The sequence below is a fragment of the Aptenodytes patagonicus genome, chromosome 21 (assembly GCF_965638725.1).
Source record: "Aptenodytes patagonicus chromosome 21, bAptPat1.pri.cur, whole genome shotgun sequence".
NCBI classification, from domain to species: domain Eukaryota; kingdom Metazoa; phylum Chordata; class Aves; order Sphenisciformes; family Spheniscidae; genus Aptenodytes; species Aptenodytes patagonicus.
In genome coordinates, this window is record NC_134969.1 from 6,247,994 (window position 1) to 6,533,815 (window position 285,822).

Sequence of the window (285,822 nt, forward strand, 5' to 3'; positions counted from 1 at the left end):
CGTAATGCATTAAGCATTTCTCTTCAGATAAATAACTGAAGAAGATGTGTTTCCATTATTTGTGCATGCCCTCATACAGAAATGGCAGAAGGCCTAGGAGAGGATTACATTGTTTTTTAATTCAATAAACAAACGTATAATGACATCTTCTGGGAACCATCCTGCAGAAAAGAGCAGAGATTTGCCTCCCTGCTCCTAAACCCCAATGCTGGTAAAAAACACCCAGAAAAAGGCTCTTTGTCCAGGCTTCAAGGCAAGAAGAGAGCTTTATCCTCACTCTCCTCCTGAACAGCAGCTCTGGGTTAAGCCCAGCAGTCCCACTGATCTGGGATCCTCCATTTGGGTTCAAAAGCCGTTGCTCCAAGGACAGAGCAGAAGGTCCCCATTTGAATTTGGTCCCCCACCAGCTCTGGGCAGGCTGTCTTTACAGCAGAGCAGTCCATGGTTAGGATCATGAAGAGGCAGTAGGGGCTGATTCCTTCACCAGGAGAATTTAATTAAGCCTGCTGCTTAAATACGCAACTCTAAACACTCTAAATATAGGTTGTGTTTTATGGAGGGAGAAGAGGCAGAGAGATCCTTTATTGAGATACAAAGCAGAGATTTCAGCAGCAGAGCCTCTGAAGCAGCAGTACATCCAGCTGCCAGAGGCATCTCTTAAACCAACTGCTTCTTGGTGGGAGAGAATAACACAGTCACTGCTATCGTCTTCCTTGTGTCCAGTTATATTCATGAGCATCTGTCCCTCGTCACTGCAGGAAAAGGCCTGGCTGGTCTCAGGAAGGAAGGGAAAACCCTGTTCGCGATGCTCACATGGGAAATTGTGTGAAATTTCAGTTTAAACCTCATGTTCTTGGGGCCTCCTGGAGAAAAGCCACACATCGTGCTCTTGGTCTGCCCTTTCCTGTTTCATACAGGAGCTGCTGGTGAAACGGCCTTGAGGGGACTGCTGAGACCCTGCCTGCCTCTGCCTGCAACAGCAAGGGGTGCTTGTGACCCCCACAGTGCTGCCTGCAAAGCACTTACAGCTGAATGACAAAGGTAAGGGAATTGCAATCTCTGGGGGGCTTCCCACATGCTTTCAAATCCTGCCAAAGATAAGAGCAGCAGCATTGCCACCACTTTGAAATCCCTCCTCTCTCATCCCAGTGCACCAGGGGCAGAGGGATGACAGTATTGCAGACAGGAAGAGAGCACTGGACTCAGCAGATTGGCTCTTCTATAGCAAACCCCCTTTTTTTTCCTTTATTATTTTTCACCATAATAAAGTAACTCAATTCAACAGAAAACTAATTCATAGAAATTCACCAGCATTGGTGAAAATGCTTAGCTGGGCACAGGGCATTACATCCATGGGATGATAACTGGCCATCAAGCCCATCTGTGTTAAAACAAGGTCCGTACACTTGATACACTCAGCAAAAATGTAAACTATTTAGAGAAGTGCTCCAGGAATTTACAGCTCAAATTTACGGATGTAATTAGGTGTCTGGTACCTGGCTGAAGGGAGCTGTGAGTCTAAGCTGTTTAGTTGATTCACAAGCCCTTTGGCTGGAGCCGTGCCATCACCCTCAGGTGCCAACCAAGAACTCAACTGGGCAGCGGTTGAGGTCATCACCTTATCTGAGGTCATCAGGAAAGTCTGTGGCAGAGCACGAGCTTTTGACCATGTTAACCTACTACGAAGGTTTGTGCTTTCATGCAAGCAGGCTGTCTCTGAGCACAGCTGCAGCCTTCACCAATAGCTCATTTAGGAGCAGTAATTTTCCCAGTGAACAACAGACAGATGTATTTTCCTTGCTGTTACGATCACACTTGTAGGTGACGGTAATAAAACAGCCATAGCTGTATTTCAGCTGGCTGAGAATCAGGAGAAAGTACCTGAAACGAAGCATTTCTGCCTCCTGTGCAAGCCTTCTAGAGAGATGCTCCAGGTAAGACAACAGCTAATTCCCCCATCTGGCAGAGCCTTTGCTGACAGACAGGCTGGCCCTTTCCAAAACACCCCATGAACAAGAAAAACTCATTGCAGTGGTAAACCAGGGGCCGTGGCAGAGTGATGGGTTTCAGTGCATGTACAGTTTCTTCAGACTGTTGTGCTGAAGCTAGACAAACCAGTGGCATCATCAACTTGATAGAAATTAATTTTATACAAAACCTTAGCATTTCTCTCACAGTGATGACGGCAGCGAGGATGAAAGCTGGAGCTGTGCTACCTGGGTTGTATTAGGATTAGCAAACTGTGGAACAGCAATAACCCATGGCAGCAGAAAAGAAAACTCCTTAGCACACTGCTGAGATGCTGAGTGATGGCAAAGCCAACCTTCACACTCCTTGCAGCACATCAAAACAGGCTCAAGGTCCCCGTCCTTACCTCCCAGGCAATCCGGGTTGCAAACGCCTAAAAGACCAGCTAACATCTGGGATGATGAATGTGGCTGACAGATGAACTCCTTGGCACCACCAGTAAAGGTTGAGCTTATCTGAGAGGGAAACAAGCTTTCTCAGTGGAAGATAGGCTGAAAATTAAGCTCTGTCAACATGGGACCAATGCAGACTGCCCTCAACCCCAATCCAAGGGCAAGAGACATTTACCCAACACACCTTCTATACCCTAAAGGTATTGCAACCACTACAGCTCAAATAAGCAGCACAAAAAGCAACTCATAAAAAATGAAATAAAACTTTAAAATGCCTGGAGAACAGCTCTGGAGAGACTTTACATGGTCCTCACCAGGGAAAAGATGAGGAAACTTCTTATGGCACTGAAGTTGTCTCTTTTTTTTTGCCTCTCACAAATAATAAATCCTGCAAAGGAATGAATTTGGGAGAGAAGCGGTGTCCTGGTTTCGGCAGGGATAGAGTTAATTTCCTTTCTAGTAGCTGGTACCGTGTTTTGGATTTAGGATGAGAACAAAGTTGATAACACACTGATGTTTTAGTTGTTGCTAAGCAGTGCTTACACTAGCCAAGGACTTTTTAGTTTTCCATGCTCTACCGACTGAGAAGGCTGGAGGTGCACAAGAAGCTGGGAGGGGGCACAGCCAAACTGGCCAAAGGGACATTCCATACCATGGGACGTCATGCTCAGTACATAAACTGGGGAAAGCTGGCCGGGGGGGCCACTGCTTGGGGACTGGCTGGGCATCGGTTGGCGGGTGGTGAGCAATTGTACTGTGCATCACTTGCTTTGTGTATTATTATTATTATCATATTATTATTATTATTATTATCATTTTATTTCAATTATTAAACTGTTTTTTATCTCAACCCACGAATTTTTTCTCACTTGTGCTCTTCCAATTCTCTCCCCCATCCCACCGGGTGGGGGGAGTGAGCGAGCGGCTGCGTGGTGCTCAGTTGCCGACTGAGATTAAACCACGACAAGCGGTTTCCCTAAAGTTTGGAGTTTTTCACTGAACAATGGTGTCGTTTCCAAAACTGGAAGTGGTAAATGGAGAAATAGAGCAAAAATCTGTGAAGCTGCAACCATGTCCTGGCAGGGCAGGAAAAGCCACATGGTTGGGGCTTAGGGCTACAGTGGATCTTGTCCACCATCACCAAGGACAGGCCACCCTTCCCACAGTGCACCCTCATGACCAAAGTAGTTATAAAGCAGCTGAAACAGTGACAGCTTTCAAAAGGGGGGAAGGAAACCCTCCCTGTAATCCTCCAGCTAAGCTGTTGCATCCAACTATTTTAGCAAATAAATAGTCCATGCCATCTGCTAGACTGCAGCTAAATCTGTGCCCCAAACATGCTCCTTTACTTAGTCCTCAGGGAGGATTCAGGAACTAGCAGAGGACTGAGAGGAAAAACACATTTCTGGTGCAAACCTGCAACCTTTCACCTTACCCCTAATGATGCTTGACAATATTTTAAAATAGATTTATCTGTGAAACCAGGCACATCCAGAGCAACATCTCAGGCAGAACGGACTCTTTATTTCTCTTTCTCAACCCTTTTTCTCTGCTGGCTAATGCTGCAGACAGATCTGAGCGAGCTCTGGTTGCTTCCTCCCTTTCTCAGGCTCTTATCCCATTCATAAGAGAGATTCAGTCTGTCTCCAGAGAACAACTCACCCGAAGAAAAGCCAGTGGCAGTGGCAGCCGGGCCACACCTCCCTCCACCTGCCAAAGCCTGCATAGAAAATCTGTGTAGCAAAATACAAGATGGGAGTCAGGAGAACTGTTCCTAGAGGAGCATCACTGTGCTTTAAGAGTGGTTTTACTCTGATGTAAGTTTTAGGGGGAAAAAAACCCAAACAAACCAGAAAAGAAGAGCAGGGATGCCTCAGTCCTGAACAAGGCAGGTCTCAGCACCCAAAGGGATCAATAATCCTCAAAGCAGGACCTGCTTAGGATGGAGGATCCAAGGAGGTTAAAAAAGCTCAGGGCTTGTGGCTTTTGTCTGCTTGTCTTTCCTTCCCAAGCTTTGCCTCGTTTGACTCGTGGGATATTGCACCAGTGACAGCCCAGACCCCGGTGCAAAGACCCAGTCCAGTGCCATGCTCACAGGCTATGCCTTGGTCTGGATTATCATTAAAAGCATGTTAAGTTTAAGTCAAAACTTATCCTAGTTTTCCAAGCAGCTGTGTGTCACTAATGACATCACACAATCAGAGAAGCATCTCCACTTTAACGGGAGCAACAGGAACGTTTTAAAGGTCATCTCCCCAGTTCATCATGTGCTAAAGGTTTTGGGTTGGAAACTGAAAAATTCGGTTCTCTGTATTTGACTTTATATCAATCTCACACATATTACCCATACTTAATGTCATCTATCAGCACAGGGTCATCAAACTCATAACAGCCTCAATATTACTGTGCAATTTCCCTCTCCTGCTGCAAGTTCTCCCTGTGAATCCCAGAGAAGATATGAACAGTACATTTAGGCTGAAGGATAGGGTTTTCCAGCCAAAGCTTAATCTCAGTGCAGGACGTATAAGAAATAATATCAATAAAAGCACTTTTTCCCCCCTTTCTCCATTATTGAAACAGTAGAGATCATGTTATCAAAATCAACATGACAACTCTGGTCATAAAGTTGAGACAGGGAGAGAGGAGAAGGAGATTAGAAGGGAGAAAATCTGGAAGTATTTCTGCTGAATTTGCTGTAAAAGATGCATCAAAGTAAATTGCGATGAGCCCACATCTTCAGCACCTTTCAAATTCCACAAGGTCGTAGCCACCTAGACAGCCAGAAGCCAAACGGACACGAAAGATTTCATTATAAAGCACAAAACTGCTTCTTAGAAAGTCTGGTTTTGCTCCTGAAGTGAACCTGGATTATGCAATTAGTTTTATCAAGCTGAACTCCTTCTGCCTGTGTCACATCAGGTGCTGATGAGTTCTCTGACCTGAGTCCTTGTCATGGGGTAGATAGTGCCTTGGAGGAGCTCTGAAATTACTGCTTGATAACTTCATGGCTAAAGGTACTTGCCCATGTACCCACAATCAGAGGAACAAAACTTCCCTGTCTTTGGACAAATCCTCTTTTTTGTATGCTTTCACCATTTGTTCTTTCAGTTGCTTAATCTTTTACAGAAGAGGTTTCCCTGAATCACTCATCTCCTCTCTCCAGATTCTCAGCCTTTGTTTGAATTTTCTTGGACGTGATGGCCAGAGCTGGACACCATTTGGAGCAGCTGCTTTCACTCACTGCAATGTATTTCCAGTGTTTCCCTCCCTCGCAGAGCAGAACATGCTACGGGGCATTGCTAAGAGAGAGGTCCCTGAATACCTCTGTCCTGTTTACTCCTCCCTAGGGATCCACTGCAGGATATATGCATGTGTCTGACTTAGTATGGATCATCTTAGGTTATGTTAGGTCAAGAAAACCATGAGGCAGAAAGGGAAGGCTATCAACAAGTAGGATGTCTCCTGTGGAAGGCAAAGGGCTCTATATCCCACTGCTTCATACCTCGTATAGCCATTTGCTCTCCTTGGAAAGCAAATGCAAAATGCTGCCATTGCACAAGCAGTTGAACCAGCCGCAGGCTTGAAGAAGGCTCAGGCATCCCCATGTAATGAACTGTGGGGTTCTCAGACCAGTTCTCTGCAGGACGGGAAGACCTCAAACCCACTGTGAACACCTACCATCATGAGTTGGCCTCCTTGGAAAGAGCCCCAGCCCTGACCCAATGTATTGTGGCACGCTGATCTCAGTCAACAACAGCTATCCCTGTCTAGAGCAGGGGACAAGACCCCATTGCTGAAGGCAATGGTTGCAACTTCTGCTACTGCTTGCTTGAGTGATTGCAGGACTGCCATCCCAGGACACATCCCAGGGAGGGCACCGCTGCAGACCAGGCAAGGAGTGGGGATTTTGGGGCTGCTGCCGAATTCTGGCACTAACAACAGAGAACAGATCTCAGCACGAGCATCCATGCAGCATTTCAAGGGCAGTGCTGCAGAAGGCTTCCAAAAGCACAGCTGACGCAAGACATCAGGCAGACGGCGGGCCCTGCCCGCACCATCTGTGTGCTCCCTGCCTCCCTGGGCCCGGCAGCTTAGGCAGGAGAAACAACCCATCTTCTGCCGACTGGCACCTCAGGGTGCCAAAAGCACGGCAAGAGGCAACTGCGCACTGAGCAAAGCTGGCAACAGCCTGTGCTTCTGGTCCAGCCGTGTGCATGGAGAACAGGGGAGCCTCCCATCCCTCAGCCTCCACTGAGCTGATTTGTCAGAGGCATTTATAAACTTAATCTGTCTCCACCATGGGGGAAGAGATGTCCAAGACAGAGTGAATTGATCTGGACATGGAAACATTGCTTTAATTGTATCTGCAGAGGGAGCTGAAAGGCCACTAATGGTCAGCCCTGGTTCAAGCAGTTCTCCTGCACTTCAAGAGCGTGTGTTCAGTGCTTCCAGGATTTGCTAAGTCAAGGACATGTCCTAAACCCAGTGACATCAGTAGGTGTCTTCTCCAGCACACCTCAGACTGAGGAATCCCATTGGCTCCCACTGATTTCCATGCTGAAATCCTATCGGGCTGGGGCTTGACCTGGGATCTGCAGCATTTTCCAGTTAAGTCAAGAAGCCCGGTGTCCTGTAAGGGAGATGGGAGTGGGAGAGCAAGAGTGTGGTGTGGAAACTTGCCTGGGCTACACAGTACGTCTGCAGCATGGCCAGGGATGGATCCTGGCATGGATGGACTTGCCCTTTCTTTGGCATCTGCTTGTGACTGTTGCTGGAGACACAGCACGGGGCTGGATGGGCTTCTGATCCAGTATGGTTGCTTTAATAGTACATTTTGTGCAGTTAAAGCAGCACGTGTAAGAGGGACCCAGAGGTCAAAATACATTCAAAGGGCAGCAGAATTTGGACCTGACATCCACCTGCCTTTCCCTAAAGAGTTCAACCAACCAGACCCCTACTGACCCCTATGCAGGGGCTTGGTAACCCCAACCAGCATTAGCCTTATATAGGGTATATGCCTGACAGGCCCCTGGAGCCACTGGTTCAGTTTACAAGCCAGAAACATTACTGTGGGATGCTTCACCCGTCCCACTTGGCCCCAGCTTGATCATCATCACCAGCAGCACAAAATCCTCTCCGCGTCATGCCCACAGCAGGAGTTGTGCTCTGCCAAGTGCTCTCAAGGAAACGTAAGGCAGAAAGCCCCTGATTTCTTTTTCTCCCCTGCTCCAGACTGGACAGATTTGTGTCACACCAAAATCCAATTAAGTCAGCCAGCATCGCTAAACCCTCCAAGCTGAACTACTGGATGTCACCATTTCACTGAGCAATCCATCAGCTCTCCTCTGTGGTTTCTCCACGGAGGCCTGCTCCGTGGGGTAGGAGAGGGCTGCCATCAAAACCCACGGCCCGCTTTCCTCCTCTGCTCAGGGGAAATACAGCCAAGGATGTGCACCATCATGGGGACATTGTCAGCGGCACTGACCCTGAGACCCCTGAAAAAATGTTTGAAGTGGGTAATTAGCTTTGATTAAAAGCCTTTTGCTGTGGCAGAGGCTCCTGTAATTTGCCTAGAGGGGACAGAAAAAGAGCAGAAGGAGCAGATGTTTGGATTTGCTCCTCACAGACGGGGTGGGATTTCATCTGCTTTTGACTGCCTCGTCCTTCTCCCGGCTCCCAAGGCAACGATGCCACAGCATTGCTCGCCTGCATCCTCTCCTCATCCCTCTGCAAAGGGCTGCAAGGAGAGGCAGGCAATTGCAAATGAAGCTGAAAGGGGCACCAATTCCTGTGAGATAAATACTCCCACCCTGCCTATGGTATTAATGCTGCATGCATTGATAAGGGTCAATAATAGACCAAAGAGGCCATAGAGCTATCGCAGATGTGCCGGAGCATCCATGGACAGAGCACAGGGTGGGTCTGAGCGATGAGTCCTCATCCTCCTCTGCTGCTGCCTGCAACAGCAGGAGGGAAACTGAGGCAACATCTCTGTGGCTCCATGCCACCAAATTTGAGGTAACATTGGCAAGTAGCTTGTTTGTAAGGCAAAGAAAACCAACCTCATGAAATACTTCAATATCTACAGTTGAAAAGAGCTATTATTTTTATTATTCCCATATGCTTCCCTTGTGAGGTGCAGCCATTGGAGTCCTCAATATATTTCCCCAAAATACAGACAATAAAACAGTAACTGTAAAAGTTAACAACAAATCCAATTCTGTGGTGCTGCTGGGACCATCCCTATGAGAGGAGATAATTCAGTCATTTCCCCATTCTTGCTCCCAAATTAAAATGAATTGATTCCTCCAATGTCTACTTGTTTATCATGTCTGCAGGCTGTCAATACACGGCAAGTTCCTCAGGTCCTATGGGTTCCTCCTACTTCAAAAACTCGATCTATCTTTGAGACAGCCTCATTACAATGGCTAAAATAATCCCCCTCCACAATGTATATATTCAAATCCATCTTTGCCCGTGCATCCCAAAACCCAACACTCCTGGAGGCTTTCTGACCTGACTCCCAACCAGGTCCCAGCAAGGGACCAGGGCATCCCCCAGGGAACACAGCAAGCCAAAAAACCATCAGTTTATTGTGGTAAGGACCAATGGAGTGGTCAGGAAGGGGGAGAGAGAGGGGAAGAGCATGAGGTGGAGAAAGATGTGCTCTGCACCACAATTAGGAATAAAACACTTCAAAAGGTTTTTGGGCTCATCCAGAGGCAGAACAGACCCAGGACAGTAGCACACTAAATTAAAGTATAACTGATAAATATGACCGCTGAGCAAATTTGGAAGGGCACGTGATAGCCAGACTCCTGCTGAACTCGGTGGGAGTTGCCGTCTCTCGCTGTGTATTTAGCTTCTGTTTTGGGAAGGAAATGTTTGGCGCAATGCTCTGAGTGGGCTGTTTATCCCTATCCTTTAGTCTAGGAAAAATGCTTCTCAGTACCACGAAGTTGCCTGCAACATAGCCTGTTCCTGGAAATTGAGGAAAGAGCAAACCCTGCAATTTTCCCGAATGACGTTTTAAATGAAGTTTAGAATGGGGAAAAAAAAAAAGACCTCAGTTTAAAAACCCGATCTTCTTGAGAGCTACAAGCTGCTTACTCTGCCTGAAAAAAACACTTCAGTCTTTTTCAGCCACTCTGAATTTTCATGAAAACAGAAAAAAAATCCTTTATATTAATTTAGTAGATTTTTGGTAAAAATTTCTCCATCTTCCCATGGTTATAACTCCTCAAAGGGTAAATAATTCAGGTCCCCTGTGCTGTCAGGCCTGCAAGCCTTGTCCTCAAAAGCAAGTCTTCTTCCTGCCCACTACTGGTATAGGAGCTTTTCTCCTCCGTGACGACTTGCTAGCTAGAAATGCTCCTCTAAAGCTACATTTTCCTTTTTCTCTCCACTAATCAGTAAGAAACCACCCACAGCTAGACTCCTCTGGGCAAGAGACATGCCTCTGCAGGAGCATTGGAAGAGGCCATCACCCCTTGCACCGGCAATTTGGTCTGACAGAGACCGTCCCTGGCTGTCTTGTCCCATCTCCCTCAGCAGACAGCAAACCCAGGCATGCACAACCAGATCTCCCTGCAGATCCCATCCCTGCTGCAATGCCAAACCCGCCATGGGCACCCTCTCAGCTTCACCACCCGGGTCTGCCTGCAGCCGGGCTTCCACCGCTGCCCAGGACCCGCACACAACCTCCGCACCCCATCTGCCTGCCTGGCAGCAGCAGGCATGGCTGCTCCGTGGCTGTCAGTGCAGAGATCACTGCTGCGAAAGCCACGGTAAGGATACTAGGAAAGACCCCAGCGGTCGCTTTTCGGATGCTCTGGCCAGTGTATCCTCGAGGGGTGGCTCACCCATGGGGATAAAGCCCACAGGGTCGAGCCCACAGAAAGCATCTTTATTACATGAGGAAAGAGACCTCGTTCCCTGTTTAAAAGTGGCTCTCTGCGCAGTAATTAAATGCAGATCTAATCGCTAACAGGAAATGCCGATGTGCCAGGCTTCACCATTAATAAGAGCTGCCAAGAGGCTGAGGCTCCCTGTTAATAACGACAACCATGGGACAGGTGCAACACCCCCAGAGTTCCCAGAGCAGGTCCCCAGCAGGACCCCCGGGATGATCGGTGCCCAGGGTTTATTAACCCCATGCTGTGTCCCTATTTAAGAAGCACCAGCAGAAAGCTCTCCCTCCACGAATAATCACTGTCTCAGGGCATCCAGGAAATACTTCAAACACCTGCCCTGATTCAGACTTGTCTGCCAGCAAAACCTTTATTTACAGGTCCCTATTTCCATATTCCACCGGGAAGCTGCCCTTGGGCGCATCACGGCTTTGTCTTTGTTTGACTTGCGTACTCTTGGCCTAAAGATTAAGAATCTCCTTTTATCTTCTCTCCCATGATACCCATCCAAGGTTTATGAGATACAGTAGCCCCCAGTCTTCCAATTACACCTAGTATTCCTGCCCAGCCTCCCTTCACCCCAATGAAAAACAGCCAGGACTCTTTGCATAGACATACATTTTGCACATCAAGGAGACCAGCAACCTGGTCAAGGCAGCTCTATTAAAATGCAAATATCCAGGCAAGGACGTGGGCATGAGGGAATCACTCTTGGGAGAAAGGGACTCAAAGCAGCATCTGGAAACAGCTGGCAGAAAAAGACAGCTGCTGATGGGAGCAACCCAGCTGGATCTGGATGCCAGTACCAGGGCATTGGGTTAGACCCGTGATCCATCTGGCCTGATCCTGGTTCTCAGAGTCACCCAGCAGTGTATAAACAGGTCAATTAGGCAGTGATGCTCCTCTTCCAGAATAATTTCAACCCCCAGCACGTGAGAGAGACTTTTTAAGGCAGAAGCAGTGTTTCTGTGTTTGAGTCCTTGAGGCTTTTCCCCCAGCACCTTATGTGACTGGTTTTGAACTCAAAGAAATTTTCAGCCTCTGCAATATCCTGCGGCGAGGAGTTCCACTGGATAAGCACTTCTCGCACGAGTAACAGCCTCCTGTTGTTGATCTGAACTTACTTCTTGTACTGGGAATGGACCGTGAACAACAGTCCCTTGTTCAGCTTCCCCCATACTGTGTCCCCTGCCCCGGCTCCTTTTCAATGCACACTGCATGGCAATGCCAGAAAAGAGGGTCACGAAGTCCCGTGCCAACATCCCCCATCTCAGAGCGAAATCCCATCCAGGACAATGCATTGTTGATTAGGAAAGGGGAGAGGTGGTGATATTCAAACCGCACGGCCCTGCAGCGCTTACAAAATGTCCTGGTTTCAGCTGGGATAATTTTCTTCCCAGTAGCTGGTACAGTGCTGTGTTTTGGATTTAGGATGAGAATAATGTTGATAACACACCGATGTTTTAGTTGTTGCCAAGCAGTGCTTACACTAGCCAAGGACTTTTCAGCTTCCCATGCCCTGCCAGTGAGAAGCTGGGAGGGGGCACGGCCAGGACAGCTGACCCAAACTGGCCGAAGGGATGTTCCATACCATGGGACATCATGCTCAGTACATAAACTGGGGAAAGCTGGCCGGGGGGGGCCGCTGCTCGGGGACTGGCTGGGCATCGGTCGGCGGGTGGTGAGCATTTGCATCGTGCATCAATTGCTTTGTATATTCTTTTATTATTATTGTTGGTTTTATTATTATTACTATTATTTTACTTTATTTTATTTCAATTATTAAACTGTTCTTATCTCAACCCACAAGTTTTCTCACTTTTACTCTTCCAATTCTCTCCCCCATCCCACAGGGGGAGGGAAGTGAGTGAGCTGCTGTGTGGTGCTCAGTTGCCAGCTGGGGTTAAACCATGACACAAAACCACCCGCAGCTGCCAAGGTTTCCATTTTCCCCGAGGTACCCGCTCCGCCTCCGGTTGCTTCCCCAGCAGCAAGTACAACGGCCGAGGCTGCAGGATGGAAAAGCAGCAAAAGGTCAAGTTCTGGGTTGTGCTGCACAAGCCCAGCTGGCAGCGCCCATCCTCAGCTGCAAGGCTGCTTGCTCAAGCTCTGAGTTGTTCATTCAGCTGGCTGAAAGGCTATTAAGGCTTTAGCAAAGCTTAGAAATGAATCTGCCAAGCTCTTGATCCAAAAGTTCCACATACAGCAGTATAAAAGGGTTAATTAAGCATTGGTGGCCATGAATAAACAGATACCTGGTGGCTGTAGAACTCACTGGGGCAACAGGATTTTTCTAAACAGGATTTTTCTAAACATGAATCCGCACCAGTTACTCAGAAAAAAATTCTCTCTCTTTTGTCCTGCCAGAAAATGTTTCCAATGAGCAGAGAACTGGAGGGCTCAGGGGATCACTGCACCAAGTGCTTCTTACCACAGGGATGAACAAGACTCTGCAAAACCACTGAGGTTTTTTGCTCTGGCCCAGCACACACAAACTGAGGCTGCGGATGCAAAGGCAAAATTGTTTTCCATGCTTATTCTTCTGCTGTAAGTCAAGCTTGCACGAGACAGCAACGCACCAACAGATCCAGGGTCACGTCAGGCTATTCAGAGCATGTCAAATGAGGCATTAAGATGATGGTGTGGGGTTCAGGAGCCTGAGCTTGCTGACCCTTCCTCCAGCCACCTGTGGTCCCCAAACAGCCTCACTTCCTTCCCAGTTTTGTCTCTGAGCCCTGGGGACAGGAGCGGAGGGATGCCTGCCATGTGCCCAAGGCTCACGGCATGACTTGCATCTCCTCTGTGTCCACAGGCTATCGAGCCCCAGGGGCAAGGGCAATTTCTGCCCCTTGGGACACCATGTTTCTTGACATTGAGTTCTTTGGGGAGGAAAAAAAAACAACGTTTTTTAACTTTTCATATGTAGATAATTCCAGATAGTTCAGCAACATCGGAGTGATTCATTGAAGCCTCACAACAGACGTACCACGGAAGTTATGTGAGTCATGGATGAGTGTATTTGCATATGTCCATAATAGAAGGATTTTAAAAGAATCAAGACAAAGTGATTGATGGTTGAAACAAATATTTCCATGTTATCAAAAGGAAATGTCTTGAGCAAGCCTGATCTTTTTCCTCTCAAAGTTTTCGGGAAAGTTGTGCTTCCTCTGAAAACCTCAGTGCAAACCTGGAAAGTTCCTAAGCTTTTTTTGACCAGCTCATTTGACACCTTGAAAAGGCAAGTCCTTAGACTAATGGGGGAAATCTCATTAGTGCATGGAGAGGTTTGGGTACACAGGACACTGCTCCTGCCACGAAGCCTCATGTGTCACCCCCTAAATCAGCTCGACCAGTCCCACCCCACAGCCCTCGGCTGCAGCGCCCGTGTATCCCTGACACCCAGCACTGGCTTTCTGCAAGATGAGGAGGTGGCTATCGGCGGCAGGAGGTGCCTGGCTCACCAGGCTGCTGGTTTTTCCGCACAGCAGATGGCTGCGAAGCATGGATGAGGTTTGGAAAAATAACCCAAGGCTAGATGGATCTCCAGAGAAACTTATTCCTCAGCACTTCATTATAAAACTGATAAATAAAAGTAATTGTCGCACAATTAGATTTCCCATCTCCTCCAACTTCTTAATCACATCAAGATTAATTATCAGTGCTCTTATTGTTTTGCTTTATGGGTTTCAGTTGTTTGTCTGTTCTTTTGGAGCTGCTCTGAGATGAGAAAAGGCTTTGAAGCAGCTCAAATGTGAAGATCTAGGCAGCAGTTTTGTTAAAGTTGCTTCCTCTTAACAGTCAGCTTCATTTTCTCATCGGAGCTCGATGTTCTGAAGTCATTTAATTGCAATTTAATCTTCCTACTTTCTCCTCTAATATATTTCAGTGCAGTTCACCGGGTTATATTTGCCAATTCATTAACAGCCTCTCTGATATTTGACATTTCGCTTTAGGGAAATGCAGGTATGCGATCTTTAATATTTTGAGGATTTCTTAATGAGATTTAGGGGCTATGGGCTGGGAATTCTGATTTTTTTAATTTAAAAGTTTACTTCAGGGCAACTTTGGGGCATTTTTCTTGAATTTTCTGACGATGTTAAGACCTGGGAGGCGGGGGAATCAATGGAAAACAGCAGCAACATTTGTAAAAGGAGTAACATGTAGCTCCCTCTTGCCTCCTGAGCACACAAGGATAAAAAATCAGGAAAGTTTCCTGGTTCAAAATCCCAAGCCTTTTTCCAGGATTTTTTTTTTTTCTCAGGAAACATCCTGGGCGTTGTCTGTGCTCTGCTGTCGGAGTTTCTCTGCCAGCCGGTTTTGCTGCTATCACACCCAGTAGACAGGGAAGGCACCTGAAAGAGCCTGCCCACACATGGCACGTTGCATCCCTTTGTTAACACAAATCGCCTCCCTGAAAGCCTTGGCAAAGGCCAGGTTGGGATGCGGCTCCCACCATTTGGCTTTTACTCCAAAAGCAACGTAACATTTGCCATGAGTGTAGCTGAGGGATGGATAATTGCCTTTTAATGATGGCTCACCCCTCTCAGCATAACGATGCTGAAATGAACTCCAGTCTTTTCCTGCTTTCACTTTACCGTTTTGCCTTGAGCTCACTACTTCATCTCTTTTCACCTTGCCTAAAAGGAAATCATAAAGATCCAAAATGCACGTATATGCAAGTAACCACAAAACCAGACTTTTAAAGACACTTAAAAAAAACCCCAAACCACCTAAAAGCACTTGAGACTTTCTTTTTAATACCCAGGCCTCCTAGCTCTCAAGGATCAGCACTCGGTGCAGAAAGCCTACAGCCTGCACAGACAAAACCCATCAGATCCCAAAGGGAAAGAGCATTAAAACACTGGTGACACTTGGCACCAGCTTCAGCTCCATTTCATGCCTCATTCTCTCTTTGGACAGTACAGACAGCATTGCAGAGAGCTATTGGGGCATGAGTTATTGCACACATGCAGCAGCCCATATTAAGTGATCATTTTTAGAAATACAGAGTCAAATACGCAAAAGTTTGGAAATACCAGAAATTAAGACTGCCTTTACCTCCCTAATTAGGCCCCTGGTGAGCATGCATCGACTCCCAGCATTAATCACTTCCCTACAACACTCCAGCCTCCGTTGCTATTGCAGCATTTTTTTAAATTACAAAATATTTATTTTCCTGTTAACCTTTTGCAAAACACACATCCCCTTCCCACACAGCAATACTTGCATGTGCCTCTTTCACGACAGAAAAAGGCCTGTGAGATACCAATGTGCTGCTTTGGGCAGGAGCCAGCTGATGAATCAAAACAGCCACTAAATGCCATCAGCACAACTGGCACCTGGAAGAGTATTTTGTCTGGCAGGAGGGCTGTTGCATTTATTTGTTCCAAAGCTGTCTCCAGATAAAGAATGTTTAATTTTGCTGTCTATTCTCGCAAGCAGCATAGAGTAGAGGCTCCCCATATTCCCCAGCTGTGCCCTCTGCCCCCAGACCATGCCATGCAGCTCAGCGCAGCTCCCCAAGCACCCACAGAACCAAGCATCCAACCCCCATGAAGTTGCTGTTAGGGTGACTTGTGGCTCCGCCAGTGTTTTTTGGACTGGAGAAACACTTGCAGATCCCACAGGTCCCAATAAGGGCCCATTAAATAGAAGCAAACTTCCCAGTGTCCTGGTTTTGCTTGCTGGCTATGGCTCACCCTGCTTAAGCCAAAGAGAGAAAAAAAGCTGGCAAGATGCAACTGTCGTGACTTTGTTTCTTGAGGGGCTGTCAGCAGTGGGAATTTGCCTTTGGGCAGGATTGCAATGAGGTTTATTTGTTTATTAGCTTGAGGGATGAAAGGCAGAGCTGTTCTTGCAAGGACAGTTAAACTCTTCCATGCAAATCCAGCCACACAGCAAAAGCAGGTTATGCTAAACTGTGCACACTGACTTTAGCTGTATAAGCCTGGCAGGGAGTATTGTCTCGTGGTTAGACTGAGGGATCCGGATCCTTTCATCAACTCTATTCACAACGCTTAGTTGTAGGAGACCTATAAACCAGGCATCTTCTCTCTGCTTTAGTTTAAAGCAGTATAATTTTTTTTCTCCTTATGCATCAAGAGGTAGAATTAACTGATGGCTGCAAAGCACTCTAAAAGCCACAGAGAAATGTAGCTCCAAGTAATGTAATATTCAAACTGGCCAGCTAGTGAGGTTTATAACTGAATCAAACATGGCCGAGAGGTGATCTGCCACATGGATAGCTCAGATCCTGCAGTCTCTGAGTGGTAACCAGAAACTGCCCATGCTGGGGATGAGATGGAGACGGAGGGATGGGGGACAGCAGGAGGGTCAGCTCTCACCAGAGGGGCACCTGGGCACCATCAGCGATGACAAACTGCACCAGAGGGAGAAAACAGGAATATTTCTGCAGAAAGAAAATGCCACATCAAGGCTAATGAATCATTTCTAACTATAAATCCAGGCTCTGCGATCGTTTTGGTTCCCCACATACTCCCCCTCCTTAATAACAGTATATAGTGCTAGCCATATGCATTGGGTTATTGCCCCTTTGTCCTAGTTTTGGCTGGGATAGAGTTAATTTTTGTCCCAGTAGCTGGTACAGTGCTGTATTTTGGATTTAGCATGAGAATAATGTTGATAACACACCGATGTTTTAGTTGTTGCTGAGCAGTGTTTATACTAAGTCAAGGACTTTTCAGCTTCCCATGCTCTGCCAGCGAGGAGGTGCACAAGAAGCTGGGAGGGGGCACAGCCAGGACAGCTGACCCAAACTGGCCAAAGTGATATTCCATACCATGTGATGTCATGCTCAGTACATGATGTCATGCTCAGTACATAAACTGGGGGGAGTTGGCTGGGGGGCAGCGATCGTTGCTCAGGGACCGGCTGGGCATTGGTCGGCGGGTGGTGAGCGGTTACATCACTTGTTTTTCCTGGGTTTTGTTCCTCTCCCTGTTGTTGTTTTCTCTTTCATTACAAATTATTATTATTATTATTATTATTATTATTATTATTATTATTATTATTATTATTATTAATTTCAATTATTAAACTGTTCTTATCTAAACCCACAAGTTTTCTCACTTCTGCTCTTCCAATTCTCTCCCCCACTCCACCCGGGGGGGAGGGTGAGCGAGCGGCTGTGTGGTGCTTGGTTGCCGACTGGGGTTAAACCACGACACTCTGAAATGAAGCTTAACCTAATAACACTGTCAAAAGTGGAAACACTGTTTAGTCATTAATGGAATTCTAATAGCAAAGTCGTTAATTGAAACCCAATAACGCTTTTCCATCCCAGTGACTTACTGCAATTGTTTGTGCTAAAGGGGCCCAGACTTGCATCCGCATCTCCTTCCCACATTTGGCAGTGGCCGGGACCTGTACCTTTTATCATTTTGTACGCCTTTGGATCAGGGGCTTTTCTGCTTGTTATTCACTCTTAGGAAATTTAGCAAGTCTACACAGGCTCTTTAAAGCTAATGTTGCATGAAATACAGGGATAAACCAACGCAGACAGCTTCATAAGTACAAACATACTATCAAACTGCTCCCATCACCCAGTCTCTTCCTAATGGTTTTATTATGTAAAATGGTTTAGTCTGGAGAAAACTCACCACTGCCAACACAGCAGTGCCAAGCAGGTATTTAATTCGTTATTTAGATATGAAATTTAAATGAAATCACAGTGTATCCAAACAAACTCCTAACAAGACTTGTTACCACCTGGTTCCCAGGTTGAGGAAGTGATGAAAATTGCTATTTTTTATTACAAGAAAGATTAGTTTACTCCAGGGGTTTCTCACCAACAGGAACTAGTGCCAAGAGACCTGCCTGTGGATTAACCCATGGGGAACAGCCCTCTTTATCACCCTTGGAGAGGGGCTATTAGAGTTATTGCACATGAAAAGGCGTAGAGATGCTGCACCATTAGTCCAGGTCCAGAGACAACATTGGTACTTTGCATTCTCCCCATTTCAAAAAATTTTGTCAATGCAGAACAACAAATTTCAATGCCATGAAAGTCTCACCCAAACTGAATGAACATCTTCCAAACAGCTTCAATTTAAACTTCACCATCTTGAATTTAAAGTTGGTGAAGTGTCTGAAGTGTGTGACAACTCCTACTGTCACTGATTATCCAAACGCACTTGTTCTTTGGATTTTTTAATTTGTTTTAAGTCTCATTGCAAACTCGCATTTCATGTTTGTTAATAAAGCTGGCTGCTTGTGGCTGAAACCTTACCCTTCATCTCCTGCCTGCTGTTAGCTGTTATGTGCCTGGGTTACAGAAAGGGGAACCCCGGAGTGGTGCAAAGCACCAAGGTTTATCTAGCCTCATCTAGGGTGACAGAAATCTTCTCATGATCCTGATCATGTGCGGTTCCTCTTTTTTTTAAAAAACTTTCAGTGTGTAAAGAAAAAATAGCCACATTCATCACAGGCTGAAACTCAACTCTGGACTTTCTTAGCTCCTATTCTGAGCTCTCCTGCTCTGCTGTGTGATGATTGTTGGCCTGAGTCTTGCAATTTTTTTTTTTTAATAAAACAGAGCAGAAAAGTACACATCCATCCCCTCAGAGGAAGGGGATGGACTTGATCAATTTTAGTGAAGCATTACGAGGTCAAAGGTATATTACTGTTAATTCATCTACATATTGAAGAGATGTCCAGCATTTTCCAGAGGACCCAGAGCACGACACATTCAGCATTAAAAAGCCAAGGTGTGTGCTGTCACAGCCCGTGTCCTTTAATCTTTGATGTTACTGGGTAATTTCAGCCAAATTTGACAAAGGGGTAAAGGTCTCCAAACTATTAACATCTCACAGCTCGCTTCAGAAAAGGAGAGATCTGGGCACTAAAATAACAGATTCAATTTTACAACCCTAAAAATGGAGACACTTACAATTCTTTCCATATGGAAAAGTCATCTTGGCCCATAGATTTGTTTCATATAGCATAATACGTTGCATAAATCAACTAACATACCACATATATCTATAAATTTTATTGCCAAATGCATTGTGAAATGGGCCTGCTTGACCGGTATTTGAAGTTTGTTGTAGGACACAATATGCCCCAAATCTGTTTAAAAGACCGTGAAACTTTTAAAGTATGCACACATAACATTAACATGCCTTAGCACTCTGAGAAGCAGCTCAATAAACTCCCCTGAAGACTCAGCTGGTGCCTTGAAATATCAGGGGAATTTCCTTGCAGCTTTGTGCCCAGACTTGTTTTGGCTGAGAAAGTGTCAAAGATTGTCATGTCCTTGTCTTTATAGATTAGATGCTTTTGATCGCCTCTGCTTTCATAAACCGTTTCTTGAGCTGCTGGCAGAGATAGATCTTCTCAGACGCCCAGGGGATTATGATTAAATTAGAGGAGGTCGTTGTTGTCATCTTAAAGCCTAGAGCCTTTCCAACCCCCTGGCTCCTGCAGGAGCCCCTGTGCCCCCCATGACCCTGTAACTCACACTCCGAGCAGAGGAACTGCTGCAAGTCAGCTCCTTCCCATCCTTCTTCACACTTTTTGGCTGAAAATAGTAAAGAAATGAAGCCTCCCCATGCAATAAAATCATACTGCAGAGGAAATTGTCTACTGGATCAGAGCAGTGGTCCTTCCAGGCCAGCACCATTTCCAGCAGTAAGCGGGAGGTGGTGTCTAAGGAGGACATCACCCTAAACCATCACCAACACCCCCTTTGCACAGGACAAGCCTGGAGAGCGATGGAGGGCTGCTTTGCCTTAGCTCTTGCACCCTTCACGCCCATCGAGGTGGTAGATGTCAGAGCAGGAGCTCTGCACTGATGCTGAACAGCCATGAAGAGTGACAAATTATCTCCAATAAAGTCAGACAGCAAATCAAAGGAGGAGCAGATCCTCCCTTCCACTCTCCCGTACTTCATGGAACAGACCAGACTTCTGAAAATTAAGCAGACCTCAGGGGGTGGGATGGCTCCTGGAGCACACAGGGCACGGTCTGCTGGGTGATGGGGTGGCTGTCAGCAGGGCTGGGGCAGCAGGAGCACTAGAGGAAAGAGCTGTGTGTTTCCTAAACCAAATCCTAAAGATGCTGGGTTGCTTACAGGCAGGATCAACACCCCCATCCACACGAGAGGGCTGTTGTTCATCGTAACACCTCACTCATCAATGAGTCCCAGTTGCCAGCGGACACTGTTATGTGGAGGTTTATCTACACCTCCCCACCGCAGAGCCAGCTGCATGCCCGCATTACGGGAAGCTCTTCTCTCTGTGCTTTTAGTTCTATTTGGATACACAATGTTTTCCTAAATCTCACTTTGTTACTGACACACAGAAAAACAACCTTCCCTCCTCCCCACCTTCTCTGTGAATTTAACATCCAAGTGCTGTTATTAAGGCTCCATTACTTTTACAAAACGCGTGACAGATTATCTTGTGGTACTCTGTGAGGTACTATAAATAATTAAACTTCAACTAGACTTGTCAAAATAAATGAGCAGGGTAGACTCTGCTCTGTGGTGCCTTTGATTTTGTTTGTATGTGTTGCTCCTTTTATTTTCTTATCTGCTAAATTGCAAAAATGCAGTGATCAGAGCAAGGAGGCCCTGCCACCAACCTCGTTATTGTACCACAGGGATTAACTGCCCCGCATCCAGCCTGGCCAGGAGGTTTGGTGTCTTCTGCAATGCCCAGTCGTGGAGGGAGTTTGGTGGTCAGGTACCTTTTCCCAGCAGTATCACATCAGAGGAGGAAGCAGAGCTCCTTCTAGAAGGTACATGGCTCCTCCCCAGCCACTTTTGAATTATTCATTGGGAATTAATACATTTGACAAATCCAGGCTTCTCTGCATGAATTATCCAGAAAGTAGTGAGGATTATGCTTTTCCTCAAAATTTATTTTTTCATTTACAAATTGACCAGCAACTAAAATTAGCTCAGCGAGCCTGTGCAAGGACTTCATCCCAAGTCTGCACCAGGACCACACTCTGTGCATTGACTACGAGTTCAGACTTGGATCCCTCAGCCTGGCTGGGCAATGCACACTTGTGAGACATCAAACAGGGAGGACAAAGGGGGTGATACCAAAGCTACACCCCCAAAACACCATCTGGGTGCAGAATTAAATGGGGGGGACGGATCACTCTTGCTTAGGGCTGTGGCTTCCCCTTTGCCTGGCTCTGCAGCAGGCTGTGTTGGTGTGCATTCAGACGTGAGTCTCCCACCTGGTTTCAGAGCAAAGCTGTGCCCATGTGCAAACACAGTATCTTGGTTTCTGCTCCAACACGCTGCCGTAGAAGCTACCAGCCCAAACTTGCCCCTGCAGCACATCTCTTTCTCCCCATCATCCTCAGCCCCATCAGCAAGACTGTGTGCATGGGGACACCCTAAACCATCACACTCAGGTTTTAGGTACCTCTGTAGCCCATAGGATCTCAGCCAAGCCAGGCAAATTGTACAACTTTCTCTGATCCATTCATCATCCCCAAACATACCTGTGTAGCCCAGCATTAAGCTCAAAGCCACTACAGTTCCCAGACTGCCTCCTTAATGGCATTGACTTGAGCAGCTCAATGCCACCTCCACCCATCTCATTCTGACTCCTGTCTCCTTGCTCTGCAGTTCTTGGTCACACAAAATGATCCCAACAACCCCTTGGATCTCTCTTAGTCGAAGAAAACTGCTGTAAAGGAACAAGTTTGAGGCAGGGAATGAACTAGAGTATCCAGAAAAGGGGTTTTATCTGCTTAATAGCAGAAATAGGCTTTTACCATCCAGCAAGAGAGCAAAGGATTCTCGCTGTTAACAAAGCTATTAAAACGAAATCTGCTTTGCCAAGATATGAGCAAGAGATCTGGGTTCTCCTTTCCAATACATTGTACTGCAGCAAGCCATTCAATTCATTCAATATGGTGGTGCAATTCCTTGAACCCCCTGGAGGTTGTTCTTTCTCCTCCTAGAAGGCAGTGCTTTCAACCACTTTCTGTTCATGCACAATTCATAACCTGATGCACCATTGCCCTCCGCTGTCACCGTCTCTATCAGGGAGCGTGAATGCCTGTTCTCATCTCATAAGACCTCACATCCATTTCACACTGGCAGGAATGCTAATATACAGCATGGGATAATGTGACGCAGGTTTTACTTTCCCAAGGTGGGAGATGTTGGTGCAAAAGCCGCTAACCCCCCAAAGAAGCACACGTGCATTCCCCATGCCGTGTTCAGGGAGGAGAAGGCTCTGCTGAAAAGATCAGCCATTGTCTGTCTGTGCAGCACATGAATGGAGATCCCTGCATGAAAAACCTCCTCTCTGCCCCAAAATCTGCATCTGGTCCAGTGGATTGTGTATCCTGACAAAGGACCTTCATCTGTGGGTCTGCTGATCCTTCCTACCCTGCAAAAGTGGCAGATAGCTCTTGTTTAGGGCTGCCAATTGTAATACCTGCTGCTGCTGTTGCTGACTAATAAAACCGACGTGGAGCTGACTACAAGGGGTGTCCTTGGGAAAGGAAAGCAGCCTGCAGGTCACTGACCGGCAGAGGGCATTAAAAAGAGCATCCAGCTGGAAACCGTAATGACGCCGGCTCCTGTACGGTCTTGTGCACTGTCCTAAAGGACAGAGAAAAAGGGGGGAATTCTTAGATGGGACACAGGAGCTGCAGAATTTGCAATAGCAGCATCCCATGGACAGGGCTGCAGTTCGGAGGGGTCTTGGAGGCATCGGAGGGGCCTCAGGAAATTCAAGGCACTGCCAGTGGGTCACCTCTGACCAGCCTCAACCGAGCTGATGGGAGTGATGACACCTCTTATTCCTGTCCCTCTCCTCTCCGGGGAGCTTTTCCTCACCTGAGCTGTTTAAAATAATCCCCTCCTTTTACAGGGCTCAGGCATTCAGAGAGGGACTAAAAGGAAGATCCTAAACTTTCATAAAAATAGGATTTAAAGGAGAATGACTTGAATGCCTTCACCTTAAGAGGTAACTTGAGCCAATGCCAAGAAGCTGGATCTGCAGAAGGGGAGCGTGAAGAGCGGGGATGTAGCTCATAAGAGCAGACACACAAAGAGGAGATTCAGAACGAGAAGGGATTCAAAGTGATTCATCATTTTTAGGCAGCCTGAAGCACTTCAGTAAGCGACTGAGTTGTCAGAGATGCTGAAATTCCAGCAGCTCTCGCCCATCTCATGCTCTAGCCCTTGATCATGTCTGGTTTTGAGGTGAAACAGTGGCTCCATACCAGACGTAAGGAAATCTGCTCAAAACAAGTGAATTTTCCCAGCAATGGGAAATGCAGAGGTGCTCAGAGAGCAGTGCCCCACCTCCGGCTCCAAGTGCAAGATGAACTCCGCTTGGGAGATGAACTGTGCTCTGAATGTGAGGCAGCAAGGCAGGTTGTTACACGTTATTAGCATTAATTATCCCACCTCCCCTGCGCAGGCACCTCCACCAGTAATCATCACACATCAGCCAAAGGGCCACCCTTGCTTTTCTCTACCTCTAATTCCGTAATTGGAGGGGAGGAAAGAGGGAAGAAAAATCAGTGCTGAAGTGTAAATTGCTACGCTAATCTTCCTAGCACTAATTGTATGTTTATTTTGAAAGGAGGGATGGATGGTGGGCAGCCGTGGGTAATTACTCTCTATCAGTTCATCGGTGCAAGCAGCTCCTGGGAGGTTACCAGGAGAACTCGGCTGAGCCCCTGCTGCCTCCTGCAAGCAGGGTTAGTGCTCGCAGGTTGTGTTACTCACCCCACGTACACTCAGCCCCTCTCCTCCGATCGGCTCAAGCACGTGGGCATGGGCATAAGGGTCTGCTTGTGCAAGGAGCAGGTCAGGGACTTCAGAACTGCCCTGTGCTAGGAGAGCCCAGCCTGTCCCCCTTGGCCAGCCCTGCACAGAGTCAGTCCCATACACCAGGGAGAGGGAGGGAGAAGCAGAGTAAAGCGCAGAGAAAAGTCCCTTTGTGTCAACGCACTGGAGGAAAGGTTTGAATACACCAGCTGTATCAAAAGCTCCTTTTAGGATCCATCTCACTTAGCTGCCAGTTGTTTTTCAGTCCATTCACATTGCTCTCCTCCGAGCATCTCCCGGCTATCCCCGAGCAGGACAAAGCTGGAGACCTTCCTTGCCGGGGGGATTGCTGTCACTGGAGTTGGACCAGCAATGCCACATACGGCATCAGTAAGTCTGAGCACCCCACAGCGTAGAAAGCCAGACCCCCAGGAAAGGGGGGAAGCCGGGGAAAGGCAGGAGCCAGGATTTGCCCCCTGTAGCTTGTTTCAGTTCAGACAAACAAACAGACAGACATCACCAAGCCCCTTACATCCTTGAGTAGCTTCCCTACAATTTATTATATTTATTATCTGTCCCGCCTCCCTTCTCCTGCCTAGCATCTATGCATCCAGACTGCCTGTGCTATGACCCCAGCAGCCTAAGAGGGCACAGAAAATTTAGCATTTTTGCTAAGCAGCTCCGTCTCTGCTCTCAAGCATGCAGCCCAAAGGTCCAAACCACCCCCAGCACACAAACCCTCCCAGCTGCCTGGCACAGGGCTTCTCTTCCCCAGGGAGGGCCATGGCGTTGGCCAGGGGCGGGTCCCAGGGGATCACCAGGGTCCACCTCCAGGCAGAAGGTTCACTCTTGGACTTCACCAGGGGAAGGCAGCGAGGGTTATGGGAAACCCTTTCCCCCTCCCCCACAGTGTTTCTGTCCTTGCTTTAGGACTGTGCAAGGGGTGGATAAGCATCTGCTCCGTTTTTTCCTCCTCTCCATTTTCCTCTGTGGTTGCAGTGATGCTCGCTGAGCCTACAAATATTTTTAAGTTTCAATACTCTTGCTTGCTAGAGGCTTGTTTGTGCAGTTTGTTGTACCTCAGATTCAGGCATCCAGGTTTCTCTATGCCTATTTTATTCATGGTAATTCAATGCTATCAGCAACACATTCAGATTTTACCTTAAATCTCATATTCTAAACCGAAAGTCTGCAGGGGGAAGCACACACTTGACATGCTCTAAGCAAACAATATTCACACTTTGCAGTTACCCACCTAGAGGAACACGATCTCCTGAAGTACCCTGGCGAGATAAAGTAACCATTTTTCTGTGTGCTGGTGACCTGAACTCACATTTATTCAGCTTAAATGTGGTATCAAGCTCTACAGAGTGACTTTCATGCTAAAAATAATTGCAATTTTCCAAATGCATTACAGAATTTCTTAGAAGACGGAAGCCCAGGGAGGATTCCCAAAAACAGAATATAAGGCTAAAGAAATGAAAGAATAATTTAGAGCCTTAGAAATTGGGTCATTCGGGGTTTTTTTTAATATTGCAAAATTCATAAAATCAATGATTCATGGAAATATTTGCCCAGCCATCAAGTCAGCTTTGTAACAGGGTAAATAATTGAGATGCATTTATTACATTATTTATTTGAAAATTCACAACATAAATAATTCAAAATCAGCTAATTATCTGAAAACTAAAGGCTAAAGGGAGGCAACACAGTCCATTAACTATGGCCACCCGACGGAATTTAATTCCCCTTTACCAGGAGCAGGAGGCCAGTTCTGGAAAGCAGCAGGGACACACGCGTGCTGGTGAGCCAGCTCCGGGGCAGCCCTCCAGGCACGGCGCGACGTGACTCCTGCTGATGCCTGAAATGCTGGTGCTGGTCCCCAGCTGCCAGCCGGGGATCGTGAGCCAGGCGTAGGCTCCCGTCCCCAGGATCTCTTGGCTCAGCACCGTAGCTGCTGAACTGGTTGCAGGACAAGCCCTGCTGCCTGAGCCGGGTGATTTAATGCCCCCGTGGATCACTGATTTCTGCCTTTCTCCCTGCCTGGTGCAGCCACCATGCGTGGTCCAGGTTTTCACAGCATCTTTCCAGAGCACCTTTGAGTCATCGGATGCCTGGTGACACTTTTTCCCTTGGTTCGAGGGCTCCAAGCCTGTGGGAAATAAAGGGCTCAGCCCCACTTTTCCTGCAAAAACAGGTGTCGTGGGCTTCCCGAGTGGTTGCTGGGGCAGGAAAGCAGATGAGAAAGGATTTAACTGCAGTCAGCAGGAGAGGACGGGACAGACCAGAGTCTGCTGTCCTCTCCCAGCGTCAGCTCTGGCTTGTATCCACTGCAAACAGTCCTCCAGGCAGGGAGACCTGGCTTGGATCTCTCTCCCAGACCATTTATGTGCTTCCATCCATCATGCTTCCTTCCCGCCTCCAGGTCACAGAGGAGCAGCCCCTTTTCCACAGGGACTGTGCCCCCTGGTAGCTCACAACCACTTGCAACTTCATCAAAATAAAACATCCACAAACACACGCATTTTTCTTTATCAGGAAAAAAAAAGTGAAGTATGGGTATTTTCCACTTACTTCTGTCAAGACTTTTGCCGTCATTAGCTGAATGCATGTTGCAAAATGCATTTATCACTGTCTGGAAATGTTGACTATGTAAAAATACATTATAAACACAAGATTTTTTTTCTGCCTCTTCTGATGCTAATTTTTGAAATGCACAAGCTTCATTATTAAAAGTACAGCCTCTTCCCTTCCTCCCTCCCGTCTCCCCCCCTTTTCTAACCTATAAAAAAGTCAGCGGTCTGACAGATACATGGCTGCTGCTTTCAAACCCTGAACTTCATCAGGAATCCTGGAATAGGCAGCTTCCTCCTATCAGACCTGCTTTGCAGCTTAGGAAGAGGTTAGTGTCTGGGGCGCAGATGCAAACAAGAATTATAATACAAGATTATGCCTCTGTTTTGTAAAATACCACACAAGCAAATGAAGACTTATGCACCTACTTTATATAAAGCATGAATTTCTTATTATGCAGTGCTGCTGTTATAATTGTAGCAGCAACAGCAATTATTCTTAATACATGTTTCTTAGCGTGCAACGGTGACTAGAGATCTCACCTTAGAGGAAGCCCATGCTGTGCCACAGTGAAAACCCCGGGGTGGGGCCACTGGGGCTGGGACTGTCACCTCTGGGCAGTGCCTTGCACCAGGGGTCCCGGGCAGTGGTGAGACAAAACAAAATACGAACTGGACAGACACAGTGCAGGAGGAGGAAGAGGAGGCACAAAGGAGAGAGCTCAGGGGTGTGTTGAAGGCTGGAAGAGATACTAAAGTGGGTGCACATGCCTTACCCATTCAGCTGCATTTGCCCCATCAGCATCTTTCCCGTGGGTGCCTGCTTGGTTCAGGGCTGTTGGGAGATCCCCAGCTGTGGCTCTACCCTCTCCCAAACCCGCTTGTGGTCAGCAAATGGCTCTGCTGTTGGATTGCACTTGTGCTTTACAGGGGCTTCATCTAAAACAACAGTCCCACTAGTGCCCCCATCACCTCTGGGAGCTACAGGACTCCCTTGGGTGCCCTGGGCAGTGCGCTGCTGTGTCTGGCCACTCTTCGGGCACTGGCATTGCTTCTGCACCAGGGCAGGAAAATGCAGGAGCTGGAGGCACTGTGCAAAGGTGCAACATGCACAGAATCATAGAATCATAGAATCATTAAGGTTGGAAAAGACCTCTAAGATCATCGAGTCCAACCGTCGACCCAACACCACCATGCCCACTAAACCATGTCCCTAAGCACCTCATCTACATGTCTTTTAAATACTTCCAGGGATGGTGACTCAACCACTTCCCTGGGCAGCCTGTTCCAATGTTTAACCACTCTTTCAGTAAAGAATTTTTTCCTCATGTCCAATCTAAACCTCCCCTGGCACAACTTGAGGCCATTTCCTCTTGTCCTATCAAGTGCCATGGTGTGGCTTGTGCTTGGAAATCAGAAACACCTCCAGCTGTCCCCGCTCTGGACACGGGTTTCCCTGCTCTGCTCTTCTCACCCCTCCTGATGCTGAGCAGCACATGAGCTCCAGTTTAACCCACCCGTGATGAATTCAGTAGCTGTGTTTGCAGCATAAATAGCTCTGCCTGGGCTGCAAGGGTGGCTGAATCCCATCAGTTGGCTACACAGCTCCATCCAGCCATGAGGAAATTGCCTTTAGGTGGGACTGGGGGAATTTACAAGCAGCTCCTGAATGCTGAGGACTTACTCCTCTCTATGCAGGCTCTCACCTTGTTACAAGCAGATGTTCAAAATCCAGTTTTGCATTGATATTACACCGCAGGGACTCAGATCTGCCCCGCCCATGCTGGTGCCTGTGCCCTAGCCCACAGCCTGGCAGAGCTTCTGAGGACCACAGCAACACCAGCTCAGGACAACAAGCCCCAGAGGCCCGTTAGCTCCATCCCGTGCTCACCCATGACCACCCTAGGCACCCACAGACCAACTCCATCACCCGGGCCACTGGGTCCCATCAGTCACTGGGTCCCAACTTTTGCTTGCCTCTGCATGCAGGCACAGCACCTTTCTTGCAATACCTTGCTTGTTTCCCGGTGCATCCGGAGGGAAACAGCCCATTCCAGCAGCCCAGGGCATCTTGCCATGCCCAGTACAATGCTGCACGATGTCCCCTGCATCAAGGGGACCCCAGCTGGGCCGGACTGGAGGTGCTGGGGCCCCTGCGCAGAGCAGCCGGTGCTGCCCTGATCTGCATTCTGCCGCTGTACAGAGCCACCCACCACTGTGCAGGGGAGGGTGAAAGCTTTGGAGATATTTTCTCTTACAATACCTTTGAAATCTCTCCTCTGATCAGTATGCCGGGGTGTGCTCCATTCAGCACACATCCCCTTGTGCTGTCCTTTGCCAGAAGACTCATAGTTTCCTCCTCTCCTTGCACAGAGCTGCCTTTCAGCTCGAGTCCCGCTTTTGTTTCAGGCTTGCCTCTCCCCAGAGTAGTCATTAACTCCAAGTCGTGGCTGGTTTTGCCACCAGTAGCATAAGCCTGGTGTAATGGCCCCTCTTTGACCAGCGGGGAGTGCAGGTTCAGCCCTTAACTCTGCAGCAGTCTCTTTCAGTGACATTGGCTGTTGTTTTTACCTAAGCCAGTTATGTCCATAGCATGTCAGCCTTAGCAGTGCTTCCATCTGGATGCAATCTAGACCTTGTGTCACCCCTAGGAAGCTGAGAGGAAGCCACTGGTTCTGGCAAAGGAATAGCACAGTTATTCCGGACAGTTTGTCTGGGCTAAGCTGTGATGTTGTCCTCCTGGGAACTGTGAGAGTCAGATCCTGGCTCTTAACTTGTCCTGAAGCTCACTGAAGTCACTGCAGATGTAATATCTACCCATCCACCAGTGTGTGCATCTCACCACGGTGACAGCCCACACAGGATCTCTTTGCCTCTCACCTTTCAACCTTTGACTCAAAATGTGCCTTTGTCAGGCAGAGGGGCTCCCCAGTCCAGGGTGAGGGATGCAGCCAGGAGTAAAAAAACATGATGTGAAAGTCCCCGGGAGACAGCACCTGGGCAAAGGCATTTCTGCTCAAAAAGGCTTCTGGTCCTGTAGCACCCAAACAGCACATGGTGTCCCTGACCCAGTGGGAAGCATCTTTACAGAGAGCGTGGGCTGCAGAGATGCCATAGGGCTTAGCTATCAGCACACAGCGTCTGGAGAAGAGACTACCCTCTTCTCGGTCTGGGATCGGCTTGAGCACCCTCCTCAGTGCCTGCCTCTCATCCAAGGATGCTGGGATCTAGAAAGGTGCTGGGAAAGAAGAAGACAGCAGTTGTCCCTGCTGCTGTAATGCTGAAGACACAGCTGAAGAACTGGGTTGTAAATGGTTACTGACCTACCTGCTAACCTCCATCCATCCCATTAGGAGTCGCCTCTGCAGAGGTTACAAGAAGATAAAAGAAATAGTGACTGTGCAGCTCATTTTTATGGCTCTGCCTGCGCCAGAGCCGTCTGCCCACCCCGGCACAGGTCAGGCTCCTGCGGCAACCCAACCTGCCATGGGGAAAGACCACGTCCAGCTCTCTGCTCCTCACCGTGATCAGCAACTGGACATGCATCCTCTCCGTGCCCTGGTCTAGCCATTAATTCAGGCTGAGATTCCCTCCAGACCATGATCCCTCTCTGCCTCAGCAACCAGAGACACTTTCAGAGGAAACCCTTTTCTCCATGCAAGCCCACACTTCATCGCTACCCGCCACTCGCTTTCAAGAAGATCATAAATACACGTCAATTATCTCATGCAGGACACCCATCCTGGCCAGCAGTATTTTTAATAAACTGTAATGTTATGCGAATTGGACCTGATGTGTTTTTCTCCTTCTGCATCTCTGAGACATTTGTGCATAGCAGCAGATACAGCTCCCTCTTTGCTGTGACACTGGGGTTTATAAGTGTGATTTATTTGCCACTTGTAGTATCAGCCAAGCATGTCTCATGCCCAAGTTACCAAAGATGCTGCGAGGTTCCTTTTTTCCTTCTTCCAGCAGAAATTTGTAACAAAGAAACCTCCCTCTTCCAAAAGAAGCTTGTCAATAGTTGATGGGATTTTCAGCACAGAGGGAGATCTCTGCTGCAAGCTTGGGACCAGAATTGCTGATGACTTTTCCCTTCTGCTCTTCGCAGGCTTCATACCACACCCATTGTTACCAATGTCAAGGGATTTTCTAGAAAATTACTGTTTGCTCCTAAGCACTGGGAAACTAGCAATATTTCTGAGCCCCCACATCCTCATAAAGATGCCTTTCTCTTACATACCAACAAAGACGCTGAACTGAATTCTGTAGTTTTCCAGACACAAATCTCATCACATAATTTGTCTTAGAAGCAACATGACCAAAGACAAGTCATGGTTTACCAATTCATTAAAGGCAGCTTTAAGGTGCTTAATATCAGACCAAAAACATTGCAACTACATGATGCCAAGAACTGTATAAAACTCACTTGGCTGTTTCAAATGTGTTCAGAAATATTGATTAGTTTTAACTTTTGTGCCAGCAGCTTTCCTACCCACACAGGTATTATATGTCCACACAACTCTAACTTTATTCCAGATCAGCTATTGTCCATGCTCTACTGCTGGATTAAAATCACTAATATGGCAAAAAACTGATTAATTTAACTGAAATACCACCATGTGCCTACACGGGATCCAGAGCAAATCTCTACACCTGCATTAGCTAATGTGCTGGTCAGGTAGTACTGCAGCACCACAGACTCAAAACTTGTCACATCGTTTTAACTCATGACTGGCCCATCTGCTTGTGGAGTTCCCAGGAACCATCCAGGCTGGAAATGTTGATGGAGCAATTAAAGGAGGAGGAGAAAGATGGACTTTCAGGTGAGACATGGGGGTGTGATTTCCTCCCAGACAAGACAGACCATGTGCCTTTGGACCATTTTGTATGTCCCCAGCTGAAAAGGGTAAAAAGATGTTCCGGGCTGTAGAAAAACATGTCTCTGCATTTGAGAGCTCATGCCATATTCCCATCAGTACAACGCTGTCAGCCTCACCAAAGTTACTCTTGATCTGTCTGGGTACAAGTGAGAGAAGAATGAGACGCAACGGATTAAGAAGGATGGAGAAAGCAAATATTACCTGAATTTATCCCAAGACAATGCAGACATCAGACCTTCAGAGCACCCAGCCTGTAGCACTCACAGAGCAGGGGCTGCCTCCGTGTTTCTATTGCACTTGCTCTGCAGAGATCTGGATGTCAACATTTCTGACCAAAACACGACTGCATCTTAGAAAGCATCAGAGAAGGAGCTGGAGGAATTTGTTTCATACGTCACCTTACCGCAGGCGTCCCAAAGCATTTTCCTCACTGCTGAGGCGGAGAGGCTGCACACTGCGAAGGCGTCAGACTCAGCACGCTCATGCTCAGCAATTGTTTTCCTGGAGCTTGTAGAGCTGAGACCTGGCCAAGGGCTCAATCCAAAAAACACCCAAGATGATCTGTGAACTATTCCCAACATCAGACTAACTGGAAAAGGGATCTTTTTCTTATGCAATGACCCCATGTGGTAATGAATCCTCTCTGATCTTCATCGGGTAGGGAGGGATTGTTATGCTCCTTTCACCACAAATGGGGAAACTGAGGCACAGAACAAATCATTTGATGCAGCGAGTCAAAGACACAGCCTCTCCAACCTCTCTTTCCTGGAAAGCAATTCAGAGGGGAAAAAAAAGGACAACTGTGATTTATTATAAAAAAGAAAACAAGTTGAGCATCCCTCCTCAAATTTACAACCAAAACAGAGCTTCACCCAGAAATTGTATAAGCACAGTGTGACATTCTCCATAGAGTCAGAAATGTTTATTTAGCCAAAACCCAATGTGCCGAATGGTCTTGTCAGACATTTTTCAAACAGCCCTGATTTATACAAAGCCAGGGAGAGAGCTCAGCCTCCCTCACCCTTGCAAGAGGGATTTTTCTCCCCAGTACTGGATGTTTTAACTGCAGCAGTGCTGGGAGCCCTGCCCAGGGTCGAGGCGCTTCTGCGAGCACCAGAGCTCACTCAATTGAAAGGTCAAGGGATAGAAATGGAAACATGCCCTAAAAAAGAAGAATTCCCTGGAGTGGGCTCTGGGCAGCGGAGATTGTTTGTCTCCGGCTGTTTACACGAGGAAAAGCTGCTGAGGTTCACAAACAACCCTATCCAAGGCAGAGGCAGCGACTGGTTTTATAGCCTGTTCATTCAGTGACCTTCTGATTATTATTACCTGACCATTAGATTTAATGTCTCGGGGAGGCCTGGCTGATTTCCCCTCTCCCCACCACCCTGCTCACCCCTTTCCATCTCGTAATGGGCTGCATCTGCTGAGCAGATGCGGCAAAGCCACCGGGCGCTGGGGAGGCAGCGAGGGGGGATGCTGGCTGTGATCAGCAAGAGCCGGGGAGGTGGGAGGGAGAGGGCAGCATTTGCCTGAGATCCCACAGGCAGCCCAGGCTCCAGGAGGAGGAAATCCTGCCTCCAGCCAAGGACGAGCTGCCCCAGATGGGGTGAGTGCAAATCAAGTTGGGGGGATGGTGCCCAAAGAGGGGTCTCAGTGATTTGCTGTGATGCTTTGAAGCGACTCTGCCCTGTATCTTGCAGGGGAAGAGGTGGTCTGGCTCTCTTTGGATTCAGCCTGGCTCTGCAGTAGGACTTGCTCCACCTCCTGGGGTCCCTAAAGGCATCCCAGGCACAGCCCCCCCATCCCAGCATTGCTTGCACACACACTGTTTGCTTCAGATTTGCAAAATTCAGACTCAGAAAGCAACCAGGGTTTGCCAGCTCTCTTCCAAGGTCAGACCTGTCTGTGGGTGAAAAACAATGCTAATTCAGTTTCAGCTGAGCCAAAGGTCGAGCTCTGGAGTATCCACTGGGGAGCAAGGTTACAAAAGAGGAAAACAAAGCATTAAACCCCCATCATGCGGAACAAGGAGGTTCCCGTTTGGTTGTTGCAATCCCTCTCCCCTCAAATCCTTGAAAAACATTGAGCCCTTTGACACGGGATGACAACTCACATCCCAGCGGGTCTGTTTCCACTCAAGCCATGAGCAAACCTTCAATTTCAAAATGTGATTTAATTCACAAATGTACAATGGACTGCGGATCCTTCCCTGATGTGCTTCAGAGGATCCACAGGCTGGAAACCTCCCCTGGCTCAAAGTTTTTGCAGATGGTCTAAGGAGGTTGTGTGGGTCAAATCAAGATAACCAACTTCTGCATAACACGGAGCTACGGGAAACGAGGGCTATAGGGTTACCAGAGAAAATGGTTTTTCTCCTGCAGCATCCATGCTGGCGCAGGCTGGGGGCAACGCAGGCATGTGGTCACACATGGAGGCATTAATGGGGGTCAGAGCTGGCTCCAGCCACCTACACCCTGGTAGGAAACTTGCCCCGGTTTGGGGACCCCTGTGCAAATTTTCACTTGGACTTTTAACTCATTTCCCCCCCCCCCGCCGCCAATCTCCTCTGCAATGCTCCCATCCATGATGCTAATGGCTACGTTGCTTAGCTGGCCAAAATTTTGGGTTGTCCCCACCTAACCATGACCTGCAAAGCCCTGCAAAATCCTCTGCTGAAATGCAAAAGGAGCGTTGCTCGGGGAGAGGGGGAGAAAGTCTGCCTGAGCCGGTGCTTTGGTGACACAGACATTCAATAACTAGACACAGAAGAGGATGATGGCCCATGCTCAGGAAACAGTATCTCCCCTAATCCCCAAATTGTGTCTCCTGGGGATCGTTAACCAAATATCTTGTCCACAGCTTAATTGTAGCCAATTATGCCAGCGGGGAAAAGTGCACCTTCATTGTCTGGACACAAAGAAAAGCTGAGCAGGAGAGCTGGGATCAATCTACTCAGAGAAAATGTAACAAATGAGGCTTTGTGAATATCTTTCCGCGGGTTTTTTTTTTTTCTTTTTCTTTTTTTTTTCTTTTTTTGGCTTATTGCCAGGTTCAAAAAAACTGGGGCAAGGGGTGATGAGGGGGACTGAATTTAGGTCAATCAGAGAAAAAAGCACCAGGCAAATTAAAAAGGAATGGATTTTGTTCAGATTTTAAGTGTTCCTTTAAACTCCTTAAAAATGAAATGAAGAAAAGCCTTAACTGAAAAGGTCATGCTGAATCTAAAAAGAAAATAGCAGGGTCTTTTTTCATATGTTTTAGCTGGGGGAGGAGGAAGGTGTGCTGGGAGAATTTTGGTGTCTCAATCCGTACTTTTCACTGTGAGGGAAACACTGCACCCAGCTCCAGTGATGACAGAACAGCCTCCAAGCTTCCCACTGCCTTGCATCCCAATACATCCCAGTGCATCCCAGTACATCCCAGTGCACAGTGGCAGCTAGACCATCCCCTTCTGCATATGCCCTTGCCTGCATTTGCCAGGTAACTTTTCAACCTGTGGGGAGTTGATCCCAGTTTGGCCGATGCCCATCTCACCCACCCAGTGCAACAGTGCACCCGACTGCAGGCAGGAACCACGATTTTCTCAAGCCTCAGCCAGCCTTTTCCATCACTTTCAGGTGTCACCAGCTCCTGGCGGCTCTGAACTGGGTGGTGGCTCCAGGCACAGTGCCTGTAAGTCTCAGGCGCCACACTGGGACCACTGCTTGTGTGGGCAGGGTATCTCTCATCTGGGGATAAGAGCAGGAGTGGATTGTCCATGGTACATACTGCTAGAGGAGGAAGACCCTGGGTCTGATCCATCCAGCCTCTCCTCCTGGGAGAGGAACCAGGTCTCCTGAACCTACAGGATCTCATCCCAAAGCAGCAGGACACTGTGGGCATGCTGGTCACCAGGGCTTGCCCCAGGCACTCTTCGCTGGTTTTGCCAAGTGGCTGGGAACTGCTGGCATGACCTCAGACCTCCAGGCTGATTAAAGGGATGGAGGGGGAAATACAGAAGAAAGTTTATGTTACAGAATGAACAAGAGCAAAAGAAATACCAAAGCATGTTGCTAGAAAGAGGAAAAACAGACATGGGACCAGCACAGCTAGAGGCCAGGCCAGGCAAGGGAGCGGAGGAAGTGTCAAAGAGCGAATCTGTGTGTATTTTCTATTAAAGTGCTCTGAAAGGCAGACAATTCATTGTGTGTCTGCCTCATCTCCTACACCAATTAATTCAGTAATAGAAAAATCTCACACAGACTCATCAGCCACGCTCTTCCTTTCATGACTGCTTTCCATCAGCTTATACATATTTAAAATACCTCAAACCTCGATTTGCAGCGTGGCATGCAGCACTGAGAGAAACTCCTCTCTGAAAAAGTCTCAGACCAACAGAGCTCATCATTTAACACCATGACAAAGGACCATCAGCTGGTGACTTGCAGTATACAGGGCTGGGTTCACATCCAGCCCAGGCTGGTGGCAGCCAAGAATCACCACTTTCTTACAGTGTTTTTAACAGTTTTTCATACAAGAGTTGAGGAATAGGGTCAGATATTTTCATCACAAAAGTCACCATCACTGATGGACTGGTTGATGGTCCTACACTGAGTCTTGGACCACAACAGCCTGCTCAGACAGGCAACGGAGAGGAGTTTCTGCAGATCACAGCTGGGAGGTGATGCTAAGGGAGGACCTTGTGCCTGGCAGGACATGCACAACAGAGCAGCCCTCTTCCTCTGGGGCTGCCAGACTCCATGGATTTCCAATTAAAACAGCAAAGAAATGAAGCCACCCATCAGAATAGGAGCTTTTCGAGCCTGCGCAGGCAGCCCCATGTTGTGCAAGTCCTGAATCTGAATCTGTGCATGGCCAGGTCTTGGCCAGGGACCTTCACTGAAAATCCAGGGAGCTACAGGGAGGGGATGTCAGCAGGTGGTGCTCTTCACCTGAAATCAGTGCCCCAGTTTGTGGGATTAGGGGAAGCTCCTATCACTCAGGGCATCCTTCATAATGGTGAGATATAAAATGGAGGTCTTGACCACTCATGACTGTTAAACTGCTCAGAGAATTGACTGCAAAAATAGCATCTCCCTCAACAGCTCCATTCCCTCCGACACGTCCTAGCCATGAACGGAGGCTGTATTGCTTTAAATGCTTGCACAGAGAGGCTGCTAATACCTACACAGAGAGCTGGTGGGATGGATCCGGTGCCCTCCTGCACACTATCAGCAGAAACATTAATGGTCCTGTCCAGAGAGGGGGGGTTTGGTTGGCGCTAGCTTCCTGTCATCTTTCAGCTGGATGTGTTTCTTGAAGGCAATGGCATTTTGCAGGTCTCAGGGGTGGTGTGTGTTTGTCTGCAGGGAATTCAGCACAAGCAATGATGTAAGGAGTGGGATGCTCCCAGGGCAGCTGTCAGATCTCCGGTGTCAGGGGTATCAGTGATGCTGACAGCTGAGGACGGGGAAAAACCAACATTACAAACTGAGCCTAATTGGTCTGGAGCTCTTGGAGAGCAAACAGAGATGCTGGGATGCCCAAGTCTGCCAGTCGGAGTGGTGACATTTCCCTGGGAAGACCCCAGAGCTCTGCTCTCCGAGCACCCAGGGTGTTAACACTGATGCTCTGATCTCCCCAGCTGGTCTTTGCAAGAGTGTCCACTACAGCCCCAAGATCTAATTTTGATGTTTCTGCAGACAAATCCTCAGCCACTGCAGCTGAGTCTGAAACCATGTGAAATGTGCCTGCTTTTTGCCAGACTTCCTGACCAACTGATATTTCTGGCACACATTTTCAGCTCTTCTGGCCAGCTGACATCTTTCATTCTCGGGTAATGTTCAGATATTTCTTAGGTAATTTTTCCTCCATCACAGGGTCTGAACCTCCTCTCACCTGCCCTGTTATGAGGAGCTGATATTTGGGTAGAGCAAAGAATCCAATCTTGCCCTCCAAAATGCTCCTAAAGCCAGTCTGGTGATGCAAGGAGCAGGGCAAAAGGGTTTGGGTTAATAGCTAATATTTACAAAATATGTAATTTCTTAAGAAAGTCTTTGGAAAGCTCAAGTAATCCATTCAGGATGTGTGTGACAAGCATCCAGCCAAGAAATACAATATACCCTGGGTGCACAAGCCAGCAGACAGCACGATTTGTATGCACTGCCTGTCTTTGGCAAAACTGCTTTGCTATACAGACCTTTCTCAAAAGGAAGAACTGTTGGGTAGGTGTTTGTTAAAAGCACCGTGTTCACCCTCAGTAAGAAACTGGAGTCACTACATCTTCTTGGGGGAAAAGTGTGGTGCAGAGGGGTGGCACCAAGCACCTGAGGACATGCAGAAAGCCTCTGCCAGGAAAAAATAAGACCAGCGAGACTAGAGGACAAAATAAAAGCTCTGCTTTCTGCTTTAGAGAGTCAAGATGCCTTTTGTCTGCTCTCCCTCCACCCCCAAAATACTCTGTATGGACTGTACAGTGACTCCACTCAGCGAAAAAGAGGCAATTTCCACAAGTCTTTATTGCATTTATAATTAAAAGGCACCACTATTTCCTCCCAGCTGAATTGCCTTGGTAGATCAGGGTGTGAAAGGGGCTTACTTTGAAACAAGGACTATTACTGTTCAATTGGTTATTGATTATTAGCCCATTCTCATTCCTCAGTAAAAGCAGGCATTAAGACAGAAATGCTCAGCCTGAGATCTAAGACCTTGCAATGGCTCTTAGAAAAACGGGGATTATTTATTGAAGCACTGGTCCAGTAAAAGCAAATGTGATGGTATCTATTGATATTTGATTAGGATTTTGCCAAGGGGCCAGAAATACGTTATTAAATAAAACTACTACCTATTATATAAAAGAAAAAAATTACACTGCTGTCCCCTGCTGACCCATATAGCTCATGTGTCTGTCTCCATCTGTGGTTTCTCATTGCGCTTTTCAACTGTTCAGCTCTTTGTGGGGGAGAAACCATCTTTTTCATTATGAATGTCAGACATCCAGCACAACTGGGCCCAATCTTGGGCTGAGGTGTCTCAGTGTTACACTAATAATAATAAACACCAGTGACTGTGGTGAATTAGGCCATGTTGCAAACGCCAAGGGAGGACAGGAAAAAGACAAAGGCAACTGAAGAGATTAGGACAATGGGCAAGAAATCGGGGAGGAGGCTTGACTTGTGGATGAACACGCCTCTAATTGCGCAGTAGATGAGGTGGGGAGGAGAGGAACAGTCTTTATTTGAGGTGAAATCTGTCTCACTTCCCTTTATCCACCCAAAGTTAGGTGTCTAGTTTAAGGTCTCTTAATCAAATGGAGCAAACGCTACAGGTGTGATCTGGTTGCTTTAAAAAAAACAGGCATCTGTGTCTGTTAACATGTGTTAGAGCATCCAGGGCACCTCTGCAGAGCTCGCAGGGCTGACATGGGACCTTTGGGAAACCTTCCCTCTTCTGAACTGAAGAAGCTGAAGGCTGTGGGATCCTCCTGCACACCTGGAGACCCAAATCCTATCCATCTCATGGCAATTCGGCTGTGGAGAGGAGACTGACATGGCATGGGCCTTTCTGGGGAGGCCTGTTTAACTCCATGACTCTTGGGACACTTTGCTGGCCAGAACACACCTTACTTCAGATCGGTAGAGATAGATGGGATGAGCCCTGTCCTTCCAGATTTCATGGGAAAGCCATGGGATTTCATTGCTCCAGCTTTCAGTACACTGAAAACACAGACTTTGCCCCTTTTTCAGGTGTAGTTTTAGGGTTTCAGTCCACACTAAGCGAGGTGACAATGACAACATGAAGAAGAGCTGTCAGTAGCCCAGGAGACCCCTCAGCAAGGCAGAGCGCATTTCAGCACAGGGTTTCTCAAGGGAGGGGCTGCTGAAGGCATATGGTCAAAGGATAAAAACAATGGTTTGTTGGGAGAGGTTAAGGTAGCTCCCCATCTCCTTTCCCCCTCCTGGCACTTCCCCTTGTCCTTTGCCAGCCTGTTCTTCCCCCATATTATCTGAGTATAACCCAGCTAAACTCAGAGCTGTTGGTGTCTACCTGCCCTGGACATTGGAGGTTGCTGTTTCTGTTTTAGGTGGAAGAATAGCCCTAAAAACAGTCTGGCTTCTTCCCACTACATCTGCTGACTTACGGAAATCATGCCATTGTACTGGAAACCTTGCCTAGGATTTTCAAGCCAGAGAGATGTGCTTGTGTGCAGAGAAGCACAAACCCACAGGGAGCCCAGCTCTTCTTCATGTAAGCCATGGTGTCACTCTGGGCATGTGTGTGCTTGAGATGCCCTGAGATCTGGCAGCGGACAACTAGGTATGCCAGTGGAAAGAATACACACAACCCCCTGGGAAAGCCAACTTTGCTTAGCCAAAAATATCTGGAGAAAGCTGTAGCACTCCTCAAATGTCTACATCTGGCAGAGCAGAGGACATACTGCTAGGAATCAGTGTTGAAAGGCAGTAGGACGAGACAGTTCTGACCCAGCAGTAGCTGTGCAGCCCGGCTGGCAGGGGCAAGGAGCGGGCTGGAAGATTTCAGGCCCATCCCACCTCTTCAGTATTCATGGCTACCAATGAATATTTTACAAGGCTTGAAATATTTACGGTTGGAGTTGACCTTTTTTTGTTGCTGATACATCACGCATGGTTAGATGTGATCATTTCACGGTGACATTTACTGAGCCATGAAAAAGGCACAAACGCCACTGAAGCCACTCCCATGCTCAGCTCAAAAACAAGGAGGGACAACCCTGAACAGATCCAGCAGGTTGGTGCGTGTGTGTCTTCCCCCCTGCCCCCCCCCCCACCAGCAAGAGATCAGCACGTTGTTGGAGCTCACTCCAGGACTTGAGAAGTGCTCCAGCTGAGATGGGTTGACCCATTCAGTGCTCAGAGCTGTCCCTCTGCCCAAGACTTTTATGTGTGTTTTAAGTTTCAAGGATTTTAGCAGTCCCCAGTCTCTAGCAGGCACTGGGGCAGGACATCCTGAAGCATGGGGACAGGTCATGTCCAGAGAGGGAAGCAGAATCCCACATCACTTATGAAAATGCCTGAGAGGAGTCCTGGAAGGAGAAGAAGTGATGTAGACATTGCCAGTAAAGTCTTGGGACTATTTTTAGGAATGGTTGTATTTATAGCAATCTCTCAAAATCAGCTATTGGCCTGGCCGGTGCATTTTCTTTGTCCCAGTTCAACACTATGAACTGTCATCCTAAAACACAGTCAACACACGGTCAAGACACAGCAGTTTAACACACCACTGTGCATCAGCTGGGTCGCAAGATCTGCCCAACATGTAGGCTGGGACAGCAGGGGAAATGCCCCCTTCATCCAAAAAAGACAGAAGGGATGAAGATAAGGGGCTTGGATGCTCCCCCATGTCATGGGAACGGCCTCCTCCCCAGAGAAGAAGTGATGTAACCTACTGCAAGTAGTTAAAGACCTGTCACATGCCTCACTTTTGGGACAGACTTCAAGTGTCCAGACAGTGATGATACTCTGATCTCCACTTCTGCCCCTCTTTGTAGGTGTTCCAATGCCAACTGCCATCAGAAGGGGCTGTGGGAAGAGCCTGCCTTGATATATCTACTGTCCTGGGGTGGACCTAAGGAACGTTTCCATTGCACATTATGTTTTGCAGCTGAGCAACCTTCAGTGCCAGCCAAGCCCAAAGATAAAAGAGCCTCCTCCCGGGACCAAGAAAGGTTTGGAAGCCAGGAACAGGAGCCTGTCTGCCAGCAAAGCAGCTGATGTTGTGCTCCCCCAGCTTGCAGGAGAGCAAAGGGGCACCCCATCCCACCTCGGCCCCAATCTGTGCGTCCCCATCAAGGATGGGGTCCTAGGACCAGCTCCAGCCCAGCACAGCCCGGAGCAGCTCAGCCCATCACAGCTAGACCAAAACAGCTCTGCCTTTCCAAAGCTGCTCTCAGCTCTTCTCCCATCTGCTGCTCTCTGGCACAGAAGCAGCAGCAAGGCAAAGCCTTGGGTATCTGCCACCCAGGCCCACTTTGCATTCAAAGCCATCCCACATGTCTTGAGCTCCCACTCAGCCCAGAGCAGCTGCAATTCCTAAAAAAAATAAATGTGTCAGAAGATGCCACTTAAAGCAGCATTAAGCAGAAGTGATCAGGCCACGCACCAGCAAAGGCTCCCAGTTGTACCGTCCTCAGCTACTCTGCTACGATTTTGAGAAAGAAACTGCTAACCCTGAGCTGACTTTGAGCTCATTTAAATCAAATGTTAATAACTTCTCTTCAGTTTTCCCCTCTGATACTTTTTTGCCGCCTTCTCTCCTTTCCAGCTCATTTCTCCTTCTCCCTCTGTTTTCTCTTTCCCTTTCTCCCCTGCCCTTTCCCCTAAAGAAATGAACTAAAGATTAAAAGTATCTGTTTTCTGTTTGCTTTGTGACTATTATTACTGTTCCCCATGCCTCCACTGTCTGAATTCTGGAGACAGGGCGCAGTAAATGTGATGCTTAATCTTGCTGTCAGGGCCATATATCATTCCCCAAGTTCCTTCTGGGGTAACAAGAGCTGCTCAATTGACAAAACAAGCCAAAGAATGAATAAACCAACAGAAAACATTCAGCCCGTACTATTAATCCACCCAGAGCCAAAGGCAGGTGCAGGAAGGGAGAACCACACACCAGTGACTCCTGGTCACTATTGCTTCCTGGGAGAGTTTTGGCCAGGAGGAATGTGAGCTGCTCCAAGCACATGTGCCTTTCCCACAGCATCACCCCGCAAACGTGCTGGTCCATGAATCCCACTGGCTTGCAACAGCCATGGGAAGCAGCAGCACTTTCCCCTCCTCTCACGAGCCTAATTTCCAGGGTGAGATGGACTTAATTTGTGTCTCCTCCAGGGCAGGCGGTGGCTTCTGCTGTATCTCAAAAGTGCCTGATGTGTTATGAGGTGCTGCTGTCACCGGGAAGAAGGATTCATTAAGGTGATGGAGGGCTGAGTGGAAGTGGCAAGCAAGGGTTGCATTTTGGGAGCAGCCTTGCTCGGCATGACACCTGCGGTGTTTTGCTGCAAGCCTGCTGCACACCCAGCAAATCAGTCTGCTTATTGCGAGCGAAGGCATGCCTTTGGGTACCAGCGTGTCCCGGGTGGCAGCAGTTCACACGGACACTGGCAGGATATTTATCTCTGTGCTTTCAAGCTGAAAACAACCTGTCAAACTAAGCTCCTCTGTCAGGAGCTGAACATGATTTCTTCCTACGTCCCCTTCTGAAACAACCAGTAGTGACCATTTTTAAGACCTCCCACAGGGATGCTGAGGCCAATGCAAAGCCAAGAGGTCTCCAGGGTGGAGCCACCCAGCCCTGACACCATTCCCAGCCATGGAAACACCCCAAACACAGATCCAAACACCTCACCTGTCTCCAAGCCTCAGATACAGTCCTTTGAAGACCTTGGCTTGTCCACGGCAATGCCTTGTCCATGATGAGGCATAAAGAGATGGGCAGGAGGATGCTGGACTAGAAAGGATGGGCTGAAAGGCTTTTCCCACTTTCCTGGTGCCTAATATATTCTAGATGCAATAATCCAACAAAAATAGGAGCAGCAGTGATCGATCATGTGGTGTGCTCAAGGTCAAAGAGCCGGGCACTGATAGAGGTGTTTTGCCGTGAAATATTCAGCTGGGTATCAGCACATCTATGTGATAAATGTATGTTGCACGTAACATGCATCACACAGGACAGACTTGCTGCTGGGAGCAGGGTGGGGGAGCTACCTCCTGGCCCTCAGCCAGGCACGAAGGAGGGGGTGGGAAGTGCCGTGCTAACAGCAATGTTTTTTTGAGATTGCTGGACAGATTATTACTGATAGGAGAGGTCCCTGTATTCAGAAGAGGCTTTCCGTCCTCTCCGTGGGGGGAGGACAGGAGCATCTCCAGGAGGCACATGCCCTGTAGGCCATTACAGCATTCAGGATGATGAAGATGTTTGTTAATGGAGCTGAGGTAAAAGGCTAGACTCATCCAACTGCAAGAAGTTTCTGAAGATGCCCACCAGAATAATAATTGCAGCATTAAGCATTCGGAGGGCACTTAGCAATGCTATCGTATCAGGCAGGACTATCAGACAGCCAACAATGCATGCACACAGCCACCCAATCACAGAGGCGGTGGAGCAGTGGCAGGGGGAGGGAAGGGAGAGGGAATTTAAAGCATGTCTAACTGCTCAAGCCATGGGGGTGGGGGACAAGAGAAAGAGAGATTGTTTCAAAGGTGACTGGAAATGCTTTTAAGCATAAACAAATGAAGCATCTGAGATCCCAGATCATGACGGGAATGGATACCGAGATCAGCGTTATACCTCTGCGCATTTTAATGGAGAATATCTGCCAAGTCTGCGTGGCCGGTGGAGGACAGAGGCTTTCAGGGAATTGCTTTCTTTCACCTGCAGGACTTGAAAGACCTCATCCCAACTTGGCTTGGGCAACCCACATTCCCCTCCTGCCGGTCTCTCAGGTGCCCAAAGCCTGGCAGGAGCAGACAAATGGGGTCTGGGTGTAAGGAGAGCTCACGTCCACGTATGCACTGTCTGATGGGACGTCTCCAGCAGAGCCCACAAGAGCAATTTTCGATGGAAATCAGTTTTGCAGAAGAAGAAAGATTCACCTCACTGTGCACAAAGGCTTTGCTAACAGCTGGGAGGTTGTATCACCTGGGTGATTGCTATTTCGGCCCCATCTCTGTCAGTAAATTCATGACCGGTGACTTTAATACATTCACAGCAGTTCCTTCACTGTACCTCAGTTTCCCCTGCCTTGAAATGGCAATGCCACTTCTTGATATCTTTGACCAGACAGTTTGAGATGGGGGGGGGCAGCTCTGAATGGTGCAGAGCAGTGCAAAATTACGGTGCTAATCAAAGCTAATGGGTATTCACATATTTAAAGCTGCAGTGGACTGGACAGGGCACTCAGCACAGCAGGATGAAACCCTAAGGGTTTCAAGCACTCACTGCTATTCGTATTTATACGACCACTTGATCAACAGCCACTTACCTACTATAAGAGGTAGAGCGAGGAATGCAGGACATGGGGAAATTAGAGAGAAAACTTCTGTGTTTGGAGACATTATTTAGAAATGACATTCAGTTCACCAGGAACTGAAGCAGGAGCCCTGAGCTTGCTCTGCACAGTCATGGATTGGCATGGGGCCTGCAAGGTCAGCTCTACAGCGGTGTGGGATTCAAAAAAAAAAAAAAAAAAAAAGAAGTAAAGGAAACCATTAAAAATGCAGCCATTACTTCTCTTAAGAAGACATTCTGTCTGCATTGCCTTTCCCCACACCTATGCAAGCAGCAGCATGTTAGAACAGGACCATGGCACCCTCCCGAGCAAAGACTAATAATATAAAAAAAACCTGAAAAGCCAAACAAACAAAAAAACCCCACAACCTAGATAGGGATCTGCTGTCACTTTCAATCAAAACACTCATCAGCATCCTATTTTCCCCCAAACTGTCCCCAGTGCTCTAGTGCTACGGCTGCCCCCTCTCCACGCTCCCTGTTTGCAGCAGGGAGGTGAAGGATGTCAGCTCCTCCTCGGCAGGTTTCCCAGCGCTCGGACCCCACCACCAAGGACCCACCAGCTTTTGGTCCGGGCAAACTGGGCCAGCAAAACTGCCTTTCCGATGTGGGATCTTCTGCAGTCCAGGTTCCTGTTAGTCTTCTGCAGTCAAAGCTTGTTTAATTGTTAGCCTTCACATTGCTTCAAAAGCAACAACAAAAGAATGCCTGTAAAGTCCCAAAACCGAGCACTGAGGAAGGAGGAAGTGCCAAATTTTGCCACGTCTTCACCTAAAGCTGGCTGTAGGATGACACAACCAGCAAGGTCCCAGCAGCCTGGGGCTCCTGCTCCACTTCCTGGCCTCATCTGAATTGCACAAGGCAGATGGAAAGATTCCCTTAAATTCACCCCCCTGAGATATTGGGGGGGTTGAGGTGGCTCTGGCACCCTTCAGAGACACTTCCTCCATCCCAAAATACATCTCTGAAATAACTAGAATTATTCGCCTCTTCCTTCAGTGAGAGGACCCGGGATGAAACCCAACTTTGGTGGCTAGCATAGGAGCGATGAATCCCTGCCTAGTGTTGCTGGTCAGAAAATAAAGGGGAGAAAAAGTGACTCTGGATCCTAGTTAAATAGCAGCTGAACAAAACCAAAAGAGAGCCTGGGCTGGAAACATCCAACAACAGGGGTGTCCTAGAGCTAAGAAATTCACGGCACACAAGGTCTAACTCAAGACACTGCAAGGAAAAGAACTTTTCCTGGATTTTTTCCTTGCTCTGAAGAACCCTATCTCGCATGTTTGAAAGCCACTAGACAATCAGTCTGGATTAGCGAGACATCTGATTAAAACGAGCGCCAAGAACAATGGTTGCTGATGATGAGTAAGATTGGATTTAGGTCACATTAAAACACTGTGAATAAATCACCCCACTAAAGACCAATTACACCAGATTCTTTGATTGAAAATGGAAAGAACAAAAAATCTTCTGATGCATTTCTGATGATTTCTAGGCTGCCTTTTAACCATTCTCTGCCTAGAACTAAGCACAACACTTTTCCAACAAAAGGCTGTGAGCAACTTTCTTGCTCCCTGAGGCTTTTGAAAGACTGGTGTGGGACAGAGCAGAAACAGCCTCAAATGCACTTTTTCCAATTTAACCTAAAGCAAGTGAGATTGTGGCTGCAACCTGGTGGAGTAAGGACCAGATTGTCCCCTTGTGCAGGGAAGATTATCTGTCCCCTGACCCTCACTTTGTATAACTCGTCCTAGCTCCCCTTTTGAAAGTTCCCTCTTAAAACCCATGGCAGGTCTTTCCCCAAAATGTATAGGTACAGAACCTGCAAAAAGTAGCCTGGCTTGAGCCTTCTCCTGAAAGCTTCTCTGAGATCTTTTTCAGCTTGTGACTCTCCTTTTCCAGGATGCTTCAGTTCTTCCCCAGGCAGCTTTGCCTCTCATCCCTCCTCTGTCCCATCTTCTCCCTCTTAGTGATTCTGTTCCTCCATTTCCGACAACTATAACAACTTCTGTTTAAATTTCAGGAGGTAGAAACTGGCCCCACTGAAATCAAAGGTTAAACCACCACTTTTTTTTTAGCAAAGCCAGGATTTCATCTTAAATCATCCCTTAAAACAAAGAATAAATACAGGGATCTTTAAGCTGGGTAATACATGTTCATCCTAGCTTATTGTGCTAGATGTATAGCTTCCCATAGCCAACAACCTTTATCCATCTCATACATCTAGTGCCTTTTTATTCGCCACCAGTTATTGTTGCTTGATCTCTGTTCTCTGAGCTTTTAAATTATTATTTAAAAAAATAATGTCCCTATTGTCTCTCTTGAAGATACAGAGAACAATCCAGGAACAGAAGGAAATTCCCCCTCTTAATGGTTCATTGAGTTGGATACAAAGCTCAGCATGACAAAGCCCAAGTGGATTGCAGAGACTTCTACCTGCTCTAAGCAAATGGTTCATCCTAGACTTAACCAAATGCCCAACCTCCCAGCAGCCTCTCACCCACCACCGTCCAGAGCGCCGGCACCCTGAATCTCCTATTAACTGTGGCACCTTTGAAGGCACCCTCAAAATCCAGGCTTAGACAGTACAGAAACCCTTCTGCAAATGCACGTCCCTATGTGTGCACGTGTGCACACGCAGAAAGTGCTAAGGGCCATTGGGCAGCGACTCTCCTTTTGGAGCCTGGCCCTTGAGTCCTTGAGCTCTACAGAAATTTTCCTGGGTCCTTGTTTACCTTGGGAAGTCACAGCTAACCGTGCCCTCCATGGGGCGGGCACTGGCACAGCTATGCTGGTGGCTGGTTATTGGTAGCTTGTTTTAATGATCCCCCAGGCTGATGCAGAAAGGTTCCTCTTCTGTAATAAATATGCCTGGACTGCCCCCAAGGTGAAGGGGAAAGGATTAGTTACTAATCTTTTCTGATAGAGAAGACCAAGTTAACAAGTTTATTGATTTTGGTAAATAAAGCTCTTTATGTCGCTGCCTTGTTTATATAAACACAAACATATATTTAGATAAAGCGCATATCACCAACCCGGTGTGCTGTGACTCAGCAGCATCCCTGAAGCATGCTGGGCCAAGCCACCTTTGGAAGTTCTTGAATTCAGATCCCTTGCTCCCACCAAAAATATTGCTGGAATATGCCATATCTTTGCTAAATGCCTGTGAAGCACTTATTGGTTCTTATTTCATTTCCAGCAAAAAACGTGAGAAGCTGAGCAGAGCCCAAAGGGAGCTTGCTTTAACCTGCCTCGCCATGGGGGACGTGCTTGCTGGGAATCAATGGCATAATCCATTTTGTTCCGTCTTGCAATACACTCTTACATTTAATCCACGCGGGCAGTGTAGTTTTGGTGCCAAATTAGTGCTGGCACAGAATACGTGCATCACCTGCACCTGGGAAATCACCTTTCCAAATTCCTAACTGTATTGCGTTTGGCATCTTTTACAATACAGAGGTTACACAGAGTTTAGTTACAGCTTTGACATCAGTGCTGAAGCACCATGGGAATTTGGTTCACAGCCTGATATAAAACAGAAAACGACCTTCCTTCCTATAAAGATAAGAATTACAGTATATTTAAGTATATACTGCTAGCCACCATAACACAAGAATATGTATGATTAATCACATGATGGGTACATGCATATTCCTATATTTGTATGACAGCCCCAGTACAGTCTGAAGAGCCTGGCAAAATTCACATCCCGACATAAACATACCCTTGATTAACAATATTCTTTATTATCCGTATAATCAGTCAATCACTGATTTCAGTTTCATAAACTGGTGACCAGATAAGGTTAGGAAGAACTCAGCTTTTAAAAAAGTAAATAGGGGATAAAGATAAGTGAAAGGGAAATCAATAAAAAGATTAAGACATTTCTATGAGTCACCTACATGAGACGGCTACAAAGGAAAAAAAAAAAGTATTTGTCATTATAATATAAGCAAAAAGGTAGATGGTTTCATAAAGTATTTTTTATTCTTTTCCCAGATTCTGCCTACCTAAAATTCTTTGAACAATGAACTCACTAGAGGAGTCCAGACATTAAAGCCTCTCTCCCAATAGACCCATTAGAAGACCAGCAGGGCTTCCAGAAAAACTAGACTCAACTTTCCTGCTCATTCGAGAGCAACCGTCAAGCATAAACTAACACAAATATTTAAAAATCTTTCAGGGTTTCTTTATACATTGCAAAGAAATCACAGCATGACAGAATTCACTTTCTAAAAGACATCCTTTGAAGGTCACCTTAAAAAATCCCAGGAGAATGCAAAGCATGGAGCAAAGACCAAAATGCCTTAAAAGGAACTTTCTCAGCCATCAATTCAGCCCTTGCTGTTGCTGGCAGCCACATAATAAAACCTATTCATAAAGCTCCATTTTAAACTACGTGGGCTTCTTGCTGCCACCGCTCCTGCTGGAACCTGTTCCAGGACCTCACTCCTCCAAGCTTCAAGACCTTCTAGTTTCCAGACTCAGTTTATTGATGGCCATTTTGTAACTATTTGGTCACGGGCCAGCCTCGTTCCTTGGTTCTCCTCCCTGCATGGCACGTCCCCGCACTGTGCTGCTCTGCTTGAGGAGAGCCATCACGTCTGCTCCCGCGCTTCCCTGGGCAGACCAGAACAGGATTTGGGGAGTGCTCGCAGCAGAAGGTCCCCCCGTGGTCCCTCTGCAGTCGACGGGGTGAGAAGTGGCTTTTCCAGAGGGGGATTTGGAGCAGATACCTTGGCTTCTTGCTCTGAATCACCTGCTGAAGGAGCTGAAGGAGTCCTCTTTTCATCGGCAGGGCAGACTTTAAAGAAATTAGGCTGCCTAAGCTGAAGTAGCCTTTTATGAATAGCTGTCCCCCACTCTGCTTTTGAGTGTCCCCTTCCCCGATCATCCCAGGAACCCTTATCCCAGATCCAGCCTGAGTCCCCCTGTTCAGACAACTTGCAAAAGGGGCAGCAAACACCTCCATGTGTTCAATCAGTCACATAAAGCCACAAATTAACCTTGACATCAGGAAGGGAAAAAATTTCTCTGGTAGGCAGGCTCCAGGTTATACCAGTCTTCATACTGGTACTGCAATGCTGCACATCTTCCTGCCCTCAAAGGAGAGAAGGTCTCCTGAGATAATGAATAGAGCTAGCTGTCATGCAGGGAACCGGAGAGGAGACGAGACCTTGTAGGTTTTACCTGGATATATCTCCCTACCCAGGTTCTACATCAGGCGGAGGTGTACAGCCGGAGAGAACAGTATTCATCTCCTCCAGCAACATCAGAGCAAAATCTACATTTTACTGGTGTCCCGTAGGGTTTTACAGCAAGACAGGTACCTGGCAGCACAGGAGCTGACGGGCTCTACGACGTCTCCACGGCAGTGGTCTGAACAGCATTGTCAAAATCTCCAAGAGCAGGAAATAATTGAAGCGGAGACAAAGATCTTCAGGAAATTCTAGCAGCTTCAATAGCAATTCTTGTGTAAACAAAACTGAATTAATTTCATGTAAGAAAATGTATTTGATTTTCTTTTTAAATGGATTTTTTCGCCCCAGGATCATTTTAATTGTGTGTGGTTTTTCTTATGTTTCCAGTGTTTAATGACATGACTTCAGTGACAGTACATAATATGACATGCCACTCCATGTTAGTGGTGACAGAAAGAACATGATGCATTAGCTGCTACTCCTGCCATGCCATAGTGTGACAGAGTGTGTCATACTGGAAACGCAGGAACCAATACAGATTGTACTTTTATTTTAACCATTTCCCACTTTTTGAACAATTAAGCCAGTTTCTACTTGCTACTAATTGAGAGAAAATTTTCTAAGGAGTTGCCTGTTTGTTCTGTAATGAAAATTTGACACTTCAAACAAGAAAAGAAGACAAGTACTTAGCACACTAATTAGAGCAGAAACTATTTTCAATATCCGAGGAAGGTGATTCCAGTCTAACACTGAGCAACACTACAGCTGGCTACTGCCATAGAGCCCTGCATTCTCACCTCCATTTAAAGATCTCAAAGCCCTTTACAAACACTAATCAATTAAAATTGTTTTTTTTTTTCTATCTCCATTTCAAAGGCGGGTGTAAAAGGAGGGAGGAGAAGGATAGGGACAAAGTGACTACAACTGTGAAGGAGCTAAAATGGTTTTCCCAAGGTACCACATACATCCCTGAGCAGAACAGAACCTGTGGCTTCTGCCGTCTAAACCCCACTGCCGAATTCACCGGAGGCTAGAAACTGGGAAATGTCAGCAAAACCAATGAATGGCTGAAAAATAGAATATATTATCGAGAGCCCAGTGCACTGTACCCCGACCTCCCTCACCCTAATAACCTCTGATGTTCAAAAAAAGAACAACCTTCACAAATGCCCCGAATATTCCTCTCCTTTGGTCATTGCTAACTGCTCCATAAAATGCATGTTTATGCTACTTTTGGCGACAAATTTAGCCTACTAAGGAGTGGTTACATTGCTGTTTACTGAAGAAAGTCACTGTTGCCATTTTTGCAGCTCCCAGGCAGTATTTTAGGTGCCACAATATTTTTGTGTGTGTGTGCAGGGCAATTCTTTAGCACCTTGTGTGGCTGCAATTGTTTTATACATAGATCTGAGACCAATGCTCTCCCAGGCACAGTCGGAAATGGTAAAAGAGCTGTTAATAACAGGGATTTTTCCTGCATTCATGTGTCAAGAGCTTGTGGCTTTCCAGGCAGGAAAATCCAAGCTTCCCTTGAAATCCTGCATCTTCAGAAGGTGCTCGCTGACCATGACATGCAAGAAAGCCACAAGTAGGAAATCCCCGATTGCCATGGATACAGAACCGTATTCTTTTGAGAAAAAACAGGACAGTGAGAGGAAGTGCGTGCAAGGTCAGAGGAGCAGACGCAGCCCCAGCCTCCCCCGCCATGAATTGCCCTGACATTAGGGATGGAGCCTGGCTCTGTCCTCCCAGCAAACCCTGCAGTGTCCTGCGGATGCTGGTGTGAAAGCCATGTGTGCAGCTCTGACCCACAGCTCTTCCCTCGCTTTCCACCTCTTGGCTGGCAGGTCCCAAATTCTTCAGATCAATGTCCCATTTCCTACCCTGAAACTTCTAGAAGACCATCACAGATTCCTCTCATCCCACATTTGAATAGCAGGAGGGTACAACGTGCCGTCCAGCATGGCTCCATGAACAACCTTCAGGTCACTGTCTTCCACATTTCAGCAGGAACCACTTCTGTAGCTCTCAGGGCCTTGGGTGAATGCAGAAATTGTATTGGCATCATCAACGTGCTGCAACCCTCCTTCAAACCTCTAGATTACACCATTATAACCACAATGAGCAATTGCAGCACTCACCGCCAGGTTGGAGGGTTGAGCCTGTCTCCAGCGGCAGGTTCCCAGAGCAGTGACACCAGTCCTCTGCGTATGTCCCCCTTCCTTTTTCCTTCTCTAGGAAACTTCACAGCTCACCTCCACCCAGGACATGGCTCTGATCCATCACCGTGTTACTCCAGTTTTATGCACTATAATGCCACAGACTGGAGCCAGGAACCACGCCACATCATCTCTGTCCCGTTTACCCATGGCTGCATGCTGTGGGAATCCCTGGCTCCTGCCCTTTCACCTTTGGGGCTTTCATGGGGACACCCAAAATGCTCAGTATGAGGGAATTTGCTCCCAACAGCATCTGACCCTCAGCAGGTCCTTACGATGGCCAAAGACTTAGAGGTAAAGGCAGGTGTAAGCACAGGGCAGGCTGGCTCAATCTGAGAAGGTGCTTCTTGCCTTCTGTGTCACTCCAGAAAATGGTCTGATTTTCGCAGGTCTGGACTGTGTAGAGTGGGATCAAAGTGCTTCCCTCTCAGAAGGGCATCAGGCAGTAAGGACGTGAGAGCTGAGAAATCCTGGAGCTCATCTAAGTACCAGAGCCTGAGAGAGTTCTCCCTCTACATTGATTTCCTTTTATCTTTTCCCATAAATCAGTCTCTTCAACTCCTATATCCTTTTCTGTTGCTTTTCTCTTAACATGCTCCAATCCATCAACCTCTTCGCGATGCCAAATGACCACAACTGAATGTCCTGTGCCATTCCTAGCTCAACACAGCTGTTGAAGAAAAGGACTAAATTCCCCAGCAGATTTTGAGTTGGGTGACATTTCCGAACACCTGATAATGGAAAATCTCCAGTTCTGCCCGTATATATTCTGGGACTAAAACAAAGCCGATGGGGACTTTCAGTCTACAACAGGCAGATAAGACTCGACACACCAACACCTGCTCCATAAATCCAGACATCTCCAACATAATTTAAAAAAAACCCTTCATCCTAAATAATGCAATAGAACCCAGCACGGGTTCATGAGAGGCAGGTCCTGCTTGACCAACCTGATCTCCTTCTATGACCAGGTGACCCGCCTAGTGGATGAGGGAAAGGCTGTGGATGTGGTCTACCTGGACTTCAGCAAGGCCTTTGACACTGTCTCCCACAGCATTCTCCTAGAGAAGCTGGCGGCTCACGGCTTAGACAGGTGGACTCTGCGCTGGGTCAAAAACTGGCTGGACGGCCGGGCCCAGAGAGTTGTGGTGAATGGAGTTACCTCCAGTTGGCGGCTGGTCACGAGCGGTGTTCCCCAGGGCTCAGTACTGGGGCCGGTCTTGTTTAATATCTTTATTGATGATCTGGATGAGGGGATTGAGTGCACCCTCAGTAAGTTTGCAGACGACACCAAGTTGGGTGGGAGTGTTGATCTGCTCGAGGGTAGGAAGGCTCTGCAGAGGGACCTGGACAGGCTGGATCGATGGGCCCAGGCCAACTGTATGAGGTTCAACAAGGACAAGTGCCGGGTCCTGCACTTTGGCCACAACAACCCCATGCAGCGCTACAGGCTTGGGGAAGAGTGGCTGGAAAGCTGCCCAGCAGAGAAGGACCTGGGGGTGTTGGTCGACAGCCGGCTGAACATGAGCCGGCAGTGTGCCCAGGCGGCCAAGAAGGCCAATGGCATCCTGGCCTGTATCAGAAATAGTGTGGCCAGTAGGAGTAGGGAAGTGATCGTGCCCCTGTACTCGGCCCTGGTGAGGCAGCACCTCGAATACTGTGTTCAGTTTTGGGCCCCTCACTACAAGAAGGACGTCGAGGTGCTGGAGCGTGTCCAGAGAAGGGCAACGAGGCTGGTGAGGGGTCTGGAGAACAAGTCTGATGAGGAGCGGCTGAGGGAACTGGGGTTGTTCAGCCTGGAGAAAAGGAGGCTGAGGGGAGACCTCATCGCTCTCTACAACTCCCTGAAAGGAGGTTGTAGCGAGGTGGGTGTTGGTCTTTTCTCCGAAGTAACAAGTGATAGGACGAGAGGAAATGGCCTCAAGTTGCGGCAGGGGAGGTTTAGATTGGACGTGAGGAAAAATTTCTTTACTGAAAGAGTGGTGAAACATTGGAACAGGCTGCCCAGGGAAGTGGTGGAGTCCCCATCCCTGGAGGTTTTTAAAAGACGTGTAGATGAGGCGCTTAGGGACATGGTTTAGTGGGCATGGTGGTGTTGGGTTGACGGTTGGACTCGATGATCTTAGAGGTCTTTTCCAACCTCAATGATTCTATGATTCTATGATTCTATGTAAATGAGGACTGATGTGTTGATATATCAACATTTTATATAAACATCTCATCTACATATTTGCAGTCACAATAGATTCAAAAATTGATACTGATACCCAGTATAGTTTTATGATACCTATTAAATGTATTACCCTCTCCATCAGAAAGCTGTATGTGACAGCGTATTCTCTCCTGAACCAATACGAGTAGGGTTGGGAGTGGGAGAAGTCATTTAGAAAGAGTGCTCTAAATGTCAAGTCTGTCATCTATGTTATTAATATGTCATAAGTGGACTCTAGGTGATACTTGCTGTGAGATGAACATTATGAATGGAACAAGCTGCATGTACAATTAATATTCCTCTTCATATATCATTTGTAAGTGTTTTAGAGAGGTTGTAAACAGGAAAAGCTTGCTTAGAGATGAAGGAATTAAAGGGAAGGGAAATGAAGAAACAAAGAAAGGGGGAGGAAGGGACACATCTGATGATGTCCCATAGACCACCACTTGGAGCTGGGGCTCAGCATGGGGCAGGCAAGATGGACTGAACTGTTCCTTTCTTGGCTGCTGTACTTTTAGGTAGCTTAATTGCTGTCTTAGAAAACAGGTAATGATCCCAAGGAGCTCATTAAACCATGCAGTGAATTCCCATCCTCCTGATGCCACTATCTAACCCCATTTCCAGGCACAGTTCGAGGTGGACAATCCTCAAAGCCAGATCTGTGGAGGATGATCTTCCCCTTGGGGGAAATAATGAGAACTAGCAAGCAAAAAGAGAGGTGTGAAAACAGATGATGACTGAGATAATTAACCTGCTAATCATACCCCTGGTGTGATGGAAGCATTAAATCATCAGTCTGCGTGCCTTGGGAAAGGAAGGAGACTTCCCAGGTAACTTTTCTGAGATAGAGCCCGAGTTCAGCTGCCATTACAAAACCCGCAGTCCCCTTCCAGGGTCAGTCTGGGACTGGGTCACTCTAAGTCTCTAAGCCCATTCCCATCCCAGTACTTCATGGATGACGAACAGTTTGGTCTCACCAAAGAGCTGGTAACAAGCTGCACCCACCGCTTTAGTGGACTGTATCCAGTACATTTCTTAATGCAACACAAAATAAGGTTCAGCAGCTGGAGACATTGGATAATGATTGTGATTCTTCCATGGGGAAGAATGTCTACCCCTCAGCAAGTTTTGAGGCTGTCAGTAAGGCATGCAGTGGTTCACCAACCACAGCAGTGTTAGTCTCTTTTGAACAGGAGAGATCAAGAAATAATTTGGTGAAACAAAGACCCCTTCCTACCTGGTAAAGGGCAACAGGGAAAAAAATCTGAATTCGTAGTAAATTCGGCAAACTCAGTTCATCTTCCTGAGGCAAAAATATCACCTGGAGTCATGCAGTGACCCAGGATCCTCAGGTCTCAAGGGGCTTCACCTGCCTTGGGCCCCTTTCTGCTCAGCCACCAGGCACCACACTTGGTTAATAAGGGAGGTCTTAAAACCAAGCAGAGTAAATGAGCTGGTTCATCAGCTGCAGGGAAGGAAGAGGTGGTTCCCACTCAGCATCCTCGTGGGAACAGCCAGCATTGCTCCAGAGCTGACCGTTGCACCTTGTGTTGCTGGCTACACGCATTTTTTGTTTTCCTAAGAAAATAGCAGGGTGCCTGGGGTGCAATATCAGGACAGCCTGTCTGCTTCCTAGCAAACAAATGCCAGCAGCCTTTCTCTTCCTCAGACCTGCGAACTGTGCTGGCTTCACATCTCCTCTCTCAGGGCCAGGTAGGAGCAGGCAGAGAGAAGGAACGGCCAGCGGTGTCCTCTCCATCCACCAACCCCTCCAGGGCACAGGACTATGCACACAGCATGAGGAAGGGCTACAGGGAGGTCAAGTTGGAAACGTAACTCCTCAGCACTCATTTGGCCTCATTACTGCATGTTTTGCAGGCATCCTTGGGCTCCCCGCAACTCTAGCTGGGTAATGAGGAGATTGCAAACTTGACTGGTTATTATAGACATACGTCTAAAGTCCCTGGAGGGACCACTTTGCTGTGGGGACAGAGCTCTGCTGGCCACAGTCTAGATGGGGATTTCTGGCATGATGTTGGATCATAATAGTCTGCCAGATCTCCTTTCTGACCTTGCTTTTGAAGAAAGGGGCTTAGATGCTGTTATCTCCCTGGATATAACCTGGCAGCTCCTAAAACCCCGGTCAGGACAACTCAATGATACTTTGAAACATCCTGAAAGTGACAGAGAAGAAGTTAGTTAGAGCAAACCAGGTAACTTCTAAAATCACACTTCTGATCCTTATTTAGAGAAAACCTAGAAAAGTATATGTCTTGGGGATGAATGGAGACTGCAGAAAGATTGGGGTGAGGATGGAAAAGGCTGAATCCCACTGGGGGAAAACTTGAAGGATCGTTTTGGCCTGTCCCCTGGTGATAGGTGCTGTATAAAAATAAAACAGCAAGTCGACATGATCTAAATAAAAGATGAAAGGCAGACAGTGAATACAAAAGACAGCCAGCAAAGCACCCAGGTAACAATACCGTAATGAGCATAGTGCCTATTATATACAAGTAGTAATTCCAGCACATGAATGGCCTCGCCTCCATCTCATTTCCCAAGCATCCCCATAGAGGGACATCTGAAAGCTGATAGCATCTGTGCTGTGTCTGCCCTCTGGACAAATTGAAGACTGTAGTCGCCTTAGTTAACAGCCTGGCATCTCCCACCAGAGTAAATTCACACCAAATGCGACAGGAAAAACCAGCATGCAGTGTTTGTGCTTCGTATGAGTGACAAAACCACTCCTGACAGCCTGACTTTGCACTGCCTTTGTGCTTTTCAAGCACGCATCCCAGAGGATTTCTCTCTTGATAGGGTCTTCCACATGCTTTTAATAGAGGCTTGGATCAAAGAGGGACATGGAGGATCAGAGAACTAGAAGACCCCCCCGGTGCCTGGCATGAGTAGTATGGTCTCCAGTGAACTAGAGCAGGCTGCTCTGAAGGAAGACCATGCTTGTCTTCTTCATGCCTGGAACAGTCTGGCCCTGCATAAACCACACAAATTCAGTTTGTTCAATCTTGAGGAGGTGAATTCAAGCCCAGGTCAAGTTTTCAGAGCCAAAGGACTTAGGACAGTTGTGTCCCTTCTGCCTGTAGTGGAGGAGCTCAGATTTGAGTTGGTATCTCTCTTTTGGTTTGGGTTCCCCACCAGGAGAGCCAGCCCTTCAGCCTGCAGCTAGCCTGCAAGCCAGTGCCTAGGCAGTGTGCACCACTAAGGAGACTGGCTTGCCATGGGAAGCCCCATGATAGCATAAGTCATGGTCACAGTGAATTTATAAAGGCTGTACGAATTCTCAGTCACAGATATGCAGTAAAATACCCAGACATAGGAACTAGAAGGAGAAAGGACCATACAGCCCCCTTCCACCACCAGTTATCACAGAAAAGCTGGTAAATCCAGAAGATTCAAAGCATGTCTGTTTTGCATATCTCTAGGCTGTAGAGCTTGACACCCAGAGCACAACTAAGCCTGTAGCAAAATACTGAAAGCCGTAAATACAGTGTCACAGAAAGAGAAACCAGCAACGCCTCTCACGTGTGCCCTCCCCTTTTGCTACAGGAACATTCATGGATACGCTGGGAACTGTCTTGATCAACCTTTTTTTTTGAAAGAAACACACACACCAGAACATAAAGAGAAGAAAAAAGGCAGGCAAGAACCTGCAGAAGATCAAAAGCTCCTCTACTCTTTCAGTCCTCTCCAAGGAACAGCTCTGGGATCCTGCAGCGAGAGCCATCGCTGCCCGAAGTGCTCAGAGGCGCATGGCCAGCACCGTATTTGGATGCAAGATGGGACCAGATGAGTGGACTCCACACCACCAGCCCTTTCACTTAACGATGTATCAGGGGTCCTACAGAGTGTTATCAAACCTGATGCTTCTCACCTGCTTGCTGAGCCAAACGTCATTGTCCCACCGCGTAAAACACAGTACAGAATCTCTGGACAAATGAAGACAGAATTTCAGTTAGATAAACCAGTGATGCTCCTTTGACTTACACTAATGCTTCACTGATTTGCACATGCTGAAGATCTGCTCAGACAGTAGTGCTGGAGCTTTTCTGGAGAGGAGTCCCTTATAAAACAAGAGGGTTGTGACACAATCACATGGAAACAGGAGCCCCCATTTTACCCTCCATCTGATAGTGCAGCTGGGCACCCAACCTGAAAATTAACTTCATCCCAGCCAGATCCAGAACCATCTGAAAGTTGAGTAAACAGCTTGGAAAGCAGCATGTGCAGTGGTGGTGATGGGGGGAGAAAGCAGGACCCGCACCGCAGCTCCCAGCTGGCTCAGCTCTAGGGTGGCTGAGCACAGAAAAAGAGGGGAGGTCTGACTCTGACCTTCTGTTTTTCCCGGACCCAACAGCACAGCCGTAAGAAGCTGATGGAGGCTGGACCCTGTGACCGAGCAGGGAAAAGATGCTTTGGCCAAAACACTAATTGCTTTGTTCTGTGCAAGGAACAGGAGGGGGGAACAATTTCACCATACTGGAAAGCCAGATGAGATGGACTTACAGTCTCCAGGAAATCAGATGAGATGGACTAACAGCCTGAGGGTTATGAATCTAGGAAGAGACAAAATGCAGAGAAAACCTTCCCTTGATCTAAGCCACATTCCTGGCAAAGCGTGAAAAACAGCCCTCGCAGGCCTGGCTGGCTGCTCTCCTCTCCTTCCATTACGGGGAGCCTTCTGGGAGCCATTGCTGAGGCACGACTCTCATTTATTCCTCTCTTTACAGGGACTGGTCATTATTTACTGAAGATTCTCAATGCCTCAACAGCATTTGAAACAAGTAGGAAGTACTGCATTTGTAAAGAGATAGTCAGAGATGACAGAGAAGGCCCCCAGTAATTGCTCCTATCTATCATGCCGGCTTCTCTGCCTTGCTCTCACCAGGCTCTGCTGTTGTTAATGCAGGCTATGGGCACTCCCTGTGTGGAGTGGGGATGGGTTGTATGCTTCTGCCTTCCCTTAATTCATGCTTTGCAGCAACACGTGTTATTTCTTTCAAAGACAAGCAAGATGGAAGCAGAGCTCGATTAAGTCTGAAGACGGACTTTGCAGTGAGACGGGGTGGAAGTGAGAGGGCTGGTGGCAGGGAAGAGCACCAGGCTCACTGTCTGCACAAACACGTGCGGGAACGTGCACACACATGTACACACACGCTTTCTTCCAAAACTTGTGCTGTTGCTTGCCATGGTCCAGGCTCAGCGGCTCTCCATAAATCAAACCTGTTGCAAAGCCCTGCGCAATGCTGGGAGTTTTTCGATCAAGTTTGATGAACATTGGAGCTATTATTCAGGAGGGAGGTGGCTGTAGTGACTTCATACAAACGACTTCTTTGTGGCAATGCTAATGAGTCATGAAGCTTATACCGTTAATGATGCCGTTGCAAAACGCTCCCAGAAGGATGCAATTAAGAAAGGTTGGTGATAATGGGCACTGAAGAGACATTTTATCCCCTCTCTGTTGGGTGGTAAAAAGCTGCTCAAGCAGGCCTGTACCTGGGTACAGCTGCAAGGATCCCACATGTTCTCTTCCTCTGCATCACCTCTTGCCCCAGTCTTCTCTGGTCTGTGGTTTCTATGGTTGCCATTGTTAGCGCTTTCTGTGCAGTAACTCTCATGCCATGCAGGCTTCTCTTCAGCATCCAGAAGGCTCACCTTTTCCATCACTGGAGCCCTTGACTGTCAGACAGGCACTTTCAGAGACACTAGCTGTTTCCACTGACTCAGGACATGAGATGTTCTTGTTCTTGTTCTTCTTTTCACCAGTTCTTCTGCTGTTTCCTCACCTCGCAGCATTCCAGTAACACATTGCTGTTATTAAGGTAGTTGTGTGATTCATCCCAGCTGAATCCTGACCCTACCGAGATGTTTACACTCAAGGCAGTGCCTGCTGAGAAGAGCTTATCATCCTAAGGAGACAAGACCAGACAGTAGGAAAGGAAAAGGAAGTCCATAAAGAGGGAGTAACTAAACCAAAACCACACAGACAACCAGTAGCAGACTCAAATCTCTAAGGTGTATTTGTCCACCTCGGGGGTAGTTATTTTGGGCTCACTTCATACTCTCAGGAAACTTCATGGCTTACTTCAGCTGTGTTATTCCAGAAGTCTGCTTTAAGTTAAGATCAAGTATTCTGGAGTCCACTATTTGTCTCCAAAGACCATATAAGTCACTTAGAGGTCTGGATTAGATGGAGCCATCTAATTATGGTGAGATGGATCCCATCCCTGGTTTATCAGGGCAAAGTCTTAATTCCTCTGTCTGTACAAACTGGGCAAACTAGCATCTCCCATAAGAACAATATATTCATTAAACTGCAATAACTACCTGCTGCCTTATGTCCATCTTCCAGTGCCTTTGCTTATCAGACAGAGTCCTTAAGCTGAGCAGGTATTTCCTAATACAAATGCAATGGCCTCTTTGGTGCAGGGGGTTCAGGCTGTATACCACAAAGACACACACCGGACAAAATATCTGAATCTTTTAACATCAGAATAGGCCATGGCTGAACACATGACCCAAGACTAAAGCAGCACAGGACCAGGGAGAACATAAATTATTATATCCACCACACTATCCCTACAGCTGGTGATGAGGAAACCATCTGTGTTTATCTTCAGTTTGCCTTCACCTATGGCAAACAGTTTTTTCTTCAATTCTAATATGAACTACAGCTTTCCAAAATGTTTTCTTTAAAGTAGCTATTAAGAATGAAGGGTTAAAGTTGCCACTTGGTGTCTCTAACATGGTACAGTATAACCAGCAGCTAAATTACAGCAGGCCAGACAAAAGGGCAATGAGTCTCTGCTAGCCTTGCAAAAAATTGCTCAGGTGCACTAATGCATCTTCTTGAGCAATGTCTCCTCCAGTGAAATTCTGCTTGCTGAGGTGGTCCTTAATCAAAGAAGTAGCTATTATCTGTGACATGACCAGGAATTTGATGGGTTCCCTCATCATCAGCAGGGGAAGGAGAAATGCTTTACCAGAGTGGCTAAAAAAATCCTATAAACCCAAAGATCAAAGGCCTGTGAAAATAGCCCTGGAAGAGGGGACGTCTGAAGAAGTACCTGAAGAAAGGTGATCAGAAGAGGAGATATTCATGTAGAGCATTTTCCAGCAATTCCTTTTCAGGCAGCTCCCAGGCAGATCACTCTTAGCAGGGATGACCCCTTACAGAAGTCTTCCACCTCAACGAGCCTGTGATTATAATAGTGTTGAAAAGAGCTCGGCAACTCTTTAAGTGGTCATGGATTGTCTGTGGGATGAACCGGCCACAGATGCCCGTTCTCCTTCCATCCCCCCAGAAGGCCCACCTGGAGAAAGAACCTGGTGGATGCTGCGCAGCACTCAGGTAACGTGGGAATAAATGGTACGAGGGAGGAGTCGTGCAGTGGCAGTATGTATGTGCCACATATATATGAACACCTAAGGGACATCTTCTCTAGGGCTGCTACAACAGCAGTTGTAAGAAGAATTTAGACACACATGGTAATAAGCTACGGTGGATCCAACACATTCTTTTAATGGTCTTGATTTCAAAAAAAATCTGTTCTTTTGTATGGGCACCAGCAATCAGGATGAATTTGGTTTTTACTAGCTCTTCCTTCAGCATTCAATATATTCCTCGCCAGACCTCCTGTAGGCAGGCAGACACCGGGGACACGAGTGCCTGACGACACTATTTCAGAACTGGTGACCTATATACGAGCTGTGAGCAGTGGATGCCAGTCAGAGCTAACCGGAGAAACACGCCTCGGCTCGGTTGTAGAGACATTCACACATGAAGGATTTCTGCCTGGGTCATCAACCCTCATCGGCAGAGCTTGCTGATGCCTTGGTTTCATGACATGGAGGAGTACGTCAGCGTGTGCCAGCGATGAAGCTGAGATCTGGCAAGGTGCTATGGGTGGGATGGGGATCTGTCCCACGCTTGCCACCGCCAAGGCTGCGAGTATTTCAAATGCTGGAGAACAGCCTGTGTTAAAGAGGATGTAATCACGCACAGCTTGCTGACACCACAGTTAAGCAAATGGTGCCATTAGCAGATGAGTGGATTTTATTTGGAACTCCATATAAACCCTCCCCACTCAACAGTCCTTGCTTTAGCACCCCACGGACGGCTGCCCTTTACTGCTGCTGAGCTGCTCCCATAGGTCCTGGCAAGGAAGCGGAGCGGGATGTGCTCAAATCCTGCCCCTCCCACGGCAAGCACTACGTGCCTGCCGGTAATCTCTGCCAAACCCATCCTTCTTGAGACAGCCCACTGACAAGGACAAAGGCCCCCAGACTTCACTTTGGAAGGTATTTGATAGTTGGAAACACTGCTAACAGTATGATCCCCCTCCTGGGGTCTTCGCAGCCGGTCCCAAAACCCCACTGTGCCCTCCGTAAGGCAGGCACCCTCCCTGCCTTCCCCCCAGCCCAAGCCATGCAGATGCAATCACAGCAGAACAGGAAAAGCAATGTTATGTCCGGAGCCATGCTGGAAAGTAAGAGGTGCACATAAATCTCTGCTACGCTGAGCCAGGGGTAGACCCACGTCCCTCCACCTCCGTCAGACGAGCTCCTGACACTTGGATAAGTGGGGGTTCCCTGTCACTTTGCAGGGGGTCCTTCAGCCTGTCCATAGTCCACAGAAACACGCACCACGTTGCCTACAAAATCACACAGCTTCAGACAGATCTAATAAAAAATATGGGGGAAACAGAGAGGCTGCGATAAATATAACTTAGCAAAAGGTGATATTTCATAGTAGGCTCCAACCATACATGACGGGGGGGACCTGATAAAGATCAGGCTGCAATAGAAACATCACCTTTTGAACAAGATACTTTATCTGCTAAATCAGTTCCCTCTCTTGTCAAATTAAATCCATAGCCCATTTAATCAGGAAAGTCAAAGCCAGATCCAGTGTCTCGGGGGAAGTTTTATTGGAAGCAGGTTCTGTCTCTGTGGGAAGGAAGGTAATATATATTTGAGACTGCATACTAATGCTAAAGGATTTGTCAGGAGGAAAAAAAAAAAGGAAGGAGGGAACAGTTCAGTTTCCCCACAGAAAATTATCTAGATTGGGGAAATATGAACTGACCCAGTTTTCAAATATCTTTTTTAAGCAGAGAGAAGTAAACCTTGTTACCGATGTTTCTGACCTAACATATGAGCTTTGAAAGGCACACCAAAATTATGATGAACTTAAAACAAGAGGGAAACAGGCTAAGATGAGGAGTAGTATCCTGTGGTATCTATCTTGAGAGGAGGCTTCGAAAATTTGGGTCAATCCCTGAGAGAGGATGTCGTCTTGCCTTGATCCTTTCCAGCAGCACAGGCTGGAAGGGCGCTGGTGGGAAAACAGGAACGGCTCCCAGGTCCCACCTCTGGAATACGCTTTGAGCTCTTCTGGATGGATGAATCCTTTCATAGGAGAATAAATCCCAATATAATAAAATCCAAACAATGCTAATGAGGAGGTATGGCAGAGGGGGAAAACAAATAGAGGAATAAACTAGGACCAAAAAAAATCTGACCCACCAGAAGGAAATGAACAGGGAAAGATGCTTTGCTGCCTAAAAATCAAACCAGCCTCTGGGAAGGAAGCAGCTGAATTTAAAGCAACAATTTTGGAGATAAAGGCGATGCTAAAATTACTGTTGAACATTATCCAAAAAGGCAGATAATGCCTAGATTACATCTTCAAAGTTTTATCGCCTTAAGCTAAAGGAGAAAGAGAAGGGGGAGTGTAGGCTCACAGGGAGAGAGATTTGGTTTCCTAGGACTGTCATGAGCCACATTGACTTGGACTCCAATCTCCAGTATGTTTAATATGTAGATTGACTTAGACTTTCTCACTAAGTAATTTAAGAAAACAGCATCTGGAAAAAAGTCTTAAGTAATTTAAACTTGCTGCAAGCAAAGGCAGCAGAAGGTCAGGTTTTTTAACATAGGCAAAAAGTGATGACATAGTATCTGGACAAAGGCCAGACTTCTGCAGTGGAAGAGGATTTCCTGCTTGTATTCCCATCCACTGTAACTTGCTGCTTTCCTTTAAACGACATCTGCATGCGTGTGTGGAGATGCACATGCCCACAGCTGCGGCAGGCACCCTATGAGAGTTTTGAGCCTCCAAGGTTTTCTTCTCCTCCCCAGACATAGCTGGCTGATTAAGGAGGTACCCCAGGCTAACAGCAGCACCTACAAGAGAGGAAGTATCCCATCCAGCATGACAGAAGCGGCAACGTAATGATTCAAAGAGATGGATTCTCATTGCTGCCACTCCCAGGAGAAAACCAAAATCTCTCCTTCATCCCCTCTTTGTCTGACTTGTCTGCTTAGGGTCCAACTCAGCGAAGCATTTAAGTGAATGCCTAACTCCCATTGATTTCAAGGGGATTACACACACAGCCTGAAATTAAGCGTGCTTTTAAATGCTTTGCTGAACTAGGGCCTGAAAAATGTGTTTTGCAGTCGGAGAGGACTCTCCCTGTGTTTTTTCAGTGCCTGGCATAACGGGCCCCAAAGGAAGACAGAAACTATTTGGGAATAAAAACACTGAGGCTTTCCCCCTGCTTTTTGTGGAACTGCAGTGTGAGACTTCTGCCCCTTCATGTGCTGACAGCCGGCAGCTGATGGGCTGAGCAAACAGCTTTGCAGTGGTCTGCTTGTCACAGGGACACACGATTGCAAAGGCGATGACAAAACCATGCAACTAGAAACTAGATTAAATCAACTGGAATTGTGCAGCCAGGAGCAATTCCAGCTCCAGGTCCAGCTGCGTATCCAAACCTATGTCTGGGTGAGCTTGGAGCTGTGTCTGGATGAGCTCTGCACCTTCTCTGAGGAGGAAAGCAGGAGATATAGCAGCTCTGGCACCAATAAGGGCAACTGGGAAACCAAAGCCACAGAAGGTCAGGTTTAGTCAAGGCCTCACATAAAACTAACCTCAAGTCATCCCATCCAGAAGCCAAATCACAAGCCAGTGATTGCCTGAGATCAGCATCACCTTTTGAGCTACTTGGAACAGCAACACATTCACGGTGCAGGAACACGCAGAGCCTCCAAAACACTCAGCTGAGCATCCTCAGAGACTACTTTGACCAAATCTGGAGTTGTTTTCCAAGGTGCAACAAAAGGCACCTTCCTGTCCTCCAAATTAACTTCGCACGAGACACTGGGATCCTTCAGGTGTGTTTTTAAGAACTGAAAAACAGAAGGTCAGCATGGTGGCCTGACCCATTTTAAACTTTACTCCACAAAAGCTGAGCTGCTTTTCCTGAACATTTCCACCAGCATTCAACCTGAAGTAAAAACTGAGCCTGGGACATTTCAATCCAAAGATGAAACACTTGGCAAAATGATAAACAATTGAAATCAGAGGCTTACCATGGGGACTACTAGAGACTGCTGCAAAGGGGGGTGCTACCACTACCCACCCCATATAATCTCTTCTTCTATAGATTTCTTTGTGATCAGTCGTTGGCACTAAGTAACCACATTTTAGTATTAAAAATACTATTCGTTCCAAATGCAGTGGCTACAGGAATGCCACATCCTATTCTTAACAACCCCATGATGTGCTGACAGCAAGCCAAATCCTGTTCTCAATTACAGGAGTGTAAATTCACAGTAACTCAGTACATAGCCCTCTGTGAAGGGAGTTAGCAAATGCTCAGAGCTTTTGGAAATCACATTGCAAGGATTTGCATATGCAATGATAACCAAAAAAGCTGTCAATAGAGCACGGGGACTGTGTATAGTAGGCATTTTCCATCAGCTTGGCATTGGTGAAACCATCAGGTGTCACTGCCCATCTCTGGATGGCAGAGATTTGGCAAACCGAGCTCACCAGACAGCCCTTCTTTTCTTTTACGCTCCCACCCACATGCGAAGATACCATTTTACAGCAGTGTAAATCCAGGAGCGGGAATCAGAGCTCTCAGTGCTGTCCCTGCCACCATCCTGATGTCTGGGCTGGGGCAAGTCCCTTCCTCTTTGCATCCACAAGCGCTGAGCCATTGGCTGCTCCAGCTGGGCAACACACTGCTGAGCCCTAGCATCAAAAGCCAGCGACGGCAGCTGAACAGAGCCTGGCTGCGCTTGAAAGACAAAGTCCTTGAGAAAACATCCACCCCCCCCACCAGCAGCAAGCACGCCTGAGCCTCTGTACAGCAGCAGCACTTGCCCTGCCAGAGACTTCAAATGGAGACATCATGTCCCTTGCGTGACTTCCCCTTTCATGTGCCCGGATGCAGGCGAAACCCCTCACCAGCACGACAGTCTCTGGGTGAGGACGTGCTGGGGTTTTCCCGGCCGCCACAGAGCTCTCATTGTGGAGGGAATACAATGGAGTCACCACAGAGCACATGGCCAATGCGAGGGCTTGGGGAGAGCAGCCGCTTTGATCTGCCTGCAGAGGAGCTGACTGTGGGGTCGGTTAACCCTTGGGGCTCGGCCCAGCGCTGGCTTCTTCCCTTGGTCCCCCTGCAAAAGGGGCCTTTAACTAATTGATCCCATCTGACATGGGAGATCCTGAGGAGAGCTGGGAACCAAGTGTCAGGATGCTTGGGGTCCCCTTCAAGCACTGGGAGAGATACCCATCCTCCCCACCAGGTATTTTACAAGCTGCAGCATTTTTCTGCTGCTTTCCCATCCCTCTCCTGAACACTTCAAATGTTACACTTGAGAAAACCTGATTTCGTGAGCTCCCCTTATTTATCTTTATTCCAATGCCCAGAGGCAGACTGCTTTTGAGCTCCAGCTGTTGCACCCTTCACCTACCCACTACCCAAAGCCTTCTGTCCACCTGCACCAGCACCGATCCCTTTTATACCATCCCACAGGCCATAGACCTCACATTGGACCTCTCCAACTTCATGCAAAACACCCCATGATGTAAATGAGCCCTCATTATCTCCACGGAAAAGGAACGTGGTGCTGGGGGAGGAGGAACACAGGCTGTTCTAGATGATGGTTTTGATACTGCGAATTTTTCTTGTTGACCAGAGAAGGCTGCGCAAAGGGGGATTTCTAGGAGGGAGACAAGGCATGGTAGGATCTCATCAAATGCGTCCTCTCCCGCTGTCAGCATCTTCCCTCCTTGCAGAGTGCACACCATTAGTTAAATCAGTTTCTGGGGAAGGGAAATTGCACCTGGGCTGTGGTTCATCTGCCACTCTGACTCCAATATGTATGAAAGCACAAAGTGACTGTGAGGAGCTGGCAGACAGCTCCTTTGGGATTACAGGAGCAGACTCCAAAGCAAAGCCCTTTCCAAGGCTTGACATGCAAAAATGCAGTTTAGGGGCCTGATGTTAAAAGATATTTATTCTCCAGGATCCTGGCCAGCAATGAGAGGAACTGCACATGGGTGGCAGGGCTGAGCGTCAGGCCCTGAAGCCAAATGTCTGAGAAGATGCATCTCATTCTGAGCATCTTTATTCCAAGACTGTGCCAGAGTGCACTTGTTACTGTGGGTTAAATCCAGGCTTCACCCAACATCATCGCCATAAGCCCATCACTGCCATCCAAGTGGGCAGACCCTTTACTACTACATCTCCAGAGAAGCAGAGCAGACAGGAGTGTCTTGCAAGTTAGTTTTTAAGACAAAGCAGGATCAGCCATGGCTCGCTTTATTGCTCTTGTTTTACAAGCATCTGTTGTTTTGGAAACATCTGAAATGAGCACAATTCGACACAAGGCACCCTACACAAAGCATCCTCTGTCAAAGGCGGAAATCTCAGACACGTGTCTGAAAAAGACTTGAAAGCTTTTTGTTGTTGTGTTGCTGGTCGTAATTTTGTTTGGAAAAAAAAAAATTAAAGGAAGAGACTCCTTTTTTTCAAGAACTCACCCAGATGTTTGTGGTTTGGGATTTTTTTTTTTTTTTTAGTGCCTGGTTAGTCTCATGTATATTGAAACCTGCTCTGCTCACACAGAACAAGGGGGCTCTGACAACGTTCAAAGGAATCTGGAGAGCAGCAGTTTATACAAACTTTATGCTCTGCTTTCCTGCAAGAGAGGGAGGAGGGAGGGAATGGTGGGTAAGAGCTGTAAGGGCAGCTGTTCGCTGCAGTACCTTAGTCTGTGGAAACAAAATGCAGTGAAATAGAACTTTAAAGCAAGAAGTCCCACAGACACACTCGGGCATTTCTCCAGCATAACGTTCCCAAAGTCTTCAACAGCTTTCTGGGTGCAGGTAGAAAGTGCAGCCCATGTCCCAACACAGAAGAGTAAAGACCTTCTCCATGTGTCCCCCAAACATTAACTGACTCCTGCCTCCCATCAGGGCATGGTATGGCTGTCCCAGGTGTCACCTCTCTTCTGTAAATACTTATCATAGAGTTATACTTCTGTGTAAGGTGGAGTAGGTAAAGGCTTAGGACAACAGGGAGAAGAAGCCCGAGAAGCCCACTAGGCATCAGGATGAAATACAGTGCATTTAGGAACAGTCATGGTGCAATGGCAGGGGTAGCAGCCTGGAAAGATGCAGATTTTCAAACTACTTGAATTCCCCTCCCAGAATTCATGCCACCACATCCAAAAAGGCTTCATCTGTCTGATATATTGAACCGACACAGAAACCTGGGTTTGCTGCCTCTTTGTAGGGACGCCACAAGGACTTGGTCACTACTCAAGTGCCAAATGTTACTCCCGGGCACAGCGCTGTGAGGGTATGCACAGCCACCCAGCAGCCTTTAATGCTCCAGTTAGAGCTCACTGTTTTCCACCCTGAAATACCATTTGACCTGAGAGAGCATTTAATTGCAACATTTTCCACCAAGCCGGGAACTGTCAAACGGCAGATCAGAGCCGAGCACAAGCAGACACTATGCAGTCGCAAGACAGAAAAACAGCTAATTACCCCCAGATTATACAAATTGCAGGAACTGGTGCTGAGAGAGCTTAGCTATCAAGCGGGCCAGTGAATTGAGTCCTCTTGGCTCAGCAGTGTCAGCTCAGACAACGTGAACTTTGCTGCTGCCCTCCCAACATGTCCACCCACCTCATCCCCTTCCATTCCAAAGGACGTCAGCATCTGAAGATGCTGATCCAGGCAGCCAAGCTCAGGGGCTGGATGGCTCATAAATCTGGTGGGATTTCAGCAGGAGAAGATGCACAGCCTCTCAAAGGTAAATAAATAAAGTCTCTGGAACAGCATCCTCTAGCAGGGAATATGCAAGGCTGGGGCTGGAGAGAGGGAGGAGAAAAGCCTTCCCAGTCTCCACATCCATCACCGCTAGACATACCTGAAATGGATCCAGGCAGGATAGATGTCGCTAACTAGGTACATTTTTTACCAGGCTAACGACAAGATGTTTTAAATCTTAGCAAGGAGACCTAAATAATTCAACAAACAAGACTGGGGTAGGTGAGAGGACTGAAAGGAGTTGAGTTCACAGCTCTGAGAAAGCCCAGCAGTATCTGAACCATCACATTGGCTGCGATGACAGCCTCAAGGCACTTGACCGTGTAGGTTTGGGCCCCACAGGTGCTATTCATCAAGCAGTGGCCAGAGGTCCCATCCTGCTGTTATGGGACTAGTAGCAGAGCTAGGTTGAAGATACGGATCTGCAATGCCCTCGGGGCAAGGCAGCCACTCTATGAACCACTTTCAGGGTCCGGAGGACCTGACTCCTCCTCAAACCCTAGTCCTCACCTCTCTTTCCTGCCTTTTTTTTATATATATAGTAATTCCTAAACACTAAGAAAACATGGTGCTGATATTAGAGACCTCTGCTTTTTGCTGTGACTGTGATGCCCCAGGACAAGAAAAAAAGGTGGGGAACTGCCTTGTGATCACCGACGCAAAGGGCATTGCTCTTTCCCTGCATCCCTCCCTGGGTCGAGCTCCTGGGTCTCTCTTTCTGGTGCTGTCAGCTCAAAGAGCCCCACAGGTATGAGTTTACCTGCAGGGCACTTTCCTTCTACAAGGATGTGCCCCATCAGACCACCGCATGGCTGGATCTGGCCCTCAAGGCTGGAGGAAGAGTCTCATCCCATGCACTACTCTCCCCTATTTCCCTCTACCCTCGTCTTGCTCTCAGGACTGGATACCTGCCAACGAGCAGACAATTTAGCACTAAGTGTCTCACTACTGATGTTTCCATCAAGATGGGAAACACGAAAGGCTTCGCTGATTTACTGAGGCTCGCTGGTTTTGCGCCTTGACAAGAATTACAAAAGGAATCTCATTACAATCTCCTCGGTTCTCATCAGCCTGGCACGGAGACCGCTGGTGTGCCGTGTCGATCAAAGCCTCGCTCGTGAAAGCCCAAAGGGTGCCAGCAGAGCTGTTAGAAATATGATTTTTTTCTTCGTATCGTAGATGTGGCACTTGTGTGAACCCAGGGGGAAGGCTGGAGGATCAATCAGAGGATGCAACCACCTTGGGGGGAGTGGGACACAGAGCTAAACATGCACCCCTACCTGCCCTCCTCCAGCTGTCAGTGGGAAACTTCCAGCTCCAGTTGCAGCCAGCATCTGGAGAAGGCTGTGATCTGGGATCATGCAGGGTATCTGAGCCCCGAGAGACAACCATGTTTCTGCTATAGGTCCAATTATACAGGGCAAAGCAGAGGGATCAACATCCGTGAACAGGCTGGAAACCTATTTCCATGCAGGGAATGGGGGTCTGACCCCATGCTATGAGGTCAGCTCCAGGCCATGCTGGGGACCCGCTGGGGACCTGGGTGAAAGGTGACTTGTGCACAGTATTGTCATGCCTGATTTAGGCTTTCCTTCACAGCCCCTGGGAAGCATCGTGATACACCTGCACTTTACAGCGTGTTGGACTGTTGAAAGCCCGTGGCCATGGTTTGAGGAGCTCTGCCAGAGAAAGGTCTGTGATAAGCCACATGTTCACCAGCAGAAGCTGAAGATCTAGGGCACATTGTGGATAAAAATCTTAGCTAAAAGCCCAGGTTTGGCAGCAATGGATTGGGGATGGGATGCTTTAAATCCCTCTGTGGGGGCTGATCATGCAGGAGGGCTGTCACGGAGGTCTTCCAAACCCCAACAGACTGTATGGATGTCCAACTGCAGCACTCTCCACCTGGCAGCTTCTCCTATTAGCTCCGCTCCCTGGCTGTCACGGGCAAGAGCAAATGCTGCAGTCCCTGATGTATGCCGGAGTGACGCTTCTATTAGATTTCCCTCCTCAGCTGAATGGAGGCTTGGTTGGAAATAATTCAATGTTGATAGTGAGGGTTCAGCAGAGTTTCCTATTTTTTGGCCCATTCAGTTTGGAAAATCTAATTGGCTTTCCATTCCTCTCAGTAGCCTTTGAACCTGTCAATTAATTTCCAGCATATTTGATAAAGTGGGAAAAGTTTCAAATGTGTTACAGTCCTACAAACTGTGTGAAAATAGATGGCTGGGAGAGGAGATCCTGTTAATGTCTCACTGGATGGCTGCAGCAGGAATTCATCTGGGCTGTCAAGCACCAGCGAGCCCATGCTGGAAAGTGCTGTTGGGACTGTACCCAACCTCAGGAGAAGCTTTGGTCAGAAATTGCATTTCTCTAGGCACAGGAGCAAGGGAAAAGAAAAGGAAATCAAGTATCCCAATCCCAACTACTTGTGGGGCAACTTGTTTTAACCAGTGAAAACATTTCTCTCCTTGACTCTGAAGTTGCTCTAATAATCTGATATCTCAAATTAGGGCAAGAAACATGTTTGCTATTCATTATTAAATCAAGTAAGTATTGCAACATCATGGAAATGATATCTTTGATGTTAGACTGCACAAATGAGCTTTGATGGAGCATGGAATAAGGAATGGCAGTAGAAGTCCCTGCTGGGGATCCCCAGCACACAGGGTAGGTGCACGTCCCAGCGTCAGCACAATGTGATGGGGATTAAGTCACAAAACACCCTCTGAGAACTTGGATGCTGCAAACAAGGTGCTGCAAGGATTTCTTCTCACTTTTACACATGCGGCTTGTCAAAACAGCAGCATCCAGCTTGCTAATGTGTTTTATAACATTTACACAGCAGTTACTTTTCTAGTGGCCATTAAGACAATTCCACTTGACCGATTCCCCCTCACCTCCTATTTGCTGCCACAATAATCTGGCTCTGCGTGTTCTGGAAAACCAGTTGCATTTTATGAGGGCTTAAATCTGGAGTCATCCCCACAGGGCTTCCTTTAAATGTTTTCATCGTCCCCCCTTCCCCTACTCTGCAGACTCCAACACGGGGGAAATTTTTTCAAAAGCCGGGTTAACTTGCTGAGACGTCATTATAAATCCAAAGCAAATAGGCCTGAGATGTTCCTTGCGGGCCTTTTATTCAGTGAAATGGGTTCAGCAGCACAGCAGTTGCTTTGCAAATACACTGCAAAGCTTTGAGGTTTGCATCAAATCACGGGGTCTCTCTTTGCTGCCTGCTCCTTGGAGCTGGAGGAGGGACAGGAAGGTCACTGGATTATGTCTGCCAAGCAAATGTTTTCTCACGAGTGTTGGATAAGCCCCCTTTACAAGCTAAAAAAATGGTCTGCAGAACTGGGACCACTACTATATCTGTAGGGTCAACTCTTGGAAGACATTTGGCACCACCACTCACTTTACATCAACCTACTGCCTCCGTGAAAATGGATGAAAATTCCACAATCCCTGGTGGTGCCAGCTGCCCACAGAAACCACTCCCGGCAGATATGAGTAGTGCAGATGACTCACCGAAGTACGAGTTGCTCTACCAGGACATGCCTGTGAGAGCAGGTCTCCCCCTTCCTGCCTTTGGTAGACTCGACATGTTCTCCTACCACACACATCACCCCCAGCAATGACTTGGTCAAGCCCTGGGAGCTCTGGAGCACCATGAGTTCATCTCCACTGTGCACTTCACTGCTTGTAGGGAGCAAGAAAGACAGAGCAGTCCAACCGTTAGATGAAATGACTAATAGAATCATAGAACCATAGAATCATTGAGGTTGGAAAAGACCTCTAAGATCATTGAGTCCAACCATCGATCCAACACCACCATGCCAACTAAACCATGTCCCTAAGCACCTCATCTACTCGTCTTTTAAATACCTCCAGGGATGATGACTCAACCACTTCCCTGGGCAGCCTGTTCCAATGTTTAACCACTCTTTCAGTAAAGACATTTTTCCTCATGTCCAATCTAAACCTCCCCTGGCCATCAAGTCCCTCCCACAACTTGAGGCCATTTCCTCTCATCCTATCGCTTGTTACTCGGGAGAAGAGACCGACCCCCACCTCGCTACAACCTCCTTTCAGGGAGTTGTAGAGAGCGATGAGGTCTCCCCTCAGCCTCCTTTTCTCCAGGCTAAACAACCCCAGTTCCCTCAGCCGCTCCTCATCAGACTTGTTCTCCAGACCCCTCACCAGCCTCGTTGCCCTTCTCTGGACACGCTCCAGCACCTCGACGTCCTTCTTGTAGTGAGGGGCCCAAAACTGAACACAGTATTCGAGGTGCGGCCTCACCAGTGCCGAGTACAGGGGCACGATCACTTCCCTACTCCTGCTGGCCACACCATTTCTGATACAGGCCAGGATGCCATTGGCCTTCTTGGCCGCCTGGGCACACTGCCGGCTCATGTTCAGCCGGCTGTCGACCAACACCCCCAGGTCCTTTTCCGACAGGCAGCTTTCCAGCCACTCTTCCCCAAGCCTGTAGCGCTGCATGGGGTTGTTGTGGCCGAAATGCAGGACCCAGCACTTGGCCTTGTTGAACCTCATACAGTTGGCCTGGGCCCATCGATCCAGCCTGTCCAGGTCCCTCTGCAGAGCCTTCCTACCCTCGAGCAGATCAACACTCCCGCCCAGCTTGGTGTCGTCTGCAAACTTACTGAGGGTGCACTCAATCCCCTCGTCCAGATCATTGATAAAGATATTGAACAAGACCGGCCCCAAATAAGTAGTGGGCAGATCCAAACCAAGACCCGCGAGGGTTCATATAGCTGTCAGACTGGTTTCTGACAAACAGGGATGACCAGGAGCCCAGAGAGGTACCAGCACAGAAGCTGATCAGATGCACACAATTCACTTTCCATCATCATTGGCACCAGCAAGTGCCACCCCTGCTCCCATGGGCCCTCCCTATGTGATGTGTTGGTCCACCTTGGCCTGTGGCCTTGAAAATGGGGTGCAGGGAAGGACCCAGAGCTGGGTGATGCTGATGAATCAGTCCCTCTCTCCGTTATGTGCTTTGTCTCTGAAGAGTACGACTGCTGTAAGGCAAACGCTGGCTCCACTCTAGAGATCCTCTAGCTGTTAGCTAAGCACGAATAATACCTTTTGCATTTAGTCACACCTAATGCAGAGTAGATGGGAGGCAGTTCTGGGTGCTCCTTCAGCTGCTCTTAGAGGTGGTTCCTCTCCATTCAGCCAACTGCTATTGTGTCAAATATCCTTGCCCCGAGAGATATATATGAACACAGTTTGTTCAGTCTCTGATGAAGGTAGATGAAACCCTCACTCAATTTCTGAGATTCAATCGTGCTAGTATCTATCAATTAACTAAAGACATTGGAGCTTGCTAATGTCAGACTAATTAAGGCATGCTTCAAGCACTTCCTATTAGTTATTCTTGTGGTTATTAGGTGTGGAGGAGATGTGTATAAATACGCAGGAGCTCTCTGCTAAAGGAGGAAAAACTTGCAAAATTAGGCTCTGGTGGGGTGTTCTGAAATGAAGTTTGAGGGATATTGTTACTTAGCAAAAGAGGGATTTAATCTAAATATTAGCCATATGACAGGAGCATCTTGAAACCTCTCAAGGGATTAGGGTCTTCTTATATTAGGCACTGTATGAATAACTGTAGCTGTCTAAAATGGAAGGGTTTTCCCCAAGAGATAAGCAATGCCAGAGGACCGCTGAGCCCCTCCTATCTCAGACACACTCCTGAAATGCCCCTCTCTCTTCTCGGCAAAGGCGACTTCATAAAACAGACATCTAACATTTAAATAGCCAAAGCTTGGAGCGGTCTTAGCCCTAGTGAGCCTGTGAGGTTGTGTGTCCTTGATGCATTTCATGACAACACTGACTTCAGCCCATGGTTCCTGGAGTCCCTTGCCCTGACTTTGCCGGCTCCAGGCCCTACAGCCCAGATATCTCACCCCATCCAAAGCTGGTTTTCGAGACAAGGCTTGGAGGCATCTCAGCCATGCCCTCTGGGAGGAGGGAAATGAAGGTTTGCTTTGAGTGTCTTTCAAGCAGGAAGATAAATTAAACATGAGTTGGACCTGGGGCTACTGGAATTGGTCTCTGCCAAAAGCGTTGTCCATGCATGCGTTGAACTGAGTCTGGGACGTGAGAGCTGGAAGACCAGAGCACCCACTGAATCTTCACCCTGCTGGAAACAGGGTGCATGATCACACTAGCAGCTACTATTGCATCTGTCTGTCCTGAGCAACTTGCAAACCTGCTGGCTGACTTCAACACCATTTGACACAGGGTAAGAAGTCTCAGGGAAATAATTTCTCTACCGGTTTAGTGGAAATAGGTCATAAGAAAATTCTGAGGGAAAAGCTGCCATATAGATTTAGCCTTTATTAGACTCCTGACTATTCACACAGGAGGAAAAGGCTATAAAAGTCCCAGCCACAAGGAAATCTTCCTTTCTCTGGTTTGACCAGAGGATTGATCCATGAGATCTCTAGGAAAACGGAGGTCTTTATTTGTGCTCCTGCTGTGGGAAAACACAGCTAAAGTGCTCTGAGCCACCTGGCGAGGATGAAATTCTCACTCCAGTGGAGCAGAACGAAGCATTAGACCTGGAGAGATACCCAGAGACGACCTTTTCCATAAGAAGAGGATAAGGCTATGGTGATCAAATGATCCAGCCCGAACTCTTTGCTGAGGCCAGTTACACTGGTGGATTTTTATGAAATGGCAGCGGAGCCCCAGGGAGGAGGATTGTGAGCCGGCAGCTCTTTCTGACACACCACCCAAGGGGTCACCGGCACCGTGGGTCAGAGAAAGTCTCTGTTCCCCCTACCCATGCCCCTGACCCATTCAGCATCCTCGACAAGCTGCTCTTTAATCAGGCATCTGAAATGGCAAATAGAAGAGTCATCCAGGGAAGATGGCCCTGAAGTTAAAAAAGGAACTTACTATGGAGCCTGAAACCAAAGAGAACTCACCCATGAGTCTCCTCCTACAAGTTATTCTCTTCTCTATCCAGCAAAAACCTCAAGGGATCAACTCCCACTAAATTACCCTCTTCTCCACCAGCCAGAAACTTATACGCATCACCACCCACTAAATTACCTTCCTCTCTGGCCAGCCTGAAACCTCAGCAGCTCACCTCCCCTAGCACTCCCCTCTGCCAGCCACAATTAATCCTTTCAGTTGAATTTTCATTCCCAGGTTCTTCTCCAAGTGAAAGATGCGGGGCTCCTGTAAGGAAAAAAAGTCTGCAAGCTTCTAGAGATGTCCAAAGTGGCCTTGAGCAGCAGGCTCCTACCAAAGCCAGGCACGAGCCCCCAGACTTTGCTTTTGCTGCTCCTTAAAAGCTCCCTCAAAGGTAGCGGGAATCAAGAGTTTTCTCCCTTTTCTTGAAACAACTGCAGCGCTGGGGGATTATTTCCTCCTGTTCTCACAGGCTGCAGAGGAGAGGAGATGTAAAGCCTCGGTGGGCACCTGACGATGAATCCCACTGAAAACCAGTGTGTAAATTGGTGTTGCGATTTTCCTGTTCTCCATGTTCCTAACCCGCCTGGAAAGGAGCTTGGGGAAAGACCCCAGGCCCTGCTCTTCCAGGCCTGGCAGGTCTTGCACCATAGCATGACGCTACAGCTTGGCAAGTCCATCTCCCAGCTCTGTCCTGACCCCACAGTGGCCATCTCCAGGCCTCAGTGCTGTAAATATGGGATAACGTTACTTCCTGGACACCAAGACACAGTGGGATAATTTGCGTTTTAGCAAATAGGAATTACTCAGATATAATGTGAACCCCCGGCAAAACCTCAAATCTGCTGTGTATTCCCCTTCCCATCCTGGACACCTCTGCAGTTGCATTTCTGCTCTGTCCTCTCCTCAGCTCCCCCAGGAAGAACAAAGTCATGTCCCAGCACAGTCAAGGGGCTCTGAGATGTGCAAACTATGGTGGTGAGGAAGGAGAAGCATTAAACGTTTTTCTTTCCCCCCTAAATCTCTTTGTAAAGTATTTGATCTGGCAGCCTCTAGTACATTTACCATGGGAGATAATCTTTGCCGTTTGGGGCTAGTGATAAAGAAAAACTGTCTGTTATCATCTGGCGAGCTGGTCCCAGCAGCAGACATCTTATCTCGGGCACATCAAGGCAGATTTCATTACTAAAGAAGCTGTTTGTTTGCCCTGATCTATGGAGGAAAAAAAAGGCAATTTCTTTTGTTCTCCACAAGCAGCAAATCAGTGTTTCTGCTCTGTCTTCATTACCTGCTCGGTAATTGTCACTGCTGAGTGCCTGGTGAGACATGGTGAAGGATACTAAAAGCTTTCCTTTCCCTTTTTGCAGCACCATCTGCTTTTGTCTTCCTGAAGGCTGATGGAGGCAAGGAAATGTCCACTGCTTTTAAAGGGGCAGGGTGGTGTAAATGTAACCTCTGGCTTTATTTTTAATACGTTAAATAGTAAAAATCAAATGGCCTTTTGCCTATCCATCCATTGCCCTCACCATCTGCTGCAGGAGTTGATTTATTGGGAGCAACGTCCTTTGGCTGCGAAGGTGAGGGCTCCCAGGGACACCTCGGCTCCCTGCCCTTCACCTCACCCAGAATTAGCAAAACAAGGTGAAATCTGAGGTGTTTCAGAGGTGGTTGGGGAGCAGATATTTGCTTGCAATGCCCATTTCCCCCTTCGTTTCAGGACAGGACACAGCTTTGTCAGAGGTGTGCGGCAGCAGCTTTCCTACACAAATGCTGTAGAAATAGGGAAATTCAAACGAGAAAGAATCATTAAAAGTTCTCGAAAGGCTAAATGGTGGAGATCCCGTTACCATCCTAGGTAATCCAGCCTGTGCTCTGCTATCCCTACCTCTAGGATATTATTATTCCCTCTTACTGTAATTTAAACACATGACATCTTGTCTTCTTCACCACAGACATCAAAAATCAGATTTCATTTTCATCACACAATTAATATTCAACAAAACCAATACTTTTTAAGGGCAAATCTACTTCACTACCCTTCTTAATGTGAATATTTTAGAGTAATTTCTTAAAAATAGTTGAAATGGTGCGGTTTGCCATTTTCAAAGATGACACAAGAGAGTTTTCCCATTTTAAAATGACAAACCATTTTGAAATGCAAGCCAATTGCACACCACTTTCTTTCAGAGGCATCGTTTTAATCTGGGGTATTTCAGAATTACTAAAGCAAAATCTTCCCGTTGAACAGGGTGGGATTGTTTTTCTCCAGCTCTGCAGAAGTCACATGAAGACCCAATATGGAGATGTTTAGTCACGTTCCAAGGCAGTGAAAGCATCTCACATCTTTTATAATTTCTCACCCCGCAGCGCTCACCTGCAGAGGATGGAGGCCATAGCATCACAAAACAATCATGGTCGTCCCCCTTGACCTGGCTCTGGGTTTTGCCTCCCAGGTCCCTGTCAGAGGCTTCTCCAGCCCTCACTGCTTCGATTTTTAGGAAGCTTGTAATTTCTAGTTTAAATTTATTTATGCTAGTTTATACACACTTATTTCCTAATTATTGCCTTCAAGCTTAAATAGCTCTTCTCCCTCCCTAGCGCTAATCCTTTGGATGTTATTAGAAACAGAAGCTCCTGCTCAGCCTCTGTTTACAGGGTTAGACACAGGGTTTTGTGGTCTCTCAAAAAATGCTTGGGGCTCCCCAAACATCCCAAGAACATTTCTTGGCTCCTCTTCTAGTTTCTTGTTGTCTTTGCAAAGATGCAAATTGCACACACAGAGCAGCTTTTGGATCATGTCTCTTACACCTGCCTAGGTGCTTAGCCCAAGCTATTCTCAAGACTCAGGGCTGGGAGAGATGCAAACCACCACTGAAGGATGGCTGAATCGCCCTTCGGAGGAGCCGATCTCCTCCCTGACCAGAGATGGGCCTTGGGCTGACGTAGCCTCTCAGGTGGCTTTTAGAAGGGACAACCCATCCTTGACTGGGTGTGTTGTACCATGGGTAACAAATAAAAAGGCACACAAAACACCACAGCCCGGAGAGAAAAGATTTCCCTTCCTTCCCCAGTCAAAACCAATTCAAATGGTAATTTTTAGTTTGCTGCCTTGGCTATTAGTGCAGATGTATGCATCGAGATGAGTTTTCTGCTTCACAAGGCAGAGTCCCTCCAATGCAAGGGGAATCCAGGCTATAAGCCGTCGTCCCCACAGCCCCACCCCCGGCTGCAGCTCCTCGGTGCCCGGGCTTGGAGGGGAGCTGCCGTTTGCTTGGCCTCCCAAACATTTTTGCTTATTTGAACTCATAGTACAAAATGTTTCAGTGGATTATTCAGCACCTCCAGGAGCTCTTGAGGAGGCAGAAATAATGAAAAAATATTAATTAGGCTATTATTAATTTATTATAATTATTATCTGCTGACATTCTCCTCAGCACCAGGCTCAGCTCCAGCTGGTGGGACTGCAGTTGCAGATGGCAAGAGCCTGCCATGAGGAGAGAAGATCTTGTTATAGCCCTGCTCCACACCATGCCCTGAGGTGAGCATGAACGGGGGAATTAGGAGGAGGTAGAGAGGCTCTTTAGATGCCTCCAGAAAAAATAACAGCCCAGGATTTCCATATGTATTAAATTTCCTGCCCAAGCAGTATATACAGTCTATACTATCTTATAGAAGAGGTGGTAGCAGCGTAGAGAACAGTTTAAGGATGTGAGTGGTGTTTTATCAGAGCAGGAGCAGAAAGCCAGGTGAGATGGGAAGGCTGTGGTCCAAAATCTCCTTGGTGGAACAGGAGGACACAGAGCGCATGCTGTACATATCATTATCCCACACCAGACGGGATCAGGACTTTGTATGCATGTCCACATTGATGTGCAGTGCTCTCTCTACCTAAACCATCCTCCAACTTCTCATATCAACCCATGGAGACCTTATAACATCAAGTTTCAGAGACATCCCTTCCCAGGGCACCACTCTTCATGCAAAACACAGGCAAGAAGTGCCTAAAAACCAGCCTGCTTCTAGAGCTTTTTCCACAGATTTTAACTGTTGAATTCATTGCCTTGAGTTGTTTTGGATTCGAAGAGTGTTGGGCTATTACAAAGGGAAATGCCCTGGGGTATAATAATACGGATTCAGACTGAAACCCGAGCCCCAGACTGGGCACAAGACCTAATGTTTCTGAGCAGGAATTAACTCCTAACCGTTCACAGCCAGAAAGAAACTTTCAGCTCCAGTTCAGAGAGCAGGAGAAGGAATCATTTCAATCCCCAGTTGCATCCCTAGCTGACGCTATTAGAGAAAGTATTGGATTAGAGAGATAGGAGAGAAATCACTGCCTGTGCCTGAGTTTCCCTCCTATGTGGCTAAGAGGAAGCTAAAGAAACTATTCAGCCAAAAAGCCTAAAACTCAGAAACCCTCCTGGTTCAAGCAGGCTGACTATGATTTTAGGATCTCCTCTCCCCAACCCACCGCAGCTCCTCTGGGGACACTGCTGCCCTGCAGTTATCTGGAGAGCACCCCTGGGTGCCAGGGCACTTGTTATAGCCTCTGCTGTGACCCAGGTATGGAGACTTGCCACAGCCTTGGCTGATGAAAGCTTTGTCGTTATCCAATTACCTTGAAATCACTTTTAACTCAGGCCAAATTAAAGTAAAATGCAAATAAAGGTGTTAATTCCCAGCATCCAAAAATAGACAACAGAGCTAGAGATGTTTGTAGGAGACATAGGTGAGGGAATAAAGAAAAAACCACATTTCACATAGCCTCAGTAAGTTCAAATCAGAGCAGTCTCCCTCTGTAACCCTTCTTCTGTTGAAGACTTTTCCAGACAAGATGGTGGAGAGCCCCTGGCCCTCAGATTGCCTCTTTTGCTGGCAGTGAGATGGTGGGGACATGTCTGTCCCCTGCATGTTCCCAGGGGATGCTGCCCAGGGGGTCTTCAAGCAGCCACCACCCCCCCAGCTTTGTAATTTTTTCCAATTTACCCACCTCACGAAAAGCATGAAATGCAAAGCCACAACAACATTGCTTGCAAGAAATGTCCTACCCTATGGGGCAAATATCCTGCAAACTGTTTAATGCAATGATTTGCAGCTGTATGGATCATTTGCCTATAGAGACCACCTCTCACTTTTGTTAAATGAGCTCCTGTCCTGATATTTACAGGAAGAACGTTGTGTTAGGGGACGTGATCCAGCTGGATGGTGTGTGGTGGTTATGGGACCCAACTAATGGTCTTCTCAAGTATTTCCAAACTTCTGCAGCTTTGTTTTTTAAACAGAATGCTAATGTTTTCTGTGGTAGGATGCAAGCAGAATTGCCCAGCAGTTCCTCTTGCCAGGTAAGTTTACTTAGACCAGACCTGCAGGAAGGCTCCCCAACCTATGCTATAAGAGGGTGACCTCTACCTCTGACACAATCCTTTCCCCAAAATTCAAGTTGTGGAAGATGAAGACGCTTCCTGCAACTCAGTGGGCCGAGTCCAGAGAGAAATCCCATAGCCATGTCAGGAAACACTGTCCATAGTGGGAGGAGTGGGGCTGCTCGTGTTTTCCTCTGGAAGTCATTGACAGAGATGAAATTTGGTCTGAGTTTTATCAGAACCAGCTGTTCCAATTCTCCGTTTCCAATGACAGTGCTGATGAGACAGGATTACAAAAAATAATGAGAAAGGCAGAATCAGATTGGAATGTTTGGATTTTATCTAAATGGAACACTTAAATTGACTTAACCTTTATTATTATTATTGTTGTTGTTGTTGTTGTTTTGTAGCAGTAGCACAGGGTCCCTATTATTTTTAATTGGCTTTGCTCCTCGTTAGATTGAACACAGATTGTCAACCAGCAGAATTTCTCATTGAATGCAAATCCAGGCACCAAATGTCCAGGCTCCAGCAGTCCTGGACAAATGCTGATTTTTCTGAACCTTTCTACAGGGGGAAATATCCCACCAGGGAATTCTCTGTCCTCTCAGATACAGGACATAGGGCGAACTGTCCTGTCCACCCATCACAGGGATGGATGCAGCCTCAGGAAAAACAGTGCCTGGTTTGTGGAGGGGAGGAAATACCTCTGAGCAGGGCTGGGAGTAGGTGAGGGACACGTCCAAATCCCAAAGGTATGTTTATCAGCACAGATTCCAATTGTTTTGAAGCAGGTAAATAATGGGAAATGTTTGACTGCTGTATTAGCTGACTATTAATATCTGCTGATGCTCAGGAAATGTTGTCATGCAGAGCAGGAATAGGCTGCTCTTTGCCTCGAATCCTGTACAATAGACCAAAAATACTCTGAGGCGGCATTCTGGAGCCACTGGCGTCCGCCATGCCCAGATATCCATCACTCCCATCAGGCAGTCCTGTCTTGCAGACCAGGACAAGGAGTTTTGTCCGGCCGTTCTCTGCTGGGATTTTATTTTTATATAGGTTTTTTTTTTTTTTTTAAAGGACTTCCTGTCCTTGGAAAGCAAGGGAAAGAGTCCAGGAGCTACAAAAGGTGGAGGGAAACATAGGGAGGACATTTGGGTGAAGGGGATTTGTTGAGCTCCAGAGATGAGCTGGGTAGGAGGGACCCCAGAAGAAATGGGAAAAGATAGGAATGAGGATGTGGGGGTTATTTATTTACAGCAATGCAGAGGACTCTGAAATAGGACTTTGTGCATACAGGATCAGGCCTGCCAGGGAGCTGGGGGAAAGGGAGGCAGGAGATGACCCACCATGTCTGTGTACTGAGGTGGGAGTAGAGCAGCAGCTGCCTGGTCGCTGGGATGAGGCAGGACAGCCCATCGGTGCCTTCAGCAAAGCTGCCTTGGGAGCAGTAAGTCAGCATTAGTCAGAGCAGTTGGTAAATACTGTTTATTTGGAGTATGCAGAAAAGCTCAGAAAGGATTTGTAACCCTCTGAGGACCTAACACGGGGTGGCTCTGTCACTGCTGAAATGCAACCGGGGCTGGGGTGGTGCGATGTGAGTGTAAAACCATGAAGGCATTTGAGCCTGACCTCATTCTTCAATACCTGAATGTTTAGGTGGATTTATGGTCTTGGCAAATCCCAGGCAGCAGTACATATTCCTCCCTGCCCTGCTTCCCTTCCAGCGTGCCCCAGTGGCTCATGTAAGAGGTCCCCATCCAGCATGCAAGTCCCTGGCAACACCCTTCCATTGCACCCAAATATCCTATGGCATTTGGGCACCCTGGGGGGCCTGCTCAGGCTCTGGGGACTGCCAGGACATTCATACGTGGCATCCTGTGGTGCCAATGTCCCTGGAACCTGGCACCTGACTCCATCATACCTTTGAAATGCTGTCTTAGAGAAGCACATCTCCACGGCAGGCATGGGCAACAAAAAGCCAAATCCAGCCGACCCAGCAAGGGAGTTCATGCAGGTGTGCTGTGTTTCAGATATGCTAATGCATCTTTCATGGCTGTAAAAAAATAAAATAAAATAAAAAAGCCCCCTCTGTACCACTGTTGCCTTGGCTATATCCGTACAAGAAAGCAAGATGGCCCGGTGGCCTGATGCCCTGGTGAGGGGTGCTCAGAAGCCCTGAACCTATTTCCAGGCTTGAGGCACATCAGAAAGCAAGAGCCACCAGCGGGGTGGCTTTGGACGGTGGATGCCAAATGGGCTCTCCCTAAGCTGGATAGCAGCCACATCCTTGCAGCAGACACATCCTGGGGTCATGGGCAAGGACAGCTGGGACACCTCTGGGCTGGTGACTCACAGAGGACAGCACTCGTCTGCGGGTGCTGCCTTGGCCTGGGATGAAGTGCAGGCATGGACATGACACATGGAGCCACACTGTGGTGGTCTGCTGTGATTTTGCTAGCTCTGTATCGCAGAGGTGCACAGTACCTGGATTTGCATCTCAGTAAATGTTATCTCCCAAATTTCAGAATGCATTAAATTGCTTTGAAGAAAATATATCACCCCTGCTATGTTCAGCAAAGAAATAGGCAGGAAAAATTGCCTTCTCAAGGTTTCTGTATTCGATACTTGGATAGATCATGGTGAATTATCCTCTGGTGGTACTGATCTCTCCACTGATCATGGAGATGATTTTTTTTTTTTTTTATCATACCTTTCCAATTTATTAAGATCACTTGGAATTCCAGCCCTGTCCTCTGATGTACTCGCTGTCCCTTCCAGCAAGGTATTGTCTGCAAATTTAATAATCATCCATGTTATGCCATCATTCAACTGTTAATGAAAATATTGAATAAGCCTGCCCCCAGGAGAGACCCTGTCTGGATGCCCACTCAATCCATCTGTCCCTTTTGACAGTGAACTGCTAATAACCACTCCCCAGGTACCTTACAAACAGGTTTTTCACCCATCCTACAATAACTGCATGTAGATGAGGGTCCCCTGTGAGACAGCGACAAAACCTCACTGCCCTGACCATGTTTGACACCGACAGGTCCTCGTCTGTGCACAGAGCAACGTTCCTGGTCACAAAAGGACATTAGATTGATTTGACACATCAGTTCTTGACAAGTCTATCAAGACTGATGTCCTTGTCATCTTCAGGGTGCTTACAAGCAGTGTGACTATTTCATCCAATATTTTCTAGTTTATAAAGTAAAGCAGGAAGTTTAAAGCCCCTTGGTTTTTCTTTTCCCACCATTTTGGAAGTCCTTTCACAGGTCTTCAGTGGGAACTAATGCTTCCAGATGGCTCAGCCAGGTTTTTAAGATGTTTGTTTGGTCTGGGCTGTTTGAAAACATCTATCTCTGAACAGTTTGTTCATTCCTTAGCTCCTGATTTGGCTTCTCACCTGTACCTGTGCTTCTCTGTGAAGATTTGGTGAGACCTCAAGGCTGAGGCTTGCAACCTGTGGACATTGGCATCAGGTTTGACCTTGCTGCCTTTCTGCTTCACCATACATCACCTGAGCACAGGGACAGACACAAGGAGCTGTTTCATCTTCTCTAAACCACTCACTGCATTTATCTGGGACAAATTAGCCTTGATCTTTCAATTCCTTGATTGGCAAGCCAATCATGAGAGCCCCTGTCATCAAAGTGCCTAAAAAGCCAAGCCCAAGGTGAACCCTTTGGCTTGCTGCTGTTTAATCCATTCCTTTGGAGGCTAGGCAGAGCATTTTCTCACTCCATCTGAAGCCCATTAGTACTAATACAGGTAATTTCAGTGTTTTTAGAAATCTCCTAAAGCTGACTAGAAGGAAATGTTGCATTTCAGCTCAAGTGGTGGTTATTGCTTTAGGGTTATTCCTTCATATCCCAATTTCAAGGAGCAGTGGCACTGTGTATAAGCCTGGATCTCCTCTCCCCAAGCTTAGGTTAAGCTGGAGTCCTAGTTTTACCCCTAAAGTGGGCATCTTTTGCAATGCAACTTTTTAGAGCATAGGCACAATGGTTGCTCCAACTGTTGGCTCTTGAAGGCTTTGGGGACAGTTTACCCAGGACAGTGGTGGCAATCTTGTTTCCTTCCGTGCTCTTTTCAGCTCAGGGTTGGTACCTGAAGATCTTTCCCAGCTGTGTCTCCACGAGGTGGTCAGCACTGGACACTCAGGTGTGCATTGTGGTTGTTCTCGTAAAATTGCCTAAAAGCCCTTTGAACCAAGGGGGGATTAGTGCCTTTGGCCCGTTAATTTGCAAGGTAAAAACTCAATTACAGTGTTATTTTTGGATGCTCTACTCATGTCACAGATTTATAATGGGTGAGTCACAGGGAGCCCCTTTTGCCGCAAAAAAACCCCACTTGGACCATTTGGGTTTATCCTACCAAATCCTGGGGGTCTGCAATGGTGTTGTGGGAAGGGAACATTCCCAAAACAGCCATTGGGGGGGGGGGGGGGGGGGGAATACAAGAAATGGGGATGGGGATATAATTAGAGGCTGTTTCAAGCCTTCAGCCTGAATACCAACACCTCACTGCAAGCAGTTATTCACTTCACTTGTAACGGCAGCTGGCTGCGGCTGCTGCCAAGCATACGGGTAGTCTGACCACCAGCACAGTGAAACCATTATTGCTGGGGCTGGGGACAAGTTTGAAAACCTGAATGGGTGGCCCTGGTAAATCTGAGATGCTTCTGTAGGTGGCAAGAGCTGCTGCAGGGAGCGGTCCTGGGGGTGCATGGGGCTGGGAGCGATCAGGACCTGCCCGGCTCCCAGAGCTGATGTTTGGAGTAAAAAGGGAGGTGATTTGGGGCTCTATCTGCTACCACCATCAAGCAAGGTGTTTCTGAGTTGCCTGGCCTCAAAGGAAGGACAGGGTTTGTCCAGCGTAGCAGTCTGTGACCCTTGCTAAAGGCTGAGTGTTGGGTTATACAGAGCAGCAGCTTAACCATTTTTTAGTGGATGAAGCACTTAGTGACGGAGAGTGAGAACGTTTAGCCGGAGATTTATAAGGGAAGCAGGGTCCAGGCTGGTAATAAAAACCAGCAACACTTCAAAAAACATACCCCAAACCCAAACAAAGTGATGGTCCCTGAAATTCATGCCAGCAGCATGGCATCACCGGGGCTGGGTGCAGATTTGCTGGCACACAAAGTGGAGCAGGTCCAGCCCGTGGGGCTGGAGAAATACTGCTGGCAACGTCCTGGGGCATGGCACTTGCCCTTGGCTGTGGCCCACTCTCAAGACAGCATGAGGCCATGCAAACCATGCCTCCTGCTGCAAGTCGGGACGCATCCACAGAGGTCTGGCCTCTACAACGCAGGAGCCGGTTAAATACATCCAAGTATCTCCTTACGGAGGCCAACAGCATCGCTGCCAAATCTCTCACCACGTTCTCTTCCAGGAATCGCTTTGGAAAGGAGAGCTGGGGGAGCGGGACCCCAGGCCAACAGCCGAGGCTGCTTCCACCTCCCGCTTGGGGAGGGGATGGCTCTTACACCTTGGGCATCTTCTCCAGCTTGCTGGTGACGCTCACGGGATGTGGGGACATGGTGGCTCAGCCGAAATGCTCTGCAGCTCTTCATGCCATTAGACACACCTGTATCACTTGCAGCCCCCCCTGCATCCAAACCTCCCCATGGTCCAGCACAGGCGCAATTGGGCTGCGCTGGGGTGGTCCACGTTGCCACCGGCTCTCCAGCATCTCTGCAGAGTTGCCATGGAGACCATTAATTAACCACCATCCCTTGCCTGACGGTATCAAGCCCCAAGAACAAGTGAGATCTTCTCCCTTCACCTTCATCGCACGCCAGCACGACAAAAGCCCGGGGGCAGGCAGTCCGCAGCAAGAAAGCAGGCGAAGCCCTGGGCAGACAATGTTTAAATGACTTTATTTTTTTTTTCTCGTTTTATAAATGGGCACAGCACAGAAATAATTAAAAAAAATAGACAGTACCATTACAGTGCTAGATCCATTGGCAAAGATTATTTTTATAGTCTTTTTTATTATTTTTAAAGTTTTGGCCATTGAGTAAGAACAAAAACAATTAACAAACATTTTATTTTATTTTATTTTGTTTTTTAACAGACACTATGAAGCAATTTAAGTACTAAACTCTAGAAGAGTTATGTACATACAAAAAAAAGTTCTGTTTAAGATATGTTTCCTATTAAAAATATTTACATGCATTTTTTTTTTCCCTCCCATATTCATTGAAAGGTAAAACACTTGTAGTTTCTTCTATTGTTAAAGATTTTTCTTTCTCCTATTGGGAATTTAAATCAGCTCCAAAGAAAAAGTGAAGTGGGGCTCACTTGTTGGGCTTTTCTTTTTCTTTGAATTATTTAAATCTTCTGGAAAGGGGTATTTTTTTGGACGTATATCAATGGATTTTTTTTGTTTGTTGGTTTTTTTTTTTTTTTTTTTTTAATTTATACAAGAATGTTTCATGTTTATTTACAGAAGAACCAATGAGTGGCGATTTGTCCTGGAGACATGGTGGTGAGCGTTAGTGAGAGATAAGCATGTGATTTTAAAAAGTAGTTCTATCAAACTGCAATGGATATATATTTTTCTAAAGTCAGCAGTTCTGTCTGGTTTGATTGTCAGCTGTACTTTTATGACTTAGACCAGGGGGACCCAGAACAGGGGTAGCTTACGCACGTAAAGTCACTGGTACCCTTGAGGTCTTTGGAGATGCGGTGGATGAGCTGTCTGGAACGTGGGGTGAAAAAAAAACATCTGGGCATCACACGGGCGTCTCCTAGGGTGACTTTTTCCCAAAAATAAAAATAATAGTAAAAACCAAACCAACCAAACAAACAAAAGGTTGTACACTCCAGACTGAGACTTCTCTATATAGACTGGCTGTGGATACATCCGTGGAGCTGCAGGCACAAGGTACGTGGGACAAACCAGAGCAAACACGGAGCCTCGGAGGGGCTTTGGCCGCCTTGCCACCCCCCCCGGGCTTCACTTCGGCTCCGGCTGGGGATGCGGCAGTCGGCAAAAGGCTCCTTATCCCCAACCCTGGCAGACCCTGACCCAGCGCCGAGGCAGCCAGGATCAGGCCGTTGCTATGACAGGGCAAAGAGCGGGAGGGAAGGAAGGAGCCAGCAGCGCGGGGCCAAATCCTGCAGCCCGCAGCAGAGGACGGGGTCCGAGGGCTGCGGAGTCCAGCACGACACCGGCTGATAAAGCCCCCTCTTCCTCATTAGGTGCAGAGTTTGCATTGAACCTGTGCACGCGTGCATGCTTTGCACACACGCGTATATACATATATACATATATATTAATTACATACACATATATATACATACATACACGCACACCACACCCAACCCTGTCGCTGCAGCCTCCAGCCCGGCCGAGCAGCTGGCGAGGCACCCAGCGAGACGCCAGTTATTCTAATAAACCTTTCGGTGTTGAAAACTCAATGTCACTTTAGGAGCTGCCAGAGCCTCGCAGAAAATCTCCGAGACCAGAAACGCTTATAATCATAAAAAGGGTGGTTGAGGGGGAAAAAAAAATAAATTAAAAAAATCCATTCTTGTTTTTAGCTAACGGTTTTGTTCCCATTAAAGCCTCTGTGCTGGTGACTAATGGCAGGGGTCGGATAGCTCTGAATTATGAGTCTGGGGAGCAGGAGCCAAGGCTCACATGGAGCAAAGCAGCTCCTGCACAGGGACCTTCAGCACTCACCAGGCAAAATGGGGAGGGAATGGGAAATTGAGGCAAACCAGCACGCCATGGCACATATCCAGCCCAGCCCCCCCGCCTTCCCCGCAGCGGGATGCCCCCCGGCACAAAGTCCTGCTGCTTATTTTTGAAAGGTCCAAAATCAAAGAGATTTTTGGAGGAAAGGGGCAACTCATTCCCAGCCCTGCAAAACCTGGGTCCAACTCCATCTCCTGCCTTTCCCATCTTCCTGCTTCCAGCCCCTTGTTTGGGCTCTTGCACAGGTTTTCTGGTCCTCCCTTCCCTTTGACCCCCTCCCTCCTCCTGCCTCCTCCCTGTTTATGTGGCCCAGGAGTCACTGTCTACATTATCATTCTCCTCCGAGGCATCGGCTGCTGCAAATCACCGCAGAGAGAGAGAGAGAGACTGAAAACCAGCACAGCTGGGAGAGGAGCTGATGCCATCTTTCATGCCTTGCAACTGCGGCTTTCCTAAAATTATGAAATAGGCATGGCAAAGAGTCTTCCTTCAGCTCCAGTGTACCCCACGCACACACAAGCATGCAGAAAAGAAATGGAAAAGCAAGTGGAAAAGCCCTCCTCTACACCCACACGGCTGCTCACGTCCTCGGGGCACACAGCTGGAAGGATGAGCACATCTGGGCACTGCCCCAGCTGGGAGACTGCAGCCGTTCATGGATGATATCACTACAAGGGATACGCACAGGCTGGGTAAGGGGTTGAATTTGTGCAGAGGGGGATGATGCTAAATCTGGCAGGCTTTGGGAGGGAATGATGCAGGAGATGCTCAAGCTACCATTGGAGTTAATTTTCCTAAAAACTTGCTCTGCGGCCAAATCAACAGCTGAGAAAAGATGCTTTCATTCCTCCCCCGCCTGTGCTTTCTTGCCTCTTCCCCATCCGTCTTTGCACCAGGAATCCCTCAAAAGCCCCAGAGTGGGGCGAGACACGGGCCTGTGCAGAAGCACCTGCTGGAGGGAGCAGCTGTGCCCCGGTGCCCACCATCTGCCTCCGGCCGCCCTCGGCATGGCCACGGGCTCGGCACCGCTGCCCGGCACGGGGCCAGGAGCCGCAACACACCACATTCATGTGGTGCCATGCACAACTTCGGGGATGGCCACACTACAGCTCCCCCCCCCCCCCCCAACCCCCTTACAGACCCTGGTACTGTCACTCATCTGGGTTTCATTGGGGTTTTACCCATCCCCATTGCTCTGGTAATAGAGAGCTGATGGTATCTGCAATCTTGGAGCTGGGCTTTCCAAAAAAAAACCACAGCCCACATTCAGCTCCATCCCACCACCCCCTACCCTACAAGGGAGCCACAAGATCAGCCATCCTCCAGCAAGACAAGGCTTTTTTTCTTCCAAGCATCAACTCCAACAACTAACCCCATGCTCCTGGGGAGCTGAGGCGACAGGAAAGGCTCCGTCATGATTTACCACCAGAAAAAGGTGGGCTCCAAGCCCAAAACAGTCTCCTTGAGCTCACATCCCCTCTCCAGGCAGAGAGCAATACAGCAAACACATGGAAGCAGCAGACATAAAATGAATTAAGATTTTGGTCAATTCTGATTACCAGTTTAATTGCCTTCACCTTTTTTTGCATGTGGTCATCTCATACTTTTAATTACTGCAAGAGAAAGCGCTGCCCAGCCTCCTCTCACCCTCCCACTTCCAGCCTTCCTCACTTCTGAAACTGTAACGGATTTAAGTGCCGGGATTACAACTTAACACCAGCTGAGCGAACCGAGGTTAAGCTTGAGTGAATAAAAAAATTGTATTATAGAACTTCAGACTATTAAATGAGAAAAACATGGAATGAAGAAGATTAGGGAAGTAGCTACGAAAAGCAGCATTTAAAAGATTAAGCAGGGAGGGGGGTTTGTTTAATGCAAGCTCAAAAGATTAAGTCCACGTTTTTCCAAAAGATGGTGATTTCGGGTGGCCTTGATACTTGTCATGCCCAACTCATTAAATCGTGAAGAGGCTTGATTTCTGCCACTCCCCAACAGCTAGGGCCCTTTGTGTAGTCCCAACAGGACCAAAAAAACCAAAAACCATCAAACCCATGAGTTGAAACTCTCCCCTTCAAGCAGGTCAGAGAAAGTGGCTCTCGGAGCCAGGTTGGCACCAGCCTTCTTCAGACGTGTGGTCCTCCCTTCACAGCATCCTCATCCTCCGCAGCCGGGATTCACCCAAGAAATGGGCGCACACACACACACCATCCGCCTTTCAGCATCACCATCCAAGACATCCAACAGGACTGTCTTCTCCAAACTAAAAGAACCGAAACAATGATGATTTTGAGGCTGACATCTCTCAAAAGGGGATTTTAGAGCTGGCCTGTGTGCAAGGGCTCTGCTCCCTGCCCTGAAGTAAAACCAGGTTGGTGTTTTGGGTTACAGACCCTGCACTGCACACCCCAAGGGAATGTAGCCCAAACCTCACACCTTCACAACCACAAAATCCCATCCAGCCATCATATGCAGTGCAATGAAAATTTACAGGGATTTCATTTCATATATATATAACTGTGTATGTATGTGAGTATATATATATATATATATATAAAATATGCGCATTTGGCCTCTCAAATTCCTGACATAAAGAAGCACTGCTGTCTTGTAGGCTCCACCAGGGTCATAAATCCCTATATCCACTAACACCCTGAGGGGACAAAATGTCACTGTGTCTGTGCAGGTTAATTCCGATGCAACAGAGTCAAAGCAACCAATTTTTTTCCATTTCCCTGTTTAAAGTGCTCTAAGAGCAAAGCCAAGGTCTCCATGGGACACCATCGAGCTCACAACCATCATGAAAACACAGCTCCCTGACTGCATTGCAAACAGCGCTTCAGCTAATTAAAAGCCAACTCATTGAAATATCTAATTGACTTTTCTGTGCAGAGAGCTTGCTCCAAAAGATCTAGCCTTTCTAGAAGGCACAGTTGGGCTCTGGATCAGGCCCTGCTGTTCTGCACCTTAGGCAGCCTCAGAGGGGAAACCACTGTACTTGTGTGATGATGGCTTCCAGGATCTTTAGCTCTCAGGTTCCTGGGTGCCCGGAGCTGATCCGTGGCCCTGTGGGTTATACTGGAAATTAAGCAACAACAAAAGAAACACAAACCATCAATCCTGGGTCTTACAAAAGAGAAGTAGGAGCAGACCTGCCCTGGGGCTGACTGGTGGAAAGCCACCGCTCTGCCTCACCTTCTTCACCTTCTGGGTGCCAGTGGCCCAGTGGGGACCCCTGCCCAACCCCCGAGGGGACTGAGTATTGCCTCTGCTTTGCATTTCTTTTCTTACGCTGCGTCTCACACCTTGTAGAGCTTTGTTATCCCCTCTGGAGGAACTGGGGAGAGCATTTAGCTTCTCCATTTCCAACTCCTCTCCCTGCCAACTCCCCACCATGCAACATCCCGCTCCGTTTTAAAACCAGTGCTGTCAGTCATACTGCACAAGCTGAGTTTTATTGGTCACAGTGAAAACCCAGCAAAAGCAAGGTCCCTTCTCAACCAAACCCCTCAGCAGCCGGCGACACACCGTTTCTATAGATTTAAGGTCTCTGTCTGTGCACAGCGATGCAGTGAAGTGAGGTGGTGGCAGGAGGGGAGCAGCACGAGATACCCCAATGTGGCTTCTTACTGCTCCATGAACTCTCTGAAGAGGTGATCTAGAGATCATTTCCAGCGTACTGGCCATGTTTGTATTTATTTATTTTTCCCCACTCCAAGAGCAAACCCTGGGGCATCAGGTATTCCGGCCGCTTGTGCTTTTTTCAAGGTTTGAAGCGTATTTGAGAGTTGCGTCCTCTCTTCAAACAGAAGCAGGGAGCAAGGCAATTCCTGCAAAGCAACCAACCCCATTCAAAAAGAAAATAAAAAATAAAAAAAAAAAAGAGGGGGAAAGAAACCTCCCTCCTTTCCAAAGGGGAAAAAAAAAAAAAAGGAAGATAAATCCAAACCAACCCCCCTGCGCCCCAGGGCTGGTAGAAGGTGTCCGGATCCCAGAATCTGTTGTGTTGGTGGGAAAAGCCCAGTGACCTCCAGCCACCGTCAGCAGCCTGACCGCCCTGTCCCGTGCTCACCAGGGCACTCCCTGGGCAAGGGTTCCTTGGCGTTGGCTCCTTGCCCCATCCCTCCCGCTGCAGAAAGGCCAGCGGTACTCGGTCTGAACTTGGTGATGCTCTGGGCGCTTGATTTTTCATCATGCCGAAGATGTGTTTTCTCCTTTAGCTGTTGCAAGTTTTGCTTTTTAAATTCACAGTCTGATCCGAGAGAGAGAGAGAGAGAGAGAGAGAATGAAGTAGAGGAGGAGGGAGAGTTTGGAGTGGGGAGGGAGGGAGTGCGAGGCACGCCGGGCTCTCCTTCTATGCGTAAAACTCCTCCTGCTTGTCAGGCTTCTGGTATGTCACATTGGCTTGCTTGGGCTCCTCCAGCGTGTAACTGCCCTCGTCCTTCTTCTTCATCCGATAGATGAGCAGCATGACCAGGAAGGCAGCGAAGAGGGCTCCCACCACGCCGCCCACGATCACCGCTGCAACACAGAGAAGTGGCACGGCTGTCAGTGCTGCCCCGCAGCCCCAGCCTGGCTTTCAGCACAAATAATTTGGGGGGGGATCATTTTGGATTCCAGCTTGGTTTTGTGCTTGCAAGTTTGCGAGCAACTTTTTTCCTGAAATCTACGGTTAAGAAAACTGAAAACTGAAGGTGAGGGGCTAATGCAATCACATAATTCCAGGAGCTTCAACAAGCTCCCAAGTGCAGCGATGCTGAAGGGTGGGTAGGACCTGAAGGCGTCTACTCTACAGCTGCACGGTGGGCAATGGACTTGCACGAGGCAGCCCGGGCACAGAGAGGTCCCTGCACAGGCTGTAACCTCACGCAAAGAGGGTGCAGAAAGTCCCCCAAAGAGCTGCTCATTTCGGTGCCTGCTGGCATCCACTACGCTCAGCTGAAGACCACCAGAACAATAGCTGCTTTGCCGTGCCATCTCCTCCAGCTCCCTTTAGCTGGCGGTGGGACACTGACACCTCTGCGCCATCTCTGATGTCCCTCTGGCTGAGACAAGTGGCCCTCCCAGGGCACCTCTCTCCTCCCCTGCAGTCAGAGCTGGCCGGGTGGTATTCAGCCAGCACCATAGCACATCTTTCCACTAATATCCTATTTTTTTCCTGGAAACCCATTTTAGCAAAAGCAAATTGTGCACAGCTCTGCACTCTCCTGGCAAAGACGTAAAGGGCCCTGGGAACCTGCCCAGCACAGGCCCTGGAGCTATTTTGGCAGGTGAGTGTGGGTTATCCCAGGCTCGACACTACCCCAATGCCCTCCAAAGACCGACCCCTCTCCTGGGGTACGGACAGCCCAGCTGTCTGTCGCCCCCACAAACACACCAGCTCCTCCCCCGCAAGCCCATGGCCTCCGGTCTCACCTATCAACACTTCTTTCCTCTCCAGGATGTTTTTCTGGGGGAGCTGAGCGGCCGAGTTACCGGAGTCTATCGTGTTGTCAATCAGTCCTGGCTCTGTGTTCTTGCCCAGCCCAGGTCCCGACAGCGGCGTCACCACAGCCATCACCTCGTTACCGAGCTCGGGACGAGTCGTCTCTTCCTCCTCCCGGATCTCAAAGTCCCCGCTGGGGCCGCTGCTGACTGGGACCTCCAGCTCGTTGTCGAGGACTGTTGTCACCTCCCCTGGCTCCATCTGGGAGAAAGGACAAGATGGAGCAGGGGACAAGGACCAAAGAGTGGTTCCTGCCTCCAGCAGCTCTGATGTGTCCAGAGAAAGGACATCACAGTACTGATGACTGGGTGGCCCTCTCAGCAAGGAACGTGGGGTATAACATTGGGGTGTCCCTTCCCTGTGTGACTGAAGTGGACAGTTATATTGCAGCAAGCAACACAACCCCACATCTTGATGGTCACTAAAAGGCTGAGGCCACCATGGCTGAGCTGGACCATTCTTGTCTGTCCCCATCCCAGGTGCCCTCGAGATGCACAAACTCTCACCTGTTCCCTGTAGCTTCCCCCACATCCCAGACCCTCATTTGGGCTCTCTGTCCCCGCTGTAGACTGATGGCTGGCTGAACCATCTCACAGATGCCTCCTTGCTAGACATGAAGTGATGCAACCGTTTGTGCTACAGCAACATAGCCAGCGTAAGGATCGGATGCCATTGGATGAACCCCAGGGGGGTCCCTTCCCTCTCCCTTTTCTCCCTTCAACCCGCTCTTATGGTTGCAGCCCTGCGGCACAGGGCAGGAGCAGGACGATGGGTCCTTCTCACCCAGGACATGGAGCCAGCCCAGGTCCCTGCTGTGGTCCCTGACCAAGACCCTTGGCAAGGGGGCGAACCCAGCCTGGATAGCAATCATGGGCCGGGCAGATGAGCCTCTGCATCTGCCTCCAGCACAACCCTGACCTATTCATTGCCTCCTGCGCAGCCCCACACCTGCAGCTCCCTCAGGGCCAAATTCCCCCTGACCTTCCCCCTTGTCGTGGCAGCCTGACCTGCTAGTGTCCACATGCTGAGCTGGACTGCACTGAGCATCCCCGAGCAGAACCTCCCCGGGATCCCCCCTTTGCGGGGCAAACAGCTCCCTCCACAGCTGCCTCAGGACGTTACAAATCAGGATTAGCAAAGAGCTCGATGGGCCGAAGCCGGCGCGGGCAAGTAGGAGCCCGCTCCATGTCACGCAGCCCCCAGCGCGAGCGCATGGCTCACTGCTTCCCACAAGCAGGCGTTTTTATGACAGAGATTAATTGAAGGCCAGCGAGAGCCCAGAGCACTATACATACATATACGTACACAGAAAAGAGGGACTAGTTTAGACCAATCACTCCACCTTTCAGTCAAAGTGGTTTTCAAAGATCCCCCGAGGGGTTCTGAATGAGAGATAGATCAGCGGATTAAATCCCCTGCTCAGGACACCCGACGGGCTGGAAACGCACTGTCAAGCTGTAATTGCGGAGCATTTGGGCCTCCCACTGATGGGCTGCGAGTTGGGAAATGGTACGATGAGCCCAGACGCCAAACCCAGAGGAAAGCCGCTCTTTCTCCATGGGGTGGTGGTACCCCCAGCCCTGCTCCCCTCCTGCCTGGGGAAGCTGCTCTGGAGCAGCTGGGCAAGGCAGAGCCGGGGGCACCGGGGTTGTGCAGCACACCCCTGGGTGCCCCCTATCAGCTCTCGCACCAGCCCCACCACCATGCTCTGCCCATGCTAGACCCCCCACCCTTTAATCTCCCCTCTCCGGCTCCCCAGATGTTCCACTCTCCACAGAGCTGGGAAGAGCCCAACCTGGCTTGACCTCCCTCTGAGCAACTGGCTCAGGACAGATCTACCCCAAAGGCTTCCCATCACCATCACTTGGCTTCAAACGTGGCCCACAAGTCCTTTAGCAGGCGAGAAGGGCGACTGCCTCCTACCTGGGGGGCTTCTGTGGGCGGCAGCGTGGCAGGACTGGATGGCAAGGCAGTGCTTTTTTCCGTGAGGTCTGCAGTCCTGGAGGTGCTTGGTTTTGGCAGGGACCTGGGCTTGGCCGTGCTGGTGGGGACAAGCTGTGATGTGGCCACCTCTGTTGGTGTGCTGGTTTCGAGGATGGAGGTGGTGGGTGTCTCCAGGGTGGTGGCCTGGGTGGTAGCTGCCTTGGTGACAAAGGGGAGCAGGAACCTCCGGACAGTGGTGGGCTTGGCAGTGGCCATGGTGGTGCTGGTGGTGGTCGTGGCTGCGGTGGTGGTGGTGGTGGCCGTGGTGGTGGTGGTCGTGGTGGTAGGCGAGTCGCTGGCAGTGGTACTGGTGGTAGTTGCTTTCCAACTGGGGATCACTGGTGTCTCTGTCATCCTGGGGATATACAAGACGCTGGTTGTCTGCTCAGGGGTGGTGTCCTCAGCAGGGAATGTTTCAAAGGGGGTTGCCACGGGCTGCACTGAGGTGATGGGCAGCACAGCCGCCGTGGTAGGGAGCGTGATGGATGTGTCCGTGGTGAGGCTTACTGCCGTCTCGAGCCCCGACTCCTGCTCAAAATCTGAAAGAGAGTGAGAAGAGCAAAGGGTGAAGCTGCTGCTGCCCCAGCATTTCCCAGGGCTGGCACCCACCTGACCTCATCCCCCCAGAAAATGAGAGCATGGACTGGTTACGGGCTCAGCAGAAACCAAGGGCTGCAAATTCCCATGTAGTGGCCAAAGCCCTTCTCTGGGGTCAGTGAAACCTCTAGAACATTGGCACATGCTGTCGTGCTGGGGAAAGGTTAATCCTGCCCAGTAGGACCAGAGACTGAAATGGGAAATGGAGTCACTTTGAGCCCAACCTTTGGGACCATTCCCTTTGGTTTTGTCTAGGAGAAGGCAGGAGGGTGGCTCCAGAGATGGGCAAGGGGCGATCCCCTCCCTCGCATCCCACGGCAAGCCCCTCTCCTGTCCCACCAAAACCCACGGTCAGGCTCCCCAGGGACCCTTCCCCAGGAGCCCCGCAGCTACTTACACCCTGAGCCAGAGCCCGAGTAGACATCGTCCAGTTCATCGTCCCCAAAGGGGTCATCGTCCCCGGAGCCCTCCAGGTCCACGGGCCTCTCGTAGTTCTCGTTGCGCCAGCGCTGAGCCTGCAGCCAAGTGGGGAGAGATGCGTGAGCAGCTCCAGCCTGACCGAATTAAGACCAGTCCCTGCACAGACACCCCCAGACAGCCCTCACGGGGTGATGCACAGGTTGAACAGGCCAGGGAAAAGCAAGACCAAGGGAGCAGAAGCGCAGGCAGTGCTCTCCAGCTGAACCACCCAGGACCGTGTTGTTTTCCCCCGAAACAATTCACTGCTGCAAATCTTTCAGACAAGCTGACATTTTGTGGAGAGCTCACATTGACTCCAATAACATTTCCCATGGAAATGAGCCCTCTGGAAAAAGGGGGAAAAAGAACAACAACTGCTTTTGGAAACTGTTAGAAAAATTATCAGTTTGGTTCTCCAGCTTGCTATTGTTTCATTTTAAACGATTTTCATGTGATTCCTGGCGCAGGCGTGACAGTAACGCACACTATCAGCTGCCGTAACTTGGTAAGTCTCAATATGAAACAATATCAGACTTCAAATATTCCACTGCTCTGCAGCGCCGCTAAAACTTGAAGAGCCCTTGCTAGTAGGGCTCTTAAACATCTTGTTTTCCAGATCAAAGTGTTGCAAGGAAACAGTTTGACACTTCATTACAACCCAAACAAGGAGGCTTTGATCTGCAAGATAGCATCAGATGTTTCAAGATGTAACAAGCCAGGTTAGTGCTTAAATTTAAAATAAAGGAGTAGAAGGGTCCCCTTCACTTATTAGAGCATTTTACCTCTTGACAACAGCTTCAAGTTTCTTTGTTTTCATTCCAGATTGGAACAAAAAGGAATTTTGAAATGTCAGAAGGTCTTATGGCATAGAAATTTGGGACTTAACTGGCATTTTTGTCCCCACATCTCTTCTCCTGGAGCCCATCAGCTGGCAGGGGAGAGAAAACCCAGCAGCCCTCAGCTGCAGCGAGGTGCTCGGGACTGGGAGGTTGGAGGACACTTCCCAGGGGCTGCAGGCTGATCACTGCCCGGTGCCCAAGCCAAGGAGATGTCTGCTGCCCAAACCCTGCCTATATAGTCACTGGGTTGCTGCAGATGTACCACTTGTGTCATACACCCACAGTGACAGCACGAGCACATTCCTGAGGACATAAATCTCTTGGGAAGATCAAGGGGAGTTGGGCTTTTAAGTGTCTGTCTCTCCTGAAAGCACTGATGAGCTTTTTCAGGCTGGATCTATTCCTTTATCTCAAGTGATAGCAGTGCTCTCCCCTATCACTGCAGCCACTGGTTATATCCTGCCAGTCTCCAACGTGCTGTGCACTTTCCAAACTTCCTGGGAAGACTCAGTCTTTGCCCCAAAGATAATGCACCATCCTGGAGTTTCAAATACACAGTCACCAGCAGCTCACTGAAAAAGTCTGTTATCCACCAGAATTAATCCGCAGGGAAGTGGGAATCATGTGGCCCCTTGCCGAGCCACAGAGGCCAAACCCCACTGCAGCATGAGGCTGGAAGTGATGTGCTCTGAATCTGGGAGTTGGTGCTGATGAACCCTGCAGAGATGCTGGAAAGCCCAGCAATGGTCACAGTGCTGGGGAAACAGCCTGGAGAGAGGATGGACCAGGAGAGATGGGACGGAGGCAGGGAGTAGCCAAGAGTGAGGGGGACACATCCCTGCGAGGCAGAAGCTTGCTTTCCCTCCTTGGAAATCAAGGTGTCACCAATGGGTGACAAGCGAGATGAGCTCGGTGTTGCCAAATGATTTCAAATAATGCTTTGCTCTGATCTATGGAGGAACAGGCTCCAGCTCCTGGAGAGGAGATGGTAAAAAGCAGGGAAAAACTGATGCACCAAGGATCAGTGCAAGTGATTTTGCTAAATAAGTGATGTCTCACCAGCGTGCAACAACAAAATAAATAAAATGCAATAACAAATAGATGCCCAGGCAGGATCTGCTGTAGCCCAGGGGAAAGGCAGTGGATAGATGTAAAAGACCCCAAAAACCACCTTTGGTTTCACCATGCAAGTTTTCCATGACTCCCCAGCACTGACTCCAAAACCTTTGGGTCAATGTCCCTCCTGGATCAGCAGGACAAAGCTACGGAGCTCACCCACTGCGAAACAGCCCATCCAGGACTCCTCTGTCCCTGTGTCCAGTGCAGGGAAGCCAAGGACCAGGAGATCCCAGGGGACATGCAGGGGCTGGTTCAGTGTCTTTTGAAGGCTGATGGGGTGCACCACCCATAGGAGCCCATAAATTATGAGACAGGCCACCAAAACTGATGGGAAGGCAAGGGAAAAAATGCAAGGTTTGAAGGATGGGAGGAAGAAATATTTGGAGTTGCTTTTATTTGCCTTTTGATTATTACACCAAAAATATTGAGGCTTACTGAGAAACAAGGAGACCACTGTGCAGGTGCTCCCCAGACCACCCCTCACCCCTGCCAGCTAACCCGGGCGAGCTCCCCGAAGGCCAGATTCTCTCTGTGTGACCTGCAAAGCCTCACTGTAATGGAAGCCACATGGCCCAGCTCCATTGAGCCCATTTCTCCCTTAAATTGGAACCAGGCGAGGCAGCTCCAGCCACCAACTCCCGGCTCCCCATCCTTGGACCGGGAAACGAAAACAGAAGCACACAGCCCCACCATGCCACGCCAGCCCCCATCCATCCATCCATCCATCCATCCCACAGGGTGGAGAGACTCAGCACAGCCAGCATGCGTCCTGGATCTGCTTTGCCCAGGAGAAAAGCCTGGAGCGATGCAGCGAGGGCAAATGGGTAGATGCCGGTGAGAATTTTCCAGCCCCAAATCCAAAAGCAAACCTTCCCATGAGTATAACACCCCCATATTTTGCTCACACAACAACCCGGCCCAGCACCTGCCTGCTCAGCACATGGCCGGGGAGGAGTCCCCAGGCACCGCTGCCTGCTTCCAGCATCCTCCCAGGACACCGACTGATTCCGTGGTCCAACCTGCAGTGTGTGGCTCCCCAGCGTGATGCAGATTTGGAGCTGGGAACCCTTCCGCCAGGTCTTTCTCCTCCCCAGATCCGCACTCCCTGCACTGTGCAAACACCTTGACTCCCTCCAGGTTGAGGGATCAGGATCCACACCACAGCCCCACGGGGATCCATCTCCCGGAGACTCTGACTGCAGCAGGAACAACTTCACAGCAATAAAACACTTCACAGGGCCAAAACTCACTCTCCGGAGACAACTCCCTTGATGTGAGAGACGTCTCTCCCACGCCTGCCCCTCACACACCAGCCTGCAGAGATGTTCTCAGCCAGGTTTTGCGCTGTGGATTCCAGAGGATCGGCGACGATCAGTGCAGTTCATACCAAGGAGGGACTACAGCAGCCCACAGCACAGGGCAGCCCACCAGCAGGCCAGCTCCAGCTGCTGCCTGGCCAGCTCAGTGCATGTAATACCAGCTCCTGCACGACCAGGCGCAACGCTGCTGTTGCACTGCAATATTCATGAAGCTGCAGCGTTCCTGCTGCTCAGGGAAGGTGAAATGGGACCTAAAGTAGGATGGCAGAGAGTCTCCCTTCTCTTGCTTGTCCGCAAGTCTCCAGAGGCTGCTCCCGAGCCACTCCTGCGTGCAGGGGGAGCTCGTGATACAAAACCATGGCAAGCAGCAACAGATGCTGGACAACCCTTTCCTCCTCTACAGCATCTTTCATCCTAGCATCTGCCCAGCATAAACCCCTAAATAACCACACAGTCAGGACCAGGCATGGGGGGACCCCCTGACTGCAGTAAGCACAGCCCCAGCCCAATAAGCTTCACAAAGATTTATTGATAAGGCTTGTGAAACATCTCCAGGTGTTCCTGGTGCAGAGCAGGGGTGTTTGGCACACGGCTGTTCCCAAAAAAGCCCCCATACCGCTCCTCTCCCGAGGCACTGACGTAAACCTCTTCCTGGAGGAGGAGGCTGCCCCAGCTACAGCCCTGATGGTATTAGGTCAGGCTCATGTAATAAATCTTGGGAACAGTTGGTGTTTATTTGGATTTACTGCTGCTTAGATCGTTAATACTCTACGTGCACCAAGCCCCGCAGTCATGCACGGCCCCCAGCCTCCCCCCAGCATCGAGGGGGCTGCTCCCCCTTGCACGGCTGGGATGAAGCGGAGAGGAATGGTGATTTTGCCAGCCCGGGAAGTCACAAATCATGCAGGATGGCAGCTCCCACCTCCCGACCTGTGGCTGCCTCCCCATCCATCACAGCCTGCATCGCAGCAAAGACACAGCTGGCTGGATTTGTCCCAAAAGAGAAACTTCACTCAGACTTTATCCCCAACACAGCAGGCTCCACGTGGTCAGAGCAAGGCTGGAGGGAGCCCGCTGGCAGGACCCTCCGGGGCGTGCTGGATCTGTCCCTTGCCACCTCAGGTCCCCAGGGATGGTGTCACGGACTGTCCCAACCCCACTGCAGGAGGGACAGGGCTGCCACCCCAGCGGGAACCCCGGCACTGGGCGAAGCCTCTGCAACCACCGAGGATTGCCAGCCCCAAGAGAGGGTTTTCCATGGCACGAATTTCGTGCCTGCCTAAGGCTGGGAGTCACGCGAGCCGCATCCGCACCCTTGATCAATCTCCTCCCACGGTCAGGATGGGGGGACCCGCTCGCAGGACTCCCAGGTCCTCTGTGCAGCCCTCTCCGGGTGTCCGATGCAACGCTGAGCCAGGTGGGCAGAGGCTCCTCAGGGCAGGGAGGAAACCTCAGCACGATGCTCGTCCTGGCTGGTGCCCCCTGCCCCATGCCAGCCCCTGCCCTGCCCTGCCCTGCCTGCAGCAGGATGCCGAGGGCCACCGATTAGCCGGCTTGAGCCAAGGGACAGCAGCTCCCATCCGTGCAATTACAACTTCCCAGCTAATGGCTCTTGGCAGGGGCGTTCGTTAACCAGCTCAGCCCGTGCTTCCCCCAGACGGGCTTCATTAGGGAAATTAAACCAGGGGTCAAGGGAAAGCTGCTGGAGGCACCGGGGCCCAAGACGCCAGCTGGGCCTGGGGGGGTTGCATCACCTTTGGTGATGTCCAAGTCCGTGGGAGGTGAAAAGGAGCGGAAAGGTTTAAATGTGCCCTGTGAGGTGCTGGTTCTCTGCCGGGCCATGCTCAGGACTGTCCTGCAGAAAGGGAACCGCTCGTTCCATGTCCCCATGGCTCAGCCCATGAGCCAGTCACTGCCGTGCCAGCCATGGGGGCAGCCCAGGCCACGATCCAGCTCTGGCATCATCCAGACCCCGATCGCCTGCCCTACTTCTACTCCTCCAGCGTCCAAAAATGTCACAGATCTGCTGCTATATAAGCAAACCCCAATGCAAAGCGGTCTCCATAAGGCAGGGCCAGAAAGTCAAATTTCAATAAACATTCCTCCAGTGCTCTAAATGACCCCAAATCAGTGCCAGACCCAAAGGATTTGGATGTCAGCAGCTCTGGAGGTGACATGGCCACTACATAGAGCTCGGATAAGAAAAACATCCCCTGCTTGATCCCAGAGGACTCTTTTGCTCCTGCAGCCGCCACAGGGCTGAGTGAGATCGGCAGGCAATGACGCCCACCCGGCCGCTCACTGTCCCCTTCGATGCCTCCGCTCCGCGGCTTGGCTGGACCGGCCAGGAACAGCAGTCAAGGGGCCACAGCAGCACAAATCACACCCAAATCCTGTGCTGAGAGCCTTGGGAAGGGAGAGCTCAGGCCCTTTGGCTCGGCACCGTCGGAGCTGAACAGGGAGATTAGAGAGGCTTCAGTCCCTCTCCGTCATCTATGCCACCTAACCCCCCCAGCACAGCGGAAGCCCCATCTCACCCTCTCCTCTCCTCTCCCTTTATCAAGGTGGGTGACACCATTTTACAGGTGAAAAAAATGTAAAGCTCAGGAAAAGGGCCCCACTGACACACTCAGCCCTCCCACGAGCAGCTCTCCACATACACCAGAGGATTTTGGGACTTAAAACATGGGGAAACCAAGGCACGGAGGGGACCTGCCCGCCACCTCTGTGTACGGTCCAGACCCCTCTGCATCTTTGGACGTGTCCTGGGACACGGGGACTGGCTGGTTTGGGTCTTCCTAAATTCCCTGCACACCCTTGCTTGCACGTCCCTCCTTCCCTAGGCAGGGAGGATTAGGGTGTTATATTTTTTAGGGTGTTTCCACTCCACAGCAGGGCTTTCGCAGAGATTCTTAAAATTCCCAACACCTGCCCCGAACATTAAAGCCCAAGCGTGCTGCCATTGCAAAAGCAATATTCACTGCTGAGTGTCTGGCTTTCACACCGGGAGGAAGGGAGCTTTATAAATCAATCCATCTTTAACCACGGCGAGAGGCTGGTGAAGCTCCCCGGGATGCTCTCGGGCCTTTTGCCGGTAGCCATTGGCATGGCAACGGTCGCCATGGAAACCATCTCCTCCATGGCGACGCATCCATCGCTGGTGCGGGGCAATGGGTGGTGTTCTCCAGCGCATCCACCCAAACTGGGTCTGGGGTCTGCTTCCCCGGGGGTGTCACGGGGAAGGAGGAATTAAACGGCCTCATGGGGTGGGCTAAGGGGGGGGAGAAAGGGAGAAGAGCCGCCTCTGAAAGCATGGAGGAGCTCCCACGGGAGCGGTCCGGGTGGGGGAGAAAACCCAACTCGAGTCCCAGCATCTGCTGTCTGCGGGACTTTGCAGAGGGTCAGAGCATCTCCCCGCACCCCAAAAGCCCTGGCTGGGATTTATCTGCCCCAGTCTGGGTGGTGGAAGTGATTGAAGGCTGTGGGTGTTTCTAACCTTCCTGGCTGTGTACAGAAGCTCTAGAGTTTTCCCTGAAGGAATCAGAAGGGAAATAAAAAAGGATTAAATTTGGTGGTTTCTAAGGTAGTCGGGATGCAGGTTTGCTTCGTGCCCGGAGCTTGGGCTGGTGGTGATGGGGGACAAAGCTGGGTGGTAAAATCCTTTCCCTGGCACACATCTAAGGCTCATTGGCAGCGTGCACGGAAAGCAGAGCCAAGCAACCCCGGGGTGAAGCAAACCCCAGGAAAGCATCACAGCCTGAGGAGCCCACACGCCTCTTCCGACCGAGTCCGGCCGCAGCCCCCAGCACCACACCTGGGGTTTCGGATGGGAAGGTTCCTGCTGCAGGGAGAACTGGCAAGCTGGGGATGGAGGCGATTTTATCCCATGATATGGATGTCCACAGCCACGCAGCAGCCACCGGCACAAATCTGGGGCATGAGATGGGGCCAAGGCAGGGGAAGGGACGCATGTGGAGAGCATCAGCAGGAATGCAGGGGACCAGCCTGCTCCACATCCTGACAGGTGGGCAGTTAAAGAGGAAAAGGAAGATTGAATCAGTGTAAAAGCAGCCTGGAGAATGGGACGGGATGGTGCAGACGAGCACGAGGATCAGCTCACCGTCCTGTCCCTTGATGTCAAGCAAAGGCTCTTGTCCAGGTCTCTGCATCCCATCCCCTGCCCATCCTGCTTGCAAACTGAACAGCAAAAACAGAAAGCCAAAGCCTCGGTGCTCTTGCTAAAGGTCTGTTTGCATTTCTACCCAGTGAGACAGCTTTGGGAAGCCCAAACCCCTGCTCCCAGCAGCAGACCTGCAGCCCTGCACGCTGCAAGGCCAAGGGGAGAGGACGAGGTGGGCAGAAGACTGCCCTTGCCAGGACGGAGCAATGCCAATGGCAATGGCAGCGTGCAAGAGCAACAGCGACCCAGAGCGTGTCTCCTCAGGGAGCTGCTGAATCTGGTCGCGTTGGAAAGCTCGGAAAGATGCAGCCACGGTCAGCAATCCGTCAGGGGCTGAAAGCCGTTTTCTCCGGGAAAACACATATAAACTGAGAACATATCGCAGGAAAAGCATAAATCATTTCTATATTTTCCATGGGATATTTTCAATTAATTACCCCTTGAAAGCACCTTTTTGGTGTTTTATACAGAAAACCTTAATAACTCATCCCAACACGTGATTTAATGATACTATAAACAGTTGAAATAATATTAACTCACACATAAAGTTGGAATGAAAACATTGTTTCTGAACCTTAAAGACTCCACATCTCTTTTCCCACTACGAAAAAATCACTGAATTTCCACTCTTCGATCCAAGGCTGCGAGTTAAAAATAAATCTGTTGGAAAGCTGCTCCAGACAGCATCTCAGTGTCGCCAGGACCCGCTGCTTCGGGAAAAGACCTCAGTGTCCCAGCGTGGTCAGCCCCAGCCAAGTTTTTGCCCGAGGACTGGTGCTAGAGACCACCAAAGCTGCTTGAGACAGAGATGCACATGGCAAAGCCGAGGAGGCTGGGCTAGAAGGCAGTGCCGCAGCATGGCTGCAGCTTGGGGGTGCAGGATGCTGGTGGAAACCGGGGGGCTGATGCTCACGGCCAGCAGAGATCCCACTCACAAAACATGGTCTGAGCTCCGGCGAGCAGCAGCCAGTTATTTTGTGTAACTTCATTCTTTCCCAGATTAATTAAGCCCCTGAATAACAGCTGCCTAAACCCCAGTGCATTTTGATTTAATAGGCCGGTTATTTTATGCAAGTAAAATAATCATTAACATTTACCAAAGAACAGCAATTATTCTGGCTTTGTATCGATTCTCCGCTGCCAATGCAGGCAATGCTGTGAGGAGCCAGGCTGGGTGCGGGCGCATCCCAAAACCTGCGTTCGGATGCGTATGCTTGTGAGTGTTTAATCATCACTCGGGGAATATAATGAACCACCGAGTCCGGGTACCCTGGACCAGGCTCAGCTCTTCAAACAGCATCTCTTCCTCCTCCTCCTTGGGATCATCTGTCTCCACCATCATTTTTTATCCCAATTCTTCAATGGATTAGTGCCAGATCCTACTCCACTACACAATAAATATCCCCGAGCCAGGCCTGGCATGAAAAATAACAAATCTCCCGATGTAAATTGTTGCTAACACCTCATCTCTCAGCACGCTCTGCTTTTTACCGCCGGGGAGATGGAGGAGAAAAAAAAAGCACACACACAAACAAAAGTCCCCACCTCCTGCTGCATGCAAAATGCCAGATGAAGAGGCACAAAAGAGTCCAGCGAGGCTTTGCCACGCATCGGCTGGGATTGCATCAGGTAGTCCAAGTGGCTTCTCGGGGCTCCCCTGCTGTGGCAGGTCCCCCCGCGCCCTAAGCACCCCTGGGGACTGCTGTGTTTGGCTCCTGCTGCATTGGCAGCAGTTCAAAGCGTGGCCCTTTGCCCCACGGCTGCAGGTTTGGCCAGAGCTGATGGAGCACTTGGCTGGAAATGATACTCTTGGCAGATGCGGGAGCAGGGCAGAAGGTTCCCCCAAGCCTGGGTGTAGGGGAAAAGCCAAGTCAGAGCTGGGCTCTACAGTCCCCCTTGGTACCCTGGAGTGGGGAGATACCCACTTGCTGAAAAATCCCAAACCTGCGATGCCCTCCATCCTAAAGAGAGCATCCTGCTAACCCAGGCAGGGCAACGGAGACAACCTGCATGGGATGGAGCAAAACCAGCCAGGCTGGCAGGCAGGGATGGGCAGGGCTCAGGCAGCCAGGATGCCCACACCCCCAGCTCTGCCGCCTGCCCTCCTCCACCTCCTCGCTCTACCTGGCCAGGCCGATTTCTTTTCCGCCCCGAAGGATTCACGGTGTGCTCCAGACTCATTAATTCCCATGGGTTTGCGCATTGCCATGGCGACGCAGGCAGCCCCAGGAAAATCCTGCCCTTGCCGGCACACTGCCCGCGGACCCCAGGCCACCATCCACGGATGCTCACGGTGGGTCTCAGCCCCCCCGGCTCCATCCACCGTTTCCTTCCTGGGACTCGGGAGCCGCCGCCGTCAGCAGGAACTCCCCCCCAGTCATTACAGAACTGATTTAATTTGCTCTGCTCCATAATCCTATTGCAGCTTAACATACAAAACTGCCTCGAGCTTTTCTCACCTTCCACAAAGGCGCATTTCAGAGCTCGCTCCCCTCCCTGAGATTCAGCTCTCCAAAGAGCTGCAAAATAGGACTTTTTTTTTTTCCTTCCCTGCCCTTCCTCGAGCGCTTGGCACAGTGACTGCTGCTGTGTCTGTTAAACACCTCCCCGGCAGCCTCCCAGCAGCAGGACATTGCTAATTGGCACTTTGGGATTCACACGCTCCCCATCTCACCTCCAGCTCCTCCGCAGAGACCCAGTGGCACAGACGGGCCCCCGGGAGCGCTCGCCCTACCCAACCCGGGGGAAGATGGTCCCGTGCTCCGTATCCAGGCCATGCAGATGGAGTTCGGCCAAGACAAGCATCTTCAGTGCTGTCGAGGGGCAGGGACCTGTGGACTTGACCACATGCTTGGGTGGCATGCACAGGGGACAAGTCATTGCATGCCTCCGTTTACCTGCCTGCGAAATAGGTGCAAATAATGGAGGACAGGGGAAGGGGACAGGCAGGGGCTCCTCTCCCATCCCCGAGGCTCTGGGGACAATGGCGCACCTCTGCAGAGGGACATCCACATCTCACACCCCGCTGTCCCAGCAGCTCATGTTTCTCTGCTCCCCCAACCCCTGGCTGCAACTCTGGGCTGATAGCGTTTCCTCACCAGCCAGACATATAAAAGGGTGAGCCGACTCCCGGGGGAGACGGAGAGGCCGGCAGGATAAGTGTCCTCTGTGCCATGGATTATATCATGTCTGCTAGTGCCGATGGGCAGCACACTGCGGGAAAGGGCATCGTCAGCCCTTGCCTCAGTTTCCCCCTTCCCTGAGGACCGTGGGGGAAAGGCGCAATGTCCTCTCCAACCAGAACTCAACCTCCTGATGTGGAATGACAGCAGGGACGAGCTGGAAGGCAGAGCTGGAGGGGGACAGGCAGACGGGTCTGCTCAGGGCTTGGTGGTTTATTCTGCGTCTTGCTTTAACCTTGCCAGAGCCCCAGCGCACAAGACAGCCTCGCTGTTAGAGCGGATATTAAAAAAATCAAATTGAGACTTGAATGACGCCAGGGGCCACCATCACGTTAAAGAGAGGTTTGGGGTTGGAGTTTTTCAGCCGTGCAAATGTCGTGGTGGCCAGCACTGCTGGGAGCATCCCCTGGGCTGGGTCCCACGGGTGAGTGCTGGCCTCGGGCTGGATCCTGCAGCTGCCGCTGGGCACAGGGTGAAGGGACCTTTCCTTATGGAAGGGAAAAAAAAACCCAAAACCCATACAGATCGAAACAGGTGGAGTTGGAGATGGCGTTTGCAAGCTGGGAGGGGAATGAAGGGGCTCCTGCCCGTGGGGAGGGGGCTGGGGGGGGAGCAGAGCCCTGGTCTCCACTCCTAAGGGGTGCAGAGCACCCACAAAGCCAGGGTGGGTGCTGCGAGCTGGGACCATGGCCAGCGAGCCGGACAGCCAGGCTGGTGGCAGGTGAAGGTCTCCAGCCTGGCAAGAGCCGCTCCCGTGAGCTGGATGTGTGCCGGCTCTGATGGCATTTCTCCTCCCGAGCTCTTTTTCAGCCTTTTCTTTTTTCCTTTCTTTTTTTTTTTGTTTTCCTCCTTTATTTTCTTTCCTTTATTTTTAACCTTTTCCTTTTTCCCCTCAATTCCATGCTCCAGGACCCAGGGCGTTGACGAAACCTCTTTGCTCTCCCCAGCAGAGAGACAGAGAGAAAAAGCTCATTTCCAGCCCCCTTTACTGGAAAGAGAAGACCAGAAATTTGCACCTTAATGCCTCAAAACTAGAAGCAAAAAAAAAAAACCAAACACCAAATACTCGAGAGCTTTTAAGCCAGACCTGAGATGCAAGAGGAGCTCAATGGAAAGTTTTGCACACCCAAAGTTTTGTCCCATAGAGAAACAAACCCAACGCTGAGGTGCTGCGGGGGCACACGGGTGGGGAAGAACTGGGGTGCGGCACCTCGCTGGGAAGCAGCCTCCTCTCCCCTAATTACTGTCCTGATTACACCTGAGAGGCTTTCGGTGGGGACCTGAACTAATTATTCCCACTTAACGTGACACTTTCATGCATCCTCCTGCCTGTTGCTCATTGCGGGTGGGTGAAAATAAAGGGGTGTTCTCCAGTCCCAAGGACCGGCCAATTCCTTTTGGTCAGTCACTAGAGGTTTAGCCCTTGCAAAGCCACCGGCAGTGCTGGCTGCAGCCGAGCGCAAAGCCTGTCTACAGCTGGGTGGTTTTGGGCAACAGCTTGAGCTCCTCAACGCATCCAAATCTCCCCAGCCAGATGGTTGGGCTGATTACACGCTTCCCGGGTCACCCGAGGGCAACGCCAGCGTTTCCACAGGCCCACCAGCTCCCAAGTGAGGAGAAAATATTTATTCTCCCGGTCTCATTTAGGGAACGAGGTTTGGGGGTTTTTTCCCCCTTCCACCCTATTTGCTGCCAACAGGAGCCCATTTGCTTCCCTTCTCCGTGGCCAGGGAAGGATGAACACCACAGCTGGAGAAAAGCCACTGCCGTGCACCCAATGTGCATGATCCACCTGGAGCAATCGGGTCTCTCCAGGTTCAGTTTTTCTTTACAACCCCAGCAGCAGAAAGAGGGGAAAAAAAAGAAGTGCCAGGATGGTTGGATGCACGGCGCCTCGGACACTGGCGTCCTTGTTCTCCACCGGCCATGCTGCACGGTCGGAGCGGGGGAAACCTAATCCGGCTCTCTCCCTGCTCAGATTTCCCAGCTCTTCCATGTTAAAGCACTGACGAGGCAGGCAGCAGCGCTAACAAAATATTATGGTGGCGCCAACCCTCAAGACGCAACGATTTAATGCCTGGTGCATTAAAAGCAAGGCAGGGATGGAGCGAGGTTTTGCACGTGCTGCGCTCCCATTTATTGCAAGCCCCTAAGCTGGGACGGACTCGGGCAAAGGGGTTAATCCTTGTCGAGATCATCCTGAGGACAAGACCCCAAAGCAAAACCCAGGGAAGAACGCACGGGTGACTGGGGTGCGGGGGTAATGCTGGGGCCATCAGGCTCCCAGTGAGGTGCACTGATTTTCTGGGGCTGATGTGCCACTATCGTGGGTGGAAGGCACCTGATTTTGGGGGTGTCGAGAGGGTTAATCAATCAGCACTTGAAAGATGCGCAAATACCAAGTGTTGCTTGCTTGACACTTAAATACCCGAATTTTTTGCACCTTAGAAATAGATTGATGGGTGATTAGATTCAGAGCAACCAGGTGTTAGCGCTGCAAAGGGGGTGTGAAAACCCCAGCTCAGGCTCCTTGCAAACAGCGAGCGGTTTTCAGCATACGTGGAAGTGCTTCTCACCTCCGAGAGTAACCCAATTTCTGCTGTCTTGCCTCATCATTCAGCTCTCCAACAAGAATTACAGCAGGGTGGGGAGTTCACACCGGACTCCCTGCCCTCCCTGCCGTGCCCAAGGAGGAGAGGTAATGCCACAAAGCAGAGAGAGGCCAGCAGCCAGCCTGGGGCCACATTCTGGCTCTACTCAGTTCCTCTGGGCACGACAGCATCCATCCCGGCTATGAAATTCATTTCAGCTGCATCTTTTCGGCTGCAAAATCAGCCTGCCTCCCTCCAAAAGTGCTAAGGAGGAGGTCGATGTTTCCCACCCCCAGCAGATCACTGCTGGAGCTCCTCAATTTAGGAAAAAAAAGGTATTTCCTCTTTCTAGTCCATGCACAAAGAGCCCTCAGCCTGTATTTATCTGCCCTGAACTTTATCTGCTGCAGTTATTCGTCTGGAAATGTAATCAATCTCCCTTCCAACGGCACTGGCCCCTTCAGCTCGGCAGCTGCACAGCAACCCTCCCCTCTCTGCATCCAGAGGCATTAAGCAATCAAATGTGATGTGTGATAAAGAAAAATAAAAATGCAATTAAAAAAAACCAATTTTCCCCGCATGGGGTAGCTTATGCATTTGTTAAAACTCTGCCTTTTTGGATGTTGCCCTGTTTTGTGCAAAAGGAGGAGAAACGGTCCCAGGGGACCTGCCAGCTGCAGGAGCACCGGGACAGCCCCCAGCAATGGGGTCACCCCAAACACAGCCACCACCGGGACAGGGCACAGCAGCTGGGACACCGGGATCTGGTTCCCCATGCATCGTGTCTGGAAGCGCTTAGGCTCTGCACCGTGTCAATAAAGCTAAGGTTTCGAGATGAAAGAAAATGTCTTGAATCTGCCGAAGATCAGAGCCTTGACCTGAGGGTTGCCCATCTCTGGTTACTGCTCCTTGCCCAGGAAACACCGTCAGCCCCACAGGGCTCGGCTTACTGAGAAAATAAAAGTGCTGGAGGCTTCAAGCCTTATAAATGAGCAAAGCTTCTGCCAGTGGACAAAGCCACTCCACGCTCTCACTGCCCCCGCACCGGGAATGGGGGACTTGAAGGCTTTTTGCATGCGGTGGGAAATGTTTCAAGGTATCCGGTCCGCGTGCAATGGGTGTATGCCTGAAAGGGGGTTATGTTGCTGGAAAGAGTTGTTCAAATATTTATAGTGTGAGCCTCCTTGTTTCCTGCCCCCAGATGAAGTCCTCTTAATGAAATGTAACTAAACAAGCCGCTTCCATTCTGCCTTTCCAACGATAATTACGGCTGATACAGTAAGCGGGATGGCAGCGTTTCAACACCCCGCCAGAGATGAAAACCAGCGTCCTTAAGGCAACATCTACCAGGCAGCGTCAGCCCCAAAGCTTTGGGAAGAGGGTTTGTATTTCAGTGATGTGACCTCGCCGGGGACCCCAGCACCCATCCGCCCAGCTGGGCTGTTCACGGGTCCGAAATGGCATCACTGGCCCTGAAGCAAAAGCCCCTCTGTGCCGCTGGCTGGGGAGAGCCGCCGGGTTCGTCCCAGCCCCTGATTGCTGTTTACCCTCTTCCCTGCGTGGGATATTACCATCATCACAGCAGGTATTTAATTTTGTCGTGGAATAAGCAGCCGAAGCGAAGCAGTGGGACCATGTGCAGGGGTGGAGGCTGCACGCGTTGGCGCTGGTATTTGTCATTGAGTTGTCTGGAGGGAAATGCCCCTTACAGAGCCTCTGCTGGTACCCCATCCCAAAGCACTTGGTGATAGAAGGGGAAAAACATCCTCCTGTGCTTGACAGGAAGATGGAAACTGAGGCACAGCAAGGGAATGGATGTCAGTGGCAGAGTCCAGCATCTTCTTAATAAATAAGGGCAGCCTTTGCTCTCCTCCATCTTCTCAAGCTGGCAGGGGTCGGTCGGACACAGCAAGATGTCCCAGTGCGTAGGGCTACCAGTAGAAAGCAGGTTCAAGTCCTTGCTCCACCATGTTTCCTTCACCCCTTGGTCAAAGCCCTTTGCTTTCCTCCAACACTGCACAGTTTGAAGACGGGTCACTTCGGCAGCAAGAAGGATTTCTACCCCTTCAACGCTTGCAAGAGCCCAGGGCAGCACTGTGCCAACAGCAGAGAAGATGGGTTGCGTGCTGGGTGCCGTGCCCGCTGGGTGCCGTGCCCGCTGGGTGCATCACCAAGGACAGCCACCCAACATCAATTCCCCTCTCCTTGGGGGAGGAGATGTTGTGTTTCCCAAGGAGAGGAGGTCTCCAGCAGCAGGAGGAAGCAGTCAGTGGTGCTGATGTCCACCATGGATGGATGAACCCTGGGAATGGCTGAAGGCAAATCCCTGCATCCAGCTCCGGCCAGGCTGGAGGCTGGGCGGCACCTGCAGAGCTGAGCATCTCCAGCCTGGGCACCTCAAAGCATCCTGCCAGCAGGATCAGGGTGGGGTTGCAATGACCCAGGGGACAGCCACGATTACGTGCACTTAAAACAGCCCGTGCTGGAGTGGGGAGAGACCCCGCAGCCCAGCTGGAGGGCTCAGCTTCACCCCTGAGGGGGATTAGCAGAGCAGAAGGAGCCCTGCAATGAGACCATGCTTCATCCCACAGGCGACGGCAGCATCCTGGTGCAATACACACCTCCCCGAGCTCCATGCACATCAAAAGGGCAGCTGTAAGTTGTAGGGCCAGCCTGGCTCACAGGGAGCATCCTCTCCGCCATTCAGGTAGGGAAACTGAGTCACAAAGCAACTGGGCAGCATGTCCCCAAAAGCCTGCAATAGCCTGGGAGAGGATCCCAGGAGTCCTGGCCTCCGTCTCACACAGCCTCTCCTCAGGAGATGTGGAAAGCCAAAAATTGGTGTGTCTGGGGGTGTCGGGGCCATGACCCACTCCAGCATCTCACCTGATATGCTCACAGCGCCATCTGGTCCTACACAGTGACGGGGGTCCCCGGAAAACAAAAAAAGAAAAGGGGAAAAAAAACACCAGGGGGAAAAAAAAAAAAGCAAAAAAAGAAAGCTTTTCAGCTCACCAGTCTTTTTTTCAGATCTAAAATTGATTAAAATAAACCCAGTGATCTGACTTAGCTGTTTCTATTTAGGACCTGAATAAGGACTCGTGAACCAAAAAGCTTATCTGCTTTGGAGCTTTTTTTCCCCAACTGTATAGGTTGCTCTAATAAAAGATACGACCTCTCCCTGCCAGCCTCCTCGCACTCACATCCTTCGACTGTCATGCTTTCACCCGTGCAACTACCACTACCATTGATTTCTCCGCCGGCTGGAGTGAGCAGAGAAGTCCCCGACTGCTATTGCTCAGCAGAGGAGCGACAAGGTTACAACTCACCCAGCTGCTGCTTAGCCCACAAAAAATTTTTTTTTAAAAAAAGAATTTACATTAAAAAATCTGCCTCCTTCTCCCTATTTATTTTCATTGCTGGTAGTGACCTTCCCACCATGTTCCCAGCCCTGCACAGGGCTCAGCACAAATCCTGGGTGCCCAGCCAGCACCAGAAATTATGCTGGGAAAGCCATGGGAGATGGTTTGCACGCAAAGGAAGCAGCAAGGCTTGGGTGCAAGCAAGCTGGGAAACCAGTGCTGGAGCCCAGCCTCGAATGAAGGCAGCTGCCTGGCTGTGTCTGGGTCCTCTTGGCTGTTTTGCTGCGGATGGGGAAAGCGGGAGACCCAGGGAAGCAGGTCTGTGCTGGGGAGCACGTTTGGATGCTCAGAGTGGGAATGGGGGACCGAAACACTGGGATGCGGCGCAGGTGATGGACAGGACACCGCGGTCCCACAGACCGGCTCTCCCTGGGTGCCCAGTCCCCAAATTCCATGGTGATGCTCCTGCAAATCGGGCTCCCAGGTCCTCCAAATCCAGGATATTTCCCTCTCACTGGGGACATCAGTGGCTGGTGCCCCTTCCAGCCTTCCCTTGCGCAAGGAGAGCTGCGGGACTTGCACCTTGCTGCAAGCCCACCACAATGCAACCCCAGCAGCCGGGCTTGCACAACTCCTCACCCCCCACCAGCAGATTTTGGCCCCATCTGGGCAGCACTCTTACCCAACCCTGGCGATCGCTCACTTGAAAGCAAACCCAAGCTCGCCGCGTGCTCGCTTCCTCTGCCCCACGGCCAGTTCAGCAAGGGACAAGGCAAGGATTAAGGATGCGATAGCGGAGGGGATTACCCGCAGCCCTCGCTGGGCGCCCAGATCCCAGCAGATTGCCTGTGCCGTGGGGGGAGGGCAGATAAAACCTCATGCCTTTGCATTTGATGGATTTTTTATGGTGTAATAAAACGGAGGATTTACCTAAATGCTAAAATTACAACAGGGAGGTGCGCATGCGATGGCAGAAACGAGCGACATCCACTGCAACTCTGCGATGGGTGAGCAATCCTCGTCTGACCAAAGGGGCACTTTTTCCCCAGGAATTCATAACCCTCTGCCAGTCTCCGAGCAGCTCAGCAAGGCACCTCCACCCCCTTTTCACCCATGGGGAAACTGACTCACGGAGCAAATCCCCAGCATGGCTGTAAGTCAATTCTCCCATCGACTTCACCACGAAAGACCTCAGAGACAAGCAGGAATCTCCCTTGCTCTTCCCTACAGCCACAGGCATCAGCACCCCTGAGCACCCCAAAGAGCACCCCAACCTCCACGTTGCACCCAGCAGCCCAGAGCTCGTGCTCATCCCGGCTCCGCTTCCGCCTTTCCTCCTGCCCACTTCCCAAAATGCACAAGGACCCGTGTCTGTAGATAAAAAGTGTTATTTTTAGCATCTCGTATCATTAACCTCTGAGATTCACTGCTACACGTGGCTTCCCCGGGGACAAGGTTTCAGAGGGGTACATCAAACCCAGGGACGGGGAAGGAACGCTTACATCAGCCAGAATAAAAACAAGGTTACCAATTTGCACATTTCTGGTGTGGAAAAGAGGGTGTCCTCTACGCTCATCCCCAACTATCCAAAATAAAGTGGTTCACACACTCCAGGCTGCTCTAAAAATGTGGATTTCTGGCCACATCCCAATCTGGGAGTGAGAACGCTGGCGAAGCGGTGATGGCTCTGCTCTCCCTGGCCCCAAAACCCCGCCAGGACCGGGCTGAGCGTGCAGCTTGGCCAAACACCAAGGATTAATGCAGAGTTTCCTTTTGTAGCTCCCTCCCTGGGTTCTTGCTGCTGCAGGGATGCTACAGAGGATGCTCCCCGCATGCATTGCATAGAAGTCCTGACTTCTGCCCTTTGCTTACCCGGCTGGGCTCCGCTGAGCCCCGCTCCCTGCCCAAAGCCATCCCTGGGACGGGATTAGCTCCACGGCTCTGGTTCCCGATGCGCTGAGCTAACCCCGTCTTTAGCATCTCCAGCAGTGTGTTTGCACAGCATCCCGCAGCCCCTTTATCCTGGCACATCCCGACCAACATGGGGTTCCCATTGCCTGGCCCAAATTTTTCTGGCTGTAGGACATGTCTCTCACTGCTTCTCCATGACCACAGTAGTGCCTGCCTGCTCCTGCCTAACCCTGCCTTGTGCAGGGCGACCTGGGCACCTGGGTTCTGTCCTCGACCACTGCTCAGGCTGGGCACTTGGCATCACTTGTCCCCACAAGTGAGCCCTGAGGCACACAATTTTGGGGTCCCCGCTGGAGAACACCAATGCAGCGCATGGGAGTAAGAAGGTGCAATTGGAGGTGGGGGATTGCTCAGCTGCAGAAGGCAGCGAGCATCCCCACCGCTCTCACCCTCAATTTCAGGCGATGCTCCATGTCCATATGACATCCCAGTGAGCTGGCAGCAATTGCTCCAAAACCCTCCAGGAAAAGCCCCTGGATGCCAGGAGCAAGGCAGAGCAGGGATCTCAAGGCCAGGCTTTACCCAGAGAGGTCAAAAATGCCATGATCCCCCTCTCACATGCACAGAACTGCTCCCCCACCTCAAAAAAAAGATGGTCTTCAGCACTGGCAGCCACCATCATTTGACCCCAGCACAGCCTTGAGCTAGGCATGTCCTGAGTGGGCAAAGCAGCCCCCCAGGGTGACCTGCCCAGTGTCACCCAGGGATGACACCACTGTCACCCAAGAGGCCCCAAGCTCTAATTGCAAGAACCCCAGTGGCTCATTTCCCTCGCCCAAACCCCACCACCTCCCTTTGTCCCTCCTGTCCCTGCGGCTTTATCTTCCTTAAGCCGATTGCTGGCGCTGCCGCTGGTGCTGGGGCCACCCGTGGTGAACCTCCGGTGTGCCGCTGGCTCGCCAGCCGCCAGGTGAAGCGGGCGACACTTTGCGGATTGCAGCAGAAGCCTGTTTGCGAGGATTAAAGGGAATTACAGCCACTGTTTAAGTGCACTGGCGGCAGCGAGCTGGAGCGGTGGCCAGCAGCAAGGCAGGAGCCAAGGTGCCACCCGAGAGCTGTCCCCAGTCAAAAGCATCCTTCCCGGGGCTCCCCGTTGAGTGCAGGGAGAGAGGTGCCTTTATTCTCTGTCTTATTCCCAAACATGGCAGGCGGGTCTGGTCCAAACCTTCCCTAAACATGGGTGAGAGATGCCCACGGGGTGTCTCCCCCTCTCTATTTCCATGAGCACATACGTGCCTGGCTCCAAACTCGGCCCCCGAAGGTGGCATCCATCCCTGCCACCCGCAGTGGGCTCAAAACAAGGTGTTTCCCCCAAGCCAGGCACAGCCATTCCCTCTGCAGCCAAGGGGCAGACACGGGGAGGTGCCGAGCGTAACTCTCCCTGCGTAGGTGAGCCCCTCACCGGGGCATCCCCGGGATGGATGTCGCGGGAGGCTGTCCCCAGCGTGGGTACGGGGCTGCAGGGATCGGCTCGGGGCATGCAGGGAGCTGAGCCAGGGTCTGTTCCTGCAGGGAGCGGATGGCTCCAGGGAGCCTAATCCTGCCTGGCGTGGGCGAGGAGGGGTCTGGGACCTCCGGGCAGACAGCTTGTGGAGCAGAAAAGCCGCAGGGGATAGGAAGGTCCCAAACCAAGGGACAGTACCGATACATGGGCACTTTGGAGGGGGACGGGCTGGGGGCTGGGGGCTGCCGACAGCTCTGCGATGCTCTCAGGGGGTTAATCCACTCCCTGTGCAATGATGCAACAAGAAAGCTACGGGAAAGGTCCCCAGCAAAACTGGGTTTAACACCCCACATTGCTGCCCCAGGCGCATTTTCAGAGCTGGCTGCATATTGCTGGCGTGCACCTTCTCCATACACAGGGAGCCGAGGCCACGGAGGGCTCTGGCCGTGCACTCCGCATCCTTCAAAGGAAAAACACCCTCCGAGCCTGAAGGCGCTGCATAAAACCCTGGACTTGACAATTGCACGGTCCTTTCCAGGCTTAATACCTACCAACCAACATACCTCCCACCGGATCTACACCTTGGGATGGCACAGCAGAGATGGGAGCTGCTGGAAATGGGTGGGAGGCAGCGGGGCCGGATCCAGGCTTGGTCCCCTCCTGCCACATTTCCCACCATGGATTAAAAAATATCCCCTGGTTTTCTCTCCCTAATTATGGCCAGGAAAGGTTTGCTGCGCTGGGGAGCGCCGTCTCTGTGCTCTGGCTCCTAATTACAATGCAGAGCGTGCAAAATACAGGTCACCCGGCGCTATTATTACACACCAGGATGGTTTCCATTAATTAAGGGGGGAAAAAAGGAAAGCTGCGGAGGGAGATGTGCAACACGGGAGCCTGAAGCAATGGATGTAAAAATACCTTGCGTGGGGACAAGCCGCAGGTGACTCACGGGGATTTGGCAAAGCGCGGCCAGCGCTGGGACACCAAGCAGATGGGCTCCAAAGATGGGCTGGTGGCACGTCCCCACCTGCGCTGGCTTCATGGGTGATGCTGGCACAGCTCTCCCAGCTGGGGATAATGGGGTTTTGGGGTGTCTTTGTGTCCCGGGGTGTGCATCTCACCATTGCTGGTAGTGCACAGTAGAGGAGAAGGGTGTTGCACGATGCATGGGCTGAGCAGCGGGTGCTGCGCAGGGGCGGGTGGGCGAGGTGAAGAGTGAGATGCTCTCCCTAACGCCGAATCCCCAACAGCACATAAATACCCATTGGTTGGAGCAGGGGGAGTCTCTGCTCCCGCCAGCATCACATAAGGATGCTGCTCACGGGCTTCATCCTGCAATACCAGGACCCTTCAGGACCCTCTGTGTGCACCCAGATGGGCACCCTGTGAGCAGCATTTGGGTTTACAGGGCTCCCAGGAGCCTCTTTACACCCTCCTTTTCCTCACCCTTCCCAAGCAATACAGGCCAGGTCTGGCTCCTTCTTTGGGCTGGCTCTCCATAGCCCCACAAAAAAATAGGGATGTTATTTTTTGTCCCCCAAACCTCTGACCTGAAGTCTCAGTTCAGTTGGGCACATTGAAATGCTCCCTCCAGCCAAGCACCAGCACTGCCAGGCTGCTGTTCCCTGCCTGCTTAGATAACAGCCCTTTGCTAAACAATGAAAACGCAAGGAAAAGAGCAATTACCCTTTTTAAAAGCCAGCCAAGCGCAGCCCCAACCCTCCCACCCGCGTACCAGGCTGGGTCGGTCCTAGCGCCGAGACGCAGGCAGGAACTGGCAGCATAGATTTGGTCCCCATGACCCAGCAGGTCCCCTCCTCTACCAGGGCAAAACCTTTCCCTGCAGCAGGGGAAAGGCTTTGGGATGCTTGGGGAGCCACATCCCAGCTCGTTTGATGCTAGGAAGAGGAACCGGCAGCCATCAGGCCACCGATTGCAGTATTTTCGCTCATACCCCCTCCTTAATTTTCAGTGGAATAGGGAGGACAATGCTTAATTGTGTTGTGGAAAGAAGAAAAGGATCTCACGGCTGTTCGTGGAAGAAAAGGTTTCAGCTGGAAACACCCGCGTGCCAAGGGAAATCACCCACCGACGGAGGTGGGACACAGGAACCAGCCATGCCGCACCTCAGATCTCTTTTCCATGAGGTTTCCGATGGGGAGCGGCAAGGGCTCAGCCCTGCCCGGGGCCAGCAGAGACGGGATGAGCTCAGCACGGTTATTCGGGGACGTGGGGACACAGCTCGGGGACCACGAGCCGGGCTGAAAACGTCTTTTGCTTTTGGCTGCGTGGTGGCCTTCTCAGCCGGAGCAGCCAGGGTGACTCAGGAGGCAGAAATCCCCCTGGTCTGAGGCCACCATCGTGTCACCTCCCTCCATGGGGAACACCTCCGTGGAGTGAATTGTCCCACTGTGGGTGATATTGGCACAGGTCGGATGCACCATAACTATTTTTCCCCCCTAAAGAGACTAAGGAGAAATCTGGAACCCCCAAAATAGCTGCCTGGGGAGCGCGGGATGGCTTTGGTGAGCCAGGGGATGTTCCACCGAAACCGCAGGAGTAAAAAGCCTCTTAATGACCACAAAAAGCAATTGTGGGCTTTTTTATTTTACTTTGGTTTTTAAATGCCACTTCATTTTCTGGGATTGGCTTAATTGTGGTCATTAAGATGTCAAGGGGAACACTGAGCCTCCAAGGGATGGACTGGGGTGAGAAGAGGAGGGCTATGGGGGCAGATCTCAGCCCCTTTGCTCTTAGAGGGAAGATCCTCCAGCCCTACAAGCCATCCTCCTCCTAACCACCCCCTCGGCTGCCAGCTCTTCTCCCTCCCAGCCACTGCCTCAGTTTCCCTATCCCCTAACCGAGGACTCGTGGTCGCAGCCAGCCCTCCACGTGCCGCGGCAGAGATGCTTGGTGGGTTTTTCCCCCTTGAGGAGCCAGACCTAAGACCTTTCTCAGCCACGAGTTCCAAGAGCAAAGCAACTGTCACCATTAAGGGGGATTTTCTCCGCGGTTTCCAAGCACGTCGGGTCAGCAACACAGAGCAGGTGGAGGGGCCGCATCCTGCCCCCATGGCGAGGGCAGGCAGCAGAGCTCGCACAGCCACGCAGTCCCCTATATTTTAACAGCTTTTCAAGTGTTTTGTGCAAAACCCACCAATACTGGCACGTGGGAAACCACTTTCTGAAGCTGCTCCCGATGCACCAGCCTGTAACACTCAGGAAATCCCCACCGGCTTCCCCCACGAGCTGCCCCTTCCTCGGATGCAGGGAGCCCACCCAAGGGCATCACCCCCAGCCATAGGAGGGTGAACAAACTCTAAGCATCATTTTCAGGGATGCAGGAAGCATCCAGGTCCAGGTTGCACAGCAACCTTGAAAATGGCAATAAATACTTTTAAAAGGGGGGGTCGTGGGGATGGAGAAATGCTTCTTTCATGCCACGCTTAAGCAGCACGGAAAGGAGAAAAGCTATCGCTGTCCTGACGCCATGATAACCGTCGCCTATCTGCTCCTAAAACTGTTGCAGTTCAGTTATTGGAGCCCTGTTGCCCCTCCCAATCTGTTCTCGTGCTGAGCCACAGCTAATGAACCTCCTAATAATGATTAATCAGGAATATATTAGAGCCTCTTGCATGCAGCTTAGCATGAAGATTAATACTGACTCCCCAACAGCAGGTCCCCCAAACCGCTGGTGAAAAAAATGAAGGAGCCCTTTTCCCAGGCAGCCCTTTTCCTTATGGCATTTAATTAGGAATAATTAATCAAGGGTGGTGCTTTGCTGACTGCTGGCCCAAGCAGTAGGATGGGGTGTTTGCAAGCTTGCGTGTATTCAATGGGAGGGAGTTTCTGCCCACCTTTCCCAGAGTTGTCATGGAAATTGTAATGGATGTTGATTAAGATGCTGCGCTTGCCAAATGCAAACGTGCCGCAATTTTCAGAGGGACTCCAGGCTGAAGGAGATTAGCCGGAGTAATCCTGCACTGGGTTAAAGGGGAATCGTTAGAGGGAGACCCATCCGCTTTCCAGGGATGGGGATGGAGAGAGAAATGAGATGCCCCACGTCTGCCCAGACAAGCTTCATGCTTTGCAAATGCAGCTTTAAAGGGATTTTTTTTTTCTGCCCTGTCACTAGGAGGAATTGAAAAACCCCAAAACATTGGGAAACAGGGAGCCAGGGTGGGATCCCCCAGCAACTGCTGCCAGAAATGCCCGGTGCAGGCAGGGATGGAGGCAGGGAGCTCAGCACCCATCCCAGGAGTGGAGGAGAGAGGTTTCATCTCACTTTCCCTGACCGGTTGGAGCAGGAGGCAATCCCAAAGCTTCACCCCAAAACTGCAGACCTGTGAGCATCTGCTGTTCACCCCAGAGGTGGAAACAGGATTGGACCCACCCGCAGGGCCCCGGCACTGCTGGGACAAGCCCTGCGGAGGGGACGGAGAGTGAGGTATTGCTCAGAGCCGCCTGAGCCCGCAGTCATCCGAGCGGCCATAAATAGACCCGATTTACATATGTAGGACGGAGCCCGCCACGCCAGCTTGGCCACGACCTACTTTCCTGCGGCCCCGGTGGGACGTGGTGTGTTCGGGCGCTGCGGCGGGCTCAGCTTAAGCCCCCCCCCGGAGCAGCCCACCCCCCCATGAGGAGCAGAAATAGGTTGGGAGTCCCGCTTTTGATGCATCCCTGGGTTTCCACACCCAAAACAGCAGCTCCCAGGGGATGTGACGGCTGCTTGTGCCTTCGAAGCGCTGCCGGCATCGATGCGTACGGGAAGGGACTGGTGGGCTCAGAGCATCCGTCGGGTTTAATCACATGCTCGCTGCAACTTGCTCTGGAGCTCTGAGCAAGCTCAGGACCCGGTTCCCACTCATGTCATGAGCTGTGGGGGCTCAGCTCCTGCATGTCTCCATCTCCCAGTCCTCACCGCCAATCCAGAGACCGCCAGCACAAGGCTCTCACAAGATGGGACACGTGGTGTCAAGACCCCCACGCACCCTCTACACACTATTTTTAATTTTATAAGCCTTTTTGCAACACTGAGCATAAAGCAATAAGCTTTTACCGGTGCCTCTGGGATGCTCCTTCCCTTAAGGACCACAGAAACCGATTGGTTTCTGTATGAACACGGCTTTTTCCATTAAGAAAAAAAAAAACCAACCATAATCCACCGCTGCTGAGCATCTTCCCGCTCGCAGGCGTTTCAGCAGCATTCACCTGTGGGTCTGAATTGAGGATGGCACTGGGAAGTCCCTGAAGGGAGAAATGCCGATATTTATTTCACACCCTGTTGTTTCCCTCAGCCTGGGCAGCTCTCGGCAAATATCCAGGCAGGAAGCAGGTTTCTGCTCCGTCTTTCTACAACAGCAAAGATTCAAAGCAGCTTTACCCTGCTGGTGGAAATACCCCTTCCTGACACTTTTTGCGTTATTTGTTCAGAGCTATTCAGGGCTTCCAGTCCCTGCTGTTGAAGAAAAACTTATTTATTGTAGAGGGAAAATAAAAACCACCTCAACCAGTTCTCAGATATAGTCCCTGGAAGCAGGTGAGGAACAACCAGCCAGTGCAAGAGGAGGGTGTTTCACTGCATCTGAGGGCTCTTTTTTCCATCCAGAGTAGTTTGCTTTAGTGCCCAATGGCTGAAAGCACGCGAGGATGAGACAAAAGGAGAGAGAGATGTTCTGCCCGGCAGGGAGAGTTGAGAAGGGAAGAAAGAAGAGAAACCTCTTTCTTCTGAGGGTGGGTGGTCAGTGCACTGTCAAATGTACCAGCGTCCCCGTGGGGGGACGGCTACCTGCATCCTCATGGTGGGCCTGTCAAATGTACCAGCATCCCTGCACGGGGACTGGTACTGGCACCCCTGTGCAGGGATGGGTACCGGCATCCCTGCAGGGGGACCGTCAAAGGTACCAGCATCCCTGCACAGGGATGGGTACCGGCATCCCTGCAGGAGGACCGTCAAAGGTACCAGAATCCCCGCACGGGGACAAGTACTGACATCCCCGCACAGGGATGAGTCCCGCCACCCCTGCATGGGGGACTGTCAAACTTACCAGCACCCCTGCACAGGGACGAGTACCAGCATCCCCAGGCAAATACCAGCCAACTACACCCAGGACCCAGCCTCACTGTCCTGAGCCCTGCAACTCTTCTCACCCACAACCCAAAAGCCATCAGACCAGGAGGAAAATTAAAGTAGGGAGAACTGAATCCCAGGTCAGCATGCTCCCAGGGCACTGGGACGCCCACGGCTCCCCAGCAGCCACCAGCAGGAGAAGCCACAGGGCTTGTTTCACCCCATGCTCAGCTTGCTCCCCTGGGGAGATGCTTCTGGCCTCTGTACAGAGCGAGGAAGAACCTCTCCATGCAGCGACCATCTCCCACCAACCACCATGTTTTCCTCTGAGCCTCAGCTCTATGAGTCAAGGGATTCACCTTGTGCTTGGAAAAGTATTTCCAGCTCTTAAGTCAGCAGGCAAAGCTTGAAAACGGGACCCCGAGAAGCTCTCACAGCCCAGTGGGTGAAGGAAACGGACCCAAAATTTTGATCTCACAAAACGGGAAGATTTTCATGCAGGTTTCACTACTGGTATGATCCCATCGGAAAGGCACGCCGTTGCAAAAGCAAACATAAAAAAGTCAAGACATATATTAACCCGAAACACCAACCGACCCTTCGTTTTCAAGTCAAAACAGGTCAGTTTGTCTTTGTAACAGGTTCTCTCCCCCCCCCCCCGAAAACACTTCTCTATACTTCATCTCTAGAAAAATGCGGCTTTCCAGGTCCCCCTCCCTCCTGCCGTGGGCAGGACCCGCTGCTGCCCCCGGGCAACGCCCGCTCAATGCCCTTCTGGCCGTTTCACCCAGGCCTGCTCTTCCTCCCCGGATTTCCCCTCCTGGGATTTTCTTTCCTCTTTCTCATACAAGCGAGGTTCAAGCCGTGCCGTGCCAGGCACTCGGTCTCAGAGCCACACAGCTGGGGCATGCAAACCCTCGGAGCTCTTTGCCAAGGCAAGCCCTGGTCCTCAAAACCTTCAGCAATGCAGAGAGCCCCGACCTGCTCCCAGACCACGACCATGGTGGACCTTGAACCTCCATCTTCTACCCCACAGAAGCAGCTGTGCTCCTCAGCCAGGTTAAAACCTTTGCAGAAGAAAAGAAAAAAAATCATGAAAACCCACTAAATCACTGATTTTTAGGCAGAGAAATGCAAGGTTTGAGCAAATGAGCGTGATCCTCGAGCCCTGCTGCCTGCCAGAGGACTGGGAATTTTTTCCCTGGAAGATACTGGGTCAAACAAAGCAACACCAAAATTCCCCTTATCTGCAGGATTTGGCCTGTTTCTCTGGGAGCGCCCGTTTTCCCTCATCTCCTGCTCCATCCTCGCCCCCGCCGCAGCCCAGGGAGGGGAAGGACCTGTTTGCACACGATAAATCCCGCTGCAGCTGGCAAAGGCACTGGGGAAGTTCAAGCTTGGGGCTTCCCTAATTAACAGCATCCAGAGACATGCAGGAGGCACTGACCCCCGATCCGGCATTGCTGCAAATACCAAAAAGAAGAAGGAACCCAATTAACTTCTTGGTGCCCTTTCATTTTAAGTCAAGATTGAGTTTTTAACGTGCTTGGGAGAGCCACAAGATTGGGTTTTCAGACGGGTTTGGTACTCCTGGTTGTGGGAGAGGGGGTTAGACCTTGTCCCAGCCTCCAGAGCCAGCAGGAGATGGGAGAGCAGGAGGCAGGGAGCCTGCAATCCCGGCTGAGGGTGGGAAGCACTTGGAAAAGAGCTGGAATAACACACAAACCGTGTTGTTGGTTTTTTTTTTTCCTTTCCCCCTCTAATTGCTCTTGCTATTTTAACTGAGACAGACATTTCCTTGATGATTTTCAAGGGCTATAAATGTTTTATGTCCCTTTCCTCTATGCTCAGACAGCAACTTTTGCTGATGTAAACTTGCGTAAACAAGACCCCGAACGGAGCAGCTGGTGCTGCCAGGGTGCAAAGGGACTGGGACACCGGCCGCAGGGAGAGGATCCAGCCCCGTATCCACATGGAAAGCCATCATCCCCCCCATCGTGTCCTCTCCTTCCCCCCGTTCCTAGAAGGAGATCCCACCGCCCAGCCTCTATGCAAGATGTCTTTCTGCTGCAGAAAACTATATATAGTGCCTAAACCCTTCGGGGGCTTTGTTGCTCTCCAAGATATTTATAGCTGGAGGCAAACTCTGACTGCGCTCGCTGGGAGCAGCTGGAATTGCACCAGGAGAGGCAGGATCCGGCCCGTGCCTGCAGCAGGGGAGCGGGCGCTGGGGTGAGCATCCCGCCTGGCAGCCAGGATCAGCCCCAAAAACGCCAATCTCCTGAACTGCCATGGGAGAGAAGGTGTGGGGTGCTTACCTGCCGGGGGTCGGGGGGGGGTTGGGGAGAGATTTGGAGTTTTTTGGCCAAATCTGGAGCAAAGAGGATGAGCCACAGAGCTGAGAGGCTCAGGAACAGCCCAGCCGCTGGTCTGTAGCTCCTATCCAAAAGAGCAGGCACCCAACCCCAACCCATTTCACCAAGAGCATTTCCCAGGGGATGGGAAATCCAGCCCACGCAGCCCCTTGTCTGTTCCAAGCATCCAAAGTAGAGTAGGAGGGAAGAAACGGTCCCTTCTCCCAAAACCTCGGCATCCAGCCCTGCTCCTCTTACACACCCGGCTGGGGGAGGGCTCGCACAGCCTAATTGCTGGCAGCTTTTCCTCCTCACGTCCTGACTCTAATGCAGTCCATCAGGCAAAACACTCCGGCTGAAGGAAGGAAAATAAGGGGGGAGAGGGATGAGGAGGGGGACGCCCAGCTGCCTGCGGGCAGCAGCCATTTCCTGAGCTGGGGGATGCAAAAATCCTGCCGGCACAAGGCAAGCGGGAATGAGGGGCAGGTTGGGAGCGTGGGGGCTTTGCACCCCGATTCTGCCCGATGGAAAGCAACTGCGCCCTTCCCTGTCCCAGCATCCCCGGCATCGCTAGCGGCATGAAGCTGTCCGGCACGGATTCAGTAATGCTTTTCATCCAAGGGTTACAGCACCGGGATGCACAGCCCCAGGGGAATTAGCCCGGCTGCAGACGCATCCTTTGCTTGCGCTGGAGCTGGTGAGCGCAAACGGGAAGTTTGGAGCTGGGTCAGAAGGAAAAAACCCCACGTTTGGATTCCCAAGAGCCTCTCCCATACCGCCGGGTGCTTTGCAGCCAGGATGGCCCCAGCCAGATCCTCAGCCTCGCACCAGGCTGCTGGGACCAGCAGCCAAAAACCAGAAATAAACTCTTTTTACTAAATATTGTGTCAGAGTCTATACAGAGAAGCCCACAGGGTTGATCATCCCCAGTCCCTTTGCTGGTGCTTTTAACCCAGCACAAAACTTGGGTGCCTAAAGAGCTGGATGGAAGCACGCCAAGGAGACAGCCCCAGGCATTTAGAGCCAAAAAGTCACTGTTGAGACCCAAAAAACGCGCTCCTCTGGCAGGAGGGAGGCAGGACACAGAGCTATTGCTTCCTTCAGCCCCAGCCCCCCCCTGCCTGCTGCCTTCCCTTTACAGCTGGTGTAATTCCAATTTCCTCTCGGGCCGGGGAGCGTTTGAAGCTGGATTGCTGCATCCAGAGCCCGGCCAGGCTTTTTTTTCCACTTCTCCGCACATCAACTGAAAATACTCAAAGGATGTGCCCCTCACAGACTATTTCTGGGTCTCGTTTGGGATGCTACAGACACAGATAATGGTTGGTTATCTGCAAAGCGAGCCCAAACTTTGGTAAACAACATCCTCTGCACGCGTGTCTCTGGTTGGGCAAGCGTGTGCATGGCGGAGGCATTTTGTGAGCGTCCAGGGGATCTGGAGGATTTCATGCCGGCAGAGGGGGATGTCTTGCTCCGGGGATGCAGACCCCCACGGTGCATCCTCCCTGTTGACTCCCTGCAGCCCCTTTTTACTGCAAGAGTAAGCAGGCACAGTCCGGTTGAGCTCAGCCCAAAGGCAAGGAGCCACAGCTGCTCCAAACGCGGTGGGCGCTGCTGCGGGATGCCACCGATGGAGAAACGTCTGTAGGGATGTGTACGTCCCCACGGGGGACGGTGCGCCAGGGACCGGCCCGTGGGTACCAGGCAATCCCTGCAAACCCAGCCGTGCCCATCCGATCCCCCGTTCAATGGATTCCCTCTCTTTTCCTCCACGGCAGCAAGAGCCTTCCTTCCCTCCCACCCTCCTCCTCCTCCAGCCTTTGGCAGGGTGTTTGAAGAGCTCTTGTCGTGGGAAACTAAGGGACTCAGGATCCTCTGCAGCCAGGATCAGGCATTCTGGAGGCAGCAGGGCTGCAATGAGCCCTGGCATGGAGAGCACCTGCCCACCTCCGCACGAACCTCCCTGGGGATCACCCGCGGTGGCTTTAAGGACATCTACGGAGGGACATTTGGGGATGGCGTGGCCCACGCTGCGAGGTCCTGCGCATGGCTTTAAACACCGCAGCCTGGAGATGGGACAGGCACCTTGAGTCAGAGGAGCAGGCATTAATTAATCCAAATTAAAGGCAAGAGGGCAAAGAGGGAGAACCAGTTGCATCGCCCCAATTACAGCACCAAGGGATGCGGCTCATAATTAACACCCCAAAAATCCAGGGGGTCCTGCCCAGCAATGCGAGCCCCCGCAGCCCCAACACTGCAGGGGACACTCCAATGCCACAGGGGACACCCAGAGGAGCCAGGCCAGCTTGCTAACCCTCCCTACAGCTCTCTCCCACAGCCTAATCAGCTTGCCAGGCAGCTAACGAGCAAGTTGCACCCAAAACAATTATTTACTGATAAAAGGGGAGAAACAGCTCCTTTCAGTGCCAGGAGGAAATAAAAACAACCAATTACAGAGCCTGGGTGCTGCCGCGTGCCATGTCCCAGGCGGCTCTGCTCACCTGAGCATCCCATCCCGGTGTAGCTCCGACATCTCCGGCACTTACCGGTCCCCAGGGAGCCCAGCGGGATGACGATGCGCCACGGCCACTAAGCCCAGCACAGGACCCTATTTCATCCCAGCTCGCTGCACTTGATGCTTCGAGTCCCTGTTTGATATCCAGGTCCCCATTTAACACCCCTGTTTCCCCATCGGCAAATATGTGTCGGCACGCTCCCTAATTAACGCCAGGCTAATTAACCCCAGGATCCCACCCTGGTTTGCAATCGTCCAACGGAGGCAACGGCAGCACCGCACGGGACGTGAGCCCTGCATGCTGGCAAGGCACCGACTTGCAACCACTGGTGGCTAATTAGGGCTTAATTAGCCCTCACCGGTGCCGCGGGAGCACAAGGAGTGGGTGCTCCAGGTCGCAGCTCCTTGGTACCCAAGCACAATGCCTGGGCTGGGGTACACGGAGCTTGTCAGGCCTCAGGCAGAGAGGAGTGCTCTGCAAAGCTGATTTATTATATTCTGCATTATTTGTCCTGGAGAAGGAGGCAAGGAGAGGGAGCGTTGACACCAGCCAAGGACCAAAGCTCCCCAAAGTCACAGGGATGCGGCGACCGTCTCTCCCGGCGCCTCCAAAAAAGGGAACCTCGCAGCCTCCCGGCCACGGGTTAAAGCATCGCCGGAGCTGCATAAAATCATCCCATTTCATCAACAAATACCTGGCAGCTCTGGGTTTTTCCACTGGGCCGGAGCCAGGGCTTCAGAGCAGTTTAAGTGCCGGTCCCTGCCTCCTCCTCACACTCCCCGTAAGTGCCATCTCCTGTGACACTCAGCTCTGGCTCTTAAATACCCTCGTCCCGGTGGCAGGAGATTCCCACGACACCCTCACCTCGCATTGAGCAAATGCACGTGCAGCCCGCGCATGAGGGAGAAGGAAAAGTAAAGGCTGGATGATGTTACTTGCCAAAAAGCCTCCAAAATGGGGAAAAAAATGCATTATTCCAACTTCTTCTGATTAATCTTTATGGGGTGTGATGGAGAGGTTTCCCAGAAGCATCTCAGGACACAACAGACATCCCTGAGACAGGCAGCACCTAGAAAAGTCATTAGGAGCCCAGTGGGCCCAAATTTGCCTTAAATGAGCTGGAAATGGTGGACTGACACCTAGTTTGGGGTAGTAAAGCTCTTTGCATGCTCCGTGCCAGCACCACTCACTGCCTCTGCAGGGAAAACTGCTCTGGGGTAGGAAAGTAACACAGGGGCTTTCTGTTTCGTTATTGCTTTCCTTGCAAAAAATAAGAAACAAATAAGATTTTTTTGTTTGTTTTTTAAAAGCCCATTTTGGACCAAAACTCCCACTCTCTCTCCCCAAAACGCAGCCCTCTGCTATATTTTTGACATTTGCTAACACGAGCATCACTTATAAACCAAGCCAAACTCGTGCTCGGGACCGCCCGCCCTTCTCAGCAGTTATTCAGCCCGACCAACGCGGCTCATGAAATAGCTTCATTCCCCTCCTCCTCCTCTGGAAAACAGCATTTTTTGGCAAACTGTTTTGCCAACAAGTTGTGCTCCATGCTGCCTGAGAGACGATGCTTCTCCCTGGCTCCAGCCTCCTCTGTCCGGATGGGCCCCAATTCGGGTCCCACATCGGGGCTGCAGCGGTGGGGACGCGTGCCCGGGCTCCACCACATTGAGGTTTTTGCCCCCCCCTCTTGCTAAAATAATGCTTGTCTCGCCATCGGCCAGGAAAGAAGCAGCAGCCCTGAGGTTGCTGCTGTTATTTTTATCTTGACATAAATAGTTTGAGCCGCGGCCAAGCATTTCCGAGGGAGAGAGAGATGCTTCGCATCGTGGCCACAGAGACGTAAACACAACACGGCCTCCGTCTTGACGGGGGCACATCGCGCGGCCGGGGCAGAGTGAACATCCCCATCCAGACCGGAGAGGAATGAAGTCGCCTATTCTGGGATGCCAAGGTGGAAAAGGGGGATGCAAGGTTCGGGGAGCATCACTCCCAGGGTGAGCACCGCAGCAGTACCCATCGCTGTTCACCCCCAAATCGATGCTGTCCCCTCCATCTGCCCAATGCATCGCATGCACCACTGCAGCTGGGTTAAACACTGGTTTAACCAGGACCAGAATTAACTTCGAGTCATTTTTAACAAAAAGCCTTGAAAGAACCAGCTCTAAAATTGCTTTCACCTTCCCAACAGCAAAAAGGAGCATCGCTGTGCCACCCGCATGACCCCGGGTTCAAGCCCTTTCCTTCCCGACCACAGCAAGACCCCAAAAACCACAGTTGGGGTGGGGGGGTTGGGGGGGAGGAGGGCAGATGTTGCAGTGAGGCTCAGTTCCGCAGCCCCAGGAGCCACCCTCTGCCTGGATCCGGCCACATCCTTCCCCCCCTGCCTTGACTTCCAGCAGAAAGGCTGCTCCTGTCCTGCCCCGCGGGGCTGGGCACAAAGGGGGGCCTTTGCCCCGCTCTCTGCACACGAAGGTCGCTGAAACGCTTGGGAGCTTTGCACGAGAAGCTCAGCATAAATGTCAAATTAATTAACTGGGAAAGATGTTATGCATTGCCACAAAAAGCTCTCTGTTTCACCCCGCCGCCCTTCCTCCCACCTCCGCTCTCCCCGGCGCAGGACACTGGCTGCGGCTTGCAAAAGCCACGGCCAGAGGAGGCGAAGGACCGCTGGACACTCCCGATGGCAAATATTTCCCCCCCCACCATAAAGCACCTCATCAAGGGAACAGGGAAAAGCACAAAGCGAGGATGGAAAAGCTGGGAAAACCTCTCCGGCGGCAGCCGCTCCTCCCTCCGCGCACGTGTTGCGGCACCGTCTCCAGGGACACGGCCGGCAAGGGACGAGCATCTTCTGCCGGGGCCAGGCTGACACTGCTGGGGTGAAAAACAGAGGCACGTCCCCCTTTCTGCTCGTGAGAAGCTTGACGGCATCACCCGTTTAGCAGGATAAATCCTCCTCTGGCAGCTCCCTGGGGTCCTGAGCCAAAGGAGCCTTGTGCAGGCGTGAAATCGAGTGGGGAGGATGCAGAGGGAAGGGGGATGCTGAGGACCACAGCTCTGGCGAAGGTACCTGCCCGCTGCTCCCGGGGGATGTCAAACCACGTGCTAAAGGGGGTTTCTCCCCGCACATAACTGCTCCCCATCTCCTGGTCATCGAGGCTGGATTTGCAGAGATGCTGAGCACCGGGCTGCTTTGTTGGGGAGCGGAATAAAACCAAACACCACACCCAGAGCCACGCAGGGTGCAAGGATGCGATCAGACCCGGCCTCCCTGCCCCGCTCCGAGCACGGGGAAAGCACAGAAGGGCGAGGACGTGTAAAGAATTAATGCCCCAACTTAAAACTATTTTAAAGTCTTTAAAGGTTTGTGAAGGGAAAGGCTCCCATCTCCCAGGGCACAGCCCCGGTTTCGGTGCCTTCCCAGCTGACCAGCCCGGCGGGGTTTGGTACCTGGCTCACGTCTCGCCGGGGATGGGCATTCTCCCGGCCCGGCTGCCGTCTCCCAGGGCTGCCGCGCATCTCCTGGCCGCTCTTCCAAGGGGAAAAGGAGCCTTAAGGACACTTGGGGACTTAACCCCCACTTCGGCCACGCCACGCACGGGCAGGGACAGGAGATGCCAGTGGCCAGAGGACCCTGTGCCCCTTGAGAAGCTCTGGGACCCCCTTTTTTTTTTTTTTTTTTTTTTAATTTCCCCCCCTCAGTTTCTCCATGAACTTGCTTCACCTCTTGCTCGTAAGAGGAAGGAGCTGGGTGCTGAGCACAGCTGGGTGGGGAGAGCTGGGATGTCCCTACAAAGAGGGCTGGGTTTAACCACAGCATTACCCCAGCTCACACCAGGGAGCTCAAATCCACCCCCCCCGGGAGCCAGGCTGAGTCCTTAGCAAACTCGTTACACGCCCCACAATTTCACGGCAGCCCCCAGAGCACCCACAAACCTCAGAAGGGAAAGACGGCCCGTGGCCCCGATGCCAGGCTGGCCACCGGGAAGCTGCCAACCCTGGACCACCGGCAAACGTCGTGGAAACAAGGGTGCCCTACAAACCCCCAAGCCCCCACGTCGGTACCGGTGGGACCCAGAGCTGCGGGGGATGCCGAGACCCCCAAATCCTCTGCAGGGAGAGGTGGATGCTCCACCCCAAACCTCTGCGGGGCCGTGAGGCATCTCCGGGTCCCACATTCCCCATCATCCCTCCAGATTGAGCCAAGGGTGGATTTTAAGGGATTGCAAGGTGCAAGGGATGCCGTACCACGTTTACCCTCGCCGGGAGAGCCCCATGGAAACACGGTCCAGGACTAAATCAAGAACCACCTCCCCGATACCCTACAAAGAGGAGCAGGATGAGACTGGCCCCAAAGCCGTCCCAGGCAAAGCTCCAGCGGGGACAGGGACGTGAGCGGCTGGGACCTGCGGAAAGGTTACGGCTAATCGACGCTCTCAGTAATTAAGGTGACGAGTTGATCCCTAAGCTCGCAGCTCAGCCAGCCGGGGCCAAGGCAAAGCATCCTTCCCCAGCACGCCGAGGGACTTGGGGTCCCCAGACCGGGGGTGTCACACAGGGCTGGCTGGATGCACCCGCTCCCCCGGCATCTCGCCGCCGCCCAGCGCGTGGGCCACCGTCGCTGATTAAAGCTCATCAGCCCGCACTTTGCCTGAATCTAATTAACGTGAGCAGTGCTGCCTGGCGCTGCCCTCTCCCCCTGCCCGCTCTGTCCCCAAACGGTCCCCGGATGCTGCAGCATCCCAGCTCCCCACTGAGGACCTGCACGAAGGAGGAAGAAAAGGAGGAGGAAGGAGTGACCCCCCCCGGCCTGCATGTGGTCTGTGGGGTGGGGAGCAGCCAGCTCTCCCGGCTGTGCAGAAAAAAGCCCGCTCTTGGATTCTCGGGTGTCTAATAAGGGGTTGAGCTCGCCCCCGCCACGGGCACAGCTGATGCGGGGGCTCCTCTCCACCGAGCTGCCTGGATCTCCCAAACAGGTCCAGACCTTGTCCTCTCTCAAAGTGGTCTGTAGCCGGCTCCAAAGCGATGAGGCAGGAGATGGGGGTCGGCAGGGACGGACAGGGTGAGCTCATGAGCTTTACAGCCCTGGGGAATCCCAGCCAAAACCAAACTTGCGGTCCATGACACTCTTGGGAAACCCCACTGCCAGGATCGGGATGCACCAGGAGAGGCAGCCCCTGCCCCGCAGCGCTCCCGCGGAGGCTCACAAAGGGTTAAAGGGATCGATCCCAGCAGGACCGATCCCAGCTTCCCCAAACCCAAACCCAGGGCCAAGAGGGATCACAGCCATCACGAGATCAAAGGGAAGCGCTGAGTCCCGGGAGACTCGTTACGGTTCCCAAACACTCCAGCAACGCCACATCCCTGTGCCGAGGCCAGCAGCCCCCGTCCCCCTGCGCTCCCCCGGGCCGGGGACAGGGAGACGCAGCACTGGGCCCGTCCCGGGGAGTTCGTGGGCTCGGTGCCAACAGGAGCCGGAGTTATTTGTCCGGTCTCCACAGTGCAAATATTAATTAATTCTCCGGGTGCTGCTCTGGAGAAATGCTCCCTGGCAGGGACCAGGATCCAGCACGGAGTTTGCAGACAGCGTTACCCAGTTGCCTGCACAACTGCACCAGGGGGACAGGGGTCCCCAAATCCATCCCCCATCCCATTATCACGACAGCCGGCTGGGATGCACCAGAGCTGTGCCAAGTCACCACTTCCCATCCCGGTGACCCCAGGGAGAAGCCGAGACTTTGTCCAACGAGACGGAATGATTTAAAAGCTTCAGCAAAGAGAAGGGGGGGAGAGGAGAGACCTCAGTTCCCTCCAGGCGAGGATGCCCGATGTCCCCTGGAGCATCCCTCCTGGGGGAAAGCAGCCTCCTGCCTCCCCTGGGCTGCCTCCCCCCAGCCCCAGCCCTGCCCCGTAGTCCCCAGGAGCATCCCAGCATCCCATCACCTCCCATCCTGGCATTTAACAAGCCCGTAACCTTTCCTGCCTAATTATCCTCAGCAAATGCCAGCAACCCATCTGCATCGCCATCCACCAGCCGGCAACTAAAATTCCCCAAATGGGGAAGGGGGGAAAAGCTTATTTGGGGCGGGGGGGGGGGGGGGGGGGGGGAAGCACCCATGCAGCCGACCCCACGCTCACCATGGGTGCTGGAGGTGCTGGCATGGCCACATGTACCTCTCGCCGCCGTGGGCACCCAGCGATGGAGGGGAGCTGCCGGCAGAGCTCGGGCTCCCCCGGATCAATGGCAAAGCGCAATATTCAGCTTAATAAACTGCCTTTGATACACCGCGCAAGCGGCTGCGCGGCATCGCCAGGAGCCACAATATTTATCGCCACTCACACGAGTAAATCACGCACCTGATGGTCTTCTCAATAACGGCTCAGCAGCCTCCTCAGAAACACCAAAGTTGCATCTGGCTCATCGGGAGGGGGAATAACCGCTGCTGGGAAAGCCGGGCGAACACCCCGCACGCACCCACTGCCCCGCAAATAGGGGTGCCAGCCTGCGGCGCCCACAAACCAGAATCCCAGGAGGATGGGGAAGAGCTCCGGGTTATTTAATGCAGCGGGTCGCGTGCTGGTGAGCAGCCAGGCCCTGGGACTTCTTCCCCTCTTGAAGAGAGGAGGAGGAGGCAGCGGCAGGCAGCCTTCCTCCCATTCCTCCTGGCTTCTCCCGATGCCCTGGAGCACAACCGGTTGTGTGGGAAAAGCATCTCCCGGTTGCAGGAGGATCCTTCCCGTAGAGCATCACCCAACAGCCAGCGCCCTGCAAAGCCACCCTGGGTCCCCCAAGCGCTCCCATAAGCGGCTCACGCCGGGCAGGGTGCAGGCAGGGCAGGGTGGCTCCGGTGGAGGGTTTCCCAGCTGGAGCGTGCCGGCGGTGGGGAGAAGCAGTTTTTGGAAGCGCCACGAGAAGCCGGGGACATAACCCCTTCCTCCTGCCAACGTCGAAATCCTCTCCGTGAGCAGGGCTGGGAAAACCCCCTGGGCAGAGAGGGGCAATGCCTGTGCAGGCAAGGGACGAGCAGCAGGCAGGGCTTGCCTGCAGCTACCTCTGTACTGGGCTGGAGGTGCAAGAGAGATTCCGGGGGGCAGGCAGGGGGGCAGGCAGGGGGGCAGGCAGGTCTCAGTGCCTGCAGGGACGGGGCAAAACCCCCCAAGTTTCTTCTGCCACCAGAAAGCGGGAGCGGGCAGGAGCGGGATTTTCCTCCCTCTCCCCCCCCCCCTCCCCCCCGCAGGGTTATTTTTAAGGCGTGTTTCCCTACGACCTTCAAATGGCATCTGCCCGCACCCCCCTCCCCACGCACACGGCAGGGCCCCGGCACCCTGCCTGCCCCCCCTCCCCGCTCCCGCCGGCCTCGCCCAGCCCTGCCTGCACCCCTGGGCTGAGCCCCTGCCCCAGCGCTGCCCCGGGGGGGTACGCAGGGGAGGGGGCACCCCCGGGGGGGGGGGGGGGGGGCGCACCGGCTCCTGCCTGCGCTGCCCGCTGGGGGTCTGCGGCTTTGGGGGGAGGGGGTGCAGGCAGGGAGGGGCTGGCACGGAGCAGGGTGCTGGGGACCGGAGCCCCTCGGGAGCTGGGTGCCCGCCCCCCTCACCCAGCAAGGTGCGAGCCCCAGGGTGGGCAGCGGACTCCCGGAACCCCCCCAGCAAGGTGCCGGCCCGACCCCACCCGAGCGGGGCGCCGGTCCCCACCACCCCCCGCAGGGTGCCGGCTCCGGGACCCTCCTCCACGCCGGGTGCGGGGGTGCCGCCCCCCCCGCCCTCCCCAGTCGGGTGCCTGTCCCCCCCCGCGCGGTGCCGGTCCACGCACGATACCGATGCCGGTCCCAGCACCCCGATCCGGTCTCAGTCCCCCCCGCCCGCTGCCGGTCCCTCCCCCGCCCGGGACCGGTCCGTGCCCGGGGCTGGTCCAACGTCCCCGTCCCCCCCTCCTCCAAACCCAGTACCGGTGCCCCTGCCCGGGGCCGGTCCGTGCACGCTGCCGGTCCCATCCCCCCCTCCCCGCCCGGTGCCGGTCCACGCACGATGCCGATACCGGTCCCACGCCCCCACAGCCCGGTGCCGGTCCCCCTGCCCGGGGCCGGTCCGTGCACGATGCCGGTGCCGCCACCCCCGCCCGTTGCCGGTCCACGCACGATGCCGACGCCGGTCCCCCCTTGCCCCCCGCCCGGTGCCGGTGCCGGTCGCACTCACCAGCGCGGCGCGGGCGCTCAGCAGCAGCAGCAGCACCGCGAGGCTCCGCAGCCCCCGGGGCGCCGGCGGCGGCACCTCCCCGGGCATCTTCCTGCCGCAAGGACGGCTGGCGGCGGCGGCTGCAGCGGCGGCGGGAGGCGGCGGCGGGGGCGGGGAAGGGCCTTTGTTGCCGCCGCCCGCGGGAGGCGGTGTGGGTGCGGGCCGCCGCCGCCGCCGCGCCGCCCTCCCCGCCGCGCCCCCCCCCCCCGCGCCGCCGCCCCGCAGGAAGCGCCGGGCCGGACCCCCGCCCCCGGTCCCCCACCCGCCCCGGCCCGGCAACGGCCCCGCCGCCGGGGGAGCCCCCGGACCCGGCCCGGGGGGGGGGGGGGAGCGGGATGGGGAGCGGGGGTAGGTGGGGGGACCCTGGGGTAGATGGGGGGGACCCTGGGGTAGATGGGGGGGAACCTGGGACAGATGGGGGGGAACCCAAGGGTAGATGAGGGGGCCTGGGGCAGATGGGGGGGGACCCAAGGGTAGATGAGGGGGCGTGGGGCAGATGGGGGGGACCCTGGGGCAGATATAGGGGGGGATCTGAGTCAGACTGGGGGGATCCAGGGGTAGATGGGAGGGCCTGGGGGCGGATGTGGGGACCCCGGAGTGGATGGGGGAGGGCCCAAGGGTAGGTACAGGGGGGACCTGGGGCAGATGAGGGGTACCCAGGGATAGATGGGAGGAGGACTAGGGCAGATGGGGGGGACCTGGGACAGATGGGGGACCCAAAGGTAGATACGGGGGAGTCCTGGGACAGATTGTGGGGACCCAGGGGTAGATGGAGGGGGAGCTGGGGCGGATGGAGCAGGGATCCTGGGGCAGATGGGGGAAGCCAGGGTAGGTGGGGGTGTGCTGAGGCAATGGGGGGGACTCAGGGGCAGCTGGGGGGCCCAGGGGTAGATGGGGGGCTCAGGGGAGTATGGGGAGGGATCAACAGGCAGATGGGTGGGGCCCAGGGGCAGAGGGGGGTATCCTGGGGCAGACGGGGTCACCTCAGGGTGGATGGGGGACAGGAACCAGGGGCAGATGGGGGCCCCGGGATCTGCCTCCAGCATGGGACCCCCACCCTGCCCTGGTCCCTGCGCCTCCCCTCCGTGTGACCCTCAGTCACCCCTGGATGGGTGCTGGGGCCAGGGCCATCCCTGGGGGTACAACCCGGGAGGGGAAAATCCTCCGAGCAGAGCCAGGACTCGCCCCCAGCCCCATGCCAATAGCTTGACCAGCCCCACAGCACCATGCCTCAGTTTCCCCCTTAAAAAAAAAAAGGAATAACAGTGAGATCAGAGGACAGGGCAGTCCCTCGTCATGGCATGTGGCTGATGGGTGACCCTTGGGTGACTTTGCTCCAAATTTGGGCATTCTGTCACCCCGATGGTCCCGGGAGGCAGTAGCTGTGGGTGAGCTGGGAACAGACGGGATGGGATATAAATGAGTCGTTTCTCACACACGTGTAATTCCTCCTAATGGCTTTCGCACGCTTTCTGTGAAAAGCCTAAAAATATACTCAGATTCTCATAAAAAACCTCATCTGAATGCAAAATACACGCCGGGAGGAGGTCAAGAGGGGATCAGGGGGGATTACCTGGAGTAAAGGGCATTTCCCTCCCAGCACCGCTGGTTTAGGAGGGGAAATCAGCCAAATTAATCTAAAAATTGAGACGCAGCCCCTTGAACTGGGAGAGCTGGGGCACGTCCCACGGCAGAGCATCCTCCCCGTTCCCCGTTTGATGGGAAACTAACTCAGAGCAACCCTCCTCTCTGGGGGCGTGAAACATCGCGGGGGGGCTCTGCCTCGGGGTCCCCACCTGAGCCGCTCCTCTGTTCTAACTGCTCTGTAATTAGCAGGATCCAAATTAATAATTAAAAAAAAAAAAAAAAGGCATTAATATCACCAGCAAGAAGCTGGGGCGGGGGGGACAAAACCCGGGGAAAGGCTTTGGGTGGTGCCGAACGCAGCAGGGATGGGTCGGGGTCCTGGGGGGGGTTCCCCGGGGCAGGGGAGGGGACCGGAGCGGGGACAGCGGCGCCGCGGAGCCGCCGGGCCGGGGGCGCGTTGCTGGGGCTGCACCGCCCCGCCGTGGCCGCGGCCACCCCTGCAGCTCCGCCGCGCTGCGCCCCCCCCCCCCCCCCCCCCCGCAGGGGATGGAGCAGGGGGGCCAAAGTCCCTGCAGGTCCCCACCAAGGGGCTGTCACCCGAGAAGTGGCCCCCGACGCGTGGAGGAGCGACAGAGGTGCCTGCACACGAGAGTCGGGGTCCCACGGGAGGGGGCCGGGGGGGGGGGGGGGCGGTCCCCAGCTGCCACGGGGTCCTTTTCTACCCCGCTGCGGCCCCGTTGGAAGCGGGAAATCTTGTTCCATGGGGTTAGGGTGAGTGTGATGGATCCCGGACGAGGTGATGGATCCTGGGTGTCACGATGGACCCTGGCTGACGTGATGGATCCCGGCTGATGTGATGGATCCTGGGTGTCACGATGGATCCCAGCTTACGTGATGGACCCTGGCTGATGTGCTGGATCCCTTCGCGTCCCTTCTCCAGCAGCAACCAGCAGCCGTGCTCAGGAATAACCAAAGAGGGGGCCCGCACGAAGCGACCCGGCCGTATCCTTCCCAGCAAGCCCCCGCCGTGCCCCCTCCCTTACCCCGGCAGGGCCAATGCCACCGGGCGTGGGGCTGCCACCCAGGCTGGGCCCCAGCCCTGCCGGCGCTCAGGCACTGCTGGCCAGATCCTTCCCCCTGGGTCAGGCACGGAGCAGGAGTTTGCAGGTCTGGGCAAGAGTTAAACCCGTTCCTGAACACCTTTGCTGCCGCTGCGGTGGTGGGAAGGGTGCCCAGGGTTAACCCCGGACTGACGGGCGCCTGGGGGAAGAAACATGGAGCCTGGGCAGACTCTCACCCCACTCTCGAAACTGAGATAGACGCTCAATGTGAAATTAAATTAAACTTAAAAAGAAAGAATATCCCTTGCTTTCGCCACGTTCTGCCCCAAATCCACAGCCACGCTGCTGCCTCGCTGAGCTGCTCAAGCACTGTGGGTTAAATGAAGCGTTAAAGAGCTGTAGGAGCCCCAAAGGCTCCAGGACTGGGACCCAAGTGCTCCCATAACCCTCCTGGCTCGGTGCGATGGCTGTTGCTCATTGCACGGTCTGGCTTCAAACCCAGGGCAAAAAAGGTTTCAGAAAGCCCAAGTCAGCTCTCTCCGCTAAATTTAACAGCAACGGGTGTGAAAACCGATTAAAACCACTGCTGGGTCACAGGGGTATTGGTTTTTGTTGAGGGGTGAGAAGAAGAAAGCGGCAGCATGGGAAGGATCAGTAGCTTTTGACACATACTCCAAAATCAAACGTTTTAATGCCCTGAGCAAAAAACCTAATTTCCTGTAAAATAGGAAGTTTCTTCCCGCCCCATCAATTTATCACACCTCACCCCATTCGCACAAGTGCTCAAACTTACCAGGATTTCCCAAATTATTCTGATGATAACCTTCAGAAAAGGTCTTTAAAACCAGCGGCCACTGAACTGCACCGCAGGGAGAGGGAAGGTCCTTTACACTGGTAAATGAAGAAAAATTGGTCCTAAAGAGGCCGGTTTTCTCCCCGAGCAAGGGTCACGCAGGGATGAAAACGCAGAGCTGGAGCTTCCCCGAGACAGGGAGCTGGGGGAATAAAGGACAGAGGCAGACTGCGAAGCTGCAGGAGAACAGGGTCTGGGCAGCAGACGATGAACTGGGAGCAGGGGAGGGAGGCGACGCAGGTGAGGAGGACAGAGGACAGCCCCGGCTTTGCTCGCCCAGCGCCGGGCCCCAGGCGGAGCGTCACCTCTTGGGAAGGAGGGCTTGGGGCTGGGGAAAGTCTCCATGGAAACACGAGCTCGGTGTTTGCTCTTGCTTTTCTAGCAGTTCTTGGTGACCCAGAAAACATCGTGGCACTCAGTATTGCTGGTGGATCCCCACCTCGACCGCTGGCCGCGGCTCCCCAGCCCCCTCCCAGCGCCTTTCCTCCCCCCACCCCAAAAAGTGAAGAGGAGGATGAGGATAACAAACAGCTTCCACGCAACCATCAACCCCGTGGACCGCCAACCCCAGCCTGCAGAGAGGGCAGGAGGGAGGGGGGGACGGGAGCAGCAGAGGAAACCGCGAGCGGAAGATGAGCGGTGCCAGGGAAAGTTATTCCCGGCCCCGCTCTGCAAGGGGCGCAGCGCTTAAAATGAGCAAGAGACACTTGGTGGATGCTCACCTCCAACTTACTGCCAGAGGATGGAGGCTGTGGGTGCTGCGAGTTTGTCTGGGCTCCGAAAAGGTTTAGAGGAGGGGGGGGAAATCCAAAATCCAGCCAAAATCCCAGACCCCAGGAGGAGGGATGGCAATAGTGGGAAGCAGCAATACGTAACGTGGTCGGCTCTGCTCTTCGTTTTCCACGTGCATCTGCTGCCCAGAGCGGACACAGCCGCCCTCGGCCGACGCGGGAAGGCTGCTCTTAAATAAAAAATTAAAAAAAAAAAAAAAAAAAAAAGGCAAAAAGTTGTGGGGGTGGCACCCTGGTGAAGGTGTTCAAAGTAAACGCGAAGCCAGATTCCAAAGTTCTGTATTTTTCAAAATAAAGATCACACGTTGTTTAGAGACAATCTACACAAGAGTTACAAAAAATAGTCGCCCAGGCATAAGCATACACAGGTTTGTTAATTATACACATATGGTTACAAGTGTGCTTGCAAAAAAGTTCATTGGAAATATACACAAGGCTCTGTAAATGTACACCGTGTAGTGTTACAATTCTATATTCAAACAAGGAAAATTGACAGTATGTTACATTCACTTACAAGTAGACAAAATGCAAAATACAGTTCATCTTCTGTACAAAAAGGGAAGGTGATTCACACTTTACAAGGTGAAAAGGGACTCTGATTGTAAGGAAAACTAGGGGATTCTGTACTTTTGCACTTTTTGTTTCTTACTGTCACAAAATAAGCAAAACATTACTTTTTAAGATTCAAAAAAACACTATTTTGAACTGAATCATTTTTTGTATAACATTTAGAAAGGATCGCTACTGTTCAACTAGGTGACAAATAAAACCAAGCATTTATTTTTTTTTTTAAACATTAACTAGGCTGTATAAAGAGAACATTTCCTTCAAAAGAAAAAATTTACTTCTGGTTGAAATTACAATTTACAATATACAACACTATATGCTACGACCATAAAAGGTGTGAATATACACTGAAATGCACAGGTTTTGCTAATTCTTTTTTCTTACCAAAAAACGGGTTTATGTCGATTCAAACTTCTCCACATTTACATTACAGAGGTTTACAAATGTACAATTGTACAGTCAGAAGTATGTTCCACTACTAGGGTACATTATAGATACAGATCAGACATCAAAACAAGAAAATACTACAAATTTTTATATATGTAAAGTCTACACCAAGTATACACTATATATTTATAGAAGCAAGACCAAAGCCGAGTTGGATTTTTTTTTTTTCCTCATGCTAAATAATCAAATTGTGTCTCTCAATGTTAACAGAACAAACCGAGTAGGCAGTAAACAAGTACACCCGCCCCTCGCCCCCTCGCTTTAAAAACTTTCTGGGTGTGTACGTTTTCTTCCCAAAAACGACAGCTAAGCTACCTCCTTTAGCATGTTATACTAAAAAAAAAAAAAAAAAAAAAAAAAAAGGCAATTAAAAAGTTTCAAAAACTTAATTCTTTTTTTAAACTGAAGCTCTAGCAAGTTGAATTTTTTTTTATTTATAAACAGCGTTAAATGCGTCGTTTGTGCCATTTAACTAAAATTCAAACTTCTTGCTGACTTTTGACTAAAAGGAGAAAAAACAGGTATTTGCAAAAGAGTTGCCTGCAAGGCAGATGAATTAAAAACGGGGTTTTTTGTTTGTTTTCTTCAAACCAACCACCCTGAAAGTTTCCACATTTGGAATATAGATACAACAGTGAACAAAAATGTGGCCTTCCATGTACATTTGATACCTATGTACAAGTATTCTATACACCAGTAAAACAGCAGGGCAATTAGTTAATTAAAAAAAATAATTAGTACATGTTATGCATAATAAAATTAAAGAAATTTACAAAGGCTTTTCTTTTTTCTTTTTTAGCAGTTTAGCAACCATAAAACATTTTCTAACTGTATATTGGAATATTGTCGGTTGCTGGTTGTAGATGCCGGATGGCCAGTGAGCTCCTCCCCAGTTCGCTGCCTCAGATGATCCCGTTCGGTGGTCCACAAATGGGCCCTAGGTCCACCCCGTTCTTCATGTAGTACTTCTCCAGCTTGGCCAAAATGTGTTTGCCGTAGGTGTATTTACGCAGGGTAGCGATGTGAGGCCGGATCTAGGAGATAAAAGAAGAGCGAGTGAAGCTTAGGAACCCGAATTACGGCCACGTCAATCCTGAGCGAGCTCCGGGTACCGCACGGTCAGAGTGCTGGCCACGGGCAGAAGACCACAAAAATGCCTGAAATATTAAAGCGCCATTTGCTGTGATCACCTCAATTACTGTGAATCAAGTTAATGTTCCATAACTCACTGATGCTATTTTTAGGAGGAACTTCTGGTCAAGCAGGTGGCGTCGTCTTGAGCCATTTTACTGGAATCCAGTTGGATCCGAGTGTGTGGATGAATACAAGGCTTTGTCCCAAGAGAGGAGGCTGGAAAGACAGGACCCCTGGGTGCTCGAGCTTCCCAAGGGTGCCCTGACACTCTGCCCCCAGCCTGCGGGCAAACACACTAAGGCAGAAAAGGCATCAGAAGGGTCTAGTGGGGCTGAGCAGCTTTTGCTGAACATGAGCAGGGTCTTCTGCCTCCTTCCAGGCTACAGGCTGAACTTCAAAAAACTGCTAAAAGCCGGGAAGAGTTGCTGGTATGAATTTCAGCAGTCTATCTGAAAGAGCTACTGGGAGAGGCATGCAGTGTTCCCGGGCTGAACAGCAGTTTAATTTCTGAACCTGACAATTACAGTATTTTTTTTAAGCAGAGGAGAGGTCTGCGGAAGCAAAACTTCACCCGCTCACACTACTTCACAGTAAAAGTCACTTTCAACGCCACTGTAAGGACTGTAGCCAGAGTAAAACCACCTTTACGGCCAGAGCACCCGAACAAGGAGAGCTGTTTTTGTCCTAGTAACATCATCATGCTGCTGAAGTTCTCCTGGACAGTTTCAGAGGAACGAGACATAAGAGCGATTCATTTTCATTACTAGATGAGAAATATCCCACACCACCAGCACGTTCCTTCAGTAACACAATTACGATGGACTTTCTACTCTGCGGTGGGAGCTGCAGACAGGATGAGAAAACAGCCACCACAGGACGTACAGCACTCCCTGCTCCTCGGGCAGGTACATCACCACTACTCGCCCCAGCCAGGACTGACTGTAGAACTCCATGGGGAAATCCATCCCAAGCTCACCCTACTTCATCAGCTCAGCCTCTAACCGTTTTAAATTCCTATTTCAGCTCAAGGACCCATCTTGTAATAATCATAAATTGACGCCTTGGCCCTCCCCACATCCCATTTCCAAGAAGGTCTGACTGCTGCTCTGAGGTTAAGGAGAAGAAAAGCTCCCCGGGTCCAACAGTTCGTTCTTTCTTCGTCTTCCTTTCTAAGACTTTTTTTTTTTCCCTGACAGAACTGACTGTTAAAATTACTTTTCAATATTTTATTATATTTTTTTTTTAAATAAAAGTGCTGTCTTTAACAATAACACAAACTACTTGTTTGTACTAATAGCAATTTTCACAATCTAAAAGCAACAGTCGATACGCTCAGTTTTCCCAGGCTTTCATTCAGCTTGATAACGTAGCTGAAATCTTCATATTCAGTCAGTCCTATTTAGCTGTCATCCCAGTTCTATTTTTGACAACCACACTGATAACCTAATTAGCATTTTATTCAAAAGACTTTGCTTGACAGGAAAAAGAACATGTCAGTAAAGATCATTGGTGTATTATCTTTTTTTTTTTTAAATATCCCTCTCTCTATATATAGATTAGCAAAGCTACAGGTCATTCTGCTACAGTTAAACTGTGTATATCCCTTGCCATACATTTTTAATTATCATTGTAATTCCTTTTGGACCAATACAGATTTTGGTGTAGAAGAACTACTCTGAATGATTCCTAAGCCTAAGAATTAACCTCCCTGAAGATTATTTCAACGGCACATATGATGTTTACATACTGATCAACTGCCTTGCGTAGGTAAAAAAAAATCAGCTCCCTTGAACAGATAATACCCACGTCTTTTTACAGAAAAAAAAAAAATCACTTGGTCCATCTTACTCAAGGATTCTTAAATACACTTGATTTCATTGGGATTTAAATACCTGACACTCTTCACAGTTCCTCTTAAAAATAAATAAATATGGGGTTTTCCAAGCCAGTGTTAGTATTTTATTTCCAGTATGAGGTCTAGCTGTAGCTGGTATTTTTCACAAAGTACGAGACCCTAAAACATGTGACTGAAGAAAATAATCTCAGTTCTGCTACACATTTAAAAGCGTATTTTTTTCCATTCATTACAATTATAAAGACCCACAAATGTGACCTTTAAAAGCAGGAAAATGAAGACATCACCTGATTTTTAGAGCTTCCTGCCCTTGGGGCAGCAGGCATATAGCCTTGGGAGGCAGGACTGGCAGCAATGCGTATTTAATTCCAAACTGTCTTCATTTTTGACAAATATTAAGTCCTGAAACTGTTATGCATTCCAACACTGCAGCGTAAAGCTAAACCGTGGAAGTCTCTCATCGAAACCGTATTCAAAACTGAGTAATAGAGAATTTGATTAATGGCTCCAGGCTCAGGCGCTACAGCAACACGCCCCGTTAGCGTGGTGTTACCAGCCACGCTGACTGTCCTGATGAGGGCTGTAAAGCAGGGACATGAAGTGACAAGGCAGCGATGGCAGCCCTCAGAAACGCAACCAGCAGGTCCACGCTCGGCCTCCAGGTGTGTCGAGGTCTGGCTCGGCTCCACTGAGCGCATAAAGCTGCTCTCATCAGCGAACACTGTTCTCAGTGAGGGCAAGCGTGTCGTCATCGCCAGACCTTCAGAGGGTCCCTTGCAAGGCACCAACCCGATGGCACTGCTGCAGTGAAAGTCCTGGCGGTTTGTAGCAGCGTTTGCTACGCCACGAGTGCAGAACTAGGTTACTAGGTCAGAAGAGATTGCTAGAAGCAACCAGCTAGTTTTAAGTCCAAATAGCATCTCGTTATTTCACATTTTTGTCTTTCAGCTACTACTGAAATACGCAACTTTGAAATACCCCCGTCATTAGGAAATTCTAACGCAATCATCTCAGCCTTATTTTCTCTCCGCAACCAGTGTGGCGGTGACAAGTCTTACATCCTTATCAATCGACAGCAGCTGCTTACCTTGTGCATGACAATCTTCCGCTGTGCTGGTTCTGCCACATCGATCATCTTCTGTACCACGTAGTTGGCGTACTGATCTTTCATCATGGTGTATAAGGCACTGTGAGGGCCATCATTCATAGTGCACACCTCATCGATCAACATGGCACGCTCCGTACGGGAGGCGTGAGTAACGCATTTCTCCACCACGTTGCTGTAACAATAAAAGAAGGACAGTCTGTGAGCACGCGACATCTCTACCGGGCTTTTCATTCAACCCCAAGGAGATCTCTTACGCTTCTAGCAAGGGCAGACCATTTGGGAGAGACATTATGTGCCAGCACAGAAGATCAGCGATGTGGAACAGAAGAGCAGTCCAAGGAACTTGGGATCTGAGTGTGAATTTGGTAAAGGACCAGTTCAGGTTTTATTTCACCCAAATTTGTGCAACTCTACAATGATGCTGTATTTGAGATCAGCGTCTGTTCTCATAGCATGCCCATTAGACAAGCAGATGAGTTGTTCTTTGGTTTTCTCAGTACTGGAGCTCGACGGGAGCGGAGGTCCAAGGTTAGAACAACAGGGAAATGCTTATTCAGGAACGAAAGATCTTAGCAAAGGCAGAGAACTTCCAAAATTCCTGAATATATTTAGATGACTAGTCTCTGCTCTCCAGAGAGCCAAGTTAAATAGGATATATGAAAGGGGACGGAGAGTTTTGCTAGTCTTATCTTCTGCATCCCTGACTGAATCATAAAATCACCAAGTGGTTTGCCACAACTAGTGCTCAGCTCAGGGGACATCCTACACTAACTAACGCTCCATCTGGAAGGAAGGTTAGAAAAAAAGAGCAAGGCAAGTCAGGGAGGAAGAATCTGAAATAACAACATTAAGACCACGCTCTTCTAATTCTTGTTCATGTTACACTTCCCTTGTGTCCATAAGTATTAAAGCACTATTTTACTAATCATAAAAACGTGAGAATATTGAGCCTTTGAAGAGGTCAGCCTTCATGTTCAAATGGCTAGAAACACACACAAAAGGAGTTTACAAACATGGGAAGTATTACTTCGTCTTGACATCCGCTAAGGTACCTGGATTTTGCTTCTACCCATGTGTAGCTCTGTAGCATCCGGACTAACAACCTCAGACTGCTGCAGCTTCTTTAAGAGGATATCATTATGCATGTGTCTCAAAAAGGACTGCAAAACTTAGCATATAAAAAGCACAGGTTCTTCTGTGAAAAGTGGGATGAAAAAGAATTGTTCCTGCATTGATTTCCCAAACTCCATTGTGGCTTGACAGAGCATCCCAGAGGCAGTGAAACTCTCTTATGGAACGTTATAATCCAAGGGATAGTGACCACTTAAAAAACACCAAAAACAAAACAAAAAAACCCCAACACACACAAAAACTCTTCGTCAAGTTCAGGAACTTGGATTAGAGCTACTCTTCCACATCTTCATCCTCCTTCATTACAAGTAAAACTTACCTTGCCAGTCACTCATCCCAGTTTACAAGCAGTTATAAATAGCACTTTGTTGTTAAGCAAAAAGTTATTTTCACCTCCCTACGCCCCACCCCTAAACTCTTCTGCAACTCTAGCACGTGTCCATGCTCCCACGGGGCGTGGAGACTTTAAGGAACAAATTCATACCTAGCAAATTTATGTTGACTCAACACGAGCACGTTGCCTCTAATTTCTGCTACAATCTTGCTCTTATCCTCAGGCCGACCATGTTCTAGTACATGCTGGATAACATAGTTCCCATACTGATCCTGTTTGAGAGACAGCAGAAGTGTGTGACAAAATGTGGACAGGAACCATTAATATCAAACTAGTTCCCAATGTGCATTAAGACTTACAAACTTGAACTAAACACTAATTAAAATATCTACTGTATAAGTCATGTAAATACTTTCTACTTCTATAAAAACGTGCATTCCGGAGTTTTACCAGGAGGTAAAATACTACATCTTTGTACAAATTATAAAATGCAAAACAATTTCCTTGAACGTGAAATGTCAATAGTCTGCTTATTTCAAGTTTCTTTGCGTTCTCCAAGTTCGAACATACCAAATCACATGTCCTGGAGGGCTGCGCCATGGTTCTAGCTACAGGAGACTGTCCTCATGCATGTTCATATTCTTAATGTGTGTATATTCAGATCACAAGATACACATTTTCCCCGTTCACAATACCAGAGGCATGACTCGATGCCTAACCTCCATGCCCAACCTCTTCCCACTTTCTGTGTGCTAAATACACGAGCATACAGGACGGGGTTCGTTTGCTGTTATGTCCATCCTGCCCCAACACCAGAACCCTAGAAAAGCAAGTTCTCAGAAGGACTGCGAGGAAGAGGAAAGGCAGCCAGGAAGGGGGTGTGCATAAAACCAACACATTAAGAACCCCAATTACTTGGCATTTTCTTTTCTTAGAAGTAATCAGCTCTTTGCACCAACTCGCTTAAGATCTTACTTGCACTGTAACTTCTGGAGTGAAGCATTAGGACATGCACCCACTAATACTTAAGAACCTTTTCAAAAGGCAAAGTAATTACAACTTTGATACCTGCTGGATACGTGCGCATAGCCAAAACAATTAGTGGTGATGCATTTCTTGTCTGCCACCTTCCTTCCCATTCCTCCTCGGGAGCAGAGTCCCTGTGTTCAGACGACCCCAGCAGCACTACAGCTGCAGTCCCAAATAGGCTGCCAGGAGCTTTCCTAATACAGAGCAGTAACCGAGAAACATCTCACAGCACCCACATTCCCCCTTCCCACACTGACCTGAACAAGCTGCTCGGTGTGTTGGTGAAGTTCCTCCAAGATGGGAAGGGTCTGCTCAGGAAGACAGTGCTCGAGGATCCTCTGGATCACACGACAGCCATATGGATGTGTAGACAACGCAAAAACCTGTGTTCAACAAAGACAGGCAAGCACAGGCAGCAACACATCTGTCAGTCTTTGTCAATCCTAGAAACCTTTTAGAATTAAATGAACACATGGTGGTTTTTCCCGGGCATGGTAGGTAATGCCAGCTTGCAGCACTGCAGCTCCAGATAGCATAAACTGAAAGTGGAAACATCTGTTCCCCACTGCCACAGGACTAACTGGGTGATCGCAGGCACATCACATCCCTACCTGCGCTTCAGCTTCCCCGTTCAGGAAACGGGAAAACAAATGGTAAAGCCTCTTGATTAATAAAAAGAACACTGGGACAGCCAAGCATTATTAGAAGCTGTGTTAAAACACTGTTTCAGAAGAATAAATCCAGCACACTGTTTGCCAGCTATGTGTTTTAAGCTATGTAAGAAATGGTATGAACCAGAAAGGTTGAGAATGCTCAGCAAAGGATTTTCCTCAACTATTTGGTTTTTTTTTTTTTTTTTAAAAACCTTAACTACACTTAGGAGAACTGACAACAAAGCACCTTCTTTCTCATTTCTAACAGATTACCAAATCTGTTGATAAGAACATGACACATTTTATTATTGCTACACAGTTTTCTGTCTAAAGCACAAAATCCTATTTGGTTGCTTAAAATTAACAAAAGTAGCAAATCCAAGCACTGAAGTTAAATTGACAGTCTACAAATTTTTAATAACTATTGAGTAAACTGTGCAGGAAAACAGGACTTGAAGTGCAATTAACTGCAGAAGAATAGTCTTGAGGCGGCAAGTTTAATCTTTCACATGAAAGTTCAGATGAAACTGGGACGGCTAGTCAAAGAAATGTCAGTGCCATCAACCAAGTTCCCAGAGATATTTCTGCCTCGCCTAACTCCCTAGTGGAAGGTCCAAAGCTAAACTCTAACCAGCAAATCTGCTGAGCAAGTTTCCAGCTAGAATCCTGCTTGTTTTGACATACCCAAGCAAGTCCCCACTTTCACAGCTGTTCCAGGAGCAGCCAAACTAATAAAGCCTGGTTCCTGCTGTAATTACCCCGGGCTATCCTCACATCCCTGTGGCAAAACCCTGAATACTTCAAAAGTCCCCCTCCAAAGCCAATTAAGTTGAAGATGGAAACGCCCAAACCAGCGCTTTTGTAATGGAAGACAAGCTGACTACAGGCAGAATAAAGGCAGCTACACGATTAATATCTGGGACATCAATTCAGGAGAGGATGCCAAGAAAAAACTGGGAGAATGAAGCACAAGTAACTGCCCTTTTCTAGATGAAACTCAGGTTTTTCCCCTGCTCCAAGACCCTTGGGAAACAGCAGTCCTCTAAGCCATCCTCACAGAGAGGATCATAATGAAAGTTTACTATACCTATCACAAAACTCTGCTCACCACCTTTACTATGAAGATGGATTAGTGAGAGACTTGTTTTCCCCTCCATCAGTCAAAAAAATACTTGATGTTCCAGGAAAACAGATTTTTTGCAAGGATGCTTTACTGTGATATACCTGCACAAAAATGATAACAGAGACGTGACCAAAGAGTTTCTAGGCTCCCTAACGCTGCTGCAGAACCCTTTCAACTGATGCTTAGTAAAATTTAAAATTCAAAATACTTGAACAAGTTACAGCCACTATCATGCTATTCAAAGCAACATATAAGAATACAAAGAATGAGAGTCAGTATCTTGGTTAAGGACTTACCTGTCCCTTAAATGCATCAATGATAAACTGCAGGGACTGAGGCTGCACACACTCAATACACTTCTGCACCACATGATTACCATTCTGGTCTTTCACGCACTTCAGGACGTGGCCATCCAACTCCCGTACCATCTCATTCTATTAGGAGGAGAGAAAGCCAAACAGAAAGCACCACCAGGATTCATGGCTGATAAATGCAAAGTTTTCACTGCTAAACATGGTCAAGAATACGAAAGGTACGAAGGATGCACTGATGTATTTCAAACTGGAAGTTTTCCAGCGGCCAAGTGCTGAGATGAAGCCTGCTGTGCTACAGAAACCACCAAGAAAAATACTATTATGAAATGAAGATGAAGCACTCATTTCATTAAACATGAGTGTCCTCTTTCAAGTTAAGTATCCAAATTTAAGAAATTTTATTGATACACAACTTTACTGTGCATCCCCCATTCTTTCCTCTGCTCCCTGAAAGAGAAAGAAATCTAAAATGCCCAAAATTCACAAACTTTTCGTGTATCAGCTTCATATATCACTAAAATGGGGTCAGCACTGGGATAAGAACTTGCTAGTATTTTACATAGGCAAGGTAATATTGTATGATAATTAAGGAAACCAAGAGATAAGGTTTAGATATGACTAAAGTAACACACATGCAGGCTAAAAGATTCACAATCAGAAAACAGAGAATGACAGTTTTGGGGAATTTAATGACACTACAAAATTGGACAAGTTCAGTTTTGCAACTGATACAAAACCAGGCAGTTCAGGAGTACAGCGTACTAAAAAATACCATTCTGGAAGAAGACAATTAGCAAATCCTCAGACCAGAAGTGCCAGAGTTTGGGCCACCACCCACCGTCCTGCTGACAAGTGTGTCAGCAGCTTAGCCCAGGCTCGACCTAAAGAGAACGTGCGTTCCTAAAGCCTGTTTCAGTTTTTTAATTTAATAACCTACATTGAGATTCTTGTATTACGATTCTTAACACCTTTATTAGCTATAGCTTGCCTAGCGTATTTTTCATCTTAATTCATTGTTCATAAAACCCTAGAGGAATTCCTTTATTAATGAGCTTTGAGTGGGACCCTGGCTATCATCCACATCTCTCCAATGCCAAGCCTTGCTCAACAGGAACTAGGAGCTCCTCGTACGTCTCACTGCAGGAAAGCAGAATATTGACCCACATATCAAAACAGTGATATCTCAGCAAATATTAAAGGCAAAACTCTGGCACTGCTTCCTTCAAGGGATTTAAAAGTATCTTCTAATTCACTATCATTCTCAGTTTCCCCTACATACATAATCTCATTTCAGGGAATTAACAGAGAACCAACACCACTACCAGTTAAGTGGAACAAGGAGGTAACAATGAGACCCAAGAACGGTGTCACAAACTTAGCATGCACACAAAACGTAACAAACATGCCATAAACCAAACCAAAAGAACACCAGCCACAAGAGGAACAGAAGGTCGCAGTTCAGGTCACCAAACGGCAAGGAACGTTAAACATCAAGAAGAAAGTTAAAATTGAAACTTACAATTACCTGCTGGTCTGGGGGAATAAACTCAAGGGCCTTCTGGATCACCCTGCAGCCGTACATCTGCAGAGCCAGGGACAGAACGTGCCCACGGATACGTTCTGCCAAGGCTAACTTCTGTTCCAGGCTGCCAAACTGTGAAGATGAAACCAATCACCACAAGCACAAAACCCTCACGTGGCCAAGCAGCACAGCAGCGCTCCCACGCTGAAGTGTTAAACAAGAAACAACTGTGCCTACTGAAAAGAAAGAAAATACCAACTACACCTCAATGGATGTGAACAGGCACAAGCCAGACTTCTGTTCGGTGTCTGTCAGACATGCCTGACACACTTGAAACAAACTCCAGCGTCAACGGTGCTGGAGCCACCAGGGTGGCATGTGCCAGGTCACTAACCCTTGATGGGGTTGCTATAAAATTACTGGATAAAAGAACCACCAAGCCTTGGTGGAGAAGGAACAGACCAGTTTCAAGAAGGAGAGATGGGTGTCTGCCCAGCCCCCTGGTATGAAAACACAACACTTTCTTCCAGTGCATGCTGCTCACTGGAAGTTTCTTTTGTTCCTAAACATGTGAGTACTGACAGCTCAGCACAGCATCCATGAAAAGTCTTGTTGGACCTACATCTCCTGGATATGTTGCTATTTATTCCTACACCTTTTGCATCTCAAAGCAAAGTGTTACTTTTCAGATGAATCTTTACAAGTCTCACACCTCAGTCACCCCAACAGGAATGATGCAGCAGCCTGTGGGGAGGAGATGACATCAGTGTTGACAGATATCCATCATTTTAACCAAATAGCAGGGTTTCTACGAGCTCATCCAATACCTCAGGACAGCAGGCATCTGAGTAAGACTTGCAGGGGAATGCAGACTTACTTCAAAGAACTTCTGGATGACGTAATTTCCAAATACATCGACCATCAACTGATAAGCTGCCTGGAGGATCTCGTTGAACACAAGTTGACGTTCTGCTGGGGTAGCACGCTCCAGTTTCAGCTGAATAAACCTGAAAAATAGGGCTGGTGTGATGCCACTGGCATATATGCCCGCAACACATTCGTTAATACAGACCCATTCAAAAGCTTCATACACTGAGCTCGAAACACAAATCTTTAAAACACGGTTGCCCTATCCAGCTATCTGAAACCTCAGGTGCTCACAGCCATGAGGTCCACGGCCACACATCATTGTCGGTACCCGAAATATCTCCTCATTCCAAGCAAAGCAGATCTCATTAGAATAATACAGCAAGGTCTCGCGTCCAGGCGGCTCTTTGAAATGAGTTAAGCTCTGCCAGTAGGACTAGCAAGCAAATTACAAAGCAAGCAAGCTCGCTCCTCTTTAGAGATGGGACTCGTGCTATCAGCATTTGTACCCAAACGGTCTTTCAAAAGAAGGGTCAGAATGTTACACTACTTGGCTTTTCACACCTCCTTTTCCCTGTTCTGCCTCTCTGCTTCAGGACGTGATGCAAATTGCAAACAACGCTAACTCAAAAAGCAGCTGTCCCAAAAGCTTCCCACAGCACAAGGTTTTTAATCCCACCTGGATCCATGCTGATCTTGGGAGAACTCCATGATGTGACCAGCAATCTCCCTCAGCTGTAAATTAGGGTACCGGTTATTGCGAAAGTCTTCAAGCAGCCTGCTTCGGCCAGAGGGCATAACATCAGACATCCCGTAGCGCAAGCGAGATGAAGGGAAGAGCGTACTGCTGGGGCTGAAGAGGCTGGAGGCACTGCTCGCACTGCGGTACTTGGCTTCAGCTCCAGGAGCAGCAGAGATGTAACGGCCACTCCCATTTGTGAGCCCTCCTGCAAGTCATAAAAACAAGATGAAATAAAGTGTCCGAGGGATTAATTTACAACCTGTGCATGCCATTTTATTTCTAATTACTCCTTTTCCACCAAGACGGGTTTCTGACGTGGTTCAACTAGGAAGTATTCTCAACTAAGCTAAGTGAGCTGCCCCCAAAATAATTTAGATGGGGACGTGTTCAAGCGTAGTTCCTTAGCATGGCACCGTTGTATTGTTAGGACCAGCTACAGATTCAGCAAAGAACAGACTGTAACAACTTCTGTTCCTCACTCTGTCAAAACTGTCTATAACAGACAAATTATCAGTTCCACCATTTGCTAACTTGCTGTTTCTAATTACCTTATCCTCCATCCTCAGGTTTTTTTCCACCTATCCTGCTGCCGTGCAAAGGACTGATTTAGAAGAAGTGTACTGGGGGTGGGGGACAGATATAAGACAAAATTAGACAGGAAAAAGGCAGCAAGAAGCAAGTATAAAAATTTTGGATATAAAAACCAAATCACCATTAAATACAGGTAAATAACAATAAAATAAAAACAATAAATAAATACTTTAAAAAATCCTGTGCTTTCACAAATGCCCTAAAGATTTTCATCCACATTAAGACAGCTGCCAAGTTACCCAGTTGCTTCATCATATAGTTAGCAAACTGCGAGCGTTGATAGGAACCAACTTAAACCTTTAAAAGCTGTTTCCTTGCCTGTAATTTTTTGACATTTGCTTCAGAGCTATGGCAGAGGACTCTTCCCTTTCTTGCAGGGCTCGGGATCCCTCTGCTGGTCAAAGACCGCAAGATGCCTTGAGCGAGTATGGTTTTTCCTGGGTGGGACAAAGTCCTCCCAAGAAAAATGTTCTTATCGCATGGGAACCTGCCACCTGAAAGGCCAACGTGAGGCAGCGAGGGCAAACCACCTGAAAAAAAGAGCTACAAGAAGTCTTTGCAAAGGAGGGAAAACCTTCAAGGCAAACATCGGTAGGGCTGTCTGCAAAGAGAACAGACCTTCTCCTGGCAGCCGTGCACATGACAGTGTCTGCAATAAAAATATTAAATAAAACAAAAAAAGAGCTGAGTGAACTGCACTCCTCTGCCATCGATGCCTGAAGGAAGCTCCCGTGCAGGAAACACTATATGAGAATTAAGTATCTGGTAACAGCCTAATTAAGCTCCCCTGTCTCTGAGCTGGGCAAACGTGTTCTGACTTCTCTGGAGCTGGTGCCAAACCTCGAGGAGAAGGAGACTTGAGAGCTTCTCGTTCACATCTCCTTCTTACGCTGCTTTGCCAATGGTGTGGCCATCATCTTCTCTGACTTCTTAATTAAGCAAGAACTCCGAAAAGTGACCGAGTGATATTCCTTACTGCTGGAAGGACCAGGATATTCAAAGGAACAGTAAATCGCCTCTCAGGTAAAGGAAACCCAACAGCAACAAGCTGAGCAATGGCATACTGACGTTTTAGAAGAGCTCAGAATTACCACTTGTTTTTTGAAACCCTGAAGCAAGTAAGAGTCATAGCACTAAGGCGCTAAGTGGAAAACTAGCTCCTGACCATCTGCAAACGGCTGTAAGAGGAAAGGGTTTAGCACTCGCACTTATCACCTATGCCTTATCTCTTAGTTAAGAGGGAAAGCACAGTTTGTACAAAGTCTTCTCTGTCAGAGGTTTTCTGAGAAAAACCTTCTGATCTTTTTGGAGATTCAAAATAAACCACAACTTACTCCAGTTTTCTACCCGTCGGTCTTTCTTCTGATGCAGATGCTGACTGCAGGTATCCCCATGATATTCAACATCATACTGGGAATTAAGAGACCGTGTGGGGGTCAGGTTTCCTAAGTCAAGCAAGCGCTTCTGAAACCCACCTGTCAACCACCAAAGGCCAGAAACCTTGGAGCACCTCAAGCTCCTTTATGCCAATATGTGGCTGGGAACACAGTGAATTTGCCAGATCCCAGACTTCAACGGGATCTTACCGATAACTACAATGAAACAGCTCCTTGTTCAAGAGCAGTACACAGAGGCTGAAAGCTCCTGAAGCTCTTAGGGACACTAGGGTAGAATAAAGGGGCAAAAACTCCAAAGAAGGGACAGGACTCCTGCAAGATGTTGGTGTTGATCGTTTCTCCTGCGTCTTCAGCCACAACAAACTCCAAAAGGGGGTCTGCAAACTGTGTGGAGACATCCTATCGTGCTAACATCATGCTGCCCGTGCAAAGCACTTGGCACCCGCATATGGCAGCAAACCAGTGCTGTATGCACTACACAGAGGTTGTATAGAAGGGACAGCTGTGGTGTGGTTCTGTCTCTGAACATATTTTCTTAAAAGTGTCTGGGATTTGTCAGTAAAAATCTGTATCTGGGGAGGACAAAGTACAGCCTCTATCCTGGGGACTCCAAGGCGGATGCGTTACTCAGACTCACACCGTGGCCATAACAACTGAGCATTTCCTATTTTGAAATGGTAAGTCATCTTCTCAGTGCTTGCTGGGACACCTGAGACAGACGTTAACCTGAAAGAATTACTGATTTCAGGGAAAGAAAAGGACAATGAAAGGATGAGTCAAAAAGAAAACACAGGGGAAGAAACACAAAGGCTGCTGTCTGAAAACAAAGCACTTCTTAAGCAAGCTTCCAGGGGACTTTTATAAGGCCCTCAAATTGCTCTGCAACGCAGGGGTTCCCAGTATGAGAAATGCCAAACAATGGGAAAAAAAGGAAGATGAAAAGATGGCTCTGTGAGAAAGCAGGCGCAGAAGACGTCCCTGCTGCTCGCCCCTACTGAGGGCTCAGCGCAGAGGCGCCAGGCAGTGCCCGCCCAGCCAAGGGGACCCCACGCTACCTCCCTGGGGCTGGGAAGGGCAGGAGCCAGCAGCCCCCGAGATACCCCCCCCAGTGTCACTGCAACCCCTGCAGCCCAGTGCCAGCGTGTGGCACCAGCTGCCCAGGGAGACGCAGCCCTACAGCCCTCCCAGTCGCTCACAGCTAACTGGTTACCAACTCCCCAGCCAGTTTTCCCAAAAACCCTCTAATAAATTAAATTCCCACATGTGTGTATCAGCTTCCTCACACCAGTCCTGCCTTTTAAATTACAGGCTGACTATGGTATGGGGCAGCTCTCTCCCAAGCAGCTCCTGCAAGAAAATCATAAAATTAAAATAATCACTTATCCGCTGCAAATCCTGATATCCATTCCAAACTGGGAAAAGCCGGAGTTGGACACATTCAGCCCCAGGATGCAGCGTGATAAGCGTTTCTATTGGGACCATGCCAGCTACACACACAAGGGCTGACAAAAACTGCTTGGGGGTCTACGTGAACTGATGTGAAGTGTAACCTGGCCAAAATTAAATTTTATAATTTAAAAAAAACCATATGTAGTAATTTATAATTCTGCAATTTTGATCAATACTGGGGAAGAAGAGGGCCCCTGCTGCTTTAGCATCCAAAAGTGCACATTTATTTACAGTTGCTTTATCCTAGCCATGCACAGCTGCATACGTTGCATACACCTTTGAGTTTAACGGATGTATTTAGCTCAGCCTTCCTCCCTCCAGTAGTTCTTTTCGTAAGAACTGGCTGCATGGTTATTTCAGGTACTTGTGATTGCCCAGTCATTTCACAAGGTCACTTTACAACACCAGAAAAAAACCCTAGCTTGATAAATACACACCATTTTTCACAGCTATGAGCTTTCAGAAAGCCAGAAGAGCCAGAGCTGAATCTTTACGCACACCACCAACCCAACAAATGATCGACTTGCGCATCTATGAGATGTGATAAAGTCAAACCCACAACTTACACTGCATTTAACCATAGATTTGCTGATTGGAAGTCAGATTTAATGCCAACTTCTTTACGTCATTGTGTAACCCTGAAATCAAAGTTACTTGAAGTGACTCTCCCAGGTTGTCTCCTCCCACATAATGCAGTGGTAGTAGGACACGGTTCTAAACCCGACTGCTCTAATTTCCCTCTTTGCAAACACCACATTTGGGTGTTCCCATCTGTCCTTTCATTTTTAGATATTTACAAATACTCCTTGTCCTCTTTATCACAAACTACTTCTGGTATCACTCCCAAACAGGAGTCAGCCTCAAGCTTCTTATAAGGAAAAGCAATGCCTGTGCTGTTTTACAGCATTAAAACTTATTTTATAACCAAAGGAAACTACAACTACATTTAACACTGTCTTCCATTACAGGTGAAAGGGAAACTTAAAAAACCAAAATGACCTTTTACAGATTTCAAGGTGAAAACCACACAAATGCAGAGCTACTCTAGGTGAGATTTTTCTTCCAGCATTACCAAGCACGAAGTCAGCCGTGGAGGAAACCTGGCTGCAAGGAGAGGAATGTTTTGTCAAGATGGGAAGACCCACTAACTGCTCTGGGACATAACCCTTCTATGTAAATGGTAACTCCGCTTTCTTTCCAGAGTTTGTTATCAAACTGATTAACCTTTCTCTGATCCAGTTTTTAAGATTCATTCTTTTGTTTGCCTGCAGGGGCAACAGACTTTTTCTAGTGCCAGATTTGGAATCTGGTTAGCCTTCAGCATTAATTTATTGTAGCTATTTAACTGTCAGCTTAAGGACTGTACAGCTGCATAAATAAAGCTAAAACCCCTTCCAATTCTATTAAAGCTCTGAACAAGGAAAGATGGTAAATCTAAACTTGATCTCAAAAAATCGTATTTATTATTATTCCATGCTAACCTTTAGCCAGCATCAAATTTATCACACATGCATATAAAAAACATGATAAATATAGTATTTGATGAGTGTGTATATGCATGGAAAACTGCTCTGATAACCAAAAGTTATGTTAAATCCAGACAGATACGCGACAACCAAAACAAAGTGATTTTCTGAGCAAGTACTAAATTATCTGGTCCAGATGCAACAAATAACTTATCTTGTTTGTTTATGAGGCCTGGAAATGAACACTTCAGGAAGTTCACATGAGCATTGCTTTATTGTTTAATATTTGCTTTATTTAAAGATTTACTTTATTACATGTAAGAGCTCTGGGCCAACTCGAAGCTCTTCCAGAAGATGCAGCTTCCATAAAGTAATGCATCTTACAGATATTAATATATCTTATTTCTTAAGAAAGCCTCTCTCATGTACTAATGTGCTTTTGATAAGGCCACGTTGATGGGGAATTTTCAAAAGCAAACTCTCAAACTCCTCAGCTAAAAGCTAAGTACTGCTCCAGATAACATTACATATTTTGATAAAAGAAGAAACTGTATCCTAAGCTGATTAATTTATTATTGAAAACTTAATGGGTATTTTAAAACATTTGACAAGTTTAAGGATCAGCCCTGCATATCTATTTTATTCAAGGATAACAAACAATTGGTGCTGTTACTGAGACCTGCACAAGAAAAACAGTTTGTTTTTCAAAACTTGGAAATGTTATCCATAATTTAGAAATGAGGAAACCAGGAGGCAATACAGAAACCTTCCTGTTTAACAGCTGAACTACTGAGAGACACAGACACGTAACATAGGTGCTACAACCCCTGCTTCAGTGTTTCACCTAATTCTGCAAACGCAGGGTCCCCGCCACAGGAATAAGAGCAGCAACTAGGCAGCAGGTATCTCACCTACCCAGCAGCGGGGTGTTCACATCTCTGCACCAAGGGAGAGCAGAGCAGTAACCTGCAGTGCTGGGACAGTGGCACTGTGGCTCTTACCCAGGTTTAAACTTGAAGATGATCCATGTGAAGATAAGGAAGGTGGTGGAGTCTGAGAGTGACCAGGTCCTTGGCTGGGCAGAGGCATTCCCACAGGTCCAGGAGAGGAGGAAAACCCAAGGCCATTATAAAAACTGTGTCCTATAGGTGTCAAACTGCTGGATGTCCTCTTGTACAGGTCACTGCTCCCTGTAAGGGAGTCTCGGCGGGAGCCACTGCCCGTGTTGGAGTTAGCAACTGAAAAGAGGAAGAGAGTAAAATTGTGTGATGTCAACAAGCTGCCCGAGACAACTGGATAGCTGGAGAGCCAGTACAACGGCACCTATTAACAACTGCATTGCACCAGGCTGCTGTTTTCCTAAGGGTGTTGCATGCGCCCAAATGAAATGCATTAATTAAAACCACGTTGTTAATGATCCAGCAGAAATCCTCGATTTAAAAAATTAGCTTGAACCCTGTCTTTGCATTTATAGCTTTGTAGTTTTTATACCAATAGAACACATCAAGAAATACAGCTCCAAAAATCTACAAGCAGAAAGATCAAGAAGATAAAAATCTACCTAAAGGAAGTGACAGAACGAAACGACAGCGAACATGCTGGCTTTTGGACACAAACACTTAAGGCTTTGCTTCTGAACCTTCAGGAGAAGGTTTGTATACTTCAAAGCTCTTTTCCCCTAAGCATATCACTTAGTTTAACAGAAGATATTAGATCACCCTACAAGCATTGCCTCGTATTTATTCTTTAGCCATTAGAGCTAAAACAAATCCAACATGAGATTTTATCTATTCATGTTTACTTAAGAGCATGTACAGCTTCGTGTACATTTACTTGAAATCCTTGTGCTCACCTTTCATTATATTAGAAAACAGCTCCTGTTTGCACCAAGCTTTATTGAGATGGAAATCAGAATTCAATTTAACACATAAACCCAACATTTTTTTGAAGGGTTGTCTCGACAGTCAAATACAAACTCTTTAAATGCACTGCCAACTTGGGGGGGGGGGGGGGGGAATCAATGTTGCATTAAAATCTTGTTTAGTAAATAGTGAAATTTTTAACTGCAATGAACTCACCATTTTTCATGACCACACACAAGTTCTAGAAGCAACAGCCTCACATTTTTATTCATTGATTGAGGGAAAACAAGTTTGTGCATCTTGGCATTGAGCGAACTAGTAATTGAATTCAATTACTTAAATAAACTGAAGTGAAAGAAGTGAATGCTGTGTTTACCTAAATCCAAGATGCTTCAAATTCTCAGGCTGGGTTTAAGAAAAATATTTAGAATAACTTTTATTTAAAACTGATTTGATGCAGTGACAGTATGACCCTCAGTCTTTTCTGATGGAGCAGGTTCAAAAGGCATGTTTTAACTTGCCCTTCATACTGATGAAAGCAGGAAAGTTCAGGACATAATTACTACCTCTGAGACTAAGCAGTAATTAAAACAACTGTTCTACTTCAAAAAAACAAACCTAAGGAAAAAAACCCCAACCCACAGATATCTTTCTGGTTTGGTTTTATTCTGAAAAAAAATCTTTGTCTCTAACTGCCTAACAAACAAATGAAAACAAACCATATATGTAACATTTCTTGCAACCACAGTAAGTGACTTTTTTTGGTGTATGATAGAAACAATTCCCAGAATAAAGCTTGGAAACCACCTCAGATCAGCGTTTTTAAAATCACAAAGAGTTACTTAACCAATATTCTGAGGTAAGAGCACACAGATGGTTACCACTCTGGAGCCAATTCCTGTTAATCCAGTATCTCCACCAAGCACGTGCAGGTAAAGGCAAGGAAATTCAAAGCTGTTTAATAACTTAATCTGTAGCAACAAGGGGACGACTGATAACATGTATAACAAAACAAATTCATTGCTTTGGTACTTCTAATATATCATCTGCTAAAAGAAGTTTCACCAGAAAGCGCTGCAGATTTTGAAAGCCAATGTAGTCCCTAAAGGAAAATTTCCACTTAACCTCAGATGGCTGAAGAGGAGGGCTCAGCAGTTCGGTGCACCAGAGCCAGCTCCAGCAGCTCACAAGCCCACTACCTGCATTTGGAGCTATCTACTTCTCTCCTTTTTCCCCATGAAGAAGCTGCTGTTCTTACCTGCTGTCCCAAATCCTCCCAGCGCAGACCCCAGCGTGGCACCGAGAGAGCTGCTGCTTCCGAATCCCAGGGAAGTGTTGGCAGGCTGGGCAGAGCCCTGAGAAAAGAGTGAGCTGCTCTGGGAATTGCTGCTGAGAGAGTTGTTGCCGTAAAACGAGCTGGATGCCAGGTTGTTGGTGGGCTGCTGCTGGGGCTGGGGTTGGGGCTGCTGGGTTCCTAGAGGGCGAAATGGTCCGTTTGTCGTTCCTGCCAGGCCACCCGCTGCACCGTTGGCCGAAGCTGCAGCCGCTGCCACTGCTACAGAGAAAGTAATTGGAAGCATAGACTGAAAAATCCATTTTCATAGCAGTTTTGGAAGTTAAAACTTAGCAGGTTCCTTTTATTTACTATAGATTTTTTTCTTTCCTCTCAAGATGAAAATCTCCCTTTCACATCAAACTCTCTTTACTTTCTAGCTGAGCTCCACAAGTCTTGCACAGAGCCACTGAATACTAACAATGCTTAGTTATTATTACTGCTGTTTGTATTATTAGAGCTACACAGATCAAACACACAAAAAGTTCTAAGATTCAAATCAATACAGCCACACTTAGCAATATCCAATTAAGAAACACAAGTTTTGCAATAAGCAAAATTGTCCTTTAGTGCACAAAACGCAATCCTACAGTGCTAAGAACATCAAAACCAAGTACTTTTGTTTTTCAGCCAGTTCCAAAGTAAAAGGAAAAAAAAAACCCCAAGACCTACAAGGAAACAATTAAAAGGCCCATTTCATAATCTGTTACTAACACTGGCAAAGACTGCTTACATGCACAAATTCTGGCCGAAAAATTTCTTTTAAAGCCTTGAACTCCCAAAGAACCCCAATAAAACCCAAAAAAAACTCATGGCAAAGGCCAGGCATGTAACATTTTACGCAAGGCGATCATTTGGGAGTTCTACACAGGCTAAAACCTTTTATTACGTGGGAAACCAGATGCCAGCAGACAAATTTAAATAACTGTCATGAAACTCTGCAAAATAATAAGAGTTTATGCGACGCTACCTCTCTGAGGCTGTTCTGGAGGCTCAGCCCACAGTGAGCACGGAGGATGTTCTCAACAACAATCCCCGCAGTGGATCTCAGTGAGGGCAAGTGTGTCATCATCGCCAGCAGAGCCCAGAGGATCTCAGGTCCACCCTCCGCCGGGGATGGAGCAGATTCTCGCTTGACGGGACAGGGACTCACCTGCTTGCGCTGCAGAGGAGCTGATGATGACTGGAGCGGGGGCTACCAGACGGACGGGGGCCCCCAGGCCATTCCTGGCCCCTGCATTCACCACGAGAGCACCTGTTTGGTCGTAGTAAGCAGCAGGAGCCAGCACTGGGTAACCTGAAGGGGCAAATTACAGGTGCACAGGTAAGGTAACAAGCAGCGCAACACATGGCAGATCAATCGTCTTCAGATGAGTACAGTGCAACAGGACTTGTAAAGGAAAATCTGAATGGAAAAAGAAAAAGCAACAACAGCTCTGCTTCTCCTGAAGCGGGGGGGAATCCGTATTATCGGTCTATGACTTTATACTAGTAAGACTTTCAGGTAGAGAAAACGTTTTTCCCCCCCTCGAACCTACTATACTAGCATTGCCCTCTGTGTAAATTCAGTTATACGGACAAAAAAAGGTCTTAAAATACAAAAGCACTATTTCTTTTCCCTTATAAGTACGATGTGTGCTGGGACTTTTCATGTTTGTGAACACACTGCACTTCCAACCCTCCCACTATATGTTGAAGTTGTTCAGTGTGCACACGCATGCAAGTAAGACATAGAACTTAAAAGTTATGTATTTTTGAAGGTATGTATCATAAAGCATTCTTTAGTATATAGCTATTTAGGTACCTTGCTATATAATTCTACAGTTAAATAAAACTTTCAGGAAGAAGGTGAAGTGATTCTCCACGGTGGGGTCACAAAGAGAATGTTCTCTGTGAATATTTGCTTTGTAAATATAACCCCCAAAGCCCCAATAATGCAGATGGAAGGAAATCTGCAGATTACTTGAAAACATGCAAGTTACAATTCACTCTGTAACTTAATACAGCAACAGTCGTCTTAAGCTATAAAACCCCACCCCATGTAACAACCATGTGACACTTCCAGTGAGGAGACCTGAGGCCGAAATAATCCTGTTCTCTTACATTTGACCAGCAGGACATACTTCCACATTATTCAAAAAGATACTTACGTTTACCCTTTGCCTTTACAATAATATCCTGTATAACTGAGTGTCAAAAGCATTTGTACCACACAGCCTCACGGATCAGAGCTAAAATTCATACAGTAGCTCCTCTCACAGAATTACAAATTACAATAAAACCCTGCTTCCTTTTATCCGTTTTCTTTTCTTGTTTTTAAGCCGCTAGTATTTGCCTGGAAGAAATTATGAAGGGGAAGTCCTTATGCTGTTAGTCAACCACCTGGCAGGGATGGAAAGACAAGGCTAATGAATGGGACTAAGATATCTCTGAGGTTTTAAAATAGAGACCACATAAGCTAGCATGATCCACAGAAAAATCTGAAAGCAACTTCCAATAGGAGCCATCAATTCTCTTGAGTACGCAAGCAACTAACGAACCCGTACAGCAATCCAGTTGATAACATTTGTTTTCATCTGTGACACAGGGATCTAAACCCTGATTTAACTTAAATGCTGCATAGGTAGTTAAGTTCACATCTAACAGCCTCTCGAAAATGCCTTCTATACCCACAGATTAAAACCGAAAAAACAATAAAACCAAAATACTGCTGAATGCCAGGCAAACGTGACACCATGCAGAGACACAAGATGTAATTTTCTTAGATCTCCCTGGGCACTGGAGAAGGTGCAGATCCCACGGAACCCCTACCTGGCATCCCCGCTGCCAGCCCTTGTCCAAAGGCAAGGGCAGAATTGACGGCTGCAGCAGCCACCAGCGGATCAGTCTGCTGTCCCTGCTGGTTCTGATTTGGGGTCAAAGGACGCTGACTGGCTCCTCCACGTAGAACCTGGAGAAGACAGAGGAACATCGATCTGTTTATTTTGGGACCCAGGAGCAAGCCACAATCACCAGACACTTGCAGGAGGCATCAGCAGCAGTCCAGTTGAAGCTCTTGCACACGATGGCACTTTTTGTCACAACTAGCGTGTGAAAACCCCTCCCCTTTACTCAGGACAGAGCTGCCTTCGCCACCACAAGCCTTCACGCTGCTACCACGGCTAAATGCAGAAGACCCAATTCAAATTATACATCCCCTCTCAGGCTTACTGAGCATAATCCGGAAGCGCTTCATCATCTGACCTCTATCATTTCTTGATATACCTCCAATACTCATCCTTTGTTAGAAGTGTTTACAAGCCGTCTGTCCCATCCCAGATAACATTTGCTCTCTGCCACAAAAGCAGCGCTGAAAGCCCACTTGAGCAGAAACCTTAAAAAGCCCGACTTAGGAGCTGGGGGCTGATGACACAAGGTGACATGGGTTTTTCCAAGCTGCCAGCCTCCATAGAAAACAGCGACCCAGTGACATGACACTTACTCATCGGAAATAATGACCAAAGATCACACACCGTCTCTTCTATGTAGCTCTTGCGGTTTAAGCACAGGTTGCTCTCAAAAGGAAAGATGGCAATCTGACCTTTCCTGTCATTACCTGTGACAGGCTTTGAGTAAAAGGCTTTTGCAAACAAAGTGGTGATGCAAGAGTCTGCACCCAGTAGCGAGGTCAGCTTATTAAAACAGCCATCCTTTGGTACTCAGCATGCCTTCTTGCAAAAAGTAACATAGTGTGTCTCACCCAATAAAGTTATTAAAAGGAAAAAATGACTTTGTGCACTGAGAGACTGGGAAAGGATCCTAAAGTTAGCCGATTTAGACGTGCATCCCAGAGTTTGCTATCGCTGTCAAAGCCTGAACGTGAACTCTTCAGCCTAGGGAGTCTCACAAGTTGCAGCTGCAACACACTGTGCAAGGGCACTGTGCAGTATGTACACGATGGATGGCAGGCTGCAGGAACTGAAATGTTGGCTTTTTTTATAAATACGCTATTAAGATGCCGTAAGCATCACAAATCAACTGTCCATAATCATCGCTCTAGGTTTCCAAAACATTTACCTCAGCACTTCTTAGAAAAATTTCATCCAAAAAAATATACACTCTATCCTTTTACGGGTGGAAGGTTTGTATTAAAAACAATACCCACGATCCCCACTCATGCCTGCTTCACAGCTATAAAAGTAATGAAAAATATTATAAAGCCTACTGATGACTGTTATTTTTTATTTTAATAGCCTAAGCCTTTGCAGAAGCTCTCTTAGCACACACCTTCCTTACGGGGAAAGGCTCCCGGTTTGAATGCCAAAGCATAAATGGCTTTAACACGCTGTGAATGCCGTTTTACCTGTGCACAGGGGTGCGTGCAGGAGGTCTGTTCAACACACTCCTGTCTGTGACCTGCCAGGTGGGGAGGTTTGATGATTAACTTTGTCAGGAGCAAAGTGTTCTCCTCCTGATCACGGATCCAGAATCACTGGTGTGAAACATCACTGTTTTTATTATCTGAAAAGGCCTTACAATACTACCAAACACGGGTTTTTGCTTTAGCTTTCAAAGCAGAAGGTAATAAATTCAGCTGCCAATTGCCATCTTCTATTAATTGCTATCTCAAACGCATGAGGACCTGAAAGGAAGGCTTTGTGTTACTATGAAAAAGGAGCTGCCTCACTGCTCAGTAGGATAACGAACCCATTTTGTTTCCAAGCAGGAAGTACCGTGGGACAGAGGCCGATAAAACTGCATAAAGCCAACGTCAGGCGAGGACCAGTGCTGAACCAAATACTAGACAAACTAGCTGGGGTTGTGCCGGAGAGCCGGCCAGGTAACAGAGGCTCGAGTCCTCTTCTTGACACCTGGCCTACGGGCCCTTCCGAGGTCTGAAAGGAGAAAAGTGGAGCATATCCAACCGTGTGTCCAAGGGGAACAAGAACCGAAACAAGGATGGTGGGACGCCTCTCATCCTTCTAGCATTTAACTTAACAGGTTTAGCAACCATCAGTTTAGTCTGAAAGTTTGGATTTTTTTTTTTTTAAATGCCAATTCAAATAGCAAGCTAACAATTTGCACTCCCATACAGCTTCATAAAATGTTTAGGATGGCTTTCTGTTATAGTAAAAGAAGAAAATTATTGTTCCCTATTAATTCTCGTACCAGTCTCTCAGCTTCCACCTTCTGCTCCAGTAGTTGCTAGAGTCACATTTGTGTCATCTGCATCAGAGGTACCACTATGATTAAATACCAGACCTTTAAAATGCTTATTTTACCTAACTGAAGTTGGGGAAATTAACCTAGTTAAATTCCAAGTATAGGAAAAAAAAAAACCCACACCCAACCACAAAAACCAAACAACCCAAAACTGAACAAGAAATTACACAGTGATTCATCACAAAGATGCATAACAATTTTCAACAGCAGAAAAAGCACAGGCTATATAATCCAATATGCTGTCACTGCCAAGGGATTAAGACAGAAGAGGTGGATGGTGCAAATGCCATCAAGCACACATCATTTACAAAATATGTAAGGAAAAAGTTCCCCTTATCAGCCCCCAGTGTGACCTCTTCACTGTTTTTTTTAAAAAAGCAAATACCATTTAAACAACAGAAACCTGTCTCAATATTCACCTCTAACACACTTAAAGCAGTAAACAGCAGATCATATGAAAAACCTTCACTAACTTCATTAATTTTGCCCTTTTAGGTGTCAAATTCTCCAAATTTTTGTGCAGACTAAAGCAAAACAGCTGCACCGTTTGCCTTCTAAAAATAGCAAATTCAGTGTTTTCTTTTTGCACTCATCTTTTGTCTTCAAGTCCTCACATGGATACCAAACTAATTAATTTTGCTATTATTTTGACCTTTTTAAAGCTAGTCTTCACCAAAAAAAGCATACTATACTGGACAGCACCCTGAAGATAAGAACACACTTATTGACATTTAGTATTTGACACACATTATCATCATCTCCACGGCCTTCAAGTTGCAGTGATGGGCACAAAAACAGATTGCAAGATGATGATTTCCACTTGCATGCCAATGGCATGTGCTTGCTACTGCGTCGCTCAGCAGCGTTCACAAACTGATTAGATTATTTGTTTTCCAAAGCAATAATTCACCACCACAAATGTACGTGCGCTATCCTCCATGTGCATGATGCACAAATGACATAACAATTGTATAGATGTTTCTTCTCCTTTTTTTAAGAGAGGGCAAAGGCTCTTCTCCTCAATTACAACTGAGTGTCAGGAGTGGTCATTCAAGAATAATTAAAAAAAAATAAAACAAATCGAGATTCTTCAAATCTGTGTTCCCTGTAAATGACTTGACATGCAGAGCATCCTACCCCTTACCTGTTGTTGGCCCTGCTGGGTTTGCTGAGTGGTCTGCTGATTTGCTGAATTAGTTGCAGCGGCAGCCGCGGCAGCTTGCTGCTGGAAGAGACTGGCAGGATAAACCCCCCAGGGCGTAACTCCATAGTACTGGTGAGGAACAACCGCCGGACCTAAAATGAGAAGGAGATCAGTGAGCTTCTGTAGCGTGACAAGCGTTACACAGCAAACCGTCACCAAAAATACCTGCTCGTCATATTTGGTTTAACAAATCCTATTTCAAGGTGATCTGCTTTAAATCCTTTGCAAATATGGAGGGATTCTGGCATTTGTATTTTTCATTTTTAAAAAGCTTAGAAGTCAGACCTAAAATTTCATCTTTACTTGCTTTTACCTTATTGGATGAGGTCAAATTCTGCTACCAGTGATCCTGTTGAAATTCCATGTTTTTATTGTTGTGCCCTAATTTTATAGTGAAGGACCAAAACTTTATCTCTAACCAAAAGAGAAGGAAATTTGTTTAAGCACGGAGGTATACAAGTCTCTTCTAATCTCAGCTGACATTCACAGGGCAATAACATCTACCATTTAGCTCCCCAATAAGTTAAAAACAAACCTCTTTGCAACTGAATAGAATCAGTTCTCAAGTGTTTAAAATGTTATTTCTCTAGCTGCTCAGTCCTACTTTGCATTTGCAAACCACTATAAAAGAGGCTGTATGATCCCGTATCTTTTCACATTCCCTCCTCCTCCAACTTAAGAGGCTTAAAAAAAAAAAATAATCTTGGAGAGCACCAGAAAAAGCATAACTTTTGAAGATTCACTGTGTTTTATCAAGTCTCAGGACACCGCACGCTTAATTTGACGACAGCAGAATGGCAGCCTATATCCTTAAATAATTCTAGTTGGCATAACGCTGAGGAAGCAGCGAGTACTCTGCGCTGAACAGTGGAGTCCCTCCCACCAAACAACACGTATGTGAATTCAATAATATTTTTTTTAATATGTCTGTTCTATAACTTTTGGAAAGGTCAGCAGAAAAGCAGAAGTATTTCCTTTGCTATTCAAGTACATCACCTATCCCACAGGTTCCTTCCCCACAGTAGGAGTAACTTACGTCATGCTAGACTTTTTAAGGTAGAGTGCCACAGTCATATTTGATGCTGTAGAATAAATAAGTCTTTGTGAATTTGAACCACACACTTTTCTTATATGGAGTAAAGACAGCTTCTCTTTTAAGAGAGACTGTTAGCATTTGAGTTCTAACCAAGTCATTTTAGTATTACTGTTAGTTACCTCTTACAGTAAGACCCTGCAAGGAGAAGAAGTGTAACGCACATAAAGACTGTAAGCGTTAGCCGCAAGAGACTTAAAAACTGTTCCCCCAAAAATGAAGGATGCATCTCCCCCCAAAAAAAGGGAGATGCAAAAAGACGCTGCTGAGTGTAAGCATGGGTAAGACAAAGGGGGAAAAATCCAGAAAGTACTTTTTTCTTTTGGTTTTGCTTTTTATACAGTAACGTGTTTGTCTCAAATGAGCTACTGCGTAACGCAAAAGCAATCCACTGTACAACAGTGGATCTCAGCCTGGAAGAACTACTGCTCCCGCAATTAATACTGCAGACTGGTGAGATTCAGCAACACTTCAAGATATTAATTTCATATTTCATGTCAAATATTAAATTCATATTTCAAAAGTGTAGTAGTTACTCTCCTTTATTATTTTGTTTTTAACCACTGTACTTTCCCCAAATTTAGCATTTTGTAGCGTCATTAACATACATGCCCAGCTCCGTGTACAGCAGGGAGATGTTACAAGCAGCCTGGTGTCTAACGCCGGGCACTTTAGCAATACGTGCTGAACAGCTGGATTTGTATCTCACTAAAGCTCTGCCACAAAATCCACCCTTGCTGGATTTACTGTGTACCGTCAGTCAGAGAAGGTGACTTGTCTGTCTTGCTCAGATTTGGCTTGGAGCAGCAACCACTTGTTTCTTACCTTTCAACCTGGAAATTTATGAGCAGTGGCAGCTAAAATTAAAAAGCCTGCAGAAAATGAATCAGTCCCACAATGGTACTGCCTGTCTTGACCTAAGTAGTTACAGACACTTAGCTAATCAGTGGATTATAACCTGTTTGTATTCAGACAATGCAGATCAGACGGCAACTGCTAGGGTGCTTCTGCACTTAACGGGAAAATAGTTGAAACTGCTCCGTTTTATGCAAGTAATTAGTCTGCGTTTGCCCTTAGGCTACTGGAAAGTTGCTGCAATACCCTTTATCTGGGCAAAATACGGGCATCTCTCTGGGTTATTTTAATCTCAGTTCCAATTATCAAACAAGCATAGTCTAGATGGGGTTTTTTTCCCAGTTAGAGGTTGCTCATCAGATCTGCAAAAGCCGTAGGTGTTTAAAAGAAGAAGAGACAAAGTCTTTGAAGTTTGCAGGCAGCTGGGCTTAAAAGAGCTGCAAGTCTGGCTCAGCTCATTTGAGCACATGGTGAGGCTCATTATTGAACAGCGTTCTCAGTGAGGGCAAGTGTGTCATCATTGCCAGACATAAAAACACGCAGAGTGTTTCTTTACTTCAGGATATATTGCACCTGCTTTTACACTTATTAAAGATACACATACACAAGAAAATAAAAGCCTTTGAAATCAAATATTCCCACTACTATGTCTTACACATTGGCCACAGACACCCACAAATATTCCTTTTAAGAAACATTAGCAAAACCATCTGTAAGTGTGTTCATAACAAAATTTTTGCTTTTAATCTCAGCCTTCACACTCAAATCTCTGTAAGCAGAAGCCATACCTGCTCTCTGCAGGAACAGCCAGCCCCCTCTTGCCAAGGATGAAGGCTTAGTGACCACCAGGTTAAACAGCCTCAAGAACCTCACGTCTGAAAACGCAAGGCTGCGAACAGCAACTTTATCAAATACTATCGACTTGTGAGCTGATCACTTCACCATTACCGGTACGGCAACCACTGATATCCACGACGTGGTGTCTTTTTAGGGATGGGGGTGAGAAACAGCTGAACTCAAACGGCTCTGGTGCAGCCCCATGCAAACCCTGCCGTACAGCGCCTGGGCCAGCACTGATCCAAAAGGGGAGACGCACCCTTGCATGACACCGTGCCCAAGGCAGCTGGGGAAGAGCCAGCCACACGTGCTCCCCCAAACCCCGGTCCTAGGCGGTATGTGCATGCATCCATACCTGTCTCCAGCTCTGAGCTGGCTCTGCATGGGACACAGGTCAGCACCAAGTGAATGAGGCTTCTAAGAAACCCAAGCTTGAGAAGCACAGTGCAGACACATCCAAACCGACTCTACCTTCAGTCTAGGAGCACTGTGTTTTTCCTGTATGCAGATTATTCCAGCATCCACTTCTCTACAAAGAACAGAAACACTTTTCTACCTGTAACACACCACCTCAGAGGGAATCAACATTTCCCAACTCGTCTTACAAAAGGCAAGATTTCTTTTTTTTGAGTGACATCTTTCTCAAATGATAGAAGGCAATTTCACAACACCTTTTGAAGACAGCAGTATCTTCCCCATGGTTTAAACTCACAAGTGATTTTTTTCCTGAGTCTAGGAAGCCCTTCCCTCTGCATTCAAATTTGTTCTTTAAAATGCTACTATTGTTGGGAAGAAAAGAGTATTATCACAGGGCTGACAGTCTTACAATCATGAAAAAGCTGCTGTAATAGCAGAATCTTAATTGACAGAATTATCTCCGCCATAAAACACAAAAGTTTGCCCTCCGCTCTAAGAGTAACTGTGAGCAATAAACTACCAACAACTCTAAACTCATTTCTTCCATCTCATAAACTTCTCCAAGTCCTCCCAATTTAACACTCCCATACGCATCAGGGAGGCCTTCTGACTTTATACATAACTCTAAACATCTAAATTGCCCCATGCCCCTCCAGTGCTGCACTCAGTCATTACAGAGAAGAGGCTTTCCAAACTGCTCTAGTCTAGACAGAAAAGATGCTTTTCCTAAAACAAACATCAACAAGTGGTGAAGTTTGTTATATTGCCATTTCTAGCTGTTAGGGTCCAAAGCCCGAGATGGATGAAGTAACTCATATTTCTCAGTGGTGTAACACCATAAGTACGTTGCAGCGCATTAGACGTTCTTTTGTTTTGCTTTCAAGAGTCATAAAATTTAAGTTATTCAAGTAGAGATCCTAATGCCAAGTTTTGGGACGCTTTAGGTATCCTAGGGTATGTTATTTCCTAGTTCAAATTTATAAGGCCCCATTCATTTATAAGGCCCCTGTATCTACTCAGGCAGCTGCAGCTTCAATACTGCTGAGAAAAAGGGAAAAAAAAAAAAAAAAAGTTGTCGCAAACATGCTTGCTGTTTCCTAGAAATCTGGCGGCAGTTACATGTGGTCTTTCTATGAAATCAAGACGCTGACCTCCTGCTCCACTGAACTTCAGTATGTTACTGAAGAATGAGCACTAGCTTTAGAAGCACTGAGGTGATGCAAAAAGGCCAACCAGAATCCTTTTTTTACAGTATTCGTTTACAAAGCACTTCTTCTGACTGTAACTGGAATTGCTGGTGCTCTAGCACCTCTTCCCCGCTAAGTCCTGACTGAAGCTTCCTACTTATATTCGCCACCAAGAGTTCAGGTCATTCATTCACTGCCACACATTCATCATCACATGATAGTTTATCGACTCCTGGACTATTAGAAATATCCTTGTACTCTAGCTCTTGGCTTTCTTCCATTTAATCACAGCATCATTTGTTTGCCAACAACATGTTGTTACCTAAACTTAATCTTGCATTGTTATTATGCAATCAACATACAAAATTCACAGCAGCCAAAAAGTCCAAAGCCCACATCTTCAAGTTAGAATCTTGATTCTTTACATACTTGCATATGAACCATTAAAAATGCCATCCAACCAGGTAACAGTTGCTGAAATCCCATTTCAGAGCTTGACCTGATACTGGCCTCAAAGCTTAAGAGCTAAGCGGCAGTTACGTAAGAGCTGTTAAACACGCCGAAAAGTCACGTACCAAACCACAATGCTGTTTGGCAGAGCGCTGTATTCACGAACAACCAACATTTTATGGTTCTGATTTGGTACAAGCTATCCCACAGAGGAAGAGATTTGCAGTGAGTATACAAGTTGTAAATGGAGCATGGCAACAGCGTGCCAGCTCCACTAAAACTCACCACTACTCTGAACTAAGCAGTTTTTATTTAAGATGTAGAAGGCTTCCTTTCCCGGTGGCTAATGGAAAGAAAAGCATGGTTATAAAAATGTTTTTCTGAAAGTACATTCTTCCTTTGTCCTCAATGCTTAGGCAAGAACTTTATGGCATACACAGCAAAAGTTCAACGTACAATGTGTTCTTCATGCTGCCTCATAAGCTGTTTTACCGAGCTGTCATCCCAAGATACAACAATTTTGCCTATGACAGTTGGCAAGAATTTGGAAACTGGTATGTGAACATTTGGGAGAAAGATCTTGCACAAAGACAAGAGCCACCATCTTTGCTTACCATCTGGAAAACTGCATATTCACAATATAAGCCTCACAGCAGATATGGGATGTTTTTACCTAGAGAACCTAAAAAGCATAAATTCTTAACAGACTCTAGCAAAGGGGAAAGATATCATTTGCAGGATGCACTACAGTAAATCAAGCTAAACAGCAACGAGATACAACTTTCCTGGCAGGAAAACACATCCTCCATCTTTCTACCATTTAATAAGCATATTTTCAAAAGGTATCTCTCACTACTGTCAGTTACCAAAACACCCCAAACATGTAGCAACATTTATGTCTGCAAGTGTTCCATTTCAGATTTGCTCTGGTTGTTTATCCTCAACAGAAAGAGAGCCCACAGCAAGTGTTATACAAGAATTATCACATTTAATCTACAGAAAATAGGGTTTCCAAGACAAATTCTGTTTCAACTCACTGATACACAATTATCTCTCCACAGAAATTACAATGTACTAATATTTAATTTCCACAATCACAGACTCAAGAACAGTTTTGGTACAGAAAACGGTCACGAATACACAGTCCACTGGAAGCATCTCACCTAATGTCGCAGCTGCTGCAAGTCCGGCTGCATACGGATCTGTTCCCGGTGGAGCGGCGCTGATGATGTATGGGTTGGGGACAAAGGCAGCAGGAGCTAAACCTGCTGAAAACATACCTGTCAGTAAAAACAAACAACTAGAACTGAAGCCCTACCAAAATACCACTGGCTACCTGGCTGGTGAACACAAAAGCTCACGTTGCTTTAGTACGTTCAAGCTTTTTACAGGTTGTGTAGGGAGTGAGCAACCACTGCATTTCCCAGAGTCTTAATAGAACAATCTACAGAGGATATAATTTACATAGAAGAAACCTAATTCCAAGGATGCAATGCCCCATAAGGAAAGCTGAAGTGGTAAAATACTCTATATCCAATACCCATACTTGCTCAGGTATCTCTGGTGCACAGACACACCCTTACTGTTTAGGTGACTGTTAACACCAGCTAGATATTAACATCATCTAATTGCTTGTTACTATTCTGTATTTTCTAGAGCAAGTTCCTCAAGAACCAATTTACCCTACTTTCTGAGTTCCATGCCCCCTACACAATACCAGTACTTCAATTAATTAGTTTGGAAGGAGCTCAGGAGTGTACAGGCAACATTGCAGGGCACTATCACTGCCGTGCACACATTACCTTCCTCTGCAAGGAAACAGTTTAATCATTAGAGAAATTACTGGTGGGCGGGAGGGGGGTGTGGAGGGGAGGTGAAGGTGAAGGGGAGTAAGTTAAAAAGCTAAATAATTTTAATTCAGGTCTACCCCTGAACTCCAATAAGCACACAAGTGCACTGCACAGAGCTGGGAGAGTCCCAACGTATTTGTATGGGGCTCTTGGGTAGGAAGAACTACCACTTAAATTGCTTATTGTGCTAAAAACATTTAACCCTAAGATAGTTTAACTCAAATCATCCACGAGTAGCCCTTCTACAGTTCTCCTGTTTTTCTAGGCACAGGATTAAGTGCTTTCTTCCAGTTAATCTATACTGGTTTAATAATATGAATCATGTGTTTGCATAAATTACATCTTTAAGTTAAAGTCAGACCCCAGGCAGCTGACCCACAGGAAGCACATTCAGGTGTATGCTGAATTGTGCATTTTTCCCTCACTTCACTGTGCCACTTACCTCAATTCAAGCCTCACTCAGAGCAAGCAAGTACTTCAAAACGCTCTCGTTACTGAACAGCACTCTCAGCAAGGGTAAGAGTGTCATTCCTGTCAGACATGAATGCTCTAGACCTTTTAAAGTGTGCAAGAGACACCTCCAGAATTTTTCAAATAAATCTTCAAACAATATACTTCTGCTTGCATGTCAATTACCAGTTGCAAAAACATATTTAGGATTCTCTAAAACCTACCAATCCTTTTTCCCTGCTATTTTCCCAACATATTCTGAGGACTAACAGAAGTCCAGCAAAATGTAGTGTACTAAATGCAAGACTTACCTATGTGAGGCTGATGGGCAGCTGCCAACGCGTACTGCTGCTGCTGCGCTGCTGTTAGTTGTTGAACAGCAAGTGCATTCGGTCTTTGGAACAACTAAAAGGACAAAAGCACAAATATGGTCCTTTACTCATGCACAAAAAGCATTCTCTTACTCCCTTTTAAAGCAATTCCTTTACACTAGATTTATTTTCACAACTACAGACACTCCTCTTTAAAGGGAAACATTTCAAAAGGAACTGAAAAAAAACAAACCCCTTTGAAATCAATTGCCCATGATAATCCACCTGAAAAAAAAAAAAAAAAAAAGTGCTTCTGAAGTACAGCTAAACCACAGCCAGGGTTTTCTCTGCTATTCTCCGCACAATGCCTGAAAGCCTTTTTTTTTTGTCCCCAACTCCTCCTCAAACACACAGCCCCTAACTGCAGCCTGTGGATCAGTAGTAGCTGCTATGAGCACTTCCAGATCTTGAACAACACTCAGCACAGTGACATCGCAGTTACACCAGTGGACAACCCGTGCGACTCTCCCAGATGGTGTGAAGCGGCAAGCGGGACGGCAGGCGGGCTGCAGAGCGAGGCATGGGAGAGATGATACACTTGAGATGGCTTCAGAGCCAGCTGAAAAGCCATCAGATGGGATACCAGCCTTGGGAGCTCACAAACCCCTGGACAAAACGCTTCCTTTTCCTGCCAGCCTTCCACCTCCAGCATCTCCTACGTGAATCCAGGCAAGGAGCGTAAATTCTTCTTTGAACAGACAGAAACCAGACCCAGAGACTTTTTGGTTAAGCCATCCAAAGTATATACAAGTTTGCCAGCTTACAGCTCACTACAATCTTAGGGAGCAATGGGCGGTGTTATTGAGAACAGAACACAACAGTGTTATTGAGAACAGTCATTCTCAATAAGGAAAAAAGAGAGAGGATTACATTAGTCTTTCTTTAAAGAAAAAATACTTTTGCTTAGGTTTTTTTTCTTCATTCATCCAAGTCCTTACTGAGCTTACTTCCCCAGCTTCATGTGCCAGAGTAGATGCTTCTACTTAAGTGAAACATTCCCTGCATCAATCCATTAGCAGACTATCACTCAGCTCTAATTAAAACATTTAAGAACACACAAGCTGAATGGCTCTGAAACTATCCAGAAGCAACGTTCATCCCCACTTACTTCCAAAAGTGATCATTTGAGGTGTGAACGACTTCACAAACTGCCGTGACAAATGTTTTCTCTCTCCACTCACTTGGAAAAAAATAGGCCTAAATGCCATACAATTTTCACACCTATTATCTCTGCCCTCCTTTCAGACAAGTATGCTACTTCAGCTGTCAGAAGCAGCAATAATTCTGCCCAAATTTTTGGCAGAAATTCACAACCATCAAGAAGCAGCATGGAATCATTTAGAAAATTAGGGGGTTTTTTATAGGCAAAAATTGGAGTTGGTTCTCCTGAGAGCAGGATGAGCAACTGCTCTGTTTAGGCAGGAAATCTGAAAAAAAGATGGGTGATAGTCACCTCTATTTTCTTCTCTTTTTACAAGTTCAGAAGGAGAAAAAAAAAAAAAACATGTTAAGGGCTCAGTATCAGATTTAAGATGTGGAAACTCAGTACCTAGGGGATCCAGAATTGATCTTCTGTGTGCCAAAAACCTAGTCACAACTGTTTTCCCCAAAGACTGCTCACAGATTGCTCACCCCTTAAGAGGCTGGGGCCCCTCCATATATCCAAGGAGTATTGTAATGCTGCTTATGGAAAAAATATATCAAATCCACAGTTACTTTATTACCTCCCTGGGCCTAACACCAGGAGGGCCATAAAACACTCCTAGCAGTCTTTATGCAAAATACACTTTTTTTTTTTTCTTTTTCCTTTTCTTTTTTCAAACATGTCATTCAACAATACTTCATGCTTACACAAAGTTGAGTGCTTGTAAGGGGTGTAATCTTTGTTAATATACCATCTTTCATTAGTAGCTGGTTCAAATGCTCTACTGACGTCTTTTAGTTTAAAAAAGCAAGGACATCACGGACAATGTGACCTACAGAAAATAGAATGAGGGACACTGGCTCTGTAGGAGTCTCCAGCAACATCTCATTCACTGACTAGCATCAGGAGATGGGGGGGGGGGGGGGGAGAAATATATATATATCTCTCTCTCTCTCCCCTAAACTGCTTCACTGCTGGGTGTAGATACATCTAGAACAGCCATCCTTGTTTTTGTGGTCTACTTTTGTATTGAGTTCAGCAATCCAATATTTTAGCTTTTTTCAGCTGCAAACACTTCACCAAAACCTTTAATTTTTGTATTTTTTTGCACCCCTGGGATCCATTTTTCCAGTCTGCTAATGTGTATTCTGCCAAGGTGAACAGCAGAGGAAGTGGCTAGATTATTAGTTGCCCGCCTTAAGGGCAAAAAAGCACTTCTCTTCTCTGAAAATACTTTTTCTTGTGCTCAGTTTACATGCGTGATGACTTCCACACCTCCCAAATGCATCTCAATGATCCATTTTTTAATTAGAAGTACTAGCAAAAAAAAAAAAAAAAAAAAAAAATCCACAGCTACTCAAAGCATGAATATTTCACCTGCTGCTGTTGTATCTTTTTCGGTTGTCTGCTTGCTCTCTCCCCCTCTTGTGAGCACAGCCGATGACTGCTAAATTTGCCTTTCAGACATACAAGTACCCACACCAGCTTTGTGCATTTTTCTTTTGCTGAAATCAAGCCACAGTATCCAAAACGCTCTGCAAACGGTGGCTGTCAGCAGCTGTTAGAGTTTACCTAAAGACTCAAAGGGGGAGATTGAAAAGATGCTCCTTTACCTAAATTACTGGTATTACAGAAGGGAGGAATAAGGAACAGAGAGGCTGGGCAGAGTCCTTTCATTTGCTCAAGAAAATCACCGAGAGTATGTCTGCAGCCTCAAGTCAAAGAAACCTAAAGACTTAGCTCCAACTTAGTGATGCTTACTTCCTCAGACAATATTCTTGAGCCTCTTTAAAGCCACATGCAAGCGTCCTGCATTCACACTGCTGCAAGCATGAGGAAGGGCTGGATTCCTTCTGCCTGCAGCAGACCTCCTCTCAAATCTTTATGGCGTTTCCCTTCCAAAGGAAGGTCAGATAACTGTTGGTATCTACGCCATGCACTCGGGCAGCGACTCAAATCAGCGACCTCTCCTTCTGCCCGCTTTAAATCGCAGTTTCTGCAAGCCTGCAAACCCAGACTCTAGACTCAGCCTACCCGCAGAAACTCAGTGTGAACAGCTAAAACTTTTTGCAGCTGCAGATTTCATACTGCCTGTAGTATATATACAAGGAAGCGGAGCCAACAAAAACGATCACAATTTCAGGCTTTACTTAGCCAGAAAAGCCCCTATACCACATGAGCTCTGGGAATCATCAACTCCACATATTTAGGAAAAGTTATTAAAGTCTCAATGCACTGTCTCCCTCTGCTGACAGCAAAGACCTATATTCCAAAAAACTATGTATCAGTATTAAAATGTGGTCTCCAGTAAGTGCAAAAAGGAAAGAAACCTCTTTGACAGGAATATTAACTAGAATTTACAAAGTGAGGCTGAAGTTATTAAAAAAAAAAAAGTATGCACGGAGCATTTTAGCCTGTTAGAAATCACATTCAGAGTGAAAACCTACAAACTACTGACAGTTTCAGAGTTCAGTAGGATCACCCAACGTTTCAAAAAGCGAGGCTATTTTCCTCTCTCACACGTGTACACAAATGAAGTATCATTTGCAACACGTGGGGGAGTTCATCGAGGGAATTCCAAGAAACCAGAACATCGCAGTCTGTATTATACAGTTATGGGAACATTGTTAAGATTAGATTTCTGTAAGCCAGTTTCTTCTGCAATCCAAACATCTGACATCTCTAATCAGATTACACATGGTTAAGACCTTCCCTTCTTAATATTGCTTTTAGCTGTACTTGCTTGTAATCCCTTCAAAGTATATGATGCTTCCCAACGGACCAAGAAAGACACTTTTACAGACGAGATCCTTTTGTTCAGGACATATTTCCTTCTGACAACTGAATGGAACAGACTATACTGCCAAAAGACAGACTTCTTTCACGCAGGCTATAACTGGCAGACAGCGAATACCAAGAAACACTGGCTGCTGGATATCACATATTAAGAAAATGGGTACAACTCTGAGCCAAGATACATTGCATTTACACAAACGTGCACTGAGAGTTTACATTTGGCAGAAGAGTGAATCCTTATCTTTACTACAGCACTTATGCTTACAAAAGCCTGACTTTTGCATTTACTGTAGGTGTAAGTAGCTATTGCAACAAAGCTGAAACTTTAAAATAACAGTCCTTATTAAACAGCCTGGCCTGCCTATTCTCAGCATGACCTGGGTGGGAGCTAAGCATGCCAGAGCAACTGGGTGGGCAGGTCGCTGTGCTCCCAGTGCCAGGACCTCCTGCTCCCTGCCAAAATTCACACTTCAAAGAGACAAGAGAGAACTGCAGCTTCACAGGCAACCCTGCAGAAAGTTTTCAGCATGATTACATCGAGATGACATCAGCTCTACGTGGCTATTACCCATCCACTTTATATAAAGGAAAAAAAACCAAAACAGGCCTGTCTACAGGGCCATCCAGAGCCAGAGCCACAAAGCCGTACTGCAATCACTTCTGAAACCAGCACACTTTCCAAGTCATTCTTACTTCGAGAGTTTTTATTTCCACTAGCTAGGCACAAGACATGCCAAATTTTAAATCCTATTTTTAAAGGCTGGAAGAAACAAATAAAAACTACTTGAACTTGTAAATGAGCCTTAATTTAAATAAAATACACTAACAGACAAAATACAAATTACAGGCTTCACATTCCTGGAGTTATTTTCCCATGTCTAACAGTTCTTTAAAAATCAGTTCAATTATTTAGCTCTAACATACTGTTTTAAAAAAATCCACACGTTTCATTGTTTGAAAGTAATTCTTGCATTCAAAGTCCTACACCAGAGTAAGAGAAAGACCTGAAACTAGCTTTTTTTTCCTTTTTGAACTATACAGCAGCTATTTAGTTTAATCATTAAAAATTTTTCCATCATTAACCTCCCAAACATGCTATATAATAAAACAACCGATTAAGCTATAACACAGATATTTACATTGCTTTTAAGACTATGGTAACTCTCTGAAGGTGGGCCTTTAGCACAAACTTGGCAACGGCCTTTCCTCAATACAGCATGCCAACAGGCTATTTTGCTAAGAAATATCAGGTATTTCAGGAAACCCAAGACTAGTTATACACTCTTGCAAATCAGCTACAACAAAGGATTTTATTCTTCTTTGAGGGATATCATAGTTACAGAAGGAAGGCAATAAAAGTTTACAATCATTACCCAAACTAACAGGAACAGGGGTGAATTACGAGTCGATCGTTGGATCTAGGCCCAGCATTCAAGAGAAGCCAACAGCAGAGCAAGGACTTGCGTTACTTGTCCGGGATGAGAAGCTTGGGCCGCTTGCGTGGGAGAAAAGGTCAAACAAACCCGCTGGGCTGAGATAAAGTTTTGTAGTATTGGACTCTGACCTCAGATTTTAAACCATGCTCAAGTACGAGCAAGCCAGTTTAAACTCATTATTCCTTCAGTCTGCTCCGGTTTGGTACTGCAGAGATCCCAAAGCAGGGCTGCAACACCAAGGCTGAACAGTCGTTTGACCTTTAAGTCACTTTAAGGGCTCGAGGGTGGGTTGTTTGTTGGGTTGGGGGGGGGGGGGGGGGGGGGGGCTGTAGGTTTTTTTTCTTTTGTTTAGCAGTTTTTACTAATTTAAAGCTCTTCTCCAATGCAAACTTACTCAAGCGACAAATCAAACTTACTCAAGCTAAATACACAGAAACACGCTGTTGGTAACTGTTTTTTATTACAGGTCCTTAAGACTGCTGTTCAGACGGCCATGTTAAGTAGATCTCCTGCATCGAGCTCCCTAGGGGTACACATGCAGCACTCTATAGGTGGCATAGAGATGACGAAACCATTCCAAGTCTTCCTCCGTCCCTCTCCCCAAGACAAGAGCCTGAGCTCGTGCTAACCCCAAGATGACTCTCCTAGAGGAACTGGAGCAGTAGGGTAGGACCAACAGCCGACACTTTACCTGCTGTTGGGAATTGTAATCGAAGAGCCCCACAGTGGCTGCGCCCGAGTCCACAGGTACTTGAGTGCCAGAATAATCAAACTGAAGAGGCTCCATGCCAACGTGCTCCATGGGATCCAGAGGGACGCTCTGGGACTCGATGTTGGAGAAATCCTCCACCGGCTTGGCACCATTAGTACTTGCCAGCTGGGCTAAGCCTTCTGATCCATTCTGGTTTGGACCCAGAAGATCTACTTCACTAGCAGAGTTCTGGCAATTACCAGGTGTACGGCTACACAGAAAGAAAAAAGATACTCGTCACTAAGCACGTCCATTTAATGCTATGTCACACAGCATCGATTAACAGCAACAGACTAGTACTCACCAGAACTGCTTGTAAATGTTGTGGTAAAGGGGACAAAGATAAAAGGATGGTCTGAAATAGTTCCCTAAATGAATTCTACAGAACAATTTATGTATTTAAAAAAAAAAACAAAACCAAACAAAAAACCCACAAAACCCCCAGTCCACCTGCCTCAAAGACCTGTTACAGTACAAGTCTAAAAAAAATTTCAGTTTCTTTTTTCTCCTCAATTGAGGAGAGAGTCAGCCATAACAAGACAGGATTTCAGAAATGCCAGTTATTTTTTCATAAAGCTATTTGGCAATTATTAACCATGTAACGCTCTGGCACTGTATCTCACTTGAAACCTTTCTAAAGTAGCTGCCATGGTTTCCTAATTACCTAACATAAGCACTGGACTCAAGTGGGAAATGGTTCATCTCAGTGCGAGGGCCAGCAGTGTGCGCCTCACAGCACATTTGTTTTGCTTTTACAGTTTTCCTACATGTTAACACGAGGCACAGCAAGTAGGTAAGCTAGCAAGAAATACAAATGCATTGATTACATCAATAGCCACAATTTCAGAAGGCTTTAATCTTGAGAGCTACAAGGAACAAGTCCAAAACCACAACTATAATCTAGTCTAGTATAAAAGCAGAGTCAACATCTTCAGTAGGTATTTCCATAGGAAGCCCACACAGAGTAATTAAAAACAGGTGTGAAAATAAAACAAGATTACAATATACAGAAATAGGTCTGCATTGACTAGAGCTATCAGATGTTATCCTCCACCTTCCCACAGTGCTTCCCTGTGCACATTATAACGTCCTTATGACACTGTTTCAATGAGTCAAAGGTTTTTCACTACAGCATGGAAAAATCTTTCAAAAAAATGCTAAGTGGGACACTGATTAATTATTAACTAATGGTGCACGTACCTGAAGTCTTTGACATCTGCGTCGATTCCATTCTGCACAGGCAAACCATTTGTTTTATCCATCACATCCCCCTCCTCCTTCAGATCTCCTAATTTATCGCCATCAAATGTGCCCTTATTTTTCTTATCCCCTTTGTCATTCTCATCATTCTCTGCATCCCTTGGCCCCTAGGCAAAAGAGACATTATTTTAATAAGCTTAGTTTTCAGATCAATTTTACTTTTATTCCAAGATGGTAACAAATCAAAGAAACGTGTCACAATAAAGTAAGTCACTTGCAAACATTAGTTCTTACAAATAAAAATGTAAAAAAGCAAAATAGTCAATCATAATTGAAGAAATAAGGGAATTAGTTCTCACTCTTCCAAGAGACGTTTTATCTATCTATTCAGTTTCTTCCATTTAGTAATTCAGGGTCTGCTTCTATAGGCTCTAAAAATCCCACCCCAAAATAATTTTAAAGACTATTTATCCAAATCCTCTTTCTAGATAGGACTTAGGCACTTCAAAATTACCTCAGGAACTTTTAAATACGACAGCACGTACTGAAGGGGTATAAACTGAGTTAGCACCTCTCCGAAAGTCTCGGTGTCAAAGATGCAGTAATTGACTGGCCAAGTGCATGTATTTGAGCAGAACAGGATCACCTGGGGGGGGGGGGGGGCATTACTGTGATTTGCACAGTGAATTCCAAAGTACGGCTCATTTAAGAGCACTCAAGTCAATCACTAGTTCAATCATTGGTTCATATAATCCTAAAGCACATTTTTGGGAGTGAAAAAGGAAGGAAAAACAAAAAAAGAAAAAAAAGGATTTCTGTTCTGTTGAGCATTTTATGAGTGGTATTACATCTGCAGCACTTCTGCCCTTAATGTCTGCATTTTATTTCACTTGGGAGAAGAATAAAGGGTGATTATGCCAGGGGCAGAGTTTTGAACAACAAAAGGGAGAGGAAAAACAACATAATTTATGATAAAAAACAGCAAGGGGCATATAAACATATTTATCAGAGACAGCTTTGGTGCTGTCACACAGACAGACATTCAAACCCTGTCTTCCACTTCATTTGAGGGAAAAGTACTCCGTACATAACAGGGCATTTGAACCCCCTATCAACAAAATCATTTTTCCATTCTCTTTAATTGGAGAGCGGGGATTTCCCCCCCCCATATTTAGAAAAAAGATTGTTTTAAAAGCAATCATCTTCCGATACTTCTTCTTAAAGAAAATAAAATCGTGCTTCCCTAATATTAAAGAGCAGACTTGGAAATGCCAAATGCCAATTGTAAATACAAATTTGGAGCCCAATTCTCAGCCACACAATGTGATATTCACCAATGAGACCCTTCGTTTCAGAACTGGCGTCCTGACTATCAATGCTGCGGAGCAGACACCTCTCTAACCTCCAATTCAGATGATAAATCAGCTCCTTCCACTGATTGTTCATTTCTCAAAAATCATCTTGCTTAGGCTTAGGGTTCAAGAAGGTTATCAGGTGCCCACTAACGAGGGACAAAAATAAGAGGATGGATGAAGGAAACCACAAATCAGCTCCCTGAAGAGATGAGCACAGCAGTCTAACAGTAACAAACCTAATGTTTTTCGACAATTCCTGATCTAGCACTTGGCCGATGAGGTAGGGCTGAGATGCAGCCCCTTTTTCCCCACTACAGGGATGGGGCTTGATTACGCCTCTCACACCACATCCTTAGATTCGAGGCAGCAGCAACTGTGCTCCCTTCCCCACCCCACGAAGCACTGTGACTAATGCCATTTCTCCACAGGAAACGATACGACCTTGAAAGCATTCCCCAGCTGGAGTGGCTTTTGTAGCTACATTACGTTTCTAGCATCATTACATGGAGCTTTTTGTTCTTAGCCAGCAACAAAGCAGCCACACGCTCATTCAAAAACCACAGGTATATTTGCATACTTTTCCAACGACAAGCTTAGATGGGGTGTTACTGCCGGTGTGCTTATCCGAAGAACCAGGGAATGTCAGCAACCTTCACATCCTTTACACCCATCTCCCATACTGCATCCCCTAAGTCAAGAACAACGGTTAAACTGCTAGCCGACCCATTTTAAGAAAGATAGCTAAACTAAGAACAAATAAAAGAAAGAACAAACATCTGCCTTTAGGAATGGATTAACAAACAAACAAACCAAGCAGCAAATGGAGAAAATAACATAATGGGAACTCAAATGTCAGAATCAGGCACACTTACAAATCCTCCTTTCCTTAGGCAGGAATCTCCAGGAGATGAGCTCAACACATACTCCACCATGCTAACTCCAAGTCCTCCACTCTCTGACCGTGGTGAAAGCACTGAGTTGACTTCACTATTCACATGAAAGCCCTGACCAGGTCTTCTCTGAACCATAATTGGTTGGGAAACAGAGTGATCTGGAACAAAAACATGTGCAATTCTTATAAATAGATCCAACTATTCAAAGGAGGCAAGTCATTAAATACGTACTCTCTAGTGTCTTAATTGTACTAAGAAGTGCCAACTTTTTGACTCTGATGATATCCATTAGAAAAAGCAGGATGGCTTTCTCATTTTTTAAATACTAGAACCTGTAAACCTACAAGCGGTAACTACATTTAAAGTCTAAAATCATAAAATTTCAGGAATTTAAGTCTCTAAGTAAAGGTTGCAATTAAAAAAACAAAGTTCTAGTTTTTAGTAAAACTCTTGCATTAGTACAGTGAAAAAACAGTCAGTCTTGGTTTGTCATTTAAAACATCATCCTACCATTACAGCAGCCTACATTTGTTTTCTTGGTCATATGAACTGCCATATTCATGTTATGATCAGAGTTTCTCTTAGCTGCTATTTCCTCAAGAAAAAGTTTATGAGAACTTAATTTCCTCTTTCTCATCCCCTGCCCTCCTGCATCCACTCCATCCCTTTATCCCCTCTGCAGCATGAGGGTTTGAGATCCAGCCAGAACAGACTAAGGATAGATGTCTCCAAGTCCTTACGAGCTCTGCAAAAATAGGTGGCTGGGCAGCAGAAGGTGACCTTACATCCCCAACGAGGGAAGGGAAGAAGTACTCCGCTCCTGCCTGCTCAGACTGGCGGTAGTCCACGAGTCAGTAACAATGGGCAGCAGATAGAGCAGTTGCCAGGGGATGGTGGAAGGGACATGCAATGATATCGATACTGTAGTTTCCTTATAAAGCAGGTATAAGCTGTCAAGAGAAGTAATTCTATTCTATCATTAATCCCAGCTATGCTGTCCTGCCTTCTCCCTCAAGCCAGCACAAGAATCTATGGGGCCACAAAGTACAGCCGACTGGGGACACTTTTTCGGGATAAAGTTAACACAGAAAAGATAAAAGCTAGTTTTAACACAGATCAATTCCCCAGCAGGTTTCATTGCACTGCTGCATAACTACTTGTACCACCAGGAGGGGAAGAAAGGAGTGGCCTGCATCAGACAGGACTGCTTCTTTTAGCGGTACTGGCTTCAAATGCTTTAAAACTACACTTCAAGGCAGCGTAGTGAAGAACCAAAGCCATATGGGAGGACTGCAGTGCACACTGTGAACACAGACAGGAAGGAAAATGGATGGAGCGAAGAGCATCTTACAGAAAACCAGGCTTCATTAGTTCCACTGTCCATGGAACAAACTAGTCTTCTGGCCAAGGACACTTCCACACCCCTCCTCCAAGTTCTGCTCCTTTCTCTGGGGCAGTGACCTTGAGCAACTGCTCAGACCATGGCTGTTCTCTTCATTTTAGATGAGCAAAAGGGGAAACTATGACTTCCCTGACTCACAGACAGCAGTGCAGGCCATGGCTCAGGAATAAAGGCAGTAAGGTGCACAGGATTAATTGAGAATAAACAAAGGAAGACATGAGACGAAGGGCTTTGACTCATGGAAATTTGTGATCAACCAGCACAGGAGGTTACCTCCCCCAGATGTCTACCCTGCCTGTCTGGTGGATGTAACCAGCCCAACAACAGAGGCAGCAAAGGAGAAAGTCTCTTCCTCAGCTGTTGCTGTTCAGAGTCTGGCTCAGCCCTTTAATCCACCCTCAACTTCAGCTTATATTAATACAACCAGGCACAAACTGTTGTTGAGGACTGGATGCAGGCACAGCTATGGAGACCCACTGCGGACAGGCAAGTCAGGCAGCTGGAGGCAGCAGCTCCCCAAAATCTCCGCAGTACCTAGCCAGACTGCAATATTCAGCCGATCAGATTTTGAGAAGCTTTATCCCCTTTTCACAGCCATTTTGAAATTCAAATAATAAAAAATGCCCTTATCACTATCCCAATGCCTTTACTCTAATAATGGATATTTTCAGCAGGAAAAAAACCCCACACAACAGTGAAGTTCCTTGAAATTACATCTCTCTTGGAGCTGTAGTTCTGCACAGTTGTTTGGAAACTGCACGAGATACTCGGCGGTGTTTAAGGACCATATTCATTACATATAGAAAGCACGAAAATAAAAAGTAAAAGGTTAGCATTTCAAATTCAGCACATGCATGGGATTTTTTGCCATTTAACTAAAACCAACCTGAACACTCTCCCCTTAAATTCAAAATAAGGGACAGTCTCTGATCCAAGAACAAAACTCTTGGCAGATAAACTTCAACACCACTAATTCAAAACATCACTTTTTTTTCTTTTTTAAAATGAATGTTGTTGGGTTTTGGTTGGTTGGTTTAGTATTTAAAAAATTGTGGGGTTGTTTTTAGGGGTTTTATTTTACTAATCTTGTTCTCTATTATCTTTGTTCAAACTTCAAGTAATCCATCCCAAGGCAGAAAATACATCAGAAAGTTTAAATTGAAATTTTAATAGCAATCTAAAATTTTTGAGCAGATAAACAAAAGGGTACACACGTTCACATTAGACAATCTTTTTGTAACTATGGATATCTTTTAACTCTATCACAAAGCAGTGTGGGTTTTTCTGTTAGTTTTCTATTATGTAAAACAGATGATTTTAAAAATCTTTTAAAAGCTGTGTCATCCAGACTGGCCAGCAATTTTGAGTAGATGAGTTGCACATTTCTGTATTCAACCCCAACTAAATTAAGTAAATAATTGAGCTACCTGATGTTCCCCAAGCACTGTCTCTCCACTGATCTCCCAGAAATATCCCTTTTGGTCCATCTTTGCTGGAATCATCAGATTCCCAAAACTTTTTACCCGGCAACAGCTGCTGCAATTAAAAAAAAAAAACAAAAAACAAAGCATGATTAAAATAAGTATAAAATGCAAACATAAACCATAAGCGTCTCCCTTCTAAACATGAATCAATCATTAAACACAAACTGATACATGCTTTATAATCAAAATATTTACATACTCCTAGGGTGAAAGCCATACAGCAACTGAGATAATGATTCAATCTCAGCAATCCTCTTACATTCTTAAATGCTTTATGAACCCCACACACGTAAGCACACACATACAATTTACATTCTCCAGCCTCTCAGCATGAGAGCTACTTGCAAGAAAAATATTCACAGAAAAAACTGTTCTCATCAGAACATTATCATGACTTCCACCTGAGCTGTGAGGATACCTCTAAAACTACCCAGCACTTCCAGCACAAATTCTTGCCTTCAACTACTGAGGTTCTGATGCTGGCAGGGACAGAATAGCTCAAGAGGTGCCAAGAGCTCTCACTTCTCGCTCATTTAATGACTGCTGAGGACTCTCCATGCTATGAAGGTTATTTGTAAACACTAATAAGAGTGAACAGTTCTGGGCCACCGCACCTGCCGCGCATGTATTGTTCCTACCAGATGAAAAGAAAAAAAGGTTATGCACTTACTGAGAACGAGACAGAAAGTCATCCTTGGCTTGAATGAATCCAAGGATGATTGTTCTGAAGTTCAGTAGATGGCAGAAAGAACAGCGTGTCCTATTTAGCCGATGTATTTTGAAAATACCAGCTTCACTGAGGAAACACCTGCCACGTGGCATCTACATATGGCAAGGGGAATTTCGAGCCCTGCTTAAGTGCCTTAGATGTCAAGCATACAATCTCCAAATTAAATCTTCAGGCTGAATGAGATGTATGCAATTCAGACAAGAAACAACAGTACATTCATAGCAAATTAACAAAATAAATGAGCCTTGCCTGCTGAAGTTGGAATAAAACTAAAGGAACTGGAAGATTAATAAGTACTTGCATCTGTTTGAAATTACCATAGAACAAACAAGAATCATCAGATTAGTCTATGTCTCCTATTTATTAGGAGTGTTGATAACTCCATACTCCATCAGCAGACGCGCAAATTTAAGGCTACTGCATAGCAGAGTAAATAGACTGCTGGATGAAGATGAAGCAAGCGTAAGTGATTTAAGAGCTCCCAGCTTGCAGTGTACTCTGGTTTAAGACAATCAGAAAAGTTGTGCTCACCATTTACTTTTTAACTTAAGGAAGATGTGTTTACTCAGAAACGTATCGCGAAGCAGGTCTGTACATATGAGATTAAACCCGAGGTTCAGATTTGGATAATTGGACAGATTACACAGAAGACAGGTAGTATAATGAAAGCAACATCAATTTTACCCCACACCTGAGAAGTAGAATTCCTTACAAATTCTAAAAAAAAAAAAAAACCCAACAAAACCAAACCAAACAAAAAAACAAACCAAAAAACCCCACCACAGATAAGAGAGCAATTACATTCAGCTATTTAACTAACACTCAGAGTTGCTGTTGAGCAAAAGTAATCCTGCTTTTGCGCCAAGATCAGTAGAGAATAAGATCAATCCACGACTTAAACACGGTAGTCACCTACAAGGGAAAATAAATAAATAAATGCAGTCCGTTTGGGAAAAAAGCTTGTACAGGCACAAGATGGAGGGCAGGCACGGCGTCTGAGCAGACCTCAGAGCAGAAGCACTGCTGCTTCAGGGGCTGTCAGTCAAACTCCAGCTGTACACAGACATGCAAGTTTTACGCTCCCAGCTCCTCGGCTCACTGCTGCTGCCGACTGTAAGTCCTAAGCAAGAGCTGGCGCAGGGGCATTTTCCAGCTGAACTGAAACATTTATGCATACACCTGCATGTTGTCTATACAAGCACACAGGAATGTAAAACAAAGCAATCCTCACATACAGAGGTTGAATCAACATCTCAAACTAACACATAACAGGTCAAATTTTAGGATGACATGTGCCAGTAACACTCCTCTTGTGCCAGGCACACCAGGAGCTCCAGCACAGAGGTCACCACTTCTGAACCAGCTGAGATCCTCCTACAAGGCTGAAGACACCGTGCATGTGTGTTGGTGTGCTGTTTGCTGCCACAGCACTAAACAAAACTTATTTACAGATTAATGTTGCTCAATTAAATTGCAGTTTTTCTTTTACTGAAAGTATACACTTGTATAACTTACTTCCCCACCCTAACCTCCTCTTCCAACTCGCAATAGCTTTCCTCCTGCTAATTCAGAAGCAAAAATCTTCATTTTCAACCTAAGGATGAGCTCATTCACCTGTGCTGGAGCACAATGCAGTGTACTCCAAAGTCCTTCAAAGGTATGTGCACTTCAACCCTACCTGGACGTACAGGCTCCAGTATGTGGGCTGTCCCCAGGGCAGGTGAAATAGCTGTACAAAAAGTGTCAGGGACAGGCAGGACTTGTACCCACCCTGCTTCACAGTATTCATTACAGATGCAGAGTCTAGAATCACAGAATGGTTTGGGTTGGAAGGGACCTTCAAAGATCATCTAATCCACGCCCCCTGCGATGAGCACGGACATCTTTTCAGCATCTTTCAGGTTGCTCAAAGCCCCATCCAACCCGACTTTGAACACTTCCAGTGATGGGGCATCCACAACTTCTCTGGGCAGCCTCTTCCAGCGTCTCACCACCCTCATTGTAAAGAATTTCTTCCTTGTGTCCAAGAAGTCTCCCTTTAGCGCAAGGAAGGAAAAAACTTCCTTTCTCTACAGTCAAATATTTGTTCAAAACACTGGCTTTGAGTATCTGAACTTTTCAGTACAGAAACGCCAAACTTCTGTTTTCCCCAGTTCTTCAATATTTGGCACACCATCCACGCCTACAAACTCCGTATCTTGCACACAGTCTGTCCAAGCGAGACCATTTAATTGCCTATTTTCTCTACCAGTTATCCCATTCTAGTTTCAGTCTTTTTCAGCAGCAAGTCATTTCCACCCAAACCTCTCAAAAAGGTTAAACTTTGAAGAAAGCATTTTAATCCAAGTGCTAAGCTACCTCTGGGTTTTCATTGTCGTCTTCCTACTGAGAGAACAAGACTCAACTTGTTCTTTTAACTCTCAAACCACTGAGAAGACGACACGGTGTTTTCCCCAGCTGCTCCTTCTCTGCAACCAGCAGAAGAAACATCATGAGATATCGGCACATCACTCACTTTTTAGAAATGTTGGTGACTTCAGGATTTATCATTGCATGGTAAACACAGCGTAGGACTGCTCATGATTCTCTCAACTGAACGATAAAAGCAGGGAAACTTGCACTGCGCTCCCCTTTTATGTAATCCAGAAATAACTCAAGACAACTGTAAGGACAAGCAACTCCCATCAGCAAAACTCATTTCAAAACACACAGACTAACCTGTTCCTCCATTTGCACCATGGAATGACATTAAGGAGGTGAAAGCCAAGTCAGTGCTCTCTAGTATTTATAAACATAAACACACATCAGGTGTGCTACAGGTTTTTTTAAGCTTCTGTCATTCCCATATTTCTTAAAATGCAGCTTTTTCACTCCTGCTGCCGCCACCCCAGCAAAAATCACTACTCTCCTCCTCATGCCATTTCAAGGAATTTTGAAGAAGAAAGCGATACGGACCGATTAAACAAAATTTTAGCTGCAGCTAAACACTTCTCATTTCCTTTGACAATACCTTACAGCGTAGAAGGACACAATCTGTTCTGCAGTCACACCTCAAATAAAGGATGAGAAGGGGCATAGGTTTGCACGGAAAGAAGTGAGCAGAATAGAGTATTTTCTTTTCAAGGAAAGAGCAATCTCTAGTTTACAAGAAAACTAAACTCCTTTCATAAGCTCTTGCATTTCCAAAATGTTAATAAGTTTTCCTGATACACACAAGAAAGCAATAGTGAATTCTAAGCTTATGAAATTTATTCCTCCTTTAAGGTAAAAGGCAAAATGGAACTTAGGCTAAAAATCAAGTATAATGCAAACCTAAGAGGAAATCTGCATCTGTAAATCAGCACAGAAAAGGGCAACAGGGAGCCCAGCAACTGCCTGGTCAGTACACTCGCAACAATAGGTAATCTCAACATTTTTAAAGCAACCCTAAAATCTTAAGCAAACCTGCTTAAAGGTTCAGCAGCAACTTCTCCTGAGGAAGTCTGCTAGAGGTAACTAAGTTCAACCTCCTTTCTTGGTTTTAATATTTTGAGGTACTCACTTTCTCATGAAATATAAACAGTGGCAACAAAATGAGATTTTTCATTTCTATCATTTTAAAATTTACAACACATTTCCAAACCAGCAGCTCCAGCAGAATTCATCAGACTAAGGCCATGCTTCGACAATACTTTGTCTTCAGCAGCACCACCAGGCAAAGGTACTTCCCCCCCGTGCGTCTCAGGTGCCGGAGCACGTGCCCCCCTCAAAGCCCCTCTTTAGAAAGAGCAATCTTTGGCAGGTCCATGTTGCAAATTGGTCAGAGCCCTTGCAAAGAGCAGTCTGCAAATTTGGCTGCTGAGAGGGCTTGAGGAGGTAAGGGGAGAAGTTTGCAACACACCTGTAAGCACCCCCTGGCCGCTGTAAGAACAAGAATACCTTAAACCAGTATTGCTAACACAGGCATGCTGCGTCTCACAGAACACTTTCAAATCTCAATTGTAACAAAACTATACACTAAAGTTGTGGAAAGGGACATCCACAGACACCAGGTTTAGACACACTTCGTATATAGCTGCATAAACCAGGCGTACACTCCTAACTGAAAGATAAGGAAAAGAAACACTTCATATGAATATGTGTTTGTGAACAACAGCAACAAGCTGTGTTATGAAATGGAATATACATAGCAAGCTTTTATGTGTTTTCTGGTTGCTCATTTAAATATTTCGATTTTCCTGACCATACAAACTGGGTCACTACCACAAAAGGTAACAAGACCATTTCCTCTGGCTGGAGGGTGACCTGAGACTAATTTAGCCCTTTATTGTTTCACCTACCCTCTACCCCTTTCTTAAGGGTGAAAACACATCCAACAAGATCCTGAAGAACTGCACCCAAACACCTTCTTACGGTTTTGCAGTGAATCACAGACAAGGATAATAAAGAATTCTAATACTCACTGTCTCATACACACACACGCCCTTACTGCACAAACAACTACAGCTGTCCCCTACAGTTTAATCTTCCCCCCAGAAACACAAAGTTTCCGACTGGAAGCTCTGTACCATAAGCAGAAACAAACAGAATATAAACGTTTATTTTACATACAGATTCCAGATTTATTTACAGATATTGGGGAGGGGAAAACCCAAAAGACAGTATCAACAGATGGTAGTGGGGGTCCTTGTCCTGTCAAGTACTGCTCCAACCAAAACTAGAGATTTAGCAAGCAGTAATCATCTGTACTGAATTATGCCAAGACAACGAATTTTTCCTCAGGTAAAGTTGTCAGTTGCAATGGAAAAAAAAAAAAATTTAAGTGACTATCATCCAGTTCTTCAGGTTGGAAATTAAAAAAAGAACATGCAGCAGTTTAGAACTAGGCTAGTTTATTTGTTCCCCAGTTTTTATTAAAATTGACCCTATCTAGTATGAAAATAATCCTTCTAAGCCCTCTTACAGAGGACTTACAGAGTTAGGCCAATATTCAATTTAGCAGAGCAGGGAGGAGGGGCAGGGACGACTTACACATCAACAAAAGCAATTCTACAACCAACAAGTACAGAGCCTGTGCATATAGATCCCACTGAGATGGGATTACGAATTAGACAAATTAAGTAAACTGATCCCCTTCAGACAAGGCAAATATTAAGATAAAAGAAGCCATCTGTGCAGTTGGAGAACTCAGTATATCTGCAGCAACAGGTAGGAGAAGGCAGAGTGTGTATTTACAAGTCACATTTGGGCAGCACTGCAGGTTTACAAACACTAAGATGTTATCTACCCTAAAAAAAAGTTGCCATCTAAAAAAACAAACAAGATAGGGAGGCTGAGCACACAACAAGCAATCCGAGCTGGAGTGCCACCGGCAGCTGTACAGCTGCCACAAGGCCGGCTTTTGCTCTCCCGTCCCAAAGAACAGGCAGCTTTCTGCCAGCTCAAGGAGTTAAACTGGCTTGCAGGAGGGTCTGATAGCACAAAAAAGAGGGGCAGGATCATACGATTGGGAACATAGTGGGGAAGGTTAAAAAAATAAATAATAAATTTAATAATAAATTAAAAAATAAATTAAAAAATCTCCATCTTGCCAGGATGGCAAGCTGTTAAGCAGTCTAACTGCATTTCACTGACCCTGCAGCCGTAAGCTGCCCCTCCGCAGCCGCCAGCGGCTGCCTAACTCCCTGGCGTGTTCTTGCTCAGCTCTTGCCCCAGTTCTGGTGCTCTCAGACCCTGCACTGAGCCATCCAGACGTGCCAGCGTAGCTGCTGTGGCACCATCACGCTTCAATCCTCCCATTTCTAATGCTGCTAGCACTAGATAAATTGAAGGGGGAAAAAAAAAAAAACGAACCGAAACATTATTCAAAACTGTCAATAGTCCCCAGCCCAGCTGCCAATGAATCATAAATTTATGATAACACAGTAAAGGCATCATTAGCAGGGAAAGCAGAGTCATGTGGGGGTTTTTTAGGGGTTGGTTGGGGTTTTTTTGCTTGTTTTTTGTTTGTTTGGTTTTCTTTAAAACAAATACAAGAATGCCTAGGCCCAGTCTCACAACCACTTTGCTCAAAAAAAAAAAGCGCTTGTCACCGGAGAGGCAGGGGCTTATCTAGGACCTAAGCAATTGCATCAAGGGGACATAAACATGGACATGGTGAACCCCATATGACTTCAGCCTTTGCCGTTTAAGAGCTCCGCTACAATGAAGCCCCGGGGTTCTGGCAATTTCACTGTTTGGCCAGTCAGACCTACACTAGACTCCAGCGCTAAAACCTGCAGCGGACAGCAGCAGAGAGCAATAATGAAATTCTCATCAGGTGAAAATGGACAGTATTTCTTACCAGTGTTTCTTTTAAAGAGTAGGGTGAGATTCACTGTTACCCCAGACATTCATACTTCAAAATTTTTGGTCCAATTCCTTCTATTTTTGAAGTTAAGGACCTACCAGTTACCTAATGTCTTTCTGTTCCCTTCCTCCTCCCACCCTCTTGGATTAAGTTACAGCTAGCTACTCACCCAGCTGCTCTTTTATTCTAGATGCAGGCTTATCTCACAGCATAACCTACTACCAAATCAAGAATGTTGCTGCAGTTCAAAATGCATGTAATGCACTGATGACAAAGACAAATATCGCCTCCCCATCTCTCTGCACTGTCCACTATCCCAAAAAGATGCTGCACGAATATGCAATATTGCAAAGCTACAGTAAGAGGGATTTAAGCAAAGAAAAGCAGATATCCAGCTCCTCTGTCTTGAAGGCCAGAAAAGAAAGAGAACTTGCATAGCTCATGTCGAGCCTCAGGTATCACTGCCATGTGATCAAAGACCTCAGAAGACAGCACAAGCAGCATGGACACATGTTCTGGTCTACGGGCAACTTCTGAAGCGCCATTCCCTTTCTTCACCAGTTGCTATACACCATTGCTTCTTACTACTTTCCAGTTCAACATTTGCTGAGAAGGGGAATTTGATACAAAACTAGTGAAGATTTCATTACGCTTACGTGGCTTGTAGTAAGGCTCCAAGATGACTTCCTTCCTGACAGCTAACAACCTGGACAAAGTGCTAAAAAAAGGGGGAGAACAGATACCCCTTTTAGAAGGCTACTTTCAACATTATCGACCACATTCACTATCAACGGCCCAAACCTTTTCCATTTTAGAGCGGAGCAAAAAGGTTTCTGTGGCTCTTCTTTTCCATCTCACACTTGAGAAAGTATTGCACTTCCACTCGCACAGAAATTTAGGGGGGTACAAGGCTGGTTGCAGTGGGGGAGGGTGGGATTTTGAAGATGGAGACAGCCACAAGGCAGATGAAAGTTGTGGGGGTTTTTTAAAACTTTTTTTTACTTTTCCCAGATTAGGATATCTGTTCATCACCAAATATTATCTATCCTGCTGTCAAAATGCAGATAAGAGATTTAATTGTTTGACAGCGCCCTTTAAAAAAAAGCTCTGATGTCTTCAGAGGCACAAACTCCTTAAATCACTAAAATTATGATGGTGTTGCTTACTAAGATGCAAGAAAACAAGAAGATAAAAAGATACACTAAATGCATAAACACTCTTTTCCTCATCTTTCTCCTCCAGGTTTTTCACTATCAACTCAGAGTATGAGACTGTTGACGCTTCCTGCAGGTAAGGCTCAGAAGACACAAGATCTAGAAATACAAATCAAATTCACTCCTTTCCTCGTTTATTTCAGACTCAATTTTTTTCTTAGTACACTGACTTTCTCCATGAGTTTCCTTCACATTCCAGGAGCAGGGGGATGGGAGGAAACCATCAGCGCCTTGCTAAGGCATCTAAACAACAGATAGGACATGCTGCACAAAATCAAAGCCCGTAGTTGAAGAACACGGTCTTGAAAAACGACACGCGTATCCTGCGGGGATCTCAGTTTACATAGTTCCTTAAATCGGCCAGCGGATGTATGTTGAAATACCTTAGGAAATACAGAGAAAATTTGATAGATAAAGAAAAGAAATTGCGGGACTGAAGGAGAAGAACCCCAAGAGAAACAAGAAACAGTGTCTTAGCTTCAAGAGAAGGGCGAAATGTCACCTTTCCTGGAAAGACATGCACACTCCAGTATGTGGAAAAGCCCAGTGACAAAAGGATGCCATCTCCAAAACTTTCTGTATCACTGTTACAAGACAAAGAAGAAGCGGGGGGGGTGGGGGGAAGGTGAGTCATCATTGGAAGGCAAACCTCACATCCTCCAAAAAAACAAACCCAAATTCACTTCTCTCAAGAAATGGCTAAATAAGAGTTGGTAAAAATCAGCGTATTTAGGAATGCCTTCAGGCATTTAAGCTAACATGACCTAATGCCATGGTAAGTACAAAACAAGTGCTGTACTTGCTCTTAAGATGCTTTCAAAGAGCCTGTAGGCTCTATATCTAAAAACTAATGTCTTGCTCAAGGGAAGCGTTAAAAAATAATATTCACAGAACATTCACACCCCCGTCATTCCACTGGCATGCTTCATATGGAGGCACATCAGCTGTTTTTCAGCAGCTTTAGACGGATTTTTAATGTCGTGTTTTCTCCTTCGTAAATCATTTTCATCTACTCTTAGTCAGTAGTCAATGTAGGTTAATATAACCTAGAGAAACAGAGATTTTCCTATCAAACACTGTCAAATTAAAATGCAACTCAGTATTACGATCTTCAAGAGACGGAAGGAAGGAGAGGAGAGAAGCTAAGCTGCAAGCACCATAAATTCCCAGAGGTCTTTCACTTGAGAGAGGACACCTTCTTATGAATCCCACCATGCAATAGTCCTGGTTTGCTGTTTTCTCCAAAACAGTAATTTTTGGTTTCTAGGGATTTTTTTTTTTTTTAACCTGGCTCATAAACTCAGTAACAGAGATAGGATGGACTGAACGTGGAGAAAATAAACTAGTCTGAACTTGACAGACAGGAATGCAAAAAGGAAGGCTCTCCAAAACAAGACCTGTATCAAGCTGACCTGCCATACATTGATACCCTCCTACAAGACGTGATTTTCTCATCCCTGTTCTTCCACAAGCCTCTAAAGGGACTGATTATAAAGGAAAAGGGAACTAGGCAAGAACAAGAAGTGTTTACATCCAATTTCCAGGAACCTAACACAGCCAACTACAGTAACTTGCTATTCTTTCAAGTCACCCTAGAAATAGGTAAATTCTCTCTTTTCAAAGAAAACCAATGGCCATCTCCTCCAAATCTGCCACCTCCTTACTGCGCTGCGAGATTAAAATAACTCTCACTGGGCTTCTATTGAAGGGCCCATTATCTGACAACTCCTGTTCAGTCCTTTGACCTGTCCGAAGCACTTATCACTTCTGCAGCCCTTGATTACGTTGCCCAGCTACTTTAAACGTTAAACACAGACCTGTGCTTTATGACAAGAGCCAAAAGGTGGCCAGGAGTGGAAACAGGGCAGCAGACAGACAGCTAAACCCACAATATTATGGGGTCTGAGATCACTGGATCCCAAAATAAACATGCTACAAGTATTGTAACACTTGTCACAAGACATATTTCTAACTGTTCTTTTACAACCACCATTTTACTGTTTGATGATACAACAGGTGGAGGGCTTAGCTGTTCCTCCTACTAAGATGTATTCCAGCCTGACAGGTTTTTATTTTGTTAAAGCACACACACACACACGCGCGCGCTCCACAGTCATAACAGAGAACTCTCAAGTTCAGAATCATTCCAACAGCCTCAAAACCTGTTATTTATTTTCCTCCTCCCCCCCAAATACACAATTTTTTTCTATAGGCCTTTCACTTACCTCTCCCATAGCTCGTCCTTCCAGAGCAAGCGCTTGAAAATCATGATTCAGTTCATCCATGGAACGCACCTATTTATAGATGGGTAAAAAAAAAAAATACATGAGGAAATGTTTGTATTTGTCTTTCTTAATAATAACCATAGTTTACAGCAATTTTTCTGATACAGACTGAGAGCTACATTCCATATTACAGCATATAGCAAGGTTATTGAGCTCCAAAAGATGACTTACCTTTAAGACTCCCAGAACCTACAACTTTTATAGTGTTAGATTTATACACACACAAAAAAGGAAAAACTAGCAATTACTTTTAAGGCACGCAAAGTCTAACACAACTGCCTTTGCTAAGTGTATTGCATAGACTAATATTTCACAGTGAGCTGCATGATTTCAAGTGAGGGAGTCGATGCATAAGCAAGCGAGTCAGCATCATTTCCTTCCAGGTGAAAATCAAGTAAAGACTCTCATATAAAACAGGCAGATTTATATTCAAGTTACATTGATATGAAAGAGAAAAACACAACGGTAGAAACAAAAAGCAAATTAAATTAAATAGCACCATTTGAAATGGGGGGCAGGGGATGAAGAAAGGAAAGCAGGCAATGCCTTAATATCAGTTGCCAATTTTAGCTACTGTACCCACAACAATCTCTCAAAGCGGAAATCCAGAAGCACAAAGTGGGGTGCAAAACACCTTAAGAAAACCCCTGATGGGGTATGGCCTTTTCCTCCTTCCCAGGAGGTTGCTGGTGTGTGGCATGGCAGCCACACAGCTCCATGGCCATGCTGGGGGCCCCAAGACTTGCCAGCTAAGGCAAGGCACGCAAGGGAAAGGCAATGGTGAAGCAGTCCTTCCAGACTCACACAGGGCAGAGCTCAGGCGCTGCGGGAGCAAGGGGACGGCCCCGGGAGGTGACACTGGCCTTGCTCACCTGGAGAACCTGTAGCTATACATTTACTTGGACAGTTGTGCCATTTTCTGCTTCTGCTTTGGATCATGATTTGATGAAAATTAATTCAATTATAACACAAAAAAAGCAGCAATTTAAAACTGCTAGCTAAGTAAGTTGGGTATGTTGAAAATGCAAGAAAACACTCCTGATTTTCATTTCCAAATCTCATCCAGGCAAGTCCTTACAGATGCAGCCATTGAGCACACGTGCAGAAGCAAAGAAAAAAAAACCCAACGATGGACTTGAGGACAAAGCACACAAGTTCAACCACATGCTAGCATTCAGACTAAATTATTGCCCTCCTCAGATAACACACCTGTATTAAAGCAGCACTTACTACAACAGCCACAGACACTTATAATGGCACATAAGCAATACTACATGCCTCCTACTCAATGTTTACATAATCCCTGCAACCCAACAGATCTGATACACCTTTCTGCTAGAACAGGGGTAATAGTTTGTAAAACACTTATTTATGAGTGATCCACACACTCTATTCACTGCAGTCCTATATGGGCTCTTTTTTAAATGCAGTGTTTAGTCGTGTCGCCACTGAAGACATAGCAGGTGATTTGGATGCAGCCCCCTCTGGGCCAAGGGAAGGAACCCAGTAATACTTGGTGGGTGATTTATAGGACAAAAAAAAAACCCCCAAAACTGGTTTAGATGCTAATGCACCAGCCTGCCAGTGACCAGTGCTGTAAGCAGCTACACCATGTTCACTGACCTTAACCCTGACTTCTGATACTCACGCCACTATTTCCAGCAGAACCAAGTCAAGACTTTGTTGTGATTACACTTTATTTCTATTTTAAGACAAGATTCAGTAGACCCCATGCAAGAATATCAGATGTAGGGAAAGCACCACAGATAACCTACAGCAGTCCCCTCCAGTCTGAATTCTTCTACTATTCTGTGACAATACTACTTTGCAAAAGATTAGTAACATACTGTTAAGTTATCTAATACACATTTATGTAACTCGCAAATCCTCAATGGCCAGCCACTCGGAATCACAGTTTAAAAATAAGGCATGCTCTTATTACTATATCTCAGTTCAAAGTTATTTTCAGTTATGCCTCAGTCTTGCCACCTTCTGCAGTGACGCTTATCACATCAACCATGAACACACAGAGTGAAAACAGGACTCCACCTTCCAGAAACTACAGCACCAGGCAACACCAATGACTTTCCTTTACTGTCTACTTCATCACTGATCTGCCAGCAAAGACATCTCTGTTACCTCAAATGAGATAGAAGTTAGTAAGACCAAATTCTTCCGTGAAGCATTTCAAGCTGAACTCATGGAAAGTGCTGCAACCCCCAGACATGCTAAGCCACAAAAGCTAACAGTGGCAAATTATTTCAATGAGACATCTGGGGAATAGAGAAGCTATACAAAGAGATCCAGTAGGTGATGTTCATTACTCTCACTGCTAAAGCAACGTCCCAGCAAACCACAGATGCAGCCGCGATGGCACTGATCCAGGACTCGCAGTGCTGTGGAAAGGGCTAGTGGAGAAACAGAGGCTGCTTAGTGCGTGTCCCCCAACTTTGCCAAAACAAATAAACGCCCAAAGGTGGATGTTGTGCTATGGGAACCTCAAAACAAAGCTGCTAGAAAAATATAATCATTACATTCCTAGCATAAATCAAAAGGATATTAAGAGACATTTGTATTTTGTTTTGGTCATACCCCAGCCCTATCAACTCCCCGCTGTCAAGCTGAGCTCCCCCTGAAGCTTCAGTTGCACCAACATCCCTGGTGAAAGCCCTGTGCAGAACATGCAGGCAGTTTCTAAACAAGAATGAACTCTACTGCTCTTCTCAGCCCCTTCTTTATGGTACTTCGGCATGTTACATGGCCATCCTTACTCCACCAAACATTTTTCAACATGCTAGAATCATATATTTTATTTGTTCACATTAGATGCAAGAACATTTTCACAGATGTCTTGTTCAAGTGTTTGTCTTGAGTAGAAAAATGTGTTGTTATCATCTTGTTAAACCAATTACAGCAGCGCAAATAAGTGATTTACATCCACGTGTGAAGCCGTGCTCCCATGCTGGTCTGTATTCTTGGTGGAGCTGGTGTAACTAAAACCGACACCATCTCCAACATGGTCAACACCTTCAATGCAAGTTCATGATCCTCCACCAGAAACCACAACAATTGAGCAATTCCTCTTTCTCTAAGAGCTACAGTCCAGTAAGCATACATAGCTCTCCTCAGTGTTGACCATTTGCCCGTTTCCAATGTGGAGAAGCATGTTTGTCTTCAAACGATGCCATGATAATTGATTACTACAGAGGTGATACAGAGACCAAGATAAGAAGAGTGGTAAAGGGCAAAAAGCAGGATAAACATGAAAGCAAAGTGCGCTCCAGCTTTTTCATACCTGGTTGGTTTAATTGCACACTTATTATTTTCACTCCTCTCTTAAGAGTCTGAAGGAAGCTGTCCTTCAAACATGTCTTACTTTGCAAATCACCATCCTAGCCTCCCCTGCTAAATGATACACAGTGGAAATGGGCTGCCTCCATCTCCTTCCCAAACATACTTTGCCCCAGTGGCGATCAAAAGCAAAAACAATAATATTGGCTTCTCTATCTGCTATCAGAAGTCAGGTAATGGAAGAAATTATTCATTACAGATATTTAAGTCACACCCCTACTCATCTCTCTTTCATCAATCCTAACAATTACGGATAAAAACATTTTCTAAATCAGGTCTTCGTGCCTGACTTTCAGGCACTGTATGTGCAAACTGTATATAGTCACCAATTTTGAGGCCCTTTCTCTCAGTCACATAGTTCCTTTACCTCCACTGATCATTGTATCTATTTGTTTGTAATACAGGCTAGTTTATTATTCAATTGTCAAAGACTGTACCCAAAAGGTCCTCTTCTCATCTCCCCACTTCTACAGTATTAAATAGCAGCACCTCATTTTTTTTTTTTACACGGTATGCACAAATATCGCAGAGCTCCTTCATTTCCCTTTGAAAGAAGAACAAATAGCTTCTGAAACAGAACTTAAAGCCAAAGTTATGACTTCCTACACCTTAGTATTCCAAAAGGCAGGCAATACTCTGAAATGATAATTAAATGATATAGATGATCTACCACCTCATCGGGATCTATTCCTGTTAACTATCACTGACCTATAACAAACACAGACATGTAGAGCAGAGTCACGATGGTGTCAACACTAGTAACAAGGAGGTCCACAGAGAAAGAACTCCTTCGCAGATGAGCGCTAACGTCAGTGAGATTTGATTCCCATAAAATCTGGTTCACCACTGAACCAGAGTTTTGAAAGAAATCCAGAAGACAACGCCAAGACAAATTGGCTGCACAAGGAAGCGATGCCCTGACATCTGGATACGACATGACAACCTGGTTCCTTGGAGGAAGAGGTGATCTCAAGAAACATCAGGAATCACAGGAAGAGAGGTCAGCTGTAGTCCCAATTGCTTCATAAGTGATCCAACAAAAGCTGACTCCTGTTCGCAGTGAGCAGCACCCCTCAGTCGCACCCCCATTTCAGCCTCTTCCAGGCATGCCACCTCTCCAAATCAAGATGCAAGTGCACATCCTCCCCAACTACCAAGAACAGACTTCCCTACCTTCTTATCAAGTGTACTCCTTCTTTCTGATAATGCAGAAAACCAGCAGCCTTGCTTTTGAAGCCTGCTTAACAAAATTAAGGCTCTGTACATCAGCAGCACTGCTACTGAATGAGAGTTACAAAGCAATTTCATTGCACAAGAACATTCCTCCCCTTCACGTCAAGTGCTGTGTATGCACTCTGACATTATGTAAATCTCACCGAAATTAATGAGAATCTCATTCAAGAAGAGTAATTTCCATGCATGCTAATATATGAATGTATGTCACTATAACACACTCCAGCTTATAGCCACTTCACTGACTCATAAATAATTTCCCGCCTTCATGGTGGCAGCACATACCCCAAAGAGGATTCGCCCAGCGCACCAACTATGAGCCACACTGAGAAACTGCAGTAAACCCACCGGGTTGCTTTGCTTTGCCGAGGCTGAAGTCAATTCAGTCTCTCAAAAGCCCTCTTAACCAATTTTCACCTTTGCTCTGAAAAACATGCGATAAAGCGAGAGACAGCTGTATTACTCATTACACAGCCACTCTAGGTCAGACCTTTAAATCTTATTTTCAGTCTCCTGAATAAAAACCCTTGGCTTGAGACACGCTGAGGCCACAGAGGACTTTCCAAGTTTCAATAACGGATACCCACTGCCTATTTTAGAGAGGACAAGACGAAACACAGAATGCTTTCTGCTCTCACCTACTGCAGATTGCAACAACGCAAACCAATTTCTCTCCAGGTTAATGGCCACTTTCAAAACTCAACCTCCCACGCAGCAGAAGAGTTTCTCAGCAACTCTGCATCAAACATACTCACTGTGGACTTTCCAACCCCTCAAGCAGCATGCAGCTCATTTATGCCAGGTAGCCATCTTACACAGGACAATTACACTTTTTTTTTTTTTTTTAAAATAAGATTAGAGGGCCTCACCATTGCAAAACTCAATCACAGCAACTCAGAAGCAAATGCTTTCCTGGCCCCAAAGCCACACAGACACTAGTTCTTGTCTGTACCTGGAACACTTTTGAATTTATATAGCAATACCAGAAACGGACAAAGCAATATTCCAGCCTCTAAAGATGTTCTATGCGCTGGTACTATTTGGTACTGGACCTGCTGCTCACCTACCACACCACAAACCCAGGCAAGACACTTTTCCCTGCCTCTCAGCCCCCCCGAAACATACTTGGTCACAGATATAGCCAGTATTTAGAAATTTCGGAAGTTTTTTTCTTATAGAAGAGCAAAACAGACTCAGGCGATCATCCCAGGCGTCGCCAAAGACCCAAGGGTCTGAGTCACCCATGAGAGAAGGCGAGAGCGGAGGAAACAACTTACAGAGACCAGGACCAAACCTCTCCCGTTACGCCTCTAACAAGCCATCCCAAAACAGGGTCTGATGTCCCTGGTGCTAAAAAGCTGCAACGCAGAAAAGGATGAGCAGGGAAACCTGCAAAAGCACCAGCAGGCCCGCAGAAAGAAGCAATAAACCCAAGCACCTGATGGGACACACTGCACTGCTGGTACTGAAAACTCCAGTTAATTTTAACCTGGCAAACAACAAGGCCCACAGGGCTAAATGGCACTTGTCAAAAGGAATTCTGCTGTCAGTTAAATTAACAGGAACCGGGGCCCCGAACTGTCCTTACAATTACCAAACAGGGATTTGAAGGACCTAACAAATTAACATGAGAGCAACAGTATATTTACCTTTTGGATTTCCAGTACCATATTTTTTATTCTAGAATAATCCAAGGGGGTTTTTTCCCCAAACTGATAGCTACCAGTAAAGTAGCTGAGTTGTAATTTTAAGTAAACATTAATGTCAATAATCAGGGTTAATACTGCACCTTATATTAAGCAAATATGGTTGCTAATATGACCTTTACATATAAATTCAAAGCATAATACTGTATCACGTTTCATGGTCTGCAGGTATCTCAGGGGATTGTACACTAGCCTTATATATTAAGGAATCCTCATTTATGTAGAATTTATATTCACCTAGACAGACACACCAAAACTATCAAAGGCTAAATTTCACTCTTAAATCACAAAGGATTTTTTCTTCCTCCTTATGCAAGTGATGTTTCCCGGTAAGAGAAGAGACAGGTGGAATTAAACAAAGAAAAAAAAAAGCCACATGCAGGAGAAAAAACAAGCAAATAAACAAACTAGAAAGTCCTTTGGAAAAAAAGAAGCTGATAAATAACCAGCTGAGAAATATTCTAGCTGATAATCTAAAAAAATTGTCTCTAAAAGTGCACCATGAAGCCTGAGGGTTTATGATTTTTTTTTTTTTTTTTTTTGTGTTGGACAACATTAAACAGATCAAATATCTGCATTTATTAGCGGTAACAGCAATTGAAGACAGTTTAAACTATCTATTTCTATTAAGCCAATTATGTTAAATAGGGTAACCAAAGCAAACTAGAAGGCTGTTTCTTGTAAGCCTCAGCTCTCCAGTTTCTCCATTTCCCCCCTCCCTAACACCGCTCCCCACGTGGCCCCATTTCAAAGGCTGCCTTTCTTCTTCCCCGGCACTTTCTTATGCCAGGATCTATCTAGCCCCCAGCTGTCCCTCCCTTAGATTACAGTACTTACTCTCCCACTACCCCTCTCCCCCCAGTTCTACTTCTGACCAGGAGGCAAAACCCCCAGGACAGCATCTGCTGAAACCGAGGTAGAATGGGCACTGCAAAGACAGGATTTCGTTAAGTTGGAACATGTAAATGGCTGCTTTCAAAACTTCTTTGATCTACAGTAAATTACAGGGCCAACTGCAGCCTTCAGTCCTGCCAGCCAAGCAAACGAACTCCAGGGTATCCCACAGATACTACCATAAGGAATTCTGGGCGAAGCACCCTGCCACCCTGGCAAAGAAAAGCATGGGCAAGGGCCAGGCGCTGGGACCACAAACCCACGGGAAGGGCTCATTCTTCAGTCTCTGCTGATGCTGGTCGTGCTCCCAGCAAGCCTGGAGGGAACCCTCCAACAATTTAAGCTCTGGCCAAGCTTGATGGGACCACCTTGTTACAAGACCACTTGTTTTGCTTTCCTACTCCTGCAGAGTAATGCAAGAAATCATGTTACTGTTACATTTGTCAGGATAGGCCAAAATGTTACGATTTCTCAGCTCCTAAGATGAATAGCATTTGTTTGTTTCTGTGAGAAGACGAGATGAGAGATTCCAAGTTCCTCATGTTTGCACAGGTACGTTCCGGGTGCTTACCTAGAGCACCTCAAAAGTGTGATCATTACTTGCATACTTATTTCTTTTTAACTTATGTGCACTCTGCAAGTGTGAAAAGGCAAGTGTCAAAAGGCAAGTGTCATGTGAAGTTTCCATCCATTAGGCTTCCACATTTTAAGCGTTGCTCAATTTGTAATAAGAAAAAAAAACCCACAACAAAAAAAAATCTTTATTTTCTAGTAAAACATTCCTCAAAAAAAGGTCAACATTACTACAAGAACATCAGGATTGAGGTAGTAAGAACAAGAAACATCAAAAACATTCAGGCTGCTGCCTGAATAAGACATCCTTAGAATAGAGAGGAGGAAAAAAAAAAATATAGCTGGTTTAACAGCCGAAATACTTTGTATCACTTGATTTATATACTTACAAGTTGTTAATGCTTTTTAAATTAACCTAAGGTTTACAAATTTCAGATGGAAACAAATGCCTCCTACTCAGCTGTGGGAGACTGCCTGTGTTTGTCTTGTTTGAACAGCTCACATACCACGTTATTTAAAAAATATCTACCCTGAGCACATACTTACACACATATATAGTATCTAGGAGAGGGAAAAAAAGTATTTACCAGCTGACAATAAGAAAAGCACCGCACACTGTTAACAACAGGCTTGCCACTAACAACTAGATCCAGGGTTAAAATATGTTGTTCCATCAACTGATTACAGCACTATTTTTAGTCCTCTCCTATAACAATAGTCGGTAAAGAAAGAATGTGAAGTCACAAGTATTAGACAGGATTAGGTGGTTTAACTACTATTTTTGTAGTAAAGGATTCATCATTAGAATTGCTACTACCATTAGCATTCGAAGCAAAAAGCTATTGAAATTGCAGATTGGCTAATGCTTTACATGGCGTTTAGCCAAGATGATTAATGATTCAGGGTACAGAAATAAATGCAAGAAAGGCAGCCTTTCAGAATGGCTTGGCTTAGTTAGCTAATTATGTTTTTCCTCAGATTTTATTCACCAAGGGAAGTGCTTCATTAATGTGGAATTTAGGTTACTCTGTGATGTCTTGGGCACATATTGTTGGGGTGCAAACTTCCAAAATATTGGATTACAGAAGAAGCAACCTTAATTTTGCCCCACTGGAGCTGGCAATACCTTGGGAAAACAGTCTTCTGCTTCCCAGATGCGTGTGTGGATCAATGTTTTTGTGCAAGTACTCAGGGCTACAGTAAGGTATGGCTTGTCTGATCCCCGGGAAGGCTTTTCCTTTCACTCCCACCCCTATTCTGACCTTCCGAGGTTTAAATTTGGAGGGAAAAAGATGTAAAGAAGGGACGCAGCAATGTCTCATTCCAGTGCCAAGCTCAGTACTTCTGTCAGAAACAGATGCGAGTGGCCCCATGCCACAACGACTGTTGGCAGCAGGGCGAAGGGCTAATTTGAGGGTTTAGTAACAGTCGAGTTTCACCCCAGTGCAGAATCAAGGTCTGAAGCGCAGCTTCAGTACAAGGTAAGTAACTCGGCCATATGCTCCCAATAAAACCAACTGCCCTAGAACAAAAGTTACCCTTAACAAAGGAAGAGGAGTAACACGATATCTGAGAGCAGATCGCTTGACAGGAGGGAGCACAGCATCACATGATATCCGCACACAAAGGCAAGTTTGTTCATCACAGACCCGCGAGATCATCATTCAGAGAAGACAGCTTTAAAACTGTCTCAGCGTACACCTATAAGCAAGTTTTCAGACACAGGCAACGCTAGATTCAATGCTCTGGAACAGCTCTTTGTTAAGGAGATTTCCGATCAGCAGTCGAAATTAGTTGTGCCAGTTTGCAAGGAAGAGGCTACTGTGGATGGACTTGTATCTTCTGTAAAGTTTCACCCATTTACAAAAACGCTACGCATATCACAGCCTGTTCTGCAGAAGTACAGATAGGTCACACCAACTCAGCACACCACAAAAGAGCTGATACTGGGAAAGCAAAGTTGGAGAGAGGGGAGGAAGAAAACAAGCAGAAGCTGTACTCCAATAAAGCTCTATTCAAAACATACTTGGGCACAATATATTAACTGAAATACTTGAAGTCTTGTTGAAGCATTGAAATTTGCAAATTCAATAGTGTGAAAATATCCCGAGCAAGCACCACAGCAAGGAAGCAGACTACAAAGATGATATACCACAGAGAAATCCCAAAGCCAGCACATCAGGTCACTTGTGCAATCCCAGCTAGAGCCAGATATCTTGCAACTGCCTGTCAGAGACAGTAAAACCTACAGATTCAGAGGAAGCACACTCTTAAACTGACTTTCTGAAGATTTCAGCGTGTTTTTTCTCCCCTATGCAAGAGAAGGATTTTCCAATACCCAACCTTAAATATCCAACTTAGAAGGAACATGAGTAGATTGGCTATCTCAAGAGGAATTTTCAAAGGGCAATGTAAAGCAGTAAACAAATCAAACGTTCCGATTCCCCCCCTCAAGATACCCCTTTACCATAGAGAAATCTCTGTGAAACAAATCAGCCAAAACTAGACATGTCATTTCAGCAAGGTATTATGTTCTAAATTATCTGGGTATCAAGTTAGCACAGCCATTTCAGTGTCAACATAAGAAAAGCCCTAACCAGTTCACTGCGATACAAGGAAGTACCCATGAAAATTCAACGGATTTAATGAAACATACATCAGAAAACATTCTTCAAGAACAGAGCCACACGTTCTATCATGCAGTGTACATGATTAAGGACTCGCTCCATGCCTTCAACTCTAGCCCAGAGAACAAGCCAGATTATTTGGACCACAGTGGCCCTCATACACTAGGTGCTTTCCACAAGCAGATCAGGAAATCTCTGTCCTGAAGAGTTAACTGTCATTTAAATGGATTTCACTTTGGAAGACTGAACACTAGGGCTTCTGCTTCCTTAGCTTCCAGGATCTTTTTAGAGGACCCTGCCACGACTTTAAGGCAAACTGGTCATGGTGCCTACCAATAGGCACCAAACGTTGTCAAACAACATCAAATCCAGACACTTTCACAGCAGCAAGCAGCATAGTTTGAGTAGCTGCGCTCTAGAAGGGCAGCTGCCAGGAGCATTACCTTCTGTCTCCACTTGAATTCAAGTTCCCAGTTAAGAAGTTGCATGGACATATTGCCAAAAGGCAAAAACTGAGCATAAAATCCAGTCCCAGCCCTGTTGCTCTCGCTATTCTTCACCAACTATATGTGAAAAATTCCCCACATTCAACAAGACGATCCCTGCAGAGTTCCATTGTCTCAAATTATTAATTAAACATGCTCTCAAAGAAAGCAAATGCCTAAAATCATTTGCTTCTACTACGCAACTCCCATATTACCCTAACTGCAATTCAGACAGTCTAAGTATATCCATTCACTGTAATTCAGAAGGGACCACCACCAAAGAAACTCTCTCTCCACTCCAGTTCAAGAACACACATGCATGCACAAGCCACAAGAGACCCCACCCAAGAAAACCCAGCCAATTTTCCTAAAAACCTGCTCAGTGTTGATAACTTGTCCCAGCTGAATATCTCTACCATCTTCTCATTCCCCTCAGGAGTAGTAGATGGCTGTTTGGATTTGTAATGAGATATGCAACCTTTCATAACCAAGACAAATCCAACCTAGGCCATTACTCATCAGGAGTCATCTTGTACCTCTTCACTCACCTACGTGAAGTTCTGATCTCTACCCATTTTTTTGCAGAATAAACAGCATACAAACACCCCAGTGCAGCTAGCGTAACTGTCTGCCCAAACAGCCTGAAGAGTAATCGGGCGTCATAGATGAACGACAACCTAAACCTCTTCAGTTTGAATCTTAGAATTACTGGTGGATACTGACACTCAACCTCATCTTGCTGTTTTTTGTGGATAAAAAGAGAAGACTACGTTTTGCAGTCAAGACCTGGCTGTTGGAAGTGTCTTCCATGTAAAGTTTGGTGATTAAGTATTTGTAACTGCAGACAGCTGGAAGGTTGCTTAGGAGTTGAGAGATTCCAGTCTAGGAAAAAAAAAAAAGTCCAATGTCACCATTACTTCAGTGTCTGCAAGAACAAAGAGGAACTTATATGTTATTTGTGCGGATGGTACAACTTTGATACCTAAATATGCAAAATGACAGCAGCATCTTTAATTGCTTAATTTTATATAAAAACTTGCCCCCCCGCCTTCTGGAGGAGAAGGGAAAAATGCAAAGGGAAGAGAAAGTTTCTAGGTAAAATACAAAAAGAACCAGCATCTTCCCGCTGTTCACAACAAGAGGACACTATCTACTTCCTTGGGAGCAGAGAAACTTTTTAAGTCATCCCTACTAAAGCCATTCACAGCTCAATTCTCAGAGCTGCTAGTCAAAGTATGAACAAATGACAAGGAGAGACAGCCAGCACAATAAAAAATTAAAAGCAAGGATACCGTAAATAAGTTCTGACTCACAACACTCATAGCTATTTAATGACACAAGATGAAATGCTATCATTTGGTAAAAATCACTGGAGTATTATCACCAACAGACGGAGATAGATGTCTGTCTACATAAGTAACAAAGAAGAAACTGGGATTCAACAATTAAAAAAAAATCCCTCTACCTTTAATTACGACCTCCCAAGCTCTAGGCAGACATTAACCTATATTACCCTATAATTATTTTTTCTGACTTTCCATTATCTTTTAGCTACTGAGTTTCTGAACCAGTCTTCAAGGCAACAAGACAAGGGCCCTCACTGCATTATCTTTGAAAGTCTAAAATCAAAAGCACAGTAATATAAGTGTATCCATAAGAAACTGAGACTTAGCAGACATCCATAATGATTCCCCACCTCTCTGCATGTCCCAGCACTTCCCTCCACTTCTATTCTTGAAGGAGAAATTCAGTTCTACCCCGGCTAAGCCCAAACTGAATTAAATGATTTTGCATGCATAAGACTAGTTCTCGCTCCAAGGAATTTATAATTTAAGAAGCAGATGCAGAGGTGGCCAAAAAGTCAAAAGGAATGGCAGTATTAGGATTACATATATCCCGTGTTCTGCTTCCCATGAGTAAAGCCCCGAGGCAAACAGAGAACCATGGAAAAAGAGGCACTCAAGAAAGGCTGAAGCAATAAACACATAGATAAAACTGCCCAACAATCACTGGAATATACAGTATCAAGTAAGACACATGAGAAAAGCGTTACTGCCCCATCTCAGAGTTGACTTTGAAGAAATTAAACACAAAGATTAGTTTAAAGATGCATACTGAATGCAAAACATCAGGACTATGTGACAAATACATTACAGCCAATGTAAAAACCGTCAGGAAGTAGAACAGATAAGGTCCCAATGTTAATTATATTATACTGGGTATTTCTTGAGCTTCAGATCACAGAACACATGGGGGAAAAACAGAGAAAGCGTCACACAGAACCTTGTGAGCTTAATCCTGCAGGTATATTTTGTCCATACAACCTTCTCAGAAGTGTTCTGCCTCCAAAGAATACATGCATTATTTTTTAAAAGTTTATTTAAACTAGTATAAGCTAACAAGTTTTTCTTGCATTAAGTGGTACATTTATTAGTATCGTTTCATTCAAGAAGTTACTGAAGAAAATCAAGCTGAGGAGGAGTTACACGTCTACTGACATCAGGGCAAGTCTCTAACAGGTAGGATTCTCTTATTCCAGTAAAAGTTTAAGTCTTCCAGTTATTAAAGAATGCAGTAAAAAAGTTCAAATACCAGCATAATTTTTAATGACTGCAAGGTTTGGGTGTCCTGTTCCTGCCCCCCCCCCCCCCCCCAGTCTCCAGTGAGTTTTGTTGTCTTTGCTTTTAAGGACTTTCAGAAAAAGGAAGATGAAAGTGTGAGTAGGAGGAAAAGAGGATTGAGAATTTTATGACGTTCATTTGAATTCATGAAGTCATCTTTCCACAAAATGTCCAAACAAAAGCAGTCCCTGCCCAAACATCTCCACACCAGACTGCATGACAGCTTTCATCTGAAAAACCTAAAAGTTGCAGCTTTTCAATAAGAAATTTTTGCTTACTGTTTCCTACACAACTTAAAGCACATTAAGATCTCTTCCATCGATGTCTCTCTAAACAAGTTTTACATTTAGTGACTGAAAACTTGGATAGTTAACAGAAAAATTACATCTCATTTCAATGCAGTTTTTTCCTTTAAAGTGATAACTAAATACTATGTTTCCACATAAGGGAATAACTACAATATTCTTCTAGCTGCTTAGTTCATATTGCAGTATTTTATACGATTTTTCTTCCAGAACAAATTAACAGGGCACTTGGGTTTACTTCTTTGTTGATGTACACACTGACTTCAGCGAGGTTGCAAAATTCACTGCAACGTTTGCTTTTAAATGGTCCGGATGGCAACACATCCCCTTGGGGAGGCACAGCAGAGAGGCAAGGGCTTGTTCGCTTTTATTTGAAAAACTAGAGGCAGGAGATATTCATGAAGGTTGCAAAAGCTTTGTGTCTGCTGCTCTGACAATATTTGTGGGAATCATTCCTTTTTAAAATGTGCTTACACTTAAGTTCCACTCCCTTAGAAGAGGAAGCACATCTCCTTTGACGAGTTACTTACAGGTCACAGACAGAAAGCCAGAGTGAGTCATGCACTCACTTAACTCGCAGCACATCTGACAATGCAACTACTGAAAAGACTTCTAGTAAACACTACTACTGAGACACGTTTTAGCCCACTACCCGTTTAGAAACGTTAAGTCGCTGTAAGAAGATAGGTGTTTCCAGAAGCACCGTTTCAGGACATTCTTAAGGCTGTTCTCTTCTCAGTTCAGCTAAGCACATTAATAGCACCTTCCCCTCCCAATTATAACCAGAAAAACCCAAACCCAAAACCTCAAAACAAACGAGCAAAGATACCCAGGAAAACACATTACCAGCAACTTCCAGAACTGTGTTTTTCAATATTGGGAATGGTAAAAGCCCAACCTACATGCATTGGCAGTTTTGTAATACCATTACATAAGAATTATTTAACTACAGCAACAGATCTGAAAAGCAGCAGCAGTCACTGCTACACTGGTTCACACATCCAAAAAAAAAAAATTCAATAAAGGGAATGATAAATTTTGCAAACATGTATTTGACTGTCACAGAGAGTGGATTGGGATTTCAACACCCTCAAGAGCAGAAACGTTTCAGCTTATAGCTACCAAGGCACCGCAATCCTGAAAAGAGAAAACAAAAAGTACGACTGTTGCCATTCCAACCACACAATAACCAGCTTAAGCTTTAAAAAGCGTCATTAAAAGCATCTATCATAAGCCCGATGCGTTCACGTGTTGAGTTTGGAAACATTGAACTTTTTTTTTACCTGATGTTCTGCATGAATGTTATCCCCAGTAGGCCAGCGATGTTTGCTGTTATTATAGCCGCCTCCACCACTTCCTCCTCCCCCAAGCTGCTCACCATGCTGCCTCTGGAAGAAGTAATCCACCATAGCGTCGTCCTGGGAGCGGCCTGCAACTCCTATGGATCCAGGAACAGGACTGGAGTGTGTCCCTGCTGCAAGCGCCTGATTTGCAGCTGGCTGTTGCTGAGCCTGGGACCCTGTTCCAGATGTCAATACAACAGGCATGTTGGGATTAGCTGTATCTTGAGTGTGCTGTTTCAGGTGGGGGCTGAACGAGTCCTGCCAGAGTACTGCTTTTCTCTTCAAAACACACGCAACGCTCATTCCACCAACACCTACGGGGGGTGAGGGGAAGGGGGAGAGACGGCGAGAAAGAGAGAAGGAAAAGAAAACATGAAATCCTTACAGCTTCAGCTTTACATATTAAATAACACACCCATCCTGTGACTGGCAGGGAAACATCACGGTGCCAAATCTGACGCCTTTTAACATAGTTATTTGCTCCATTAACCTACCAACTAAAATATCATATAAAAATGCACGCTAGCCAAAAAACCCACATTTTGTGCTGCAAAGTGTTATCAGCATATGCAAGATTCATGTAAGGTGCCATTACACTGAAATCAGAATGCCAATTTATGCGATGGACAAAACACCGACTGGAGTGCTGCCACAGAAGATTGCTAGAAAAAAGCCCCCGAAAAACCTGATGGAACACAAATTACACCACCAGTGCCTGCCGTGCTCGTTTACACCTGACAAATTATGAAGCAGATCTTCAATGAATACACGAGTCCCACTGTATCGCAATGTGTTCACTCAGTTCTGCAAAACACCAAGGCAACAGGTTGTTTTTTTTTTTAAATGCAAACTTAAAATACTGGATTTCTGTTTGTACAGTTAAGTCCCAAACACAGTGTGCACTCTTCCTGCAAACTCAGAAGCTGGCTTCGGTCATGAGATGGTAAAACACACTGGCATGTTTTGTACGAGATTCCCTGGAGAAAGAGCAGCTAACCTCTGGGTGCCCGGGATCTCGGCAGAACCTTCCAGAGCCAGAGCAGCCAGCAGTGCCGGTCCTGCTGTCAACGACACCGGGGGAAAGCTGGACGAGTCATAGAAACCGTCCAACGCTGAAAATACCCCAAATGCTTTGCATACACCAAAATCATCTGCGTGCAGGAGGACAACTGGCAGACTAGGCTGACAGCAACTCACTAATTTACTATCCCCCAAGTATTTTGATAGCATCCCAGCAGCACAAAAATAACAAACAAACTTGTGTGTTTTAAGACAACATTATCAGCTGATCCTGAGAGCAATAAAGACATTACACATGTGAATAGAAAAGTGCTTTCTCCCTGGTACGTAATGCTCAGCCAATGCAGAGCGCACACACAAATCCAATTTGCTTTTAAAGGCATGGTATAGTCAGAATTATTATTTTTTAAAGAGATTGCTAGTTTATGACTTCAGTTACCTAAATGCAACCCCACAAATACCGCAGAGAGTTATAAGGATGAAACTGGGGTGGGATGGGGGGTGTTCAGCCCTTACGGACTCCCACCACAGCTGCATACCAGCACGAGAATGCTTTTACCCTTGTACCTTGGCGGCTGTAAACCTTGGCCCTGATCCCGACAGCAGCTCTGACGGCCTGAGAGGCGGCTCTGTTTCCTCTCTGCTCATCATAGTAGTTTTGAACAACAGTCAACTGCTACAAGCAACTTCCAAGAACAATTTTCTAACAGTGGAGAGAAAAAGATGACACAAAAAAATCCAAGTCCTATCTTTGATCAAACTTTGTCAGGTTTGTCCCGCTAATTGAGACCAGCGTTAATATTCAGAAAAAAATTACTATAAGAACTGCAGCGATAAGGTTTTTTTATTGCACCTACAACATGCATTTGTTGACACACACACACAGCCTCCACGGCCACGTAAACAAGCAACTCTGCAAGGCTTTTTATACATTCAAAGACCTTCACAACTGAAATACCAGTAACATTTAACAGAACTAACTCCTCTGTCTTTCAAAAAGTCTGGAAATCACTGCCTTCCCTCAAATACTTCATAGAACAGTGTGACAACACCTGGTGTTACTAAACCAGGTAACTGATTTACTGAAGTATATCAGTGATATACTTCACTGATTTTTAAGAATACAATAGTATGATTTACTGGTATTTTCCCTTTAATGAAGCATCATTATCAATAAGAAAAAATAATTAAGTAATTACTGATGAGAAATACACACGTCACCAAGTTGGGGTGTATATTAATTGCAGACAATGAAATCTGAGCAGCCCCTACGAAAAGGGGTTACAAGTTATCTCAGGGCAGTCTTTAAAAAATATAAGGAAATACTATGAATCCACAAAAACTTTCAAGCATTGCTATATTGTGACAAGCCCCTGTTTCCAGTTGGAAATAGCACAACGCACAAAGTTGCGAGTGGAAGCCAGCACAGCCCCAACGCTCCTTTCCTCCCTCAAAAGGCAGTGGGCTGCAAGGTCCCTCTGTTCACCAGCACAAATTCATGTCTGGTTTAATTTGCATGCAGATCGCTAATAATTGCGTTACTGTAAAAATAGGGGGTTTTTTGTGACTCTAGAAAATCTCAGTTAAGGTACTACGAAGATCCGCACAAGTGCCTCCTGCTCCCAGACGCTTCCTCTTTCGTCTAATACAGACGAGGCAGCTCCAAACACGAGAGAAAAACTTGGCAAAGGCGACATTTTGAAAGGGAGCAAAGGGGAAAAGAGCATTCTGGGTAGTTCAAGTTTAGTTCCAAGACGTGTTTTTATAGAAATGCCGTGTTAAATGTAGCGGACAGCTGAATCCTGTCATTCAAAGCACACAGAGCATCAGAAATATGTTAAGTCACCTACACAACGCACATTCATTAGCTAACGGGCAGCTGCAAGAGTCGCCACTGCTGATGGCTACTAGGACCCTTCTCATTCCCAAACTCTTAGTAAAAATATATAATCAACTTTTCTTCGGCAAACCGTTTGCTGGGAAGAGTTACGTATTTACAAACAAAGGCTTCTGCGCTGCTACAATGCACTCAAAGAGGACAATTTTCCTTTCCCCTTGATAAAAACGTAGCATGTAAATAAACTGCTCTGTGTTATCATTACAAGCAAAATACTTTAGATTATGGGATGTTCCACAAGCAACAAAAACTTCGGAGACATCTCCAAGCAAGTTTTAAGCTTAAGTGGCGACGACACTGAATAAGGCAGCTTTAATCCGCATCGAGCACAGCTACGCATTCAGCACTTCCTTGCTCTTATTCTATATTCCTCTAAAAATAACAGACAATATTAAAAAATTAAGTCGGCACAAGACGCGCGTTTCAAAAAGTTCAGTCGTGAACTAGAAGAGAGTTTGGGTTGGGTGGGTTTTTTTTTTGAAAGTTACACTGGAAATTAAAGCACAGCCATTGTTCGAGAGCTGTGGCCTACAAGAACTTTTAACGTTAAACCTTGTGTTTTCCTGAAAACCTGGGGAGACGCAGCAGGAAGCGGGTAAATCGATCACCCACCGAATTGCTTAAACCAGCATTAAAACATCGTAAGATAAATGCTACCCCTTACCCCACCTCCCTCGCTCTTAATAAAGGAAATTCCTTACTCATGATCTGTTGAATTAAATCTCTGCTCAGAACAAAGTTATTAAACATTGACCAAAAAAAAAAAAAAAAAATTCGAGTATTTCTCAGGCTGGGGCAAGAGACAGACTCTTAAAATTACAAGTGTGCAATTAAAAAGGGCCAAACGCTGTTATTACACGAAAACGAGATAAACCAAGGGGGGGAAAAAAAAAACCCCACACAAACACAAGAACCCCAGGGTCACCCAGCACATCAAAAAGTATTGTCTGCGTTTGCCTCCCCTCCCATTTGCGAGGCACCGTCCCTCTCCTCTGCCAGGGACACCGAGGCCCCCCCAGCCCCGCCGAAGACGCCCCCAAGGCCGGGGGGGGGAACCCAACCACCCCCCCACGCCAACGCGGGCCAGCGCCGGGCCTGGCCCCCCGGGACAACAAAGCGGGGCCTCGGCCCTCCCCGGCGGGCCGGGCTAGGGTCCCCCCGGGAAAAGGGGGAGCCCCGGGCGGGGGGGGGGCCGCGGCTGGCCGGGCCCGGGGGGACGCAGGCGGCAGGCGCCGCCGCCCGGCCGGGATGGGCCCGCGACCCCCTCCCCCCCCAACAATGACACCCCCCCTCCCTGCCAGCCGGGGCGCGGCGGCGAGCGGCCGCGGAGCCGCTCACGGGAGGCGGGGGCCCGCCGCGCCCCCGCTCCCCGGTAACAATAGGGGCCAGGCCCCGGCCCCCGAGCGCCGACAAGGAGCCGGGCGGGAGAGCCGGGCGCAGCGCCCCGCCGCCGCTCGCCTTTGGGGCGGCCTGGCGCCGCTTCGCCCGCCCCCCCCACCAATATGGCCCCACCGACAGCTCCGCTGAGGTGCACGGCGCGCCGGGGGCCCGGTCCGGTGCCGATACTCACGGGCGGAGCGGTAGGATGAAGACGGATCTCGGCCCCCCCCAGGCCGCTCGCCGCCTGCCTCTCCCCCTGCCTTTCACTCCGACAACATGGCGGCCCGGCGGGGACGGGCGCCGCGCTGCACGCCGGGAAGGCGAGGCCGCTCCAAGCGGCGCCGGGCCGCCGCTTCCCCGGCCGGGCCGGGTCGGGCCGGGCCTTGCCCGCCGCCCCTTTCCCCCCCCAACCCGCACCGCGCCGGCCCGGGAGCACCGCGGGGGGGGACAGGCCGTGCCCCCGCACCCTCCCGCGCGTCCACTCGCGGGTGTCGCTGCTCTCCGGCCAGGCCAGGGCCGGCTTGGGGCCAGGCCGGGCTCAGGTTGGGGGCCAGGCCCGGGCCAGGGGCCTCAGGCTTCAAGCGTGGCCCCTTCCCCAGCTGGGGTTGGGGGGCACAAGCCGTGCTCAGCCCGACGCTGCCGCCATCAGCGCTCCCTCGGCTAACGGGGCTGTGGTTGAGCCCCGCCACCGCCCCCGGCCTTGGGCACCCCCAGGCCCCCCGGGCTCGCGCTGGGCAGCGGGGAGGCCACGAGGCAGCTGCCAGCCCCTCTGCCCAAAACAACAGCCGTCCGCCCGGGGCCTGCCCGCACAAAGGCGATGAAGAACCGCGCCAGAGGCACGAAGCGCAGCCGAGCGCAGGCAGGGAGAGCGGCTCTTCCTCGCCCCGCGCCTTTACAAGCCCAGGGCCAGCAGCCAAGCACAATTTTGGGGTGTTTACCCTTCATGTCTCCCCCCTCCACTCCCCTTCCCCACAAAGCCAGGGCTGCGGGGAAACTACACACCCCAGCGTGCGCCGCTCCGGCGCCGGCCAGGCTCGCAGTCTGGACATTAAAACAAAGCGCTGTACCCTGGGAGCGGTAGTTTCTGCAATAACACCTCCATGTTAAAGGGACAGCTCGTTCGGGAGCGGCCGCTGTTGGTTTTGTGCACCCTCCTGCATCGGGGTGTTGGGCTCCTACGTTTTGGGGGGGATTTAGCGCCTGCACTTGATGCTTAGATGTAATAGTTTCTCTCCTAGCCAGGCAAGCGAACCACACGCGAAAAACGGGAGGAAGGTGCTGGCGCAGGGAGGTGGCTCGGGGCATGCCCTCGCATGCACGCAGAGAGCAAACAGCAGCAGCCCAGCGCAGCGGCGTTTCAAAGGGCTTCATCAGCCGACAGGGTTCCGCAGGCTGCACGGGGCTCGCTGAGAGATTTCCCTGGAGTCTGAGCTTTTGCGGGCGAAGCAAGCGGGTTGTGGTTTCAGGTACAAGAAGTTACTTCGAGCCCGGTTTATCGCAGTCATTAAAGCATGAGCAGGGCCAGATCTGGCTGCGTAGCTTGCATCCATTTTCTCCCCGAAAGGCTGCCGGCGTGACGGGTGTCTCTGCTGCCACGCTGCCTCTTCCAGGTGCCCGCACTGCGATGGAGTCTGCGGCCCAGCCAGCCAGGGCTTGCGGGGAAGCGAGGCCTCACCCCGGCCGCCCTCCAAAACCCCGGGGAAATACAGCTCATGGCTGCAGCCTGGGAGGTGCTGAGTACCCCGGGCCCGGCATGACAGAGGACCTTCAGGATAAACAGTTAGCAAAGGCTTTCGCTGTCGATGCTGTTTTTTAAGCCAAGCCTTTTTTAAGAGCCACCCAAAGCTTTCTTCGGCCAGCGCCGGCGTGGCTTATTTGACCTGGCAAAACCCAGCTGTGATACACTCAGTTCTGCTGGGTTCAGCTGCCTGCACCGCAGCCGCATGTTGCCCAAACGGGTGTGTGGGACTTGGGATGGACCCCCCCTGCCCTGCTGCCACGCAGCCCTGCCGAGCCCTGAGCATCCTGCGAACGGCTGCGGCGTGGATCCTGCGCAACGAGTAGCTCCTGTTAGCGAGGCCTGGCCGCCTCCAGGCTCTTCACCGGAATAGGAACATCAGCAGGTTCTTCTGGCGAGCGTCCTTAATGAAGATGCGGCTCATTCTGTCGAGCTGCGCTGCCCTGTTATAAGGAAACCGCCTCAGTGACGCAGTCAGCCCATCAGAAGCACGCTTGTGCGGTGAGGCCGGATCAGTTCTCCACCTTCCAGCTGGTAGAGCCCTAAATCTGGATCTGCCATGCCATGGTGGACCATGCAATGTCCCCAAAATGCTGCCAGTGTGAGCAAGGCCAACCTCATGGCGTAGTGGAGATGTGAATAGTGAAAATGTGTCATCTTGGCACCGGAGCAAATAAATCTGGCCAGACGCCCTTCTCCTTTGGTTGTATTCTGCAACACCTCCTGAACATCCCAGGCTGATACAAGGCATCAGCGTTGACTCTTGGGTGATGAGTATTTGGGCTGCGAAGAATAAGCTCTTTCCCACACCATGTCTTCACTGCAGAGCCCGGGGGAAGGAGGGCTGGCAGGTCCCTACCTGCTTCTGCTGGCCAGCTTTTGAGGTGCCGTGCTTGCAAGCTGGCAACCTCAGCACCCCACCTTGCTGGTGGGGCCGCCTGTCCCCGAGCTATTGTGCTGGCGGTAGCACAGAGGTCCCCGAGCAGCTCTGACCCTCTGCTGCGAGCCAGAGATAACAGCTACACCACGGCAGGTTGCAGCACACACCCAGGCTGCTTGCTGACACGAGAAACATGGTTTGTGTTAATTATACCTGGGATAATTACATTTATACCAGTATAATGAGAGGGGGAGGGAAGGAGTCCTCCTGCGGATGAAGTATTAGTGGTTAAAACCCACTTATGCCAGTAAGTAGTTTATTCGGTTTAGGAAGAAAGGCGCAGAGAAATGGCACATGGGGACATGCAGCCCTGTAGCTATGGGACTGAGTTGGAGTTTGGGTCTCGCCTCCGTCCGTCCGACAGCCTCTTCTGCCTCCCACCGCTGCCATCCTCTCTCTTGCCCCTCAGACCTTGCCCGAGCTCCCAGCTTGTTGCAATCCATGGAAAGTCTTCCACTGGGAGAACATGCTGTTCCGGAGACTTCAGAGCCACGGACGGCAGGCAGAGTGGGAGGAAGAGGCAGTGTGGGCAGTGAAATAACTTCCACCTCCATGGGAAAAACCTTCTGGAGGTGGAAGTGTCCTTCTGATCTTTGTCACACTGTTGGCCATCAAGGGCAGCCCCAGCTCCCTGGCCCTGGCTCACCCCATACCAGTCCTGGCATAAGTTATCCTGGGCTGCTGCTTTGGTCTACAAAGAGAAGAAGGTGCCTCCAGAAGGTGGTTGATGTCCTCCTAACCTCCAAATGACTCGCTAGAAGTGCCTTTCTCCCTCTGTTGACTACAGAAGGGGCTTCAGTCAAGTGCACTCTTCATTAAACATCAACGTTACATGTCCAAAGCCAAATGCCCAAATCCAGACCCTCCATCCATGCTCTGTCCAGACTCTGTTCCTGGTGGCATGATGCCCAACACGACAGTATCTTCTCTTTGAAGGAGCCTTCTAGTCTAAGAGCAAATAAACCCAGCGCTGCTGTGATTCATACTCCTCGGAGCAGAGCTTCCCACAGCTCGACGGAGGAGACACGTGCACAGGACAGGGGATTTAGCTGGAAAAGAAAATAGATTGAGGGACTCTGTAAATCACAGATGAGTGGCGTCAGTACTGCCCCCAGACAGACCTGGCCGTCCCCAGCCTCGGGGAAGTGTAGGGAGGTCCAGCACTTTTATTTCAATGACAACTTGGTCTCTGAAATGAAAAGTCAGATGGGAGGAAAGAGCATCTCCCCCCCAGTGCCAAGTTCTTCAGTGGGGCAGCAAAATTTTGTTGGCCACCAGAAAAAAAAAATCCATTTAATTACTTGATTTTTTCTAAACCAAGCTAAAATCTGCTGAGATCCTCATGCAGGATACTTTCAAAACGTGCCAGCTTGACCAAAAAGCTTTAAGAGCCAACTACATCATTCAGCTTCATCATTGGGACAGTGTTTCATCAGACCGTGTTGCCTTGAGGCAAAAAGTAATGACCAGCCCTGCAGCTGGGCAGCTTTAATACTTGTTGACGAACATGGCTGCGTCTGACACATCCGTTGCTCCATCAGCTGCTTTGCAAAGATGGCCAGAGACCCAAAATCGTGAACCTTCCCCACGGGACCTTCCCCGTAAAAGCCCAGTCCCACACACATGCAGATGCAGGGTATGCACGTAAATGCTTTCTGAGCTGAGCCTGTCGCCATCAGCGGACCTAGACGGGAAACGTCCTTTCGTTTCTGCAGCAGCTTTCAGCGATCAGATAAAACCGTGGTTTTCACCGACACTTTTCGCCTACAGGTTTCCACGCTCTTGTTGAGAAACCCAGCAGAGACATTTTCAGGAGTCAGCAGCCAAGTGTCTAAAAGCGGCTGGTGAAATGTTGCAGTTACGGCAAGCTGAAGGAAATTCTGGCTGCGGACCCACCTGACAACAGTAAAGTCTGAAAGTTTCATTTTGGCTGGAAAGTCGCTTTTTCTTGCAAAAATACACCCCCCTAAATTAAAGTTTTTAAGCAACTCCCACCCATCGGCTGTGCTTAGGGTTGTACCGAGCCCAACATGGAGTTCCCAATCCTGGGTGCAAGGACAACGACCAAGCAAGTCTGGGTGATGTCCTGAGGGTCATTAACAACAAATCCCACTATTTCCTCTCTGTGTGCAGGAAGGCAGCTGGCAAAGCCATGCCACACATCCCATGGTTAGAAAACAGCTGTGCCAATGCCTTCCTCCAAATCCCGGTGGTGTCCTCCGCTGTCCTCCTTCCAGTTTGCCACAGCTCACAGAGCCGCTGCAGAAGAAGACAGCCAGAGGCAGGCAGTGAAAAATGCCCTGGAGAAGTGGAGATAAATCCAGGATGGATTTATGGGATACGGAGTGGGTTAAATCCAGGATGAGGAGAGACACACAGGACTTCTTCTCACTCTTATGGGGTTAAGAAGGTATTTTCCCCAGGGACCAGGCAGAGAGAAATGTTTTTGGCAGGGTCACTAGCACATGGGGCCAAGTGTCATTGGGAAGCATTCTTGGGTGCCCCTCTGCCACCCCACTGATGTAGTCTATTAATGAGAAGGTAATTCAGAAACCTACAGAAAAAACAGCCGCACAAACGACTGATAGCAGCTATAAACCAGGAAAAAGGAAATTCTTGTTTGTTTTTTAAACCATGTGGGTTTTCCCCCTGGACCTCGCTGCTGAGACATGTCATGGCAGCAAGGAGCGGGGCTGAGCCCTGCTCCACATTCCTACCTTCTCATCAGCCTTTTTAACCAGCTGCCGAACCCTGTAGGGACCTGGACACCAGAGCTGCAGAGAAAACAGGAACTCTGATAGATGCTGGTGGATAAAATAAATGAATGCTTGGGGTATGAACAGCCATTCCCTCCCGAGAGCCTTGCGGGCAGGTAGGGCTGTGCTACGGGGGGAGGGCAGTTGGGATGAGCACAGCCCGGGAAGCTGATGGGATCTGAAAAATCCTACGGCTCAGCAAAGCAGCTGCGGGCAGGAGAGTTCAGGTGGTGGCACCTTCCTCCTGAGAGGGAGGTGGTGGCGGTGTCCCCGCTGAGCATGGGCGGCTGGCCAGGGCTTGGTCGATAACCAGCTGGAAAGGAGCGGGCAGGCTCCAGGGCTGCTCTTGGCCAGCACTTGCCGAGTCGTAGTGGAGACTTGTCCCTGCTCAAGGTGTCCCACCCACAGCAACTGTCCCTCCAAACGTGACCCAGGCCAGCCGTAGCCTGGGGAATCAAAGGATTGTACCTATGTGTGGTCTAGCTAGATCACCCCGAGATCCAAGCTAGATCCTTACACCTACCCACCTCCCTGCTTTGTGGGCCCCAGGAGGGTATAGACACCCACCAGGAGCAAGGGAATGGGACACAGGGGTCCCTCCGCTACTGCTGCCCCATCAGTGAGGCAGGTAAATGCTGCCTGGGGACATTTGATGTCCACTGGTGGCACATTGTCCCCATATGCTGTCACTGGTAGGAGCAACACCACCTCCTCGGTGAATGCTTGTGAGGCTCCCCTTCTTGGGGATCATCCCCCACACCATGTCTCATCCCGATTTCTAATCATTAGAGCTCCGAAGCAGGAGGCTGATTAAGCTTTCCAGCTTGTTTGTTATCATTAAGTATATCAACTCTGGATTTTCTTGACAGGCAATTACATGACTAAGCCCTTTGGAAGCTTGCTACCTTCTCAGCCCGCATGACTTCTTCTCGCAGTCCTGTAGCCTGATTGCATTTTGTGGGAAGCGATTTCCTTCTACCAGCTCCACGTTTCCCATTTGCATTGCATCAGCTCTTCCTCGGCACTGGAAGACGAGCGGGAGGGATGCTCTGACTTTCTCCTGCCTCTCTAACATCTCCTGAGCTGAGCCGGGCTGGAGCACAGCATCGAGACTGCCATATCCTTTACCTGCAGACAGAGCTATTTATTGGTATATATATATATATTGGAAAATACATATTATTACTGGAAATGTATAGACAGTGTATAGAGGCAGAGTCACAGAGCAGCAATGCTCGAACAGGAGCAAGGGGATGAGTGGTGACTTTGCAGGGGGTTGGTCAGCCAGAAGGTTTTCGCAGTCCCCAACCCCACTTCTCCTTTGCTTCCAGCTTTCCCAGACCTTATTTCTTGGGGTCTAAGTTGTCCAATTCACTCTTGTCCCTCACCCAGAGAGGGTGACAACGTGCTGCTGCTGCCAGCCTGTTGCGGTGGCCTCCCGGGGCCCTCCCCAGGGCACAGCTATCTGCATGCCGCACGTTCAAGATGTGTTTCCTGTTATGTTCCCAGTTAAGAAAAAACAACCCAACAAATTGTCACGTTTAGAAGAACATCGTCCCAGCTGCAGACTCATACACTCAAATTTAGGAAATACCAGCGTTACGTTTGCCTGCTCGACTTTAATTCAGCCCCCTTAGGCACATGCTTTGCGATCCAGTCTTTAATTACAGGTTCACAGACAAGGTTTTTCCCACGGCACCCGTGGCCCAGTTAGGGCTGGCTCTGCCCTGGGGCAGAGCGGTGGGGGAGATGCGGATGTGGGACCCCTGTGTCCCCTCCTGCCCAAGCTGGAAGGAGCGTGCAATGCGAAGGACAGAGGTCTGATGCTTGAAATGCTTTTGTATTTCTTCTCTCTCATAACTCAAGTAATTTTGCTAAAATCCAGGGTGCTGCAGGAGGGTTTGCTGAGCAAGAAAGGGTGGAGGGTGAAGGTGGAGCCTCTCTGCTCCCAGCTCCAAACCCCGCTGCTGCCAGCATCACCCCCAGACCCCCTCGCCGCCACCTCCCTGGGCTGCCCAGGGCTCCCTGGCTGCCTCCTCCCTCCCCTCCTCTTGCAGAGGCAGAGACCTTCTGTCAAGCTGAGCTCCACGCCATCCCTCCACCCACGCACACCTTTGATTTGGACACTGAGATGTGCCTGGGCACTGGGTGGAGGCTGCTTTTATTCCGACTTCCTCCTTGCAGAAGGCAGCCCGGCGGCTCTTGCGCTCTGCCTAATGCAGGCAGCCGCTCCTCCTGCCTGCCTGCTGCAGCCCAGCCCAGCCTGGGGTGACAGCCCAGGGACCTGGATGCCTCCTGCCTCTGCTTGCGCATCCCCATGTGCCACGAAGCTCCACAAACTGCTCAGCCCGAAGGCAAGGGTGCTTTGCACGGCAGGGAGCTGGCTGGGGTGCAATTTGCAGCCGACAGCTTTGCCAGCGAAACCTCCCAGCACGGCTCATTTTGCACAGAGGGAGGTCTGGGGTTTGCTGGGGGGCCAGAAATGATGTTTCCCAAGCGCTTGCTGAACCCACCCCACCAGTGCTTTGCCCAAGCAGCGCTCGGCTCCCATGTCCTCCGTGCACTGGAGCTTGCAGGGCCGGCACTGCGCTTCCCAGCCGCAAGCTCCCAGCTCCTCACCAGCGCTCCTGGTTTGATCTTCATTGCACAGACAGAGGCTCAGATACACCCTGGAGACACCTGGCTTAGAAACCTGATTGCCCTCGGCGTAATTTGGAAGCAGCCCTCTGGACCTGCCCCTGCTTCTCCTGTGAGGCCAGAGGGAGCCGAGGGCAGCGGAGCAGCACCAACGGAGGTGCCAAACGTGGGTGACCCCAGGCTTCAGGGTAGTGGCGGCCCCTTCCTCGGGGTGCCTGCTTGCAGACCAGGATTTGCCTGAGCAAAGCTGCAATGGGTGTTGGCAGGAGCCGAGCTTTGCACGCGCGGAGGGATGATGCATTGCAGAGACCTTGGAGATGTCTGATTTGGAGGGTCCCGAGCGTTGGCTGCACATTCAACCAACCCCAGCTGGTCCTTTGCCCATTATTCCCTGTTCTTGCACCCATCTTGACTCTAACTGCGTGGATTTACTCCACATCACACCCAGGCATTGTGCTCACGGTGACAAAGGGATGTGCATCCTTCTGCCAGCCCTGGAGCCGCCAGCCCTGAGACCTTTCCCATGTACTTTCCCTGCATGGGAGGTGATGCACGGTGGTTACGGCTGGTTGCATCTCCATCGCTTTCACATGCAAAAACCCGCCTTTCTGGCTGTGCAGCTCTGGTTGGAGCCCAGAGGGGTGAACGGGTCTGCAGGGGGAGTTTGGGAAAGTGGCTCCACCGTGTGCAGGGAGGAGGCCCTGGAGACGCAACCAAACCGCTTGGAGCAAGAGGCACCGATGCCAGGAACAACACGGGGAGTCCCATGGCAACAGGGCAGGGAGACAAGTTGGGGAATGGTGTAACATGGCTGGCACCCGCCCTGCTTGCAGGAACAAAATGGAGCTTTTCCTGCCCGGCCAGCTGCCCGCGCTGGCTCCCACCTTCCCCCTGCGCCTGGATGCGTCCCCTGTCCTGCCCGCCGCAGCACTGGGACCGGCGTGCTGCTGGCAGGAGTCCTGGCACCAAATCCCTTGCAAACTCCACCCGCATTGCTCCCACCATGCCTTAGCTTTCCCTTACGTGTTTTCAGCTCCAGCGCTGGCTCCCAGGCACACTCCAGCCCATCCTTGACCCCTTCTTGATGCTCTGGAGCTAAAAGCAAGCTGATTTGGAGCTGGCTTTGTTGCAGGATTGGAGCATGATGTTGCAAAGGTATCTTAGCTGCTCTCCTGAGGAGTGATGGGGCCAGTGGTCCATATAGATATATATGCTATATATATATGTGCAGCATCTGTCAGGAGAGGCCAGCTCCCAGTGCAAGCAGGCAGGCTGCAGGGAACTCATCACGCACTTTAGTCTCTGCCCGGGACGAGCCATGTGTTGTGCATCTTGAGCCAAAAATTGTGCATATGCCCGCGGATGCACTACGGCTGGCAGAGAAAGCCCATGAACTCCCACCAAGGCAGCCGTCGCGTCCATCCGATGTTCATCTGGCTGAACACCCGTCCATGTATGACCTTCCAGCTGGGACTGGAGGTGATGGGAGCACCAAAAAGGGCATCTTTTTAGGGGTGGGGGGCCAGGGATTTCAGGGGCCTCGCACCCATACTGTGGCACAGGTCTGCCGGGCAATGTGATGCCAGGAGGAGGGTGTCCCTTGGGGATGCCACTACATCTTCCACCTGGCAGGGACCACTGGAGAACCATCCATCCCCGCTAAAGAATCAAAGGGGTAAAAATAAGGCCCAGGATATGTTTCTTAATCAATTTACCACCAAAAGCAAGAAGTGAGCTTCCCTCCAAGCAAGAAAACATTGTTCCCATTCACCCACCGCATCCTACTGGCCTCGCTCCTGCTCCTGCTCCCATTGCCCTGGAACCAGCCGTATTTAACTCGGCACACCTAGGACCATGGCAGCTGGATCTACAGATCTCCTCGAGTCCCTGAAAAGCGTCTCTATGCCTTTGTTTGAGATTGTGAAAGCGGCTTTTTTACTCCTTAACATCTGTGACTCGCCGGGGTCCCGCGGCTGCGGGAGGGAGCTGGCGTTTCTGCGCGGGGTAAATTAATCCTTTGTTGCTCCTCAGCCATTTCTTTGCTCGGGTTGGGATGGAAGAAAATCAACTCGTTTTTCTTCCTGCCCTTCCTGTTTACGGCGACACAGGGTTTCTTCACATGATAGCGGCAAGAGATGCTTGGACTCTGTAATTACATCTCAGCCGCGGCCAGGCAGGGGACAGTGGCTGTAAGGAGGGACTAGCTTGGCCCAGGGTGTAAGGGGTTCAAAGCAAAGCCCTCCCAACCCCCCCCATGGCTGTGGGTAGTGGTGCAATGCCCACACTCGCATGCTTTTTAAATTTGGGGTGCCCTGATAGTTTTTGGGGCAGCGAGAGCATCGCTGCTGGGGATGCTGCACCCGTGTCCCAGCTTCAGAGTGGGATGGGAGCAGGAGGGGGAACATCTCATATCAGGGACGGCCAGTGCTATTCGGGTGATCATTCATATCATTTTTATTTTGAAGAATTTCTCCTGCTGCTCTGAAAATCAGATTATGGCTGTAAAACTGTAGGAAGCTGATGGGGGTGATGAACCCTTTGTCTGTGGGGACCTGGGGGAAAGGCACCCACTCACGAGCCGAGCATCCTCCCCGCTCGGCAAAAGATGCACTGGCTGCAAACCGGGAGGAGAAAGGAGTCAGGCTTTTCTGGGGAAGGCAGAAAGGCAGGAGATGTTTTAATATCCATTTCCCAAGAGAAATAAGTGTTTTGAGAATGTAACATGCCCAAATAATGGAGTAGATGCGGTGATGCTCCCAGCCGAGGTGTTGCTGTTCGCTCTCCCCATGAGTCATGCTGGGATGTGAATTAAAGGTTGGGTTATCGACCGCCTTCGTCTCCTCCGATGCGTCCGTGCCAGGGCCCAGCCTTGCCGGGCTGGGTGCGTGGCACCCAGGTTCAGCTGGTGGCCAGCAGCGATAACCGCTGTGGCAGGCTGGGTTTCCTGGGAGCCACCCAGCGATGCCGGTACCACTGGTGGGATGTGGCTCCGGCGTGGGAGATGCTCCTCGGTTTGCGGGGAAGAGGAGCTGTGACACCCCCAAAAAATTCACAGTTTGGTTTTCGGCAGCTGGTCTTGAGCTGGCTTTGCCATTTCGAAATGATCCCGCTTGGACAATGCAGCTCTAAATTTGCAAGTAGAAATTTGGAGGGGAATGCCCGTGGGAAAAGGGGTGGAAAGGAAATGGAGAGGAGGGAAACGCCGGGAAGTGGATGGTTGGTTTTCCTCTTTATCCCGAATTTTTCCTATTTGTCTCCATATGGCGAGGGCCGGGATGCTGTTGGCTTTGCCTCGGGGGGAGACACATGGACCATCCTCCGAATTTCCAGCCCCAAACCCAGGGATTTACTACCTGCGAAGCAAATCTCATCCCTCCCGTCCTCCTGGGACATCCCGCTGGCCACAAGCACTGAGCAAACGGCAAAAAGCCACCTCCAAAATGTGTTTTCCCAGCACTCAGGTTGGGAAAAGCTTTTAAAACCAGCTTTTGCAGGCTGGCAATTTGGTTTAAAAAAGCTCCTCTATTATAAGGCATTAAAATCTGAGTTGTTACAACTCCTGAAACCCCCCAGTACAGTTTTATCCTTTGTGATGGATGCAGTTTCACACTCTCCCTTTTACATATTTATTTACTTTTAAAAAGTATTTATTTATTTCCTTACTTAATTTATTTACTTATAAATAAGTAAATAAGTTAATATATTTGCTTATAATAAATTATTTTTATTTACTATAAATAAATAAGTTAATATATTTACTTAATAATTTTTATTTATTATAAATAAGTTAATATGTTTGTAATGAATAAACTAGTTTTATTTACTATAAATAAATAAGTTAATACATTTGCTTATAAATAAGTAAATAAAATAAATAAGTTTTAGATGTAAATAAAAGTTATTTAAAAATAACTAACTTACTATTATTTTTATTATTTTTAAGTATATGACCCCAGGCCGGACCAGCAAAACCCATCACCTTCCTCGCCCCGGAGCTGGAGGAAGGATTTCTGGAGGAGACACACTTCGAAGCAGTGCTGAGCCCCATCTGCAGCCCCGCGGTGCGTGGGATGGCTTCAGCTGCACCCGAGAGCACCCACATCCCACATCCCAGTTGGGGATGCCCAGAAATAAGGCACTGCCCCCAGCCAGGATGGGTTTTTTGCTTTTAAAGCAGCTCCCCAGGTATTTTTATTTCTTTTTCTGTGCTGCGGGGATGTTTTGGAGCCGGGAAGCATCTCCCTCATGGTGGCTGTGGGAGGGTGACGGGGGCTGTGGCTTTTGGAGGGGCTGCTAGAAATAACCTCATCCCAGTGCTGGCGTGAGCCCAGGGCTGCGGGGAGCCATCGCCTTGCTCTGACTAAGGGTCAGGTTAGTAACAGCAATAAAATCCCCCCCGGCAAGGCTCCTGGAGCCATCCCCCGCGTTTCCCAGTCCCACCAGTGCCACCTTCCCAGTGTGCCCAGATCCCTGCTGGGAGGCAGCTCACCAGCCGTGCCACGGCAGCACCTGCAGAAACCCCCCCCCCGATGTGCGTTCCAGGCCGTTTCTGAATTAATTCCCGTTGCAATCATTATCCAGCCAACATGTGCACACGATGGGGTTTTATTTCCCTTACCTGGGTGACATCTCCCAGCCCCACAATGACCTTTCACTGCAGCAGCCACCTCCAGAGGGACCCGATCCATGTCAGATAAAGGACAGCAAATTCTATGACCACAAACACTGTGCAATAAACTGGAAGATGCCTCCCAAAATTAAAGATTTTAATTGAAAAACACTTTAAGAACCCTATTTCAGCCTCCAGTTTGGCGCTTACCTCCCCTTACTGGCCCCCTCCAAGGTACAGGAGGCAGAACACGGGGCATGGCGAGGCCGAAGGCTGGAGCACCGTCACTGTTGGAGGGTTTCCTGGCATGCCCGGGCAGGCTGCCAGAGCTAGGACAGGGCTGGGCAGCAGGAGGTTGTTTTGCAAGAGGTAGATCGATGGGTGTGGGCAGGCAAACAGGTTTCCTCCTTCCTCCCCAGCTGGGAGGAGGACCGCGGCAGGACAGTCCAGCAGCATGGCTGTGGGATGGTCAGGCAGCACAGCCATGGACGCTCCATCAGCGCGGCCACGGGATGCTCCGGCAGCATGGCCACGGGATGCTCGAGCACCGCAGCCATGAGATGCTCCGGCAGCACAACTGTGGGATGCTCCGGCAGCCTGGCCGTGGGATGCTCCAGCAGTGTGGCTGTGGGATGCTCTGGCAGCCTGGCCATGGGATGCTCCAGCAGTGTGGCCGTGGGATGCTCCGGCAGCGTGGCCGTGGGATGCTCCGGCAGTGTGGCCGTGGGATGCTCCAGCAGCCTGGCCGTGGGATGCTCTGGCAGCGTGGCTGTGGGATGCTCCAGCGGAACCATGGGGATGCTGACCCACTTCTTTCCTGGTCCACAGCCATGGCATCCAATTGGCCTCACTGTTGTCATAGAAACAGGCCTCCATCCCTGCTCACCCCCCCCCAAAAAAAAAAATCCTCCCCCCTTCCTTGGTACCTACAAGGCATGTGATATCACTTATTTGATCAGGCTTCACCCAAACACACATCATTACCCACGGAGGCAGTGGGTGCTGTCCCCACCCACCCCGGCAGCTACACCCACACCGGGGGGTCCTTTTGGTCCCTTCCCTGGGGACTCACTTGAGGCTGGAGGCTGCTCATCTCCCCCTACACGTGGGGAAACCCCGGTGTCCCAGCGGGGCCACCTTCAGCCCCCACACCCACTGCTTTGGGGCAACACCCGCCTGTCCCTGGGGTGCTGGGACACCCCACTGTCCCCATGGCCAGGGCAAACCCTGTGACTCCTCCATACATGGACACTCCCCTAAAATCCGTGGATTTTAGGTCTGGAAACCTGCTTTTAGTCTTTTCTATTAAAGACCGGACCCCAGGGATGGGGTCCCACAGTGGAGCTGAGTCAGCGGGACCTGTGGATGACCCGATGACATCTGCTCAGGGCCACCGACCCCGGCCCAGGGACACCCGGGGCTGCTGGGGACAGCACCGCCACGCTCCAGCCTGTCCCCACGCCAGCTCCCAGCTGGGAACAGGAGGATCCTTACAGGGATGAAGGCTCAATTCCCACGGGGGCAGAGATTTGGGAACAAGTCAAGCTGGGCACTGTGTCCCCAAAAAGCCGGTGACAAAACACCATGGCAGGGAGTTGCCGAGCAGAAGCATCACGGGGAGCTCAGCCCAGGGGGGAAGGAGCAGCCGGCTGCTCTGGTCCCCGATGTCACCGAAGACACCGTATTTGCTGCCCTGGCCTCACCACATTTCCATTTCGATTTAAAAAATAAGATTTAATTCAATGTCGCTGCCCCCTTCCTTCTCCCATTGAGCTGGAAAAGGCGGCAAAGGGGAGAAAAACCAACGGCAGAGGATGGGAGCAGAGGGCGACCGCCTCTCATTCGGAATCAATTAAAAATAGAGCAAGAGAAATGGCTTTGGATACTTCGAATTAAACCACGTGCAAAGCAAGCATCACCCCGAAGGTGCTTTGGTGATGGAAAATGGGAATATCTGGGGAGGAAAGGAAACTTTTCCCATGGGGCTGCGGCCACAACCCGGCATCTCCCACCGGGGAATCCCTACCCTCCTCACTCCTTGCAGGGCTGGAAAACTTCATTTCAGGAGCTCAACCTGAAAAAACACCTCGGGGGGGGTCTTAATATTTTTCTCGGGGGTTTATTAATATTTCTTTGGGAGTTTATTAACATTTCTCTTAGGGGAAGGGAGGCTGCAGACCCCCCCAGGCCGCCCCCATGCACAGGGATGGGATGCGCCGGCCACCGACACATCGGTCACGCGGCGGGTGGTACCCACACCCAGCCCGGAGGATGCCGCTTTTCTGCATTTCGTCTTTTTTAAAATATTTTTTTCTGTTATTTCACTACCGGGGAGGAAATTACCTGCACAGGCAATGAGGGAGGAGGCAGAGCCTCACCCGGGCATCATTAAAACGAAGCACTGGGTTATAAGGCAGCACAAAGCTGGGTGATGCAGAGCCCGCGGGAGCGAGCTGGCAGCATTAAAGAGGGGGGGGAAAAAAGCAAAATAAAAACCCCATCACTTTTTAATCGATTCAACTGCACAAGGGAAATGCCCCAAAACCAGAACAGCCATCGGATGAAACTTTCCTTCGACTTTTATAATTACAGAATAGAAAAGAAATCCTCGGTTCACGTTACAAATACAGTCTTATATAAAAACAAGCCAACAGAAAAGAAAAAAAAAGGTCGCGGAGCACCGGTGCCTGGCTCCTGCCGAGCTCAGGAGGGAGGGAAGCTCTTTCAAATGTTTTAAATGACGGCGAGTTTCCTTCCTGCTGGGTTTGAGAAGGGCTTCAAGCAGGCGGGTGTCTGCCCATCCCATCCCATCCCATCCCATCCCATCCCATCCCACGGCAGGTCAGCGAGAGCATCCTTGGTCCTGGAGAGGAAAATAAACCCCGGAGATGCTGCTGTCCCCAGGACTGGGCAGCGCTTGGGGATGGGGATGTGTTTTGTGGGACGGGAGGGATCCGTTGCCTGAAAAACACTCTTTTCCTTGGAAAAAAAGAGGGGGAAAGGGCAGAAAAATTATTGCCTGTAAAGTTCGCAGCTTGGCTGGAGGCGGCGGAGGGGCTGGTGGGGGCACGCAGCCCGTCCCCTGCCCAGGGTTTGGGCTCGGGCGGCTTCGGTCATTGGCACTTCACGGCTGCTTGGTGGGAAGGACAAAAAAAATCACTCCAGGGTGCAAAAACCATCCCCAAATAACCCCCAGGACTGGAGGAAAAACGCCTGGGAGGCAAAATTGATGCGACCCACCCTGCTCCCAGATGCAAAGGGTGGCCTTGGGGCCAGATCCAGGGGTCCAGGAGAAACTGCATCCCACCTCCGGGAAAAAAAGGAGAACAAGAAGGCCGGGGGAGCTGGGATGCTTCGTGAAACTCCTTTTTTCCTTCCAGCTTCTTCCAAGGCTTTTAATTCCCAGCTCGTCTTCGTTTTGCGAAGTGATCGCTGCCCAACGGACCTCGCACATTCCCCCCCACCCCCCCCAAATAATCATTCCCCACGTGCCGACGTCGCCCCTCTTCTGCCGCCGAACCTGGTGGGTGGATTTGCCACCGAGACCTCCAATGGATGGAGGGGCTGGGGGGGGGTCGGAGGGGCACCGAGCTGCCCCCCCTACCACCCTCCACAGCCCTGGGCGAGGGGCTGGGGGGCACCGGGGCAGCTCCGGGGGTGGGCAGAGCATCGCTGAAAGCACGATGTCGGCCTTGGGGGGGGGCCCAGCGCAGGCTCGCCGAGGGTGTCGTGCTCAGCCAGAGTCTACTCAGGCACTTCAAATAAAAAACCCAAACCAATAATTAAAAAAAAAAAAAAAAAAACCAAGCCAAAACATTCATTAGATTCATTAAAACAGCCGGAAAGGGGCTGTGTCGAAAGCAGCGTCAGTATTGCCAAATTTGAGCAAGACACCCCCCCCCCCCCCGAAATGCGGCAGGAATGGGGGGGCTTGTGGGGGGATTTTGGGGTGCTCTGCCCCCCCCCATCCCCAGGTCTGGGGGGGGGGGGGGGGTTGAGGCAAGATGCTGACAGCTGGATCCAGCTTCTTGGGGCGAGAGGAGCATCCCAGACCGAGCCCCTTCGACGCTGTTTCATCCAGCCAGGGGGGCTGGAAAATTCCTTTTGGGAGCAAAACCCCCATTTTTCGGGCCTGCCCGACTCCCAAACCCGGCGTGTTGGGAAGTTGTCCCAACCCCACGGAGGACGAAGCTGCTCTCTGTGCCCCGCTGTCCCCAAAGCGGTGTTTATCCCCACCGGTCCCAGTTTGCCCCAAACTGGCTGGTTTTTGCCCCAATCCCGCTCCGGGTCCCCCTCCTGCCCGGCATGCCGGGAAGGGCCCCGCTGCTCCAAGGAAAAACCAGGCTGGGAGAAAGAGAAGAAAATGGTGTCCGGCGAGCGATGCCACCTCCCCACGTGTCCCCGTGTCCCCATCCCCAGGAGGATGTGGGAGCCCGGGGGGGCGGCACGGCTTGGGGGGGTCCCCTCGTATCCAGCCCCGCCCCGTCCCGCTGCGGGTGGGTGGTTTGGGCTCGGAGGCATCCAGGGTGGGATGGACAGGCAGCTCCCGGCTCCGTTTTCGGGGGTCTTGCGGGATGCGGGGAGGCAGGAGGGGACCGGGCAGCTCAGCGTTGTCCCCCCTCCCTCGCCAGGGGTCGTGTCATTGGGCGTGGGACAGTTCACTCTAGGGGGTCCTGTCGCCTCTGGCTCCCACGCCGGGCCGAGGCTGGATCCAGGGCAGGAGGAGGTTACCCGGATCTGGGGAGAGAAGGGGAGAGGAGGTGTTAGGGGTGAGACCGGGGTGCAGGGAGTCATCCCCGCCGCATGTCCCTGTGTCCCTGCATCGCACTGAGTGAGGGGACAAGGAGTCACGGCCCCCGGTAGCTGCAGACTGCCCACCCCGGGGGACAGGGACCTGCCAGGGTGGCCTGGGGTGGCTCTTGCATGGCCATCACCCTCATTTCACCCTCCCCAAAATGTAAGAGAGCAACTGGGGCCAGGCTGGGAAACCCCAATGGGTTGATGTCCCCCCCCGCCCAGTGACATGGGGGCTGGTGAGGCTGCCCTGCTCACCCATCCCCGGCTGCTTGCAGGCACCGAGGGGACACGGAGGGGACACGGAGGGGACACGGAGGGGCCCAGGACCCTGAGCACGGGGGGGGCCCACACTGCCCGTCCCCGCAGCATGCTGCCAGCCCTCTCTCCGGGCAGGACGCCTTTTGGCGGTGAGCACCGGGGTCTGGGGGATGCTGCAGACGCCTGCAGGCCGGCTGCCCCCTGTGCACGTGTGCAGGCATGTGCAGGCGTGTGCATGTGCATGCAGGCACGTGCAGGTGAGTGCACGTGTGTGCGGGCATGTGCACGTGTGTGTAGGTGTGCACGGGCATGTGCGAGTGTGTGTGCACGAGTGTGTGCATGTGCGTGCGGGCATATGTGAGCGTGCGCATGCATGAGTGCGTGTGCAGGCAGGTCTGCGTGTGTGCACATGTGTGCACAGACAGGCGTTGCTGTGCATCCTCATGTGTACACACGCACGTCTGAAATGCGTGGGGAGAGCCGGCACCGCCCACAGCAATGGTGCAGACCCACCTCTGCCCCGGCCCGGACACCGCGGGAGGCCGGATCCCGGCACCGGGCACACCGGGTCGCACAGACACACCGTGCACAACCGCAGCATGGGGCAAGCACGCAGCCCCTCACACTCAGATATAGAAACATCCCCCCGCCCTCCCCAGGACACTGCAGAGGGACCCCCTGCAGACACCCCCCCCCCCCGCCCCCCCACATCCATGTCACAACTGCCCAGGTCTCAGCTACCGGCTCCCAACCTGCGTTTCCCACCTTCCCGATGTGCTACAGGAGGGATTTCAGAGGTGAGAGCCCCCGTCCTGCAGGGGTGGGGACCCGCTGCCACCCTGGTCGGGCAGGAGGGACCCAAGAGGATGAGGAGCAGGTGCTGGCATGGCACATCCTCCTCTTTCCACTGGGTGGAAACCCTCCCCCGCACCCGCCATTAATCCAATTATAGCTAATTGCTGACTGCAGAATAAGCTTTAATTTCTCAGGCTAGGACGGCAGCCCCGCGTCCCTCCTGCCCGGCTGTCCCATGGGGACACAAGTGGCCAGATCCGCTCCACCGAGCTGCGACAGCACCTTGTACATCCTCTCACGGGTGATGGGTGGCAGCGAGACCCTCCTGTGTCCCGCCCCAATGGGGTTACCACTGCCCCAGCACCCCCTCGGGTCCCCCCCGGGTGTCACCAAGCCACCGCGGGACCCGGCATCTCCCACCTCGGGGACAGGGTGCATCGCCCCGGCACGGGCTTTTTTGGAGTCCATGAGCCCGACCTGCCACCGCTGTCAGGGTGATGGAGGTGCCTCAATATAAATTATAGCTGCATTAATTAGGTGGTAGGTTATTAATGAGCTGCAGGGGTAGGACGGAGGGGGCTGCGGGCAGGGGGGAGCTGGCAGCGCATTGGCAGGGTCCCGGTTGTGACCCCTCCTGGGCTCTGCCTGCAGAAAGGCCACAAGGATGCGGGCGGCCCATGAGCTTGATTAATTAGGAAGCAATCTAATTACAAGGAGTGCTGCCCGAGCCAGCCCTGCAGGCAGGGCGAGAGCTGGCAGCCCCCAACACGTGCTGCCTGCGAAGGGCTTTGGGGCTTGCCCATGGGGTTGTTGCAGGCAGGGGGCGAGGCCAGAGGCTGGATCCGTGCCGGGGAGCCAGGCAGCACCGTCCCCAGCATCACCTCGGGACGGGATGCTCCGGTGCCCGGGTGGGTACACAACCCACCCCCAAACCGTGCAACCCCGAACCCCCCATCACCCCAAAACAGGTCCTGGGCTGACAGGGGAGCCCTGGGGTGGGGCTGGGTTTTGCAGAGGATACAGGGCTTGGGTTAAACATCTCCCAGAAAGGGAGGAGAGGGATTTTCCCAGCACCTCTGCACCCTGCTGAGGTCTCCCCATCCTGGTATCTCAGCGCTGAGTTTCTCTGCCATCAACTTTTGGGTCCCCTGTATATGTAAAATTGATATTCCCCCCACCTAAAATTGATATTCCTGCTGATATCCCCAAATGCTGCAGCTCTCAGCACTCATCCTGCAGCCATCGGGGAACGCTGGGCCCACAGCAGCCCCCCGGCAGCCCCCCGTGCCCCCTGTGCTGCTGGAGGCTGCAGGCAGGAGAGGGTCAGGCAGGGCTCCCCCCAGTCCCTGCCTTCTCCGCTGCCCGTCTTTGCCACGGTGGCTTTGCACCATCCCACCAAGGCAGGTCTGAAGGGGTTCCCTGGGGGACACCATCCATGGGACATGTCCCATCCGTGGGACAACGCTCTTCTGGGTCCCCCCAAGGGTGGGCACCCGGCTGGGGGAGGGCAGGACACCCATGTCAATCCCCAGGACGTGGGTGCTGGCACTGCTCCCACCCCGGGGTGACACCATGGTGAAATGCCAGTGCCACCGCCCGTGTGCCCGTCCCAGGAAGCTCCCGTCCCACCATGGCCCACTCACACCCGGAGGGCTGGGGGGCTGATGGGGAAGGACCAGCTCGATGCAGGGGGGCACAGCACCCATGGGTGCTCACCTGCACCTATACACCCGAGAGACTGTCTGTGTCCAAACGCCCAGGGAGGGCCAAGCAATATCGCAAATGCATTTGTTCCACCACAGCCCTCTCCTTGCATCTCTAATTACATGGTGTGCCCTTGAATTTGCATAGAAGGCTTAAAATATAATTAATTTTTGGCACCCGGCAAAGCCCGCACGAGGCTAATCCCTTTAGATTTTGCAGCCTTATCTCATTTGAGCATTTATCTAGTTAAGCTTAATGGGTAAGGGAGAGGAAAAAAAAAATCAGCTGCACCTATCTGAAGAGCTGCTGCTCCCCCTGGACAGCCCCAGCATGTCGAGGCTCGGCAGTCAAAAAGAAGCAAAAAGAAAAACAAGGGCACAATCCCCCCTAAAACTGCCCAGCCCCAGCCCCGCCGGAGCCTCTGGGCTTTATATTGAGGCCGAGCAGACTCACAGACCCAAATCTGTTGGGTTACGATGGTGCGATGAGGCACCTTGGAGGGGCTCCTGCATCCCTGAGCACCTCTGAGCATCCCCAAGGCTTTCCCCGGCCCAGCCTGGACTCACGTGTAGAGCGGCTGTAGCTGTAGGTGTGACGTCTTCTGTGGCGCCTGGTAGCCGTAGGAGTCAAACCCGCCGATGAAGTCGACTGGGGAGAGGGGGGAGAGCAGCGAGGTGAGCTGGGGAGGGCAACGGGGCAATTTCCTTGCCTCCCCCTGCCTCGACGGCACGCGTGGGTCATGCAGCATCCCGGGTTGCAGCAGCATCTTGGGGAGCTGCAGCATCCCAGGTTGCCGCAGCATCCCGGTTTGCAGCAGCATTCCAGAGAAGTGCAGCATCCCTCCCGGGTCACCACAGCATCCCAGGTCCTGGCAGCATCCCGGGAAAGTGCAGCATCCTAGGTTGCTGCAACATTCCGGGACGCCATAACATTCAGGGTCATCGCAGCATCCCAGGTCACCACAGCATCCTGGGGAAGTGCAGCATCCCAGCTCGCAGCAGCGTCCCAGGGACGCGCAGCATCCCGGGTCGCAGCAGCATCCTGGATTGCTGCAACATCCCAGGCCATGGCAGCATCCCGGGTCACCACAGCATCCCGGGTCGCAGCAGCATCCCGGGAGAGTGCTGGCGAGAAACGGAGGAAAGGAGCCGAACCGACTTGCAGAGATCCTTCGGGCTCTCTTCTCCTCACCGCAACAGCCCTTGCATTGCAGGCTGGACCAAGTGGTGAAATTACCCCATCATTGTCTCCAGAGTGGGCTTTTAAGGAGAATTATGGGGGAATTACATCTCGTTTAAAGCACGTCGTTTAGGGGAATTGCAGACACCAATATATCAGTTTTCACGGCTGCAATTTCCAGCCCGGTGGTTCATCCCCCTCCGGCCGGCAGAGCCCATCACCCGCCTGTCGAGCCCCCGGGGGGTTGCCGGAGGGATCACGGTGGTGGACCCCAGCCCTTCGCCCTGGCTCGATGCAGTGGGAGCGACGGGTGGCTGGGGGTACCCCGACTTCTCCCACGATCATCCTACGTGCCCCCAGACCAGAACCCTCCCACAGGCACAGCCGGCGGCTGCTCAGCCAGCCCAGGAAGGGGCACCACGCGCAGCCAGGCGGGGGTACCCAAGCCGTTACAGGAGCCATAGCGCGACCCATCTTCCCAAAACAAATATATTAATCCCCAAGGAGCCATGATCCGGGTGGATTCGCACACCGGGAAACAGCAGTGAGCTCGAGGGGGGAGCCCAGTTCTCCCAGCATATTTATCTTCCTGACTTAATATTCAGCCAGCTCTCAATTTTGACACCATCCATCCATTTCCAAATCTAATAAGATATTCCATTAAAAACGATGCATTTGAATCTCGGGCTCCAGCAGCATTAATATTAAAAGTGTATTGAATGCGGGAGTTTGTTTGAATGCAAACACGCTTCAAAGCCGGCGGCGGTAGATAAAACCTTTTGCCAGCTCCCCGGGTACAGAAACAAGTTATTACCGCAGGCAATGTCCAATTTCACACGGAGATTTTCCTTTTCCGCTACACCGGTTCCCGGCAGCGGGGGGAAAACATGAGGATGCTGAACCCCGGCACCTCCTGGGCTGGACTGGGACCATTTGTGGCTCCACAGCACCGGCAGGGATGCGGATCCCGATGCTGGGGGGAAGGAGCCCGATGCTGAGCGCATCTGGGTGGTTTTTGCCGTGCCGGCGGTTGCGGCACATCCCTGCCTGCGGTCGGCTGCCGGGAGCTGCCAGCTGGTGCAAATTAATTAACGGCAGATGAGCATTTAATGCGGTTGGATGGCTCCAGCCTTAACCGCCTGGTTAATTGGGGCCGGGGTGCTCAGCACTTCCGGAGGGGTGTTTGCAGGGATCGTTGTCGGATCGGAAAGCACAATATAGATTGTAGAAAAATTAGCCCGTAACTTTGCTTAAATTGCTGGTTTTCCCCCTGCTTTGGGGTGAAAAACCTTGAGGCGGGGAGGCGCGCTCTGCCACCTCGCTGTCTGTGGGGATGCTGGCTCGGGGGACATAATATTTCCCATTTCATCGTCCCCAAGCCCCAGGTGGCTGTCGAAAGGGTGAGGCAGGTGATGGCTGGCTCTGGGAGACGTGAGCAAGGAGGACGGCTCTCCTGCAGCCCCCCCGGGGCCGGATCCGCACCAGGAGGAGCATTCATCGTGAATTTACTGGGGCTTGGAGGTGGCTTTTTACAGCGAGGGTGATTCTCCCCGCTGCCACACCGGACCGGGGACCTGGGGGAGATGCTCTGTCCCAGAGGAGATGCTCTGAATTCGGGTCAGCGGGGAGCAGCGAGAGTGATGCCGGCCCCAAACCCAACCCCTGAGCGGCCGTGCATGGGGATGAGCATCCCGGCTGCAACGGGAGCTGGACTCGGTGCCGTGATGCTGGTGTGGGGACCAGGGACCGGGGGCCATCTCAGCCTCTTCGTGGACTGGTGCGGGGACGAAGCCCGACCCCACGCGTTGGATGAAACCGGTCCTGTTCCTGCACCCGAAGGTTGTGAGCGCTGCAGTCCCATGGGAGATGCGGCAACTCAGGGCTTGGTGTCCCCGTCCCCCTCCTCTCCCAGCCCTGGCCAGGGTGCAGCACCCTCCTCGAGGCGGGCAGGGGAGACTGCTGGTGGCACGGGGTGGCACATCACACCCCAGTGCATCTGCCTCATCGGGGATGGAAAAATGGGGCAAAAAAACTCAACTAAAGGGATCCCTTCACCCGCCTGCGACCCAGGCATTGCTCCCCCATCCCCGGCCGGGAGCTGCCGCCCCGGCGAGGTGCTGGCCAGCGTTAGCCGAGGCCATTTTGCAGCGCTGCGGCTCTTCCCCCGTGACTGATAGCAAAAGCACTTACAGCTGTCTTCTTCTTCCAGGAACACTTTGCTGACGTAGCAGGCATAGACGAAGCCAAAGAGCTGCGAAACAAAAAGCGGGCAGAGAGTAGTCGGTTATTGGGGTGACGGGCACCATGACCGGCATGGTGTCGGTGGGGGGACAGAGCTGGGTGCTGCGAGGTGGATGCCTGGGAGCATCCTGGGGGGACCCTGGGCAGGATGGGGGCTGCCTCTGGGCTGGTGGTGCCGGAGCCCATCTCCGGTGGGTCCGGGTGCTGGTTTGGGATGCAACAAGGTCGGATGGTTTCAGCTGCACTGGGGGGGCAAGGGTGGTGGCTCTTGGGGGGACGGGCTGGCAGCGCACTGGGACAGCAGCGCAGAGGGTGCTGAGACCCATGTAGCGCTGGGTGCCCCTTTGGTGGGTGCATGGCAGCTGCTCTGGACCCCAATTCCCTTGAAAGCTTTATTTTCTTGCAGCCCCCCAGGGCTCCCCAGGAGCTTTGCATCCAGGTATATCCCCTTCCCACCTCCCCATGGGGTGAGACAGCCACCGGGAAGGGGGGACCCTCCCTTTCCAGCAAGCGGCACATCCCACCGGCTCACACTCCGGCAACGCGTCTGGGTATGTTACACCGAGAACCCCCCGATTCCTGCAGCATCCAGCCCACAGCCTGCCAGGTTTTGGGGTGGGCAGCACCCCCGGGGTGCTGGCATGGGCTCCGTCTGCTTCTCTCTTCCCACCCCTGAGCCAACGCCACCCTTGATGGATGCGCGATGGTGGGACATCTCCAGCTGGACCACGGTGGCTCTGCTCACCCTGGTCCCTGCCACCGTCCCTCCTCTCTCGCTTCACAATTCGGGATGAGGAGGAAAAGTGCCAGCAGCTGCCCTTACCGCCAGGAATATCTGCGTGGCACTGCTCACTACCTCGATGTACTGGTAGTCGAGCAGGCAGCCGCTGACGGTGATGACGTGATGGTCCTCAGGCGCCAGGTTGGAGTTCATCACCGGCGTCACCAGGCAGCCTGGCCCATTCTCCATCCACCACGAGCGATGCAGTGAGGTATTGAAGGTCATGATGAAGTCTCGATCCTGCGGGAGGGGAGCAGAGGAGGAGGCACAGACCGTGGAGCTGAGGCTCTTTGCAGAGGGGTTGGACAGAAAATGGGCTTTTCCAACCCAAGGATGCTCCACGAGACCCAGGCCACGTTAATGCAGTGCGGCCAATGAACCCCTGCACCTCCCTAACCCGCAGCCAGCGTCCCTGGGGTTTGTGGCTTCCTCCCACGCCGGTGTCATGGGCCATTTGGTCAAGCAGCATCCAGGTGTGCCACGATGACCAGGTGACATCACGGATGTCCCGGAGCGGTCACCAGCACGGCAGCTTTGCCTTGAGGCAGGGAAGCAGCCGCTTGCGATGCTGCCGGCTACATCCAGCCATCTGAAAGATGGGACTATGGGATCACCCCGCCAGCGTGGTCCAGGGATGCAGAGCAGAGAGGGTTTCGGGGTGCCATCCCCCCATCCCCACAGAGCCTTGCGGGGGTCCTGCTCACGCACGTCCCCTCCTCGTAAGCCCATTACCAGGCTTTGGGGCTCTCCCTGTTTCATCTCCAGCAGCTTTTAGGTGGCAGGGAGGTAGGCAGCAGCCTCCCCACTGCAAGGCACGGCTGCGGGCTATCGCCGGGGTCGGATAAGATGCAGGGCTAATCCCCCAGTCCCCGCCTGCACCCTCCCCATAGCAGGCTCGTGCGAAGCTAAGCTCCTGGGCTCGATCCCAGGCGGCACCACGGCACGGTCGATGCCGATGCCCCTGCCCGTGGATCCCGCAGGGAGATGGGGGCTGCGCAGGTTGGGATGCAGCCCCGGCGCAGGGCTCCCGCCGGCAGCAGCGGCACGGCTGGGTGAGCACCCACCCCACGGAGGGTCCTCCTGGCACAGCTGGGTGAGCACCCACTGCATGGTGGGGTCCCCCCGGCATGGCTGGGCAAGACCCACCACACAGTGGGGCCCTCCTGGCATGGCTGGGTGAGCACCCATCCCACGGAGGGTCCTCCCAGCCCCTCTCTGCACCGCCAGCCCTTGGGCCTGCAGGGGGCTGGGAAACCCGCTAAGCATCCCTTGTAGGAAATCACCCATCTGGGATTAAAAGATTTTTCTGGGTGGGGCAGAAAAAGTAGAAAGAAAGTGAGTTTTGGTTTCTAAAACCAAAGGATGTGAGTTTAGGTGATGAGAAGCACAAAGAGGGGGTGTTCTGGCATTGCAGCATCACTGAGAAATTGGGGATTTCCGAGAACACTTGGTGGGAGCGAATTCGCCCCTATTGCATCCTCTGTGCCTGCTCCACATATCTGGCATTTCAGCTTTTTAGAAGAGCCTCAGACGACCTGTAGCAACACGGGAAGGTGGTTTTGTCCTTGCGAACCCCCCAGGAAGCCCTTTTCCCCGCTGCAGGCAGCCGCAGAGCGAGCCGGATCCTGTTTCCCCGAGCCGTCTGTGATGCCCTGAGCACAGCACGGGGAACAGCATCCTCAGAGCCGGGAGCGGGATGCCAGAGCGGGGCACATCCTTGGCTCAGGTACCCCGACCATGGGCTGAGGATGCTCAAACCATCTAGCGATGCATCATCGCTACATTAAGTTTTGCTTTTTTTCCTGTAAGAGCTATAATTTAATAGCCCAGGGTGGGGCGGGGAGGCACGGAGAGGCACAGCCCCACTCACATCCTCACCCCAATGGCCACCAGGATGACTTTTCAAAGCCATTAATGATGTCCAGCCGCTCTCGTGCCACTGCTGGGTGCTCGGGGGCCGAGAGGCGCTTGCAGAGTCCCAGGACACCCTGGAAAATTTGGAATCTGCAGCAGAGGGGTCTCCTCCTCCCCACCCCGCTGCCTTGCCCAGCCCTGCCTGCACCCCAGCCGAGCGGCTGGAGAGCCTGCCCCAAACCTTCCCATCATTGCTTGTCCCTGGTCCCCATGTCCCTTTTCCGCTTTATCTCCTCGCCAGTGTGTTAGGAAACAGCACCGCCCAATTTCTGCACCCCATAAACCCCAGCAGCGCCGAGGGCCCGCTGGTGATTAACGAGTGCCCTGCAATTCCCGACTCATCAGCCTCATCAGCCTAATTAATCTCCTGCTTCGAAGCCTCCCCCCCACCACCACCTCGGCCTGAACTGTCCGTCTGTCCATCCCACACACGCCTGGGTGCTCGGTGCTGCAGCTGGGAGCCCCTGGGGAGGCACCTCCAGCACCCAGGTGGGTGCTTTGCTGCCAGGGTGAGGGTGTCCTCAGGCTCCGGGTCCCTTTTTGGGGGGCAGAGCTGTGGGGCAGGGGAATGAGGAGGGCAAGCAGCAGGAGAGCAGGAAGGATGGAAAGATGGAGGGAAGGGCGATGGAGGGAGGGAGGGAAGGACGGAGGAAGAGGAGGCAGGCGGGGGCAGTGGTTACCTGTGACAAGCGTCCAACCTCCAGGTAGAAGCAGATGATGAAGGCGTTCCAGCCGACCCACAGCACCAGCCACACCGCGTACTGCCGAGAAGAGAGCTGGTCAGGGCATGCCATGCCAAACGGACATCCCCCGGTCCGTCCCCCATCTGCTCCGCTCGCTGGATCCCGCCAGATCCACAGGGATTGGGGTTTGGATACGAGAGGGGATCTGGGGCTGAGCCATCCCCGGGGGTGATGATGCTGCTACAGCCGGGCACGGGGAGCGGCATCCGCGGCGGTACCTACCATCATGAGGTATTTGGATCTGTACTGGATGGTCCCAAAAATACCCAAAATAACGGCCATGATGTGTAAAAAATTAGCCAGGATGGGTGCCCACTGGTAGCCCAGGAAATCAAAGATCTGCCTCTCCAGTGCCGCTACCTGCAACAGAGCAAAGGAGGGGTTGCAGGTATTAAAGCAGGGCATCGGTCACCGCAGCAGCTCCCGGGATGCTAAAGGCAAAGAGCAGCCAGTAATTAATGGGAAATCCCATGGATAATTAGTTGCAACAGGCTGAAACATCTGCGTGATGCATCGGCCGGCGGTGGGCAAATGCATGGCAGCGAGCGAGGGGTTATTAGGAATAATTGGAGCTGAGAAGGGGGAGCAGGGAGATGTCAGCTTGTTGCCCCGCCAGCACCCTCTGTGCCTCAGTTTCCCCATCACTCAGGTCTCAGGCACTGCTGAAAATTACCCTCCAGGCTGGGTTTATCCCTGAGCTCAGCTCGTCCAGGGAAAACCTCCTGCTCAGGTCATGCATGGGGTCCCCCGGTATTTTGCAAGCGATTTTTCTGCCTGTCCTCACCAGCTTGTCGCGTGCCTTCCTATTTAACGCCATTAGGTTTTGATCATCGTTATCTTTCGTAATCCATAAATAAGGACGCCGTGCAGCTTAATAAATCGCTCGGCACGCAAAATCAGAGATGGTAGCCGGCATGATCTGCCTGTTATCCCAGCGCTTATTTGTGGCTCTATTTGCTACTGGCTTGGGGTCTACTACTCTTAATTACAGGATTAGCTTAAAGAAAGGTGGTAGCAAAGGTGAGGTGGGAGTGCTGGAGCATTTGCTGATGGTTTTAAGTTAAAAAATGGAGATTCGATGAGGCTGTGGTTTATAGGGAACTTTCAGGGAACTTTTAAGGAACTTTGGGGTCTGTCAGATGCCGCAGCCCCAGAGGGCGCGGGGACGGGGCTGCAGCGACACGTGTCTCCAGCAGCCTTGCAAACCAAACAACCTCTTTACATTTACCTTTCTGACAGCCCAGCCCTGTCTCGTCGCTCTTTGAGATGCCCCAGATTCACCCGATAAACCCTGTGAGCCAAGTCCTCCCCGTGGCACCGCGCCTCAGTTTCCCCTCCCAGTGCAATGACTCTCATCCTGGCAGAGAAGTGGGAGTCTGTCCTGAAAAATCGCGGGAGAAAATGGGCTTTACATCCCTTCTCCATTCACCAGCATCTTCCCCCAGTGACCTGGATTTAGGGGACCTCCATCCTGGCGCTCCCTGAAGCTCCCACGGGGGTTACGGCCGCGGGGCTGCCCCAGGGCCCCGCAGCATTCCTGTCCATCCAGCCCGACTTAATGTGTCCTAATTACAGGGGGGAAATAAAGGAGGTGGCAAATGTCCTTCCCTAAGCGTCCTTCCCTAAGTGTGAGGATGAGGCATAGCTAATGCATCTGTGTGTGCAACCACCAGCTGTGCCTCAGTTTCCCCATCCATAAAGCATCACGTGCTCATTGAATTGGCTTAGCGAGGGCTCTAATTAACACCTATTTTAGCCCAGCTCCATCCTGCCAGCGGGTGGAGAGCCAAAGGCAGAGCCAAGGACCATGGTACCCCATTCCCTACCCCCGGGATAGGATCTGCTGGATCCGTGCCGGCAGGACCCCGGTTTCAATTAAAGGCGATGCAAAGCCATGGAGCAGCCGAGCCCGGGCAGCCGCTGGATCCACAGGGCCGGGACCAAGGCTGTTTGCATTGAGGCTTAATTCAGTTCCACGCTATTTAAACTCTTTGAGGAAACAGCCTTTGGAAATACTTACAACTGGGCCGTGAATCTTTTAAATTGAGGAATGTAAATAATAAATGATACAAGGAGAGCGGTGCTCGGGGTTTTATAGCCATCCATCGATCTGGTAGCTGTTGACAGAGCTGCTTAGGAGGAGCTAGATGTGAAGGCTGCGAGTTTTGGGTACTGGTGAGTCTCCAAGTCGAGGGATGGGGCTGGGAAGAGCCTCTGGGAGCATCCCATCGAGCTGGAGCGATGGGCTTACACCCGCATGGCTCCTTAATTCCAGCCCATCAAGCCAGGACAGGCTGAAGGAGACGGAGCTGGGAAAAGCCTGGTTGAACCGAATCCTTCTTCGTCCCAAGGAGAGGCAAAATTAGTGGCAAACACCACAGTCTCCCCGCGGACGAGCGAGGGATGCTAATTGCACCAAAAAGCTTTGCTGGAGCCGCCCTGGCAGGTAAAATGCTGCTTTGTGTGTGCCGTTATTCGAGCTTATTCCCCCCAGGTGAAAAGCAAATACTGTTTTTTTCAGCCTCGTCGGATCCTGCTTCAGGTTAAGGAAAATACGGAGACACAGCACAAACGCGGCGAGTCTGCGGCTGTAGCTCCCCTGGCACTCGCCGCCCGCAAAGCACCAAGGGCATCCCAAGGGCAGCTCAGCAGCCTTACGCCCAGTTTCACGAGTGGGGAAACTGAGGCACTGCCACGCTCCGGGGGGTGTGGGTGGCACAGGTTTGGCAATCCTCGTGCGGGGCATGGCAGGGCTCAGCGAGCACCGACTTCAGCTCAGACCGATGCTCCTGGCTTGCTCCAAGCGCTTCTCGCCGCTCGCTCACTGCGGACCCCGGGCTGGTCCAGCACTGGGAGCATCCTTGCCCGATCCTGTGGGGGTGAGATGTCTCCCGGCAGCAAACTTCAAGACACCCAGGCTTTTCATGCAGCTACCGCCAGCCGTTCATCAACGGTGGCCCTAAATGAAGCAAGAGCAGTGCGCAAGCCTGGCCACGGGGCTCGGTGTCGCCTGCAAGCATGGCAAGGGGCTCTGCAAGCTCTCAGCATGCTCTGCAAGAAACCTCCGAGCAACTTGGGGACCGGCAGCATGCAACCCCCGCCAAACCCAGGTGACTTGTGGAGCTCGGAGCATCTTCCCCAGCCTGTCCTCCTCCTGTAAAGGGTATTTCCCATGCTAATAGCAGCCCCGTTAACGACCCACCCTCATTAACACCCTGCTCTCCCCTTTCAGCTCTTACTGCTGCTCCGCCATCAAAGCCGTAATGCTCCTGGGGGTGCGGGGCCGGGAACCACACACCATCCCGCTGCTAATTAAGATAAACCTGCAGCCAATCAATGCAACAAGTTTTAGGGCTCCCTCTTAATTAAACACTCTCTAGTTTATCGATCAGCCCCAAAAGTTCCCTTTGCAGCAAATCATATCAATTAGCTGGGGGCAGGCACGCGCCAGAGTCCTGCTAATTGAAATGTGTTGCCTGCAATGATTTTATTTTAATCAAGAAATCGAAGCAGGCGAGACACGGGGACCGGGCTCCATCAGCATGTGGCAGTCCCCAGGGAGGACCGTGGCAGGAGGGGACGCGTGCGGAGCCCCTTGGGGACAGGGAGCCACCAGGGCTCAGCCCAGGGGCTCTGGGCAGGCAGAACCGGTGAGGCAGAGCTCAAGGAAAATGGGATTTTTTAGGGGTGCTGGCAGCAAATTCAAGTGGGAAGGAGCTCGCCTGTCCCCAAATCACCCCTCGGTTATGGCACCTTCACCTTCCTTGGACCCATCCTGTTACTTGGTGGGGTTTTCCCAGTCCTTTTTAATCCCCATGACAAGGACGGGAGAGATGAAAGCCACTCCGGCTGCACCAGGAGGATTGCACAGACACCGGGGAGCACCTTCCCCTATGTCCCATCCCCACCAGATTTGATACTTTGAGGTTGGAAATCCCTCCTGCAACCAAGCTGGGCAGCGTTCGGCCCCAGGAAGAGCATCCCCAACCCACCACCCTCCAGTATCATAACAGAAATCGTCTTGCCCAGCAGCTGCCATTTCTGCTCTCTCGGAATCAGAGAATCACAGGATGGGTTCGGCTGGAGGCACCTTCAAAGATGCATCTAGTCCAACCCCCCTGCCATGGGTAGGGACATCTTCCACTAGATCAGGTTGCTCAAAACCTGACCTCAAACACTTCCAATATAGAATCACAGAATGGTTTGGGTTGGAAGGGACCTTCAAAGATCGTCTAATCCACCCCTGCCGCGATGAGCACAGACATCTTTTGATCATCTTTCATGTTGCTCAGAGCCCCGTCCAACCTGACCTTGAACGCTTCCAGGGATGGGGCATCCACAACTTCTCTGGGCAGCCTGTGCCAGTGCCTCACCACCGTCACGTACAACATTCCTTCCCTATGTCCAATCTAACCCTCCCCTCTTTCAGTTTGAAACCGTTGCCCCTTGTCTTGTCACTACAGGCCCTGGTAAAAAGTCTCTCTCCAACTTTCCTGTAAGCCCCCTTTATATATTGAAAGGCCACAAGAAAGTCTGCCTAGAGCCTTCTCTTCTCCGGGCTGAACAACCCCAACTCTCTCAGCCTTTCCTCATAGCAGAGCTGTTCCATCCCCCTGATCATTTTCATGGCCCTCTTCTGGACCCGTTCCAACAGGTCCGTGTCTTTCTTATGCTGAGGGCTCCAGAGCTGGACGCAGTGCTGCAGGGGGGGTCTCACCAGAGCAGAGTAGAGGGGCAGAATCCCCTCCCTCGCCCTGCTGGCCACGCTGCTTTGGATGCTGCCCAGGATACGACTGGCCTTCTGGGCTGCGAGCGCACATTGCTGGCTCATGTCCAGCTTTTCATCCACCAGTACCCCCAAGTCCTTCTTGGCAGGGCTGCTCTCAATCCCTTCATCCCCCAGCCTGGATTGATACCGGGGGTTGCCCCAACCCAGGTGCAGGACCTTGCACTTGGCCTTGTTGAACCTCATGAGGTTCACACAGGCCCGTTTCTCCAGCTTGTCCAGGTCCCTCTGGATGGCATCCCATCCCTCCAGCGCATCAACTGCTCCATCAGCTTGGTGTCATCTGCAAACTTGCTGAGGGTGCACTCGATCCCACTGTCTATGTCACTGATGAAGATGTTAAATAGTACTGGTCCTAGTATGGACCCTTAAGGGGCACCACTCGTTACCCATCTCCACTTGGACATTGAGCTGTTGACTGCAACTCTTTGGATGCAGCCATCCAGCAAATTCCATATCATAGAATCATAGAATCATTGAGGTTGGAAAAGACCTCTAAGATCATCGAGTCCAACCATCGACCCAACACCACCATGCCCACTAAACCATGTCCCTAAGTGCCTCATCTACACGTCTTTTAAATACTTCCAGGGATGGGGACTCCACCACTTCCCTGGGCAGCCTGTTCCAATGTTTAACCACTCTTTCAGTAAAGAATTTTTTCCTCATGTCCAATCTAAACCTCCCCTGGCGCAACTTGAGGCCATTTCCTCTCGTCCTATCACTATCCTTCTAACAGTCCCATCAAACCCACATCCTTCCAATTTAGAGGCAAGGATGTTGGGGGGGGGACCTCTTATTGCATCCCACCCTGTGTTTCTGAGACAAAACCAACCCTGCCCCCCGCTTGGTAACAGGGCAGTGGACAGGCTGCCTGTGGGGACCAAGACCACCCTCTGCCCAGCGAGAGGGACACCACGTCCGCAGGGTGGCCATGAGGTCTCCGTGCCACCTGGGGCCATCCCTCATCCCCCTGTCCCCACCGGGGACAAGCTGGAGCCACCACGGCCCCCCCAGCCCACGACCCTGCCTGGGATTTACAGATGCTGAAAGAAGCAGGATTCGGCAGCAGATCCTCCATCATATCAGCCACACCTGACGGCTCTTAGAGACTTCTCCAAAACCCACTTAATTACCACCAAAACCGAAGGGATGGGAGGACACGGCCACCTGTGGACACAAGCGTCCCTGGGGCACACGTGTCCGGGCGCTCAGCAGTCCCGGCAATTGCAGGGACGTTTTATCCATGTCCTCCTGCTGCAGTGCCCAGGGGAGGTGACGCTCATGTCACCAGGGCCCGGGGCGAGGATGCTGGCCAGGCTGCGGCCCCTGGTCCCCCTGGGCTCCGTGGGGGAGGCGGCGCTGCCCCCCACCCCCCGCTCCATCCTCTCGCCTTGGCTGCAATGGGGATGACGCATTTGCTGACACAGATGCACAAATATATTATTGCACCCCCGAAGCCTCAATAATTAACGGGTGGAGAGAGATGGGAGCTCGCTCCGGCGCTGGGGGGGGTCATCTCCTGGTGGAGCTGGGGAGGGGGACGGTCCCTCCATCCTGCTCACTCGCGGCCGGTCCCTCCCGTCTCTCCCTGAGCCCCACCAAAGCTGCAGAGCCCCACGGTTGCATGCTGGGCGATGCTCTGGGGGCATCCCTGCTGCTCGCTGCACCCTCGCCCAGCCTGAAGCCCCCCGAGCATCACCCCAGGGTGCAGCAACACCCCAGGGCGCAGCAGACAGGGAGTCATGCCTGGGGACACGGGGCAGCGACCCCCCCGTCCCCCAGCTGCATCTCAAGCTGTGCCACCCCCCATGCCTAGGCAGCGATTTTTCCAGGTACCTGATTCTGTATTTAATTGCTTTTAAATAAAAGCCCCCTGTCCCCGACGTCCCCAGGGGGGAACCCAGGTGTCTGGAGCACATGGGGCAGCGGTGACTTGGGGATGGGCATGGTGACACGGGCATCCAGCCCTGTTAATTCACACAAGGTGACACTGGTCACCCTGTCCCTCTGCCCGCAGGGACGGCCCCGGCCAGGCCACCACATGCCTTTCCCCGTTCCGGGCTCCCCCTGCTTGCTGCCGCTTCAGCTGGGCCCTTTTGGGGCAGAACGGGTTTGCACATTGTGGGTTCGCACATTTTTACTACCTGGGCAAAACACTTTCTGGGGGGGGGAAACATCCCCTTTTTCTGGGATGGGAACTCTTCCCATCTATTTTTTTCCCTTTCTAGGAAAAATCAGGGTGGAAATGTCCCCTTCCCCTGCCCGCGCGGATTATTAAAACCCTCAGAAGGGTGACGGGAAGGTTTGGTCCTGCCTGCAAACGTCACAGCCACATCCCAGGGAGCCGGCAGCAGAAAAGCTGCTACCCCTGGGGCTGGCCGGGGGGAGCTGCGTGGTGAAACCCCCCAAAATCTGGGGCAAGACCCCATGCGCTCGGGGATACCGGGCGCGAGATGCCCCGGCAGGGTGAGGGGAGCCAGTTCCCTTGGCGTGAGGTGGGGTTGGGATTCCTGGATCCAGGCCGAGCCCGGGAGATCCGGCAGCATCGGAAGCACCGATGAAGATGGGGAGCAGCCGCTGCCCGGAGCCTGTGGGCTGCGTGTGCTGCGGAGGGCAACAGAGCCAGCGGCAGGAGGAGGCAGCACGTGGGCACTCACGCCCTGCCTGCACACACAATCTGCCTGCACTCACGCCCTGCCTGCACTCACAATCTGCCTGCACTCACGCCCTGCCTGCACTCACAATCTGCCTGCACTCACGCCCTGCCTGCACTCACGCCCTGCCTGCACCCTGCACCCCTCCTCACCCTCAGAGCGGGGCCGGCTGAATCAGGGAGCCCGGGCACTCCCCACCACCCCCAGCCCTGCCCTCACCGCCCCCTCCCCAGCGTCCCACCAGCCCCGCTCGCACTGGGACGGGGCGCGTGGGCATCACACGCGTGTCGTGTGCCCATCATGCCTGGGTACATGGCAGTATCCCGCATCCCGCACCACTCCCCAACAACCTAGTTTTCGGCAAAGCGGGAAGCATCCCGGCACAGAACCCGCTGCCAGCCGGGATACAGGACCTCGGGAGCCCCCAGGGGACCCGGCCGTGGGGAGGGAGGGGGCAGAGGAGTGAACCCCCAAACGGGACACCCTGCAGTGGGGGGATTCTCAACCACCAAAGCGGTGCACCCAGCATCCCGAGCGCACGGGGTCTTGCTCCAGATTTTGGGGGGTTTGATGCACCAGGAGCCAGAAGCTCCCCTCGGCTACCCCTGAGGATAGAAGTTGAGGAAAAGGGGATTTTTAGAGGATTTTTAGGGAATTCCCCACCCCCCCCCCCCATTCCCATCACCGAAACCGCAGCTTTTCTGCTGCCGGCTCCCCGGGGATGTGGCTCTGACATTTGCAGGCAGGAGCAAACCTGCCCGTTGCCCTTCCGAGGGTCTTCACCAAGCCATCCGGGCAGGGGAAGGGGATATTCCCCCCCATGATTTTTCCCAAAAAGGGGAAAAAAATAGATGGGAAGAGGTTCCATCCCAGAAAAAAAGGGATGTCCCCCCCTGAAAATATTCTCCCTGAAGATTGAAAAGCCCTGACAATCCAGCTGCATCTTTTTTCGGTGTTGGCGAGGCCAGAGCAGGCAGCGCAGGCAGGATGCTCCCCCCGGCTACCTGCTGCCCTTGATCTCAGCAGCAGCATCTGCGTGTCGGGCTGAAATAAACCCTCTGCCCTCCCTTCCACGCTGCGGCGTGGCAGGAGCGGAGCGGGGCTTTGGTACCCCCCGATGGGTTATTATCCTTCAGCCGGGTGATTTTCTCCCGCGTACCATATGCCTGGGGCTCGCCGGGGATTTAACTTTTCATTTCACTGCATTTTGAAGAGATTTGGGGTTTTTATTCCGCCTCGAATATCCCTCTGTGCTGCGTCCAAAGATGCTGTGAAAGCATCGCTCCCCTCCTGCTGAGCTCGTCCTGGCTGTTTGGGGCAGAAATGCCCCGTTTCTAGGAGTTTTGGCCAAAAAAATGTTGGGATTTAGGGAGGTAACACCCCCCAGGTGGAGCCGCAGGGCAGGATCCGGCCCGCTAGCGGGACGCCCCATGCTGTCGGTCCCCATAAGGGGCGTTTCCCGCAGCAGATGGAGCATCACTGGGGCTAACGAAGCGCACGGGGCTTCCAGGGTCCGGCCAGAAGGGAAGGACCATCCCCATCCCCAGGAGGAAAAGCAAAGCCCAGCTCCCAGCCCCGTTCACAACCAAAGGATGCTACGGGGCCCCGCATCCCCACCCTGAGCCCCCACAGCACCCAAGCACCCCCTCGCAGGCTCGCCCACACCCCGCAACCTCTCTTTTTGAGGCAGTTTAAGGCATTTTGCTGATTTTCGCTCTGCCAGTGCCTTTGCCCTGCTCCTGGGGAGCCCGGGGAGCCATCAGAGGCGTTTTCATCATGCGGTCCCCGCGAGATGCCCGTCTCCACTTAGGGAAATTGGCTGCGATTTAAATGAATGGCAAGAGAGCGAATTGACTATTAAGAAGGTGCAAACACCGCTGTGAACCCAGGGACTTTATTTAATGACTTGGAAACAAGTTCTTGACCTACTTCCAACTTGCAAAGCCTTTGTGAAATCGCAAAGGAAAAGAAATTAAAGGCGCCGGAGCCTTGATCGCTCACCGGTATCGGGTAGCGATGAGCAGGATGCGGCTTTTGGCCGACAAGATGCTCTGGGACCAAGCAGCCCCATTGTAAAACATGGCAGGAGCGAAAAGCCGGGTGGAAGAGGCACAAATTGGGTCCTTCCCCAGCTGTTGCAACCCCCCATTGATGCCAGCAGGTTTTGGCAGCCTCCTGGCCTCTGCGCAGCCCCTTTCTGCCCCCCAACGCCGGCATCGCTGGATTTAGGAGCTCCCGGCACGTGGCTCAAGCGTCCCAGATCTCCAGGATGTTGCTGCAGGCGCTGGGGGCACAGGCAGAGACTTGGGGCACGTGCGGTTCCCCGCCACGGCTCCCCATCGCCCACCCAGCACCCACTACTCATCCAAGGCTTTCCTTCCTCTCGCCTGTGTCCCCCCCTCCCATTCCCGATTATTTATTTCATTTCGCCGCATCCGGCACCGTTGCCATGGGAACGTGGTGGCAGCCCCGGCTGGATGCGCTTGTCTAGACGCTGCGCGCTGGGAGCTCGCCGCCGGCAACCTGCTCCATGGGCTGGATACGGCCCCGGGGCGGGCTGCACCCCTGGGTGCGAGGTCACCCATTGCACCCATCCCCAGGACCCTCGCGAGACCCCAGCGCCCATACGGCTGGGTCCCCTCCAAGCCCTGCACCCCAGATCCGTGCTCCTGGCTCCATCCATCCCTGGGGGGTTCTGTACGAGGAGGGCTGGGAAATGCAGCCTCGGGGTGGCTAACGGCAATAATAGTAATAATAACAATAACAATAATAATAATAATAATAATAAATCACCCGAATGTAGCCCAAGGGTTGCAAAGTGCCCTTTGCACAAAGCAGATTAAACCCAGCCCCCTCCTGTTTGGTTCCATCATAGGGAAGGGAAACTGAGGCACGGCATGGGGAGACACCCCCAAACCTTCGCAGTGCTCTGAGATGCCGGGAACGCCGAAACCCGGGGCGGTGGGTGTTCCCACGTGGAGAGGGATGCTCCATCACCACCCCGGGCTCCTCCTGATTTACACCCGCTAAAACAAAGCCCCGAGCCACCGCGGGGCCCGTCGGCTCCCAAAACAGGCTTTTGGGTGGATTTGGCTTTTTTTCCAATGTCCCCAGCGAGGACCCGCAGCGGGTCATTACCCCCGGAGGAATTTTCATAGGGTTTTTTTTCCCAGCAAACATCAAAAATTTCAAATTTCCCCGCAAACGGGCTGGTTTAACTCTAATACAATATTACATCTATTTAACTTTAATACAATATTGCGTCTATTTAACTTTAATTCAAGATTACATCTATTATTTGCACCATCCTATAAATGCTGAGACGAGACTTTTTTCTTTCTCTCGCCTCCCAGCAAGGAAACATTTTGATGCCGAGGGAGAGCCGAGGAAGTCGAAGTGGCTCATTCCCACCTCACCCATGAGAGGCTGGCTCCGGAGCCATGCCCTCCCACACGACAGGCTTTATTCCGGCAGGGAATTGCTCCATCCCTTCGGGAATTGCTCAGGAGACGCAAACCCATTTAAGTGTCCTTGCAGAAGGGAGCTGGGATGATCCCGTTAACCCCGAGCTCGTGCCCCTCCACATCCACCCGGCCTGACCTTGCAAATGACCTTGAAAGGACCCAGGACTCCGGGGTCCCCTCGGTGGGGAGGACGTGGGATGGTGGCACCCGTGAGATGGAGTAAGGAGGTGCCAGCAGTGTCCCTGGGGGGGGGGGGGGGGGAAATGTGCACTGGGGACAGCAGCGGTGCCCAAGGAGGCACTTGCCATGGAAGGGAAACTGAGGCACAGGGCTGCAACCCCAGCGGGACCCAGCCATCCATTCCCGTGAGGTTGAGGTACTTTCACACCTGCAGGGCTGAAGCGCCAGGGTCGCCGGTGACGGCCAGGGAAGGGCTGATCCTGCACCGCCCGGGTGCTGTGCACTGCTTTGCCATGCCCCAGTTTACCTGGAAAACGGGTTAAGTCTTGCCCGGCCCTGCTCAGCACCGCCCTGGGGAGCGATCTCTTGGTCAGGGTGACCAGCTCCATCAGAGCAGGTCTAATGGGGAAACTGAGGCACGGAGGGGTGGTGGTGAAAACACCTCTGAATTACAACTTTTAGCCTAAGTTACGCCATGAGGAGAAATCAAGAGAAGAAGAGACGTAGGCAACGGCCATTGGCACGGGGCTGCAGGAGGAATGGGCGCAGGGGAGCGATGGGACCCGGGGGCAGAGCCCGGCCACGCTGCCTCGGGCAGCCACAAATAGAGGAGTTAGGCTGCGGGTTGGAGCAAATCCATCTGGAAGCAGCGGGGGAAGTGAAGGGGCCGTACAGCCCCCTGCCATGCCCGAATAACCCAGCTGTGTGTCTGGGATGGAGCGTGAATGGGGGAGCCTGCTGTCCCATCAGTCCTATCCATCCCACCCACCTCATCCCATCCCATCCCATCCCATCCCATCCCATCCCATCCCATCTATCCATCCACCCATCCCATCCATCCCATCCATCCTATCCATCAATCCCATCCCACCCATCCTATGTATCCCATACGTTCCATCCATCCCATCCCATCCCATCCATCCATCCTATCCCATCCCATCCCATCCATCCTATCCTATCCCATCCATCCTATCCTATCCCATGCATCCCATCCATCCTATCCATCAATCCCATCCCACCCATCCTATGTATCCCATACATTCCAGCCATCCCATCCCATCCCATCCCATCCATTCCATCCCATCCCATCCCATCCATCCTATCCCATCCCATCCTATCCCATCCCATCCCATCCATCCCATCCATCCTATCCATCAGTCCCATCCCACCCATCCTATGTATCCCATACATTCCAGCCATCCCATCCATCCATCCCATCCCATCCCATCCCATCCCATCCCATCCCATCCCATTCATCCTATCCCATCCCATCCCATCCCATCCCATCCCATCCCATCCCTCCTATCCATCAATCCCATCCCATCCATCCTATGCATCCCATGCATCCCATTCACCCCATTCATCCCATCCATCCCATCCCATCCCACAGCAAATAAACCCCTCACCCCGATCCAACACAGATCCCTGATCCCCGGCTCAGTGTCGGAAGCACTTGCTGTCTCCGAACCATCGGCAACCGTCCCCCGCGCAAGCCGGCTTCAACAACCAGCCTTTCGGATAAAGAAAATCGGGATTATTCAAGCCCCTCAATTAGCCACAACGAGCCGCGGCTTGTCATCACGCCGGAGACTCGCAGCAGAAAGCACATTAGCGGCATGGCCACTGAGAGGCTGAGAATTAATTAAAATGGAGCAAAAAACCCTAAAACCCCCCCCGAGCAAATGGGGAATTGCTCGGAGCAGGGGGATTTCTCCCTGCGAGCCTGGAGATGCCGAGTGGAGCCACATCCCTGACCCTGGCAGAGCATCTCTGGCACCCAGACTGGCCGGCATCTCCTCCGGTGCCGGTTGGCCCGTGGGACACAGTGACGAAGGGGACATCCCCCACCGCCCGCGGAGACCCCACCGCTCACCCAACCCCTTGTCCCGCGGTCGACGGGGCGAGGAAGAGCCGTGCAGGCGCCCGGTGCTCAGTAACGATGGAGCCACCAACGCACCGCAGGGAAGGACTGATCCTGCCCCGCTCCAGCTTGCGGGGGAAGCTGGGGCTTAAATTTGGGGGATCTTGGGTTTAAACCTGGGAGATCTTGGGCTTAAATTTGGGGGATCTTTGGCTTAGATCTGGAGGTTCTTTGGCTTAAAACTGGGGATCTTGGGCTTAAGTTTGGGGGATCTTGGGCTTAGATCTGGGGGATTTGGGGCTTAAATCTGGGGGATCTTGGGCTTAAATTTGGGGGATCTTGGAGTTAGATCTGGGGGATTTGGGGTTTAAATCTGGGGCATCTTGGGCTTAAATTTGGAGGATCTTGGGCTTAGATCTGTGGTATATTGGGCTTAAATTTGGGAGGCATACAAGGAACAGCAAACAAGATGGGGAGCCAGGAGAGATACAGGGAGCCTGACACCCTAAAAAACAAATCCTGGGGGTGAGACAGAGACAAACGTTGGGGCCAGACCAGGATGGGGAGTGAGCAGGAGCCGTCCACTCCAGGAAAAGCAGCTTTGGGCCATTGGAAAGAGGAGGAGCGGGACAACCCGGTCTCCAAAAATTTGCAAAAACCCACCAGACACTGTGCTGGGTGGTTCAGGATGGATCTTGGCCGAGATGTCCCCACCAGCCTGTGGTAGCTGAGCCCGTTTGGACAAGGATTAAGCCGCAGGCAATTTCGATGCTAATTCTCCCAGTTAAGTTCTTTAGCCCGACATCTGCGAGAAGCAAGAGGTAATTTCCCCTGGATCTCAGACGGCACCTCAAAGACACCGTTAATATAATCCGATAGAGGGGAGAAAAAAAAAATATATATATAAAAAAAATCCAATTTACTGACTTATTTAGTGACACCTTTCGTAATCAATTCTCTCAGGAAAGACATACTGATTAAAGCCAAGCACATTGCTATGGAAACCGGCAGTCCCTCCTCCCACGACCCGCAGGCTGGGAAAGAGAAAATCGGGTGAGGAAATCTGCCTGGTAACAGCCCCGTTAATGAGCCGGGGAGTAAAAATAATCCCTCAGAGAGATGCCGCTGCGAAAGGAGCAGCCGGCGGCAGCCGGTGAGAAGGCGAAACCGCACGCGGCTCCCAAAATATTTATTTTTATGGGAGGGTAGAGCTGTTTTGGAGGAGGAGGGGATGCTCCTGCATCTTGGAGGGATGAAGGGGGCATCCGGAGGTGGTACCCGGGGGTGACTGGGTGCACCCACTGAGCCCTGCGAGCGTGGGTGTTTCTTCCAGCACTTATCCAATTTTTTAGCCTTAAAATACAGGATAAACCCACTCTGAGACACGGGTTTAAGGGATTCACCTGCCCAGCAGCCCATGAGAAGGTAGCTGTCAGCACAAAAGGGTTTTATACGATAAACCCTGTGGGTTTCCCTCTCCTTGGGGTGATTCCCCAACCCACAGGCAGCCACGACACCTGGTGAGGGGCATCGCTGCCCGCTGCAGGCAGGGCTGTCATGCCCACACTCGTCCCTGGGTGAGCGAAACCCTCATGGGCCAGAGTTTCTTGGAGAATTGGGGATTTCTTCTTATTTCTACATGGAATAATGGCCCCAAGCTCCTGGAGGAGTTTGGGGGTCTCCTCCTGGCTGGATGTGTCCCTCACCCCAGCAACCCGCAAGGAGAAGACGCTTGAGGCACCCATGGGTGCTGGCGAGGCAAGGATAAATCTTTCCATGGGCTGAATATAAAAGCACCCGGGCAGTGGGAAGCAGCCGGGGCCAGCAGCGAACAGCACGGAAGGGACTTGGCTGTTTCCCCAAGCACCCGCAATGCTTTTTGGGGTGCTTTAAGGAGCAAAGGTCTGCACAGGACATCATTAGTGCCGCTCACTATCTATTGAGGGATTTAATAACAATCCCATCTGGCATTTTCCTTAAATCCCCCCCATCACCATCACTGTCACCGCGACCAGGGATGGGAGTGGAGCCCCACCGCTCCGGCAACGGGACCGTGGTCCAGCCCAGAGCTGCCATCCCGCAGGAGCAGAGCATCCAACTGCTGCCATCACCCCATCCACCCGCATCCCAGGACGACTGCAAACCGGAGTATCGGAGCTGGAGAGGCATCCAAAGGGATGTGCCGTCCTAATAAAACCAGAAACCTGAATATTTTGAACAATTCCTCTAGTAAAAGAGCCAGTGCTGTTAAAGCCTCCGATACCTTTCCCATTCATCACGGAGAGGATTTAATAAGGCGCCTTAGCAGAGCGTGCCGTGACCACCGGCACATTATTAAACGCAGCGATTAGCAGCTGCCGCGGATGGGAGCTCATTAGAGACTTCTTAAACATCCATAAAAATTGCTTTTATTAATTGGTTCTTCCTCTTTTTATACCCACCGTGTTTGGGAGGGGTTTTTTGGGGTTGCTTTTTATGAACCCCTTTGTTGCATGGTGGTGGATGGGGAGCTCCCGGGGCCGGATCCATCCCAGTGCCCGCCCTGGGGCCTTCCCGCTCCGCTCGGCCACATCCTTTAATGACAAGGCGTAACACTGGGATGTCGCGACAGGTGACAATGCTGCGGCTGAGCGGAGGGACAATGCCACCCCAAGCATCCCAAACCCTGCAGCGGGGCCAGCACTGCCGTCAGTCCCCTGCATGCAACAGGGACGTGAGCCCATCCCCCTGGCATCAGGGCCAGCCTCACATTGAGGAAACCGGGATTTTCCCCAAAAACCTGTTTTTTCCCCCATAACCACATGGGATGGCTTTGCCAGCTGGGTGATGGGTGCTGCCCCAAGCCATCCCCCCTTTTGGGTGCACCCGCAGGAGGGATGAGGATTTCCATATCAAAATGCCTGGGGAAAACCCAACCCAGCAGCACCCATGGCCTGGACACAGGACTGGGGGGGACTCCTGGGGTCCCCACACGGGACCCCCCATGGCCTGGACACAGGACGGATGCTCCCACCACCTCCTGGGGTCCTCCCATGGGTCCCCCCATGGGAAATGGGGCTCCGGGGCTCTCCCCGTGTCCCCCTGCTCCTTCCCCTCCTCTGCTGGGGGCGGACACCAACCCCGCCGTCGACCCCACTAACGAGGGCGCCACTAATTGCCGGGCAGGCGGCAAGCCCGCGCCCCATGTATAATTCAAGCCCCTTTGTTAGGGCTGGGTTTGCTTTGTCTGGCAAGTGCCGCCTCCCCGCGGGACCCCCCCTGACCCGGCTGCCACGCAGCTCCTTCTTTGGCGGGGGCTTGATTAAAAATAATTAAGGCCTGGGGCTGCTGTGAGGCGGGAGGCAGTGTCGTTAGCGGGGTCGGGGTTGTTAGTGGGGTCGGCATCTCCCCCCCGGCAGAGGAGAAGATGGAGCAGGGGGACACAGGGAGAGCCCCAGAGCCCCATTTCCCATAGGGGGGACCCGTCTGGGGACCCCAGGAGGTGGTGGGAGCATCAGTCCTGTGTCCAGGCCATGGGTGCTGCTGGGCTGGGTCTTCCCCCCAAATTTTGAGATGGAAATCCTCATCCCTCCTGTGGGTGCACCCAAAAGGGGGGATGGTTTGGGGCAGCAGCATCCTGTGGGTGCCAAAGTTGGGGGCAGCACCTATCTCCTGGGCGGTGGGGTGGGAGTGCTCATGGGACGATGGGGAAAACCTGCACCCGGTGGGGTGTAAACCGGCCCAAAATGGGTGAAGGTGTCCCTAAATATGGCCCCTGACACCCACAGGAGCCCCAGGTAGACACCCCAAATTTACCGCAGCATCGCTCACCTGCGCTTCCCGGACCAGCCATCCTCAGCGCCAGGCACAGGCCTTGCCAGCACCCTGCCCATCACCGGTCCTGAGCTCAGCCCTGCAGCCCAGGGCCAAATCCAGGCTGGGAATAAGGGGCAGCAGCCCTGAGAGGGGCTGCCTTAAAATCTGGTGAGATGGAGCCCGAGGAAGGTTGGTGGCCCCAGGCATGGGACAGGGATGTCCTCCCCCCACGCTGGAAGGGACCGTGGGGACCTGCCCCAGCCCGCACCAGCCTCCGCTCACCATCACCCACACAACTGTTGAGCTACAGGGGGAATAAAAAATTAAAAAAAAATATAAATAGAGCCTTTAATAATCAATCGGTGTTTATCAAGCAGGTTGTAACAATACCAGCCTGCTGCCGCCAAATTAAATCCTTGTTTGGAGCCGCTGAGTCAGAGACGTGATGTGAATTCCCAGGAGTGAATAAAACAGGTCCCAGCACTGATCCTGCACGTGCTTCCTCATCCCTCCGGGCTCTGTCCCATGTCCATCCCAAGGGAAAGGGGGGTGACATCCTGGGTGTCCCCCAGGAGCAAAAGGCGAGGGGACGTGACCATGTCCAGGGCCGCAGCAGGAGAGCCAGGAGCCGGAGGGGATGGAGGCACGGCCAGGCTGGGCACAGGGACCCCGAGATCTTGGGGCTCAGCCCAGCTCTCCGTGAGCTCCATGCCCAGTCCCAGCCCCGCAGCATCGTCACCGCGATGTCCCCACCAAAGCCCGGCTGCAGTACCCATGGCCAGGGGGCTGCCGGGGGATGCCACCACGGATACACATGTGCCACCCTCCAGCAAGCCCCCAGTGCCATCTCCAGCCCTGGGGAGCAAACAGGCACCCACAGACCCCCCCAAACCTCGCTGCACTCTGACCACCCCACCAGCCGCCGTGCCAGCAGTCCCCACACCGCCGCGGGGACTCAGCGCCAGCCCTGTGCCATCCCGGTGCCCGTCACAGGGCTCCTGCTGTCCCTGCCCCGAGCCGAGCCAAGGGAAAACTGTGCCAGATGCTACAAAAAGGGGCCAGGAAAGGCCGGTTTCGCCTGAGAGTCCCGGCAGCTGCTGAGGGGAATTGGCAACTGGCCGGCGATGGGCTGGAAGTGGCGGCAGAGGAGAGGACAGCAGGGGACAGGAGTGGGAGGGAGTCCCGGAGGCGCAGATGGGGACACCGTGCCCCCAGGGTGGTTAAGGGGGACAGGGCTGGTTCCTGAGCCAAAATAGGGGGGAAAAAAAAAAGAGAAAATACAAATCAGAGCCTGCAAAGGGTTTGTGCAAAGCTGCCCGCCCCGTGCCTGGCTGCTGCACCCACAGGGTGGGTGCCGGGTCCCTTCCCCAGGGCTGGGGGACGCGGTTCAAGGCAGCGGGGACTCCGGCTGAACCCCACGGCCACGGCTGGCACCACCGCGCTGCCCGGCCTCCCACCGCTCCTGGCCATTTGGTGGAGTGGAGGAGCAGGGGGGGATGCGTGTGCAGGAGAGAGCCCCGAGGGATTACTGGGGACAGGGACAAGGACTATCAGCTTGACATTTACAGGCAATAGCTGAGGACCACCATTAATCTGAGCCATTACTGCGCAGAAGTAGAGAGCGGACAGGTTTTTGCGTGGGCTCCTGTTAGCCTCAGCATCCCTCGCTGTGCTGCCCGAGCATTCTCCAGTCCCACTCCAAGCATCCTCCGCTCCCACCCCAAGTATCCTCCACGCTCACCTCAAGCATCCTCCACTCCCACCTGAGCAACCTCCATGACGGTTCCAAGCGCAGTCTGCAGCGGACCCGCAGCCCACGGCCAAACAGCCAAAAACTCCCCCAGCGGCACACGCAGAAGGGAGCGGGGGGGCCAATAATGCAGAAGAAGGGACGGTTGCAAAGGCGAGGGCCAGCAGGAGGAAGAGACTTCCCCCGAAGCCTGAGGTGCCCTTGCAGAACCGCTTCACCGCTCTGCAGACTGAAGAGGAAAGTCCCGTCACACCAGGAGAAGCGCTGGAGCTGAGTAGTGCAGCCCCATCTGCCCCCCGTATAACAACCAGCGCCACTAAGAAAAGGCGACGGGTGACAGCAGTAGGTGACACTTCTGAGCGGTACGGAGATGCCCGTTTGCCGACTGGACGCACTCTCTAGAGAGGCGTGCTGCTTACCGGGGGCTCACATCATGGATGTCACCGAGAGGCTGCCAAGCCTCGTACAGTCCACTGACTATTATCTGCTGCTGCTGTTTCACGTGGGCACCAGTGACACAGCCAGGAGCAGTCTGAGGACTGTCAAGAAGGACTACAGAGCCCTGGGAGCGGCGGTAAGGGACTGGGGAGCGCAGGTTGTTTTTTCATCAATCCTGCCAGTCAAAGGGAAGGGGTTTGAAAGGGCCAGTCGAATCTGGCGAGTCAACAAATGGTTACAGGACTGGTGCCACAGCCAGGGGTTCGGCTACTTAGACCACGGGACTCGCTTTGAGGAACCTGGTCTCCTGGGGGCTGACGGGATCCATCTGCCAGAGAAGGGGAAGAGCATCGTCGGTCATAGGCTTGCCAAGCTGGTGAAGAGGGCTTTAAACTAGAGATGCCGGGGGAGGGGAACCTCAACCCATCCCACTCCTACCAGTTTGATGCCAGGGCCAGCAATAGATGCCCAGAGCCTGGAGAAGGAACACAGGTCAGCAGGAGAGCGCCTGAAGAGCAGCACAAAGGAACTCCAGCCAGTAAGACACTTCATCGGGGGCCCAACTTCAATGCCTCTATGCAAACGCACGTAGCATGGGGAATAAACAAGAGGAGTTAGAGACGTGCACACGCCTGCAGGGCTACGACCTTATTGGCATCACAGAGACGTGGTGGGATGGCTCCTGTGATTGGAGTGTTGGGATGGAGGGATACAGGCTCTTTAGGAAGGACAGGCAGAGGAGACGAGGAGGGGGTGTCACCCTCTATGTCAGTGACCAGCTGGAGTGCCTGGAGCTCTGCCTGGGGATGGATGAGGAGCCGACCGAGAGCTTATGGGTCAGGATTAAAGGGAAGGCAGGGAGAGGTGACATTATGGTGGGGGTCTGCTACAGGCCACCTGACCAGGAAGACCGAGCAGATGAGGCCCTCTATAGACAGGCAGGAGCAGCCTCACGCTTACAAGCCCTGGTCCTCATGGGGGACTTCAACCACCCCGACATCTGTTGGAGGGACAACACGGCAGGGCATAAGCAATCCAGGAGGTTCCTGGAATGCGTCGATGATAACTTCCTTCTCCAAGTGGTAGAGGAGCCAACGAGGAGAGGTGCTATGCTGGACCTTGTTCTCACCAACAAGGAGGGGCTGGTGGGGAATGTGAAGCTCAAGGGCAGCCTGGGCTGCAGTGACCACGAAATGGTGGGGTTCAAGATCCTGAGGGCACCGAGGAGGGCGCACAGCAAGCTCACTGCCCTGGACTTGAGGAGAGCAGACTTTGGCCTCTTCAGGGATCTGCTTGGTAGAGTGCCATGGGACAAAGCCCTGGAGGGAAGAGGGGCCCAAGAAAGCTGGGTAATATTCAAGGATCACCTCCTCCAAGCTCAGGAGCGATGCATCCCAACAAAGAGGAAGTCAGGCAAAAACGCCAGGAGGCCTGCATGGATGAACAAGGAGCTCCTGGACAAACTCAGACACAAAAAGGAAGCCTACAGAGGGTGGAAGCAAGGACAGGCAGCCTGGGAGGAATACAGAGAAATTGTCTGAGCAGCCAGGGATCAGGTTAGGAAAGCTAAAGCCCCGATAGAATTAAATCCAGGGATGTCAAGGGCAACAAGAAAAGATTCTATAGGTACGTCGGGGATAAAAGGAAGATGAGGGAAAATGTGGGCCCTCTCCGGAATGAAATGGGAGGCCTGGTTACCCGGGACACGGAGAAGGCGGAGGTACTCAATGACTTTTTTGCCTCGGTCTTCACAGGCAAGTGCTCGAGCCTCACCGCCCAAGCTGCAGAAGGCAAAGGTGGGGACTGGGAGAATGAAGAGCCGCCCACTGTGGGAGAACATCAGGTTTGAGACCATCTAAGGCACCTGAAGGTGCACAAGTCCATGGGACCCGATGAGATCCATCCGTGGGTCCTGAAGGAACTGGTGGATGAAGTTGCTAAGCCACTATCCATCGCATTTGAGAAGTTGTGGCAGTGCGGTGAAGTTCCCACTGACTGGAAAAGGGGCAACATAACCCCCATTTTTAAAAAGGGAAAAAAGGAAGACCCGGGGAACTACAGGCCAGTCAGTCTCACTTCTGTGCTCGGCAAGATCATGGAACAGATCCTCCTGGAAGCTATGCTAAGGCACATGGAGGACAGGCAGGTGATTTGAGACAGCCAGCATGGCTTCACCAAGGGCAAGTCCTGCCTGACTAACCTAGTGGCCTTCTATGATGGAGTGACTACATCAGGGGACAAGGGAAGGGCTACAGATGTCGTCTGTCTGGACCTCTGTAAGGCCTTTGACACGGTCCCCCACAACATCCTTCTCTCTAAACTGGAGAGGTATGGATTTGATGGGTGGACTGTCTGGTGGGTGAGGAATTGTTAGATGGTCGCATCCAGAGGGTGGTGGTCAACGGCTCAATGTCCAGATGGAGATTGGTGACGAGTGGTGTCCCGCAGGGGTCCGTACTGGGACCGGTACTGTTTAGTATCTTCATCAATGACATAGTCAGTGGGATCGAGTGCACCCTCAGCAAGTTGGCAGATGACACCAAGCTGAGTGGTGTGGTCGACACACCTGTGGGGTGGGATGCCATCCAGAGGGACCTGGACAAGCTCGAGAAGTGGGCCCATGTGAACCTTATGAGGTTTAACAAGGCCAAGTGCAAGGTCCTGCCCCTGGGTCGGGGCAACCCCCGGCATCAACACAGGGACTGAGAGCAGCCCTGCCGAGAAGGACTTGGGGGTACTGGTGGATGAAAAGCTGGACATGAGCCGGCAATGTGCGCTCGCAGCCCAGAAGGCCAATCGTGTCCTGGGCTGCATCCAAAGCAGCGTGGCCAGCAGGGCGAGGGAGGGGATTCTGCCCCTCTACTCTGGTGAGACCCCCCCTGCAGCACTGCGTCCAGCTCTGGAGCCCTCAGCATAAGACAGACACAGACCTGTTGGAGCGTGTCCAGAGGAGGGCCATGAAAATGATCAGGGGGATGGAACAGCTCTGCTATGAAGAAAGGCTGAGAGAGTTGGGGTTGTTCAGCCTGGAGAAGAGGCGGCTTTGGGGAGACCTTCTTGCAGCCTGTCAGTACTTACAGGGGGCTGATAAAAAAGATGGCGGCAAACATTTAGCAGGGCCTGTTGCGACAGGACAAGGGGGAATGGCTGTAAACTAAAGGGGGGTAGATTTAGACTAGATACAAGGAAGAAATTTTTGACGCTGAGGGTGGTGAGACACTGGCCCAGGTTGCCCAGAGAGGTGGTGGATGCCCCATCCCTGGAAACATTCCAGGTCAGGCTGGACGGGGCTCTGAGCAACCTGATCTAGTTGAAGATGTCCCTGCCCACGGCAGGGGGGTTGGACTAGATGACCTTTAGAGGTCCCTTCCAACCCAAACTATTCTATGATTCTATGATTCTATGATTCTATGACTCCAAGCATCCTCCACTCCCACCCCAAGCATCCTCCATGCTCACCCCAAGCACTCTCCACTCTCACCCCGAGCATCCTCCTCTCCCCTGAGACATTTCCCAGCTGGGGCTTTGTACCTGGGTATCCCTGCGGGATGGCACGAGCGTGCCCGGGGGATGAGGTGCCAGGCAGAGACACACCACTCCAGCACCAGCATGACGCGTCCTGCAACCCTCCAGCCCCAAACTCGGACAGTCTCCGAGGCAGAGCCGGGCCACCCCCAGCCCTTTGGCTCCCCAGATCCCTTCCACCAAAGGTCTTCACGTTTTCCCTCCCCAGCAGGAGACCAAAGGAAGCAAACCCACGCCACCCCGGCTCCTCTCCGGCTCCCCAGTGCCACGGTCTTGGTGTCCCCAGGACACGGGCTCTGCCCCGCACACCTGTGGTGGGAAAGGGCTGCACTATCGATCTGGTTATGGGAAGAGACCAGAGCGACCCAGAGTGCTAATTAGCCCTAATCAAGGTGATTAGCCTGAGAGCCAAGCAGCAGGCCAGCCCTGAGTTTACTCCCTGCCCTGCCTCTGGTTGTGTCCCCTGCGTGTGACAGCGCAGCTGCGACCCCAGGCCAGGCACGGTGGCCGTGTCCTCTGCTTAGATGACACCCAGTCTGCGCAGTGAGGATGACGAGGGTGCCGGGACACAGCCAGGCCACGAGCCCGACAGCTCAGCCAGCACCGGTGGCTTTGCAGTGCCATTGTTGTCACCGCCAGCCCCTGGGGTGCCCGAGGGGTGCTCAGCGCCGGGGGCTGCAGCGTCGCCTCCCCCAGCATCCTCCCAAGGGGACGGGTCCCCACTGCCGGGTCGGAGCCAGGATGCGGCACCGCTCGTGCGCGGTGACCAACTTGCACACGTGCGTGTGACGAAGGGCTGCGTGGGAAGTCCTCTGTTTGGGTGATTCCCGAACAGTCCCTGCCATGGGCTGCAAACAGCCCCCGGCCCAGCTCGAGGGTCCCGCTGGCCCCGGGGGGATGCAGCCGGATTCGCCGCAGCTCCCCAAATACTTGTGTTTTCTCGCACGCTTTTGGGCATCCAAGTAGCTCTGGCATTTACCTCTCCAAACCCATCCCACACCCTCCTGCATCCTTTCCTCAAAGCTCCTGCTTCCTAAACACCCCCCCAGCGTTGCTGGGATGTGCCAAGCCCCCCAAGACCTGTGCCGAGCCCCCCGACTCCCTGCGGGCTCCCAGCAGCCGATCCCTGATGGGGAAGGGAGGGCTGAGGGTGCTGGGGAGGATTTTTTTGGGGGAAATAGCCCCTGGAAAGCTCTGTGCCCCCACGGCTCGATCCCTGTCTGGGGACTACAGGGATGAGATGTTTGCCTAGGAAGGGGTCCGGGCCTGATCTTAGAACCATTAAGGTTGGAAAAGACCTCTAAGATCATCGAGTCCAGCCGGCTCCCAGCAGCCGATCCCTGATGGGGAAGGTGGAAACATCACCCCAACACGGGTCCCTGCAGCACCTCTCGCCCTGGCACAGGGGCAACTGGCTGTGAAAATCACCATTAAATAATAAGGCAAAACGTGCCGGTGTACAACCCCCATCGGGGCGGGGTGGGAGGGATGGCTGGGGCAGAGGCCGCATCCTGCCCCGCCGCTCCCATCTGGGTGCAGGCGAAGCAGCACTTGGGCAATTGGTTTTTTTCTCCCCCAAATCTCCTTCTGCCGCAGAGCAAAAACCAAAGACGGGTGAAATTTCCCAGCCAAGCACATGGGAGCCGTTATTAATCTTATTAATAAACCACTCGGGGTTTAATGTCCTGTTTAAATACGACCAGGGCTGCTCTCTGCCAACTTTGCCTTTCCAGTTTTCCAGGCTGTTACGTACATATTTTGAAAATTGAAATAAATAGCTGCTTTCAAATGGGGGGAAGAAAAAAAAGACACCAAGGGGCCCATCCTGAGCCCCTCTGCCCCTCCGAGCATCCCCCCGCGCTTTGGGCAGGATATTTTCTCCCCACGCAATCCCCAACACTCCACCACTTCCAGCCAAAAACCGCCCCCAGCTCCACGCTGCGATGGGGACAAGGACATCCCCAGGCATCCCAGGAGGATGAGGGGTGGGGATACAGCCTGGACCGCCGGTCTGAAGCCGCCCGCCCGCCTGCAGCTCGGCTTGGCCAGGCGCCACAGCGATCAATACGTAATAACCTGCATCTCGCCGGCTGGCGCTGGAGGAGCTGTTAAGACGTGTGGCCGGCGCTGCCGGGAACGTTAGGGTTTTGTGGGTCTTTCATCCCTGCCATGTGCTCCTGGCCATTTTCTCCCCTTTCTATAAGGATATCCCCTTTCCATAAGGATATCCCCCCAAGCCTCGGTACCCAGCGACGGCTGCAGCACCCCAAGGGGTCCCCAGCCCCGTGGAGGGAGGCGATGCCGGCAGAACCCCGCTCCCCAGGGTGATGTGCAACGGCTGCCAGGTTACAGAGCCCTTTTCCAGCCCCAGAGCATCGGTGCAAGGCTGGGAGGATGCTGGTACCCCGGTGCCTGCACCCAGCATCCTCCCAACAGCCACAACCCACCGCCGTATCGACGTTTGTGGGTGAAGCAGGATCAGTGCAGGGCTGGCAGCGCCGCGGGCTCAGCGCCAGCTCTGGGTCCCAGAAAGGGATGTAGGATTCCCATCAGGAATTGAATTTCTCCGCGATGAGTTTTGAACCATCTGAGCCCTGAATCCTTCTCCCTGCTCAATTATTCAGCCCCTCCAGGTCCTCCCTGTGCTTTCTCTCCGGAGAAACCGGGGGGAGAGGAGCCCATAGCTCCACTGCAGGAGGAAAAAGTGGTGGGAGCCATTGGTGCTTACGGGCTGGGGGAAAGCATCCCCCGGGGCTCTGAATCTGCAAACAAATAAAGCCACGAGGAGCTCGGCTGAGATATTCATCGATCCACAAGCAGCGAGTTCCCGCAGCAAAACCAACCGGTTTGCTGCTGATACACAACCCAGGGCGCTCGGCACCTCCCAAACGCAGCCACTTGTCACCGGCGTGGAGACGTCCCTGCAGTCCCCCGCATCCCCCAGGGATGCACGGAGCCGGCCGCCAGCATCGAGCCCAGGGCAAACATTGGCCAAAGGCAGCCGGGAAAAGCCGTCACACCTGGAGGTAATTTCTTGCTGAGGTTAATCCCCTTCGTGCCTAAAAAGTCTCTTTTCTCCCCCAAAAATGCTCCCTTTGCCTTATTTCTCCCGCATTAAGGTCTGTCGGTACCAGGAATCTCTTCTTCCTCCCTGTCTTCTCTCGGACCAGCCACAGAGACTGAGCTTCTCAAGAGGCCGCTTTGCCGCATCTTCCAACCTCGGATCTCTCCTCCGATCCCCTCCCGGTGTCTTGGCGATGTATTTTGGGATGGGAGACCCGGCTGCCCCATGGGCTGGCAGGGATGCGGTACCGGGGGGCCCGTCCCCGACCCGCCCTGTGCCAGGCGATGCTCGCCACCTTCCCATCGGTCCGCACGTTTTCTCCGGCGATGATTTTATTCCTGCTCTCCTTTCTATTACTGAAATGAGCATCATTGATTTTTTATAGCGCTAATTTTTTTCCTAACAGAAAGCCACCTGGGATCAAATCAAATTGCTTATCGGCATCTAAACACTATTATGGCAGCTCAGTCCCTTTCAGCAGCCAAACTTGTGAGCTCAATAAGAAACAAGATCAAGTTTGGCTGGACGAGACTCATTTTCCCAGACATCAATTAGGCCACCAGCTTTTCAGGCTTTGCTGATCACACTGTGCATCAACCTTTCCTTCCCGTGCTCTCACAGCTTCGATGTTGGGCCAGGCTGTTTTCTGGCTCATCCTCTTTATTTTCTCTACAACCCAGCCCTCCGAGACATTTATTTTCCAGTCCCCATTGCTCCCAGCTCTGTTACCAACTGGCATGTATGATTTAGAGAGTTCTTCAACCCGTCTCGTTAATACTCTTGGGTGCACATTAGCTGGTCCTGCAAATTTAGACGTACTGCACTTTAATCGCGGTTTTAATTGCGAGCTGTAACGCTCTGCCTTCCCAAATGCGCACCAATAAACCTTTATAGCAGCCTGTCAAGCAAAGCTCTGCCTGTGAATAATGCGGATGCACCGGAGGATGTGCACGTCCACGCGGAGGTCTCACCAGGCCGGGATGCTTCTCCACGGCCACCCGCACCCGCGGTCCCTCCTGTGGCTCTTGGGGTGGTCACCCGGGGAGGTGACAAGGTGCGCTGGGGTTTTTCATGCCTCTAACACAGGCAGTTCCCACCTCGGTGCTGTTTCTGGATCCTCGGCGCTGCCCATCCCCGGAGTATCCCCATCCCTCCACGCCAGCACCCACTGCCCCGCAGCATCCCCAGGCACGGAGGCATCACCGCACCCATCGTGTCCCATCCCGCGGAGGTGGGGTGCGGGGGAACGAGGGGCTCGCCATCCCTGATGCCTCTGTCAGCCCCCCATTTCCATGGCAACCATGCAAATGTGAAAGCTTTCCATAATCATTAGGGAGCGGAGCCGAGCAGTATAAACAGTGACTGCGGTAGATTACATGCCTATTATGAACAGTCGCGCCTTCTGAGCGCTGGTAATTATATCTAATTGTGCATTTAATTGTGTAATTGAAAACCCCCATCCAGAGTTCAGCCCGGGCTCCTTTCCCCCTTCCCCGGCGGTGGGAAGGTGGCCGGGGGCAGCTCTGGCCCCGCTGTCCTCGTGCCGTCCCCGCGCCAGGGATCGGGCACGATGGGAACCGTGCGAGGACAAAAGATGCCGGCAGATGTCACGGACGGCTGACTCTCGCCGGTGCCGGAGCTGGAGGGTTGGTGGCCAAAACCAGGCAAATGAGGGCAGGAGGGGTGATGGGGACGGCAGGGGATGGCAGGACCATGAAGCCCCTGAGGGAGCAGTGGGGTCCCGCTGGGGAAGGGGATGTCACCTAGGGCTGGTGGGTGTTGAGAGATGCAGGGGATGGGACCATCCACTCCCTTCGCCCATCCTTCGTTAAGCCGACCCCACTAACTCCTTCTCCAGGCTCGGCGATGGGAAGTCGCATCCCGGAGGCTCTTGGTGCCCCGTGCGAATGCCATGGCTTGGCAGGCAGGATGGGATGGACCCGCGGCCCCTCTCCCTGCACCCCAACCCTGGGGAGGCTGCAGGAGGAAGGATGCCAGTGCCGGCACGGCGTGGCACAGCGCGGCATGGCACCGCACGCCGCCAGCCCAGCAGGCTCCAGCAGGCTCAGCCGGGCGGGAGGTGCCAACTGAGCTTTGCTTTTCCAGCCAATTAAAGGAGAAGGAGAGAAACAAAGAAGGAAATGAAACCCCAGTTCAGAGCGATGCCGAGCTCCGCCAGGCGGAGGTGGGACCGCTGGGCACCTCCTGTCCCCACCCGGCTCCAGGGCTGGAGCTGCATCCCACCCCTTGATGAGCCCCACGCCACAGGGGGAGACAATGGGGTCACCACTTTGGGATAGAGAAGGAGCCCGCTCGAGCAAGCCTGCCCCACAGCCGGTGCCTGAGCATGGCCCCAATCCCGCAGGGTACAGAGTAGGACGGCCAAGGGGCGCTTGACAGCAGCCAGCCGGATCCAGCCAGACCTCAGCGTCCAGCAGTCCACATCCTGATATCCCATATCACTGCTTCTGAGGTTGGGTACACCCCCCTAAAGCAGCACGGCTGTCCTGATCTGCAACCGACACCACTAGGCTTCAGAGTTAACAAGAGTCATGGCTTGCGGCTCTCACACCCCCGCGCCCATGCTGGCAGTGGCGAGTGGGGCAGTATCAGCTCCAGATTCATTTTCCATCCAACCACCTCAGCAGCTCTCACCTTCACATAATGAAAAGATAAATCCTCCCGACAACAATGGGCATCCCAGAGAAAGGTTTACTAAGCCACCGCGAAACCCCTCAGCCAGTTATTCATCTCCCAGATGATGCGGAGGACCAGCAAAAACCTGAGAGTTTTTGATTTCATCCCACCTCATCAGCATAAATATCTCCCGGCAGCCCCTCTTGAGGTGCGGCAGGGCCAGTGGGTGTCTGGCAACTGGATCCCTGGGTTTTTTCCGGAGAAAAACATAAATGGAGGCCAAATCTGGCAGGTGCTGCTTGTCCCCTGGGAATGGAGACACCCAGCGCTTGCAGCATCGCCTCGTCGAGCGGTGGAGAAGGAGCCTATAGGATATTTGGATGCTCCAAAGCTGCTGCCCGGGCTCCCTGCCATGCCACGGCCCGAAAACCAGTTTCTCAAACTGGTTCAGGCGCAACCGCTGCCCCGAGGTCTGGGCTGCGCGGGGTGGAGCAGGCAGGGCTCTGCCTGCACCAGGCAGGGCGTGTTGCCTCTCCTACCAGGACCTGCCTTCTCCCACCTCAGCATGGGGGACCTTGCACGTGGACCTTGTGCCCAGTGGGTGCCAGCAGCACACCGGCACCCTGCCACCACGAGCCTCTCCCATGTCTGGGGGGGGGGACAGACAAGGGACCAGGGGCGCATCCCCCGGCGACCAGGTTGCAAATACTGGGGAAACCAGCGGGGACGTGAGAAGGTGCCCGTGGGGTCACAGCAGCACCTGGGGAGCTGCGGGAAGGTGCCTGTGGGAAGGTGGCCCGGCAGCGAGGACCAGCTGGAGATGGTGGCCTCACCCCGGGGCAGGCTGACCCCCGCTGCTTCGTTTAAGGGAAACTGAGGCACGGGCTAGCCAGTGATGAGGTTTGGCAAGCGTGCTTAGCAGGCTCGCTGTTGGCACAAGCTGACCCCACAGCAATGGGGCATGGCTTCCCAGGCAGCCCCAGCACACACCAGTCCAACCCCACCCCAGTGGCTGGGGGCACTGGGAGCACGGCTGTCCCCCCCCATAGTGCAGAGGGTCCAGGACAGGCATCGGGGCTACCTGGACCAGGGGACACGAGCCCCGTGGTGCCGTCTCCATGTCAGGGGTGGCACAGAGCAGCCGAAGAGGAGGAGAGGCGCAGAGCTGGGGTCAGGCATCATCCCCACTCCCCATCATCCCCTCCCAAACCTCAGCACCGCCTGGTCTGCCCGCCCCGGCCACACCACCTCGGGGATGAATATTGGCCTCGGTTACCCAAGGGGACACCCTGATGGCACCCACCACCTCCCCCGCCTCGGGGCTGGCTCAGCCCAGGGCTCCATGTGAGCACCCAGACCCCCCCACCCCAGTGCAGGGCACCCAGCAGCACCTTTTCCCCATGGGGCTGGTGGGTGCCACTGCTGTGGGATGGGGTGCTACGGGGGAACATCTCCCCACGGCCGGCGGGATGCAAACTGCTGCCTCCGGAGCTGGGAATGAGCTTGGGAAAGCATCCTGGAGGCTAGGAGGGGATGAGTTGGGGTACGGGGTGAGCCTGGGGTGGAAAGGCCACCGGTAAGAGACAATTCCAGAGCCAAGCCTTTGGGGATGCCAGCAGCACCAGGACGCACAGGGCGTCAGGAAAGCCTGACCCCAATCTGCAGCACAAAGTTTCTCTGGGTGCGAGCAGGAGCTGCTCTCCCAGCCCGGGAGCTCACACCGATTCAGTTCTTCCCCTAAAATAAATAGATTAAAATCTCTCGGATCTGGGATATCTCAGGGAATAAATGCCAACAAACCTGTTTGGGAGCTGAGTGGTAAAAAAAAAAAAGTGACTGAAAGCCAGGAAACTCCCACACACCTGGAAAACACCCGTCAGATTTATCCTGAACAAGGGGGAAGGTGAGCGAAGCGCAGAGCAAGACTTTACAGACCGAATCAGGGGGACATTTGGGGACACAAGAGGCCATTCCCGCTGGGAAGGGCAGGACTTCAGCCCACCGTGGCTCTGCTCCCCGGGGTCGAGGACCGGCTTCGAAGCTTCCCGTGTCCCCCCAGGAAAGCCGGGTCCCCCCATCCATCCAAAAGTGGGGACCCCTCCCTGCTCACTGCCTTCCGAAGGATGGAGAATGAACAAGAGCAACGCCAGGAAGAAAGTGCCCGTCAGCAGGATGCCATCATCATCTCCAGAGCGGATCTGGAGCCCGTTTCCATCGCTGCCTCCATCCACCCCATCACCCCCTCCCAGTCCCTGGGGACACCATGGGCTGACCGCCACGCGTTTTGGCAATCTCCCCCTCGTTTTTCTCGCCACGATGAGCCCCGGCATGGCCACGGAGGCAAGTTGTAGAATGCTGATTCTCCGTTAACGAACCACCCGGCCGGGATAATTAATCGCAACCTCCTCGGTGCTGGTTTTAGCAGAAACCCCCCTGAATACCCCGCACAGTCCCTTCGCCTGCCCCTCTGTCAGCAGCCTGATGAAGATTGATTTGCGGGCGGTGGCAAGCACGGCACCTAATTATTACGAAGACCGACAATCCTATTAAAATTAAACCTCTCCCTTCTCTGCCCCAACATCGCAGCGTCCCCCGGCCGTGGGCAGACGGGTCCCGCTCAAAAGCAGGAGAGTTTACAAAGTGCTGGCAGTGGCTCCAAGTTTCCCTCTTGCCCCGACTCGGGGGACCAGCACCCCAAGAAACATCCTTGGAGCCACCAGGATGGGAAACCGCCGGCGGGAGCGAACTCGGAGGAAAGAGATTGCAGTTGGAAACAAAGCTCACACCTGCTGGAGACGCATCCCCAGGCGCTGACAGCACAGGGAACTGGTTCGCATCCATCTCCCCAGCCGCAACTCCAGCCAGCGCTGGGCTGAGGCAGGGGACGAGGGTGGCATTTCGTCCTCCTTGATTATTATTTTTTCTTTTTCTTTTTTTTTTTTTTTTTTTTTTTTGGTGGCAGTGAAGCATCCCCAAGCTGGTCCCACAGCAAGGTCACCGCCGAGACGGAGTGGGTAACGGTGACAGCCAACATTTCGCACAAAGCACAACCCGGCATGCTGATGAGCGCAGACGGCCCCTCGCCTTACCAGCTGCAGGCAGCAGAATCCGACCAGCGTACATCTCCCATTGCATCTCCCCATGGTTTCCCAGCCGGAGCCTCGGATTTCCCCCACCGTGGCCTCGCGTCGCCGTCCTCCAGCTCCTCACCAGCCTCCCCTTCGCCAGCAGAGCCGCCACCCGCGGAGCATCAGGGGGGCACCAGCAACATGTCCCGCTCTCCAGCCTCCGGCCAGCCCCAGTACTTTCTTCACAGCAGCCCTGCCGTCTCCCGCATCCTGCCAGGTTAGCACAGAGGCGGGCTGGGCTCAGACAGGGGCATCGCCCCCCTTCTCCGCCTTCCCCCCCCCCCGAGCCCCGCTCCCCCCGAGCCCGCTACAGCCCCATCCCCCGGTGCAGGGACCCCGGGGCCGCGCACACCTCGCCATCCATCCCCGGGGCGCGCAGGTTTGCGCGGAGCCTGCCCGGCCCCTCTATTGTCTCTCCCGCACAGCCGCGCTCCGCGCCCCGGGGGCGGGCGGGGAGGAGGCGGCGGGTGGGGTCGGGGGCGCGCCGGGCAGGGCGGGCCGCGGCCGCCGGAACAAGGCGAGACGCGCTCCCGGCGGGGCCCGGCGGGCGGCGCGGCCGGGCGGGGGGGAGGCGAGGCCGGGCACGCCGCGCCGCGCCGAGCCCTTGGCGGCTTCCGGGGGCGCCGGGCAGCGCGGCCCTTTCGCCGCAGCCGGCGGCAGGCGCGGCTCCTGGTCGCGCCCGCCTTTCGTTATCGTCAGTATTTGTCTTTTTAATCGCAGATTATTATGTTTATTTTTTTTCCCCTCCGGAGCCAGGTGGGGCCGGGTTAAATCCCGGCGATTTGCAAATGCAAAGGGCTGGTGAGCTGCTGCCCTCCTCCTTCCCTCGGCCTTGCGGCCCAAGGGTGGTGCCTGGACCCGCAGCACAGGGACCCCGCAGCCACCTCCTCTGGGGGCTCCCTGGGGTGGCCCTGCCAGGGCAGCAGCTGGGCTTGCAGGGAGGACAGATGGCCCAGTCCTGGGAGGAAAACCCCCAAGATCCCCCTGCAGAGCCCTGCTCCACAGCCCAGCACACACGGCTCCAGGGCCGGGAGTGACCGCTGGCCAGAGGCAAGACAGCACCCAGCCATCTGGCCTTGGGTCTCTGCTCCCAGAGGGCTCGCAGGCTCAAATCCAGCAGGTCTGGGCAAGGAGGTGGGTGCAGACAGAGCTGGCATGGTATGGCCCCTAACCACCACCCACCCGGCTCGCCTTTGTTCTTTTTTCACAGCACACCTTCAGGGGGATCGGAGAGTGCACATCTACCAAGGAATAACCGGGATACTGCTTTTCCAGTGCTTTAGAAGCCTCCTTCTGAAATGCCACCCAGCAGAAGGACTTGGGAACAGTTCGCTGCTTTTCAGTTCCATGATTTCTTAATCCTCAGCCCTAATTTTTATAAGGAAGCATCTCCTAAACCAGCTCCACTCACTCTTAGGTGTCAGAGTAGTTCTGCACGGGATCCGAGGGGCTGCAACCTTACAGATGCATTTGTGTGCAAGTGTCGGTCTGGCCATGGTCTAACCCGGCCCATCCAAGCTTGCAAGGGCCCAGCCAGACCACACATCCCCGTGCACTGCTGGGACCAGCCTACAGCACCTACCACACCTGGAGCTTTTCCTTCATCCTCCATGGTGGGAATTTCTCTCCCTCCCATCTGTTCTGTGCTCCCAGAAGCATTCTGGGAGGCCCACGCATGGCTGAAGGACGGGGCTTCGCAGAAAACACTTGGCTTCCACGAAGGCAAAAACCATGCCGCAAAAATGCAGTGGGTTCACCAAGTGATGCTCTTAACCAGGGGTCCTGGGAGAGGTGGTTGAACCCAGACTGAGCCAGTGGGTGTTTGAAACACGGGGACCTCTGCATTTATTCCATGCTGTCTCAGGCCGGTTAAGTGAGTGCACGGTGAGCTGCAACCTCCACCAGCCCTGCGTATGCCCACGCCTCGCCGTGCAGGCTGCCGAGGATCCCACCCGTGGACCTGGCTGCCCTCTGACACCCCCACTGTGGGCTTGACTCCATCACCCCCAGTGCTCCTGGCTCCATCATCTCCAGGTCCTCACCAAGAGCCTGAGAGAGGTGCCATCACCTTCATCCCATGGGGAGAGGTGTCCCAGGCTCCCAGGGGTTATCTGGGTGCGTAAGGGGCAGGGACCAGACTCACCTCCAGGATTGAGCTTGTGGGCTCCTCTGGAATTTAAGCACAGCAGAAACCCGGAGCAGAGGGACCGGTTTCACCCCACGGGTCAAAAAAAGATGAGGACCCAACCGGCCCGTAGCTTCTTGGCAATGGCTGGGCAAACCCACTGAGCTCAACCCTCCCCCGTCAGCTCCAAAAAATACCAGAGAAAAGCAAAACGCCCTGAGGTGAAATAATGAAAACCGCTAGAATGGCGCCAGGACCCTGCCTGGCTCTCGACCAGGTGGAGTTTCGCGAGGAATCAATTTTAGATTAAAAAGGGTCAATATAGCATGTCAAGGCGCTTCCCTAGAAGGCGAGGAGATAACTTCATTTACGAGTGGGTGGGAAAGGAGCCCAACATTTTGTCTTTGCTCCGCTCGTAACCTGCCACCCTCCAGACCCCGCAACCCCTGGCTTTTACGGTTTTTTGCAAGAAAAAACTCAGATGACCAAAATTACGGAGGTTTAATCGTCCCCAGAGCAGGAGGAGCCAGGTGGGATCGCTTTCCCGGGTACACAAAATCATCTCCTTCCACCAAAAAGGAGTGTTTTAAGCAAAAACTGCCTGTATCCTTATGCCAGAGAGAGATCTCTGCCAGGGGTATAAACAGAACACATGGAAATAGGTTTTTTTCACTAAACTGATATTTTTACCCCAAAATGTCTATTTTTTGCTCAAGAAAACCAACACAGGGATTGCGGGGGTTTATTTTTTTCCTTTTTTTCCCCCGCCAAAAAAAAATTCTGCAGCAGAAAGAAATCACACCACTGGCAACTCCTGCTCCCCTCCCTCGGCCGCAGGCAGGGGTGCACCGTGTAGAGCCGGGTACCTGCTGGGACACCAGGGCTTTGGGCACTTGTATCCAACACCAGAATTATTCAGTGTTTCCAAACGGCGCCAAAAAATAAAATATACCGCCCCAGGATGAGCATCAGCAACGCTCCCAATGCAGCCAGCAAATAGTTATTTGGGGGAAGAAGCAGGCGCAAAGCTGCTGCGGGCCAAACCGTGTTGGGAATGCTGTCTGCTGCCTTAAAAAAGGCAAAACCAGGAAAAAAAGGAGGTTTTAGGTTAATAGAAAACACACAAGGGACATCGCAGTTGCGCAGCCCCGAGCCCTGGCGTTGGAGTTGGGGTTTTTTTTCCTTCTTTTCCTCCTGGGCTCTTGGGGTTGATTTTTTTTCCTTCTCTTGGGCTGAAACCATTGTCTGGGGTTGGTGATGATTCGGAGCGAGCTGCCTGCAGAGACAAAGCCAAGGGGACTCACGAGCATCTTTTACCCACTCAGGCAGTAATTAACGGCACTAAGTCGTCAGAACAAGACAAAATGATGATTTTTGGCATGTTTATTGGCAAAGAAATCTTCGAAGGGGCCCCATCTATCCGGGTTATGGTGACAGGGAAAAGATATTTATTCTGATGCGTTATGTAAATCAGTGCGGGGTAAATACGTGCAAATCATCAGCACAGGTCATGCATAATTAAGCCGGCCGGGTAATTTCCCTTAACGGGGATGGGGTTTGCGCTTGGCTCAGGCTAAATCCCTCCAGAGGCTGATGGGCGGCTGGGTTTTGGCTGAGGGGCCATGATACACAAACCTTTGCTGCTGAAGGGATGAAGGTCTCCGGGATTCATGTTAACGAGCTCCTAATTAACCAGCGGCCGGAGTGGCAGAGCAGCCCTGTAAGCGCGAGGGAGAAGGTGACGAGGTGCAGCCCAGCACCTTGCGATGGGGCAGCCGGGCTGGAGCAGGTGGCAGGGATGGACATGGCTCCTCTGGGCTGCGCTGGGACAGAGCAGCCTGGGGACGGGGTCATCCTGGTCCCAGGGTCAGGAATGCTCCATCTTTGGGGTCACAAATGCCCCGGCCCTGGGGTCGGCCCTGGGGTCAGGGATGCTGTGGCCCTGGGGTACGGGATGCTCCATCCCTGGGATCAGGGATGCTCTCTGTGATGGGGAGCCCAAATCTGGGTATCGGGCTCGTGCTGGGGGTGCCGGACACCAGCCCACACCCAGCACCTCTGCTGCTGGCCTTGGCCCCGAACCCCTCCCTCCTCGCCTCACCTGGGAGCAGCCCCAAACCCCAGCGACTCAGAGCCCCGAGGGGCACCTCGTGTCAGCCCACGCAGGGCATCCTCCACCCGCCCAGCCCCGCAGGGACCAAGGGAAGGGCCGCGATGGAGCAAAGCAAACCAAAGCGACTTCCCCAACCACCTCCAGCAATAAACACATCTATTTAACCAACCCTTCCCCGATTTTAACATAATTAGCCATCAGCCTGCCAATCAACGTCAGCTCCCGCAGATCACCGTTAATGGATCGCTGTTCAGCCGGCTGTTATTGAATCGATACAGAAATTAAAATGCATTCACGCCATTCTTTCTCAGTTGTCATCTTATCTCAGCGTCTAGCGAAAAGCGCGGCAGATTACAGAATCCATCATCATTTAGCCTTTGTAGCACGCAAAATTCATAATTAACAAAAAATTTCTATTCACTTGCTCGTGTAATTTAATTAGTTTTCCATTAAATAGAGACTAAATATCATCTAATCCCCCAACAGAGCAAATAATTGTTTTCCATTCTTTTAGAAATTATCACTTGCTTATTGTAACTATCAAAATTCATTAGAAGCCTCTGAGCAGCAGTGGGAAAGGTGGGAAAAAGCGCTGGAGGAAGGACAGGGAGGTAATTAGAGGGGGTGGCAGGGCCAGGGCTGCCCTTGGCTGAGCCAGGACCTCCCGGTGATGCCCCCATTGTGCCCAGCATGGGGATCGCCAGCACCCAGCGCAGGATCTGGCCCACCGCACCATGCCGGGGTGCTCTGATTACCGCATCCGCCTCCGGCTGGGATCGCTTGTTGATGCTGGCGTTGCCGAAGGGTCAAGGACCGCGATGGGGATGAGGATGGGGACCACGGTGGGGCCAGCCACGTGGGGCCATGTCAAGGGGTCACTGCCCGTCCCCCCTGGTCCCCACCGAAAGGCTGGGAAGCAGCCAGCAGCCCCCCGCCGGAGCATCTCTATTGCACAGAGGCCTTTTATCTGGATCCTGGGACACATTTAATTTATAGTGGAAATCTCTCAAGCAAATACCTGCCTTGGAGGAATAAACCTGTTTAAGAAAACAATTTTCTCTGTGCTCAGATTTTGCCTTTAACGGTTTGCTGCTGCGATGCCCCGGAGCTGGCGAGGCTCCGGCGTGGGACAGGAGCCAAGAGGGGCCCGTGCTCGCCCGGGTGCAGCCAGCAGCGGCCGGGAACCGGGGGGAGATGGCCCCTGGGGCTGCCCGGCCCCAAACGCCCCCCGATGCTCTGCTGCCCAGTGCGGGGCATCGCCCTGTCCCCGAGGCCTGGTGGCGGTGCTGGCCCTGGCAGTGTACGGGGGGGGTGGTGCGGGGGTGCGTGGGTACATGCGGGTGCATGTGTGCGGGTGCGTGTGTGCCTGTGCATGTGGCTGTGAGTGTGCATGCGTGTGTGCATGCGTGTGTGCATGTTTGCACCTGTGTGCATGTAGCTGCGCGCATGTGAGTGCATTTGTGTGAGCATGTGTATGCATGTGTGTATGTGCACGCGTGTGTGCGCACGCACGTGTATGTGTATGTACGTGCACAAACGCGCATGTGTACATGCATGTGCGTGCACGCGTGTGCATGGGCTTGTGCATGCGTGTGCTTGTGTGTGCCTGTACGTACATGTATGTACACGCAGGGCGCAGCCTTGCAGTACTCACTTTGCACAGCAAGGATTTGTCATGGTCCTGTGCCAGCCAGCCCCGCAGCGGGCGCCAGCCCCCCGTGGCGGGCGCCAGCCCCCCATGGTGGGTGCCCGGCTCTCCCGGCAGCCTCCACGGCCCGGCAGCAAGCGCAGGGGAAGGCTGGGCCTGAGGGAAGGCGGCACGGGGCCGGCTGTGCTCACCGATGCCCAGTGAGGCTCTGCACAGCATTAAACCTGCTCAGCTCCAAGCACCACCCCACAGCAAATTACATTATATCCACAAATTGTCCCGACGGTGCCGTAGTTACGATCCACTGAACACGTGTCCCGTTAGGAGCAGGTAGGTGCCTCTCCTAAAACAACTTTCAGGCTCTCCCCAGGGGCTGGGACGTCGGCGCATGGTCCAACCCATCACCAACGCAGGCGGGTGGGCATCGATCCGGCCCTAATTGTGGACAGTAATTGGCAGCGGTAACTCAGAGCTGCGACCGCCCACGTCTCCCTCCTCACCCTCCGTTGCCATCCGATGTTTCTTTGGTCTGCAGGTTCCCCGGCGCTGGGGAACAGAGATTTATCTTGCAGCACGGGGACGGGCGCAAGGACCTGCCTGGGAAGCTGGGCTGAGCACTCACTGCTGCGGCGAGTTTGCTAGTGCTCGGGTGGCAGCGGTGCATGCAGCAGGGAGATGCCCTCAAAGCAAACCGGCCGCCTGCCCCAGTGCCTGGCTCGATCTGCCCGGCTGCTCCCTCGGGGCCGGGGGATTTAGCGTTAAACCGGATCATTTCCCCCATCTGGGTCACAGCTCCACAGACGACCGTGCCGACGCGATGGAGGGGTGTCCGGGGGCAGAGGGTGTGACACCCGCTTGCCCCTGGGTGGGCTGCGGATCCATCCAGCCCCCACTGCCCGATGCTGGGAGCTGCCAGCTGCTGAGCATCCTGCATGGGACACCCAGGCTCTGCTGGACCCCTGGGCGCAGCAACCGCTGCCCAACAAAACCCTCCAGGACTCGGGGCAGGGGGAGAGAGATGCCGCTCCCTCGCTTCCCTGCAGGTTTCTGGGTTGGGAATTAGGAAAAGAAACCAATCCTTTTTTCCTTCTTTCAAACAAGCAAGATTCAGTAAACTGCAGGGTTATCATCCTGGCACCGCTGGCTCAGCCCCAGGAGTCTCTCTTCCCTCTGACACTTGGGCATATATTCAAATAAAACCATAAACCCCTGAGGATTGTAACAGGGTCTAATTAAGCACTAAATCCATGTGCTGGCACCCTCCTTGCCCGGCAGCCCTCGCTGAGGGGACAGAGACGCGGTGTCGGTCCCCGGGCGCAGGGCTCCTGCTCCCGTGGGTCCGGGGAGGTTGGTCCTGAATCGCGGTGCTCCCGGCTGGAGTCCCAGCTCTCATTTACATGCGTTTCAGGGCACGTTATTTAATACTCTGCAGAGTTAAAAATAAATCTTCCCCCTGCCTCCAGCTCTCTCTGCCCGCCTCTTCAGCTGAAGGGTGATTTGTTTGCGTTCAGACACATTCATTCACCGTGATCTGGAGATGGGTCTTCCCGTGTCTGCACCATCACCTCCCCGACGCCTGGCTCCAGCCGTGCACGGTTCCCCCCACGGGGACAGACGGCCATCGAGGGCAGCAGCACAGGGATGACCACGGAGTCCCGGGCCTGCAGCAGCCATTCCTGCCGGCTCCTGCCTGCCGTTCCCGCTGGGCATCGGGGGAATGACAGGAGGTGGACATTGGCAGCTGACAGGGGCCAGACCCGCTCCGGTGAAGCTGATCTTCCCTGGATTTGAACCTGGAGCTCTGCTGAGTCTGAGCATTCAGACCTGATGCTCGAATCCATCAATCCCTGGATGAAGAGGGTCAGTGAAGGAGGCATAGTTGGGGTCGATGGTTTCCCGACAGTTAAACCCACCTGTACTCTCCAGCCCACCCCGTCTGCACCCAAAGTCACTTTGACTGCGATGATTTAGGAACCAGGAGCCGAGACCAGCTCTGCTCCAGCCTCAAGGGCTTCAAGAGAAACACTGCGGTGAGCGAGGTCCCGCAGCCCCGAGGGATGGGGCAGCCTGCAGCCACCTGCTGACAGAGGGACGCGGCGCCGGGACAGGAACCATCCCAGGTGACGGGGACCAGGGACAGTGCCACACACCCCACGCCCAGCAGACATCACCTTGCCTCTGGGGGAACATGCGGCCACATTTCCCTGCCTCCTTAAAAGCTGACGGGTCTGTTTTGGCCCCAAGTGTGCCATCCTCCAGCTCTTCTCTTCTGCCCACAGCAGAAAAGCAGGGCAAGACGTGCTCTCAAAGCGACCCTGCGCTTCTTTCCTTTTCACTGCACAAACTGTTCCAATTTCCCAGCTCTTAAATACCCGGCGGCTGCAAGCAGATTCCTCCTGGTCAAATGCTGGCCAAAAGACTGCGTGGGACAGTCCTACGGCACGGCACTGCTGGGGCGCAAGCATCGCGTGTCCACGCTCCATCGTCCCAGCTGAACTGCAGCCCCCAGCGGGATGGGGCAGAAAGGCAGCGAGAGGTGAGAAACGCCTGATACAACCTGAGCCAAGGCAGCAAATGGGGGGAAAACAATGGGGGAAAACAAGGATGAAAGCTGAGGTGGACACATTCAGAGGAGAAATGCAGCACGTACTCTTCATGGCAAGTTAATTAATATCAGACAACGACCTGTGGCATGGGGAACCCCCCTTGTGTGTTCTCACAAAGACCAGCCGAGGCTCAGCCCTGAGTCAAGGGCTCAAGGCCGGTTTCAGCCCTGGCAAAAAAAAGTCAGGGCAGACCATTGCCTTCTGGCCTAGGGGCTGGGGGGCAGCAAGCAGTCAGCCACGCAGGGGGCCCGTGGCTGTAGGGCAAGATCTGGC

The 285,822-nt window shown here is 50.1% G+C and overlaps 3 protein-coding genes and 3 non-coding genes across 13 annotated transcripts; all 6 read right to left on the reverse strand.

The window, feature by feature from the left end:
* Positions 1-92,826: 92,826 nt before the first annotated feature.
* Positions 92,827-137,144, reverse strand: SDC3 (syndecan 3). The gene is made up of 5 exons (XM_076357348.1): positions 137,057-137,144; positions 97,853-97,970; positions 96,799-97,397; positions 94,806-95,076; positions 92,827-93,911 (listed from the first exon to the last, which is right to left on the reverse strand). The coding sequence occupies exons 1-5, from the start codon at positions 137,141-137,143 to the stop codon at positions 93,745-93,747; spliced, it is 1,242 nt and encodes a 413-aa protein (XP_076213463.1). The 5' UTR covers position 137,144; the 3' UTR covers positions 92,827-93,744.
* A 4,506-nt stretch (positions 137,145-141,650) lies between these two features.
* PUM1 (pumilio RNA binding family member 1) lies at positions 141,651-218,957 on the reverse strand. 8 transcript variants are annotated; one of them, XM_076357497.1, is made up of 22 exons: positions 218,871-218,957; positions 214,324-214,697; positions 199,186-199,254; positions 188,632-188,737; positions 185,782-185,960; positions 183,555-183,721; positions 182,295-182,565; positions 176,168-176,261; positions 174,720-174,836; positions 168,658-168,809; positions 165,123-165,261; positions 163,465-163,608; positions 162,237-162,533; positions 160,118-160,354; positions 154,151-154,418; positions 153,482-153,611; positions 152,608-152,736; positions 151,065-151,202; positions 149,250-149,375; positions 148,114-148,235; positions 146,478-146,670; positions 141,651-143,435 (listed from the first exon to the last, which is right to left on the reverse strand). In XM_076357497.1, the coding sequence occupies exons 2-22, from the start codon at positions 214,684-214,686 to the stop codon at positions 143,304-143,306; spliced, it is 3,573 nt and encodes a 1,190-aa protein (XP_076213612.1). In that variant the 5' UTR covers positions 214,687-214,697; positions 218,871-218,957; the 3' UTR covers positions 141,651-143,303. The 8 variants fall into 8 exon arrangements, with proteins under 8 accessions (XP_076213612.1, XP_076213605.1, XP_076213610.1 ...); XM_076357490.1 differs by having other exon boundaries at positions 152,602-152,736; XM_076357495.1 differs by having other exon boundaries at positions 174,720-174,821; positions 188,632-188,740.
* LOC143169911 (small nucleolar RNA SNORD103/SNORD85) lies at positions 146,064-146,149 on the reverse strand. Its single transcript, XR_012996958.1, has one exon. It is a non-coding gene; the product is annotated as a small nucleolar RNA SNORD103/SNORD85 (small nucleolar RNA).
* Positions 171,110-171,193, reverse strand: LOC143169910 (small nucleolar RNA SNORD103/SNORD85). The gene has a single exon (XR_012996957.1). It is a non-coding gene; the product is annotated as a small nucleolar RNA SNORD103/SNORD85 (small nucleolar RNA).
* Positions 175,860-175,945, reverse strand: LOC143169912 (small nucleolar RNA SNORD103/SNORD85). Its single transcript, XR_012996959.1, has one exon. It is a non-coding gene; the product is annotated as a small nucleolar RNA SNORD103/SNORD85 (small nucleolar RNA).
* Positions 218,958-234,863: 15,906 nt separating the features above from the next.
* NKAIN1 (sodium/potassium transporting ATPase interacting 1) lies at positions 234,864-277,481 on the reverse strand. The gene is made up of 8 exons (XM_076357409.1): positions 277,410-277,481; positions 277,019-277,267; positions 245,995-246,132; positions 245,710-245,790; positions 243,158-243,355; positions 242,284-242,344; positions 239,481-239,562; positions 234,864-236,097 (listed from the first exon to the last, which is right to left on the reverse strand). The coding sequence occupies exons 2-8, from the start codon at positions 277,070-277,072 to the stop codon at positions 236,088-236,090; spliced, it is 624 nt and encodes a 207-aa protein (XP_076213524.1). The 5' UTR covers positions 277,073-277,267; positions 277,410-277,481; the 3' UTR covers positions 234,864-236,087.
* Between the last annotated feature and the right edge of the window lie 8,341 nt (positions 277,482-285,822).

Bases quoted from the DNA above. Each gene is read 5' to 3' on its own strand.
- SDC3 (XM_076357348.1), bottom strand. From the start codon at position 137,143: ATGCCCGGGGAGGTGCCGCCGCCGGCGCCCCGGGGGCTGCGGAGCCTC. The intron at 97,971-137,056 runs GTGAGTGCGACC...ACTTGGCTGCAG, and splicing joins TGAGCGCCCGCGCCGCGCTG to GCTCAGCGCTGGCGCAACGA. The intron at 97,398-97,852 runs GTAAGTAGCTGC...ACTCTCTTTCAG, and splicing joins CTCGGGCTCTGGCTCAGGGT to ATTTTGAGCAGGAGTCGGGG.
- PUM1 (XM_076357489.1), bottom strand. From the start codon at position 214,686: ATGAGCGTTGCGTGTGTTTTGAAGAGAAAAGCAGTACTCTGGCAGGAC. The intron at 183,722-185,781 runs GTAAGTGTGCCT...TCTTTTGCCTAG, and splicing joins GCCTAAGGAAAGGAGGATTT to GGGCCAAGGGATGCAGAGAA. The intron at 148,236-149,249 runs GTCAGTGTGGGA...TCTCTCAAACAG, and splicing joins ACACCGAGCAGCTTGTTCAG to GATCAGTATGGGAACTATGT.
- NKAIN1 (XM_076357409.1), bottom strand. From the start codon at position 277,072: ATGGGGAGATGCAATGGGAGATGTACGCTGGTCGGATTCTGCTGCCTG. The intron at 246,133-277,018 runs GTAAGGCGAGGG...GCTCTGTTGCAG, and splicing joins GATTCTGCTGCCTGCAGCTG to GTAGCGGCACTGGAGAGGCA. The intron at 243,356-245,709 runs GTAACCACTGCC...CCCCTCCCGCAG, and splicing joins AGGTTGGACGCTTGTCACAG to GATCGAGACTTCATCATGAC.